The sequence below is a fragment of the Anthonomus grandis genome, chromosome 9, assembly GCF_022605725.1.
Source record: "Anthonomus grandis grandis chromosome 9, icAntGran1.3, whole genome shotgun sequence".
In the NCBI taxonomy this organism is placed as follows: domain Eukaryota; kingdom Metazoa; phylum Arthropoda; class Insecta; order Coleoptera; family Curculionidae; genus Anthonomus; species Anthonomus grandis.
In genome coordinates this window covers 16960876-17167867 of record NC_065554.1, presented here as the reverse complement: position 1 = coordinate 17167867, position 206992 = coordinate 16960876, and the positions used below count along the sequence as shown (strand labels likewise).

Sequence of the window (206992 nt, the reverse complement as noted above, 5' to 3'; positions counted from 1 at the left end):
CTGCTAGGAAGAAATGGTTTGCAAGCTTTCTGTCAAGGGACAAAGAATTATCATTACGAACTCCTCAAGGAATATCATATGCACGAATTAAATCCTTCACTAGAGAAAATGTTGCAGCATTTTTTGATTTGTATGAGCCACTTCTTGAAAAAATAAATCATAATCCAGCCAGAATTTTTAACTGCGAAACTGGCCTCACTATAGTGCAACACAAGCACGTTTAAGTCGTGGGAAAAAAAGGAAAAAAACAAATCGCTGCTATTACCTCCACTGAGCGTGGGTCTTTGTTAACCACAGTTATGTGTTTTAGTGCAACAGGAGTATACATACCTCCCTTTATAATTTTCCCACGAAAAAACATGAAAATGGAGCTTATGAATGGCACTCCTCCAGGATCAAAATATGCGTGCCATATATCTGGCTGGATCCAACAAGAAATATTTTTGGAATGGCTTCGCCATTTTATTAATCTGACAAAGCCTAGCTCTGATGATCCAGTGGCTTTAATACTTGACCGCCATTATTCCCACACAAAAAATTTGGAGGTCATAACTCTGGCGCGAGAAAATTATGTTCACATATTCCTTCCACCACATTCAACTCATCGGATGCAACCATTGGACGTTGCTTTTATGTCTCCATTTAAAACGTACTATACACAGGAAATTACAAACTGGCTAAGGTTGAATCCCGGCTAATAAATCCCGAATAACAGGCTATCAGATAGGAGAACTTTTTGGGAAAGCCTACATAAAAGCGGCCACCATGGACACGGCCATCAACGGCTTTAGAAAAACTGGAATATTCCCTCCTGACAGAAACATATTTAAAGAACATGACTTTGTGGCAGAAGTGCAGGATATGTCTGGTGAAGAACTAGTAGAAGCAGAAACAGTTCAGGAAGAAAATATAGAAATAGAAACAATAGAGGATAAATTAAATAACAACGAGCCAAAAGAAAAAAGCCCTGAGAGACGGATTACCCCATTGAGACAGATTACTGCTTTGAAACAGGTTACTCCTGCAAATTTAATGCCTGTTTCATTTACTTCTAAAGATATTATTAAAAAAAAGAGTACAAGAAGTGGTAAAGCTGCGGTTATAACTAGCACGCCCTACAAAGACGAATTGGAAAGAGCAGCATGGAAAAAAGAAAATTACCTTCAACTTGACACTAAAAGAAAAAACTACCATGGCTCCTAATATGGGGTGGTGCAACTTTTTTTTTATGTTGCATGTTTTCTTCTGCATTTAATTTTTAACATCTTTCCTTTTATCAAATCCTTAAACAGTGTAAAATGAATCGTAAAATATGGAAGTAGTGTTTAAAATTAACTTCGTTTTTTTATAACAAAAGTGTTTTTAAAAAAAGTACCCAATATTAGGAGACTTTCCTCTAATATTTCTTGAATTTTAGAGAAAGACACTTTTTTTGATAATACTAATTTGAACATTAAAGTAAAACACAATAATGTAGCAATTATTATCTATTATTCATTTACGGCATAACGGGTAATGTAAGTAAACTAAACGCAATTTGTGTAAATGGTTATTCGGGATCGGGCATTGGCAGCTGACGAAGAAATTCGCCGTATATATATACGCGACATCAATCACTTTGCTCACTAAGTAATAATGATTGATCGTCCTTTTTTAAATGAATTTATATCCTTGCGCGTACGTTTTGCTCCTTTTTCCAAACTACGATAAACTTTGACGATGAATTTAGAGTTAACGTCACGTCCGCCGTCCCTTATCTCTGACGAGCTGACGGCTTATTCCCAGTTAAGCCCGTTGTTACACTGCGAGAAATCGCTTTTTCAGCTTCCACTCCTGCTTACATTGTTTTAGTTCGAATTAGATTTGTTCCTTGGCTAGTTTTTCCGATAATTTTTTTAATGTCCAAGGGATTTGCAAAGAAAATTAAATCAAAAAAAAGATTAAACGGCTTAAAAGTGTTAATGAAGCAGCTAGAGGAGCTTTCGGAGGAAGGCAAGTATAATCTGACTATTGAGAGTTCCTTAAGTACAGGAAATGAAAAAAGAAAATTCTGAATACTTAAATTGACCCCTTATTTGGCACGTGCTAATAAGAAGATTTAATGTTCTTTTATTAAAACTATTTCATAAATTTGATTTCACTTTATTTATTTCGTTTTTAATTTAGAAAATCCCTATATGAAATAAATATACGATTATGATATACTTGTAAAGAAAACTATATAATTTAAAATATTAATTGATGTAACAACAATATAAGACTTTGTGGGAATTGTCTTTACATTTCCCACAAAAATGCTTAACTTGGCCCTAAAATCCAAGTCACTTATTGGTAAGATTAACTACTAATATAAAGGTGGGTCTACTCAAGTAAAAAATATTTATGTAGATCACCGACGAGATGCCAATGACGAATCACGCCCTGGACGCCTTAATACTTTAAAAATAGATGAAAACGTTGAAGCAGTGAGGAGAAGTGTTTCGGAAAATTCTTGAATCATTAAAGAAATTGTAAAGCAAAGTTTGATCGGAAACTGGTTAATTTTGACCAAAACAATGGTCGCACCCTGTGACTTTTACCTGTTTGCAAAACTGAAGAGATAGATATTATAGGATAGTACATATCTCAGTCCTGTAGTCGTTGGAAATCCCAGTCCTATAAAGAAAAGAGCTATAAAGAAAAGTATTATGACAAAGAAAAAAAAACAAGTTTTACTTTGCAGAACTTTAAAACATTATATGTAAAAAATAATAACATATTTGTATATAAATGAAACAAGTTATAAGTGAACAAACTTATACTTCAGAGAAGCAGTTGTTTCGTTTTACGTTTGACTATATAAGAAAACATATCTTCAAATTGACCTATATTGTATTGATGTAGAAGTTTAACTGAAGTATAGGAAAGTGAGCTTTTAGTCATGGTTTTAGTTATTTTAGATAATTTATAGAGTAAATTGAAGTGTGTTTCACAAGAGTGAATCAGATTTCTCTTCAGAGAAAATTTTTAAATCAGATATAGGGGGTTTTTGGGTCCCCAAAAATGAAACCAATTATGAGAAAGCAAGCAAAAGGCAGCTTTTCTCGATTTGACATATTATTATTTCAGTTTGGCCGGCTTAAGACTAACATGATCATGGCGTCCAAGCTGGCCAATTAAACGTGAGCAAGAAATTTGTAATTTTTGAAATCTATGATTAGTAAATACATCTAGGCAAGGAACATAAACAATAGTAAAGGTGACAAAAAACCAGTGCCTCGCAGATGACTTTTTATAGCTTAAATATAATATCGTCACTCTTGTAAATAGTGCGCAGATTATAAACACATAACTTCGTAATCTAAGCTTGTTGTCAAAGATCCCACCCAAATTTATATGTTCCTTAACAAATCGGTATTGCCACAAAGTCAAGAGTAGATTATGGCTGATTTATTGGGATCGATTTCAACTCATGATTTAAAGAATATTTAAAGACTAACTACAAAACATTCATTAATCCTCGTAGCCGCCTCAATTGCATCGGACTTGGCAAAATGAAGCTGAATCTGTGTATCATCAGCGTATTTATGACTGCTTATATCACATATCAGCGGTAAAAAAGATAATAAACAAAAGCCCCAAAGGTGATCGTATAGACATTTGTGTATCCACATACAACGGCTTAAATTTATTATGCTCCGAATACCTGCGAACAAGTTGAATAGTCTTCTGTTTTAGTGTATCGAGGACTTTGCTAAAATCCAACAATATATCTATCTCTGAAGTTTCACCCCTGTCTGGAGCAATAATAATGTCATCTACGACCTTTAACATTGCAGTGGTAGTACTAAACTCTTAACGGAATTCAAATTGCAACCTTTGGTAATAAATTATTATCAGTGAAATAATTAATGATTTTCTGCAAGGTATTCAAAAATAGTATTCGCATCGACAGTGCTAAGTATTTGTCGCACCGAGTCTACAAATTATTGTAAGTGTTGTATTGTAATTAGTATGTAGTTTTTTTGGTCAATATTATCGAAGTCAACAACCTATCACCAAGAAAGGTTTATAAGACCTTAAAGTTATAAATGTCAAAGTGTTTAAAGTTATGTTATTTAACAACCCTAGGTCTAACGACAGAGATTGCAGAGATATTTATTGTACAGTGTACGAGCTGATGATTGAAATGCTAATGCAACTGGCCTTGTCTCGAGAGTACTTGGTTGGAATAATTACAACTTGCTTAAAGTTAAAAGAGGAGTTTAATGTAATCAACAATTTCAATTTTATTTTATTAATTCTGAGAATAAGCTGCTTAAAAATTCCACTTTGGTCTTTAATTACATCTAATTGAACTACTGTAACATCAGCTTGAATTTTAACCATTATTCCGCCTTTCCGAGATCCTCGATAAACACAATAACACTTAGAAAGGTTTATTTTAATTTTTTATTCACTAACACTTTGAGTTAACCATTACTTAGTTACTTACACTAATATGGTCACTAATATGATCTAGTCTTAATTTCTCTATTGAAGCTTGAATTTCAATTAAACTTGTGATCGTACATTAATATGTCCCATCTTTAAATTATTTTAAGTAAATATTTCGTAATAGTTATGATAAATTATAAATTTAAATAACAAACAAAAAAATATATGTATATAAATTAGTTACATGTAAGTAAAATGTTCGTGGTTGTAGTAGAAGTAACGGTGGAGAAGGTAGAGCTCGGCAAATTGGTTCTTTAGGCAAAAGTCCCTTTTTGTGGTTGTATGTTGCGATATGAATTCTTTGGAAAAGGAGATTAAAAATTTATTGAAGTGGTGTCAGGTAAAGGAGTAATAATATTTGAGAAGAGTTAGTAGTTGATAAGTTAATTTTTGGAGATATTTTATTCATCAAACCAATATTAAAATGATATGACGTGAATTTCAGTATTGTATATAACAATACAATTAACAAAATTAAATTTAATGTAAGAGAATACTAGTTTCTATGTGTCATAAATAATATTTAAAATAATCCATCACAAGACCAATATAAGAGTTTAACTGAGCATTTAACATGTTCATTCTTCAAGGTTCAATTACTTTATTAAATAAATCTTAATGTAGAATATTTAATAATGTAATTAATTGTTTAAGATTTTGTAACAATTACAATTAAGATATTATTGAATGAGTTTCAATCCCATAAGAGCTTATCTGCACTTTTTTTCACTATTTATAGCTGAAAATTATTTAATCAAAAGAATAGGTTCGTCAGGATACTCCGTGACACGAAGCAGAACAAGTAAAGACGGCACTTGCCGGCACGTATTGGCTTCTTCAGGGAAGGACAACTAGAAAACCAAAGGTAAAAGTGAAAACAAAAAAAACATAAGAAATCACGATCAGGGGCAAACAACCAATTTGTGTAATTAGCTCTATTAACTCTGGTTTTGGAGGAAAAATATACCATCTACACTAAGGAAGCATTAGCTACCTGTGTGATACAACCTTAATCCGAGTCAATACAGTTTCAAAGAATGAAAGCTAGCACGGACAGTAAAATGGAAAAATAATAAGTTAGTCGGGATACTCCGTGACACGAAGCAGAACAAGTAAAGATGCTACCTGCCGACACGTATTTCTGCTTTTTGGCTTCTTCAATTAGATTAACCTATTCTTTTACTGTCCGTGCTAGCTTTCATTCTTTAAAATTATTTAATCAGTTGCAAGCTGAGAAGAGCCTTCTTAAATCACAATATTTTTTAGGTTTTTAAGTTTGCCTACTTAAAAATTACCAAAAACAATTTGCTTTCAGTTGCAAGCTCGTTATGCTATTTATTGCTTCACTAACGTCTAAAAATCACAGCAAAAAATATTTAATCAGAGCAAATTGACAAGAAAATATATGAATCGCATTACTTTTTTAATTTTTTTATTTAATAATTTAATTTACGTTTAATTATTGACAAATTTTTTTATCGTGTATAATTGTTTAAAAGCCACAGAAAAGTTTTTTTTATTTTATACGGTTTTGCGATCGTAAGAATTTAATTTCATCTCATATTTCATTAAAAAAATGTGATAGTTACATAAATAATAGAGCACTGAAAGTTTAAGCCATCCGAGTATTACTTCTAGCGATAAAACTTTTACCATAATAAGTTTATCTAGTTTGCAGCATTTACTTTTATAAATTATGCAAAAATATGGTTGTTTTAGGTTTATTTCGTGTGTATTTAATAAAGGACGGGACACGTTATTTAGCGCCTGGAGCCTTACGCTGTTTTCGCTCTATGGATAATGAAGAAATATTAAATGGGCGAGAATGCAGTTGCTAAACTATAAACCAATACACCATATTCTTTATTGTTATACGAAGAACACACAGGAAAAACTAATAAGGCCAAAGTCAGGATTAGTACGTCAAACAATTGATAATTTAAGTCCCCAAGAGAGATTTATTTGTGTTTACATTTAATTTAATTTTTAGTTAGGTTCAATCATTAGTAAATTTTATGTCGCGGGAAAACATATTAACGGAACTCAGGAACACACTTAGGCCAGGAATACATTCTTTTTATTGTCAACCTCAGATTACAAAACATTCATCTGACTCATCTTTAATTGTTTTCGAGATAAACAACATAACTGATTAAATTGTCAAGAACGTTCAACTTGTAAAATACAGGGAGGGGCATAGTAACCAAGTGTTTTTAAGATAATAATAAAACTGTAAGTTTTTACTCTAAAAAAATTTTATTGGTAGCACACTATAGGTAATAACAAAGCATTTTAAGATATTCATAAACGGAAAATAATATCTGGCATGTTATGACCGTTTTCATTGACGCACTGTTAAAGTCGTTCTAGAAAATTTGCCTCCACTCTTTCCAATAGATCTCTATTGATTAGGATGACTTCGCGACGAATCGCTTCCTTCAATTCATCTAACGTACGTGGCTTGGTCTCGTAAACACGCGACTTGCATCGCACATGCATAAGTCAGGGGACCGGGGAGACCATAAAATGTCGCCAAACCGGGAAATAAGATGGTTAGGAAACAGGTGGCGAAGAACAGCCATAGATGCTCTGGCAGTGTGTGCCGTGGCCCAATCCTGCTGAAACCACAAATATTGGATATCCACACCTCTTCTTTGTAAGTCAGGAATGAAAAAGTTGTTAACCATATGAATGTAACGATCGGATTTTACAGTAACGGTAACCCCATTTTCTTCAAAAAAATATGGTCCAGTGATGCCAAATTTGGTCACCATGCACCAAACTGTTACCTTAGGGTTGTGGAGTGGTTTTTCGTGCATTTCACGCGGATTTTCGCTAGCCTAGTAACGACAATTTTGTCTGTTGACGGCGTTATTAAGGTAGAAATGGGCTTCATCATTCTTAACTAAGGAAAGGTTTTCAATTTGTTCATAAAGTTGAAGCATTTGTTGAGAAAAATCCAAGCGTTGTGGATAATCTCTTACTTTTAATTCCTGCACAATCGCTATTTTTTATGGATGAAAATGTAATTCGCCATGTAAAAACCGTCTAACAGTCCGATTGCTGATTTGAAGTAGAAGAAGAACCTTTCAACGTTCTTTTGAGTACGTACAGTACGCTGGCGGCCAGGTGGTTTCTTTTTCATTATCGAGCCCCCTGTTCGAAGATTATGAACCCAACGTAAGAACGTGTCTCGAGCGGGGACAGTCATTTCGATGAATATTGAATCTTCGACGAAATTCACGTTGAACTGCAGTCACCGACTCGCCACTTCTAACAAAACAATCATAAGCGAATACGCATTGTTCTAACGTTCACTTAGAGTCCACTTTAACTTTGAGTCAAGAAACGGATTGTAACATGGTGGACGATCCCTTTTCCATTGGCCGCGTACTATCCAACCTAAAAACACTTGGTTCCTATGCCCCACCCTGTACTTTTCAAATGCTTGGACATTGTTTCTGTCGATGGAGACTACTTCAAAAGATCACTAATAATTAAAGCAAGTAACTACATAAACTCTAGAAGTCACCCTACTAAGACAATAAAAAATTTTAAATTGGGATCCAAATGGGGCCCTTAAACAAGATGAATTACTAGAAATTATTATAGGTGAAACTATTAAACAAAACGTAGTAAGTAGAAGACTTAATAAAACCAACCTAAGCTACGAAATAAGAGCATAACAACATAAAAACTATGAGAATAATTAACGTATTTACATAACAATGCATTATTACGTTACCATGTCTAGTAGTGCATTGTAAAACTTGTGAAATAAAATACAAATAATATTCTAATCATGTAAAGGATGCTATGGAACATGAGCAATGGGTTCCAGAATTTGATCCCGATCTTCGTTTGCTGTTAAAAACAATTCATTGGGAACCAGATTAATCCGAAAAACTATTGTCTGCAAGAGAGGACTATTGTCTATATTCTGAATGGTCTGCAAGCGAGACCTTTTTTCCAGGTGTTCGTCACGCCCTTAGGCTTATTGAATCAAGACTTAAGCCAAACCTTGATTCATAGTTAAGAAGAATGCATACAGATTCACGTTTTTGCCAATTCTAATGTTCTTCGGCACATTCCAATCTCCTTGCCAGATTTCCACGGAATAGTATTGAAGCTCCTTACGCTATCTAACGTTAAGATTGTTTTTATGTATCCTATTCCTTATTGTGTGGGAACTTCCAAATACCTGAAGGCGAATAAACCTTATGTATAGGTTTTGTTGCTCTTGTATGTTTTTTTTCCTTGTCCCTTAGACCATTTTAATGTGTGTACTTTCAAAAGGGGTACTTACGGTCACCTTAATATAAGAGTTTTTATAAGATTAGTAGAAGATGAAACTAAGATTTTCTTATATTTGCTACTTAGTTCGAATGTAGTAATTTTTTTTTCTGGAAGTGTGCTTTAAGCTCATTGCAGCTTTAAACTTATGGAAACGTCATTCTAGTCCAAATCCATCTCAAGATAGTGATCATGATTCTCCCATCTCAAAATAATGAACATCCATAAAGTTCTACTAACGTCAATAAATCAGTCAAAAACATAATTGTTTTCACAGATTTATGAACTTTAATATTGAATTTCTATATTTAGTAAACAAGATATTTATGGTATAGAAGGAATTATTATCGCCATTTGTACCCTTACATTTATGAAACTATTTTAGAGAAACTTTAACCATAATTTTAGTTCATAGCAAATTTATCATAATAAAGGCGTATATTTATTTTACTACAGAGTTTGGAATATACCGGACCAGAGGAACTCTTTCGACAAATTAGGTTAAATGAAAATTGTGTTGCTCGGGGGATTGGGAATTAACCATCATGCCCCCCCATTGCTGCGATGCAACTTTTTGCCTTTGAAACTATTCATGTAATTTAGGGTCGCTAACTGTCATTTCGCGGTTTGGTTTAAATAATATCGGTTGAGTGTATTAAAGTTTTTGTAACAAAACTTTGGGTATTATATATGAATTTGATTTATGTGTTGATGTACAAAGCAAGCGCTTTAAATGAGGCCTCGCTAACCATTTGTTATTTATATGTACTTGGTCGTGTACCTATATAAAATACAGTAAACTGTATTTCGGATTTTTGTTGTAAAAATTTGATAAAATTTTTTAAGAATTATTTTTTTAGTACATAAAATAGGTTTTGCTTTTTAATTTTAAAAGCAAAAAATGTAACTCAGAATAAAGTTATTAATAATCGTACACATTTAAACGTATATTAGCAATTTCAATATTCATGAAATATTAAGAAACAAGAACAAACAAGAACAAGAACATTTACTGAATGTATGCCAAATCGCATCTCTTTAAAGCTACAGATAAAGCAATGTGTTCCCTTTTTTTGTTTGCCCGACCTCATAACGTGAAAATGGCGTCAGATTTAAATTTTCATAAGACTAAGAAATCCTTCTATTTTGTATTATATTATTGGAAGTCTATTGATTTATATAGAGTCATCCGGGATCTACATTCCCTTAAAATCTGGAACATTTAAACATGGTAAAACTTTGACGGTTCATGACTTGGGTAATATAAAAATCGTGTACTGAGCACTTCTAGTAAAGTCTATATGAGGAAAGTCATATTAAATCAGTCAGTAAAAAATATATTGGATTGTTTGAAAGAGGCTATGCCCTTGAAATTAACAACCCTTAAGTTTTCTTAATAACATCTAAAATATACAGAAGTAGCGTTTGGCTATGTTGAACAGTTTTTTCAAATGAATTTAAAATAGAAAAACTCCCCAATACAAAAAATATTTATTTTTATAAAAACAGTTCAGCTTTTCAACTTTTATTTATTTATTTAACATTGATGTTAAGGACTGTGATTTGTCTGATGTGCGTTTTGAAATATGTAATAGATTGCTGATATATGCTGAATGTTTCAGATTTTCATTCCAGATATATCTGAATAAAAAATTAATATATATACCAAAATAATCTATATAAAGTTTAATAATTACATTATTATAATACTTTTTCTACCGGCTTTTCTCCCATTTGGACCCCGACAATATATTGAGAAAGTCACTCAAGTAGAACACTTTTTTTTTAAGAATGTTAGCAGCAGTAAGTAATAAGTTAAATATCTGAAGGACTAACTAAGAAACGTCATAAAGACAGTCTTAGGCAAAAATCGAAGTAAAACCAAATATGACAAAATAACTTCCTTCCCGAATATAATTTAACGTCTTCTCGTCAAGCCTCTCTCACTCTGTATTCATAGAAACGAGTACTGAACATTATGTATACATTTGGTAGATAGGGATGTACGTAATCATATGTGCAGGTAAACAATGTATAAATTGCTCACTTCGCGATTTTTTGTTACGTAACCCTTTTAAAAAGCCAGATTTTTGATTATTTACTCAATAAGCTCTGTGCGATCACATAGCTTAGTTTGCGAAAAACAAATTACTATTGGATTACAATAATACTGTTCCAAACCAACGGGACATTGCAGATGCTAAAATAAAAAATGTTATGGTGGCATCTAAATATTTAAGTAATGTACTATCTCATTTGGAGCTGCTCTTTAAGTTTTATATTTAATTTTTGTGTCGTAATTTAATTTTTATGTCGTGTATTTAATGTGTTTTAACGCTGGTCGTAACTGTAGAGTTAAGTTTATTATAATATGTACTTTAGTGTTTTTTATGTTATAAATTATAGTGCTAATTTTCATTAATTTACTAAATGACTTTTTGTGAATAATAAAAAATGAAAAAGAAAAAATATCTATAGATCATTTTAGAAGTAGTATCTTGGAAGGATTTGAAAACTCTATATCTTCTTTCCCGATCTTATCAAGACTTCTCAATATAATTTTCACCCTCGAACGGTTTAGTTTATTGGGTCTTACCTATAAGATAATGTTTAATCTATATTATCGATATTGCGATGGTGTCCCTATGGACACCATCGCATGTCCTTATGGTATGACTTAGTCAGGGGCTGTGGATAATTTGTATAAAAGACTGTTCAGTGTCTTGTATCTTATAAGGAACCTTGCAGGCACAGATGGCACCTCCCTTTGTTGGTAGCCTATCATGTGTCATGGTGCTTTACTTCTCGATTTTCCTATGCTATTCTTGTCTGGGGACATTCTGTACATACCAAGAGAGTGTTTAGTCTTCAGCGTAGGTGCATTAGGATAATGAATGGGCAGTATCAAACTTGCTGCAGGGGAAGCTTTATTAGAGTCTGCGTTATGAATGTACCATCATTGTACATATATATATGTGCTTGTGTTATGTCAAGGCTAAACTATATGCCAATACCGCACTCAAGGAAAAAACATTCTCTTATTCATGATGGAATGTCAATGAATAATCATGGAATGTATAATCATTTTTCAGGTTTATATCAGGAGGTTTATAGAGGTAATTATTATTATGCTAGGTCTGATAGCATAATAATAATGCTTTGCCTCATGCTAGTCGGAGATGCACATCGTCATATTCAAATTTAAATTTTTATTATACAACAGGATCAAATTCTAATAATAACACAATTATTAAAACATTGACAGGTCACATTTAGTAATGTAACAAATAACAATATCCAATTTATTAACTGATATAATATAAAGCTAATAGTAGGTAGTAAATTGAATTCTTAAATAACGCCCATCTTATAAAGTTTTTGGGAAATAATTCCGTGGTCCGATCTATCAAAGGCCTTAGCAAAATCTGTGTAGATTACATCAAGTTACCATTTGCAATTTATAGACTCATATGCGTTTCGAATGTTAAATTAGTGACTGTTGATCTACATTGAAAAAAAACATGATTCGGTAAAATAATATGTTTAATTTGGTGAGACAGATTGCTATAAATGTATATTTTAAAGGCATTAGAAAATTTGGACAAAATGGACATTGGGCGATAGTGCTCAACCATATTTCTTTCTCTTGACTTAAAAACATGGCAAATTTTTGCTTGTTTCCAAACCTTGGGAGTAGTGATAAAATGAAAACTATGAAGAGAGGTTCAGTGAGAGCAGAAGCACTATCACTTAGGAGAAAAGGAGGAACTATTATATAAACTCTGCAGTCTGCTTATTTTTTAGTTTTTTTAGGGATGATAATATATCATCCTTAAAAAAACTAAACAGATTGTACTGAAATGAGCATATGGAGTGGAAGGAGCCGTTAAACACGCTACCAAAGAAACCTGCAAAAGCATTCTAAATCTGCAGGGGAATTTACAAACAATTCCAAACATTTTTGGGGTCATGATGTATAGAGTTTTCAGTATTTGTGATTTAAGCAATATTCAAAAAGAATACTAGTTTTGCTTTGAATTCCTTGCTTGTATAAGAAAATCAATTATTCTATTTTTAAAATTTTACTTGTAATAATTTAATTTTAATTGTTTTGAAGTTATTGTTTTAAATGTACTGGTGACGGTATGCCATGTCTGGGCTTTAGATAGATTTTGTTAGCAAATAAATAAATTTACTTATTATTATTTATTTATAGTGATTTTTAAAATACTTTCTGTTTAGGGCGTAAAAATACATTTCTTGTATTTTGTTCCCATATCTTCTCAGCCCATCTTATGAAACATGTACAAATAGAAATTGCCAGAAACTCCGCGGAAATACAGAAATCTGTAAAAACGGATTCAAAGGCGTCGATATGTCTCCTCATTCTTCACGTCACTTGTCATTCATGTCAAAGCAAAACGCTAGTGCCAGCGCGATTGCAAAATGTCCAATTCTAAAGCTGCCATTTTGTTTTATTGATATTTGATAAATTAGTCTCGTTTTCTTTTTCTGAATATTTGTATTTTTGTGTTAAAATTTTGTGTTTTATATAATCTTTAATAATCCCACTGTGATCTGAACTAATTAGTCTTTAAATTACGTCCGTTAAGTAACCCGCAAAATGGGCCGTAAGAAGAAGAAGCAAGCAAAACCTTGGTGCTGGTATCCTTTTTAAACTTCTAAAATGGGCTACTTTAACGCCCCAATTAAAAAATATTAATAGAACAAATTTGCTTTCTTAACGTAAATTAGGTATTGTAATAGGGAATTTGATGACGAAAAAATTCTTATACAACATCAAAAAGCAAAGCACTTTAAGTGCCACATTTGTCACAAGAAGTTGTATACAGGTCCTGGCTTATCCATACATTGTATGCAAGTTCATAAGGAAACCATTGACAAAGTTCCCAACTCATTGCCGAACCGTTCCAATGTTGATATAGAGATTTATGGAATGGAGGGTAAGTATCCTATTTTATTCAGCTATTATTAGATCATAAAGTACAACAGTGTTGCCAGGCCATAAAAAACAAATGTACATAGAGGAAAATGAAAAGTAGTCCTCAACATTATCTCTGGTCAATATCTTTATAAGCTTCAATTCAGACTCTATTAAGAGACTCTTTGATTTAGATGTCTACAGACTGTTTTTGAAATGTTTGTTAAATGTTGTAAAAGTCCCACACTTCGTAAAGGTCTAGTTTAGCGTCTTTTCTTCAAAATCACACCGAAAGTTATCAACTAAGGCTTGATTCTACATAATTTTACCAGAAAAAGAATATTTTGATGGCAGATCAGCATCTTTCTAAGTGGATCTTTTTTCAAACAAAAAAAATAATTTTGTCATTTATACAATTTAATTGAACGGAGAATTATAAACCCAACCTAACTTTTTAAAACTGCACTTTATAATATTTAAAAATAAGGTCTAGTTTTGACATTAATATGGGAAGAAACAATCAATCAATCTTTATTAATGTTAATACATAATAAAGTGTTTACACACATCATAAAAAAAGAAAAATATATAATAACATTTAGAGCCCAAACTAACAGTAGCAATAGTATCACTTTTAAAAACATACACAAAAAAATTATTTATAAACACTACAAGGTTAAAAGTTTAGATTTGTAAGATATTAAAATTGTGATAAAAACCTTCCTCATATGTATAAAAAGAAAAAGGATTTTCTATTTGTAAGTTCTTAGCTGTATTCTTAAGGCTAACAAAAGATTTATGTCTAAAATTTAAGGGAAGAGCATTAAAAAGTCTTATAGCCCAATATCTTGGTCCATCTTGACTCTTTGCAAGTTGTCATTATGATTGTAGCAGATTTTGACTTTAATAAAATTGGACATCTTTGTGTGTCCCATACCTCTAGATATTTTGTTTCACATTTCACAGAAATTCAAAAAGAAATTAAAATCACTTTTTATTATCCAGGGCATGTTATAGCCTTGACAATTTTTTTAATGATACCCTTTGACCTGTGCTCTGACATCATTTTAGTGTTTCAGTTTTGTTTCCTATTAAATATTTTAATTTACTTTCTCTAAATTCTGTTCTATTGACAGCTTTACTTATTTTTTAATCCAATTTATCAAGAAGATGCTTTTTTTTTCAATCTGTTTTGTTATAATTAATTTTGGTAATGTGTGTACAATTTATGGTAAATTTTTTTAGATGTTATGTTGTTTGAAATTTGAAATTTAAAGTGAATTTGGAATTTTTTAGTTTTTAGGATGCTTCAACACAAGATTTTGTTTTGTCTTACGTAATATAGCACATTTTCTTTCTTTCTTTCTTTCATATAACAAAGATTCATACAGAAATACAGGCACACAATCTTCCCTGTACCCCAGAACTGCAATCACTCATATAGCTCTTGTCTGGAGCCCAAATGTTCTCCTAACCTCTGCCAAATGCCACCAAGCAATATGCAATATGAGCATGAAAAAATAGGATACATGAAGAAAATCAGCAGATACTTTCCAAGAGAGAGATTCAGGAGAACATACATCTTAAGTTTTCCAGCTAGACTACTTATGTGATTCATCCATTGCAGCTTAAGGGGTCTAAAGTTCTACTTGAAAAGGTGACCTCAGCTTCATTTGGGACATTCACTTCTCTCATAGAGAACATTGTTTGTTTGGTCTTTCCTGCATTATGGAGCAACTTGTTGGAAATGTTCCTATAATGCCATTTTACAATAATCAGTACATTTTTTTACACTAATATTATATTCTCAAAAATGCATTTTCCATTGCTTTTATTGTTCGATTGGGATGGGTTAAGTTTAATTACTGACATTTTTAAGCCTGGTCCCATATTTTGAAGTGTAATTTTTCTAGACTAGACCTTCACCTGTATGCTTTTATATTTTCTACTGCTACGGTATACAATGAACCACTTGGATAAATATGACAAATAGTGATTTTTACACACACAGTACTCGGAACAAAGTTAACATACATTATATAAATTGATAATAAAAAGTATTTACAGCCTTATAAATGATGCCCCTAATGCAAAAACTAAGGGTAGCATTTGTGCAAAACTAATTAAATCTATTGATATAATCAGGCCTGTCCTACATTAGAACTAAAACTTTTAACACAAGTAAAATACCAACCCACTTTAAAGAATCTATGGTTATTCCAATCTATAAAAGTGGTGAAAAAAATAAAATTTAGAATTAGTATCATAGATGCCATGCATTCCCTAGCATCAGATTTTGCTAACAATATGCATAACAATAAAAATTCATAGTCTGGCATGAATCTGGCAAAGGCATTTAATACTCTTCCTCGCCAAAAGCTTTTTGATGAATTCTCACTCACATTATGGAGTCGAGGGTACAGTGTTCCATTTTTTTAAAAATTATCACTTAATACTTGAGGTTAAATGGAACATTCAGCCAACTTCAAACAATTTAAATAGATTTTGGGATCCATTTTTTTTTCACATATATAAACTCATTGTTGAAACTGGATATTAATGGTAAAATTACATCTTATGCTGACAGCACAGTACTTGTTTTTACTGGAAGCAGATCTTTAAGTCTGTCAAAAATCAATTTTCTGGCCTATTTTGATTAACAAGTGAGAACAGACCCAACTATGATAAACATTTGATGTAGACATATTATATCGAACAAACAAAATGTTAATTTCAACATTGTATTTGCTAAGAGAATATCTCCATACCAAACTCCTAACAGTAGTTTACAGATACCTGGTTGAGTCCTTTCTCTGGTATGGATTATCTATTGAATGGATTGTCTTTAATGGATCTCTATTGTAAAAATATTTAAGAGAAACAGGTTATTCTAAATAAAACTATTATTTAATGCAGAAATTTGTAACATTGAGAAAATCAAAATTTTAAAAAATTTGTCAACCATCATCATTTTACCAGAGCAGAACATTTAGTTATTTTTTAGATTATTTAGCTCCTATAGTTTATATAATGAAATATGCAATGGCATTAGATCTACATAATATGTATGAACAGTATAAAAAATGTAACAAAAAGAGCAGAATTTTATTTACCAATAATTTTGATAGATTTGCAAGACTTATGAGGTAATGACTAAATTACTGATAATTTTCATACTTTGATTCGGTTTGCTACTACTACTGATCAGATAACAACTTGCGAAATATAGTTAAAAAATTACCTGATTCTAATGGTGCATACAAATATCTTGGTACATTCAGGCATCATTATAAGAGATAGCAATAATCATACAAGATTTATAATAGATGTGTGTGTTTTTTTTTGTTTTTGTTTTTAGGATAGGATTCATAAGGTAAAGATGGAAAGAGGTTAGGGGATAAATGTAGGAATTTTCTTACACCATGTTTCCTTTTTTTATACTTTGGCTACTTTTTTTATACTTGGCTACAAAATACATCATTCTACTCATTAATTAGCATTTGGGTATATAATCTAAAAGCCAAAGCAAAAAAAGATTTCATCAGTGACAAAATAGGTATTTATAGGATTAAAGAATAATAATTTTTGGGATGAGAAAAAAATATTAGAATTAAATATTAAAAAGATATAACTTTTATGTTTATTTTGCCTTCTTCAAATGTGAAGTAATAGAATAAGCAATTTAGCTGACAGTTCAGAACCCTTGGCATGAATTTTCTGGCCGAGAATATTATCTTCCTACATCACTAGTAAATAATTATTGCAAAGATAGGGTAGTGAGACATTACATCTAAAGTTTGTTAAAATTAGATTTAATAAATTGAAAGCCACATCACTGTCAAAAAGGGGGAAAACACATAGAATGTATATATTTTCACAAGATGGTTAACTGTTAAAAAACACTTTGATTGTCTCATCCCTCTAAATCTAGTGATCCATTTTTTGTCAAATTATTGAAGCCCTGTTTTTAAAAATACAAAAATGACAAACAAAGCCGACATATACGCCTGATATTGAGATAAGAACTATTAGCTCTAAAGGCATTTTAAAGAATCATTAGTCATTACTATGCAGACTATGATACTTGTTAAGTTTGATCAATATTATGTAGATCTAGGAAGGGTTTGTCAACAACTTGAATATAATAATACCACTATTTTTTGTTTAAATTCTGAGACATGTTAGATGGTATTAACTAAAGGATTAATGATGTATCTATCCTACAAGTACCATGTAAATTCTATGTATATAAAACCTTTTGAAGAGAATCTGATGGGTTGAACAGGATTGATATAGTCTTCATTCTTGGCTAATCTAAAATAATTGTATAATTGTTATTGATGATTGTGATATTTAAACTTATTTAATTAATACTCTGCAATGAAGACTACTGGCAGCACAATAACTTTCTTAGAAAACTGTTTATGAAATGAAATCAGGCAAAGAGTATTAATTTTATGTTTAAAGAGATTAATTTTATGTTCACATTTCCATCCACATTCTCCTCCAGTCATGCCTCTTTATCTTGTTGGTTTCTGTTGGTTTTTGTTTTCTCAGCAATTTTGTTCAAAGCATATACATTTAATGTATTTGAATTTTAACAATTTTTTATATATATTTTTAATAATGGCTACTTAGGCAGCTTGTGTCAGAGCTAATCAAATTTGTACTTTACATGATTTGAAACTGTCACATTTTTATTGAAACTACATATACTGTTTTTTGTGAGGAAAACTTAATATATTTTTTTTAATTTTCATCATCATTAAGGTTAATTAAAAGAGCAATTAAAAATTAGCTAATATGGTTAATCTAGTAGCTGTGAACTTAATTGAAAAATGGAGATTAATTTTTCTTGAAATTTAGTGACTTTTTTCCAGTTTATGCTTCGTATTTAACAAGGCGGTAGTTCACCAATAGGTATGGAGCTGTGTTTATTGAGGTCTTATAAATCATCTTAGAAACAAAAAAAAACAATATCCTTATTATTTACTGATGAAATTCTGAAGGAAATACAGTGATTTTTGCTAGAATATACATTTCTGTGCTGTAAAAAGCATTTCATTTAATAACATTGTAAAATATTAGTTAGTAAGCACCTTGATAACCCTGCAGCTTTTTTTAATTTCACTCATTTTTTAAATATATAATAAAAAGCTCATATATCATAGTCATTCTACTTTGCTCTTTAGTCATATTATAAATAATATTAAAATTTTGAGAGTGTAAATTAATTTTCAGTTTTGTATATAGAATTCAATAACAGAAATATTTACTTTAAGAATAAATGTAAATATTTTTTTCATCAAGGCCTATCTTAAAAAATCCAGTGCCCAATAAATCCCACATAATTTCCTTGTAATATATAAACACTCCTTAACACACTATGCTGAACAGCCATAAGAAAGTAAAAGCGTATATTTTAACGTGTTTTTCAGCAATTTTCAGAAGTTTTAATTATAACACTAGGCAACATGGAACGTATACAGGTTACACTCACGTGCGTCTCATTTCTAAATGTAATCTTGCCAAACGTGTTTTTAATATGATCTAAAAATATACTCCTCTTGATATTTGGTTAAATTCTGGAAGTTTTCTGTGAAATGTTTTTGAATATGCCACTTGTTTACTACTTTAAAGGTAAATAGTATCAATTTACAATCATAAAAATACTTTATTCATTAAATGTTGGTTTTCTCGCCATTACTTATTTGCATATTTTGAACTCACAATATAGGTTAGCATAATTGCCAAAGAAGTATGACACAATTTCTGGATTTCATCATTTTTTCTTTCAGTTTAAAGATTTTTCATAGTAAAGGTCTAAATTTACTTTATTTTTCAAGGTATCCCTCCAGCAGACCTAAAAGAGCATGAAAGGCAAAAACAAAACAGCAGGGGAGCAGATTCCTCAGATGAGGATGAGCCCGCCAATAAAAAAATGAAACCTGAAGGTTTATTGGGCAATGCTCCTCCTGGTATGGCAGCTGCTATGCCACATGGCATGATGCAAGGTATGATGCATCCGCCCCCAGGTATGCCACCTGGAATGCAAATGATGTCTATGGGCCATATGGGCGGACCTCCATTTATGCATCCTGGGTAAAGAGTTTCTTTTAACAGTATTTATTACCTGCAAATTGTTGTTTATTTTTAGAATGCAGCCTATGTTACCCCCTCATATGATGATGCAGGGGCAGGGCCCTCCAAAACCTTTATTTCCAAGTGCTGTACCGTCTTCATCTCCTGGAGCTGCCGTTGTGGGTGCCGATTTTAAACCAATTAATTCAGGTAAACAAATTGTTAATTTTCTTTATGCTGTACGTTATATCAAACTGAAAAGATTTTAAATGCAGGGTGGAAATTTACCTGGAATTATTTGAATAGAAAATAAAAAGGATGTGTTCTAAAAAATGCTCACATATGTCAATTGGTATGTTCAGATGTACATATTTTATTAAAAACACTTAATACACTTAAACACTAATACACACAATAAAAATGTGTTATTCAGAGTATGTCATGTAGAATATTCTAAACAGAATTCTAAAAAGTTTGATGTATCACGTTAACAATACGTTGATTTAACTGTACGAAAATAAATAGTTCTTACTTAATAAATAGTAAAAACATAAAGGCGCTTGTTGCTACCTTGATTGGTTCATATGATGGCATTTGTATTCACAAAAACTGTTACTGATGTTTCTTTACATAACAGAAGCATTAGAGGGAATTAGAAATACAGATACAGATTAAAAATTGAGGCAGCTAGTTAAGACGTTTGCACCCCCAATAAGTGTCACAATCACCCTGGATTAGTTTTTCACTATAAAAACAGATTAAAGGCTTACAGAAATAATATCTTCGAAGCAAAGAAAAACTATAATTATGAAAAGATTTAGGCCTGCAATAATATAACAGGAACCTCATGGAAAATTATAAATGTAAGTACTAATTTTTTTAATCAAAAGTGTAAATGTTTTCCTGATGTTATTACTAATGATGGTAATACAGTATTAGCCTTAAGGTAGCTTAAACATTGCTAAAAGCTTAAACGACTTCCTTGTTAACTATCTTTTCAAAGTAACAGAGAACTTTAAGACACTTAAAAAAATCAATATGCTTTGAATCAGCTTACCACATTCTTATCCACTCTCACTGAAAGTAGAATCCTTGATATTATTAAATCTCTTTTAAGCAAAAAGTCTTGTAATGATATTCTTGTAGCTTTTACCTATCATATTAACTTATTATTTGAGTTGTGGTATTTTCCAGTTAAACACAAGTTGCCTAGTATTATACTTTTCATAAAAAAAACAATATCTTTCCTGTAGAAAATACCAGAATGTTAAACAACCTTGAATTAAAATTAGTCTGGTATTCTTCTTGACATGACGAAAGCCTTCGACACGATCAACCACTCCATCTTTTTAATTAAGGGGTTATGCTACCTTGTAAACCATAATATGATGTCTAGATTCAAAAATGTTTCCAAGAAAACCCAAACTACTGAAAGAAATTATATTCTGGTATTTTATTGTTGATACATTGAAGTGTATCTTGAATTATTGTGAGGAAATAAATGCAGTAATGAACGCAACACAGCCTATTTTATACAGCACTTGCAAAACAGGTGTCGGGTGTAATAAGTTCTTATCTCACTGCCGAAAAAAATTATACAGTATTTTATGGCATACCTATTATCTATGACCTGTCAGAGGGATTTATTGAAATATTAATTTGCTTTCGAATTATAGACTCTTTTTAAAGAAAATGGTACATTTATACAGGTTTTTATTGATTTAAATTATAGTAAAACAAAATCTCTTAAATATTTTTAGAAAATTCGATGATAGGCTTCAAAGGATTGTTTTACGGAAGTTTTGGAGTAAAAATTATAAAAATCGGTGAAAAATTGTGGCAAATATGGCTGGAACCGTTTTAAAGAAGTACGTTTTAAGACAAATGCTCATTTATGTTTGGTACAAGTTTTTCATTACTGAATGTACATCATGTATTCTTACAATCAATCTGCAATTTACTTATAATTCTGTACTTTTCTTAAACCCCAAAGTATAATCAAACACTTAAGCAAGAAATAAAGAAAACAGTAACCCCCCATAAAATATCTCATTATGGAGGTCCAGCTCTAAAGTATGAACATGACATCATATTTATCTAATAGGAACCAGACTGTTTAGCTGGGAAATAAGTTTTAGTGACATAAAAATAGTATTTGCTTAAATATAGTAAAGTTATCATCTTCATCTCTATCTGTGTTATCCAGGATAGGAGCCTACTTTTAAGTAAGGGAAGTTACTTATAATCTAATTTAGCATAGCTCTGCAAGTTTTTAGGTATTATAAGCATTTATCATGGGATGACCAGGTAGAGTCAGTTTGTAACAAGTTGGCTCCATGCAATTTTACATTTTAATTCAAATATATTACAAAATGGCATATACACTAAATAAATTACAACTCACACTTATAAAACTTACACTACTTATATAACTATGCCTCTGGATATGAACTTGGTTATCATTCACATCTAAGTACCCTAAGTGACAAGTGACATCTCAGTACTCAGTCTTAAAAAAAATATACACTATATCATATAATACACATATTTATTATAATACAAACATACCATATTTACAGAGATCAGCTACACCACAATTAAAAAATTTAAATAATATGCTTACTACATAGGCAGATATTTTACTTATTTTAGACTAGAATGTTTTTTTTTAAACAAGTCCATGATATTTTCTTATTGGCTTATTATGTTGGATATTTTTTTATTTTCTTATGGTTGAAATAAATACATTTTCCTTTTAGTGGATTTATAATGAACTGGCAACAGATTTATTTATTTAATACATAGGATAACTCAATTAAAGTTTAAATTACATTCATTGCAAAAGGCTGGGTATCAAAACTTACAAATCATCAAAATTAGTTACAAATACATTATCAAGATAAAGCAAAATAAGCTGTAAAAGCAAAATGTAGCCAAGAACTAAAAATATAATAAAGAATAGAATGAACGAGAATAACAAGTAAAATCTTATTCATAAAAAAAAACATTTAGCCAAGATTAAATTAACAACAAAATTTTACAACATATACAAGCAAGAGATCTTTTAAAACGAATTAAAGTAATAATATTATTATCAAAATTGTATGTTTTTAATAGTCCCATGTAGATTAAAAATGCAAATGAGATATGCCATGAACACGTTTGAACAAACGTGTTCTTGTGCCATAGATCTTGTATTGTGAAAATGAACAGATACAATTTTATAAATATTATTGCTCTGCATATATGTAACTTAATACGTTTCTGAGATAGAGTTCTCTTATTGTTAAAACTCCAATTTCAGCAAAATAAATAAGAAGAAGAGTATCTTTTTGTTTTTTTTATTTTTATGTTTACGCTTCCACTTAGAGAATCCTGTCATGAAATATTCTATATATTTAGTTTTTAAGATCTCTATTTTGCAATGTTTTATTAAAGTTTTTAAATATTCTGGTGATTAACACATAGTGTATTAAATAATTTATTATACTTGAAATACAAATAAGCTCCACATTCCTTTTGCTCGATTGTTTCAGGTCCTATAAGCATATTCAGTCATTTGCCAGAATATATTTGGAATATTAAACCCGTTCTGGCATTTAAAAATAATGTAGCCTTTACTCTCCCAATAAATTTTGTGCCAATTTTTAGTGTATTTTAGATACTTATATATCTTTTTAACTCTGAAATATAAATGGGGATCGGATTGACGCGAACCTAAAATGAAGTTATCACATTATTTCAAGTAAGGCATCTCGATTTGCCTCTGTTAAGGCAAGGTACTGTATGTAAAATTAAAAGGCATTTCAGAACTCATGAACATTCTAAAACAACCTGGGTCAGTAAACGAGGATACATAACTTGATATTCTATTTACCAGAAAAACAACATGTGCTTTATGTATGGTATACATAAAGCACATGTATAGTGTCATACCATACATATCTAAAAATAGATTAATAATGATATTAGCTACTGCTACATGAGAAACCCTATATCAAAAGTTTTTATAAAAAAACATGAACAAATGAAAATACCAAATGACACGTCCGAGTGTTTCTTCGAACGCGTCTCCATTTATTTTTTATTAAATTTATTGCAGATAAAGTTGCCACTCTATATATATATAAGTAATGTATATTTGCACTACCTAGAGAAAAAAATTATGTTGCCTAAAAATAAAAAAAGTTTACTTACTGGATTACCAAAATAAATAAAAATGCTATTAGGATATTTCAAAAGGAAGTTCAAAAATAGCACATTTACATTTTATTTTTAGTGTCCGGAGCCACCATAAGCGCACCACCCACAACTCACTCCGCGGGTCCTAGTGATACGTCCAAAATAAATACCATCGCGGCCACTGGTGCTTCTAGCAAGATCATACACCCTATAGAGGATATTTCCTTAGAAGAAATACGATCTAGAAATCCGAAATATTCGAGACTGAAAAATGATGAACGGGGGTCGAGTGCAAATTCAGTAGCATCAGATGTAAGTTGTCACTACTTTTTACTGTTTTTAAATTTATTTTTGATTCCTAAGAAATTGCTGATGTTTCTCTACATAAATAAATACCAAACATATTAAATTTTAGGAGTTCCAATGCTTATAATCGTAACCTTCAATCATTCCTTTTTAACAAACAAAAAATACCAAAAAATTAAAATATATGCCAAGTAGAAAATAAGTTAAAGAACAATGAAAATTTATCAAAATTTGTTGTTATGATCTTCTCCACCTCTCTATTTGACAGTGACCTATTTCTCTCACTACTACTGTCAGAATATTGTAAATCTTAACACCAAGGTGCTTAAAGATGCAAATTTGTGATGTTATTGGGATCTGTATTTTCTTAACATTAGATGTTATAGAGTAAGGTGGCCCACCTGTTGTCCTATCAGCACTGTGCAAATATGGCATACATAAAAATAAACAAATATGTCACTGAGAGGATCACCATAAGTTGTGAGATAGGAGGAAAAATTTTTTTCTTTCCTGAAAATGATCTTACAAATATAATCAATACAATTATAGCATACATTATTAAATATTCTATACGAGCTCTATAAGCACAGATTAGATGTTACTTTAATGTCAATTAGTTTGCAAATTAATTTTATAATATTATTTAACCTAGATAAACATTGTTTTTATTTGAGGCTCTAATCAATTATTGTTCCTAGATATTAAATATGTATCTTTGTACATGAATATCTAGCATTTTGTTAACATTAAAAATGAGTTTGAAAGTAGCCATCGAATTGTTTTAATCATCTCAGTCAATAAATGAATATACAGAGAAAAAGCAAGGGACTTAATTTTGTATTCTGTGGTACTAGGTTTTGACATTTAATGTCATCAAATAACTCTTAAAGAATTCAAAACTGATGTGCTTTTTGGACAGTCCATATTTTAGAGTTTTTTACAGTTTTGTAAATAGGGTTAACTACAGATGTTTTAAAGTATATAGGAGCAGACCCTGTTTTAAGTATCAAGTTAATCATGGAGAATAATTAAATACTCATAAAATTATTGAATTTTTTTGAAGTTATTATTCTCTGTATTCCATCATAGCCATTTATTTTTATATGAGTTTATTATTTTCATATGTATTTAATGATTCTACCAACAATTCTCAGAATAGAACTTAATGGCTAATTAACATAAGGTAGTACTTATATTGTTTATTACTTTTTCTTGCCTGTTCTGATTAAAAAATAATTATTAGAATCGTCTTCAGCATCGTAAAAGACATAAAATAAGACGCTGTTTAGCCATCCCGCGAAATTTTGTACCTTTTACTCTCAGGAATGGACTATCTAAGACATATGATTTGTAAATTTTATACCTTTGTTTCTATGACGTTATGTTGCAAGACTATCCTTTTTAGTTCAGCACATTTTTAATAGCTAAGATAAGATTTTAGCATTTTATGGACATGTGGTAAACATTATTTATAAATTATCATAACTGGGTAACAGTCACTTAATTTAAGTAAAAATAAGGTTTGTCACTTGTGTTCGACGATTTATGGTACTGCTAAATTTATAAATTTGAGAAAAGTATTGAATTACTTCTTTTTTAGGTAATTCAATAATCAACTTCTTTTTTAAGTAATTCAATAACTGCTTTATTATAGTGACGAATATTAGCTAAGATCATTGAGCTCTCACATACCAATCATTGTTTGGCATTATTGTTCTTATATTGTTTTAGTGTTTTTATTTAGCTTAGTGTATATAATTTAGGTACTTTGGAATAGGATATACTTATTATAACAGCAAATTACATTATTTGCCCCAGAAAGGCGAAGAGTAGGTTTGGGCCATTCTTTAACCTTTAATCTTTCTAATTGACAAACTTAAAAACTAAAAACAAAAAAAAAATTACAAATTAAGTAATGGAACACTATCCTAATACCAAATAGAAAAAAAAATTAACATCAACAGCCGCTAAATGAAACTTTGTTTATACAAAAACAGCTCGCTGTACAAGTTCCAACAGCCAGAAATAGAAATGCTAAAGTTTAATTTAAGACGATTACAAAAACTAACAGCTTGAAAGGTAAAGGAACGTTCAAACAAGGTTGTGATATGGTGCGTCATAAGCGTGTTAAACCTAACGTGTCTGTTGTGTATTACTTTTCTGAAAATAATTTTTTCTAATAAATACACACTAATGCGAGTCCTAAATAAACGATACAGAAAAACAAAAAACTGCAATTTGAAAATCTCAGATACCTCTAATCATTTAAACCTGAGTACGGATTGCGACCCATGACCATATTTCCTCAGATTATTAAGAAAGCGACAGCATGTATTTTGCACTAGTAATCTAAATTGAGAATTTCGATCCAGGCAAGGGTAGTATACAATCATGCAATGGTTTCTAACATAACCAGTGACTCTGACGATTTTTTTTTACATTTGAAAACTTAAAATATGTTTGCATGCGTAAAGCATACATATACGCGAGTAACATGCTAACATGGTATCTGAATTGAAGAGAAGTATACCCTGTCTGAATAAGTAAGGAGTGTCACCAAACTTAACAGTTAGGTTGGTTTGAATGTTAGCCTGTTGAAGTCTTCCTGCAAAGAGCAAAATTTTTTGTCTTACCCGGATTAATCTGCAGGTTGTGATCCTTGGAAAATTTCATACCCTGCTCAAGATCTGAATTTATACATTCTTCAGCTAACTCAGTGTTTTGAGGATCAAAAAAAGTACAATCTGAGTGTCGTCAGCATACGAACGTATCTCAGAGTTGGAAGCCACATTTGGGAGATCAGAACTGAAGGTCTGTAAAATGCTGTAAATACATAAATAAATAAGTTTCCTTAGGTCACATCAAGAAGTTACTTAATTTATAAGAATTGAGGTATAATTTCTAATGCTTCCAACCAGGTAAAACATGATATAAGTTTGAGACTTGACCAAACATGTAGTTTTCTTATAATAGTTAAGATTGAGGTTTGTGATACTTAATACTTCCTTTTATCTACACAAAAATTTTTCTATCTGGTATTTGAATATTTTACAGATGTCAGCATCCGTCGTAGCCACACAACAAGCAGTAGCAGCGTCACAGGCCGCAGCTATGCATGCAAAAGCACAAGAGGCGCAACACCAGCATATGGCAATGATGGGACGGATGGCAGCCGCTGCAAGTGCAGCAGCAGCATTTCCTGTACGGGTTTCAGGTAAGAATTTTTCAAAATATACTATCCCATTTGTATAATATAATAATAAGTGTATTTTATGTTTTAAAGTTAAAATGTAATTTTAGGGAACGAATATTTTAGTATGGATCAGGACTGATAAAGCAGTTCTTTACTTAATAAATGTTTAATATCTTTTTACAAAGTACTTAAAGATGTGAATAATCCAGAGGGTAGATTTCTTGTTGAGCTTATATATAGAAAGTTATGTTATAGAAGTGCGAACTGTAGGTAAACTGTCCTTTTGAATTTTTGCACTGTGTGATATTATGTGTTCTCAATAACTGAAAGTCTTTCTAAACTGTCATAGAACCACGCTCAACACTAATTTTTTCTAGTTTATCAGACGGATGAGTTCTATTTTTACAAAAATAACTTTTTATTAACCATGTTTGTAAGATTTCCAGCAGGTGAATGTGTATTTTTAAAAATTAAATCGATGAATCGTTGTTGTCACTTTCGGTTTATCGAAAAATTACTGGAATGATAGGTTTACCATTCATCCTGAGCCACCCGGTATAGAAGATATATTATTATATTAGACTTTTTAGACGTTCCAATCAAAGACCAAATTGGTTTATCTATTACAGGACAAATATGGTTTGTCGAGTCCAACACCTAGATATTTGTTTATTAGTAAACAGTCCCTAAAATTTTAGTTCTTAAAAACGTATAAAATATAGCGGCCAAAAAGCACGTATAAAGTTTTTTTTGTGTTTATGATTAATATTTGATTACTGAACCCTCAAAATAAGTTACCTAGATCAGTCCCGATTTTTTATTAAATATGTCTAGAATATAAAGTTAAAGATGTGCATTTTGTAAACTAGGACGAAATTATCTGCAATACAAAGAAATGAAATATCATTTTCTGAACTTTATTAATTTTAACAACAAAATAGTTGTTTATCTAACAAGTGTGTAAAATGATCCTTTTTTTATGACTTTGAAATTTTTATTAATTTCCAGGAATTTATTTTTATGGATTCCCAAGAGAAGGAAAGAGATTTTACACACGTGTAACATACAAAATTTTGTCTACGACTGAAGAAAACAAAAATAATAGTGCGTAAAAAAAAAGGAGAAAACAAATTTTTGACCAATTATAAAATGAATATCAAATAAACGTTAACTTACCTTTTTCCCACTAGTGCCTAAAAATGTCTTTTGTCATCAGTGCATAGAAAGTCAAACTTTATAAACCCTGGGAACTGTGTAAAGTGAGTACTTTACGCACGGTAAACGATAAAAAATATTTTTCTACTACCGTGCGTTTTTAATTTCATTGCAATAGTTAATGGATGTTAATGAAGAAATTTCTCAATTATATTCATAAATTTAATGACTTGATTCTTGTAGCTTGATTCTATGTAGCGTCCTGAGGATGATTTTATTTTAAAAAAAAATCTAAACGTCGGCATTTAAGCAAAAATTTTTGTTTTTTTATTTTGACTCTATTTCCTTCTAGAAAATTACCACTGGGTCCCAAAAAATACATAAGCGATAGTTTAAATGTAAGCACTGAAGCACTTTAATCTAGAGCTTCTGTAGGCATCATCAGATATTCTGAGATGAATAACGATAAACTACAGATAATATGTAAAAACAAAACGGACCGATACAATTAATAGTGAACAAAAACCAAAGAACTTCACAGTCTTAATTGAGTAATTTTATGTAAAGAATGTATTGTATATGTATTAAAACGATATAATGTAAGTTATTAAAAATAAAAATAGACACTACTAAAAATAGATGTATGTCATTCCATATATTATGGCAAAAATAAATTTTCAATTTACATGTATAATTTTAATTATCCACATTTCAATATTTTCCATGATGGGTATACATCTTCGACTAACAGTGCCATAGAATAGAATTAGTCGGGTTTTTAACATACTTTTTCAGAATACAATCTGTGGCACTATGGTGCGTATGATGCGTTACTTTAACAATAATAATAATATTTATCCCTTTGGCATGAAGTTAACATCTTTTAAGAGTGTATATAAATGAATAATAATAAACATCTGATTAGCAATAAACTTGTCGTAATGAATGTTTTTCTTTTCATTTAATCAAGGCCCGCCAATAGCTGTGATGGCAGGTGGTCCAGTAATGACCGGACCGACGATGAGCGTTCTGCGGGGGCCCCTGATAGGCGGGCCCCTTATGAGACCACCTCACCAGTTTGGTATGCCTCCAGGTATGTACCAATACTGAAGCGAGTTTATGTGGTGAATAATGCGTTTTTTTAAGATACCAAACTTTTTCGGGTTTTTCTCAATTTCAATTAGTCTCACTTGATTTTACAGGGTGCCTTACTACATTATTTGTTTTTAATCTGGAATTTGTAAATTTTGGATTTTTTTTTCTTAAAAAAACTAGTTAAAGCATTAAAAGCAAAAAAAATCCAAGAAAATGATATAAATTCATATCAAAAGTATATATCATTTCAATTACATGCTTGTGAAACCTTGAGTTTCTTAATGAAACTTTGGGAATGAATGACTTATAAGAATTACGATACGTGTAATACGTACTCGTTTCTATAGTAAGTCGACTTGTTAGGTTTTGGTGTTGTACAGGGGAAATGGTATAATTTTGTTTGGGCAATTTAAAAAAGTGTCAAAATTAAAGTATTTACTTTGCGCTTAACTAGATTTTTTGATTGGAATTAATTAAAGATATCATTAACAGTTATTAATTTTTAAGATCCCATATTCTTGGCACCCTGTTAAATTAATTTTTTCAAGTGAGATATTTGTTAATTGAAATTGGAAATTTTTTAAATCCAAACTTAAGGACTTTAAGAAATGAGAGTAACGTTAGTCGTAGAGTAATCAAATTACGCTAATAGACTGTCCGATTTTATTTTGATACTTTTTTTTATATATTTTTTTACTATTATTAATTTTAAGAATTATGACGCAAAAGCTTTTCATGGCATAACAGGAGAATCAAAATTATTACTAATATAGAAAAAGTTGCATTAAAACCAAGAAATAGGTATAATTTTAGAATTCTCTGTATCTGTGCGAAGTTATTAAAATATTTTAGGGCCTAAGCCTAGTTTGTAAGGCCTTAAAATACTAAGAGGGAACAATTTATGTTTTAACATTTTCTAGAAGAAAGTTTCATTTATATATGTACTAGACAGATAGGTGTAGTACTGATAATATTTATTTTATACATAAAATGTGTATCTTTTGTTGCACTATAAAGGAATAAAATTTGTTATTTGCAGCAAAAAATTAAGTTTTTCTTTGGTTTGTATTTAGATTTATTTATTAGGAATTCAGTTTATAAAAATTTGCGTGAATTTAGTTGGCGTGGGTGGCAAGACGTTATGACTTTTCTGAAGAAAATGCTGAATATTTAATTTATATTGAGACATTTGAAAAATACTTACAATTATTCTCTTTCGATTGCAGTATGCAAAAAATGTATTTATTATTTTTGTTAATGTAATATAACTGAGTGTGTTATTCCTGGATTAATAAACTGGCTAAAACAACACAACTTTCTTCTGCCTATTGTCCAGTCAATAAAAAATTTTGAAAGTGCACTAATTCAAACTACTTAAAAGTCAATTTTTGTAGTATACTGAGAAAAAAAAATGTTTGTTATGTGCTAGGTAAGCAATTTTAGCTGTCCTTAATGTGGTCAATGTGTTATATTCTGTAGAATGGACACTGAATTCTTTAGAAGATTTCAATGGCTGCAGATCTTGTTGGAGCATATAAAATCTTGACTATGACCAATACGTTTGTTCCTCTCAGGCTTCGCCACTTATATTTACCTATGATATTATGTGTGTTATTATATCTATATATATTTAATACAGGGAGTAGTGTCCAAACTTTAACAGCGCCTTCTATCTTCAGAATAAGCCTTAATTTTCTTTATAAACTTATATGGAAAAACACTTCGTTTTTGGAACAGATAATCGTAAAGTTTTTAAGAAGAAAAATGTTTTTTTTAGTAGTAATTTTTTTATTACTTGAATAACAAAGAGCATTTTTTGGTCAAAAAATTTGATTAGATTTGACCCCACCGATAAACTCAACGTACGTGATTTTTAATTGAATATTCTTGATTAAAAATGGTCGCCACTGCTTTTTCTAGAAATAATTATTTCTTAAATCTTTGCTCAGTTTGGAGATAATTTGATTCCTTACCTTTATTTCGTATGATGCAAGATTTTCGAGTGGAAAAATAAAATCTCATGTAGGTTCTATGTCAATTTACATCCAAGAGTTTTCTTGGAGAAGAATTGCACTACCTAAAGTAAAATATGACTAGAGATGTGTTACATATCCATGAACCTGAGCCAGAAACTCATAATTCACTGTCAAAAACGTTTGATTAATTGATGAATTCCATCCATTGGAAGAGTGCACCAAAGCAAAAACTGTAAAATATTCCAATGATTATTAGTATCATTTTACTGAACCCATCTGAATGATGAATAATTGTTGAATGTATTGGAATTTTCAGCTCTCTTCAAAAGCTTAAATCATTTGTAAGAAAAGGAAATTAAAAGTTAAGTACTCTTAGGACCAAAATGTCAAACATCTTATGTAAGACCAAAAGTTCCCAGAAGTCAAAAGGAGTTAATAAAAAGCCAATGAAGTGTCCTTGTCTCATAGACATGTCCTTAAGAAAGCTGTAAAGCGTAAATAGATTCTGATATACTGATATGAACCAAAAGTTCACAAAAGGATCCTAATAAATTTCTGGCGCCTCACCTAGAGACCAAAGAATGGCAATAAGCCATCTTGGTTTTACGCCTTGGATTAGGTCTAAAGAAATTGAACTCGTCTCATCCTGGTCTGAATTAATTGAAGAGTTTTCTTACGGAATATTCAAACTTCTCGAAGAAATTTTTAGCTGGAGCTGATATTCGTAACTACTGACAAGGCCGGATATTCACTTAAGAATCTTGATGGATTTCTGGAGGCTTACCAAGAGTTATCAGAAGCCAAAAGAACTTGAAAATGTCAATTAGTTCAATGTCTGTAGATTAGGTGTAAAGGTGTTAGCTTATCTCATTTTTCTCCTAATGAAATTAACAACTTTCTTGCAGAATATCCAAACTTCTCGAAGGATATTTTACCTGGAGCTGATATTCATGGTCATAGAAGTCTACCAAACTCGAGAGTTCACTCTCAAAAAACGGCTGCTTATTGAACGAATTATGTGCATTGGAAGTTCTAATAGGAATCAGAAATTCATATAAGGGTATTAATGGATTTCTAGAGCCTCACAGAGTTATCACAGGCTGAAGAACTTGGAAATGTCAATGAGCCATCTTAGTTTCACGTCTTCCACTAGGTGTAAAGAGCTTGACCTTTTTTCGCGCTGTTCAAGTTGCGAACACTGCAATTCAGGACCTCCTTATAGATCCCTATCCCCTTCGTACATCCTTGCGATGTTGCACTTAGTAATTCAATTGCCAAGTGTAGATTTCGCGATAAATAACATTTAATTTGAGTTTTGTTATGCAGTCAACAACAGATTTCAAGATACCAGATCCGTTTCTGCGCTAACCAAAAAAGTTTATTGGGTAGGTAAATGGTCTTCCTAGTAAATACTTGGATTTACAGGGTGCCCCATGATGAACTGATAGAGTCGATTTCTTGATTGGTAAACTTTGGACATTTGTTGATTAATTTATAAAAATGCATCTTTTAGAAATTTTAAGTAATGCTTTATAAAACCGGCAACTTCTTTGTTATTTTTAATAGATCATTTCATAGATATTTTAGAGGAAATTGAAGTTAGGTTTCTGGAAAACCAAAATCTTCTTTAGCACGAGTAGACTATTAATATTTGACAATAAATTCAGTGCTTAGAAATTCGCCTAAAAAGTTATATTGACAAAAACTTTGTTTCTGATTGAAAAAAGGAGGGTTTTATTTTATTAGCATATTTAGAATTTAAAAAATATACGAGTATATAAATTTGTCTATTCCAAAATTTCATAGTTTTCGAAATATTGGCTATTTACTTATTTATTCGAAAAATAAAGTATTGTTTATTGTTTTACATAAAATCTAAAATTATTCAATAACGGTTATACTTAAGCTTGTAAAGTTCCTGTGGGCCTAGAATTTACATAGAATGTAACAAAATATAATAATGGGCTTCCATTTAAATAAAGACTTACATATTTTATGGTTTTATGTAGAACTAGCAAGATCTACTCGAATATGTTTAAAAGATTGATTTTTATCTTTAATCGGCATTGCTAATTCTTTACAGATTTCCAATGCCTATTTTTCAAGAAATCGTTGGCTGCAGTTTATCGTACGACTCCACCCAATGATATCTACCCACTTCCTATATCCATAACTTGTAAAGGCAGTTTATTTGTAATATTTTGTCTTATTTAATGCAACTAAGCAATTATATACAGCATTTTTTTGAGAAAACGTCATATTATAAAAAAATAGAACTTAAAAAGAACCAAGACATTGTTCTCATTTAACTCGTGTATAGTGTACAGTGTTGTCCCGTTGTCCATGGGCTGATCTTTTGGGACGACCGAGCAGGTACCGAAGTAATTCACGCACTCTTATGTGTTAGCATGCATTGCATTTATTCAACATTCAGGCCGGGTTCGTACTGTTGAAAAATTACGCCTCGTTAACGTTGTTTAATTTAACGTATCTCAAATAAGTTTATTTATTTTAAGCCTGGTCATTCATGGTATAAAAATATGAAAATACTTAGTCAAATTTCTGTTTACTTGCTAGCAAAGATAGCGTCTATATAGCCATTTAAATTAAATTACGTTACTATCTCACTTAATCTTGTCTGTACGAACCCGGTTTTACAATTTACTTAATGTCACTCGCTTAGTTTTGACGTGGTCTGGTTGGTTTTTGTCATTTTTTTGTTGATTTTTTTTTGATTGATTGATGATATTTATTATTATATATATTTGCATCCGTCGATTTGATTTTTCTATACTATTATTGCGCGCAGTGATATGGTGGATGGCGGGCCGTAGCTATTAACTTTTGGTTAATTCCTGGCTTAACTTACCGACATACGCATTGCATACTAATACAATTTATGGCAAATTTACTAAAGCATTATCAATTGTATGTTCTAGTGAAATCTTATCTTTATTGTGAAACCTTTGACTTGTGGAAACACCGTTATCATTCCATTCAAAGATATAAGCTGAAACAGTCTCATTATTACGTATTTCATAATTTTTACTGCATTTCTATCTAAAAAAAGTAAAATGTCGGTCGGTTAACGACGGTTTGACCCAAGGTAGATAAGCCGGCTTTTAGTTGGGGACTTAGATTTTTGAGGAATGATCACTAATCACCCAAACAACCCGTAGATTTATCTGGTTTTGGATATTGCCGTTTTTTTCTAATAATACATGTAACTTTTAAGATAATTAATAACCCTGCATACGGGATGGTTCAAAACGTAGTAAATATCGTTTTGAACCACCCTAATTATAATAGTCTTAAACCTGGGACGGTGGTGGTAAATAAATGTAGAAATGTGTACTTAGTTTATATTTTTAGCCTAGGCTTTGTTACTCTTTCTATGGAAATATTTATTTTGTCTTTAGGGTAAGTATTGGTCAGGTTTTTCACCAAATGGTTATATCAGCAAGTAAAATGGCAATATTCAAAAAATAAAATAATAAATATTTTAGTCTGTGGTGATTTGCTCTGATCTTTTCTAAACAAGATACTCTGGAACGCTTGTTAACTGATTTTATACAGTGTACAACATTTATTTTGATGTTAATAATAGGCTATTTCATATCCTGATAACTCGCTAATATAACAGAATTATTTCTAATCTAGCTGCTTTTATATATTTCACACTTCAGTTAGTTTGCATTTTAACAGTTTTCCATACCTTACAACACATGGTATATTAAAAAGATTTATTTAAGGTATTAGATACAAAAATAATATATTTCAGGACCATAACAGATTTTTGTCTAATGTTATTGACCGATATTTTATATAATAGTTCCCTTGTCACACATCTTCTTGGCCTTACTGTTCAATTTTAGGAAATAGATCCTGTAATAGAAGTCACTTATTACCCGTAATGTAAAAAGAAACAGAGTCAACGTCACTTTTTTATCCAGAATTCAAGAATAGGGTTCCAGATATATTCAAAAAAAGCTAGATATAATTTGGAAATTATTGAATTAATAAACTAGCATATTTTTAGGTTGAAATTGATACATCTGATCGTACTCTTTAATCCAGAGCCTGGACCAAAAGCATTATTACCGTTTTTTTATACCTTAACACGTCATAATAGTAATCAGCATGGTTATATTCGAGAAAACTTTGGCATTCTATTTTACCCTGGTTATATATTGGCATATGTTCTTGTATATATATACTTGTATATATGTACTTGTATATATTTCTCATTAATTATAAAAGCTGTTTGAAACTTCTTTTTGTAATGGTGTTTCCCTTGGATTTTCTTTATCACTTTCATCTAAAATTTTCATAGCTTCTTCTGACTGGTCTCGTTGAAAACCTGATTTTTCAACGATACTTGTAAAATGATCCATTGAAGTTGCATCTTTTATATTACACATTTCCATACATTTTTTAAATGACTCTTTAACTTCTAAGATTACATGTTGATGGTCATCAATTATGTTATTCCTAAATTTAACTAATGGAATTTTATCCTCTCATCATAAATGTTATTGATTCTAAAACTGTCCCTTCTAAAATATTCGGGATTGTCTTCTGGCTCACATCCACATTCCAAACACCGGCACAATCTAAAAGATCAACTTTGGGGATGGAAGTATGTGATTCAATATCGTTTAGAAGTCATATTTGAAGGAAAGAATTTTAATTTATCATTGATTTGGGGATCCGCAGGACAATTATCAAAAGTTTTCTTCTTTGATGTAATAAAAATATTTATCAAGTTCTAGAAGACGTAATTTGAAGAGATCACCGATCTTCCGACTCTTTTCTTATTTTTATAAGTAACTGGCAAACACAAGTTCTTTAAAACATCGCGGTTTGGCACACTTTCTAATCAAGAGTACTTTTTATTTAGTAGCTTCTTTGTTCCCTCGTATTGGCTGCAAGTAAACAGGTTACTCTTTCTTTGCTTAATTTACCTCCATGGCATTTTTCACCCATTTAAAAAATAGACCAGTTTTATCTTAAAAATATCTTAACTTATTTGATTTAAACCATTTTATAATAATTATAATGTAATACCTATTAACATTAAAATTTTTTCAAAGTATATTTAATTTGAAACTGGGTTTATTGTTAAGTTCGTCACCGAGTTGCAGAATTACCACTTTATTTTTGACAATTGTCCTCTGCGTATACATAAGCAATGATTTTTTCTGAATCCAGCTATCAGTTTTTTTTAAATCTTCTAAAATCGTCAGGCTTTCGACGTGAAGACATTTTAAAGGCAATTTACTTACAGAACACAATGCCACAGGTACTATAATACGAGTAAAACGAATACAAAAACTGGACCAACACAATAGTATGCGATGTTTATCAAGGCCCCCAAAATCATTTATGATCGGCCAATTTACAAATTTTTAATGTCTGGCAGGAAAACAATGTGTTGAGTTGTTTTGAGGTTGTCAGGTTGATCGAAATATGATGCGGCACGTTATTTTACGATATGTTACAGAAGCTGTTTTATTTCATTCACTCTCCGATAGATAAATGCAATCTGTATTTTTATCTTGGGTTTTCCCTATTGGCTTTCTATGGGTATCATTGCCATCACTGCCTTTTGATTTTCATACTAAGAAACTTCCCAAGCAATTAAATATTTTTATTTATATTGCACTCGAAATTATTTGATTTATAAATAGCTACCTAATTCCTATTTTGTAAAGAGCACTAAATCTTGTTTCACTTTTCAGGCACTTGACACTAAATTAATGGAGGTAACAGGTTTATAGTGTTTATAACTTTATTTTCTTAATTAAACATCTACAGTTATAATCGGAGAACCGAGAGTGAGAAAGTAAATCGGGAAAACCCAAGTTAAAAAATACATAGTACCTCTATCTGTCGGAGAATGATTGAAACAGCTTCTAACCAAACTAACTACCCATGTTTCGATTAAGTAGACAACCCCAAATCAATGTATTTAGCTTTCTTTTCTAAACGAGGATTTTCTGTGATAATAAATAGTAGTCACCGACCGTCATTTTATCGGACTATATCATCTTTGCACGCTCAAAATTTGTGTGGCCGCTAATTGCGAATAGCAAAAACTCATCACGTTATTATTGGTCACGTACTTATCCGGTGAATCCCATCGGTGTCCAATCTTATGTAATAAGCTAAATTGTGCTCACTAGTTCAGTTATTTATTTATTTTTAAGGTTTTGCCTTTCATAAAACTTATTTTAATAATTATTTTTTATGTTTTTCATTCATTTCAAGTCTGAATTTTTGAGCGATATTTTACAATATTGATGTTTTTACTCGATTATATCGATGGCATAGATTGTAGATATTGATATTCACATCGATGTTTTCTTTCAATGTCGCCTCCCTGAGTCAGTAACCAAACATTGCCCTACCGAAAATTCCCGGCCTATAGTCAAGCCAATCGGATATATAAAGTATCGCCGCACCTATTCGTTTTACTTTGGCCTTGAAATTTCGACTAATTAAATCAAAATAGTTACTTTTCAATAATGTGATATAGATATAATGCATTTCCAAGGAAAATACAAAAGGCATTTCGATTGACGGCGATTCTTGCCATAGAAACTGTAATAATAAAAAAATTAATGGTTTTTAATTTAAATTTGTTTGAGTAGAATAATGCCAACCTTGGTAGGACTTTCCTTCCTAAACCTTAGGCTATACCACATGCATTCAAATATTAAACATAATGGAAGATATTGGTTTGAAAAGAAATTCTTTAATGTTGTGCACTGTATATTCACACACAAACGTCCTTACCAAAATGAAATTAAGCAAATCGCTATAGAAAGAGCGGCAAAGTAAAATGATATCGCCAATGACACTCCAAACGAATTAAAAGACACCTTTCCCGATTTTCTAGGTATGATTCAGATGCCGCACGGAATGATGTACGGGGCTCCCATGTTCCCCACCGGCCCCATGTACATGCAGCCCCGTTTCAGATGATCCTCAGTTATGATCCTCTACCATCCGCAAGTTTAATTTTTAAATTAAGTGCCACCCATTTTTTTTTAAATAGATTTAAGGATGAGATGACGGCTTTAAGAAAAAATGTTAATTCACTTATTTCGAAATTTGTGTTCTTATATTTTCCTTTTTATATATAATAAAGAGAGAAATAGTAAACACTAGTAACTTCACTTTGCAATCTTGTTTTATTGCATTTAATGCTACAAAAGGTAGCATGTTTATTGAGATCCTATTAAAAGAAAGGAAATCAAGCAAGTTTATTAAGATTTTATCAAGCAATGTCTTAATCAAGAAAAAAAACTTTGTTTAATTACAATGTGGAGTTTTGTCAGCTTTTTTCGTGCACTGTTTCCTTAAGAAACCATTGAGAGACCTGAAGAATATTAGTCCTTGATGTATATTTTCTCAATATTATATGTATCTTCTTAATATAATTAATAAATTAGTAAGACTACTTTTTTTTCGAAATTATGTGGACCAAGCTTCAATAGTTTACATGGAACTGTTCTCAATAAATGATTTCGGAAACCCTGGTTTATTTTACAAATTGAGCCTGGAGGAGTTTTTTCGTTCAAGTGAAATCAAGTGAAAAAAAAATCACAAAAGAAACGATACACCAATTTAAATCTGCAAATCATTGAATTATCCATACGGCTCATCTCTGCCAACTGGGAAATATTTATCTAACTTTATTGAAGGGTTTGATATTGGTAAGTGGGATCACATCGTTGGAACTACATACTTCTAAACAATTTCTGCCGTATATCAAATCTTTCAGTTTTATCAGGTCTCAAGGGAGAAGTGTACGAAATTAAGCTAAGGATACTTTACTCCGATAAAAGCTACTGAAGACGGATTTGAGTCGTCATGTGCTTCTAAATTTTAGCTCCAAATACGAAAAATGTTAATGAACACAAGAAATATAACCTAAATCGGATAGAAGTGATATACTTTTTTTTTAATAAGAAAGGAAAAAATAAGAACTTCAATTTCAGTTAAGATTTTTGAGTCCATGGCACGCATATATTATTTAAATAATAACGTTGGTAATTATGCAGTTTCAATTTTTGTGAAAATCGACATAATTTAAGAGATTTTTTTTGTGAAAACAAATCATTTTAGTGTGAACTTAATTAACCTATTTACGGCCAAGGATAGAAATAAAACTTAAAATTTTTAAATTATATATTTTAATTATGAAAACAGATTACAGAAACACATATGTGAAATCAAAAAAGAAATAAATCTGCAACTTTCTGAAATAAGTGGTGTTGCGTAAATGCATCAACGGCCTATAGTGTTAAGTGATATTGCCGAAAACAGTCAGCGTGTAAATAAATAGTGCAACGCTCACAAATATAAATTGTTTGCCTTCTACATACACGACATCTTCTTCGGGAGTCAGTCCTACTGATTACATGTCCAGAGTGATCAACCCTCACTTCACTGGGTGGTTCTAATGGAAGTGGTCTAGCGACAAAGTTCTGTTTTTAATAAGCGTACGGCGATGAATGATTTTAAATTCAGTTGTGACATTTTATTGTGATTCACCGTGTTGTAGAGTTCCCAGCAATTGCCAAGAGTACTGTCTATTGTATTTTTAAATAGTGGCCACCACCATTTCTTACCCATCACACCGCTTCTATAATTTGCCACGCCATTATCATGCAAATCTACTCCTCCCATGTATTTATTATATCTTGAAATTACAGCTGGTTGTGGGATCTTATAGCTATATCTGATATCTTTTAGCAGAAGTAAGAGGTTCTACATGATAATGGGGACTAATTGCTGTGACAATAGAATTATCGTTCCATTTTACCAATAAAATGTGTGTGGATTCATCAAATTGGGAATCATAGGTGCCTCTTTCTTTTTTTGAAATGACTTTATTATCAACCAAAGGACAATAACTGGTTCTGTTTTCGCGAATCGTTCCTGTGGCAAAATAGCCTTTGGTTTTCAAAAGAAATAAGAGCTTGTAGGATGAAAAGAAGGTATCAAAAAAGACGTTATGATTTTGCGGATTTTTCACAATTGACAAAAGTTCAACAACTACAGTCGCACCAAGTCCAATATCACTGTTCTTCTCTGCTGCTCCCGCATAAGGAATGAACTTGTAGAGATATCCACTCGAAGAACAAATGCACCAAAGTTTGAAACCAAAACGCAAAGGCTTGCCTTTTATAAACATCTTACAAGAATGGCGTCCAAAATAAGGAACCATTTGCTCATCAATAGATAAGTTGAATGCAAAAATGCCAAACTGTAAGAATTTTTCATTCATTGTATCAAAAAAAGGGCGAAATTTTGTGTACTTGTCTCCTTTATCCAGATTATTATTATCACTCAAATGTAGATTTCCCTTTATCGATCTGAACTTATCCCTATTCATGCAGTCTCTGACAATATGCACAGTTCTGTCCTCATCTAAAGACCAATACATATCTGACTGGGGTAAGCTGTGATATCCAGACAAAATTAGGATCCCAAGAAAATGCAGCAGTTCTTCTCGTGATAGATGAAACTCGTGTCTGTTATTGTCCTGTGCGAATTTTTCTGAAAACTGGATAATCAAATCCATAAGATTCTCATCGACAAATTTTTAAAAAAATTCCAACGGTGAATGTGTTCCTCTTCTTTGGATAAAGGTAAATTCTTGTGTATGAATGATCCAGATCTCCAAGTTGGGTTGTAACTTACCGCTTTTTTTTCTAGGATTTTTCAGCGTTTTGTTGCCAAATCTTCTTCGTCAGATTCATCGTAAATCTCGTCTCGAATGGTGTGGATCTCGAAAGTTCCCGCTATATCTCCATTCTGGCTATTTTCGATATTTTCCGGGTGTTCTGAAAATTCTTCCTCGTCTGTGAGTTGATCTACCTCGGGTGGAATGTAGACGTCGACTTGTTCTAAAAATCACAAATTATTGTTGTGTGTATAATATTGTATGTCTAATTAAAAAAAAGCGAAAAAAAAGTATAAGAAATACTTACCATCTTCATTTTCAAGCTCAATTACAACTCCTCCAAGGCCAACTCTAACTCCTTTTGCGTAAGAAATTTTCTCATTTTTTTCAACAACTCTTATTACAAATAACACGCACTCGATTAGATGCAGACTCAGACTAAATATTGTATAAATAAAACATAGTACGACATAGTCGACTGGCCTAGAAAACTTGTCTAGACACACTTGTGACAGGCAATTTCAGTTATTCGGCCGGTGATGCGAAAAAGCAACAGCATAATTTATGACCTAATTAGGAAAACTCTGGTTTAACTAGGCCCCGGTTTTCAATTTTATGGTGTAGTTTGGAATGTAATTAGGGTTAAAAAAATACAAAACTTTGAAAATAAAATCATTAAATAGGAGTATATGATTTTTAAAAATGTGCGGTCATAGATAAGAAAAAATCCGGCTTTTTAAAAAATTCGTACAGGAAAGCAAATGAAAAAAATGGTTCAAATTTAATTCTGTCACTTTTGTTCAATCTTGCGTCAATGGTACCAGCCCATATTTCAGGCGAAAAGAGCACTATTTTTTTGTAAATAAATCATAAGTGCAGCGTATACGCATCACTGGCCATAAATGGGTTAAAGTGGCGGAAGAAGCGGTTTTGCAGGTATTTTGATCTGAACAAAAAGTTTTAAAATCCACAAAACTTCAGTAATTTAAAACATTGCAATAAGGGAACTCTCGAATATGTCAATGTTTTATTTAAAAAATACATTAAAACCAATTTTTAATTAATGAAACAGGTCTGATTTTCATAGGGAATGTTAGCATATTACTAATAAAACTTAACTAGAGCTAGTGTCTTTTGACTGACTAATTATTTCTATTAAAAATTTTTGCAAACTTATTGCATTACAGTAAATATGCGTTTCCGCTCAGAAAACTAAATAATACACAATCATATGCAGTATTTTCAGCTTATATTATCTAACATAAAATATATCAAAAATATGCAAACACAAGTTTCTGTAAAGACTACATATTAAATGATTCCACAGAGGAAAAGTAACTTAATATTTGATATATATGTCTTTATAGTTATCAGTCTGATTCTCCTGAACAGATTCTGCCAAAAATTTGACTGTCAATGTTCAAAATTAGGTAAAACAAATTGGTAAACTCTTCTGAATTTCAAACACTGATAATAATCAAAATACTTGCAAAATGTTTCTCCCGTCACTTTTAACCTACGTTTATACTGAAATAAGTCGATTTTGACAAAAGTTGCAGAATTACCATTACAGAAGGGTAGAATTAGTGAGAGATTGCTATTGGCTCAAAAATTTATCATTTTAAGCAGGAATAACTACATTAAAATTCACTATCGTTTTCATTTTTTCCATTTAATTACACATTATATGGCTGAGGATTACTTCAATTAGTGTAACAATGTGCATGTATTGCAATAACTATTTCCATTTGTTGACAATTTTTTTTTTATTTTTGACAGGTTTGCAAAAAATGTCAAGCCACAATGTCGGTATGTAACATTTTATTTATTTTCTTCCACGTGATTCGACGCATATTGAAGGTTGGTTAACTTTATTTTTTATTACGATGTAAGTCATTTTTAAGCATATAGATGGCACGAATAACGTTTCTCTTATATAACTAGATTTTTTTATTGGGTTCTGTGCGTTTTGGTGCTAATTGGAGCCAATTTATTATTTGTTCTTAATTTAGTAAACAACTGATGTAACTTAATACGGCTAAAATAACATATCTTTGTGGAAATCAAGTACAAAATTAAAAAATCAATGTGAAAGTTATGTCAAACAAAAAATACAGATTTATTATTATTCAGTTCTCATTAATAGTTATGGCTCCATAAACAAAGCACCAAGACCCGCTAATCCGGTTTGAATTAATACATGATTAAACCCAAGGTAAGACTTAATTCAATGTAGAATTTTTAACGCTTTTGATTAAACAAGATACTGTATTTTTTCTTTATGAAAATTTAATATTTATAAAGACTAGTTGTTTGACGAAGTTAAAAAATGTTTGTCCCTGACAAAGGTAGGTTTATAAATTTTAAAATATATTAAACATACACTAAACCGGTAGATAGCGGATGTTATTTAGACCCGTGCAATCACTAAAACGAGGTAAATACAACATAATTTTTATAAAGAAATCTATGATTTTAAGTTCAGTCAAGGTGTATGGTATAACTTTTATGGTGATTTTCATACTGTAATTATTCAAAATCATGTGGCGATTGTTATACCAACTAACAGTAAGATTTTATATGATCGTGTGAAAAATCACCAAAAAGTTTTAAAAGGGGGCTGGTAGATAAAAACTTAAACAGCAGGCGATTTCCGTCACAGCCATTTGGGCTGTTGGATTGGGGCTACCCCCTGTATATTGCTACTTTGCGGCTTCGATTCGCTCCCTATTTCCACTTTTATGCTTGAGATATTATACTCTTTCAAAACTTCCTTATTTTTTGTTGCTCTAGCCTATTACTTTGTGTATCACCAATTATGCATTATCACAACTGTGATAAATAATCAGCAATTATAAATTATTTAGACGGGTATAGGTAATGTTTTATTATTAAAAGCTCAAAATTATAGGAGCCCATATTATTTTCCTTATATTTAGAAGTAAACCTACTTTTTATGTAATCTGCCTTCTTTGGCACAGTATCCCTTACTATTTTTTATTTTGCATTAGCTATAGAATAACTTCTCTTTCCCTTACTAAATACTCTGTCGCTCTTTTTCTAATTCTCCTTCAATCATTTGATTCGAGTCGCAAAACTAGTTAAATACAGGTGATTTTCGTCACAGCTTAGCTGTTGGGTCCCCAGTCCCCTGCTACTGACTTGGCTTGACAGGCGATTGCGATTGGCCGGTACCGCCGCCCATTCGAAATCACAGGCTCCCTGTGTGCCTGTTGGCAGGGGAGTCACCACAACTCTAGTCTGTCTCTGTCTAATCTGTCGTGTGTGACTTTGTAATTTTCATTTCGCGGGTTATTTAGTATTGGATGTGGAGAAACGCTAAACCTTTTATTTTATTCCGTGTCCATCTTACTGAAATCAGTTTAGGTAATAAAGATAATATGCGCAAAACAGAGCACTTTGATGGTTCTTGAACTTTTCATTTTATAGGTTAAAACTAGTTTCACCCTTAAACATTTTTCAATCAATTATTTAGTTGGTATTTAACGAATTAAGAACCTTCAACAATAATCAAAAATATTTTTATTTGTTTGCCACCTCCCATACTAATCATGACAGTAGATCTTTATATTGTCTCTGTTTCATTATATTTAAATACTGTAATAATACATAATATAATTGAAAGTTATGATTAAATTGTATATAGAAGTTTTATTATATAGCTGCAAATAAAGCGTAGATTTGGGCTGGTAAGTGACTCCCCACCCCTGTAAGACACTGCTATTGATGTATTTATTATTTATGTTTCTAAGTGGTAGATACTAAGTGTATTGTAATTTTTTCTTGGGTAATAAATTGTTTGAAATATGTAAATGGCCTATTTTATTCTATATCCCTACAAATATAAATATGCAGTGCTTTCATTTTAAAACGAATCACACGACACAATTACAAAAAAAGGTAATTTTGATATACAGGTTGGAGAGGTGGTTGAAGCCAAAATATGGCAACGCGCACTCATGCATTTCGTGCGCTCTGCTATGTCGGTATTTTTCAGTACGACGTTAGTGAGCATGTGAATTTGATATGGGTAACCGTTTTACTTGCAATAAATGTCGCAAAATATTACCTACGTGAAAGTTCAGACATTTCTAAAATATTTCTCTGATGCTTATATCAGGGTACAATCTACTTAGAATCGCAATCTCAAAATCTTTATTATGCTGTGTATTGCATAGAGAGGCGGATCCAAGCTAAAATTTTAGGAGGGGGAACTCGAGAAATAAAATTCATTTATTGGTAATAATGTGTCATTGGAAAATAATGCTTTAGCTTATGCATATTAACAGTAATATTATACATTAAAATTGACGCGATGTCTATCCATTTTAGAAAATCTTTCCATCAATTCTTCTCTGAAGTTACCTCAATATCATAATTGATATTTAGAAGAGCCAATCCATTCAATCTTTTTTTGCAGCATTGTAGTTCTCAGCCAGGTTTTGATTCAGCACAAAGAAGAATTCAAAATATAACGAAGCACAACTGTTACTTTAAGTAGCACTGCCATGAGAAAATAATATAAGTATGAAAAAGCTTTTATCAATTTTTTGCAAGAACTTTTGGGGGAGAGCTCCCCTCCCTCCCAAGGATCCGCTCCTGATTGCATAATGAAAGTTAAAGCGTTATTCTAATAAAAATAAAATATAAACTCTGATAAATGTAAACACTACAAAACTAAAACTTACAAAAAAAAATTTCACTCCTCTAAATTGGTTGGCCAACCAAATTCGTGTTTGTAAAAAGTCTCCTTATAATAACCCCAAAAATAAAAAGTCATTTGGGGTCTTTGGGGACAAATCTGGAGATCTAGGAGGCCGTTTAATGTCACCAATCTTACTAATAAGACGGTTAGGAAAATTATTTCTTAAAAATTTTTTTACCACAACAGACTTATGAGCAGGACAGCCATCTCGTTGATAATAGATCGATACCAGGTCTAAATTAGGGAGGATTTGAATGACAGAACTTGGTTTTACTACTAACTATTCTAATGATAACATTTACACGGTTTAAACTAACGATACTAAATACGGAATTGAAAAACTTCTGTGCTCTTTTTCTCAAGACCAATATCGAACAAAAAGATTCATTTGAAAATAGAAAATTTTCATTTGCTTTTTCCATCATAATTTCACAAAATCTTCGCCACTGCTCTTCGGGTAATATATTCTGAGTTTTGGAATATTTTAAACATTTCTACCCGTATTTTTTCCAAATACTGATAATATTGGTAGCTTTATGGTCTATACCCAGTTCCTCTCCAATACTTCCACTTCTAGGGCACTACAAACCGTTTCTTCCAGTCGTTCTTGTACCTGGACAAGGTTCTTACAATTTAGTATGACAGTTATGCCAATCTTGAAGACGAAACGATGTCTAACAATTCGAAACCATATTTGAAATTTTTTTTGCAAGGAATCGGTTTATTTTCAAATTTAATTAAAAACAAATTGTACTTCATTATACTGCCGAATTGTCTCCATAAAAAATAATTTAAGAGGCATCCGCCTATCAACGAGAGAAAGCGGTGTTCTATTATTTTGGACTATGCGTAATCTTCAATTCTCCAACCTGTATAAATAGAAGTTTAATTTTTTAAAGCTCTGTTAATCATCTCTAGCTAACTTTACTTTAATATGTCATTAGCTACCAGGGAAGTGTTTCCAGTAAAATATTTGAAACTTCCCTGAAAATTGCGCTTTCTATATCATGTGGTTTCCAACTCTATTTAAATACAACATTCACTAATATTAACATAATAACGAACATTCAATGAATGTTTTGAATATGTGAACATTTAGGGAATGATCTGCATCAGCAATTTGAATATCCTTAATTGCTTTTTCTTTGTTAAAATTTAATTCGTACTTAATCCCAACTATTCCTGAATGTCTGAGAATATCAATATCAAACTTTTGGCATATAGGGATGCCGAGTTACAATTTGATTTCGATAATAAGGATAATTTACACTAAATTCACAGTCTGGTGATCTAATAAAAAAAATACTTAGAAAATTACCTCAGGCTAGTTGGGTGTCTTTGGTAATGTTTTTTTTTTATATTTTGTTATTTAGTAATGTTTATTAATGTCTCCTAAGTGATTTGATATCCTATGGCGAAACTTAACCAGATATTTAATTCAAATTTTTTAATAGTAAGTTGACCAAGAAAATGGAAATTGTACTTTTATTTATTTCTTCCCACATAGATGCTTGCATCTAGGGGAATATAACTACATAATTCGGATTTTACTATTATATTTCCTTAACTATGAGTTAATAAATTGAAATATTAAAATTGATTAAATTTTTTGGGTAATAGATCATCAATGTGGTAGAGAATAGAGATACAGGGTGTACTGTACCCTCCAAATAAATAAAACGTTTAATGGACATTTCAGGAACATTCCTTTGAGGTTCAAAGCACTCAAATATTGGTAGAGTTTTGGTGGTATGAACTAACTAGATGCTACATTTGCCTAGTTACTTACTCTAATAGAAAAACATTTGGACAGTTTTTTCAACAGACAGAAATTTTAGATACAGTACTGTGTGGTTTGATTGAGGGTATTGGCACGTGTCGTAGATTGGTGCTATACCGTAAGACCTACAGCTTTGATCTTATGTTTAAAATTTTCAGAAAAATCAGAGCTGCATTTAACTTCCCGAGGTCAAAGTCGTAGGGGTTGATTTAGGAACTGAAAAAGGGAGTAAACCTCTGAAAAAATAGTTTTTATTCGATAACTTGTCAGGAAAAAGTCTTACAATTTTCGTTCATATGGCAAGGTATATCCCTTGAAAAGACGCGTCAATTAAGTATAATATTACAATTAAGTCTTCGCCGTATAAAAATATAGGAATCCTAAAAATCCTGCAGCAATAGGTTGATTATGTAAAAAACAATAAGTGATATTTTTGATACGGATAGAAAGCCCTTCTTAATCTTCAGATGCAGCAACAAATTGACTATTGAATGAGAATTTTATGATATTTTTGCATCATAAAATTCTCTCTTTACACTGATGAAAGACTGCACTTACACTGATGTAATTTCCTGTCATTCACACAGAGGAAAAATCATTCTCATTCATGAGCTGCAGCGAATAATAAAATAAAGATTCTGTGGAATTTTTACACTCGCACCGGTGAACACAAGAACTATATAAAAAGGTTAAGAGGCTGCCTGTGGCATCTTTAATCGAATTTGTCACTGTAAATTTGCAATCATTTATTTGCACTGCCTAGAATAATTGTGAATCGTGAACAAACAACGCTTACTCGTTTCCAAAAGATAATGATGTTTTTTGACATGTGTGAACGTGAATCCCATAATACTATAAGCTCATATTAATCCCATGGTGTTCTTCTCTCATATTGTGTGATTCGTTGCAGCTGAAGCAAATGGTTTTAGATGATCTTTAGCCACAGTAAAGGAATTATGGTCTTTCATCAGTATGAATGCATAAAAACTAAGAATTTTAGGGTCCACCTTCTTATGAACTTTTCGACTTAAAATCGGTCTAGGAATGTCCCCTTCAAATTATGACACATCATTAAGCACACCCTGTATATACATTTAGTTTTAAAATGTTCTCAAAAATAACAGAAAAATAGTATTGCTTTAATAAAAGACAAAAATTAATGTTGTTCAAATATAAAGCAAACAAATATACAATTTACATTAACACTTTTGGAAAAAATACTTATATTCCAAATCACCACGAAATTGTCGATACATTCTGAAACACCCTGCACATTTCATAAAAACTAAAAATATTAAAATTATTTTATTTAATATATTTTCTAATCCTTTTTAGCACATTTCCATACTCCTTATCAAACTGATCCTTATACCTATCAATGGTATTATCAAAAATAGTGGGACTTAAAGCATAATGATTACATTCAGGAAGTACCATACGATCGCAAGACTCCTTATAATGATTTAATTGCACATCTTTAAACGGCAAGAAAATGTGCCTGATTGTACCCGGCCGTAATGAGTGTAAAGAGTAATGGTTAAATACTGTTAGAGTATTTTTTGTTGAAATAAAACTTTTGCTGTTCTCGCCTTGTTTGTTTGGAGATGCGGTACGAAATTTAACTTTAAAAAAATCTATTTCTTTTGTGAAAAAATACACATTTTGTACCATTATTGAGGAGACATTGTTGGCATGTTTTTGGATTAAATCTGACCAGTTTTTATAAGTTTTCGGTAGGATTATTTCGTCTGTGTCTAAAGGTATTACATATTGAGAATTTAAGTTACTATAAAAGCACTTATTGTAAGTAATTATTTCGTATTTGCGCTTTTGCCAAACGCTAGTGGTGCAATTTTCACATTGAGTTTCAATAGGTATGAAATTTTCCAGACGAAAATTTCTTGGATACTGACTTTTATACCTAAAATAAATTTAAATTAATATTCCCTGTAACGAAATGTTACTGTAGCATACCAATTTAATATTCTTCTTGTTTCCTTTGTAACATTTTTAATAAAAAAGTAAAAATATTGGGCACCGAGAATTTTGGAAATTTCAATCCACCTCACAAGATGCATAGAAATGTCTTTCATAAAATCAAGTGGCTTGATACATACTGTAAAATTATGTTTAGTTTCTTTTGGGATGTTAATATTAAACATTTTATAAATGGTATCGCAAGGCTTCTTGGACAAAGATATCCCCATTGGAATGAGGTTCAATGCAGGAACTCTAAAAAAAATTGTTAAAAACTTTTAAACTGGTAAAAAAGTATATAAAAGAGTACCTACCGGCAAGATATTAAGACAGGATTATAATAAGTATTTTTGTCATTCGCATTCCATTTTTCGTACCATATAGGCATAACGGTCGCTCGTACAACTAGGACGTGATCAGAATTCATTATTATTCGACAGTATATTGTTTCATTCAAATTTGCTGCAAAAAAGAATTATATGATATAGTAAACGTGTAATGGTCGTTAGAACATAAACAATATACCATTAACCATAGTTATGTTTTCTGTAAAAATTGCATGTGCTTAAGATTTCAACCAAATTATTTTTACTCTTGTAGAAAAAAAATTATTATTAAACTTTAACTTGGAGAAAAGATTTTAAGTTGGTAAGAGCTTTAAATGAACTATATAAAGGAAAAAATTTAATTTTGTTTGTCGGGCATATTTTTTTGGTCATAAATAAATAAGTTCCAGAATTATTTATCTATCGACCCATAACCAGTCAGTTTCTTCTTTTATTGATACAATAACATATAATAATAATATATATTGTGTATATATACCTCTTGAGAAATTTTGTAAAAAAAACTCCTTCAGTAAATTTAAAGGTTCTTAAAGCTACAAGTGGTATTTTTTCCCGTATAGACTTAAACGTCATAACGTATTTATCTTAGCAGTTATTTAAAAAGCGCTCAAAAATTTGTAATGTGTCATCTCGGCAGTAATTTTAAAGCTTCATCGATCCAAGAATCCAGCAAACAATGTTTTTTCCGTTTACCTAAAATGAAATTTCGCAAAACTATTAAGTTTGTAGTTATAATTTTTGGAACCGGCGGTCTAAATAAATCCTGTAAAAATTATCTAAAGTTTAACTTTTTTAATGTATGTGAATTGTTATTTATAAATACATATCTACTGCTGATATGTTTGAACAATATTTAAGCTCAGTTTTTATGAAGGATACACCTATATTTATATCCCGGAATAAAATCCCTCTCAAAATTTTCTTTTATAATACTTTTTTTTTCCACACAAGAAATTAAAAATGTAATAGATCTGTTGGACTCCAAGAATTACTATATTACTACTATGATAAAAGTGCATCTTCGTTTCATTTTTAATATTAGGGCAAGAACTTCAACCTATCCGATATATTGGTGAAAAGGCAAATTTATCCCTCCCAAGCAATTTAATAAGTTTAATATATCTGAATACCAGCATGGGTTTAAAATGATATACAATTATATAAAATTTGTCTAGTTTTTTCATAAAACGTTAAATGAGGAAAACAAGTTGATGTAATTTATACAGATGTAGAAAGGCATTTCATAACTTTGGAACATAGTATTGTAATAAAAGCCCTTCAGAAGAATAATATTATTCTGATTAAATTATTAAATAGTTAACAGTATGTTGAGATTGGAAAAGATCTGATATTTTTACTAGTTTCTCTCAAGAAGCCGAAGGTTCCAGTAAAGAACCTCTGTTATTTTTAATTTGGATTAATGATAGATGTTCTGTTACTAGAATATTTCACAGATTATTTTTTGAAGATGATTTTCAAATATACATTGAAACTAGTACTCTAGATAATTGTGTACAAAATAATTTAAATACTGTGATGGATTAACACAAATTGCCATACTTTCAATATTAAAAAGTGTTGTAATTTATATACAGCTTATGAATTCAGAAAAGAGAAAGACTTGAAGAGTGTAATAGTGGAGTATAAGGGCCCTACAGATCACAATATTAATATGGTAAATAAGCTAAGGCTTCATCATTAGATGTACCAGAGTTTTTAAGCATCTTCGTAAAGGGTCTTCGCAAAGTTTTGATGGTTTGAGAATATGGATAGTAAGGGAGATATGGCTTAAAACTGTAGAACGCGTACAGCGTATATTTTTGAAATACATGTTTCATAAAAAAATCGATTTGAAAGAATTTGATAGATTATTCTTTGAAATTTGGCGGATTAAAACTCGTTTTGTGTATATGTATGTAGCATTAACAAGGAAAATCAATTCCCGAAAACTTCCTTACTTCGCGAGTAAAGTGCAAAACAAAGAAAAACTTTTGACATAAAATTTAGAATAGGCTTTGCTTTACACAATTAGACCCAATGGTAGTAGTACATAATTATGATTTATTTCTATACAGTGGGAGTCTCTAACTTGGATACATTCACTAAATCAAATGAGTTCTTTTTTTTCGGAAATATACACGTCGATTAGTATTTTCCAGTGCCTATTTTAATGTAAACAAAATTTTTTTAATGCCAACTTAATTGTGTTTTAATGACTATTATTAAAGGATTTAACAAGTTACACATGCGTGTTAAATTTCAAATTTTTAATCTTTATCTAGAAAATATTTGGCGAGCATTATGTAATTCGAAAAATGAATTCAATTCAATAGTCTTTCTTTAATAAGTGTTCAAAATGTTGTCCATTTACTAACCGACAATACCCTAAACCGAACTGAAATTCGTTTTGAACATTTCGAATTACTTTGCCGGAAATTAGCCTACACTCCTGTTTTATTTGTTCTTTCATCATCCAGATACTCACGAGGTGTGCTTTCTTGTTAAAACTAGATGTTTCTACTAGGGACGTCAGCTCCTATAGGGTAAGAGAACAAAATAGCCGAATTCCGACCGATTTTCTTGGATAAAAAGCGGATCACCAACAGTCCCTGTCCAAACATTGACTTTTTCTGGATGTTGAATGTGGCCTTCGCTCATTCACTATGGGTTTTTTTCTGCTCAATAACGACAATTTTGACCATTTACCTCACTATTCAACATAAATGTTGATTCATCAGAAAATAGGACGTTTTCTGTAGATCATTCCTGTCTAGTAGTTCCATCATTTGTTCGCAAAACTGGAGTCTTCTGGTCGGATCATATTCGGTGAGTTCCTGGAGGATTTTTATTTTGTAGGGATGACATTTTCCAGCTTTAAGAACACTTGCCACTGAAGACTAGCTAACTTCGAGTTCCCTAGTTCCCTCCCGTTATCCATCGGGGATTGTTTTCAGAGCAATAATTATGTCTATTAACTATCCCATTATTATGGAATCTACTTTTATCAGTCCAACAGATTTGTGACCAAACTTCGGGATTGTCATGAATTAAAACCCGAAGGGATGCAATAAACTCTAACCTTCGTTGGTTAAACGAAGTTGTAATAGGTGAATTTTAAAAGGGCGATGTTGGTGTTGGCGAAGAATTCGCTGAATGGTACTTCTTGCAATATTACTTTCTCTTGCGATAGTGCAGATAGAAACATGTGGATTTACTGCAACATAAGCTAAGACAGATATAATATTTTCCTCATTTCTTGCTGCCATTTAATGATGGAAATGTTTTAAATGTAGAAATGATCCGGTGCGAATTTTTACCTCCACTTTTGAAAACGACTATGAGAGTATAGGACGATTAGGAAAACGTTCTCAATAAACCAGTTCTGCTTCACGACAATTTTTTCTACACTCTCCGTTAATTAGAAGCACAAACGACGTATTCATTTTAACCTCACAAAAAGAACAAAACTTTATTAAATTTTTTTTATAGTATTCAAAAATACCTTATACCTAAATATTTTATACTGAAGACCAAGTTAAAGTATTTATTTACAGATTCAAAAATAAGCTATGCCGCTGATAATTTTGAACTAGTGTCAATAGTTTTTGGAGCGTTATTGACAAATACTCTTGTTCTTCTTAACTTGTTTAAGTTATTTAAATAAAATACTAATAACTTGAAGATTTGGTAAGGTTTTTAATAAAGACACAAAACAAAACACCCTGTATACATGTAGCCGAAAAGCAATTATATCACATATTATCTATATCTTTTTATAAGTCTTTTAATTTTCTTCTCAATTAATGTTTTCATATGCAAAATTTATTTATTCTCCAGAAAAGTTTTGCAAATCATCTATTGTGTAAAACAGTATTCAGCTATTTTTGTTTTATGGTTAATCAAACAGTCAGATTTAGGATAGTTCTTTCTCTTACTATAGTAAAAACTAAATGTTGTTATTCCCTTTTTCATTAATCCGGGAGTTATCGCACCTTTCTTTAGGTCTCATACCCATATGAAACACATTTTAAATTTCCAATGGATGATTCTTAGGTGGTACTTTTTATCTGATAAAAGTAATTTCCTAATAGAACCATTTTTTCAAAACCGGTATACGTCGATTCAAGTCAATAAAACACCAAAAAGATTCAGTGAATTAATATAATAAATTGGATATTTCGATCAATATATTAAAAAATCTTTTTGTATTTTCAGTTTAACACATTCACTGCCAGCAACGCCTCAGAGGCGTTCATGCGCACTTCGTAAAAATGCCGGGACCGCCCGAGCGGCGTTCTCGTCTAACGCTTATTCATAGGGAGATAAATAAGCACGGTCAGTTTGAATTCGTTCACTATTATGATCGGATGTTTTGTGTACCTTATTTTTACTACGTGACGGCTTTGGTTTCTGAAAGTGTTAATTCTGTGTGTTTTTTTTATCAGTTTTTTGTAAAAGGTAGGTTTTTAATATTCTTCTAGTTTTTTTATTATTTTATTAGTGCAAATCATAGAAAAATACCAAAATCATGTTATTCTAGTAATTTTTTGTTAGATATATGAATATATAAACACGAAAATTAAATAATGACCGCCCGAGAGGCGTTCAAGGGCACAGGCAAATTTATGATAGTTTTAATGAATTTTCTTACAGATTATTATGGCAGACGAGCCTGGACCGTCAAAGAGGGTGAAGTATAATAAAAGGGAAGAAAGACTAACTGATGAAGAGTTGTTAGCTCTTTTAGAAGAGTCGGAAAGTGAAAACGATCCATTTGAAAATAGCTCCGACGAGGACCCTGATTACTCAACCGAAAACGAGGTTAGTGAGTCCGAAGATGAAGATCTTCCTTCTTTTCCAAAAGTCCTTCCCCCTCCTCCTGCCCCTGTGAATTCTCCTCCACCCTCTTTACCAAATATTCAAGGAAAATCTATGGATTTTTGGACTTTTGCTGAGGTTCCTAGTCAAAAGTTTTCTTTTACAAAGACACCAGGATTACTAGTCAATGTTAATTCCAACGAGCCAATAGACTATTTCAACATTATGGCCCCAGACGTTTTTTTTGACATGTTATGTAGTCGAGCCAATAATCATGCTATCGACCTAATTTCACTGGGCAGAGGTGATGAAGCGCGAATTACTAGATGGGTTGATGTTACTCCAAAAGAAATGAGAACATTTTTGGGTTTACTTTTTCATATGGGCACAATTAAAATTAATAGAATGAATGACTACTGGAAGAAAAACTATTTATTTAACCTGACATGTTTTTCATCATTTATGAGTCGCAATCGATTTTTGCTGATTTTAAGAAGCTTGCAGTTTGAAAACACAGACAGCAACGAACCTCGAACGCAATTGGGTAAAATTATGCCGTTAATAAATTATTATAATAATAAAATGGTAGAGATTTATTACCCAACTAACGAACTGTCCATTGATGAATCTATGGTGCTGTGGCGAGGCCGTTTAAAATTTCGCCAATACGTCAAAGGAAAAAGGCATAAATTTGGCATAAAACTTTATGTTTTATGCGAACCTAAAGGCATCCCACTGAAGATGCTGGTATATGCTGGTTCAGCAGATACAGAGTTATCTGGTGAACGGCATACAGAAAAAGTTGTGTTAGCTTTAATGGCGGAGAAATTGGACAACGGTCACTCGCTATATATGGACAATTTCTACAATAGTGTAAAACTTGCCGAGGAGTTGCTTACCCGAAAAACATATGTAACTGGAACACTCCGGTCTAACAGAAAAGGGAATCCTCAAGAAATAATTAAAAAAAAACTAAAAAAGGGCGAGTTAGTTGTTCAGCACAATTCGCAAGGGATTTGCGTGGTGAAATGGAAGGACCGTCGTGAAATTCTGGCTATATCCAGCCAATATGGTGGGCAACTTGAAAAAGTGACAACTCAGCGTGGTCAAGAAAAATTAAAACCTGCAATGATAAATAAGTATAATCAATTCATGGCAGGAGTGGACCATTGTGACCAAATGCTTTCTTATTATTCTTGTGAGCATAAAACCCTCATATGGTACAAAAAATTAGCCATACATATATTTCAAATGATGTTGCTCACTTCATTTTACCTTTACAAGCAAGGACATCCTAACAATAAGAAAAACCTCTATGACTTTAGATTATCTATAATTGAAAAACTACTAGGACCCCTTCCAACAGAGCCGTTGCCAAAAATTAGAATAACACATCTTCCTGAATTATGCCCTAAACCTGATGGAGAGAATACTAGAGTCAAACGGAGAAGGTGCGCTGTGTGCTGGGAACAAAAAAAACAAAGGAAGGATTCAATTTATTATTGTCCTTTGTGTCCTAACCAACCTGGGCTTTGCTTGACTCCATGTTTTCGAGTATTTCATTCCACAAAATAAATTTTGTTCGTGTTTGTCTCTATTTGACTATGTTCGTTTATTTGATAGAGTGATTTTGTATTTTGTTTTTGAGTTTTCATATTTTTCAACATAGAATTTTATTATGTTGGATTTGAATAAAGTTTAGTTTCAGTTTTTTTGTTGCCATATTTGTTTTATTTTTCTTTTATTTTCTGTGTTTTATTGTTTAACTTTAATATTTATCATAAATTAAAATATGTATGTGTATCGTCTTATTATTTACTTCGACTTTTTCGAAAAAGGATATATTATATGTCAATTGAACGCCGCAGAGGCGGCATCGGGCACAAGCTAAGTAGTTGGCTTGCCCTGTGCCTTGCCCGCCCCTAGGGCGGCCTTGTTTTTTTTACAAAAAAATGGCCAATATCAGCTAAGGGCACTAACCTAAACCTAACACTAGCCTTAAATTAAAAAATTATTTTAAAAAAATAGGCGGCACACATGTGACCGCTAGGATTTTTTTGGGCAGTGAATGTGTTAAATTATAAATATGTAATGTAAAATAATTTATTATAAATGAAGGATATATTTTATTTAAAAACTGAATAACTCTGAGGTTTCATTAAGTTGATAATTTGTAAAATCCTAAATATTACTACAAATTTTAAACATATCGTAAAATGAATATAAGATTCTCTGAAAGATACTTCATTTAAATATCCACTTACCTTTATTTGCTGCTATAATCCTAAGATACTTATAAGGTTCCAATCTCGAATCCAAATAAACCGATGTTATAAAAATTTCCATATTCGGCACCTTATTCCAAAAGGTTGATTGGGAATGGTTTATTTTATATGTTAAATTTTGGCATGTGAACTCATGACCATCAAACTCGATTTGTTTACGTAGCGAATACGCCACAATTTTTTTTAAAACCGTTGATGGTTTTTCGCTTTGATTTTCAACAATGTTATTGGCCCTGTAATACATTAGTACAATGACGAGGCACACTAAAAAAGACCAACACCTCCGTAAATGCATATCATTTTTATTAAAAATTTAAATATTGATTACGGCTGATTACTCGGTTGAACGATCGCTAAAACGGTTGCTTTTAAAATGACGGCAAGAACGCGCGCGAGGCACTTGTCTTCCTAGCCTACTTTATGCCTTTTTGTCTTTTTCGTTTGCAATTCTCACGCCAAGACTCGATTATTATTGTTGGTTTTGTCACGATTAAATCACTTTTTTCGTAGCGGTTGTTACGCCTCGCGGTTTTCTTTACACAAGATGGTAATTACGGTATTTTCCTTTAATGACATTTTGTAAAAATGTATTTACAGATAATACCGGAAAAGACGTTTTATATTCAGAGCATGGATATATTTATTGGAGACTATTTTGCTTTTAGAACCGTAAACACATCTGGCATACAGTTCAATTTGAAATGATTATTGCACATATTTCTAATTTAAAGTCAAGATCATGCCACACAAAACGTCGAAAATTCATTCAGCAGTATCTTACTATGTGATAACATCAAGCTTCTTACCTATTCAGTCAGACGTTGCCCGGGGCTCGATTTTGGGACTTTTGCTCTCTTCCCTCTATGTTTCCTTGATCCCTATTGCTTTTTTATCCAGCTGTCATCACTATTTGGTATATCGTCGCAATATGCAATCCTAAATAATTTTTGACCCAGATGAATCGGAACATCTGGAAAATGTCCACGAAATATCGAAAAAAAATACTTAAAACTGAATGCAGGAATAATAGTAATTGGGCCAAAAAATTGTAGGGAGGAATTTGAGCGATGGTACAAAAAAATATTATTAAACTTTGAACCTATACCCTTTTTCAACAAAATTAGAAAGTTAGGAGTAGTGATGGACCAGGAATGGCACTTTACTGATAATATCAACAGATATATACAAAAAGAGTATTTTGATTTAAAGTTAATTTATCAAGATAGAAAATGTTTGACGAAAATTACTACTTCGGAAAGTTACGTTTTATCAGAATGAAACTATTGCAATACAATCTATAGCCCTTGTTTAAAAAAGTCAGACATATAGTCATAACTCTGTTATTACTTAGAGGAAAAAAGACCAAACGATGTATCAAGATATATATGCTAGCCATTTTATTTTGAAAACAATGGCGAGTCATTTAAGAAAAAAACACTTTTCAGAAAAACACGTATTAAATAAAAAGTTTGCATCGATAATAATCGAATCGATTTCGACCGTCTTCATTCGGTTTTGTACATGACGTATTTTATACAGATGGAAGTTATGAGCTTTTAGAGTTCTTTTATTACTACGTCTATTAACATATGTTAGTTTTCAATTGATAGGTATTTAACGTAGTATCTACATAGAATAGCCACTTCCATATACCTTTATTTTATTTACCTTATTTGGTGTTAGATTTGACATCCTTCAATATTCTAGGAAAGCCTAAAATAAATTCCTGAATTAATATAATTAGGCTTTTCAGTATCTACTTCCCTGCATTTTTTTAAACCCGTAATAATTTGTAATAAAGTTATTATTTTAAATTATCTTTTTAAAATTAAATACTAAAATGTTAAAAAGTACTGATTTAAACTACATCATACTAAGTATCATTATAAAGAGAATCGAAACACCTTTCTGACAACATATTATTCAATCCTCCTTCCCATTTGAGATTTTTGGGTTAGTGCCACCCTCTTTTAGAAAGTTATAAGGTATGAAGGTGAATTTGTGATTATTAAATATCCCCCTCGTAAATAAAATCGACGGGTTTTTTAAAAAAGCTAATGGACTGCCCATAGTTGCCTCTATTTTGATTTCGATGCACCATCCTGTATACTAACATACTTAGGTATGCATTCAATGTAAGAAAAAATAGAAATATGATCCAAAATCCTACTTCAAAAAGATGTAAGTCTCTTATAAGGTTATATTTCTGATATTATAAAGGTGCAAACTAGTAACAAATAAAACAAAATTTATTCAAAAACAGTTTTAATAGACATTAAGTAGAAAATTACTTATTGTTTACAGATAAAAAATACTGGTAAAGTATTTAAATAAAGAAACTCGAGTCAATGCAGTATCCAAGCCTTTTGGGTTATTAGTAGGATTACAAATCATATACTAATAACCCAATAATATACCTAAAATAATGGTTTTTATAAGTAATTTATTTAAATACATTAGTCTTATTTACCCTAATACCACTAGTCAACCAATCAGAGAAGTTATTTTTTAATTGGAATATCACGAAGCATTATTATCAATAATTTAAAAAAACTCTCGACTTTCCTACCTATTTGAAGTTTCGTACTGAAATAAATATATTTAAATCAATAGAAACACCCATAGACACTTTATTTAATAAATATGTTTGGATACTTGTCAACTTACATAATGAAATGAATATATAAACAAGGATATAAGTAGCCTTATACATCAACAATATATAATTTAAGAATATTAGGCATTACACAATAAATGCTTACATAACCTCATATTAAAAGTTCATATTAAATCTAAACATTAATTCTGGAAGTGAACAATTGGCATATTAATAGAACATTTATATTTACCGAGTAACATTCAAAAATTTTTTAAAATAAAACCCTGTATTAAGTTTACGACATTTATAACACTTTTAAACTGTTAAATAAAAAAACAGATATACAACAGCAATAAATATATAATAAAATATACACGCACAGTTTTTTTAGGTTTCGTTTGAATTTACTAATACGGGACATTTATTGATGTAAGTAATTTTTATAGTGCCAGGATGCTGTTCCCAGGGCTCACCGTCAATTTGAACGGGGGCCTTCTCTTTTAGACGAATCTATATTAATTTAAAATACACAATTACTTTTACGTTCAATGACTCTTAAATATAATGATTTACTTCAAGCATAACGGATTATCATATAGCCAGAAAGGGTCTTATCTAGTATTAGTAGTAGTAATAGTAGAAGTTCATGCGGCACAGTACCATGAATTTGCACTTTCTACTCAAAATCCATTCATCGATGAAAGGAACATTTTTAAAGTTCTATTTAAATTACGGTTAAAGGTCAATCAAATATAAGGTCGAGTGTCAACGCAGTAGTAGTTAACGTTAAAGTACGCTTGGCTTGCAAAAACTATGTGACATACCAACTGAAATAGTGGATACAAGACGAGATGTGCGCTAGTCATAGTTGATATAGAAAAAAATATTTATCTAAAAAATCTATGCGATTCCGTTAAAACAGATAAAGTCGCAGATGATGATCGATTTATATCAAGTTACAAAAAAAACGTGCTTCCTCATAGAAAGTTTAGATCAATTAACAGTGGAAGTTTCTAATCGTTTTTCAAGTTTAAAAGAATTTAAAAGGCGGTTTGGCTTTTTCATAGATTTGACATCTACCCGTTAGGCAGTAAAGAGATTTACAATCAATACCTATGCTAATAATCGAAAAACATTGTAATTATAGATTTATTAACATAAAAAATATGTTTGATTTATTTAATTATCCATCATTAGTATACAAACAAAAATCTGTTTGGCGCAAAGTTCCGAATATGTTTTCTAGGGTAATTTCGGGTTGCTGATTCAGAAAATGACGTTCATTTGTTCTGATCAGATTTTGTTTTTAAGATATTGCAAAATTTGTAATTTTTTCTTGTGAGTAGTGACACAAATTTTGATCGAGAACATCACTTATATACGTCGACGAATCATGAAAAAAATTTGTTGTGACTTTTCTGATCAAAAAGTTGATGAAAATCATAGTTGAATAAAAAAAACATGGTTTTTCGAGTGATTTCCAGCCTTCTGTGAAATTCAAACTGTAGAAACAAACAATTTCAATCCAAAATTAACGAAATTTATATCTGTACCGACATAACTACTTCTGGAATTATACGTATGAGTTGTTGATATGTCCAATCAGTTTTAATTGTTGCAGAAATGTAAATACTTGCAAAAAGCCCTTGTATTTAAGACTATTTCATGGAAATATTAACATTATATGTAATTTGAAATAACGGCAATCAAGTTTCCTAAGGCAACGTGTGATGGCTCTGTAATCGGCTTTCACGAAGTGATTTAAAAGTATTGTGCATCGGTTTAAAAAACATGGTCAACTCCTAATTGAGTTAAAAAAAGGGCAAAATAATATTTAGAGTGGAAGGTATGTACGATTTCGTTCCATCGTACAGTTCGTTCCAGAAAACCTCCAAAAGTATCTGAAGATGCTACGCTGAATGTTCGATTAGAAACGGAGATTAATCTCCATGTTGCGATCAGTACAATTTCCAGGAATTGGAATTTATCAGTAGGGTCAGTGGCAAAAATAACGTGTAAATAAATATCATCCTTATAAAGTACAACTGATACGTGAATTGCTAGAAGATGATTTTGACCACGGAGTGCACTTTTGTGAGCAGATTCTTGAGGCTAACAATAACAATGGAAACTTCATTCGAAATGTATTTTTATCTGAGACCTTTACGTTAAATGGACACGAACAGGCAAAATTGCAGATATTGGACCCAAGAATACCCCATACAGCACCCTCAAAAAATTAAGGTACTGTAAAAATTCCAATCTTTGGACCCTTTCTTTTCCGAAGAAACATTAAACGGAGAGCGCTGGCTTGGGTTTTCTCCAGTTTGAACATAGGTTCAAAGCATAACACTGCTTTAGTTGTTTAATGGTTTCAAAAATGCATTATAATGTATGCATAGTAAATGGACAACAATTTGAACATCAATTACAATAAATATTGTATACATTTTATTTTTTTAATGTCGTATGTTTCATTAGCGTATTACGTTAAATTTGACAAACCACTGATTTTAGGCATACGGTATGCTATACAAAAAGAATTCAGAATATATGGTCGAGTTATAAAATTTCATGATGTACAGGATATTCAATTTTAAAAAATTAATGTTGACGCCATAGTTTCTACTTGAGGTACCCTGTATAAAAAATTTTATTGCAGAAAACGCGCAAGTGACAATGCTAATCGAGGTGTCCGAAAAATAAAAGAAGAAAAACACCTGAATTTTAAATCAATTTGTTCCTTTTATCGTGAATGCTTTATATATAAGCGGGAAGTGGTTAACTATGATAAAATCTTATTCAAAGAAACCAATATCAGCAAATATATTTGCTTTCGTCCCTATATAAAAAAAATGTTTACCTCAACAGTTTTAGCTTGCCCGAGTCTCAGAGGCGAAGACATCCCAACCTGCAATTGGGCGATATGGAAAGATGAATAAATACCCACAACTTCTAAAATACCATCGTGGTAAGATTGACTAGTTCGGCTTGTCCCATCACCCAATCCTATAAAAGACAAAAAACATAACAAAATGTATTAAGATTATTAAATAAAAGCAATATTAAAATACTTACCCCATAAATTCACTCCAGCCCCCCAAGAAGAAATATTGAGTACGACTATCGACTCTAATTCTGGCAATGTCACCTTCTTACCGTCCAGAAATAAGTCGAGCCGTTGTTCAAGATTCTTACAGTCGGCCGTAACCACTTGTTGGGTGCCGAAACATAAGTATAAAAGCTAAAAGCCAAACTAATATGAAAACTTGATAAATAAGAAATCATTACTTACTTTATTAAACACCCTGCTGCCATACACATAAAAAATACTATCTCGCGTTTTATGAAAACTTAACGCTACTTGGGCGTCTACCCCGACGCTCATATAGTTATACATAAAATACGTTTTGTTGGGAATCCTCAGGCCTAAATGTCTGGTGCATGTCACCTCTAATTGCCACCTAAAATGTTATATGACATATGTTATAATTGTATTAATATTGTTTTGTCCTTGCTGATGATTTTACGTACCTATCTAGCTGCGAGAGAGTAGAATTCTCAATATTTCGTAATATTTGTGGCACGTCCAGTTCAGAAGAGTTCTGCTTTCCCCAACCCAAAACTCGAGATAAATCATTTCCTGTTCCGAGAGGGATTATTGCTAAGGGAGGTTCCGGCTAAAAAAATATTTCAGATAACAAGACAAAGAACAATATTTCTTGAAAGTGTGAACATTAATGCTCAATGCAGGAACTATAAATTAAATTATTTCATAATCTACTAAGAAAAGTTATTTTATCTAAATAAGGAAAGTAATTTTTTCTATTGAAAAACATTACAAGAGCTAAAAAATAATTAGCACAGTCAAAATAGCATCAAAAATGAACCAATCGATGCAGCATTTGTTTTTTTCAGTCGTTAGATTAGAACATTGAAATGCTAGAACTAGTAATAAAAAATTTGGAATGGCAACACCGCAAGCAAAAACTGCTGTCATCTTGCGAAATGTCATCTTGTCAAAAAGTTTTGAGTCTACATTCGACATTTATGAATTTTTTTTTTTTTTAGTTTTTGGTTGAAAAAGGAAAAAGATTTAAAAATTTGTACCGTTTGTGCCGCGATACTGTCATAACATCATATCAAGGGAGAACCGTCATCATAAACGTAGAATAATAAAAATTTATTAAGAAATGTATAATAATTATAAAATACTTAATTTCCATAAAAATGATTTTTATTAGATAGGCATCTTTACTCCAATGAAATACGTTAAAAAAACGCATAAAGAGTTTTTAATTTGGCGTCATTGCGTCAGATATCAAGCAAACAAACTGCCCATAGTTCCACAACAATGCTTATTCTATCTAGCCTTTCAATATTCTAAGGTCATTAGTAGTCTGTAACGAAAGCTTAAAAACGAAAATGTGAATGCCCTTCGTTGCGGTTTTTTGAAAAAATCAAAAAATGTTTGAATTTGATTTTCTGGCTAAATGGTAGGTAGTTCAAAATAAATCTATAAAACAAAAAATAGAGATAAATAAATTCTTACGGCGAGAAGCTATCTAACCAGCGGGGGTAGTTAGCTGAATAAGGTGTTTTGTATTTTTCATGGTTATATTTTTCGTATCTCGTTTTTCTTACGGTCACAAACACCTAAAAGGAAATTGAAAATTTGTTCTAGGTTTATTTACTTTTTTAACGTTCTCGTCACTTCCCGAACTTATCGGTATTCGAGAAATGTTTATGACCCAAGGAATCAAATTATAGCCGGCAGGTCTGTAGAAAGGATACTTGGGCCTTTTTCCTTCTTCTTTTTATAACAGTAGTAGGACGTATTATTGTAGGAAATTTTGACCTATATCTAACAAAAAAATTAAGCAAACTTACAAACTGAAGTCACGAGAAATAATTCACACCTAATACGGCTTTGGAGATATGCTGACAACAAAAAATGTAAAATCAATATTTTTCTGATAACGAATTAATGGAAAATGCTAGTACAGATCTGAAAGCTAGAACGCAATGAAAATTCGTTTCAAAACTGTATTCACTTAGTTAGCCTTATTGTAAATATTGTAAAGTTACTCACATGACACTCATAATTTTGATTTTCTTGTTTTAGCTGAGGAAAAGGCTTGAATACGATCTTATTCAACTAAACATATTATCAACTCCTTAAATTAATCAATGGAGTCAATCTTAGGAGCCTTAATGATTCTTCAACAGCAAATATCTTTAAGATCTCTTTTTCAGGTTTTCAATCAAAATACATTAAATTTTTCTTGATAATTTCAAATTTAAAAAACTATTTGTAGTTCTAGTCCTTTAATTGAGAATTTGACTTTTGCACTTACTTTTTAAATCAAATACTAATTGGAATATTTTAGAATCTGATGATGACTTATCTCATCAAAATGCATCACTCTTGAAAGACTTTTCTTTTTTTGAAGATCATTTTATTTTGTGAAGAAAAGACTTCCTTATTAGAAAGTATCTTCCTTATTAAATCATTCATTCCACTTCTAAAATAGACTTCTTTAATACCATTTTTCTACTGTATTATTAAAACTGTATTTTTGCAAAATTTTAAAAAATTCTTTTCTCATAACGTCACAAAACCCATACTTATTTTCAAATATCTCAATAGTATCCACAAATTGTAGAGGCAAATATAAAATGTACCTAAATGTAATGCAAGTTCACCTTGATCTCAGTTGAAATACCATTATTTTTTAGTACAAAATATTTCTATTGGGTGTTCAATTCTTGGCAATTACATTAACAGTTTTCTTATTAATAAAAGTAATATTTACAGATTAAAAATGAATTTCATTAAAGTCTTAATTTCATTTTGTCAGGTAATCATCAATTATTAATTATTTCGAATTGTCCACTAATTGTCCTTTAAATGCATGCAATTTGACTATGAATGCTGGTTCGAGGCTGATGCGGGTAAGTGGAAAAAAAAATTATTTGTTTTTTAGAATTTGTTTTAATACTGTTGGAGTCACTCAATGGGTGTGAATTTGGTTAAATTTTTTTTTGCATTGATAGCAGAAGTTATTGTTAACTTCAAGGCCGTTTAGCTTTCGCAAATGTCGTTGAACGTTCTGTAATGTATTATAATCCAAAGGGCATTTAATTTTTTTTTTATTTCAAATGCTTCAGTATTAATTGCATTTTTCTGGAAAAATTAAATCCAGATAATTTTGACACCAAAAATATCTCTAAAAAGGTGAGAATTTGTGAAAACGTTCCTTTTTTACGTTAATTTTATGATCCTTAAACATTACATGTAGTAAACTAGCATTGATCATCGATTTCCAGCAAGTTGCATATGATACAAGAGCACCTTTCGGTGCTTCTTTGATGCTCCCGCGTTCTATCCAATTTCTATTCAATTCTATTTTGTTACGAGAAAATTGTGTTTCAGTGACTTTGGCGTCCTCTAACTTCAGCCCGTAAACGTAAAGAATTTAATTATCTTTATTTTATGTTAATAATTTTGAAATACATTTTTTTATAATACTACTTTACGAGTTATCAAGAAATTATTAAAGTTCAAAATATATTTTTCCAAAAAATAGAAAGGGGAATACACATATTCCTCTTTAAGCTTTCCTCAGGGACTATTACATTTAACAAAAAAGCTGCATGGAATTTTTAAATGCTAAATTGTACTTATTGTACAAGTTAGGCCGGCTTTTTTTGTATAGAAAAATTATTATCAATATGAGACATTTATGTTTACATACATCTAAATCCAACTTGTGTGACGACGTAAGCACCCATGCAATGGTTCCATCTCCTCCAGCTACTAAGATCCTGGCTACCTAAAATATATTCATGTTTAGCGAACTCAATTTAAAAATACTTTTTTTTTAGTACCACATAAATAAATAAACAACAAAATAAATTATTGTAAAAAATAAAATCACCTAACAGCACAATTTATTCAATCACCTTGGGTGCCAGCAATACACACCACTGCAAAGCAGCGGGTGGTTTTCGCTGAGTCAAATCAATAACCTGGGCAGGATTTAAGTATTTTCGGAATTCTGATAGCACCAGGGCGCCGTCGGAATTTCCTGATTTTCTGTTAGCTAAAACATTTCAATTTTCTATATTGAGTTTTTTTGGTCGGATATAAACAGACCAAGTCTAATGATAATATCTTAATATTGCAGTATTAAAGCAACTCGTTAACTTCTAATCCTTATATTCTAAATAATATAAAAGTATCACAAAAAAAACTACATTAAGAATAAATTTGTTTGTTAGAGTAGGTAATAAGGTTTTTCTTAAAAAATTAAGGTTAAATTATTATTGACACAATATATACCAAGCAAAATTGACAATTATACTAAAATGTGCATTTTGATAGTAAATTGTTCAACATAAAAGAACAGAAAAAAGTCATGATTTGTAAGTACATTAATCTTAATTTGGAATTATTATGAAAGAACGATACAAATTATTTATAATTTTAAATAAAGTTAGGATGTCTATTAATTTTGTCTCTTAAACAGAGATATTTAAGATATTTTTAATGTCTTAGCTGTGGAAAATATTCCACCTTCTGTGTATGCTCACCTACAACTACCAATGGTGACCAATTAGACCATCCTGGGTCCCTTACTCCCCTTAATAATAAATGCTTATTCAGCGCCCCTTTTCTTCGAGCAACTTGGACACAAGAAGGAGGCACAATCATTGACCGAAATGGACCAAAATCACAAACCTAATAATAAATTTTATTTCCAATAAATGTTGTAAAATGTAGCAACTAGAATTACCTCATCCAACTTTTTGAGGCAAGAAGTATGGACAGTTCTCTGACACCAACAACACTGAAAATCTATTAAACCTGGTTCCATAGAACAATCTTCGTTGCATTCGCAACATGTGGCACCTAATGGAAGATTCCCTAAAATTTTTTTTCATGTTACGTACAATACAGACTTAAATAAATTAAATTATTGTATATGCCTATTTATTTTGTTTCCTTTTATAGTAAAATAATAACTTTAGTATATGAATTACCTTTAACCCAATGATGTAACTGTTCATCACTATTACTAGTGACAATTTTACATCTTAAAATCTGATTGGCTTTTTTAATACATTCAGGATCAGCACATACACCACAACAGTCACAGTAAACTCCTATACCATGTATTAGGAATGCTTCACAAACTGAACAATACCAAGCCTAAAATGAAAATTAATGGGTAATAATTCCACCATAGGCAAAACCCTTTGGTGATACAAGAAATAAATTATAGTTATATAATAATAAATATGAATATGAATAGAAACAATATTTTGTTTATTTGTTGGATGACTATAACTTTTGAGATCTGCGCTTTTGGATTGTGAAGACCCAAGGTCCAAAAAATTATAACTACTAAAATGGACCAATAACTGAAAGTGTGACAAAATTGTTCTTAGCATAAACAAGGCTGTATATTCTAACTGTCTAATTTACCATTAAATTTGTTCCTAATTTTTGTTAAAACATAATGCATAGAAAAACTCCAGATTTCCTATGTTTGATTTTTCAACATTTTAAAAAAATTTACCCTTTTTTACAGAAGCTGCTCTTTTAAACTTGTACTGCATGAAGTTTATATTTGCTTCTTATATCTTTATTCATTTATTCATGTTAATAGTTTGTGAGAAATCATTTATAAAGTAAATGATGTAACTAGATTCTGTTTATCAACTACATAACCTAGACAGCTTACTCATTCTTATCTTCTAACTACTTCTGGGGATCTTTAGGTCCTTAAACTATTTTTAACAAAAAAAAAATTCTCATAGACATAACTCACATGTTATTGATCGCTGCCTGGCAATAAAGGAAATAAAGTTAAGGTAAGTAAGAAGAAATATTCAAATAATTTAAAATGTTAAATAATCAAAAAATAAAAGCAATAATCATTGAATTTGATCAAAAGTGTTAATGATAAGCTTTTAGAGCAAAAAAGTAAATTTTAAACTTAAATGATGAAACCACTAGAGGGACAACCATGGAATTAATAAATGAAAATATTACAACAATCTCTATTACATATATTTTTGACAGTAGTAAAATATTTAAGAAGTCTGTTATTGTAAAATTGGAAAGAAACAATTTATATCTCTTAACAGACAGAAACTTATGTTGTCTTTCTGTTTCTGTGGTAGCGCAGTTTAACTTCAATCTCAAATAAAAACTTTTTAGAGCTAACAAGAGATATCTTCTTTTAATTTGTTTGCTGAAAGTACAAGGTCTGACAATTCCAGAATTTAAAAATGCACTTAGTTTTTTTAAAGTTTTGCCACACAGATTTACTTTTAAAAGATCTGCAACATAAGAGAGTACACTTGGTTTGGTAAGAGAACAGTACACTCAGTTCAGCAAGAGAGATTTTTTAGCAGATCAACAACTTACACACCTCTTTCATAGGACTGAGATTTTAAAATACTTATTTATACATAATGTAATTGAGTAGTTCTAAGTCTATATATTCCTACCAGAACACATTTTTCTACAAGCCAAAAATACTGACCAATCAATTATGTGGATGTAAACGGCTAGTTAAATTAGAATTTAAATCTTTATATAAATGCCAATTTATATAAAGATCACAATCCAGACAGTTAAGTTATACAAGTTAATAAAATATATTTTAGTTAATTATTTATTTTTTTGGCTTTTATTTTAAGAGGTTTAATATACCTATTTTTTTAATTAATTAATTTAAAATAAAAAATACTGTGTTTAGTATGTACTTATATTAGTTTTAGTTTGCTTTAATTGGCTAAACACCACAAGCACACTTTTTAGTTCGTTTGTTTTATAGATTGCATATAATTGCTGTTCAGTCTGCATTACCCTTAATATTTATAAATATTCTTATGAAAGAAAAAAATTTGTTATTTTATATGTATACAATGTGAATGCGATAATAACATTTTTTATAGTATAGGTAGTAAAACATTTTTAATTGTCCAATTTTATAAATTGGTAAATAACAGCATTACTATCCCTCCCAAGATAAAAAGTGCATTTTTATTCACTTATATATGTAATTAGGATCTGCAAAAGTTCTCTGCAAACTTATTCAATATTAAACATAATGGACAATAATAACCAACCAGATCCTATTAGCAGTCAAAATGGGTTGAATTGTAGTAGACTGTAAAGGGGTAAGTACTGTAAGAAATTTATCATTTAATTAGACTACTATATCTCGGGTAACAGTGTAATAAAAGGTTTAGAGATACAGAATTAAATGAAAACTTATTATACCTTTGCAGTGACTTTTATAGGCATCCAACTATGGTTTTTACTGTAGTCTCTAACAGCAACATTAGTATCCACACTAAGTTTCTTAAATATGTAGAAACTAAGGATACAAATAGCCACAGCTCCAGCAAACGTTGTGAACCCAAATGGGGGAAATAAGTCCCCCAAAAGCCACATTTCTGGATCTGAGATTGGGGAAGTTTTGCTAAAAACAGTCATTGAAAGGATTAGTTATGGATGGTGAGGATGAACGGATGATTAATCACTTTAGGGCTTTCTTGAGTTTTGGATTTATTTCGAGACACGATCTACGTTCAGTCCAAATCAGCCATATTACTGGTATATGTTTTTCGGTGCACTTGCAATTTTTGAATATTCTTAAATCATGATTTTCAAAATTTTTATTTACATATTAATTTTTGTAAACAATGGATTGTCATTGGTGTCATACTGACATGGAATATGATATGTCAAAGTAAGATGTTCCACACGCTAGGGTTTTAGCGTGATAAAAATACGCTACGGAAAAGACGCCAGGTACTATTGGCCGTTATGCAAACACGCGATCATCAATTTATCTCACACTTAAAAAAATGAATAAACAATATAAAATAGCCCTGTGATTGGAACCTGTGGCATGACATTCAAGTCACGAAACAGTTTTACAACTAACCGAAACTTTTTATTTTATTCTTAACTCATGTTTCGCTAAGGAAGTTACTATAAAGCATAGCTGACAAAAGTTTAAATACTCACTAAAATATACAATGAACTATAAGAGATTAGAGCTTTATCCCTATCAAGAATAGTTTTTGTATGCATCTAATTCTAAATTGTTATTTGCTGTTTTTACTAGTTTCCAATTCACTTCCTACAAAATAGCCAGTATATAAAATATGTTCAGTCATGTTCTTTAAGTCTGATATTAATTGATCTTCTTGTTTGCCCTATCAAAATCATTACAGTAAATCCCATAGATCCCAGTCTTTTCATTGGTCTTCATTTTATCTTTTGGATTTCCTAAAAGATTGCTTAACTTGGATAGACCTAAGTCTTTAAAAAACCTTTTTTCAATCAAATGGTATTATAACGAAAGTTTGCTTATTTTCATCATTTTATGTGGTAGAGTTTTTAAGATTTAAGCTTGTCTTCAGTTCAGCATATCAATAATTAATACTACCGTTATCACCATTGACCCTAGGAATTGTTTTATTTGTTTTTTTTTTAATCTGTTACGACTTAGACAAAATGAGACTAAAGGTACTATGAAATGCATTTGGTAAGATTTAATAAATCTCTCTAAGAAATCGAGAAACACATCAAATTCTTACATTATTAAGGAACTGAGATGAGAAGATTGTTTCTATTTAAAAACTGACAAAGGAAAGAAGGTTGTTAATTTAAACAAAGCATAATATTTTAAGCAAGTTGATGATCTTATTAAAAATTACCCATATTAAAAGACGTCTAAGAACCCTTTATAAAAAATCTCACGGGTTCAGACAACATTAAATGACTGCAAAACCTTGTTTTCTCTTCAGATAAATTCAAAATACAAATCTATCTGACAAAGGGATCTACTTACCGACACTGTTGACATAATTCACGTTCAACCAATCAAGTTTAAAGATTAGTTCAAATTCAAGTTTAAAGATTACCCGCGAAACGAAAGATTATAACAAAAAAAGCTGAGGCAACTATAACTACAATCATGATTCATAAGAAAAGAATAGAAATTATGACCAAGGAAACCCGGGATCCCGGTAGTGTAAGCCTAGAAGGATGGCTTAGCTAGCAACGCATAGACGATACGTTCAATGCATGCCGCGGATACTGACAAGTTATTCTTGAATATCGAGAAAAGGCAGCTTTTATATACAAGTATCAGTTTTAATAACTTATCACCCTTAATATCCTTCTTGCAGTTAAAAATATGAAGGACATGTCAATTTTATTTGTAAGGGGGATACTTTAAATGATTATTTTTAGCCTTCTTGTTTCATTTCTCTAGGAGGAGGAGATGTCATCCTTAGAATCTTAAATGGGAATGATGGTCAAGTAACACATCGTTTTAAAGGAAGTTCAATTCACTTTTTAGTGGTATCGTACTTTGTTGATTTTGTTTTGGGGTTCCCGAATAATCGCGTTACAAAGTTGCAGGAACAATTAAACTTGCCTGCATTGAGATTCTGGTTTTCTGATAACACAAAAAACTATTACATTGAGTTTTCCTGGGGCGGGGAAGGAGGGCGAAATACTAATAAACAAAAACAATAGTCACAAGTATGTGCTGGATTTGGTGGAAAAGTCTCTTCGAAACAGGTTCCTTAAGTAATAAAAAAAAACCACGAGAGGTGAATGAAGGAGCTGAAATTGAGGTTTTGGGATTATTTGCTGCAGAGCCCACCAGCTCCCTGCGGACAATAGCAAAACAGACAGAAATATCACACGGGACAGTAAGAACGGAACTAAAAATGCATATCTGCCCATATAGATACATGCAGAGACTTTGATAAAAGAATAGAGTTTTGTGAATTAATGGGTCGTCAAGTCAACGCATCCCTAATATTTTGCGGAATATCTCTTTCAGCCATGAATATTCATTTTTTCTATATAGAAATGTTAATTTGCTTGTTAGCGTTGTCGATATTGAAGTGACCACATATTTTGTAAACCTACTCGAGAAGGATCTACATAATATTTCCAAAAAGTTAATGTGTGGACTGATATTCTTGGAAACGCCATCATTGGTTCTTTAATTATTGAAGGAAACTTGACAGGTGATCTCTACCTTAATATGTTCAAAGATACTATTTTACTCGTCTTATCACACATGAGCCAGAAACTCAAATTGACAGAGGTTAATTCAGTTTTACAAGAGGATTTCCTAATATTGCTGCAAAACGGTGCTTTATTTCATTATATTTTATTTCGCCTGACAGAAATTGAACGAGAGATTCCCGGATAGATGGATTGGCAGAAGAAGACCAATTGTACGGCCTCCAAAGTCACCAGATTTAACACACGTAGACTTCTTTCTTTAGGGACATCTTAAATATATTGATTATAATATCTATATATAGATCTCCCGATATTGAATGCCGATCCATTCCTGGTGAAGTTATGAAAACCGACTTTATTATTGTTACAAGAAAATGGACAAAATTTTTAAGAACTTAGAAGATAGTGTGCAACTCGTTGCGCAAATATTTGTGTTTTATTGTAGAAATTTCTTTTCCGCAAATAAAAAGTTATTTATTTTCGAAGCAAGGTAATTAATAAATAGAAAAACAGTTATTTAAATTAGATTTCCTTTTTTACTTAACAATTTTAACGGCTTAACCTACTCTTCTAATCTTTTGTACTACAAGGAGACCCAATGAATTAAACTTAAATTAGCTTAAACACTAACCTGAAAACCAATATCTCAATGCAGGCAAGTTTAATTGTTTCTGCAACTTTAAAACGCTATTATAGTTAGAGACCTATAGATAAAAAGTAACAAAGTAGGGTACCACTGAAAAAAAATTCAATGCTCTTTAAAAAGATGTGACACTTAACCGCCGTTCCCATTTAACACTCTAAGGGTGACATCTACCTCTTCTAGGGGGTTGAAACAAGAAGGCTAGAAATGCTTATTTAAAGTAACACCCTTTCAAATAAAATTGACGTGGCTTTCCGATTTGTCATATTTTTAACCGCAAGAAACATATTAAGGGTGGGAATTTTCCAAATTGATATTAGTTTAATATTATTTGGACTGTGTCATTCTCCTACCACGTTTGAATGGCTAGTAGAAACAATATTATGGAAAACTTGAGATGATGAATTTATGATGGAAAAAAATCTGGCTCTTCCTGCCCCTCTCTCAACGCTATTTTAGAAGTTAAAATCGAATTTAATCCTTTAATAAGAAAAAAAATATTGCGAGCAGAACATATTTTTGGAATCTGGTATATTTGACTTCCGTTTCCGATTCTGTTCCGATAAGTTCCAAAACGTTTAAATTATGATTATACTTATGATTTACATAATTCGTTTCATGTTTAGGCTCTTACTGTATATTTTGTTTAATATTGTTATAGTTATTAATAGTGACTCCCCCGTTTCGTATCACGGACACACAGTTCGTAATCTGCGTAATCGCATATTTCCACCTCCGTAAAACGGAAGAGAAGAGGGACGGCGGCGCCGCGGCGCCGAATCAGAAGCAGTACTCCGTATATCATCATCAAACCGAACCGAGTTTATTTTATACCGTACCACGAACCGCAATAAGAATAATCGCGTTTCTATTTCCGACACGCGACCTACTAAGTAGCGCATATTCACCACACGGTTATTTTTAATACGACAAAATGTGCTTAATTTTGTTAAAAATGTTCAAGAGTGCAGTCGGCGACCTTTGCAAAAAGACTTGAAAGTGAATAGTGCATTTTTTTAGTTAATTTGGATATATTTTTAGTATTATATTTATTCACCGGTAAGGAATATAACGTTATACTTATATGTAAATGTATGTACTTAGCTCTCTCATACAGTGTCACAGTTATGTTACTTATTCTCAATGTAAGGTTAAGCGAAAGGATAGTGGCTTGTGGCTAATAATAAAATAAATAATGATGCAACTAATAAACTATATTATTTTCAATATTTGTTTATCAATTAACATAAAAGTGAGAAAACTTATTAATACATTCCCCTCCTTGATAAGCATGTTGTTACTCAGTAAATAAGATGTCCCGTTCAATCAAAAAATTTAAATATTTGCCGCCAAAGTAAACCCCGCCCCCCTTCCCAAAAGAATAATATTTTAATTAACAGGCCTTGGAATCCATAGACACTATTTATTTCTGGAATTAAATTTGAAATCACCGCATATTCCACGTTTTATTCATTATTTTATTATGTTCGTTATTAAGAATAAATAGTACATTTAAAAAAGCATCTTCTATAAGATTCAGCACATAAAAAAACAGGATTTATAAAATTTGAAACACATGAGTGAAATATAAAAGATAATAAGGTAAACCAAAAATGTTCATAATAAATACCTCTTAATACAGTTTTAAATCTCTTAACTGTACTTCTTCTATCTTCAAAAATATTCTTTAATCAAATTCTATAGACAACATCAGTGCACCCTTTATTCAAAGTAATGTATGTAAAATTTAAAATTTAAAAAAATTATTTTTCACATATAACTTTATCTAAGATTTATCATTTCTAAACTTTATACATATATTTAGTTAGACGCAGAGAAATTAATTGAAAATGAATATGTCACATTTCCAAGATTTAGTAATTATGAAAATATTTTATTTGCATTATGAAAGCCCGATTTTAATAAAATATTTCTTAATAAAATTCGTTAAAAAATATAAAATAATATAATTAATTATCTCATCAGGGCGTCAAATTGAAAATATAAAGTAACATATGAAGCTAATAACTTGTGAAAGTAATTAAAATCTCTGAATTTCAAAAGTTAGTTTTCTATGAGCCTTATATAATTTTGAACTAACTAAACCTTAAATAATTGTCTCTTAATTAAAATGAAACAACTAATATTGCTGAAGCATTGTATAGGAGAAAATTAAAATAGATGTATATATATTTAAAAAAAGCTTGTGTGTTAATACAAAATTTACGACAAATATGTATTACAAAATTTATGGCAGCACAAAAAAAAACTGATATGGTAATAAATCCTATTGCAAAATGGAATAAAGCACAGCGATTTAATATCGCAATCTCACAATAGGTCTATATGAATATTTACAATTTTAGTGATTGCAGGATTTGCTCAATTATTTTTTGGTTGCTATACAGCAGTTGTTTTAGAAGGATAGGTTCAATTTCATAAAATTAATTGTTCAATTAATAAATTTTTATAAACAAATTAATATATAATTGATTTTATTTTATGATAAACCTCTGTCGTACACTATGTAATTTGGATATCTTTATTTCGTTTAATTGCTGAGATTTTCTATTAATTTACTATTGATATAATAAACGAAGTTTCAAAAAGTTTTTAATATAATTGCAAAAATTATATTTAAATCTAAATTACCAAAATTTGTTCTTTTTATAGGTAGTATAAGATATTAAAAAAAGTGGAGCCCGACCAACGGGTTCCACTCTTTTTTTTTCATCTTTAATCCTTTAGGTTGTATGCTTCCTTTGTTGAAGGTCCAATTAACTTGATTTTTAAAGGTCAGTAACAAGAAACGTTTTAACTTAGGGTACAATACCTTAAGTTAAAACTTTTATACCTTTTTAATGAGCGACCCCATATAACATTTTTTTCGGTGAATATTTTTTTTAATTTATCGAGATCTTATGATTTTCTTCCTAATTTTTGAAATAAACTGTCCTACTTTTTATAATATAAAATTTGAATTCATTTTCTATGTTACTCCAGGCATTTCATCTTATGTAATTTTTAATATCTTCCAGACATTTGATGTAATTTTCCTTATTTTCCAGATTTCTTTCTCGCCTGATGATTCTAATTTATTACGTTTTTTTCAGACGTTTGCGATGATTTTCCATGTTATTCCAGGCAGTTTAGTTTATTTTTTCAATGTTTTTTGAGTATATCTTGGCATTTGATGTATTTTTTCTTGTTTTCTACGTCTTTCTTCCGTTTAGTCATTTTAATTTATAGCGTTTTCCAGGAGTTTGCAATAATTCTCCATATCTTTTAGGCATTTAAAATCATTGTCCATCTTATTCCAGATATTTTTGCTTACATTTTTTCAATGTTTTTTTGAGTGTGTATTGGATTTGAATGTCTACTTATGCCTAAAACCTAAAAGTGGAATATATTAAGGTATAAAAAATTAATGAATTGCCACTACATGGACTAGATTACAAATTGATAATTTTTTTATTGTAATATTTTGTTTTAAAACATGAAATATTAATAGTGTATATGTAGCAACCTAAAATAAAAACTTAAGCTAATAAATTTTCGTAATAATAAACGGTGAATTTATTCAGCGTTTAGTTTTAGCCTACATGGTATCTCAAGGTAATGGATAAGGTAATTTCTGATAAAATAAGTTCATGTAATATGGAGTACGATTTCTCACTAATTTTAAATAAATTCTATTTATAACTTATGACATTAATGACTTATAAGACACCTTGTATTTATTTTTTTCATCTATTAATTTTCACATCCTTGTATTTATTTTTACAAGGTGTCCCAGGAAATTCCTTATGAAGTGAGAGCTTTTTAGATTAGGTTTAAGTGCTTGTACTTTGAGTACAAAAAATAAAATAATTTAAAAATTAAAAAAGAAAAACCGATATGTTTCTGGTATTTCCTTGTGTTATCCGAGAAAATTCTTCTTCGAAATATGTCCTTAATTTAGATGTATTTTTTTGCTGATGTTTTGAGTTTTAAGTGGGCATACTCAGGACAATAAAAACAATATTTAAAATAATTAAATAATTTTATGTACTTTTGTATATCTATGTCTGCTTCTTTAAAGCTAGAAAAATATTAATAATATATAAATTAATTTACCTGCGAAATCTTAGCAATGAGTATTGGTATTTATTATTTGCATTTCCTAATAGTATATAATAGGATATTCCTTAGCACTGGGTTTTCCACGTTTTTCGGCTAGAATTGAATGAATTAAGTGAATTAATAATTAGTATTTATAATCATTTCAGAGAATATTATGATATGTAATTGATTGTATTTTATGGAAAATCCACTTTAAACCTCTTGATTGTACATAATATTACTCAACGTATTATTTTATAAATTAACTAACAAGTCAAAGTTTCAAAAGCGATAATCTCTCTGATTCATCAACTTTTGATTCTATCATAGTTTATGCAACGATCGGAATTTTACTTTTCTGTTAAAAAGAAGAATCTTAAAGCTTGTAAATATATTTTTTTCTTAGTTAAGATCTCATTATTGTTGTGATTCATCTATGTCTGTCTATTTCCTTCATTATTTTTTAAAAAACATTTAAAACTCATAAATGTTTATTAGATAAATTTCTTATCTATATACTTTGACAAATTTTGCAAGATAAATTAAAAAATAAATTTTTTTAGCAAGGTTGTAGTATATATGTCATTTCCAATTTTTTATATTATTACTAGTTTCATAGAATCAAAATCAATTACAAATTATTTAAAGTAAACTTAAAGTAACTTTTATATACCATTCTATATAACAGTGAAACCACAATATTTCCACAAGACATAATCGACCAAGTTGGCGACCGGTTTGGATTTAACTGCTCATTACTTACTTAAGCTAAATTTTAAAATTGGCGCCTTATCTGTATAACATTAAATTACTACGCCTCTCTCTTGTTTATTTGTAGTAAATATAACTTTTAAAATTCCTAGTAAATTTACTTAGTAAACATAGTTTTTTTTTAAATAGGAATTAATCATTCTTAGACTTAACCTCAACTGCAATATACTTACGTGTGCTTTTTAGTAATAACTAACTAAACCTTGATCTTTCCGAGACTTGGAGTTTTTATTTTTACTCTAAACCTTGATAGTCTCTTAAACTTATTTATAAGTATTTTTAAATGAAGCAGTCCTAATAAAAATTTTTCATTCCTTAAATATATGGTAGTCATATTGTAATAATTGTGAGTTTTGGGTACTTTGAACAGCCATAAAATCAAAGGTTTTATAGAAAAGTTTAGTTAAGGAAGTTTTTTCTCCACAAACAAATTGCCAATCCCAAGTGATGGATTTCGGCAGGTGTTCTTGCCATCATCAGACTAGAAAGTTACTAATTGTCTTGACAGGCTCACAAAACATAAAGAATTAAAAATAATAAATAAAATTAAAAAAAAACAATAATAATAAATAGGGAGTTTTTGACATGGAACCAAACCCTGGGGCGTATATCCAGTACCAATTTTAAACCTTTTATCCTTGATGGACACCACTGTGTCCGAAACATGTAGGGCATTTTAAATAACTAAATGTTTAATAAATAAGTGGAGGGTTGACTGCAGGATTTTCATTTTATATTAACCTTTTTATTATGGTGATACTTCAGATGGAATACTTCATTAGCAGGCGCTTGAAAGTGTAAAAAAGTTCATTTTTCAGTCAATGGAAAAGACTTATAACTGACTAGTATAAACGTTTCAATTTTACATATATGATTTCAACTGTTCAAAATGTCATTTTTAGAAAGTCTATAATAAAATATCAAAAAATATAATGAAAGTTGACTTATGGATTTGAAAAATATGCAGAATGTTATGTTTTTAAAATAATTATGCTGGCATCTGTTGGAACTGTGGTAAACATGTTGATAATGACTTTTTAGAAATAGGAATAGGATTTGTTTGATTCGTACAGAATCAAATTCTTATATTTTTTTACAGTTTATTCACGTACCTTCAGCTAATATATACAGTACAGTTTTTTGTAACCAATAAAAAAGCTTAATTTTTCTATTATCGTGTTATTGCTAATTTATCTTTTTTTTTTAAGTATTGAACTACTGAAAAATAAAATTGTGAGACTTTCTCAAATGGTTTTACGTTTATATAGAAATTCCTTTTTTATTTTGCCTAAGTGTCAATCTGGATTATGGCATCATCGGAACTCTATAATATATTCGGGGATAATTGCACAACTGCATCAAAATTAACTAGGTTTTCTGATGCACGAGTGTAATTTATTTGAACCCTTTCCTATATTAATTGAGAACAAGAAAATTTAAATATTTTATTAATCAATATTAACATAATATGGCTAATTAAAATGGTTAAAAACTACAAGAGGTAAAAGTATAATTCTTGTAATATTTTGCTTTGAAGTCGTAGACATGGTACTGATGCAGTCAACGAGCGAGAGCCTATTTTGGCTGGGGACTCTCTTGACCTTGATGGTTGGTCACTGTCCCGCATTTCAAAAGCATACGGTGGTTCTCATGTAAGGCGTCTGTGACTTGGTATTTGAGTGTATATTTAGTTTCATTAACTGTTATTCCCCAACACTTTTTTTGCAAGTTTTGATACGATGTTTGGTCGTGAAAGCTACGAATCGTGAATTTGACTTTTTTATTGGTGAGGCCTGACGTTTTCACACGTGTACAGGTTTATTTAATCATCAAATTTTACCCAACCGGTATATTTTTGCCTTTATGTCTTGCCTTTTCTGCCTGAATTTTTTACGTACTTGAATAGGATAGATGTAATCTTTAAGGAAAATGATGAGATCTATTGAACGCCCAGTATTTTAAAATATTTGCCAATTTTGGAGCATCAGTGTTTTTGTCTTAGAACGTTGAAATGTTTTAAGGTTTCAATGTTTATATTTTTAAAATTTCATTATTTTCAAGTCGTGATTTGATGTAGTATTCTTTGGAGTGACAAATTCTTCGCCAAAACGAGACATTTTTGTAGCCAAAACGCGTGTGCGGCAAAGTTCAATAATTTCTTTTAAAATGTAAACAAATACAGTTTTGAGATTCTATCAAATGTACTTTGCAGATGTAGGTAACGGAAATATCTTATTCATGTATGAACAACTATTTTTTTTCAGGTCATCAAGCCTCGATAACCAAAAAGAAACCCTTTTTTCAACATTTTCGTTCATTATAAAATATACAATGTGGCTCTTAATTATTCAAAAATAAAATTTAATAGAAAGGGAGGTAATGCGATACATCGTTTGAAAGCTCCCACTGAATGCTTTATGGTTTTAGAATATTAAGTCATTACTCCTACCCATAGCAAAATGACAGCCTCTCAAAATCTTATTTTTCGCATTTATATTTATTTTTATTTTCTTTACTACACCATTATTGAAGACAATCTTCATGAATTTAAGTTGGAAACAGTTTTTCAACAAGAAGGGCAACGCCTCACTTTAGCAGAAATGTTAGAGAATATTTAACTAATACTTACCCTAATCGGTGGATTGATCGTCGAGGGCCTACTAATTGGCCAGCCAGATCGCCCGACCTTACACCTCTGAACTTTTTTTATAGGGCTACTTAAAACAAAAAGTCTACGTCACCCAGTCAGAATCAATTTTCGATCTACGTCAAACAATAATTGATGCATATCGCAATCGATGTTGCCACTTTCCAAAATGAAGAGTTTGAAAGTCTTTGAGTCCTGAGGTTAATGGTGAAAAAAGATGGTGAAAAATGAGCTAGGGACCAAAAAGTAGTATTTAGGTTGCTAATGATGTGTGCCCAATTTCAAATTTTTATATAAACACATTCAAAAAATAAGAAGGTCGGAGGGACAATTAAGATCCGCACTGTATTTATTATGTTCGGATTTGAGGATTGAAAATTTCTTTAGCAATTATAAGAATTTCAAATATTTAATGAATTTTTAGTAAAGTAAGAAATTTTCAGCGAAACTTGCTAAAATTTAAATTTTAGAAGAGATGGCAGACATTTTATGGAAACTTTCCTTCTTTAGGTAAATGAAATATTGAAACTAAGTAATATTTAAAAATTCAAAAATCTTCGCACTAATTTAGCTAAAAAAATGCAGAATTCAACAACCTTAAATTGATTGTATTAAAAATTAAGAACTAACAAAATTTTGAGATTTTAATTTTTTTACCTCTATTATAAAAAAAAATTAATTTTAAATTCATTTTAATCAAAATTTTTAAGGAATAATTTTCATTAAAATTAACGAAGAATTAAAATTTTAAATATTTTGATCTACAATTGAAGACCTCTTTAATATTATTACCTTTACCTCAATGGGTCTTATGGGATAGATAAGACATATAGATACTTAAAATACAATCATTTCAAAATAGTTCATATATAGGGTGTTCGGCACATGAAGCGTCAATTTTTTTTGGGATTTTATTGGGGTCATTTGTAAACTTTTTACCCTGGGACCGTGAATCCTAAGCTAAGAGTCATGTTTAAGGAAATATAATTTTTGTATGTTGTTTCTCAAATTACCATAAATGTGACCTTTAAATCCACGCAAGTTTTAATGGGTGGTCTTTAACTTTTCGTTGAAAATATGCCTTTTGTTCGTCGAAAAGATGTTCTACAAAGGCTGGAGTATTATTTCATCGATTGTAACATTTTGCTCCCTAAAATTGATACGTGGCTCTTGAAAGTTTACATTTCTGGTCTCCCTTAAGCGTAGTCGAAAGTGTGGTAGTGGGGTAATCTTCGATTAGGATTCATTTCCTGATAAATCCTTCGCACTTTACGTCATTATCATGTCGGTACTGTTGTATAAATAGGCATAGTAAAAAAATAAGAAAAATCTACAACAACAACGTAATAAGACGGATCAAAATAACGAAAAAAAAAACAATAGAATGCCAAGACGATAAGTAGAAACTGCGAATGCAGTGAGCATGAATCTTGTTTTCACGTTTTTTATAATATTTGATTTTTTTATTTTAACATAATTTATTGTAATCAGAGAATAGTTAGGTATTACTTTAATGTTAATCTGTTTTATTAAAATAAATAAAACCATAAAAATGAGAGAGAAAAATGTTTTTTTTTTATCTGAATGTGCTACCGTTCCAATGGTTCATGAACTAGGGAAATTCTTAAAATCAAATAATTATTACTGAATTTTTTTATTTTAATTTTGAAGCTAATTTTTTTCAAATAGTTATTAATTTTGTGAAATAAAAAACCTTGTATATCGCTTCGGGACCATCAATTGAAATAAATACTATTAATTATTTAAATAGCGTAGGTTAGAGAATAGTATTTTAGGAAAAAATGGCAATTTTACAGTAATTAAAATCCATGCTAAGTTTATAAAAACTTAGTATGGATTTAAAGGCGAGATTTTAGGTAATTTGAGAAAAAATAATAAAAAATTCACATTACATGACTTATAGGACCAAGGGTCCAAAGCTGGAAATTTTGATAAGAATATTCCAAAAAAAAAACGCTTCATGTGCCAAACGCCCTACATAGTTCAGTCGATATTTCGCAATTTCGCATGCAATAAGTGCGAATAACTGTAGCTAGACTTCATCACTAAAAGCATTAATTCCAGTTTCCTGTTTACACTTACTTAACAACACACCTATTTTCTGTTTTGTGGTATTCTAATAAAAGACGTGTATTATTATTATTATTACATTGATATTTTCGGATTGAAAATTCTATTTAAAATTAAATTTTTGACAATTTCATACTTCTAGGACAAAATTTTTGGTTCTTAAACTTAAAAATATATTTTTTTTATAATAGTGAATAATTAATTCTATGATATAAATTTTACTATTATTTTTAAAAAATATTATTTTCAATTCCATGCATTATTTATAGTAAAATTTCAATTCAAAATTTTAAAATCTTAAAAAAGTTATTATTTTTAATTCCATGTGTTATTTATAGTAAATTATAGGTTTCCATCCAAAATTTTGCCGTGTAAGGCAAAAAATATTAAACAATAAGCAATTAATAAATAATTTGCACATTATACCCATTCATAGCAGCAATTTTTTTTGGTTTTCTCAGCAGCAATTAAAAATAAATAGGTACCATATGGTGAAAAATTGTAAAAATAAATGCTATGTCGATATTACTAATTTAATTTCTAGTAAACCAGCTTACGTCACCTATAGAGTCAAGTTAATATTAGCGTAAGCACACGCTTAACCTTAAAGTAGATTTAAATTTAGAAGTTAATCCTTCACATTGTACGATCAAAGATCATGTAAATAACCGAGGTTGTGTAAAGAAAAAAGGGGGTAATTACCCATATACTTCACCTTTGTTGGGTTTTATTTTGTATGCGTGCAATTTTCGTACGTAAAGCGTAACCAAAACAATTAGGATTTTTTATAGTCAATAAATTATATTATTTTTTCAGGTATATAAAACCCCATCAGTTCCTAATATCAATATCAAGCAAATCTGTGATACTACAAGCAAGAAGCGCTTATTCAACATCTGTGATTATTATTAAGTATACCCTAGTATTGCCAACCATAAGATTATAGTACATAAAAGCAAAGATGAGTACTACCAATAGCATAGAAGAGAGAAACCAAGAGATGCTGGGTCAAAAACTGATCGATAAAGTTAAATATGAGATTGAGACTGTAAAACATAGCAAAATTAGTGGACCGAAGCAAAAGTTATTAGGTGTGTATTTACTTTGATATATACAGATAAATAAATTTACATCTGTTTTCTTCTTACTCTCTATCACTGACCAACAGAAATTTGTTTACCCTAATTGTTTCCTTTTTCCTTCACACGTCCTAATAAAATCGCCTCCCAATGATTTATTTTTGTTAAGAAAAATTTAGTGAATATGTTATCAGAAATAAATATTAATATTTTGTAGATATAAATATAATTTTTTTAGGAAACCGCTCGGCACCATCGCTGGCAGCCCTGCAAACCGGCCAGATCTCAGCTCCGGCGAATTTACCTCGAAGGCGTTCGGATAACAGTTTATTTGGTTCCTTTCACCGACTTAGAACTAGTATTGGAAACGGACCTAAAGATCCTAATCATGTTTGGAATAGGTAATTTTTTTATATCAGAAATTTTTTTTTTAACTTTAGATGGATTAGGCGACCATCTATAGGACTTGCTCGGGCTGTATTTGGATTGTTGATTTTTGAATATCCCTGAAGGGGTCACAGTAAATGAATATTTTAAATAATAATTTTGCTATAAAAACTACAAAGAAAAAACAGTTATCTACATATCCTAAAAGTGTGTATGTTTGCAGTTGTGTTGAAATATATGGCTTTTAATAAAAGCTAGTAGCTATGACGGTTTCAGAGATGGTCTGTCTCCCTTCGAAATATAGAGAAATGAGACATTCTTTACCCAGATATATGTTGCGACTTTCACCAACAACCTCACATGCAGTAAGTAGATAATCTCTAGTTTTTTTCCTCCTCCCCAAGGAATCTGCATTCACAGGATTGTTTCAATTTTAATTTTTCACGGTGTTCTTGAAGGTGACAATGCCGTCCGTCCAGAACCTTATTAGATTTCGTAGATTCGTTTTACTTAAACTTACAAAGTTCTTTAGGGTTGATGGTTCCAAGGAAAATCCTATCTCAACACTTTCTCCCAGAGGTGTTCCCTGAGGTTCCCTTCTAGGTTCTTTAGCTCATTTGTATATATGTACACTTATTTATACTGCCGAAATGTTCTGGTCCTACGAACTGAAAGGGCACACTCTTTCTTACCAAAATATCGGCTTTTTCGTTACTTTGCATATCTATGTCTAAAAATTAATGTAACATTGTTTTCCTTTCCTACCTCATTGAATTTGATGAAGCAGTCCCGTATCATCTTGGACTTTATAATATATGAATTTAGAGCAAAGATGACCACTTGACAAAGATTATTTAAGAAATTAATAGAGTGAAAAGTTTCCATCAAAGCATCAATGGTGATGTGTTCTGTAAATTAATTAACATTTTTGGATTCATCATGGAAAAGCTTGAATCAAGTACCGAAAAACAAGTTGGACAGAATATACAAAAATATATAAAAAAAAACGAGAAGAATCTGAATTAGAAAAGAAATTAATTGTGCATTTTATGAAGTACTCTAAATTTTTGCTTTTTCATAAAAGGCATAAAGCAGAAAAAATTTTAGAGTAGTTGCTTAACGTACATTTATGAAAATAGTGACTTAGCTTTTACGGCCTTACTTAATTCATACTTTTTTTCCTAAATTCAAGACACATTGAGAAGGGTCTGTAATGTCAACGTCTGACAAAGCTCTGCAATCTAGCGTCCAAAACCTCAACTTTTGGACTTGTACTAAAAGGGACATCCACAAGGGATGACGATATAATTTATTAATGGTATTAATAAATTTTTCATATTATGAAGATTATTAGGCTCACTAGATATGATAAGTATATTTTTTTATCCTATATGATATCTATATCTAAATTAGATTTTTTTTTAAATTCCATGGTCTGAATGTGATATACTGTTGGAATTATTTCAAAACTAAATTTTTTAAATAGGTTGGCAGGGTTCCAGCATCCTTTAATTAGGATTCTTTGTGATCATTTTAGGATGAGATACACACTTGAAAATAGAAAAAAGTTAAATTATTTAACTTATTGTTATCTCTACCATATTTAATTTCTCTATTATTACCGGAATCATCACGAAATTGTATTGATTGTATTAATATTGGGGCATAAATGGTATTACTATATTTGTTATAAATCAAAACTGAACACATCATTCAACGCAATCCAAATCTATTCACAACATCTTGAGAAATCGTAATCTGACAATATTTTCTATTCCATCTGTCTTCAATAAGTATTCATTTTTGATTTATTCGAATATACCATAGTACTACGAATATCGCTAAAATGTGACAAAAACAGAATAAGATACAATAGTCAAATAAAAAAAGTAGCTCAAAAAAATTATAAGAAATTTAATGCAAATCGAAATGAAATAAAATACTAAAAAAAATCTCAGTCAATTGAATCATGGAGAAACAAAAAACAATAAAATTAAATAAAAAAAATAAAACAAAAATGTTAAAAAAGTCTGCCGAAAAAAAATCAAATTTAATAGTGGTTATAAAAAACTCACACTATGAATCATCTCAAAATTATATTTAATTACGGTTCTCCTCTTGGTCAAATAGGTTAACATATATGAATAATGAATATTAAAACTTTATGTTTAATCGCATTTCCTCTCACTGCCTAAATCATTTTTAAATTATATATTTCTTACGTAATTCGTCACACTACGTATGATAAATATTTGGGTTTAACGTGGCGGAATTTTATGTCAAAAAATAGCAAAAATACTGAATTAAAAACATTTTTGTAATTTGTACCGCATTTTTTCCCATGAATCATCTTTAAAGTAATTTTTTACATAATTTCAAGCACGGGATATGAAAATCAACATGCGATGATACTTCGGTCTAATGCAGATTATTTTCCCAGAAAATATACTTTTCATAATAATACTTTTTATCTCTCTTCTCGTTTTTGTAGTGTCTTGGCTAATTGCCTTGAATTTAGTATGTATATAATAATTAATCGATTCTTTGTTTTCATAAGGATATTTGTAGATTTAAAATGATTTTTACATCTTAGAATAATATACGTTGTAAATACATGGTTATGTCTACTTCACTGGCTGGCCTATCTTATATAACTAAAAAATAAACGATTTTTGTTCAATTAGTACCCTTATAAAATTATCTTTTACTTACGGCCAATTTTTGAAAAATATTGAAAATGCATTGAAAAAAAGACGGTCAATGTCAACGGCAAAATATTATTTTCGCTCAAGTTCAAGCGCCCGACATGCGAGGTTCTTTAGTGTAAAAATATAAAAAAAGCTGCCAAGGTTCGTTTACCGATTAACAATTATAATTTATTATCACATGTAGAATACTTGCAATAAACAATAAGGAAATATATAATTATCTTTCTTAACATGTTACATTGCAAGAAAATTGTTTTTTTTTTGCAGTAAAAGGTTATCCATTTAAATAAATTTCCATGGAAATTACCTGAAACTTTTAGAAGATTTTACCTCATATTCTTTAAAGGATACATTATTATTTTTGAAAATTATCTTAAAGACCACTGAATTTCCATCTTGATGCTTTTAATAAAAATAAATTAAAATTTAATTAATGCAGAAACAGCCTGTCAATTTAATATTATGAAAACTTAAGTAAGGTAATATTATGAAAACTTAATCGATTTCATTCAAACGTCAATCAGTTTCATGGATGAATTTATTTGAAGAACCATTTGTTTCGACGAACAACATATGTTTGTTTGAAAAACCTAATTGAGTTTACTCAATCAATAAAATCATCGGTAGTAGATTCTGCTTAATTTCACCTATTTTATCATTTTAATAATATAGGTTTACAAACAAGCAACCAGTATTATTCTAATGTTTCTTATAATTTTCTTGTATCTGCATATAATCGATTAGAAATGATCATTAGCTTGGTTGGATATGAATCCACTTGCAATAAAACTTAATCGGCAATTCAAAAAGGTTTTAATTCGCAACGGATTTCCGGACACCCTGTATAATCATATATAGAAATCCCATATCTCGTTTCCGACAAACTCATTATATATTCAGTCTTACAATTCAGTGATTCATATGCTCAACGGAATCGGTTTCTAATTATAAATCAGAAAGCAGCAGTTCCTTTTCTTGCGAATCTTGACATTGACCGAAGTGACTCATGTGCTGATATGGCGCAATGCTGCAACAGGGATTATCATATGAATATTGCTAAAGAGAAATTTATAGTATTTCTTATTTAATTTTGTATTAATGCACTATCACATTTACTAAAGATAGCATTGGTATAGTGGTTTAATCAAAAAAAAAGACTGAAACCTTGATATTCATTCACAAACATAATGTTTTTATTAAATGAAATATTTTTAAGGAACTTCATTTACATATATTTAATTTTACCATATAGGATTTTAAAGAAATTGGACTGTTTAAGACTATTAATAATAAAAAATATCATCTTTATTTCTCATTGATAATCGCTTACTATTTAACTTTGACCAACACAGATGTTTGTGCAGATGATAGAATGATGTTTGTTTTGTAGCTTCTTTGATACTTATATCTCATTTTTTTATCTAATAGTTGAAAAATCTTCTTGTATTAGCTTTAATAGATATCAGTTTTCTAGTACAGATCAATACTAATCAAATAAAGTTTATTTTATTAAGGGAGAGTTGGGGAATGGTGCGCAGTTAAGCAAAAATATATAAATTAGTTTTAAAAATGGTATGAGATGTATTACTTATTTTGTATATATATGTAAAATGTTATTTAAAAAAAATCTACTACGTAAGTATAAAATTAAACAAAAATAAAAAAACCATTTGCGCATAATTACCCGTCCCGACGGGCAATGATGCGCAAGGGTTAGGTAATGATGCGCAGGAAATATCTGTTTTAAATTTTTTTTTATTTTTAAATTTTAACATTTAAAGTTAATTAATTTTTTAGTAGTAATATTTAAACAGCAGTATAAAGCCTTATTTTAAACAGTAGTCGCAGATGTAATTTTCCAGAGTATCAGCAGACGTGCAGGCTGCGTGGTTCCAAGAAGCACACATAACACAGCGGCACCCCCGATTTTTGCCAACTTCTCCACAAATACAACATATCTCGTTGGGTTATGAGGGAGTTTTTGGAGAAGGCAGCATGAAGTTAAATTCATCAATATCGTCTAACTCATCATCGTCGCATATCTCAGACAATTCATTTTCCAATAAATCATCGGATGTCTCAGGTGTGGCCTCTCTCTTTCTTTTTTGTTTTCCTTTAAGTGTTTTTGTATCTTGTGTTTCGTTTGGAGTGATTTTCCTTTTTCTTTAAGTTTTCTTCTCTTACTCTCTTCTTTTCGTCAGCGATTTCTAGTTCTTCCCTAACCGGAGTGCTTGTAAGGATTTTTGAACATTGCTTTTTTTTAGTATTTTTTTAATTCCTTTAATAACTTTTTTTGTTGGTATAGAAGCCATAGAAAGGAAAGAGTTCTCTTTCGATGTACCTGGCTGAGGATTGTTATAGTCAATTAAAGATGTTTGTCTAGCCTCTGGCAAAGAATCCTTTTCTTCTGGTTAAGAACTATTTGTGGGTGATTTTCGTCGCTGCTAGCAACAGTGCAACTTGTGTTTTGTCTAGAAGGGGTAAAATCATCCTCACTAAATCTGTCTGGATTTAGTGGATAAATTCCTGAAGTGCGGAACCCTGAGACAGCTTTCTCCATGGTGGCGACTTTCATGAATGCTCTGTTTAATAATTCAGATACGTCATATTCTGTTATTTTTTGATGTCCAGAAGTAGATAAATGAAGATCGTATTCTCTATAGAGAGCATTTTTAAGTGGACTAAAAAAAGTTAGGTCCAATGGCTGAAGACGATCTGAGGTGTGGGGAGGAAGAGAAACCATATTAATATTATTTCCTTTACAAAAATTATAAGCCGAATATATAATATCGAAATATGGCTTGAATGGTTGTCTAAAACCAATAGGACAGGATCAGATGCAGTAGGCTTTGCATGTTTTGCAAAATGAGACAACCACTCAACAAATAGCTGAAAGTTAATCCAACCGTTCTTTGAACATTTGTACAAGGCATCTAAGGGTCCATTTTTTTGCAGAGTTGTTGGCATTCTTACTCGGGGATATATGAGCATGGGGGGGATATAATTTCCTGCAGCGCTCATACAAAAAACTCCAGTTATTGTCTTTCCCCTTTCAGCAGATATAGCACAGCCCACTTTTTTACTCCTCTGGCACCATGAATTTTCGGACATTTAGCTTGAACCGTTGTAATGCCTGTTTCGTCCATGTTAAATATTCTGCTTGGTTGAAATTTAAACTTTTGCATAAGAATCTTAAGATTAGAATAAAATACTTCTACAGATTCTTTATTAAAAGATGAAATCCGATTTAAACTCGTGCCCTCAGGCTGTCGCAGTTTTATCTCGGAAAATCTTTTTAGAAATCCATAAATATGCTATGCTTTGCCAGCTAGTCCCTTTTCTGGATTAAAGTTGTGAATAATATTATTTTGTTCTGCATACCTAAATGCAAGCCTTCTTAGACCATCAGGTTTCAACCCAAAAAACAATTTTGAAAGCAGCAGAACATAATCTTTTAATTCACACTCTATTTCTTTAGAGAATACAGTTTTACGGCCCAATCGAGGTAGTTTAAGATCATCTTCCAACAACTTTTTTCTAAGGGTAGATTCTGGTATTTTAAAGGATCTGCCTACTTCCCTAATTTTTCTTCCGTCGGTCCTTATAGCATCTAGGGCTTTTTGCAGGGTTTCCGTCGTATAAGAAAGTATCAGTCTTTCGTGTGTAATTTCTAGGCATCTGAAAACATTAAATAGTACTATTACTTCTTAACATTTAATTACGTAAAGGGGAATTGTTCACTTCTGCGCACAATTACCCCTTTGTTATTGTCTTTTATAAAAACATGATGTGGCCAAAAACATATAAACAATGTATGATTTAAAGGTGCCTAAATATTCACAATACTCTAGATTTTACAAATATAAGTAATGTAAAACGATTGGACAAAAATTATGGACTTACCGTTTTATTTTCTGACCCCGAAAACTTATGAAAAAACAAAGAAAAATTCAATCGGTTAACCTCTCGGCGATCGTAAATATACTAATGGCGCCAACGGTCGGGTACACATTTTAGGCACTCCGTTGCAGAGAGCAGCACTGGTTTAGCGTTTCGGATAGCCCGCGAAATACAAAATATCATGGTGCGCACGATTACCCACCGCCCACCATTACCCAACTCTCCCTTACTCAAGATTTTAGTAGATGATTTTAGTAGATTCTAGTAAATAATCGCTTCTTTATTCTTCATCAGTGCGTTTTCTTTCTCCTTCCTTCCTCCTTGTCCTTTCCCTTAATTCCTTGCTCGCTCCCTTCTTTGCTTGCCTTCTGTCTTCTTCAAATAAGAAGTTCCATTATACTGAGACAGGATAGATGATTATTGTCGCTAAAATCTAATTATTTGTATATTTTTCAGCCTTATAACAAATGCATATAAATCTGCATTCATGTTATTTATTACTTCTTCCCATTTCTCGATAATAGGTTGAAAATGTTATACTGCAAGACCCATTCATTATCTGAAATTTGTTTTCGGTTGGCGCCCAGTCGCTATAATATCTTTTTTTTATTCTCATTATAGTAAAAATTATTAAGAGATTAATAATGGTTATTTAAGGATCATGAGATTTCATCTAAACATTTATTGAAATATCTTGTATCGAGCCCAAAAGTTGATATTTTGTAAATCTTATTAATCATATTAATAATGCTTACAGTGAAGTACACGAGACCACCTTTAAAGTGTTAGTTATATTGCAAAAGTCCCTCTTATTCATTTAAGTTTATCATTAATTTTCTCTGGTTTCCTCTATTCCAGAACAATGCATTGTTTAAATCCAAAATAAAATAAATAGTGGCGTTTGTATTTCTTTTTCCTTCCTTCTCAACATTTTTCTTCTTTCTAAGAAGAAGGACTTACTTAATTACTTCCTTCTTCTCTTCGTTCCATTCTCGTCAGGAAACAAATATATGGCTTAACTCAGATGAAAGATAATAGATAGATCTGTAAAAGATTTAGATTTAATGTATGTTTTGAAATATGTACGCTGTAGTCAAATGGTAAAATAATCATGAATCTATTTCCTCAAAAATCATGCATAACAAACACATAAATATCTTGATGTAGCTCCAAAAACTGACTGTTTCACAAAGTAAAAGCATCAAATTTTTTTCATATAATATCGTTGCTAATTCAAATTAGCAGATCGAAGCTAACTTTGGAAGATACTTACCAAAGTTTCGTGACATTCGGTTTAAAAAGAAATAACGTCCTCAATAAATCGATGGTGAAATTAAATGAATTGCACCAGTTGCTTGTCCACCCAGCGTATTCTCCAGATCTAGATCTCCAAAAACTGGTTGTTTGCAAAATGCTCCGGGAAAAGAGATTTGATTCAAATGGAAAAGTAATTGCTGATATCAAAACCTGTTTTGAAAGCAAAGACAAATGAACGTTGGAAAAAAGTTGCCAATTTTGATGCTTATTTTAAATCCTTTTATAGCATTGCAAAATGTTTGTTACTTCGTGAATTACAGGGTGATTTATAAAAATGCCAAATTTTATTTTAATTAGTATTTTCAAAGCTATAGATTTTAGAAACTTACTTTTAAATAAACAGTTTTATAATATCTTGGCAACGACTATCAACTTCTTTTTTTAATTACGGACTTGCATTTTGTATAACTTCTTTTAAAAGCATTTTTATTTAAAATGATGTATCATATTCATACGTTTCCAAACGTTTCGACGAATTAATAACCGTCATCAGGCATTTTTCCTTAATGCGGGCCTGATTTTTCTTAAATTGTTAATTAATTACTTATTAATACAGTAACAAGTTTATCTTTTTGGTTGGTATTTAAAAATATTTATAAACGCTAAAATAATACAAAAGTGGTAATATTAATAATAATTCCATTTTAGACACAAAATGACTTATTCAATAGTCATCTGCTAAATAACATTATTGCTGCTAAATATTAAACATCAATATTAAAAGGAGATATTTAAAAAAAATAAATATTATAACAATGATCTGACTAACTTTATATTAAATTTATTTTTAATAAACAATATAGTAATGAACAAAAATAAATTTAGAACTTATTTAAAATAAATAAAAGCTCTTAAATAATTATGAAATAAATTATCATTATTTTGTAACCATTTTCTCGCATTGGTTACAGTTTTTCTTTGAATGTTCCATAACGTTTGCGGAGAAATTTGATTGCACGCTTCTCTTATTTTTAGGTCCTTTAAATTTTAAGGCGTAGTTTGATAAACTTGGTAAAACCCCATATGGAAAAATCCATGGGTGTTATATCAGGCGATCTTGCGGGCCAATTTATAAGACCGTTATTACCCATCCAATGATGTGGTTTAAAATTGTTCAGAAACCTTGTGCAACGCCGATCTTGATGTGCAGGTGCACCGTCATCTTGAAAATATTCAATGTTTCTTATTACATCAAGAAAGATATCATACAAAAGATCTTATCATACAAAAGCAGAGAATTTCTTAGAAAATTATTATATACTTGTCCAGGTAAATGGTCATTGAAAAAAATGGTCTAACTATTCGTGTGTCGAGTATTTCCAGCAAAACATTTATGACGAACCTCTCTTGGAAAGCGGTTTCTTGATGAAAATGTTGATTACCTTGAGTCCAACGATGTGGATATTTCTGTAAACCAATCATTATTACAAAATCAACTCTCGTCGCTCCATAAAATCTGTTTTAATAAGTTAGGGTCACGCCTTCAATTTCTTAAAACCCATCTACAAAATATTCTTCTGATATCAAATTCCAATAATCGTATGATCTTAAATATTGTATCTTTCAACATCGATAAAGTCTAAACTTGTTTCGATATTTTTTTGGCGAACATTTTTGAAATTCCAGTCTCTTTCTGCAGAAGTGTATGAGAACTATCGCTATTTTTAATATTTTTGTAATTAATGTATCCTAAAATAAATAATAAGAACAATTAGTTAAAACTAAAATGTTTACGCCAGTTACGTCGGTTTATCCAGCACGTTTACTTTTGCTTCGCCTCCTTCACATCTTCGCGTGTCTTTTGTGGGTTCTTAAAATTGGCGCTAATTTCTTTTTACCATGGCAAATATTGTAAAACTTGGGATTCGTCTTTCTGGATACAAATGTATGTACATTTGAAGTGAATCATTTGCATTGCGAAATGCTCTTGCATACCAAAACAATAAATCTCGCCGTTCTTCATTTGAAAACTTCATTTTGACACAAAAATAAACCAAAGGAAATAAATTAAGAAAGAACAAGCAAAAAAGAAAGAAATATAAACTATTTTAGCAATTCGAACAATATTAACGTGAATAAAAACTGACGCGATGCTTGATAACTTCTGTCAAAAATACTATTTTTATTTAGTAATCTTGACAACGCAGACCTTAACTACTATCACAGCCAACTAAATTGAACCGACAATATCAATAAGTATATTTAAAACTAAATTTTTTTACATATTTAAATTAGGGTTCATCGGGTTTAACAAGTTTAATAAGCTTACGCTTTTAATTAATTAAATTTTAAATCATGAGGAAAAGAATAAACATTTAAAAGTATTTAAGTTTTTAAATTAATAGTTTTGAAAACAATAATTTGGCGTTTTTTATAAATCACTCTGTTAATTCACGGACTAATAAACATTTTGAATGCTGTAAAAGGATTTAGAATAAACATCAAAATTGGCAACTTTTTTCTAATTTAACCGCCCTCGTATTTCGTATAGTTTCGGAAATAGCAATAGTCATACATAGCAAATAAAACACCCTGTATATTCTATATATATGTATATAACAGAGTACAATAAAATTTAATTAAAATTGAAATTTATGTGTAGGCATTCATGATGAAAGGTATGTTTTATACTAAGCCGTACAGCGCATTTAATTAACAAATTAGCTGACTGTTTTTTAATAAGCATCATCCTAAAAATAAATAACAGAATTTTTTACATATTATTAGTACATAAACCGTCGCTAATTTAAAATAGCCAGGCTACACACCAGCAGACGCCAATTTTTTTTTATAAAACGTCGCGACATTTCGAGTTATAATCGTAACATAATCATGAAGCGCATTGTGCATGAAGTACATAAATATTTATGCGACTTTTCCGCGTGGTTTTTTTTTCTAGTTTACATTCGATGTTAGTGAATAGTTTTTAACATGTAACAGTGAAGAGATGTGATTTACTTCGCGGATTATTTCTGGATTTTTTGCAGCCTTGACTTTGTTTCCGCTGTATATAAAAATATTTGTTTTAGAGCCTTGTTTATGTTAAAAAAAAATTATTTTCCAATAACGTGAGCGTATAAAAGGTTTTTTTCAAAAATAGAAATTTAGGACATTATATTCTATTTTTTGAAATGCTCGGCGAAAATTTAACACATTTAAATACGGGGTTAAAGAGATGTCTTTCGCAAGTATCCCTGTTTGCTAGCAAGGCTACTTATAGTGGTGAGGAGGCATGGGCTCATACATGGCAAAGGTATAGTTTACATTTTTAAATAATCATTCAATCAATCAATCGATCTTATTACAAATTATATAAAAAATGTAGTCAGAAAACTAACTCTTAATCTTTACATGGAATTATTTTTTTACCAAGTATATTTCTAATAATATTTCTACCGGAATGCAGGTCAGTTTTATCAACTTTTCCTTAGGCGCCCATGTCGGTATTCAGAAAATGTTAACTGTCAAATTCGACAGGGGTTTTTAGCATAGCTGATAGCAGGCCATTTCACACAGCTGATTGGGAGAAATCTTTGTTCTTGTATTTGATATTTTTTTGTTAAATAAATTATAGATAACAACGCATAATTCTAAGTAAATTCTTATTGAAAGAATTTATGTAAGAAAAAAATTGTTTACCTTTTACTCTATTTGTAGTAGGTCTATAGTTTATCTCTTCAATTTTAGTCAAACCAGTGATGTGAGGGCGACATCAAACAATATAAGCTGGTAAAAATGATTTGGCACTCCAGTGTCTCCAATTAAACAGATATTACAATTTTCGATTTCAGCATTTAAAAAAGAGGTTATTAAGGTAATCAGTTTATCTGGTTAGAGCAATGAACCAATTGAGTCAAACTAAAAGAGGAAGATTTCTCTGTCATAGAAAAATAATCATAACAGAACATGATCAGAAACTAAATCTTCTAGTTCAGTATTCAGTCCGCAAATCTTGTTAAAGGTCTTCAAGGTTGAAGTTTTTACATAACTATAGTATCCTCCCAAGTTTCTATAAATAATCGTGGAATATTCTGATAGACCAACACAACACTTTTAATAATTGTTATGAGCTGTTTTCGATAAATAAAAGATACTTCTTCACCCATTTTCCTAAGAAACTATTCATCGACATTGGATGAGACTTTTTACGGTATTTTCATAAATTAAAAATGTTTCTTTTACTTAAATGGGCAAACTGTGAATAAAAAAATATTTAATGTCAATTTCAGTCTGAATGACAGAATAAATGTCCAACGAAACTTTAGCAATATGTTCTTAATTTATTATTATTTTTAGTATTTTTTACCCACTTAATATTTATATTTAAAGGTCCTTCTTTAAGAGAGTAAGAATCAATGAGGTGGTCTGAGTGGAAGTTTAAAAAAAAAGAAAGTTTTTTATAGTTCTTTTTATGAGATTAGATCTTGCAATAAAACGAACAGTTATCAGGGTACAGTTAGTAATTTCTAAGTTACAGTTCTGATTAACATGCATCTAAATATTGCTCCCCATTTCTTTTTAGTTCTTCTACCAATTTCCACATAAATTAACCAGCAGTACATTTTTAATTTATAAAAAAGCATTTTTTGACTAATTGGTCCAGTAAAGGTAAGGTCCATCAAGGTTTACTTTACTTTATAGTTCTTTCATTAATAATCCAATAGGTTTGTCGAATTTTATCGCCGTCACTTTAGGTGCTCAGGATTTAAATGACAGGATTCGCTGGTTCTCTATTAGCCTGCTAAGTTTGTTTTTATTTAATTTAATATGCATATACAAAGGAACGAATCCTGATTTTTTTTTAAGATATCTTAATTACCTTTGGCAGTAGCAGATAAACTATTGTGTGAGTGACTTTTTACTATTCTCAATTTTATAGGATAAATCTCAATATTTATGTAATGTATGTCCTGACCATTTGGAGAAGACTTTTCTATGCCTGCATAGCAGCGCTATTACCAACTCAAAAAACTTTCGTTAAGGACTGCCTATACAAATCTGAAATTCCTAGAGACTGGAATGAAAAAGTAGTATTAATTTTACTACTGAAAAGTAAACAAGAGTGACATCAGATGTCGTACATCATGTCCAAAGTCTACATGCTGTTCATCAGCTTTATCACTAATCCCGCAGACTGGATTTCAGAAAGGATATATATAACACCATATCTGCATAGAAAAAGCAAATGAATATAATCTGACTCTGTTTTTTACCTTTATTGAATATGAGATTTTTGAGAGACTTTTAATAGGGCATCACTGTGGGGATTAGTGGAGGACATATTATGGCAGCTAATACACAATATATTTATATAACTATGGCGATGTACCTATAGAAAATATAAACTCTATTTATAGAAAGAGACATTGGGCAAGGTATGATATCTATAAACTTCTTAATGCTGGTTGTTGGAGAATATGTTTAGATTAATAGAGTTTAAATATGACATAAATATCAAGCGGCACAAAACTATCACATCTGAGATTCGCCATAGATATTTTCCTAATGTCGAAGTATTAGAAACTATCACTACGTAATTATCAACAACAGAATCAGAGAAAATAGAATTAAAAATTAATTTGTACGAGAATCAGATAATAATAAACATTGAAGAAATAAGAAGTGTAGTTATGAATGATTTCAGTTTGAAAAGGGTGGAGAAATGTGTGTGTAAAATTGTGTATAAGACAATACTTAAACCCGGCAAGAAAAAATCAGAACACAAGCAGCTGAAAGAATCAGAAGAATACGATTGCCTTGGATAGGATTTAATGGGTAAAAATACTTACGAAGCAAAGTGTTCAACCAATATATCCTTTCAGTTGACATATGGATGTCAAACTTGAATATGAACATGGATAATGTGCAAAAATCCAGACATCTTTGGAGAAACAAATATTGCGAGTAAGGCTGGCCGATAAAAATAAACAAATAGAGCAGAAGTAAAACAAAGATACTAATCTCTAGGGATTACGTCGTAAAATTGAAAGCTTTGCAAGACACATTAAAATGGCCTAAAATGGGATCAGACCTTAGGAGGGTAGGCGGATTGAACTGGAAGCGAATATCACAAACTAAACAACACTGATCCAAAGTTGATTACTAAATGGTCACAAAACGGAAGAAAAATCCTAGAATTCTACTTGATTGAAACTGCAGATTATTTATAAGTTTTGATCCCCTTTCATCTATTTCAAAACATATTTTGACTTGATCCACAAACACTTTTTACTAATTTCATTTTATAAAAGTTCTGTAAAGGACTTTTATGTAAATCTGCTACTATTATTATCATTCTTCTTGCAACTCAATAACGGCTAGGAGGTCTTCTGAAACCATTAATTTTTTGAAGGTCCAATTGGATTAAAGCGAAGTTAATAAAGTGTGCTTTAGAGAAGAGTCATTCAACTCTTTGCTGATTTAAGGATGAAGGATTGTACCACATTGCTTATATTAGAGTAAACTCTACATAATATATAAAAGTTTTCAAAACAAATATATTAATTTTTATATAGAATTCTTTAATTTATTTTCAGATATCGTCAGAGTCGTTTTAACGCCAGAAGAATAAGAAAAAGGGTTGTTTTTAAAAACGGGGAGTGTAACGTGGTCCAAGGCAACGTAGCCAAACGGAGACGCAAATACCTTCAGGTAAAATAAATATTTCAATTTCCTTATTTAAACAATTATGACGAGAATAGGTTTGACGTTGAAAATTTTCCAATTTATTTGCTCAAAACGATTTTTATATAATGTTTACTGATTATATAGACATAGATGATGCGGACCTCTTTTAAAATTTGAACGAAGCAATAACAAATTTATTAATAACCTAGTATGATTGATTGCTTATTATTATAAACTGAAAGATCGATAGATTTTATGATGTATTTATCTACGCATACATCGTATATCTGTACACAGTGTTTTATAAGTATGTATAGAGAGTGAAGGCGAAAAATGTCAAAATTTCACGTATAATACATGAATTAATTATTTTGTGAATCGGCATATACATTTTTTAATAAATAACCACGTCTCCATTTAACTCTTTATCTTTAAAGCTTTTATCGAATCGATATTATTTTTGTTGCTTTTTTTTTTGTTTTTATTATCATCTTAACAACTTTCTTGTTCTTCTTCACATGTGGGCTAGTGAAGCATTTTCTTCCACATAAATTTTTGTTAATTTTAAATGAATTTCCTTGAGAAAATTGCAAAAAAGTTAAATTTTCCAAGTAAAATTATGTAGTTTACATTTACTTAAACTAAGCGTATTTTTAACTTTTACTGCGGTTTTAAAATTTATATATTTTTTAATTTGTTTTTAAACATGTCCAGCCGTTGTCGATATTTTCGAACACCAAATAGAAAACCGCTTTTGAGTTGAAAAATACCAATTACTGTTTACATACACGTGCTTAAACAAATATCGAGTTTCGCAAATTTAAGATCTAATAATGCGGCTTTCTATTCTGGCGTTACATTTTTTGAGATATTTTACGGTCATGTAAACAGACTTTGAAACCTTAAGTATTATTTACAGCGTTAAAGTGTTAACTCGTAAAAACGGTACATTAATAATTCAATCGCTGAGAACTTTATAAAGACTAATTTGTCAATTTAAGTCATTGAGGTTTTTTTTTAGGATATATTCACAACTTTAGTAGATGCGCAGTGGAGATGGACACTTTTAGTGTTCGCACTAAATTTTCTAATATCCTGGCTTCTCTTTGCATTGATTTGGTGGCTGATTGTTTTCACACATGATATAAGGATAGGCGATGACTATGTAGTAAGTATAGTATTTCTAATTTTTTTTTTATAAATTTTAATTATTTAACCAGAACAGATACAAAATTTAAACCTTATATTAATTTATGACTTGAAATTATTAAATAAATTAATATAATTATTACAAAAAAGTCAATTTTGAATACAGTAATCCAGAAAGGTCTAATTAAAATTATTTACATAATTTATTATTGTTATGTGTTTTTACTGCCCCAAATATAATTTTTCCCATTATGGCTTACCTTGCAAAATAATTCAACTAGATATTCAAGTCAGGCAATTTAGCATCACAAGAAAAACAATATTTTATCAAAATCACTAAATTTAAAGCACTTATTGACAATAAAATATTGCTAATCTGATGATTGCTAAGCAATCCAATGTGGAAAGTTCAGAAAGAGTCCTAAAATAGATAATATCTCAAACTTATGAAACTGGATATATACCTTCCAATTTTTTGAACTAGAAACAGTTGTTACCCCAATTTATAAATCAACATCTAAAACTCACAGCAGTAATTATCGACCTTAATAAGTAATTTTTAATCAATATGAGTTGTTTACCATTATGTAGTACTAAAAATGTCTTGCACAAATTTACTTCAAAAATACGAAGGGAAATGAAATAATGCTTTCGTTGTAAAATAAATAATAATAGTGTAAAGATTAGCTACTGCAAACGCTAATTAATTATTAAAATAAATCATTTTGAGATAATACAAATAGGAGTACACCAAGGCCCAGAATTGAGCTTCTCTTCTTAAAATAAAAAATAAAGTCATTATTTCATATGAGGACGACAGCGTTTAATGGTGTAAACTGGGATTACAAACAATATGCCATAGAGTCTTAATAAGGTAAAAAATAGGTTAAACATATAAGTTACGTCATATAAAAATAGGACAAATAGCCCTATATTTTCATAATTTTCTATTAATAGATATATTTAAATAAAGGAAACCTCTCATACAAAATATCTTGGGATATACCTTGACAAAATTTTAATTAGCATATACATACTCAATGTCTATTTTATAAATTTTAGATAAAAGTGACAATGATCATATATATATTAACTCAGTCAATTCAAAGATATAGAATTTTAGTATGGGGAGAATTATATAGTAATCCTTTTCATAAACTGTATGTTGTATATAAATTATGGTACATAAAACTTGGTTTATTATATAAAGACTATATGTGATGAACCAACAAGTTTCTCTACAGATCGATTATTTACAGAAAAAACAACTAATTTCAAGAACTTATACATAACAATCTGTTCACACATCCAATTTAAAGCTCATATCAAAAACAGTATAAATCATATTCATAAAAAAAGATCAAAGACTACAGGAGACTTTCGTAGTAGTTTAAAAATATAAATTTTAGATTTTATATATATTTAGCACCAAGAGCCTATAACCTTCTGCCGTTTATACTAAAAGAAATTTAAATAAAGTTCAATTTAAAACGTAATAAATCTGTTCACTATTATTATCAAATATTCTAATAATATCCTAAAAAAATGTTACGCAACTATTGAAATATATGATCTTATTATGCAAGTGTTCAATGAAATTTTTGAAATGTAGATATAGTGTGATTTATTACAATAGCTAGGTTAACACATAGGTTTAGTAGGAAGGTTTCTTTAAAAAATAAGGTATAATAATAATGCATATAGGTGTGTTTTGTACCACTATAGGCGTTAAATAAAAGATAATAACGCACTGTAACACTAATAAAAAAAAACAAAAGAAAATCATTAAGAAAATAAAAATGAATATCGGTTTTTCTACCAAAATTTATATGGTTTTTTCGTTAAATAAACACATTTAAATAAACTTTAATTTAGAAACCAATTCATTATTAGTTAATCAAATCGCTGTCGGTAAGCTTATTTCTGAATCATAACAATTATTTTATTTATAATGAGCTAATTACAGTTACAATCAGTAAAATCATTATTTGTTTAATTTAAGGTATGTTGTAAGGTTATAAGTACTTTAATAATAATCTATTTATGGCCCATGAACAAATCGTTTTTTCCAGTTTTATGTTGAACTCTTTACAATCAAAACAGAAATAACAATTATTATGTAGGTTATATAATAATTTAATATTGTAAGGGCTAAAGTTGTACCATTTTTAAATTCGAATTTCAATCTGGAAGATAATAATTTTTTTAATTGTAATTGCAACTAGGCTTTAAATACTATAAAGAAGAAAATGAAAGAACATCATATTATTTTTACAGAGGCGGACAAGAGTTCTTGTTTGGTGGTGATGGATAGAGATATATGTATAAAGTTGTAAACGTAGCGAGGATTTTTGAGATATTAAATAAAGACCTAACTAATTGGTCTTTTTGATATTTAAAAAAATGCTCTAGATTAAATAATTTTAACCCTCAAACATTTTAAGAAAAATAAATATAAATATATCACAAGAATCCAAAAACTCCACTTTTATATGGTTTGTCAAAGATTCATGAACCGAATATGCCTATAAGACCGGTAGTATCTTTGATTAACTCCTCGTGTTATAAACTCTCATCGTGGCTAAAAAAAACCCTTTGAGAAGTTTTGGGATTTTCTGCTAATACATCTGTCAACAATTGGGTCATACTCAATATCGCTCGTCTAATATCTAATTTTAATAACAACCTACTATTTCACAAAAGGTATGTGGATAATATTTGTATTATTGGTAATGGAGACGATAGCCAGTTGTCAGATTTTCTAAAATTTGTCAACTCCCTCCATAATAAAATTCAGCTTATGCTTGAAATGGAAAACAATGATTATTTAACTTTTATATATAATAAAATTGAGTTTGAAATAAACAGAAAAATTGTAATACAATTCAATTCCAATACTCTATATAGCCATAAATTTGTCAGATTATTTAACATTCCTTTATATCGCCATGCATTTAATAAAGAACTTCACAATTAAAGCAATTGCTGAGCAGATTTTTTTCCCATAAATAAGACCTACTATCGGTTCATAAATAAGTACAAGTTATCTTTTAATATTATTCATATCGATAAACCAAGTTACAATCATTCAACTACAGATTCATGTCATATTTTGGCAACATTTTACCGCAAGAATCTTTGCACCGTTCAACATCATTTGTGCTTTCTCAACAACAAACACCTTAAAAAACACCGAGTAAAAATTTAAGATAAATGGAGCCCTTTGCTATCTTCCGGGTATATGAAATTAAATGTCCAGATTGCCCTGCTTTTTCATGTAGGTCAGTCAGGCAGAAAAAATCTCAGAGCTTCAAGAAGCATAAACATTAATTTTGAAAATATAACAATAGTAATTTAACAACATCAAAATCGGCTTTCGCTAATAATCTGCTTAGTGAAAAATATTCTTTTCCACCAGAAGATGGCATTAAATTATTGCATGCTTGCGATAAGAATAAAAAATTGGATCTTTCAGAAATTCTTGAAATTAGTAAAGCCCTTAAAGGTCTGGAGCTTACATGCCTGAATAACCAATTTAGCGCACATTTTATTTGTAACAACCTAGTTGAGTAAGTTTCATTTTATTTTATTTTATTTTGGTCTTGCTCATTTTTACCATACTTACCTATAACTATGTATCTTTATAAACATATTGTAGATACCTTAGTCGTAAACTATATTTAAAATTGCCTACATGTAAACGTATGTATAGCCATATGTATACTATTAGTATTTTGAAATTTGTTTAAGCTTTATGCATTAATAGTTTTTGTATGTATTTATGGATGTGACCAGTAATACCTTTTGTTTAAATTTAAATACGAATCTTTTAAAAATTCTGCTAGTCATCATGAGTGTATGTTGTCTTTTTAAATCATCAGTATTCTTGTGAACTATGGATGATTTTTTTAAATTATATAGGTATTTCAACATGGTGACCAAAAATATAAACATTCCTTTTATTATTTCAGCATTTTGTCTCATTTTTATTAAATTAAATTAAACTAAATGTTTTATTTTTGATTCTGAATACTAATCTATTTTTTATTGAAATGTATCTATACTCTTTCTTATTTTTTTTCTTAATTTTTTTTCAAAGATCTCTAAATGTAGCAGTCTTTCGAACATTAATTTAGTATAATTTCGTGCTAGCACTGTTTAATGTTAATAATAACAATAAAATAGAAAATTATAATAATTTCTGTATTAATGCTAACAGCTGTTATACTAAAACTTTTAGATGATCCTATATAAGACCAAATTTATTTTTATCATAAAAAACTATTAAATACTTAATCAAAAACTTATCGATACTTCAGCTAAATCTGTTTGAAAGGAGTTTCAGTTGGATGGGATATACTGACTTTTCCAAGGCTTTGGTAGAGCTTATCGCAGTATATTGTAAACAAAGTTAGTTGCTTTAGTACATCTGATCATATTACCATATATATATATCAGTCTCAAATTCACAAGTTCAATTATCTTTATTAATATTATTCTTACGTGCTTTGAATATCTTCTTATTGCTTCCAGGTTTAAAATTTGATAGATCGATTCTTAATTTGAAGGCCACACTTTGGGTGTAAAAAAAATCCGTTTCTTAGTATAAAAAAATTTAGTTAAATAAACTGTCACAGAAGAAATAAACAAAAAATGGGTACTTTGGAATTTACTTTTATAATTACGTAAACTTTCACATACATAAAATAATAATGTAGTGTATATATAACACTTTCTCAGTTTGCTATTATAAACCAGTAAAGAGTTCCGAGTTAAGACCTGTAAAAGGATTTATATATTTCTGGTGAATATCTTGGTTTATAATATAACTCAAAGATCTGTTGAAAGAATATTAAACATTATATGAATTCCTGTGAAATTGTCTTATGATTTCATCTTTATACTACAAATTTAATGTAAAGTATATATTACGGTTAGATTTAATTATTGAATTTATGGATCCTTTTTTGTAATTTGGAATAGGGAAAACATTTTAATAATTCATGATCTTATAATCATTTTATCAATTTGCAAATGATAAAAGCTTATCTATAATCATAACAATTATCTTGTTTATTCTTGGTTCGATTAACCATTCCCTAGTAACACAGGAGATCCCTGCAATGCGCTATTAAGGTTTTTTTTTAATGCTAACCAATAAGGTTCCTGAGATGTTATTTTCAGCATATCCTAAAAATACTTCAGTTACGATATTTCACCTAATTCTTACTATTTTCACAATAAAAGAAGCTAAATCTTTCTTAAAAAAAAATGTTTATTCCATAACTAATTTTATGGTGTAATAATGGTAAAAAATATTTATTTTAATAACTGTTAATATAAAATAATTTTTTATTTAATTAAGAACGTTCCAAGATGGAATTTTGCCACGTACATATTTATACCATACTGTATTTCAAATAGGTAGAGAGTAATAAAATGTAAATTTCCGAAAGTTTTGTGGTCATCCATGGGCGTAGGTAAACTTAGTACCTTAAACTAGTAAAGTATTTAATTACTGAATAAAGCGAGAAAAAAAGATAGGGTTCGAACGCTGTAAGAAGGGTATAGTTAGGTGCGATTTTTAAATGTAACACAGAGTAGCATAATATTTAATATACTTATTTGGCAGGTAATAAAAACTTCATTGTGCTTCTGCCAGGTAATCTGGCGGATGTCAACAAGTGTTAAACATGGTAGTATTAATTGTTACGCCGTAGTGTTATATATAACATACAGTTAGATATAACACAGTTCTAATATAGATCTACTACTCATACTCCTGCATTGTCAGTCAATGAAAAAGTTATATTAGCGTAGGACAGGCAGACCGGCCAGAGTCCTTGTTGAAGACAGTAAACGTGCAGTTCGAGAAAAAGTTCATTCTTTTTATTTTATAAAAGATATACCAACTTTGGACAAAATTTTAATAGAACTTGGCCAAAAGAAAATTTAATTTAATCTAAGAACAATTAAGCCGGACCGCAGGAATTAAAAGAAAATGTTTTATTTTGATGAAACCTGGCTTAATGAAGAATATTTTGTTCCAAAATAATGGCAAGATAAAAAGATCGCCAGTGCCCCTCAACGGGCATTAAAGTGCCATCCGAAAAAGAGAGAACCCTGTACCTCTTTTGCATACTTTGCATAAGTTTTTATTACTCTCTACCTATTTGAAATAGACTATAACGAAACTTGAAACTTACTTACGCCTTAAGTATATTACATAGACACCTGGTGATCAAATTATAGGAATTTCCTTAAGACTTTGAAAAATGGTCTTTTTAAAAATAAATAAGGGCTTTTCTAAAACAATTATTTATTCTTTTCCTGATGAACAGCGTTTAAAATGTTAATTTTGCCGATTCATAGTTGTTGAATGATTGTTTGGTCCAAAACAATTGTTTCTTACAACTTCGGGTCGATGATTTTATCTTTTATAGTCATTATGATAAATAATTAATATACACTAACTTGCCTAAGTCATGAGTTTTTTACAGAATATGGATGGAACTTATGAATGGCACTTTTTTTGACCTCATCGACAAAATCCACTTTTAAGGTTTTGTTTGGATTTATAAGTACATCATTTCAACCTTAAAGTTTTGGATGGAATTTCCTAATTTTTCAAGAGGTACTGTTCTTACGGTACTGTATTTGTTCATCGAAAAAAGTAGTTTTGTTGATGGTACTTAAGGAATGAAATGATTAGTCTGAAAGTAATGAAAAGGGGAGGAAAACAAATGCATAACAGGCACTGTCGATGTACACATGAATGCGCAATGAAAAATGTATAAATATTTTATTCTGCATCTGTATTTATCATAATAATGCAATATTATAATTCACAAAACATGAATTAAGCGTTGCTGTTAAATGTAACATAATTAATTTTATTGAATTCAGTTCAATTAGTCAAGTTTGTTTATTCAATGTTAAACGTTAACGGGTTTTATAACATTTATTTTCAATGATTGCAAGTTCTCAACACATTGTACTCATACCTCTTAATGGATACCGTCAATATCATCCTACAGATCAATTTAAAATATCATCACATCAGTTTCTATAATCGTGTAAATATTTGTTTGAACAGTTTTAATTTGAATATTTTGCTATTTTTTTTAGGTTTATAAGAGTCATACATTATTATAGCTAACTTAGAATATTTGAAAAAAAAATATTTATTTTGCATTAATACGCATTTTATTTTTTTAGAACAGTACTGACACACAACCTTGCTTGACAGGAGTACACAGTTTCACAACCGCTTTCTTATTTAGTGTAGAAACTCAACACACAATTGGTTTTGGCACTAGAGCCACCACGGACGAGTGTCCTGAAGCCATTTTCATCTTATGTATACAGGCAATCGCTGGTAAGTAATATTTTAAAACGTCAAACTGTCACAACTAAATTATTTTCTACGTATTTTAGGTGTTATGATTCAAGCTTTTATGGTAGGAATAGTGTTCGCAAAATTATCTCGTCCTAAAAAACGCACACAAACGTTGCTGTTTTCCAGAAATGCTGTGATTAGCCATAGAGATGGAGTGCCTTGTTTAATGTTCAGGTAAGTGGAAGAATTATTTTTTTAAAAATGAAATATAAATAAAATAATTTAATTTAGAGTGGGCGACATGAGGAAAAGCCACATAATTGAAGCACATGTCAGAGCTCAACTAATAAAACATAAAGTTACCAAGGAGGGAGAGCATTTGCCGTTCTTTCAAACTGAACTGAAGGTAAAGGTAATATCTGTATTATATTATTCAATATTAAGAGTGGTTTGTATTTTTCGTGTGCCGTGTTAATATTAACATAATATATTGCATTAACCATGTTTTCGTGGTAGAGTTTCTGCGTTATTAAATGACTTATTTTTCGCCGCAACAATCTGAAAGCTTATGATCACTAAATGTAACGTTTTAAGTAAATCTAAATGGTAATTTTTCCATCCAATTACGCTCAAAGTGTTCTATTTATTTCTTTCGCACGCATACGATTTTACACGTCTCATAAATTAGCTTGTCCTCAAACAGTGCTGCCGGCCATATTCAAGGGTGTAGTGTTATGAATTTTTCCTGATTTAAAAAATTAATTGCAATTAAATTTTGAATAAAAAATATTTCATTATAATCCGATATAATGAAGAAAAATGTGTTTGCATAATAAAATAAAGTTGAATTATAATAATAAATAAAAAATTAAATTTAAAAATTAAATTACATATTTTAAGGATATAAACAAAGAAAAATAATGTTACAAAGCATATTAAGTCTCTTATATTAATTTTTTTCGGGTTTAAAAATTGTAGATTTAATATGATTAGTTAAAAATAAATTATAAAAATATAACGTCAACAATTTATATACAAATAAAGATTTTTTTTTAAATATTTTGGCAATTTTTTCGTCTTTTTTTTTAAATAAATACTTACATCAAGGATTTTAAACCCGGATCTCTACAACTGGACACTTGCAAATAAGCGTCGAAAGCCTAAATAGTAGTCCGGTAAGATTTTCGGCACATTACTCTTTGTTATATTGCTTATGCGTTAAGCATACAAGACATAAAGATTCTCAAACCATAAGACTGCGCCGCTTAAACTAAAAATAAATCTAAAGTAGTATAAGAGAAGTCGAAAATTCGTTGTATACCTAGCCAAGATTGCATGGTAACCAGAGGTTTCTTTACTAATATACTATATATACATATATATCCTAGCATGTTACTTTTTAATAATAAATAAAAATCAATATTTTTTACTTAAACTTAGTGTAAAAAAACGCCTTGTGGAACCTTAAAAGAAATTTGGAAATAAATTCTTGAAGTGACTTCTAGTGTAGCCCAAGGTAGTATTCTTAAACCTTTGTTCTATACTTAATAAACGTCACAAATTATCCAAAAAATTCATTACTACAAAATTTATGCTATATAGATGATATCCAGTTGAATTTTTCATTTAAAAACACCGATGTGATTTAAGTATTCATTTATCAATCCAGTTATCAATTTATCAATAAGGCGCTTTATATGCTATACTACGAAACTGAAAACCTTTTGTTAAAAATGAATTCAATTAAATCATTAGCCATTCTATTTTGCAGCGATAACCATAGATGAAATATTTTAGAGAACCTAAATTTAAAATTTAATAATGACACCACAGATTTTACAATTGCAATGAATGTTGAACTGTCACATATCCTTTGTACCTCCATGGCATTATTTGAATGAAATATAAAGTTAAATAATATTCCTAGGGCTATATTGTTTTTCCGAAAACGGCATCAGTACAATATATTTATCAGTACTTTGGAAATAGTAAGTAGATGGAATAAGGTGCGAAAACCCATATTCTACAAGCATCTTAGACTTTTAGAAGAATTTTATAGAACGCCATTGTGTACATTCTAGTAAAGTACTATTAATGAAGTAGATTTAAATTTAACTTTTAATTAATAATATGTTAAAAAGATATATCAAAAAGACCCAAAGACAGATAAAGAAAGGCATATCTGAAAACGTTCGTATATTTTTTATAAAGTGTTCCAAAAAATTAAATAAATAAATATATAGGGACGTAGCTTAAAATAAATTTGACGATCTAACCGAAGGCAGAACTCGTCTGATTTTGTATTTAATGAAACTATCTTAAAGTAGAAGTATGAGTTTTTAAATAAAGTTAGGAAGATTTCCATACTTCGACATGAATTTCATTTTAACATCTGTATATTTGTATGTGTTAACCTAATCATCGCTTACCCGTTTTGTTTCTAATATGGCCTTTGCCTGTGCTATTTTCTTATTTCTTAAAGTTTACTAATTCGCTCTAATTTAAACTAATTATCGAAAAAACCACACAAGATTTTCCTAACTTCATATTATTACCATATTTTAACATACATACTCTTATATAATATGTTCAAATTATCTTATTTTACAGGTTGGAGGAGATGGGGAGGTAGACAAGATTTTCTTTATTTGGCCTACCACTATCGTACATAAGATCGACAGTGCATCACCACTTTACAAAATGTCCGCCACCGACCTCTTAAGGGAGCGATTTGAAATCGTTGTTATTTTAGGTAAAAACAAAACATTAAAATCAGTTTTCCCTCTAAATAAATATTACCTTACTTTTACAGAAGGTGTCATAGAATCAACAGGCATGACCACACAAGCAAGATCAAGCTATTTGCCCTCAGAAATTTTATGGGGGCACAGATTTGAATCACTGGTGACTTTTAAGAAGGATTCTGGAGAATATGAGGTTGATTATGCTTTGTTTAATCATACAACGCAGGTGGACACGCCTCTTTGTAGTGCCAAACAGTTGGATGAACATAGAGCAATATTTAGTGCAGACGCTGGTTCGGGTAAATGTCAAGTTTTTTTAATTTATGCCATTAAATTATTAACAAGATATTTCCTTAGATCATATAAGATCCAGTCTATTTCCATCATTACGTACCCAATCCAGTGATAGCCTCTCTAGTTTGGAGTCCTTCATGGACGACGGACATATAGAAATTAAGATTCCTCCTCGTGTCGATAGTCACCTTGATATGAAGTATATGCCCGTTAAAAGCGAACTATCGCCCAACGATTTTTCAAGCCTTAAATACCACGGCAAAAATAGTTTTAAAAATAAAGACTGCGTGATAGACATTTGCAACAATCAAAAAGACGTGGGACCCTTTGGACGGATCGATAGTCACATTGACATGAAGACGATGCCTAATATCCATGAGGATGATGGAGAAAGTAGTCCGCATAGTAGTTGTTTGGAAATGAAAATTACTGTTCCTTCCATTAATGTTACGCCTGACTATGATCAACAGTGTGAAGAACAAGTTCCTATGCTAAATGGGAATCTTAGTCATAGAGTTGAAATAGTTTGAACCTGTAATGTGTAGTATAGTATAAGTTTTGCACGCTTTCCAGAATTTATTTATTTCACCAGGGATACAGAAAAACTACCATATGTATCAACAGATCTGAATATTTTTAATAAAAGTCATGTATAGAAGTTTCTTGAAGACCTCACTAGTATGTGTTTTTTTTATTTGTCAAATGTCTGTTATTTATAAGCACTATAATTAATTTTCAGTTTTTTTATAATTTTTGATTTAAAAATCCACCTGAATAGTTCGAATCGTCATTCAAAATCAGTATAGTGACAAGTTAGTTTTTAATATTTAATTTAGTATATAGAAAATGATTGATAAATTTAAGCTATTACTATACTTTTAAGTCCAACTGTTGTAAACTAAGAAAATTAGACTCATAAAGAAGGTGTTACCTCCTTTATCTAAGGGCTAATATTTATCTTGATACAATATTTTTCATAAAAATATCATCAATCTATCGGCTTGTGCGTTTTATTGTATATTTTGTATTTTTTTTACCTAAGTATTATTTGTGAATTCTTAGTTTTTTGTGATACCATTTCCGTGTCAATTTTAATGTGGCGACGTTAGTTTTAATTAAAAATATTTGTTTTTTAATGTCTTTTTTTTTGTGTGTGTTTAGGGTTTGTCTCTACTACATTATTCGGGAAAAAATTCTGATATGTGCCTAATTTTCAATTTTTAAAGAATTATTTTCTTGGATTGTTAATCTTGTCAAAACAAGGTACATTCTAAATTAGAGGTGTTTACGTGACGTTCTGAGCTTAAAGAAAGCTATTCAAAATTTTAAAAAGTAAAGTTTGCTTATTTTCATCTTTTTGAAAAGTAGTTAATGATTAAGTAGTTCTAAAGCAGAATTTCTATTTTGAAAAAGCTATGTCTTTTCTGTTTTATTATATGGCCTAGAATTCTGGATACTGGAAGTCTTTGAGATGTGGCTGTTTAGGAAGAATGCTCAGAATACCATGGAAGCTGTCCACATTACAAACACAGGAGTGCTAAGACGAATGAAAAAAGATTTAGAAGTCATGTAACATGTACACCTATAAAAAAAGAAAACTAGAATGCCTGGGGCATGGTATGAGAAATAAAGATTGATAATCCTTAGTGCAAACCATAATACAAGAAAAGGTATTGGATAAAAGAGACTTGATTTGGGAAAAGCTCAGTAGAACTGTTTTGAGCTGTTACAAACAAAGTTATAATTGCCAACCTCTGAAACGGATAGGTACCTGAAGAAGAAGAATGCATAATTTGTATCCCATTTCATTACTTTGCAAATTTTATGCAAAAATCGGTTTCGTATCGTAAATTACTCTCAACAAAGTCATTGAGTTATGTGTTTTTGGTGCAGCTAGCAGCAGAAGTGGTAGATGGCTCTTCAAAATTATCTCCGACATTTTCATAATTGTCTGCAGCGTATTAAAGGTCACTATCGATGGTCGGCTATCTTACGGCTCAGTGATGGATGTAAAAAACTTTGACAACTCCAATATCTTAGATTGCAGCGCACCAAGCTCATTCAACAAAAGATCTACGAAAAGATGTAAAGATCTGGTTGGAAGAAGACTTAAATTTTAAAGCGTTCCTCAGGGCTGCCAAATACATGGTCTATGCCCGATTCATTATCATGAAATCGTTTTTCTTTCAAATGCCCTTTTGAATATGATTGAGCTATGATCTTCAAATTTGATGCAATAAGTTTTGGCTTCTGTGAAAATTGCTGGCCAGGAATCTCTTAAGCGACGTATATCGGTGAAAAATTAATTAACACTGCGAGCTGCCTGTTCTATTGTTAGTTTTGAATTTTGCAGAATTCCTTCAGCGAAGTAACAACGTCTACCTCAGTTTCTGGTGTTAAATCCATTTCAAGAACTTTTTCTATTTCCCAGATTCAGTTAGAATTTTCCGCCTTGTTAGGCTAATAGCGAATATCTTGTAGTTTTTCTTGTAAATAAGTTTTCGACTCGTTGTTGGTTTCCATTGCATGAATGCCTTTATAAAGATTTGTAGTTTGTAGCATTCATTCAGTTCTACTTGATGACATTTATTCAAAATAATAGTTTTGATTCCAGAAAATTTCCCGAACATATTTGGAGCGTTGTCATATCCTTGACCCCTATACAGCTGCAAGTCGTTATTACAATCATATTCATCTTGTACTACAAGAGCTTGCTTGATTGTCGAAATAATTTGTTGCACTTTCTTCTTATCAAAATCTATCAATTTGATAAACCTTTCACGGGTGGTGCATTACAGCCGCCCTACTGCTATATACCATATATTTATGTCATTCAGAAATACTTGTAAAGAATTGCCTCTAATTTCAAAGCAGTTTTTTAATAATCAAAAAGCATAAGACTCTTTTTCCTGTAGACAAAAAAGCTGAGCTGCGCAATAATCTGCACCCATGGGTGCAGATTATTGCTCCTGATCCTGCCCCATCGCATTCGCATTCTCCTATAAAATGATATGCCATTTCCTTCGCCAGGCCACGCCTGAGATATGCAGATGTCGGTTGAGTCTGCAGTGACCTGTTAAGACTCCGGTCAGGTCTGCTATAATCCCTCTGTGCCAGGACAGCATATGGGAAATGTGTCTCTTGTCTAGGATATGTGTCTTTTACTTAGTCCAAGGTAGGGTTCGAGGATAATAGTGTCCGGGAACCCAATACACTCGAACGGTCTTCCTCCTACCCAGTGTGTCCAGCGCATTCCTGCACTCTTGGACCAGTTTGGAGCTGGTCCTGGATACTTGAATGGCTTTTAACGCATCTGGCTCTCCGAGTAAATGATTATTTCAGTCTCCGGGCCCTCTTTGACTTATTCGCTGGCGACTACCTCGAGAATAGGGAACACTTCGGCTTGAAAGACTGACGAATGCCTTCCAAGTGAAAAGCTTGTCCTTGATTGGTATCACTACGATACACTCCAGCTCCTGATAGCCCTGTGTCCTCCTCCCAAACGAACCTCCTAACCACACAGTGTCCTGTGGCTTTGAATTGAGGGGCAGCAGAATTGACATTTCCTTCTCTACCAGTTTAGTAATAGATGTATGCCCTGCTACCACGGGTCGATGCTGCCATGTGGCGCTATCCTTTATCCTTACATAGGTTGCTAGCGCCTTCCTCTGTTGTGGAGTTCCGGCAAGCCCAGGAGCACAGATGTAAATATGTATCCTTTTATTTACATCTGTGCCGAGGAGTATGTTAAGCACTGCACCTGGTGTGGTTCTCAGCGCGCCTGTTATGCCGAGACTAACCAGCCTTTGCAGTCTAGCTAGTTTTTGATAATTTGAAGACCTGTTTGTTGCCGTCCACCAGACCACTGAGCCGTACATCTAATCACAGCAATATAAAGTATCCAGTATACAGCCAGTGCAGGGTGTTGGGCTTTATTTTTTTAACGTAAAAAAAGAATGCTAGTGCAACCTTCTTATTGTTGATAGCTCTCTCTGCTTTTTCAACTACGGCGTGTAGAGCGGTTTCAGTAGACCGCCGTTTTGTATACGCGTCTTGCTTTTTATGCAATGGATTTGCCTTCAGAATCACTTCAGTTAAATGTTTATCGATCATCCTTTCTAAGGTTGTCATTAGAAAGGAGGTTAAACTGATGGGCCTATAAGACTTGTCCAGGCTGTAGTTTTTTTTGCCCGCTTTGAGGATAAAGACCACATTCGCTGCCCTCCATGCCTTTGGCTTTTCCTTACATATCCCATTGCTACGCTAGCCCAAAAAATATCCTTCAGTTGTGGAAGGATTAAATCCAGGCCCGACTGCATCTTTGGAATTATTCGGTCTGGCTGAGCTGCCTTGTACGGACCCAATTGAACACTCACTGTTGATAGCGATATCGGTCACTATTTATCCCGCCAATCCACAACCAGACTCCTGATGGTTCTCGACCGGATCCGTAACCGTATCGCCCTCTCTTGGGAAGTCAGTCTCGAGGAGATGTTTTAGTGTCTCCTCTTTAGTGCTTGTCCAGCTATCTCTTACTTTTAGAGAGCCTATTTCACGTCTCCTATCTGAGCTGAGAAGTTCGACTAGTCTGGCGGAATCGGACATCATTTCCAGTTCACTACAGAACCTTTGCCAGCTAGCTCTTTTGTCTCACCTCTGTCTGAAATCGCTTTTTCATCTCTTTATACTCATTTTAAGCCCCTCGAGATCCTCCCCAAAGTGCTCGGTGGTGCGCCCTCCTAGATTTCGTTTTGAGTTTATTGAGAGCCTCGTTCCGCCATGGTACTTTGCGGACACCTTCTTTTCTAAGAGGACATGCTGCCTAAAGGCTCGGTTGAGTAGTTGACCCAATTTATTTACCCTGGTTAGTATCAGCACGTCTGAGATCTTAGACACTTCTTCTAGGCCTTCTTTATGGCCTAGCCTAGCCTTATCCAACGTTAAGGCTAGGCTAGGCTAGGCCATAGAAGGCAGAGTTTGAAGAAATTTTAATTTGGTTGTCACTTTTCTTTAATGTTCTTCCCTGCTCTTCCCCTTTCGGTGCCTTACCTTTAAAGCAACAAAGATATTTTTTGCAAAACTATTATTTTTCACCAAATTTGTTTATGTAGCAAAAAAACCCAAAATAACGTTTTTAAAACATAAATATATAAACAAAAATTAACAATTGACTAGTAATCTCCTAACAAACTTTCATCAGTCTTACGTCATATTGCCGAGTAAAACCGGTCGCAGAAAAAGCAACCACGGCCATCGTCTTGAATTTATATTCGTTGCCTTATGTCATCTGTCATTGTGTCTATGTTTATAAACATATAAAATAAGCAAGGTTAAGGTCTGTTTAGGTCAATAACCTATATAATATACCTAACTACTATAACTAAAAAACCTTGTTATTCAGTTTACGCCATAGAATCATTTACCCCCTTAACTTTTCTTTAGCAAATATTAAACTTTCTAGGCCAGTTCTACTTAGGAATAATGGGCAAAATAACTTACCTAAAAATCAAGGCTCGTCTAGAAAATGTGGAAGAACTAAAACCCAACCCAGATCATTCCTTCGCTTTAAAGCTAAAGTGTTCAGCTTGTGGTGAGATATCTGATAAGTGGCATGACGTAAATGAATCCGATAAATTCCCTGGGAGAACTGGACGCTCTGAGCACCACTATGTAGGAAAGTGTAAAATGTGTGGCCGGGACAATACTTTAGATATTGTTCAGGGTAGCATTGGTAAGCATATTTGTCAAGCAAATTATCAAAAAACCAATAAATCAATATCAGTATTATTATTTCCAATTGTTTTCTTAATATGCATTTTTCTTTGGATTTATGAGCATGAAAAATAAATAAAATAAGAAACATATACAGGGTGTTGCACTGCCAAGCAGGACAAAGGAGATCCCATGTAATTTTTAATAGGGTCAAATATTAGCTCTCCTAATTATTTTAGAGAAAAATGTATTAGAGTAATTTAAAGAGGACTAAAATCTGCAACCAACAAAATAACTTTTAATTTTGTAGGTTTGCCCATTTAGAACTTATTGGTCAAAATCTTGGTAAAAATCTTATCTTTTTTGTGGCCCCATACTTACTTGCATGCATAATAATTCATCCCTATCTCTAAGCTCCCGATGCTTTCCATATTTGTACAAGAAATATTTCTGGTTTTTTAAAGCCCCGAATGATTGATGTCCAATGATCAATGTCCATAATCTCTACAAGATTTCTTGTACTTATTTTCTACTTACTTTCTTATTTCCTTACACATATAAAAAAAGTCTATCATTTTCTTTGTTTTCTTGCCTTTGATGATTGTTTCATTCATTGTTTGCCCTTATATTTTCAATTATATACTACAGTGCCTTTTTTGCTCAACCTTTGTAACAGTTCTATTATCTGTTGATTTTCCTGGTATCATCCTATTTGGAAAAGAAACTGTAGACAAGTCTGAAATTTATTTATACTTTTTCTTCAGTTGTGGAACTCATAGCTGAGTTTTTTATTGTAGAATTTTAATGCAGGGAACTTATTATCACAAATTATTTGATGTTCATCACCAGTTAATGTAATAAATTTGGCTGGCATACCTGTGAATACAAGGCAATAAAAAATGAAAATTTTTGTAAAGATTATTGGCTGTTACTCCTAAACCAACAAATGAAAAATAATTAAAGTTATTTTGTTGGTTGCAGATTTTGGTGTTTTTTAAATTATTCTAATAATTTTTTTCTCTAAAATAATTAGTGGAGCCAATACTTGACCCAATTAAAAATTACATGGGATTTCCTACAACCTGTATAAAGTTTTTGAGTTGGGTTGGTGGTCATTCCCGATGTTTGGTGAGAAGGTTATGGAAGCATACATATTTTTAAAAAAGTTATAATTGTTTTAAATCTTGACTATTGAACCCATTTCATACATCGTTCAGGTATTCAAAATCATTTCTTGCATGTTTGAGGGCTTCTGACTAATTTTCAATTTTATTCCAGATATTTGAAGATATTTAATTTCCTTCCAACTATTCAATGTAATTTCTTTTTACTTTCTTCTAAGATCCAAAAATCAGGGGATTATAGCAGCATATGATCGAAGCAAACGTAATCAGTCTCAAATCCCCGGCTCAGTGAAGCTTTCTAACCAATCATACAATACGCCTGACAGCATTGTGTCCGCTTTTGGAGATTATTTCAGGAGTGTATACACGAAGTCACTTCCCAGCGATCATCCTGTCGTCTCTGAACCTCCCTTAACTTGCATAGACGTCGTCGCGCTCGCGGCTACCGACATTATAATGGCGAGCAAGTGTCTCAAAAGCAAAATGACCTCTGGCCCAGATCTAATTCCTAGTTTTTTAGCTAAGGACTGCTCTGTTGCACTTACAGACCCTCTGCTCCACATCTTTAATCTGATCCTTAACACAGGTATTTTTCCCAATATCTGGAAGCAAGCTAAAGTTTGCCCTATCTTTAAAAAGGGCGATGCTGGAACAATAGAGAATTACCGCCCTATATCCATTCTGTGCAATTTCTCAAAGTTATTCGAGTTGGCTCTTTATAAATTAATTTTTCCCAAGGTTAAGTCCATGCTGGCCAACGATCAACATGGCTTTGTTTCTGGCCGCTCATGTACTACAAACCTAGCATTCTTCTCTCAGTTTGTGTGTGAAGCACTTAATGATAGAAGTCAAATCGATGTTATCTACACAGACTTTCAAAAGGCTTTTGACCAGATTGACCACTTCATCCTATTAAATAAGCTTGAACGCCAGTTTGGATTCTCCGATCGCTTGATAAAACTCCTTAACTCCTATTTAGTTGACCGCTCTCAGTTTGTAGTGGTCGAAGGCTTTAGATCTGCTTGTTTTTCACCCACCTCTGGAGTTCCTCAGGGCTCTAACTTGGGCCCCCTTCTCTTTAACGTTTTCGCTAATGACTTGATCTCCACCCTCAATTGCTCTCGGTTAGCATATGCTGATGACCTAAAGCTTTTCCATAGGATTGACTCTATAGCAGATTGTGATCTACTGCAAGAGAACATCAATACTGTACACCATTGGTGCACTTTGAACCGGCTTAACCTTAATGTTTCCAAGTGTAATGTGGCCAGCTACTTTCGTATCAAAAGTCCAATTGCCTTTAATTACTCAGTTAATGGAGAGTCTCTGGCAAGGTCTACCTGTTTCAAGGATCTTGGAGTCACCTTTGACCAAAAATTTTCTTTTATCCCTCACATCGAAGATACTGTTTCTAGAGCTACTCGCATGCTAGGCTTTATTATTAGAAATTGCAAACTTTTTTTGAACACTGCCACTGCCAAAACTCTCTACTATGCATTTGTTAGATCCAGGCTGGACTACTGCTCCCTCATTTGGTCTCCCATTTACAACCAGCACATTCACCTATTAGAATCAGTCCAACGGCGATTCCTTAAATGTTTGGCATTTAAGGATGATGGAGTCTATCCTCCAAGGGGTTGTGACCATAACCTGCTGCTCTCTAGATATACTGAACGGTCACTTGCGAAGAGGAGAGAAATGCATTCGGTGAAATTCTTGTTTAATTTACTTAACCATAAAATTGACTGCCCATCCCTTTTGCAACGGATTTGCTTTCATATACCACGCCCAGGATCCAGACAGTGTCCAGCTTTTAACTTGGACACAGCCAGGTCCAACATTCTGTACCAGAGTCCTATTCACTATATATGTATATGTAACCTATTGGAAATAAAGCTTATTATTATATGATATATATCATATGCTGATAATATATTTTAAGTTTTGGTGCTTCCTCTTGGCAAAAACAAAGTAAAAGAGGAAGCTAAAATAAAACTATATAGAGTAAAAGGTTGGCAATTTTGGCCATCACAAAAGATTTTCGTTTTGTTGATCCCAAAATACATGGCCTTTATTGATGTTAACCATTGTATTTTTAGGTCTGTGTAGGTTGCATGAACTTTACTGAAGTGAATGAAATGAAATACTTGGGAATTATCCATAATTTATCCCAGCTCATAATTTAAAATGCTATTGTCATGTACTCATAAACTTATTAGTAATGAATTGCTTCTTATTATACATCTATAAGACATATAGCAAAGATAGTGAGTAAATTACACAAGGTAGAACAAAAAGTTTTATAGCAAAGTTGTTGAGTTGCCAAAAATCTACAAACTAAAAATATTCTTACATATTATATAATTTAGGTCACAAAAAAGTTATAAAATATGTATTTTTCTTAATGAAATAGGGCATTCCATTAAGAAATTTTCGGCTTATATTACTTTACAAAATGAATAGGCATGAAAAGAGGGTTATTTTGATATAGTATTTTTTAAATTTAGTATAAGGTACTGATAGTTGTCCTTTAGAGTAATCATATAAGAAATTATAACTATGGATTCAAACTAGACTTATGAAATTTGTACAATTGTATGTACCATAGATGGTCTAAGATACCCGTTCAAAACTAAAAGTGATATTTTGTCATTTTTTTATAACAGAGTTTCTGTACCGAACTTTCAAATTTACTGAAATTAGATATGCAATATCTTAACATTGTTAAAGAAATACCCAGTATACTCTTATGATATTAAAGTTAGTTTTAAAATACCTTCAAAGTTGTTGAGTTGGCAAAAATCTACAAACTAAAAATATTCTTACATATTATATAATTTAGGTCACAAAAAAGTTATAAAATATGTATTTTTCTTAATGAAATAGGGCATTCCATTAAGAAATTTTCGGCTTATATTACTTTACAAAATGAATAGGCATGAAAAGAGGGTTATTTTGATATAGTATTTTTAAAATTTAGTATAAGGTACTGATAGTTGTCCTTTAGAGTAATCATATAAGAAATTATAACTATGGATTCAAACTAGACTTATGAAATTTGTATAATTGTATGTACCATAGATGGTCTAAGATACCTGTTCAAAACTAGAAGTGATATTTTGTTATTTTTTTATAACAGAGTTTCTGTACCGAACTTTCAAATTTACTGAAATTAGATATGCAATATCTTAACATTGTTAAAGAAATACCCAGTATATTCTTATGATATTAAATTTAGTTAGTAAAATACCTTCATTTTTTGTTAAATATGTCCTATACCTAAACCATTCACTTTTTAAGATATCTTAACTTAGGTAAGCATAAAAAGAGTATTTTTGGAAGATTGCTTAGAAAAGAAACATTAATGGTGTGCAATTAATTGTCAAAGACTATTATTTTCAATCGTTTTAATATCCATTTTTTACCACTAAGTTTATTTTCTTCTCTAATTAATCAGTCTATTATAAATGTTTATTAAATTAATAGATTTTTAATTTTTCTTATTCATGATCGTCTGGCAATTTTCCATGTGAAAAACTTGTTGATATAATATATGCTCTAAAGAAATACTCGGGTCTAAAATTTTTGATACTAAGTATGTACGACCCTGGTAGTATCCTGAAAGAAAACATCCCAAATCAATGTAATGTGTAAAAAATATGATAGGGTGAAACCAGTTACAAATGAAGATAGAGTAGCACTAATTTTAAGTTAACTCTAGAGAGTCCTTTTCGTGCATTATTCATTTTCCGTATACACCGAAGCAAGAAATTTCATCCTTATCATATTTAATTATATTACACGAATTACAGCTAAAAGATTATGAAAATAGGATTACTTTTTGTCAGTGGGCGCAAAATAGGATGTATCAGTCCGAATTTTTTGTTCTAGTACTTTTTTGAAGCGAAGCTACATTTCACAATAATAGTAGTATTTAGTAGTTAAAAAAATAAAATAGAAAACCTTGGTATACTAAGGGTTTACGAGTATCTGGAAAAAATATGCGATCCCTTTTTTACATTAGGAAATACTCTATGAACAATGCAACATTTTTAAATTATTATAACAGATACCGCAAGATTTACAGAAACTTAATCAAAATGGCTAAGTGGGCCTACTTTCAAAGGAGGATAAATAATTCCTCTAACAGAGCAAAAGAGTCTTGAAAGATTTTAAATGAGCTAAGGGGCAAAAATAATGTCTTGGTTATTCCAAGTACCTTAGATTCCAATGTCCTCAATTCCTTCTACTGTGATATTGCTAGGAACCTTGCAGCCAATCTCTCACAAAAAATAGATTGCAGGAGATATCTCAGCAATGTGGTAGTAGCCGAATCTTTCTTTTTTGCCCCCACAAGTGTAGAAGAACTCAGTTAATGGTTAATATTAAGAATAAGAGTTCATCAGGTTGGGATGGGCTTTCTCTTAAAATATTTTCTGCTTTACCTCTTGTTGCTTTGCAAGTCTTAGCCGAGTCAATTAACTTTTCATTTATGTCTAGAGTTTTCCCAGAGTGCTTAAAAAGAGCAATGATTGTTCCTCTTTACAAGGGTGGCGATCGCGACTGCCCTTCTAACTTTAGACCTATAGCGTTATTGCCTACTTTAGCCAAGATAGTGGAACGACTCGTTAAGGTGAGGATGGTTTCATTTTTAAATAGGTTTGGCCTATTAAGTCTTCAGCAGTTTGGCTTTTATGAGTCTGTGAGCACAAATGATGCTATCTTTAGCTTTCTATAGCACCTGTACAACCGACTGAATGTTGGTGAAGTTGCAGCAGCGGTATTCTGTGACTTGTACAAGGCATTTTGACTGCGTGAGTCACAGAGTGCTGCTGATGAAACTGGGGCTCTATGGTTTCTGAGGAACTGCCCTTGAGTGGTTTCGTTCCTACTTATCAAATCGTGTCAGTTTGTCAAATTTAATGATGATGGTATCTCTAAGGAACTTAATATAAATGAAGGTGTTCCGCAAGGATCAGTACTTGGTCTTTACTTTTTCTCATTTATGTGAACGATGTGCCACAACTGCAGGTAACTGGCAAATTTACATTGTTTGCCGATGATACCACCATCCTATGGCACGACTCTGATGTTTCTCAAATGGAGGCCAATATACGTGCAGATTTGTTAAAAATAAAAGACTGGTGTGATGCAAATTTTTTGACATTTAATGTTTCCAAAACAAATATCCTTTATTTTAAATGTATTACAAATGATATATGTTTAAATAATGAAGCCCTCACCATGCCACCGTTCAGTAAGTTTTTGGGTCTTTCCATAGACAAGTTCCTTAAATTTGAAGACCTTATTGTGAATGTATGTAGAAAACTTTCATTAGGCTGCTACGCCCTAAGGGTTATTGCCACCAGTCTTAATTTCTCCATCGCCAGATCTGCATACTTCGCGATTATCGAGTCGCACCTTCGATATGGAATTTGCTTTTGGGGTTCATGTTCAAATTCACTTTTTAGTTCAGTGTTTGTACTCCAGAAAAGGACCATTAGATATCTATGTGAGGCCAAGCCTCGTGACTCATCTCGCCCGCTTTTTGTAAGTCATAATATTTTAACCCTGTGTTGTATTTTTATTTTGGAAACAGTTTGCTTAGTTTTTAGTAAATATAAACAGGAACTCCACTTAGGAAGCCACTATAATACGCGACAAAATTATTTGTTGAGGCTACCCATTCCTCATTTTGAACTTGTCCGTAGCTCTATCATATATGGAGGTAGAAAGCTGTTTAATAAACTTCCACTAGAAATAAGACAACTTAAGACTGAAAAAAGCCTACGTACAAGGACGAAAATATTTCTTGCCAGTAAAGCGTACTATAGTTTAGGTGAATTTTTTAATAATTAGCATTTAAGTATTTTTCAAAGTTTTATATAATTTTATTTTATTTTATTTCATTTTATTTTAAATTAGTTTCTCGTTTTTATTCCTTTAGAGTCTATTGGCTTTGTCTACAACTTCTATGTTTATATTGACAATAAAGCATTTTTGAGTTTGAGTTTAGTATTACTATAATAAGGACAATCTTCCTTATTAATACAGTAACACTAGCAATTCATTTTTTACTAAAGAAATTCACCAACACAGATGTCACTTAATGTTTGCTTAATAATGAGCAGGCATTATATTAACATTTAGCAAAATCATTTAAATATCCTTTATACTATTAAGCGTTGCTTGACTATGTTCAGGAAAGAATCTGGTTTTAGCATGATGGGGATCATTATATCCAAGCTGTGAGAAATTTTGTAAATGAGCATTTTGATAATCGATGGATAGGTAGGGGTAGGCCGGTAACTTGGCCAGCAAAGTCTCCCGATTTGACCAAACTGGATTTTTCCTTGTGAGTGACTTATTTTCAAAAAGAACTAATGGTTGCTCACAAAATTTGGGAGGTCATATTGAACACAATTTATAATGTAATACTTCTTTAAAGATAGTACAATTTTATACTTTTTAATTTAAGTATTTATAACGTAAATTAGGTTATTTAGTTTTGTCTGTAATAGCAATAACAATACTTAAGTGTAGCAATAGTATTTATTCTTAGTCCTCATTATTATTTAATCTAAATCTTTAATATAAAATGTTATTAAAGGTATTTGAGAATACGCTTTTTATGCTTCCACAAAAGTTATAATCTTATGCTTTAGGTGTGGACATATTTAACGAAAAATTAAGGTATTTCAGGGATAAATATAATTACATAAAAATGTACTGGATGTTTTATTTAAAAACTGTGATATATAACTGTTGTACAAAAATTTTAAGCTGAGAGTTTGTTACCACCCTTCAACTTTGCTATAGAACTTTTTCTCTACCTCGTATAGCTCAGGTGCTATCTTTGCCGTACAGTAACGCGTCCAGTATATAAATCCTTAGTTTATTTAGTTTGGATCCTTTTTACAAAATGGCCTACATTTCTGGAGCTTTTATGAGTGATAACATGGTTGAATTACTTTCGTTTCTTCTTGCAATTTATTTTCATTCTATTACTGTTCATTACAATTATTTTTATTTTCCTGTTTTGGGTCAACACGGTTAGTCTGTATGATTGAAGGTTTTTCTCTTTATTATTTTAAAGCCGCGTATCCACTGGCATTAACATTTGTAGCAACATTTGTAAACGTTTGCGAATATTGATAAACGCTTGCAAAACGAAGTACCCACTGATTAGCACATGTTGTTTGAAATTGTTCACAAAGCAGTTTTGAGAGCGTTTGTCGCGTATCCAGGTCTTTTTATTTTGAGGTAAACTGAGAATAGAAAAAATGTAAAAATGGCCCCGTTAAGTAGAAAGAAACTTGCCGCCTGTGCTGCATTAGTATTTTGTGCACTAATAGAAAAAGAAAAGAAGGAAACATAGATTTTGGGTGTCTCATTTTTTAAAAACTACACTGTAAAAAATCGAGTGTTAATTTTAACACGCAAGAGTGGTCTATATAGGTCCACACTAGTGCGTGTTAAAATAACCACTGGCAAAAAGTGGTTGTTTTTATTTAAAAAAAAACATTTATTTTACCCAATTTAGCGTGTTAATAAACGAACGAAAATAAAATTTAAAAAACCCCTTCCGTATTGTTAAAAGTATATTTTGAGTGTCAAATGTATTTAAATAAAAGTAAAATTTAATCACCCACTTTGGTTTAAATTAAATTTACACCGGTGCTTAAAATATTTATTTTGGGTTAAATATATTTAAAAAAAAATAAAAAAGTACACTTAATTTATGGTTAATTGAGTTATAAAAAATGGTAAATTTAACTTACCTAGGGTTAAAATTATTTTTATTAGTGTAATAAAGAATCTATTTAGGTGGTAATTTATACTTTAAATAAAATATATTTTCCTTTATTTCGTGTAATAAGTATGGAATTTAAGGGTTAAAAGTAACTTTTTTTAGTGTATTTTTTTATAATTGGAGTGTGTTAGCCGAAAAAGAACCAATCAAAATTTTTAAATTACAAAAAAATATTTAAAGTATTTATTTGTTTAAATAAAAGCCTGAAACTATTTCTAAATAATCTTTGGTACATATATTAAAGATTATTAAGGAAGAGTTTTAAACTATTCATTTGAACAAATACTAATTAACAAGTTAAAAAGTAATTATTTGGCGCCTGGTTCCTTTTCGAATTTATCATCCCAATTATTACATATTGCAACTATTTCGGTTAGTCTGTATATATTTGATAAAAATTAAAAAAAAAACAAAAAAAAAACGCTAAACTTCGTATTCCAAACGATTAAATCAAAAAAGTTGTTCTAAGAAAGGAGAGCAATTTCTTTTTAGGACAAATACAAATAAAAGGCATAGCATTCAATTTCTTAGACATTATCTATTAAAGAATGATATAACAAACAAAAAAATATATATTCTGCAACAAAAATATATAGGAACCCATATTTTGAAATATAAAACCTTAAAAAATAATAATTGGAGATCAAATTTAACCTTATAACAAGAGTAGATCTTATACAGATGAAAAAAACACTTATGGCTTATGGCACGTATGACGTATGGCTTATACATAAATCTCTGTTACTTCTCTGTCTCTTAATTCCATAAGCTGCAAAAAATGTTATTTTTAAGCTAAGATGTACTCGGAGCATGCTTACCTTTATAACTCAAACAAAAATCCAAGCTAAACTAAACTAAACACTAAATTAAATTAACGACGCGGAGACGAGATAAGACAGGTCCTTAGAACATTGAAAGGCAATGTTCTAAGTTTAATGTTCTAAGCCTTTCAATGTTCTAAGGACAGGTCAGGTTTAGGTCGAAGCGTCAAGAAAGTAGAGAGACACAGGGTTGGTAATTTCACGACTTGTAGCAGTGAATCACGCACACGTTTAGTGTTAATTTAACCAGTTTTAAGGGTATATTTACACTGGACGCATTTTTTTTACCAAATAAAAATATAAAAATATTTTAGCACGGCCCGAAGTATTTTAATAGTGTTAATATAACACGCAAAAAAATAAAAATTAATTTAAGTGAATTTAACCACTTTAAAGTCTTCTTTAAGTGTTAAAAAATACTACATAGTATACTTCATAGTGTTAAATTTACTCAACACTCAAGAAATTTACCACCCTATTATTTTTTACAGTGTAGAGTTTCTATGCAGCTGATTTCTGATATCAAAACTGACAGGAGTAGCTTATTCAAAAATTTTACTCGAGTTTCGCCAAGAGATGTTGATTTTCTGCTCTCAAGAATTTCTCCAGAAATATCTAAAATTGACACGAACTATCGAGACTGCGTCTCTGCCGAAATTAGACTGGCCATCACACTTCGCTTTCTAGCGACAATAGATTCCTATGCCAGTCTTATGTACCTCTTTAGAGTTTCGAAGCAGCTCATTTCTAGAATAATTCCTCAAGTATGTGCCGCCATCATGAAAGCATTAGCGAGCTATGTAAATATCTATTTATCTACAAACGTAGAATATCGCGTCTCCACTGAAATCAGGCAGAAATCCACAAACAAGTCAAATCCTTTGAAGTTACCGACTTTTGGCGGAACAGTGACAAACGCCTGCAAACGTTTGCAAATGTGAGTGACCGACGTATCCACCGGATAAACATCGTGTTTGTAACCGATTGCAAATGTTTCTAAACGTTCCGTTTGTCAGGTGGATACGCGGCTTAAGATGTTATAATTTGGTCTTGCACATTACAGGTTGATAGTGAACAAGATGCAAGTATTCAAGTAAAAAAGAATTAACAGTTGCGTTTTTAGTAATTAAGGATCATAATTGATTACTATTATTGAATAAAGTTATATCTATAAACCTTTTTCAGCTTCTTACAGAAATGAAGACAGTGAAAATTTCAAATCAATAATATCCTTTGAAGGAAGAGGACTTGAAGTTGTAGATTATCAACCAGGAGACAATTGGTGTGTTAAAGTAGATGGCAGCAGTAAAATCTTTAGTGATGTAGATTTAAGTGAAAAAGAATGGGTGGAATACGATGAGAAAATACAAGATTCTGTCGGAGTGTACGATTTAGAACATTTAATTGAATGAGTAGTTTAAGAGTGGGAAATAAAGCTTGTTAGGAATATGTTTTTTTTTTCTAATAAAGCAAAAAGTATTTACTGATGTTTTATTTTTCTATCACACAATTAACAACGATTAATCTAGGAAACTAAAGAACTCTTCTAGGAAAAGCTTATATAATGTTTAAGTATCAAATGGCATAAAACAAAAAAAAATTATTTTTTGAAAACTAAACATACTGTTACATCAATACTTTGTTACGAATAAAGAAATAAATCAATTACAACTCCACACTAGAAAGAAATAAGTATAAACGTATGGATAATTTAAATAAAAATAAAGTAGAACTGTGATGTTGCAATGAATATTAAAATCTTTATATAAATATATTTACAATATAGAGTAACCTGATTTTTAGGCCCTACCTATTAAAATGTGCGACTTGAACGAACGCCCTGAAACTGTAGAGGAAGTCCAAGCGAAAAATATTAAAACACTTTAAAACAAAAACAATCCAAATTTCTTACAACTATATGTTTCTGCCAAAAAACAGCAATCATATAGTAGGAAAATAATACATTTTCTCTTGTTTATTGTTTCATTTTATTGAAACCTATAAAGTATACAGGGTATTTGCACGGGGTTTAATGTTTCTTTTGGTTAATCATTAAATATGTTAGCGTAGTTTGAGGTTTATATTTAGCAACTTATCGCGAACTGTGATTGGGACTGCTTCCCCACAAAAAAAACATGTTAACATAAACAGACACCCTGTATACGTAAAGCGCTGAGGAAGTAACGGTCTTTTTAAACTCCATCTATTGAGCATTAAATTGAATATCTACTTTTATCAATTCATTGTGAGTAACATTTTTACGCGTATATGTTAGACTAGGAGACGAATTTCTCTTTTTGACTAGGATTTTTGTTTCTAAACGATGATTTTTGAAGAAATGTTTGAATTTTATGTTGAGACTATACTTGATATTCTAAATTTCACGTGCATAAAACTCCTTCAATTTGCGTAAAAAGGAAAACTAAGAAATTGTGCACGAATCTCAGGGATTCGTGTCCGGCAAGTCTAAAATCTCTCCGATAAAACTGGAAATATCGGTATCGAGGACGGTGTGTTTCGTCAGGAACTCGTGCTCAAGTAGTTGTTTGTAGTTCCATCTAAAATTGAATAACATAATTTAGTTAAATTGTTTCAATTCCATTTTTGTATTTCTTTCTTAATCACCCTATATTTGTCAAATATGCAAATACTGCTTAAGTAGTTCCTCTTATATTAAAAATCAAATTATTGACCATGGATTTATAATTAAATTCGAATTTTTTTATATTATCATAATAAAAAAAATATAAGAAGTATAGAAAAAAAATGATATACAGGGTGTCTCCTTTTTCATAGAGACAGTATTGCTATCTCCTATACTATAATAGATACGAGGGCGGTTAAATTAGAAAAAAGTTGCGGAATTTTATTCTGATTAAAAAAGTGTATTTTTTATGGGACGTTTCGTTTTTTAGATATCATCATCAACTTTTTTTTTAAATACGGACCTGGATTTTTTATTTTTTATTTAAAAAGAATTTTTGTTTTCCTTTTCAACAATGTATAACTTAAATGTCTGTCTCGACGTTTCGGTATAAAATTAGCAGTTTTCAAGCTTTTTTCTTTAATACGGACCTGATTAGTATTTACAAAATTAAAATACGGCAGATTTGGGTTGAGTTGGGTTAGCTGCTAATATTATTCACTAACATCAATTGCGGCTGATATTTTTTTATGTGGTTAGGAAAAAAATTACGATATGTGATTTGTTCGATATTAATATTCGATAACGAAAATCTATTTTCAAAGCTGCATGGAGAGCCACCCTTAATGAAAATGGAACCGTGCTTGCCGAATGGTTCAAACTTTATAACAATGTCAGATTTATTACGGCTGTGACTTATTTAGGTAGGCCATGAAAACAAGAATATGTCGTAGCTACGACAACAATTATTATTATTAATTACAACAAAATTATTAAAATATTACTTTGATATTTTAACGTTTTGCCGTAAGTTAGTTTCTTAAATTAGTTTAAAAGCTTAGTTTAAAAGCTGGTTGTTTCCTTAGCAATTTCCTAGTTCAATATTAACAAAATAAATACATGTTGTAAAATGGTACGGTATAGTGATAGTGAAAAAAAGGACATGTACGATGTTTTTATAAGATGTTATCGAAAGGTTGATGATGCAGTAAGGGAGTATGCTAGATTATATCCAAACAGAACTGCTCCAGCGCGAAAAACTTTTTATTTGGTTTCAAGAAACCTCACCGAATTTGGATGTGTATCAAAAAAACGCGGAAAATACCGTGCCAAGAATACACACAACGATGTTAATGTTTTAGCTTAAATTTATCTTTATCCGGAGTCTTCATTAAGAATGATAGGTTCTGAATGTGGGATACATCCTTCAGTGGTCGGAAAAATTGTAAAGAAACATAGGTATCATGACTACAAGTTCCAACCGGTTCAGAAACTGCATTCAGGTGATTCAGAACGCAGACTTGTTTTCTGCCGTTGGTATCAAGAGATGTTAAATGCCGACCCGATATTCTCTACGACCATTTTATGGACCGACGAAACTACATTCACTAATAGTGGCATATTTAACCGAAAAAATAAGCATTTCTATGCGCAAAACAACCCACATTTAGTAGAAGAAACTAAGCCTCAAAATCGATTTAGTCTTAATATGTGGTGCGGAATCATCGGTAATAGGCTAATAGGTCCCAAAATTATTGATGGAAATTTAAATGGTGAAAGGTACGTTAACCTATTGACAAAAGTTATGGATGAAATTCCATTGGAAACATTAAGAAGTATTCGGTGGTTTATGCAGGATGGCTGTGCCGCTCACAATTCCGCTGTTGCCCGAGATTTTCTCGACACAAATTTCCCTAATTGCTGGGTAGGAACAAACGGTCCTGTAAGGTGGCCTCCTCGTTCCCCATGCCTTAATCCTCTGGATTACTTCTTATGGGGATTTTTAAAAAATAAAGTCAATAACAGTGAAATAAATAATATGAAGGTGTTAACACATCGGGTCACTGCTGCATTTAGAGATTTAAAGCCCGAATACTTAACCCGCTCAATAGAGAATTTAGAATTAAGGACCGTAAAATGCATTGAACATAATGGGGGTCACTTTTTTTCACACAAAATTTTTTGTAAATAGTGTAAATGTTATTTGTAAAAAACTTTTATAGTATAAGAGATAGCAATACTGTCCCTATGAAAAAGGAGACACCCTATATATAATTATTTAAAGGATATATTAATTTGAGCTAACATGATACACACAAATATTTTCAAAGGTTTATCTATTAAAGAATTAATCAATAGTGTATTTTTTATTTGCTTGTCAAAGTTTAAAATGGGTAATGTTTTTAACCTATAGAGGCATTAATATGTTTGTTATAAATCCTAATATATGGGTACCTGGATACGCCAAACATTGCTATCCACAAATACCTATCAAAGTGCGGATGTTAAATTGCTTAAAAAAGACCCTGCAGTAATATATGTTTTTAGCTATATTGTGGAGAGCTTTTTTTTTGTATACCCGGTATAACATCGAAACAACGAAATATTTCATTTTCTTAGATAAAAATTTAAAAAAAAAAACATTTATAGCGTGAATAAAAAATTACTTAATAAAATACAATTACTAAATTAATATTAAACATAAATACCATAAATTACCTATCGGTATATTTCTTTTGCAAACACTTGGAAATAAAATCCTGAAACTCCTGAGAGAACTGTTCATTTGAAGGCAGCCTGGGAGGATCTCCTGCTACAACTTCTTTCAGCTGCTCGAATGGTGTACCCCATTTTGGATAAGGGAATTCTCCAGTGGCTAATTCAATCAAGGAGATTCCCAATGACCACACATCAGATCTGATGTCGTATTGTGAGGGGTTTCCTTGTGGATCTATTCTCTCTGGCTATAAAAAAAGTTTACTAGAACTAACTAATATTGATTATTTGAAAATACGTACCGCCATATAAGGTTTACAACCGGCATCTATAGTTTTGGCCACTGAATCCACTAGGTAACCGCTAATGCCAAAATCACAAATTTTAACTTCACCTGCTCTATTTATAAGTATGTTGGAGGGTTTTACATCTCTATGTATAACTTTTAGTTCTGAATAGAGGTAGTGGAGGGCACTTACTACTGCTAATGTCACTTTACCTACGGGAATTTTGTCATATAACATTTAGCAAATTTTTCACAACTACTATCACATAATAATTCAAAAATTATGAAAATATATGAATGGCACATCTCTATAAATTAAACTTAATTCAACAAATTTTTTTTCTAATTTGTAAACCCTGTAAAAATATTTTTTGAAACTTTCACTGTTAAAAATTTAACATAAATCACATTTTATTTTCTCTTACCCAGCACATGTTCAGGTATCTTTCGACCATTTTTATAGACTTTCATATAAAATTTATCTAAGCTGGTGTCCATAACTTCCATGCAAATCCACACATCGCCTTCCCTAAAAAGGGCACCATAAAATTGGACGGTATAAGGGCAGTCACTACTTCTCATGGATATGTCTAGGTCCATGAGAAGACGTTTTTGTTCTTGTGTGTTAACTGTTGCTGTGATTCGCTAAAATGTGTTTAATAAGTGTCAGTGAAGAGAATTATTTTGCATGCATAATGTAAAAATGTATATAAAACTATAAAAGCAGCAAATAGTCTGATTCTCTCTTATAAGTTTCTCTTTTTGTTTAATTTTGAAATCTCTAGACCTTATAGATAGATACATTCAAAATTAAATTTATGTATAGTCAAAGAATTTGAAAATCTCTGCACAACTCATAAGGCTACTTTCTGGATGATTAGAACTTTTGTTAAAGGTTTCAAAAAACAGAAGAAATTATATAATTTACTTGACACAATTTTCACTAATGACGTTATCATACCCAAGTTTTTTGAGAGCCTTATTGAAGATATGCTCAACTCTATTTTAGATCCTAACATTATACACCATTAGTATGGATTAAAAAAAAAAGAAAAAAATAACCCACTGAGCTTAACTTAGATTTTTACTACAGCAAATGCTTGAGCAAACGGTTGCTGTCATCTATACAGACTTTTTTAACTTAATAGATTTCTCCAGTGGGTAATAAGTAATTTACCTAGGAGAAAACAATTTATTTGAGTAAGTAAGGATATTTTTAAACTAATTTAGGTCACATCCCCTCTTCTTTCATTTATTTGTTAATCAGGGCTGTAATTAGGTAGGCGAGAGAGGCTGAGCGCCCTGCCTTTTTTTGCGAATTTTCTAAAGATTTTAACTAATACCGACCGACTTGGGATTGCTATATTTTAATAAAATTAACTGACTGCCTGGCTCATGCCGGATCCTTCGGTTCATCTCTGGAGTGTCTTGCTGTAGAGCGTTTTTTCGAATTTTCTAAAGACTTTAATGCTTATCTACCATTCTAGAATCGACGCACAGCAAACACTGGCAATATGACATAATTTGACACAATTTCTTGCTGGCAAATTAAAGTTTAAAGCTATATATGCCAATAAAATTTGACTCGGAGAACCGTCAAAGCTGCCAGTAACTGTTGTCAATTCTTTAGGGATTTTGACATAATCGACAAGAACCGTTCTTGTATTGAATTTGTCTGTAAAATTACATTTGCAAGCAAGGCTTCAGTGTATAAACTTTTTAAAACATTTGTCTTCTCTTTTTCACGTTCATGGGAAGAAGTTTAGAAAGCATTTTATAAGATGATGAATGATTCAGAAGATATCTGGATCATGTTTCCAATGTATTAATGGAACGCTTTAAAGGAAATAGTCACGTTTTGAGGTCGCTGTAGGCATTTTTTCAAACTCGTTAGAAAAGGAAAGAAACAAACCAGGAAGCCATAAGCTGGACGGAATTTTTGTTCCTCACTATTTTTTTTTTACTTTTAGAATTTAGATATATTATTATTAGATATTTGTCCATTGCTATAATGTTATTGTAAAGCGAATAATATCAGTGTGTGTATTGTAGTTATGGTACACAATTAGGTAATCCATACTGAAATTGTCTTTTATCTGTACATAGTTATGTGTGAAAATTGGTGAGTTCTATTATACAAATCTACTACATCTCAATAGCAGTTTGTTATAATACTATTTTATTGATCAAAAATAATAATAATCAATTGGTTTATTTAATAATAATAACAATACTTAGTTCTAGTTAGCTACAAAAGAATACTTAAGTAATACCGCAAAAAGGTGTTAATAGGAATTTTGAACTGATAATAAATAAACTCTGTTTAACAATATATCTACAAAATAAATTAAATTATTATTCAAAGTTATAGCACATTAATGATTGTGCTATATAATATTTGGTTTAGAAGAATGGGACAAAAATAATAAAAAATCTGCTATGAAGTAACAAAGTAATATACCATGAAAACAACCTTAAATAAAAATGATAAATCCTGTTGGAAATCATACTTGGCAGTTTATACTTGATTTATGAATTTATTAGCCAGTTTTTTTTACAATCATCTATAACCATATTCTTAATTAAAGAGGAATTCTTAATTAGGAATTAAATTTATATTATTATTATTATTATTATTTATATTATTATTATGTTGACAATAGCAGGCGGTGAGACCGATGAAGCTATTGTTTCTTCCGTATGTTTCAGGCTTGAGTAGGTGGACCTGCCAGTAGTGGATCATTCTCTCCGAATTTTGTCCCAGCTCAACATCAACGCGATTCTTGAAGATATTCGTATTTGGGGCCGTCACCGTTTCCTGATTTAACGAGTTCTACAAGTGCACTGCACGATTTGTTACAAAGTTTTTTCTGGGAAGTTTTGCCGTTCTTTCTTTTTCAAGCTTCCTTGTATGTCCTCGAAGATGATGGTTTTGGCTATAGTGGAAAAGGTTCGCCAAATTACACTGGTAATCTTGTAGGTTTTGATGAGATCGCCTCTATGTCTTCGCTCTCTGAGAGTGGTCAAACCAAACCTGATTAATCTTTCTGGATATGGCACCTCACTAAATTCATAAGGGATTTTTGTTACTTTGCGCTGTAATTTCTCCAATTGGTGTATATCTTTAATATAATATGGGTTCCTTACAACAAAGGCATATTCTATTTTTGGTCTTATGTAACTTTTGCATAGAGTGGATATCATTTCAATAGAATGGTCCCTAAAAGCTTGTTTTATCAGATAGACTAGCGAGTTTGCTTTTTTACAAATTCTGGTTATATGAGGTTCCCATTTTAGGTCTGATGTTATTAGGACTCCTAGATCTTTTTTTTCGTTCACTGATTTTAAGGCACATCCATCCAGAAAATATTTATTAACTATTACTTTCTCCATACATTTCAGTGGGTTGCATGTGAGGCTGATAGGTCTGTAGTTTTCCGGTTTGTTCCAGTCTCCCTTCTTGAACAGTGGTGTCACAATTGAATGTTTCCATTCTTCTGGTATCTTTCCTTGTTCTAAGCATTCCTGCATTGCCCCAGAAAGCAAGGGACTGAGGAAATTTCTGCAATTTTGAAGGAAAACTGTTGGGATTTTATCTGGTCCTGGGCTTGAGTCCCTTTTCATATTTTCAAGTGCTTCTTCAACTTTGTCTTTTGTAAAATGAATAGTTACAACTGATGGTTGTACCCTGCTGTGATTAGGCAATAATGGAATTGGATATGAATCCTTCGTGAATGCTGTATCAAAAATCTGTCCAAAAGATGCATGATGCTTTATTTAAGTGCACATATCAACAACATTACTAATAAATCCCTAAAAATACTAAGGTATTGATGATTGACAATAATTTTACCAATATAGGATAGGTACAATATAATATAACTTTTTTAAAACTCTGTACAATCCATTTGTTCACCGGTACTTGGAGTATTGTTCAACCATTTGAAACCAATATTATGATATCAACATGAAAAACATTGAAAAACCTCAACAAAAGATTCTTAGGTAACTAGCTTATAAAATTTACCATCCTTTTACTTAACTTACAAACAAAATTACTCCCAAAATTATAAAAACTCAAAGAAGGTAATTATTTAAGTTGAGTAAATACTTACTTTAACTGCCATAATGGTGCCACTGGGAATATGCTTCATTTTATCTACCACTCCATATGCTCCCCGTCCCAACTCAGCGATTTTTTCCAAGTCGTCTGCTTCTACATCAAAGGTCTTATCTCCTATTGTGATGGTTGTTCGTGAGTCCAAGTTACCAGGTGGAACCCTATATTTATAATAGAAATTAGTTTTATAAAATTCAGTGCAGACTGAGAATTTTTAAACAAATTACATATGTCTTGATTAGACTAAACAGAAATTATACCTTTCCACTAAGCACCGCAAAGTTTTTTTATATATTTTTGCTGCATCAGAATATTTAATATTAATTCTAAATAATATTTAATTAATAGTTTAGTTACTCGTAATAAATTTGATGGTGATATTCTGTTCTTTTTATTTATATAATGTTCGAAATCTTGCGTTGATGTGGCAAGATTTATTATGTATATTTTTTACAACAAATTTAATCTTATAGCAATAAAAAAATTATTTAAGTTTGATGTGTATGTACAAGGTATTGGATTATGAGCTGATATATCCTGAAAATTCTATCATATGGTTCCAAAAATAGCCTTCAATTTTTTTAGGATTTTAGATGGAAAGTTAGCAGCGAGGGCAGCAGTTTCAGTTACAATAGATGTAGATACAAATTTGAAGTTAATTCCAGTTTTGGAAATTAAATTTAAAAAATAAATCAAAATAATTGAACCAAGTTTGGGTTTTTCACAATTTTAACTATTTTGACTAGTCAATTAGCCAAGTGGTATTAATGCTTGTTTGAGCTTTTTCTTTTAACTAAATTTCAGGTATGATGTTCTGTATATTGGGTTTTTAATATGTGTAATGTGCTAATATTATATAATATGATAATCTTCTAGGTAGATTAATACTTAGAGTTAGTTATATCTATGGTATAATTAATCTATCTATTTACATAATTATAATTAATTTGAAAAAACTACATATACAGATAATTTTTCATGATAAATAGAATCTTTTTGCTTAATTGCTGTGCAATAACCTACTGGTCAATGACTCCACCCAATCATCCCAAACAGATGTCTTATCAATTCCCAAAAATTTGGTGCACCCCATTCACATAATTTTTTTGACCCAACTTGGGATATGATAAATTGAATGGATATGTTTGATTTTAGAAACAATGAAAAAGGGCCTATGAAAAGCAAGAAATAAAGATAAAGAAATTTTTTGTAAAGTAAAGTATTTTCCAGCTAATTAATTTATTAAGTTCCTTTAATTCGTGTCCTTACATTAGATATCTACTTAGTCTACTTCTACTAGTTTATTTAACAAATACTCACACAGGTGCGGGTTCAGGACTAACAATAATTTTCAGCCCTGGTCCTTTACGTTTAGCCATGTTGTGATATAAAGACTAACGACCCTATAAATAAGAAAATTTATAATTAATTAGGAACTGTTTAAGCCAATTAGGGCTCCATAAACATTAAATCAGTAATATAAAATGGGAATTTCTCAACACTTTTATCAAGATGAATCTACTTACTCCAGACGATAGAAAATATAACATCCGTGATTCCCGGCTAATTAAATTATTCAGGCGAGTCTTTTCTTAAACAATAGAATTTTTAATGCTAAAATAACCAAACGTGACCATAAAGGGTCAAAAAGTCAGCTTCGCATAGTTTTATTTTTTTTATACAAATTCCAATTAGCCAGCCAGAATGTCAGAAAATGACAAGTGACATGATGATGACAGAGGTCAGAAAATTGACATTTTTAAAAGTAAGGAACCTAGACAAGGAGATTACCATCTTGAGGCGAAATATCTGTGGGAATTAGCAAGTAGCAAGTTATATATATTAAGCATTTAATCAAAGTTTACTTTAGCAAGGATTCCCATAGGTATTAACACGACCCAACCAATTATGCATTTTATTAGTTTCTGTAGTACTTTTTGTATATGTATATAGTTTAGAGATGTGCGATGCTGAGGAAAGTACCGGTATTTCGGTATTTCGGTTGGTTACAATATCGACAAGTTCAGTACCGATATTCCAAGTACCGGTACGATTTAACTAAATATATATATTTTTTTTAAATGTTAAATTAGCGCGGACTGGTATGGACTGGACTAGCCTTGAAAGTCTATCTCCAAGAAGTCTGTTACGGCATTCATCCATTATCGCATCAGCCTTTGAAAATAGGCGTTCAGAAAATGGGTTGCATCTGCCAACACTACGGATAAACATAAACAGAAGGAAACAGGAGTAAATCCGTGCTTCACTGCTTCATTCATATTAATTTATGTGGTATCTTTTTAATTAAATTAAATTTATTTCATAGCATTCTTCGATACGGGATACGATAGGTACTGCATGAAACTCAAACGGATCGGACCGTATCGTACGTTAAAGTACCGGTACAAAATATCGAGTATCGAAAGAAAAAATACCGGTACTCGAGAAAATCGTATCGTATCGCACATCCTTAATATGGTTTATTGATTGCTCACTAGCAGAGGGGCACTGTCAGAACAATTATAATTTCTTTGCTACTGGAAGACAAGTTTTATAACACCAATTTCGAAAAGTGGTGACAATTCACAAGGCAACAACTAAAGACCAATAGGTATTCCCAGTATTATCTTAAAAATGTTTGAAGGATTTGTTTGTGAGCTGCTTACACTTGATCTGCAATTATTGGATCAGCAATTTAGTTTCATTGCTGAGTGGCTGCTGAATTAAGTGTGCTTTCTTTTGTTGCCTTCTTGATTGAGTCCGTGGGGGAGAGGAGTCAATCAGTCAAGAACATGCTTTGTACACTCCAAGGCCTTCAAGGCCAAGACAGAGTAAATCATGGGTTTTTATTGTATATACCTATGAAAGCAGGCATTGTCGGCCCTATCTTGAAATTGTTTAAGACTTACCTAACTGATCAAACACATGCTTGGTTATGTATAACATGAGATTATTGTCTGATGTTTCACAAGGATCTCATCACATGGGGCCTCTGTTGTTCAACCTTTATGTAAATGATATCTCGGAGTGCTTTCATTACAGCTCTTTTCCCCTCTTCGCTAATGATTTAACATTCTTTCGTTGTTTGACCACAGATTACTGCTTTAAGCTTCAGTCAGATTTAAAGAAGAAATTTAAGAATCAAATCAAATCACGGATCTAAGGGTTTTACTTGACGGTCGATCTGAGCTTCACTCCACATATTTCAAATGTAGTAACTAAATCGTTCCAAATGCTTGGTTTTATAAAAAGGTGTTCTCGTGTTTTTTTTAAATAATATTGCTGCCTTCTGCTTGCTATATTGTTCACTGGTACGTTTACATCTTCAGTACTGTTCTTGTTATTGGTCCCTTACTTTAGTGATCATATTCATGAATTTGAAAGTGTGCAACACAATTTCTAGGATATGTGGCTTTTAAACAGAATGGACGGCTTATTAATTTTCTAGATTAGTTTAATTACCAACAATTAGTCATCCCTAAATTCTAGAAAAAGGTCTCTTAAAGTCTGGAAACTCGTCGCAAATATAAAGACTTAAAGGTTTTAAATATTCTTTATTCTATAATCTTTTGCCTTTTACTTAAAAATATGTTCAACACAGACAAACTAGGCAGTTTCATTTTACACCACACGAATTATGATCACAATTCCTGTTTAGCAAGAACTATTAGGTTGGCCATCGAGTGGACTGCTTTGGGACTCGACCAGACAGGAAAGGCTTTAACTTTCCTATTAACACTGTCTAACTTTATAAACGTTATCTATGAGTCTCTGAAATATTGTGATATTTATGTTTCGTTCTGAAGATTTAGTAATATGGTATATTAGTTATTGGTTAGGTTTAGTGCATTTTTTTTTAATTTCTATAATTTTTGTAATATTGCGTTAAGCCCATTAATAAATAAATAAATTACTTAATAAATAAAATACAGTATTTCTAATATACGCATGCACCGCTGCTTCCCGCTAACGAGAACGTGAAAAATTCCTGGAACGGTAACAAGAAAGTTCTACGAGGCCGAATTTCAACTTTCTCGTTACCATTTCTTTCCAGAGCAAATGAAAATGATGCATTTCGAATGTGACAAAACCCACCACATGATTAATATAACATAAAGGATGTTCAGAGCCATAGGCTCCAATGTCCACCCTTGTAAATTTTCAATCTGAATCACAACATGCCAATAAAACGATAATGAAATGATGTTTGTAATTAAAATATGTTTCCCACTAATATCTCCCAGAGTAGTTGGAAAAATCTGTCTATTATAGAATTTGGTACTAAGGGCATTTAATATTAAGGGTGTTTTTAAATATATGGAATGAAATATTTTCCATATGGCTTCATATGTTTCTAGTATGTTTTTGGACAATGGAGTGTCATACTTTAAAACTCCCAGGACATATACTGGAAATTATTCTCCATGGGCCAAATATTTGATAGTCATTGCCAAACGTAGTTATGTTTTAACAGAAGAGGAGAAAAAAACATCTTCTCAGATAATACGAAAATCCCTATTATTGGCGTTGATTGAAAATCTACAAATAATTCTCATTTCCGTTTTCGTTCCCGGGCAATGGCCTTTATGTTCCAATATTAAGATTTCTTAGGAGTAATAAAATTCAACATTATTATACATTAACACTACCAATTTAATAAATACAATATTTGACAATGGGGTTCAAACCTTAACTACTAAATGTAAGCAACTTATTTTCTATAAAAGTAACTGCTTCTATATCCATATGGCCTACCTCCTAAGTAATTTGTCCGATCTCCTCCAATACCATCATATCCAGAAGAAAATCCTAAAAAAAATATTTTATAATTTATTTACCTTAATCCATATACAGGTTGGGGAATTGAACATTACGCATTATTCAAAATAATGGCTACACCGCTTCCTCCCGCCGATGACCGGCTGGCTCCGGTCGTCTGATAGGTATTTGCTGTTTTTATTTTTTAGAATATCAATAATATCGACAGCCTCAGTTTTCTGTGTGGCAGTTCAGCAGTACAATGAAGGGATTTGTTTTCAATTACATTTGAAAATAGACTGATTCGAAAACCTATTTTAAATGTGGTTTCGAATATTGAGACATCCTTTTCCCTTCAAAATTGTCATAAAGGCCACACTCAAGTGCAAGAAACTTCTATCGAAAGGGTCTAAGGGGAAAAACGAGTAGAAGGAGTAGTTTATGTACTTCCCTAGAAGTGGATTTAACACGATCAAGTAGAAGTGTTGGAGAGGAGCTACGGGCCATAAAACTGTTACCAGTATTTGGAAAAAATATAGATACAAATGTTCCGTTGTTTGATATTGGTCTCAGGAAAATGAGCACAATTTCAATTTCGTATCCATTGTATATCCTCAAAAATCGAATGTTTCGGATATTATAGAGCCATTTTTTAATATTGGTACTTTAAACGCCCAAAAATAACTTAAGTTGCTTCAAACAAAGCACCAAGATCTTCTTGCCATTTAAATCCTTTCTGATTTAGACCTGGGATGGCTTTGGAAGACAAAATAGCTTTTATGAGAGGTTAACTTATTCAATATTGTTTAGCCAAAGAAGGAGGCCTGTTTGTATCCTTATTTAAAGAATTGATTCTTAAGAATTTCCATTTTATTTTTCTAGAGTGTTTAAACTTTTCTAGTTTTATCAGAGCTTATATTTTTATTTTAATTACTATTAGAATAATGCTTTAATTATCAGATAGATAACGATTCTATGTGGTTCGAACCACAGATGTAAATAGCTCCGCAGCTATTTACATCTGCGTGCGGAGCTATTTACATCTGTGGGTTGAACACTAATGTATGTAAAGCCTGCATCAGAAAAATATTTTAGAAATGCCTTAATGCGTGCGTGCGCGTTGCCATGTTTCGCCTTTAAGCACCTTTTTATGCTTAATAATCGATTTCCCAACCTGTATACATTAAAACTTACAAGTAAATAGCTTAAAATAAATACCCAGGTAGCAAGTTAAACTCATGGCATAAAAATACTAAAATTATGTTACCTGTATTATAACAACGTTTTGACTAAAATGTTTTGCAATTCATTTCGAAATGGTGATGACGCCTAATGACATATTCGTCATCTTGATTCTTAGGCACTACAATGGCGTCTTCAAGACAAGACAACAAGATTTTTTGCTGCCTGGGTATTTCCGAGTACTAGCAAAACATACCAAAAATATGTAGATATAGAATTGGTAAAATTATGATGTTATATGAGTAACTTTAAAGTTAATTCCAATAGTAATGTATTTAGGCAAAATAAAGCTTTTAAAACATATATATACTTATTATTTAAATTTCAATATTGAAAGCAGGCCAAACATTGAACAAATACTTTCTTTTCATCAAGATTCCATGAAAGAAGGTAAAGTAGAGGAGTTAGCACTTAATTATTATTAATTTAAGTAGTCTAGAAATTAACGAAAATCTGTGACTCTCCTACATGCTGTCACCTGTAGAGCGCACTTAAACATTATGCTTTAGTGCTCCCTACATGCGATCACATACACATTTATTTTCGACAAATCTGGACCATAATGCTTTGCATAGGAAAATTCAAAATCTCCTCTAATAAACCCCTCCTAGTTCTACGAATGATTTATAACATAGTGCATGCATGAAACAATAAATATACATAAATGCATCATGCGTTTAAGTCCAATACAGATATACATTTTACCTGTAGAACTAGACTCATAATTATCATAGCTAGAAGTAGAACTTCTAATAAATTCAATTCTTCTATTACCTATCTCTACCACACCAGGTTCTTCTGAAACTGTTTCTAAAATATGTTTTCTACTTATAAGTATGTAATCTTTTGGAATATAGCTATACACAATTCACATACCTATTCTATTGTAGTATCCAGGCCTGTAACCGTTATCGTATCCTCCATACCTATTTCCATAGCTTCCATAGTTTCCATAACTATCATATCTATCGGGATAGTAAGAGCCAGTGCTATAGTAGCTGCCTCCTCCTATGGTGCTAAAATATAAACAAAAATGTATTTTGGATAAGCTCATACAAGCAGTAATTAGTTATTCCTATCCCTATAGAACTTACGATAATACAATTAGGTGATATAAATTTAATAACCACCTAATATGTTGAATTACCTGGGATATCCACCGCTATAATATGAAGGTCTGTTGTAGTAGCCGCCATAGCTCGACGAAGCAGTGCCATAAGATCCTCCATAGTCATATCTGTCATAGCCTCCTAACGTACCTCCTAAAAGACCGTAGCCTCCAGCATAGGCGCTAACTGTGAGGGTGGCCAAAAGTAGAAAAACCTGAAAAGGTTTTCAAAATTGAGTTTTTATACATTTCTCTTGTGTTTGTTGACTTGCCCTTATGGGGTATTTTTTATCATGATTTTAAGTGTTTCTTAACATAAAGTTGGCATAGAACTAGACAAGTTTGATAAATTTTGAAAAATATATTAATCGCGATTATTGTTCTTGTTACATCAGAAAATATTTTGCATATGTGTATTCTTCTATTACCTTATCACCTTAATAGTCCAAATTTAGTAATATTGAAGCAGTTGAGTAGATGTAAAGTCAACGATATTTAGGCCAAGTAGATTTTGCAAATCCAGGGAAAACACAATTTGCGATTCCCTTTCTCTTTATCAAAGCTTTGCCATTTTATTATACCTATAGAAGTTTTTTTTTTGGACGTCGCTGGTTAAAACCGATGAAAACATCTCAGGAAATCTCTCATCGACTAGACCATGCCAAACTAGTTTTTCCTTTTCTGATGGCCATCATTGGCGCTAATAACTGCTTAAACTATTCAAATATCTACATAATTTAAATAAGCTCCAACAATGTACAAATGTATTCCTCATTATACTGCTTTAATTTCATATTAATTATTGAACGAAGAGCTGCTATGAAAGCATCCATTGTTAAACTCAGAACTAATGGCAAATATAAAGTGTTTGTAACGAGTTAATAAGGCATGATATAAATACAGACATTAAAAATGGCCGATAATAAACCCCCTTGTGAAGAAAAAGCATAATTAACCCACCCCTTTTTTGGAAAAGAGTATTTTTTAAAAATTGTAGTTAAACAGGGTTCATTTTCCAATATCTTTGGCGTTTATTTTCCAACACCTTTTGCGTTAGAAACGTCAATACTTAAGAACGTTTTGTCAAAGAAAATACACCATAAGTTGTATTATAAATCGTTAAAATACTTTTACATTATACTGCATGTACTATAGACTGCATGCATATTCATATATCAAAATTAATGCAGACAAATTTTCGAGATAGAAAATCTTTCAGACAAATTGGCTAAAAACGATCAGTATAAACCACTTTACAATTCAAAGTCTCCTCGAACGCTGTAAACTTAAAGTATTATTGCGAAATAAAGCTAAAAATATTTTGAATGATTAGGATAATAGAGGATTTTTAAGAAAAGTTAAGCAGAATGCTTTAACAATATGCTCCACAGAAAAACTCGTAGACATTTTTTTTAATAATATTATAACCCTCAAACAATCAGCAGGAATGGAGAGCAAAGCTAATAAACAAAATCAAAAATCAAAAAAAAAATGAGATAAAAGGTTCATTTACACCAAGACAATGACAGTAAACAAAGAGCAGGAGAATTAAAACATTTAATATTACAGTTGAAATAAAGCAAAATATTAGAGAGCAAATTTTCTATTCTCTGTTTTGTTCTAATAATTAAGGGCATATGTTATTTATACTGTCCTTCGCACAATCTATTGTGCAAAAGAAATGTATTTAAAAGAACAATTAATTTTAATAAGGCTTTATCTTTATAAAATGTTGGATTAGGGTTCCACAAAAAATGTAAATAATAATGTTGTTGCCTCTTTTAAAACTTAAGTTGCTCACTTTGGATTTAAAAATATTAAAAAACACCCGAAAAACTACTCAACACCTACTTTTCTACAGTACACGAAATTAAGAAAAGTATGTATTTTATTTACTTACAAAATGCAAATACATTTTGGGCTTTTTACACACTACCAAAATCACACTTTTTAAAACTAAGACCTTATCCCAAACACGATTTTATATATATCAATATGTCTAACCTTGCATAGTGTATACATGGTTTCTCCCACTACCCGTGTGATTCGTAATGGTTTAATGGTTTATTTAAAATTAAAACAAACTTAACATGGAACAAATCCACCTGTAACTCTTAAAAGTTGCAAAAGCTTCACTTGGGTAAATATATATTTTTTTTCAGAACGGAAAACGCATGTAATGGCTTGTTTTTCCATGTATAATTTCGGCTGACTTATGTAATACTTTATATGGTGTATAACTTAAGACTTTTTTTCGGTAAACAGTATTAAACTTTACGTGCTGTTAATTACGTAAATATTGGAAATATTTTTCGTATGTCTCCAAAATATTCATATTGAATGACTAATGAATTATATCTTTATGTGGTCAGTCAATTTAATGTTAAACGCAATTTTCCCACGCAATTTTTGTAGAGTATATATATTTTCAATGACCTAATACACCAACACAATAGTACGAAAAATTATATCATAATATATTAACATTTTATTGGCATTTTCAATTTTAGGAGAGGTCCACCTTAAACGACCATGACCCAATTTTTTATTGAAAGAAAATTCAATTCATTGTCAAAAAATCCGTAACTAACATAAAATATCATATCTTTTTTTTTATAAAGAATTCTTATAACTGACACAAATATTATATAACATATCCTTTACCACTATTTTGCAATTTACTTTCTTCAGAGAATACCCACGTAAAGTTCGCAAATCTGAGATTTCAGTAATGCAGAAGCATGTATTCAAAACAGTTGTTTAATTAGTTTAATTTTATTTATTTTATCACTTTTAATTGAAAATGTGGCTTAAGGTTAGTAAAAAAAAATCTAACATAAGAGCTGAATTAATTTACATTTTTTTTGAAAATTTGCAGATCTTTTTAAGTATCTGTTTATTCTTACATATTGCGAAATGTTCAAATACTGAAAACAGTAAGTTTTTGGGAAATAGTTTTTATGAAGAGGAAAGAAGAAACGGGAAGCGAAAGAAAAGACCAGGATACTCAGGTAAGGTTAAGCTGTACGTGTTATAATAGCCGTTATTTATTTTTTAGTTTTTAAAGTTTTTTAGGATAATATTGAATGAATTTTGACAATTTTTTTATATCAATTAATTAATAAATATATTAAATTATTTAAATTAGCTTTAAACGTGGTTAGTACTAACGTTTGACGTCGACCTAGTATATAGCATTTTGTTTTTTTAGTAATTAAACAAATAATTACCATATTAAGTTTTTAAGGCCATGTGTAAACTAAATGAATGGTCTAATTTTAATAAAATTTCGGATTTTCAGGATACATCTAAGAAAATGTTGGCATCCTGAGTCTTAAAGTAACGTAGATGAGCTAATTCTAGAGCAAAACTACCATTTATACTATAAGATTTTTTTTATTTAGATTTATTTATAGATAAGTCAATTGTTGATAATTAAATATTTCAAATAGTCTTGGAGATAAAAAAATTAAAATTAAAAAACCCTTCTTATTTTCTTTCTCACGTTATGTAAATGTTGTTAGAGTTTTACACTCAAAATAAATTTATTAAGCCAGTCTGCTCCATTTACATAATCGGTAATTAAATAACTATTTAAGCTTAAATTATTTTAAAAAAAATGGTCGACGCAAAGCGAAACGTCATATAATCAATGAGTCACTATTATGTAGAGCAATACATATTGCCATAAATATGTACCTTATTTTGCTCTATGACGTCACAAAAAAAAGGTTTTTTTGAATTTTATGTTTTGGTTTTCTTCAGAAATATTTCAAATATTTAAACGATATTTCGAAAAACAATAAGTCACGCAAATTTTTCATAATTTAATCGACCTTGTAACTTTAATTTACGGCTTCCGAGATCCAACTGGTCACCCTCAAATTTGAAACGCCGTGTACGCTTTGTACAGGGCGTCGAATTTGCAAAAAAGATAATGTTTCCTTGAAGCCGAAGCCTTATTAAGGATCTTAAAATTGTTAATTGTTTTAAAATATATGGAAATTACCCCGGCTTAAGTTATGACGCTGCTCCAAGTTGATTTTAAATTAATTCTGACTTGCTTTTAAAATAATATTTTTCAAAATATTAAAAAATTAGTGGAAGCAACCTACTTACTATTAAAGCATTTAATCTAATACCATAGAATCCTAAATAAAATGGCGGAGTTATAAATTTCCTGATTTCTTAAAATGCCGCCGCTATTTTGTCTGTCTTGACGCAATATCACGGCATACAATCCTATCTGCGATTGTGAAAATATACAAAAGCTAATTTCAATTTATTAAAAATTCATTAAAAAATTACTTTAGTTTTAGTTTCGAATTTTTCCAAGAACAAGATATTTATGACATTTAATTGTAAAAAAAATATTTACATTTTACAGCTACAAATTATATCAGTACTTAAATAAATGAATTGAAAATATTGAAACAAATTACAATATATTCGACTGTTAAGCTTGATTTAATAGGAATTGCAACTTATTTGTAGGCAATGGGGGTAACTCTCCATGTAATTTTGGAGGTGGCTATAGCAGACCAAGAAGTGAAGAATTAGGCAGAACCTTTTTCGACTTACAATATTTCAATTTTGAACAAAACTACCACTACAATATTAACTGCGGAGGAGGCGGCAACTATCCCGCGCATACTCCTTCCCAAATTAATAAGCCTATATCGGATAACTTAAGTCAAATTGGGCATAAACCATTAGGAGGGCATCATAAGCCGATTCTCCATAAGCCAGGTGGTCATGAAAATGGGTTTGAAGGGATAATCGGTGGAAATGGAGGTCATAAACCAGGAGGATTAGGCTCCTTTGGAGGTGGAGGGGGACATAAGCCCCACAAGCCATTGGGCGGAGGAATTTTTAATAGACCTGGAGGTATTTTCGGAGGAAATAATGACAATGAAGGCATGTTAACATGAGCTAATGCGCTATATATGTCAGACTATATTATATTTTAGGTGCTAGTACTGCTCCGTATAATGGCCCTTTTGCGGGGATTTTTCCTTCACCACCACAGGTGGCCAACGGGTTTTCTCAAGGCATTCAAACTTTCATAGGGACAATCCCAGCTATTGGTCAAAGCTTTCAGTCTATATTGCCAAATTTCAATGATTTTCAGTTTTCACAGCGACCACAATTATTTAATCCTGCTGGTAATACTACACTGTAACTTTATGCTTCTCAATAAATATACTTTAATTTTACAGGTAGTTCAAATAAGCCTTTTAATAATTATAATCGCCCACAAGGAGGAACAAGTCCTCCATATGTCTCAACCACAATTCCAACAACTACCATTGATCCAGGGGATATAATTTATTCAGACCAAATTAAACCGGTACATGAAGATTATGATCCTATTACGGATCCATACTTTAAAGGTATATAAAATTGGGTAACAGAGTTTATAATTCATATTGATTCCTTTTAGATCGAAGGCCTCCAAATAACCGTTACTATGGAAGGCAACAAGACGTAGGGACTTTCCGAAGTAGAAGCTCTGATATACGACATTTTCGATTTGCCTCATAGTTTATTCATGTGTAATAATTTATTAAAATAATTTTTTAAATTAATTTTTAAGTTATACTATTAAACGCTTTGTAATTAATACTATAGTTTCTCAAAGAACTCATAAACCTACGTAGAGTAGCCCCAGTATGTCTGACCCGGTGATATTGAAATGACCTCAGAGTTTCTTAAATCTGTATAAATTATATATCCAAAAAATTAAAATATTCCTGGTCTTCTTAGAGAATCAGGCATTTAGGGATCACATAAGTTTTGGTATTATTATTTCAGATTTATGGTATCAAATTACGTACAAAAGGAATTTAACTCTATTTACAGCAGGGGGAAAAAGGAAGGGTCGCTGATACTCATCCCAAAAGACAACTAAAAGCAAAATTATAAATCTAAGCAAATTTTAATTAACATCCAAATTGATAAAGAAAATAATAATAATAATCGTCTCAGCATACAAACCACCAAGAGAAACACTAACAAAAGAACACTCAAAAAGCTTTTTTTGCAACAAAACAACTCAATAATAATCGCAGGAGAGCTAAACTCCAAAAACACTCTTTAAGGCTGTAAAAGAACAAATGCGACAGGGAAAATAATGAATTCAAATAATTCAAATCCTATTTCGAAACTTTAACCGACATTATTGATATTGGCCTTATCAAAAATATAAATTTCCATATTCCCATTAAAAATCTAGAAGATCTCGCAGAATCAGACCACACTCCACTCCAATTCTATGCAATATAGCACACAAACATAAATATTCCAATAAATAATTTAACAAAAACCATCACAAATCATAGACATTCTAAAATCCCAATCTCCTATTTCCGATCTCCAGAACCAAGCATATTTAGTTACAGCAGCAAAGAAGTTAACAACAAACGTCAAAAATGCATATGAAGCAGCATCTAAACAAATAACGCTGATACACGCAAACCAAGAAGCCCAGCAGAAATCAAAAAAAGGAACTACTTCAAAAAACAATACTTACTCACACTAAATCCCCAACTTAAGAAAAAAGCAGCAGACCTAAATAGGAAGCAATCAATGTAGGAATACGGAATTTTTATAATAATAAAAAGGAAAAATACTTAAGCTAAACACATCACCACGCGATGATATAGATCATAAAATAAAAATAGAAAGAAAAGTAGACAAATCAAAAACCACCCATTAGACCCTTAACAAACAACAAAACTTCAAATTATAAAAGGTCTAAAAAACAAAAAGCTCCAGGAATAGATAAATTACACAACTCGATAATAAAAAAATTACCGGATAACACTGTAATAGACATGAAACATATCTATAATCAATCATTAAAACTTTCCATTTTACCGAATTCCCTGGAAACAGGCAAAAATAATAGTACTACCCAAACCCGGAAAAGTTTTCCTACAGAACTGGACACTACTACCAATACTTGGGAAAATACAAGAGAAAATAATCCTTTCCAGAATCTCACCTCAGCACCCCCGAAGGAGGTTCCACACAACAACTGTGTAGATTCCAACAAAGCCCCATAGACACCCTAAACCGAACCCAAAGGACCTTAGACATTAAAAGGACTCTAGACATTAAAAGGAAGATCGACAGAGTATAGCACAACGGATTTTTTTTCAAACTTTCCCATAAGGCTAATAAAACTAATTCAAAATGTCCTGAATTCTCATGAGCTTCGTATTGCTGCCATTTTGAATTATTGCAAAGTTTTCTAACCCATATTACAAGAGTAATAAATAAACGGTTGTCTCGTCCTCCTTATCCTTAACTCTGCTTATTAGCCATGTAAAATTTGATGCAAGGTTCAAATCAACCCAAATAGTTAATCTTCGGTCGATTGATATTCCTAAAGGGATCTAGATTAACGAGCACGAGTCGGACCAAAAGAAATCGCTATTTTTACGAATATCCAGCAAAAGCCAAAAATCTTCACTCGCATGAATATATCTTTGAAAGAGACCACGAGAGCGAGAGAGAAAGTGAAAATCGCTTCCTTTTCTAAGTTGCACATGCGTACCGACGAAAATTGTTATTAATATGGGAAAGCCAAATTATAAAATAAAATAAAATGTTTTATAGTAACCGAGCCCCTTCTTTATTAAATATTTTTCTGAATTCAATTTTTTACCTACTCCGAGTGAAGAATTCTATTTAACGGCGAGATAATATTGAAACATAAATTTAGAAAATAAACAAAGAAAACCTCGTTCCAGTCTTATCTATTATATGAGTTAGTAGCATACTCGTAATGTGCAGTGTTGCAAATAATTAGAAGTAAGAATGTAAACTTCTACTTCTCTTAAAATATCTTAATCAATATAATATTCTAGTTATTCCTGTCTCATCCTCTATTTCTATGTTATGCGAATAAGACCAGTTCAGTTCCATTCTAAAAATAAAACCTGATCTGATATGCCAGCAGTGCAAAAAAGGTATTTGTAATGGAATGCAGTTAATGCCCCCTGCTGACATCACCAAGTGACGTCACGACTCCCGCTCTACCATGGCGGACGCTGTCAAGAACGACAGATGATCTTGAGCCTAACTTCACTCGTATTTTGAACTGTCAGCTGTGGCAACAGGTGATACTTGTTGAAATTATGGTGTCGGATTTTTCGAGTTTTTTTGTGAAAATTGAATGAAACTAAGTGAACTTTTACTGTGTACGTTTGCACGAAGGTTGGATTCTTACTTTGAGTTAGTTTATTGAGAAAATTTTTGTGTTTTTGGTAAGTACTTTGCCGTTAAACATTTGTTGTGATCGTATCTCTGCACCTGGGGGTGTATAGGCAACCCGTTGCTCAGCTAGTTTTGGCGGTCAAAACAGAGCCTTTTAATTATTAAAAACTAAGTATTTTAGTGTTTTTTACGAAGTGATCGGCTTAAATAAACATTGTAATTTGTTAAAATTTATATTTTAGCATCAAAAGGGGCCTAAATTTGCTAAAAAACTTGGTTGACTGAAAGCAGCTGCGCACAAGCCTAGATTTTGCCCGCGTAAAAATTGCCCATCTTCCATTACTTGGCGGGATAAAAAGAGGGTGCTGGGGTATTTTTAGTTCGTTATGTAGAAGCTCCACGTAGGTAAAATCGTTCTTGGGTCTTCTACTAACTGTAAAGGCTTTATAAATACTTAAATAAGTCACAAATAAGTTCTAGATCATCTAATTTACACAGTACATTTGTGTTTTAACTTGGAACTAACCAAAAAACTTGTGAACCACTTGGAGAAATTATAGTGAAAAGTCCTTAAGGGTAAGTGTGACAATTTTTACATATCTACTTGTTTCAAAGGTTCCTTTTCTGAGTTCAAAAGGGTTTATGGTTTTTGGAGGTCTACTGTAGCTGATATATGTGGTTGAAATTTAGGGGTTATGTGCACAATGAGGTGTGGTAAGCCCAGAGATTTTGCCCTCAAATACCCTCTAGAAGTGTAGTTTTTCATTTTTTTATAGCATATATGTTTAAAAGAGATATTGAATAATATTATTAGGTATCGAGAAGGCCTCAGGAGCAAGGGGCTGAGGTGGTGTCATTAGGGCAAAAATGTGGTTCGAAAAAGTCATTTTGGTCAAGTGTGTTTCACCCTTCCCATATTCTACAGTAGTAACATTTTTTGAAGTTTTTCTTAATATAACTAGAATTTCCTTTACTGTGTCCATTTAAAGTTTAAATCCCCACATTTTTTTTTAAAAGGACATTGTAATTGACTGATACATTGACCTCTAGTGAAGTGTCATGTCTACATCCTATTCATACACCATGAGATATGGCTCTTTAAAGTTATTTATTTATTGATTTAAACATTAAATGGTTCATAGTGGTTTTTAAAATTTAAATGGCAAATTGAGGTCAAATTAAATTTTGCTTAGGTAAGCAAACATATTTATAGATTTAAGCAGTTAAGGTTAATAGATTTTGCTGTGATCATGTATGTCCTATCTGGGGAATTCTAAGGAGAACAATAACTATTTGTGGGATAGTTTTCATCTTAAGGATCCCTATAGGGCTATGCAAATATGGGAAAGTCTTTTTTATCTTAGTTATATTATTATAGCTGAATTCTCCTTGGTCTGAGACTATAGTAAGTACTTTTATCCCAAATTATACTTCAAGGGTTTTAGTGCATTTTTTCTTGAGGGCGAACCCTTCCTTAGGGATGAAAACTCATTTTGTGTAGTTTTATACACAACTTCCATTTGAGTTGTATTTAGATTTATATCAGTATATAGGCCTAACATACCCAGGCTACCCATTTAATACATTTAACAGGTCTTGCTTGATTGGAGCTATTATAACATAGTCAAAAAAGCTTTATTTAAAAGCGGGTAAGTTAGGGGATAGATATGTAAGTGTAGATTATCATAAACCATTATGTCAGCTTTTGTTACATTTATTCCTATTCTATAAAAGTAGTTAACAATTGAGAAAGCCATTGAAACTATCTGTTTAAAGGATAGGTTGTAGGCTCCAGGCATCTTTGAGGATAAAAATGCTTTATTAGGTCATAGGTAGCCTACCCGAGGGTAGGTTTTAGAGTTTTTTATGTTTCATGATACCTACCATACTTTTGAGAAAGATTTGACATATTAGATTTCTTGTTTAACTATAAAAGACATTTTTAATAATTAAGTTATTGGGAAGCCATATTAAGGGCTTGAGTGGGGTGTCTGGAAAAAGGGTTATGCTATCGTTAATATGTTTTGCCCTTTGCATCTGCATTAACAAAATTAAGGTCTGTATTTAGAACTAGGGTACTGAAAAATATCTTATTAAAGATTTTTATGAATTAAGATAGACTTTATTTTTTTTTTAGATTTTGCTTTGATTGCCAACAACCTTATTATTAATATTTTGTAAGACATTGTTTTTTGTTGTATCTGTTTCATGTTTTAATAACTATTTCACAACTGACAGTTTTTGCTGTGCTGGGCATTATCAGTTTTGTGATCATATTAAACACTTCAAAAGAGCAGGTCCAAGAGAAGCTGTTAGATACCCTCTCTTTATATTTTTGACATCACCACTGCAAATATTCCCAAATTTAATTCACACAATTTTTTGATATAAGATTGTTTATTATGCTATAATAATAACTAAAGGGTTTCTTTTGTAATTGTTTATTATAAATGTAATTTTTTAAGGACTTTTTTGTGGGATGAATGTCCACTCATTATGAATGTTTTGACACTTTCACTGAGTATAAAGAGCTACATTTTAGCTGTTCTGTATAAGGAAAGTGTAAATCTAGATTAGGGGTCAGTGTCTAGGAAAACATGTTGATTGAATGTAATGTGAGATCATTTTGCTAATTATGTTCTGACTGTTTCTATATTCTACCAGTACCATTATTCGCATGTTGCAAGAATTATCTTTAATGTATCTATTGAAATCTTTTAAGCATATTTTTTTGCAGTGATTGTAGAGTGATTTTTTAAACCTTACATAAGCCTAATAGGAGGATAGTCTATATATTGTATATTTCATAAACAAATGCATATTCTATCTCTTTATATATTAAAGCCTCCTTATTTTGGCAAGGGTGTTTATGGTGTGATGCTATCTTTAATAACTAAAGGGCTTTTTCTAGATAATATTAAATTATTCTGTAAGGCCTTGGGTTCTTACCCCTCTCATTCTTCTCTTCTCATAGTAGTCTCATAGAAGTTCTCATAGTACAGCCAGTTTTCTTTATTTAAAAGCCAGTAGTCTTAGGGACATAATATGTAATATCGTTAGCCACACTTGAATGTTTTTCCCATTCTTTTAAATGATTGAAATGTAGGGGTTATGTGCACAATAAGCTGTGCGTAAGTCCAGCCATTTTGCCCCAAATACCCCCTAGAAATCTACTTTTCAGTTTTTTATAGTTTATTGAAAAGTGATATTAGGAATCAAGAAGGTATCAGGAGCCATGGGCTGGGGTGATGTCAAGAGGACAAACATTTGTTTGAAAAAAGTAATTTCTCCCAGAGCATTTCGCCCTTCTTATATTCTATTTTAGCAAAAATGTTTTTCTATGAATATTTGTAGAACTGTTTTTATTGTGCCCATTTGGAGTTTAAATGCCTACATTTTTTTTAAAAAACACATAGTAATTGACTGATATGTTGATGTCTAGTGAAGATGAGATATGGCTCTTTGAAATTATTTATTTAAACATAAAATGTTTAATAGTGGTTTTATAAATTCAATTGGCAAATTGAAGAGGGGAACAATAATAATTTGTGGGGTTTTAATATGTTTATAAATATTTTTGATCTTGCTTGATTAGGGCTGTTATAACACAGTCCAATTATAAGAGTTTATTTAAAAGTGATTTGTTCTTTTGATTGTCCAGCATTTATTACATTTATTCATATTCTATGAAAGCAGTTGAAATTTAAGAATGTTATGAAACTACCTATTTAAGGAATATGTTATAAGCTCTAGGCATCTTTGAGAGCAAAAAGGGCATGTTCTAGGGCCCTTTATGTTCCATGATACCTTTTGAGGAAAATTTGACATATTTGCTTTCTTGTTTACCTCTACAAAGACATTTTTTTCAATTAAAATATAGAGATGTCACATTAAGGGCTCGACTAAGGTTCATGGGTCTCTGGGAAGGAGGAAAGATACCTATTTTAGCAATAATATGATTTTAAGTCACTAGGCTCAATATGTTTTTCGTTTTGCATAGTCTGCATTAACAAAATTTGGTCTATATATAGAACTATTATAATATAAAAATACTATCTTGCTAAGAATGTTTATTAATTAAGATATTGAGAAGTCATATGAATCAATTGATTAAGAGATGGGGTGCCTTGATAAAGGGGCTGGGATATTGGAATAATGTAGTGTGAAAATCATTTCAGATTGTGGATTGCTTGAACACATTATTAATATTTTGTAAAAACAATCTGTACTGTATCTGTTGAATGTTTTAATCACCATTTTCATAGTGTGCTGTGCTGTGCACAGTCTGTCTTGGGATAAGGGATGCAATTATATACTCCCTATTTATATTTTTTAAAGTAGTATAGGGATTTGCAAATGTTACTGATTTTTTTGTTATAAGGAAGGGTACTTTTGTGATCTTGGGGACTAGTTTTAAACTTAAATGTTCTTTCATTATGAATGTTGTGATAATTTCATTGAGGTTTCAACCAGATTCTAGCCTTAGGGATCAGAGTCTTCAGTTAAAAATGTTCTGTTAAAAATGTTCCTCTTGTTAAGCATATTTTTGCAACAATGGAAGCATACTCTGCAGTTTACTCTCTTTTTTTTACATTTTGAAACTTCCATATTTTAGTAAGGGTTTTATTTATATTTAAATAAGAGACTTAAGTCTTATTATGCCTTTAATAAATATGGGTTTTTTTCGAGGGGCTACTCTCATTGACGTTTTTTTCTCATAGTATAGATGATAATATTTCCAATTTAACTTGAAGTTATTTTTCCCACTATTTTAATTTTTTTGTTGACCTAATTAAAGAATATTAAATAATTTTTAGAGTAACAGGCTCTGATCATACATTATACAATATACAATTCTTTAGAAGGAATTTTAGTGGGGTTTTCATGGTTTATGTTTAATACCTGCATAACCAGTTTAGAGGTGATTAGTGTTACTACAAACACCATAATGTGTAATAAAATATATGTATTATCTGTAAAAGTTCACATAAGCTTTTTATAAAGTAAAATGTTGACAACTGATGTTAAGAATTGAGGAGACGCCTTGCTAATAAGGCAAAAATGTGGTTTGATGGCATTTTGCCCATTCTATTCTAGAATGAGCAGCAATAATTTTGTATTCAGTTTTTGCCAGCATAATACTTTTTCTACATAAAATAATAGTCTTGAATCCTTAAAATATAATTATTAAGCTGCACCCTCATTTATTATTCAATATATACATTATTATAAAGATTTTTGAACATGTTTATTTGGCTGATTTGTTTTTGACCTAAGGAAAAAGTTGTAAGGAATATTTTATACTATACATTTTCAAGTAAATGATAATCTGCTTCAATAAATTTTGAATTGAATTTGTGCAATTCTATTTTCAGCTAAGTAACAATCTTATAATTGTCGATACTCTGATAAAAAGCAAAATGTTTTTAATATGGATAATAATGGTAAATAATCTAATATGAATAATAATCATTTTTTAAATAAACATATAAAATTTTATAAAAAGTTAACAAAATGCGAAGGTAACATTATGGTTGGTTCTCTAATAATATTTAAACAAAAGGGCATTTTTAAATGTAATAAAAATAATAATTCTTAGAAAATTTATGTTTTATTACTAATTATACCAGCCAGAAACTTTTTTAGAAGGAATTTTTTTAATGTTGATTTATTATAATATATTTTGCTATTTTTCAATTTATTCAATTTTAACATACAACTTATTGTTTCTTCACTGTTTCAAGAATATAACATAAAACAAATCTAATAAATATCCTATATTGCATTTGACCTACTTATTTTACTGTTTTCATATTATAGCTCCAAACAATAAATGTTATTGATAATATTTTTTTTAAATCAAATAAGGTTAATGTTGTTTGAAGTGTAAGTTTTGTAATCAGGCAGAAAATGTTTTGGGTCACATAACATTTTCTAATAAGTCTTATGTTGAAATCTCCTATTTTATGAAGCAGCAAATAAAATTTACAAGTTTTAATAACAAAACCACTATAATTTTCTAAATTGTAAAACCGAAAATATTCTTATAGGGGCTTACTACATTCATTCAACACTAGACATAAGGCAACACAAAAGGGTCAAATGAGGGTGCTTCAGGTATAAAATTTTTCTGTTTGCAAACTTGGGATTTAGTAGCAACCTGTCATCATTACCATTAGAGTTTTAAGAATTTTTACTTTTTGAATATCTTTAGAATATTGAATACATGTGCCAAAGCAGTTCTATTATAGATATTAAATATAATATTTTATTGCGAAAGCATGCTTTTTTAAACCCGTTAAAAAACTATTGTTTTAATTACATTATTTAGGTAAAAATATACCCAAACCAACTTTTGTTGTAGATCTTATCAGTTAAACTTTAATGAGTAACGAGTTTATTCTCTTTGAAGTAATTTAATTGAAATGTATGGTAAATTTATTATGATTTATATTTTTTTACAGAACTAATTATATTCCCGGAGAATAATACCCACCCCAAAATGAGTCACCTTAAAACCGTCGAAGTTATAGAGCAAGAAACCCTTGACAGTCCCGATGCCGAAAATACCGATTTGCTTAACAGGCTTGAGGAAGAAAATTATAGTGAAGCCAACAAGTTGCCCTTCCAAGAATTGCTAAGAATGCACACAAAGCAAACAGTATGGGGTTTCAAATATGGGCAAAATATTAGAGAAAGCGCCCTGGCTAGGGATAAATGTTTGTTGGAGAGCAGTGAAAAGAAAAGAGATACCGAATCGGGATGTAAGAGTGGTAAGATATGATTTATTTTAGTTTAGGTCATTAATATGATGAAAGTAGGTATACAGGGTAGTCTATGCCTGTTTTAACACCACATATGATATACAAAAATATTCTCCAAACACTGTTGTTTGTGAAGTAAAATCAAGATGATTAATATTAATATTTAGAATATCTGTAATTTTTAAAACTTAGTCATAATCAATCAATCTTAGTCAAAAGTCATATGTTGTGACAGCTGATAGTGCCTAACTTTTATATTCAATGGTACTGCAAAGTTTGTAGACACAATAAAAAATTTTAAAGGGATTCTGAATACTTAAAAATATATTAGGTGTTTAATTAAAATTATAAGTAAAAATATTTAATGCCTATATTCTTTGATAAGACGCCTTTGTATAAAACTTTTTTAATGACGCTATGCTTTTAATTATCTAGTAAAAGTTCAATCCATTTCAATGTACCAAGTAATGAATCCTTTTAAATTATTAAAGAGCAAGGTTCCCGTAATTCATATTAAAAAAAAGCCCGTTCTTTTACCGGAACTACCAGACCGTAAAGAAAATGTACGAATATGAATATTTATTAACCAATTTATTATAGAAAAAGTTGATTCGGTTTATATGGGCCTTAAATCGATTTTTCAGTTATCATAATTACTTCCTTTAAAGCATTTTAGTTGCTGGCTGGTTGGTTAGAACTTTTTTTAAGTTGTTATAAATGAATTTGCATTATTCATAATATTTATGTAAATTACAAATAACGGTAAGTTTCTGCGGTAAAACATCGATATTTACTTGTCCCTAGCATTTTTTTTTGTGTTGACCTTTAAACTTTTGATAATATTTTATGCAACTACTAAAATACCTCGCTATTAATTTTATACAAATTTTTAGTACATCTGATATACAAGCAATTAAATTTATTATTACGAATTTTTTAAAGTTATTATTTGCGTCCTGTGATACTGACAAATCTCTAGGACACCCTGTATAACTTAATATTTTACAATAATTTTCCTACATGACCAAATGATTTACCACTTTGTACAACATTTCCCCATCTCTTTTTAGCTCATATAGAGTGTTAGAGGGGCTAGCCAAAATTCAAGGGATTATTTTAAGACATAAAGTTTATGTAATCATAGGCTTGGTAATGCTTCCTTTTTAAGATAGGATATTAAAGTTTTTTTTTTAAATAGTCATATATCTTCTGTACAGTTAATTTTTTAATTTTTCTATAGATGCTGCACCAGGAAGCTGTACGAAATCAGAACCAGGACCGTCATCTTCCCAAGTTTGCACAACAGAAAAAGATCACAAAACTCCACACTCCCGTAAAGAGGGTAGAAGTGCGAGGAGTAGAACGAGCAAAAGAAAGAATAGTTCTAAGCAAGATTTCGGCTCACCAAGAAAGACTAGGTGTGTACCATTGCCTTTAATGAACTGGGCGGATAGTAAAGAAGTTTGGATGTATATGGTAAGTAGAGATTCTTTGAAAGTAAATAATCGTAATGATCTTACAGATATACTCGAATATCGACTTAAAAACGAAGTAGAAAATATATTATTTGTCTTATTAGATTAACCCTTAATCAAAAATTTAAATGGCCTGCTTATATTTACTTGCTAGTTTATCAAAAAAGATAAGAAGTGTTCCCACGTTCTGTTCAAGTTTATAAGATTGGTATTTTATCAGTTTTTGCGGTTTTTGATTTGGCAATTTAAATCTACTGGTAAAATCCAAGAATTCATTAAATTTTGAATATGATTTGGGATTTACTAATCAAGAAAATGCTGCAATTTTTAAAGCACTTTTTTGTGACATTAAAAAAGGATATTTCCTTAAAATCCTTACTAAAAATATTTACTTCCTGTATAAAATATAGAGGTCAATTGAGACCAATGCATTCTGGCCTTACAAAACGCCAAAGTAATGATAATAAAAAGTTTGACGTTTGAGCAAAGTAATACCATTATTCAAAAAAGGTGCCAAGAATGACGCAACAAATTATAGTCCAGTTACGAGTCTCAATGCAATCTGAAAGGTTTCTGAATTTTAATAATAGACAGTATGATGAAGTCAAGTTTAACATATCTGAGCATGAACATGGATTTATACCTAAGAAGTCTACATTAACCAATCTTATGGAATTGTCTTCTGGGGAGTTTGTTCCCAGTATCTGTTTGTTATGCAGAAGAAGGCAATTTGCTATATGTGCCGTGTCCCTTTTTGCACGTCTTGTTGGGATCTTTCCTGAGGCATTCCATTCTAACCTTGCCCTCCTTATTTATAATGGAAACAGCTTGTATTGTTTGAGGCTTTTACTTTTGAATTTGAAGCTTTTTACTCATTGGATGAATTTTACGCCAGACACTTTTAGTCATATTGTTTTGTTTTATATGTTATTTTTATTGACTTGTTATTCACTGACTAGTTTTGATACATGTATTTTATAAGTTTTAAAACATTTACCTGTAATGTTTCCTTATTTTGTTTTATAAATTTTTCCACTATTTTCTCTTTTTTATAGCTTTGTTAACAATTTTTAGGTTTATAACAATAAAGCGATTTTTGAATTTGAGTTTGAATTTATAAGGTTTGTCAGTTTGTTCATGATGCTCTTGAAAAGAAAGAAGTAGATGTCATTTATACGGATATGGAGAAGGCATTCGATAAAATAAAGCACATCAATGTTATAAAGTCTCTCTATGAAAACAACGTCACTATTAAGTTAATTTATTTATTTCAATCATATTTATCAAATAGGCAACAATTTGTTGAAGTCGGAGGTGTCAAGTCTGATAGCTACAGTAGTACATCTGTAGTCTCCCAGGGATCTAATTGGGGCCTTTATTTATTATATTTGATTACCATTGTGCACTGCAAGATGCAACTCTGAAGCTTTGCTCTTTGCCGATGATTTTAAATTATACATGGGGATTGGATCTGTGGAGGACTGCTCATGTCTGCAGACTTTGATAATGTTGTAGACTAATGTAGTACAAATGCCCTCCTCTTCAATGACAAAAAATGTTCTACTATGTCTATAACACTGAATCGTGGTATTGTAGAATATTGTTACAATATTAATGGTCCTTTTCTTCAAAAATGTACAAATGAAAGGGATTTAGGTGTTGTGGTTGACTGCAATCTAGCTTTTACGGACCAAATTGTTAATATGGTAAATGACGCATACAAAACAATGGGCTTCATTGTCTGATCTACTAAGAATTTTAATGTGGAGTGTTGTTTGAAGTTATTCGTCAATCTGGTATTACCAAAGTTGGAATATGCTTGTATATTTTTGGTCTACACAATATGAGGTTTGGATTAAAACCATTGAGCTGAGCGCGTACAGAGAACATTTCTTAAGTATATGTTTTTTTAAAAAGTTTGGGTATTACCCAAGGTATGGCTATGACCACTATTTAATTTTAAGAAAATTTCATAGATTACTTTGGAAAATCGGCACTGGTTTTATGTATCTCATGTTAACAACTAACATCTATCTAAAACCAACAAAATGTATTCCCCTATAATTTTTTCAATGTTGCCGTTCTTTGTAAATGTTAGAAATACCAGACAAAGAACGATGTTTTATTTAAGCCACCCTAGAACCAATACTTATAAAAGCTCACCCATTCACAAAATGTGCAATGATTTTAATATTTATGTGTGTGATTTAGATTTAGACCTTTTAGATTTAAATAAATTTACCAAAATTATTGACAATAATATGCTTCTCAGACTCAGGCCTATACATTTTAATTTGAAATCACGCCTTATTGTTAACATAAGAAGACAACTTGGTACTATTTTTTTTTCTGTAGTGTTAGGTTGTTTTTGTTTTATGTTGCATTTAAAATTACATATTTTTCTTCAAATATATTGGTGTCTATAATTGATATTTAAAATAAATAATAATACTATAAATAAATAAATATTTTTTTTAGGTTTATAAAGAAGAAGCCTCACTGAATCTTCGCAATCCCCGACTCTTTGAAAACTTTACAAATTTTATGCCACGCATGCGTGCTATTTTGTTAGATTGGGTGATGGAAGTTTGTGAAGTTTACCATCTCAGGAGAGTGACATATTACTTAACCGTCGATTACTTTGACCGGTTTCTTTCACTCAGGCCCGATGTTCCTAAAAGTCAATTACAATTGGTAAGAATGATTTTTGTATAAACGACTAGTAACTCAAACTACAATACTCTTGATTTTAATATTATTTCTGTATTTTTTAACAATGTCTTATCTTGTTTAGGTTGGTGTCACATGTCTATTTTTGGCATCTAAACTAGAAGAAGTTTACCCTCCAAGACTATCAGAGTTTTCTTATGTGTGTGATGGAGCATGCAGCCCTGACGACATTTTAAATTGTGAATTGTTAATATTGAACAGCTTGGGATGGGACTTAAATGTTATGACACCCAGTGATTGGTTAAATCTATATATGCAAATACATTTTCAGGTAAGAAATAATAGGGTTAAGAAAATTCATTCAATTTTGCCAAATGTATTTTTTTTTACATTTTAATGTTTGTTGACTAAAATGTTAGTAACAAGTAAAATTAAATTTTAAAAACGCAATAAACAATTTATATAGAGTACTGTTTTTAGGCCCCTAGTGTTGTAAGAAGACGTTTACACCAAGACACAACAAGAAACTTCCTTTTTCCACAATACTCTGGATATCAATTTACTAGGGCCTCACAGCTATTGGACGCATTTAGTTTAGACCCAGGTGAGAATAGAATTACAATATACTTCCAAAAAAAAATTCTTTTAATATTATTGAGTTAAGAAAGTTTTTAATTAGAATAATAAGTGCATATTTCGATTTTTTCAGGTTTTTTGAAATTTTCATACAGCACCCTCGCAGCAGCAGCAATGTATTTTATGTATGGTAAACAAGTGGCAGCGGATGTATCTGGTTTAACATGGGACCAGCTTCAGCCATGCGCAGAGTATATGGCAGCGTTTTATTTGGTTTTGAGAGATACTCCGGACCCAAGGTAAAAAGAAATCATAATTATGGTTGAACGATAATTATTACTATTAAAGTTCTTAATATTACTAATTTTACTGGAGTGATGCATTTTTAGACATACATTATAACAGATAAATTAGAAAACCTTTAGAAAATTATATAACTAAGTTAAGGTCTTTTAAGGTATGGATTTGAGCTGTAGGTTTTGAAACATATTGAAAATTGTGTCTGTCTTGACTTTGCACATTTCGGTATTTTCTGAAACCATCATCGACTTCTTTTATGGACTTATTGTTTTATTAGTTTCTAGTAGAAGTGGCAGATAAAGCTTCAAAATTATTACTTCATAATTCTTTTACTTCCGAGTTGATAAAAGAAAAATTCTTTTGCTGTTGTTTTTATTCTGGTTAATACTAATAATATACTTAAAAAAAAATGATGTGTGGTGCCATAAGTGTCAAGATAAAATACACTGTGTCTTCTTGTATGGATGTACAATCGCAAAATTCAAAGAAGATAGATCTAAAGCATCGATGTGATTGTCACATATTTTAAATAAAAACACCAATCTCCCACAAACAGCAGACTGCTGAAGAGACAGTGCATCAATCCTTGAAAGCAATAACTGCTAACTAAAACCCCTCTTAGGGTATACACCATCCAACTTAAAACTTTCGTTGAACTGATTCCAGCCTGTGAATATGCACTGCATAATTAGGAAACCATACTAGAGAGGCTGGAGATGTCCAGTTTCTAACTTATTATTTCAAATAATTCTTCCCCATGAACGTAATATTTTACATTATTCTCACCTGATTTACAGATCGTCCCGGTCAATTTTTTAGAATCACCTACAGTTAGGATAATATGAGTGCCACAGCATTCGTATTAATTTATTATTTGATATTTTTAATTAAAATACTTACTTAAACACTCATTTTAATAAAGTGTACTTGTAAATATTTCTTATATCTATCATAAAACCGAGCAAAAACACAAGCTAACTTTATTAATAATAACAACTTGTACTTTCGTGTAATGTAGTGTCTCGCCACATGTAGTCCTGTGCAGTGCCGAAAAATATTTATTTTCTCACTATGTACAGAGATGACATACAATTACAGAAGACATACTGCATTTCATACTTTGAAGGATCAGGGGTGGTATTGGTTATTATTGTGTCAATATCGTTTCAAAAAGTAAATATAACTTTATACTACTGTTTTATTTATTTTTTAATCTTTTGAAGAATCTTTCTGAAGAATTTTGTAATCTAAGCTAAATCTTTGTATTTAATAGTGTTAGAACTGTTATATATTTGTGTCTGATTCTGTTAAGAATTTGGTGACATTTATTGTTCTTTTCTATATTTTCTATTTATAGAATGAGTCATGAACAGTTTTTATTCATGACTCATTCATGAATAAAAACTGTTACAAAATTTTACAATTCGTAAATGCGTCTGTTTTAACATAATATTTATTATAAGACAGTGCAAGAAAACAAAGCAAGTTACGATTTAAGTAATATTACCAAACGGGCTTTAGGTTGGTAAAACGTTTGATTTCATCTTAAGTGAAAACACACCACAAACTCTTAATAATAAACATCTTAATGTTTAACAAACATTGAACAATTTACAGGGTGTTTGTAAAAGATCTTTACAAAAACTACCACATATTATTCAGACCAAAATTAGCGTTGTTGATTGTCACATCAGCGGCGCCTAGTGCCCAAATTAAGCAACTTTATACTACGATAAGTTTCATTAAATTGGTTAATTTTGGTCTGATAAATATCTAGTCTTTTTTGTAAAGACCTTTTACAAAAGTGTACCTGTATATACCAATAACAATTTTAATGATAGAATGAAATTTACATACCTTCAACCTAAATGAAGAAACAATTCACAAATTTAAGTTTTTAGTAAATAAACAAATAAAGTACGATGATGGTGCAGCTACGATATGGATAAGTATTATTTTCCAATCCAGAGAAATGCAAATACTGCATTTTAATTTTAAGAAGCTATCAACAACTCAAAATGCTGCTTTAAAACTAATGACTGAAAGTCTATTTAGATTATCATTTTTTATTAAAGTCTGAATAAAGTAAATGTCCAAAATAATAACAATTTTTTATTGCTTTTAAATAAGAATTAAATGTATATATTTCTTTTGTGGTAGTATTTAGCTCTTATACTTTTATTAATACATCCGTAGCCTTAACCTTTTTAAGTCTAAAATAAAGGGTATTCTGCATAAAAAGTAGCTTCAGACAAGTTATAGCATATTGTTCATACGATCTTTAGAGGGTCTTCCAATATTTAGATTTTTTTTGATATTTTTCTCTGACATCAAACATCTGAGTAGATCCTTCATTAAATATAAATTCCTAGAAATCAATCACCGATTTGGGATGTCACTAACAAAATTTTTCTGATTCCAAATAAAATTAAGTTTCTAACCTTGAAATACCTTTCATTTAGTCATTTTAATATCTAATTTCATTTAATCAAGTTTCAAAGTTTTTAATATATGAGGATATACTAAAAATGTGTATTCTTTTTTAGATTAATAAGTTGTAAATCAGACACACCTCAAGACGACAAAGGATTTCCCAATTTAGAAAGCAAGAGGCACAGAATTCCGCAATTAGTCAAAGATGAAAATCACAGTCTGCAAACTCACGTCGTTAATATGGAATATTTCGAAAAGTCAGCTATTATTAGGTAATTGATATATAATGGTTATATAATTTATCAATATGATAAACAGATTTTTGTTTCATGCCTACAATATTATTATATTGATATTATGTGAGTAAAGTGTAGTTTTCATTTAAACTTGAAATTAAATATATATTTAAATATTGTGTACTGACGGGTATTTTATTCTTTATTATCATTGATTCAGGTTAGAACAGATGGGTCTTAAAGTGGAAAGAACCTACGTAAGCAAAAATAAGAAAAGTAGCGCACAATCCCCAGGATCACCAAAAACTCCCGATGATACTAAAGAAAACTCAAGACCAGAAGTTGAGGAAAACGAAGACCTTGTTTGTATGTACGACGTAGAGAAGGTCGGATGTGACGCAGTAGCTTTAGGTAAGGACCATTTAAATCGTAATATATTTGATTCATGTTTTATATATATTTTTCCAGATAAATTCTGCTGTATAATGTGTATTTTCTTATACAATAAAAACCTTTACAAAATCGCTTATAAATTTTTTCTTTTATAAACAGTCACGGCTCTTCCAGTAGATCATTAGACGGACCACCCTCAAATTCATTATTTTTCAAAAATTCTAAAATTTATTATCTACTATAATAATTATTTTTTTTAGTAGATTATATTGAATCTTTTCTTTAACCTTAGATTATATTTATAAGTAACTATATGTAAGTAAAGGTAAAGTAAAGTAAGCAAGTAAGTAATGCAGGAAGTAAAATAGCTGACTTCAAATACTTGAAATAAAATGGAAAATGATACTAAATGGTCTTGGCTTTACAACCCCAGGTTATACCATCAGTAGAGACATGAGACAGCCTCAAATGTCTAAAATAAAATTTAAAATTATTTCTAAAAGTCGTAGTTTTGTATCAGAAACCGAGACAAAGCGTTAGCTGATTTGTGGAAATAAGTGGGCAAAAAACATCTAAAGTTAAACGTTAATTATTCATTTTAAGGAGATATTAATTAATTTTCTATACAATATTACCTGAAATATTTAAAATGTTTACATATAACAATCAAATTGCAAAACAAAGGTAAGAACACAAAGTCACGGTCTCATCAAATCCATATAATTTTTTTTAAAAGCTACTCGTGTTTCGCTCCTATCGGAGCATCAGCAGGCATAAAAAATACATTAAGATAATTTTCATAAAAAGAACGCTTATAAATTAACTCAGGGAGCGGATATTTTGCATGAGTGCTCAAAAGGCAAAAAACTGGACTTGGAAGAAGAGCCCTGTCCTTGTGTGTGTGAACGATATTTTCACGCTTGAACCTCACCTCATTTATAACAACCTCTCTCAAAGAATTTAAAAAAGTCCTTTTCTTTTCAATTTTATATATTTTTAGTTTTTATTGTTAAGATTGTTTACTTATATTCACACTTATTAGTATAGTTCGGCTTGTTTCCCATGTTTGATTTTGTTACTTGGTGGCCTATGGATTAGACGCGCGCCTGTGAATCTAAAGGTTGCTGAATCTTTCCTCACTGATGACATTTTACATTTTTACTTTTTTATTTTTTTAAGCATACATTTTTATCTATGGTGGGATGGGCCTGATGATGCTCCGATAGGAGCGAAACACGTGTAGCTTTAAAAAAATTATATGGATTTGATGAGACCGTGACTTTGTGTTCTTACCTTTGTTTTGTTTTCGTTTGGTCTCTTAGAGAAAAATGGATGATACGTTTCTAATCAAATTGCTTCGAAAATTGTCTTATACAAATTACATAAAAACCTCTCTGTAGGGTGTTACTGCTTGGTTCTTATGATACAGGATGTTCAGTTTTATTTAATTTTTAGTTATTGATAGATTTTTTAAAGACGCTTGAGATATTGATCTGAATTTGGCACAGAATATTATAGCATAGAAACACACGTTTTAGATGTTAATTTAGTTTTTTCAGTAGCCAGTAACGTTGCTAGAATTAATTTACCTTTAGAATTTTACAAAAAATTGTACGTCATCGACTTGAGAAATGAAAATTTATGCTTCTGTATTAATAATAGATCGACTTTAATTAAAAAAGGTGTTTTTCACTTCTGTTGTTAAATTTATAAACAGTACCTTGAAAAAATTTTAAAATACAACAAATTTGCTTTGTGTTAGATAAGAATAATACAGGGTGTTTCAGAACTATGGGATCAAACTTCTAGGGGTTGTTCAGTGCAACAGTAGAATCCATTTGAGTATAGGAACCAATGTCGCGTTTAAATTTAGAAAAAATATTATTTATCTAAATAGGATATGATGCATTTATTTTTACCTTTTGTATATGCTACCATCACAACAATTGTTCAAAATGTCTACCTCCAACCTCAATACACCGATTTAAACGCCGCACATGATTTCGGCGGACTACACTAAAAATTTGATCCTCGTTTTGAATGATTTCAAATGCTGCTGTTATTCGTCCAATTAAGTCTAGCTCTGATTCTACTGAAGTTTTGTAGACTAAAGACATTACATGTCCCCACAAGAAAAAATCGAGCAACGTTAAATCGGGTGACCTAGGAGGCCAAGAAACTGCTCCACCTCTGTCAATCCAACGGTAGCCAAATACTGGCGTACTTGAACAGCAAAGTGAGCCGGCGCTCCATCATGCTGAAACCACATTTGCTGTCTAACGTTCAGTGGAACATTTTCAAAGAGTTCTGGGAGAACTTTCTCCAAGAAACGCAGATAAATAGGTCCTGTTAACCGTTCCGGTAGAAGGTATGGCCCAATTAAATAATCATCAACGATGCCTGCCCTTACGTTGACAGACCAACGATTTTGATGTTTTCTTGGAAAAATTGCATAAGGATTTTCTTCGTCCCAAACATGGCTATTCCTACTATTAAAAATACCGTCTCTTGTGAAAGAGGCTTCATTGGTCCACAAAACATATCGTAAAAAATTTGGTTGTGCAATAATGTGATCCAGAAGCCATCGACAAAATTGAACTCTAGAATGATAATCGGCTCCAGTCATGCCTTGAACTTTCTGGAAATGGTACGGATGGAGTTGTTGCTCGTGTAGTACCCGCCAGGCAGAAGCGTTACTCGTATTCATATTCTTAGCGACGTCACGTGTGCTATTTGATGGTTCATCGGCAACTCGCCGAAGCACCTCTTCTTCAAATTCGACCGTTCTTACGGTTCGAGCAACACCAGTATCATGCATCTTGGTCTTAAACATGCCTGTCTCAGCGAGCCGCCGATGAACCGCAATAAACTTTTTGTATCCAGGATGCTGTGGTTCGGGATAACGTTCATGATACAACCGCGATGCTGCTCGTGCATTGCAGTTTGTTGCTCCGTATGCCAAATGCATATCCGCCAATTCTTGATTGGTAATGTTTTCCATTAGCAATAAATGTTTACAAATTGTAAGCCAAAAAATTTTTAAACATGGCATTGAGAATTGACATTGATAAGCGTTGATTTTAAACAATTGTTGTTATGGTATCATGTACAAAAGGTAAAAATAGATGCAGCAGATTTATTTAGGTAATTAATGTTTTTTATAAATTTTAACGCGTCTTAGGGCCGTAGGGGCGTAGTGACGCATTTCCGGACATGGGTTCCTATACTCAAATAGATTCTTTTGTTGCACTGAACAACCCCCAGAAGTTTGATCCCATAGTTCTGGAACACCCTGTATATTTATTATTATTCTTGACAGTTAATATATTTTTTAAATACTTTTTTCAAAATAAAACTTTAACACACACATATCTTAAAAATCAAGAATTTTAGGGCCCACGTTTCTATGAACTTTTGATTTGAAGTCGGTAAAACCCTGTTCATATATTTTTTTAAATATTAACAAAAAAAAATAAAAACAGGGCTTCATCAGACAAAATGACAAATAGCTCATGGCGCATTTGTCTACTTACTGACTCCTCTTATCAAAAAACAATAAGTCTCCACTGTTTATAAATAAATCCATTTTTCTCATCTTAAAGGCTAATAATTAATGAACAGGTGACCAAAAAAAGTAGAGATTTTAAAACTTTTATACACATATTTAAATTTATTTGAATGTAAATGTTTAAGTTTAAACACATTGCTTTTGGATAAAAAGCAGTTAATCTTTTCTATAAGCTTACATTCAGAGCAAAAAATTATTTCAGGAGCATTATCTCAATTTACATTTAATATGCATATATTATCCTTAAGCACCAAGTGACTTTTTTTTAGATATCATTTTAATATCAAATAGTAAAAGGTTATTAGGTTATAATAGTAAAAGTGACTGTCAAGATGATACTATTCTGATTATATAAATTAACATATAAATATTTTAGAACTATATCCAAGATAAAAGTAAGCCACAGGAAATTGCTAATTCAATGAGACTTGGCAACGTATTAAGCTCCAATGAAGTAAAAATTTATAAATGCCACATTTTTTTGAATTAGTAATTTTAATAATTTTGAGTATCTTAAATCATTTTTGACTACTTGAAGAATAAATTCCAAATTGGATATAGAGCAAACAACACGCGTCCGTTGAGCAATTTAATTATTTATTATTATTAAGGAATCCGATATCCGATGGTTTTCTCTCACTCGCTCTCAGTACTGAGTACAAATCTGCTAATCAGAGATTACTGTATGACGTGCAATGTACCACTCTAGAATTATTTGTTATTGTTTATGTTTTGTGAACGAATAAAAATAATTAGTTACTTTCTGTAAGTTTTTTACAATTTCACAATTTTAATATGTATTTTTTGAAATTATTTATCACAAAAAATGTTCGTATATGCTCTTTAAATTGTTGGTTATATATTTTAGGGTTGGCAAGAACACTTGCCGAAATACCCCTATCCTGACTGAAAAGACTTTCTTCCCTACAAAACTTTTCCATTTATCATTATTATATAGTTAAGACTATAGAAGTTAGTCATGTAATAGAATTTGTTTATAAAGATTACTCGAAAGCATTGGACAAGGTAGACCGTAAGATGTTGCTAAATTGCTTGCTTAAAATTCGGATTTCATGGTTCTTTTGTTGAATTAATAGACTTACCTTTCTAATAGAGTTTAAACTGTGTGTGTTTAAGCTCTTAATATCATTTCAAGAGTTGCTTAAAGTGCACACTTCGTCGCATGGCTGTTCAACATATTATCAAAGATATATGGGAATTATTTCTACATGCGGTCCATATTCTTCTTGATGATGATCTAATATCTATCTATATGTCGGCAATAGAGATTCTGAGACACTTTTTAGGCAGATCTTAATAATTCTCGTGCAAAGAAAACAAAATTACAAAAGTAACTGTGTTATAGATGGTACTCCTCTTTAGAGACTCGTAATTTTAAATCCTATGAGCCCTTGGTGATATGTAATATTTTTGCTTGCTGTGGTGTCTTTAGTTCTATGCCTCTTAAAATCTGAGAATGTTCTCAGGCAAAGACTTAAGGCAGAGTTGTCTAAATAATTGTAATTTTACTATGCTTGCTCTTCCTAGACAAAATTTCAGATCCTTTAATTTTTTTAAAAGTTTTCTTTAACTAATATTTAAGATTTATGTCATTATACTATTTTTTTCGTATGATAATTAAGCCTAGAAGTATCGGACTGCTTCTATACGTTAAGATGATAAGCTAGACTTTTGTTGGCTCATGTAATATTCTTATTGAATGAACTAAAGTCGATTTATTATTATTAATATTAATCTAGTCTTACATTTACTATAAAACTCCCTTCTTGTTATAGACGACTCAGATATCAGCATATCAAACGTGTCATCACCAGACGCAGATTTAATCCTAGCAGATGATAAAGCCCTGATGAGCTTCGATGAGATCCTAGAAGGCATCGTGAAATGCAATCAAAAAAATTTTCCCGGTCATACACTAATATCACCAACAAAGGATGAAACTTTACAAAGGTTAGACTAGTACTGCGGAACGAAAAACGTAGTTAGATTTTTAATGTATAATAATTATTTTAAATGTTATTTTTGTTAATTACTCTAATATCATATTTTAGATGATATTTTTAAAGGCTCGAATTGATTGGAAATGTGTTCATATGTTTTTACTATGACAAGGTTAAAAAAAACTGATTTTTTTTTTAATTTCCGTTGCACACAATCACATATTTGTCAATATTTTTTTTGCAACTGGTATTGGGATTATGCTGTTATTCGTTTTCTTCGTAAATTGTTAATATTTTGCTAAAAAATAGATCACAAATATTTATAACATTGGGTTAAATGACTTTTATAAATCTTTATAGGCAAGGATCTTCGATTTGTGAGCCTTAATATTTATAGTTTTTAATTTTGTCATATTTAAACATATTAATACATATTTTGATCAGTTTTACCAAAAAAAATAATACAATTTTTGGTGGAGTGTATTTCATGTGATATTCGGATTGCATTTTATATTCGGTATATGGTGTGTATTGGTGATGCGGACAGGAAATGTTTTTATTTTTTATTTCAAAAATTGGCTTTAAAATGTATAGGGAAAATACTCCTTTCCTTAAGATACACAAACGGGGTTAAACGTTTTTTTTTTTTAAATATCACGTACAAAACTACAATAGTTACTAATACTAATAAGCTATTTTTATATGGTCCATATTTTACTTGATACTGTTGTAACTTTCAACTTGTTTAGTAAATAATTATTACTAAATTATTGACGTTTAAACATATGAAAATAGTTATAAATTCTGTTTTGTAGGTTAAGTATAAAATATTACGCTTTGCTATGGTTCTTATAGATTTTATTCTTATGCCAGTGAATGTTTAGTTAATTTTTTTCTTGATCTTTTGTTAAGTTTTTTGATACCAATATTATTTTTAAAAAGGGTTTTACATCAATTAATAATATATTCTAGAAAAAAGTTATCTACGGGGTGTGTATTTGACTCAAACAATTACTACTAATACTTTTAACGGGGTCCCATTTTACTGTTATTAATTAAACATGTTTGGTTGGGATTTTGAATCAATCAAAAACCCAGAAATTGCTTAAAATTTTATCCGAAATATAGAGCATAAGGCATCTGAAAATATATTTAGGTATAAAGATTTGTTTTGGAATAATTATATACTTACTGTTCCATATTTTATTTTGAGTTTTGAAAAAAATCTTTATATGTAATTATATTTGTCCTAGGATGCACATTTTAAGCAATATCCAGATGTTAATTAATCTCAAAATCCAAGAAAACATCTTAATAATTTTTTTGTACATGGTTTGAAAATGCCTTAAATAATAAAGGCCGACATAATTACTTATACATGGTCTTAACTATTATCTAAAACGCTGACTTATAGATCCAGTGTAATCTTGTTTCAGCTTTATTGCAATTTTTGATTTTGGGTTTTTCTTTAATTATTTTAAGATACAGTTTTTTGTATGTACAGTTTTTGTATGATAAAGCAAATATGGAATTAAGGGAAATTCATGGACATTTTAGGATAATAATAATAATAATAATAATAAATTTCGCCTATGGGATAAAATAGGTATGTGGTCAAACTAATGATATGAACTTAAATGTACGAGTAACATTACCTTTAGTTGTTTCTGAGATATTGAGAGTTCAAAATTAGCATGTATATATATATATATATATATATAGATTTCTGATCAGAAAAGCAAAATCTGACTTTTAAAAATTTAAGAACAATTTATATTCCGATTACTCCCTATTCCTAATCCACACGTATTTCTATTTTCTATTGCCTGTCCCTAAAATTTGCCCTTGCCCTATTCTAATCTTTTTCCAATAGTCTAGATCTTGATTTAATATCAAGAAGACAGCAAGAAGTACAGGTTAAAAAAAATAGACAGAAATCAATATATTTTTTTCCCATTTCTGAACTCTTAGTATTTTTACCATCGAAATTTAGTTTTCAGCATATCAACAATTAAATAACAGAACAAAGATACTTGAAAGCTTTTAAATATTCATGATCTAAAATACTTTTAGTAAATTAAAATGTTAAAAGAAAATTTAATGTAATGAAATAATATATAATAACGACCCTTAATGTTTATTCAAAATTCTTAGAACTCACACAAACATTGCAAGTAATCTCCATATTTTCTTTTAAATATTTTATCAATAATTAAGTTAAATTTGTCCTGGTTACAGTTAGATAATAATAGTTAAAATCATGTATCAATTCCCATAATGTTTTAATCAGATATTTAAAAAAAAACCCTAAGTGCCTTATTTATACACACCAACATATTTGTATACAAAAACCCACCCTCTTTTAAGACTGCCATTAAGATCGTTATAGATCTAAGCTAAACCTAATTTATTTCCTTATATTTCTACTAAGTGTAGGTTTGATGTTATTGGTTAAGCTGTAAATTATCTGATATTAAAATTTATCCATAGTGGTACAAGTTTGTTAATTTATTCAAAATCTGAAAAACTTTTTTTTGTGTGATTTCAGGTTTGACACTATTTTTGGTAATAGCACATATATACTAGTTTAATATATACTTTGAAAGTTTTAATTACATTTACATAAAACCGACTCAATCATAAATTAAATTAATTTTTGGTTATGTGATCTCAAAAATCTGCAGTGCGCTTATTAAAAGAATCATAATATATTATATATTACTATAAACTATTAATAATATTTTATGTAAACAGTCTTAAACGAAATTTTATAATAGTGAATTTTTTAGTTTCCTTTTCGAGTTTAATGAATTAATATACCTTATTTTGTTTTTAATTTAATTATTCGTTTAAGCTACTGCAATGTCGTGTCTGTATGACTCAAATGTATGCTTATATATAACCAGACATTGGTACTTTTATCTTGTATTAATTATATATAAGAAATGTAAAAAAGGTTTTAATAAATGAAGTTTTATTTTAAAAGCGTTTTGATTTCCAAACATCAATAAAATTGCTGTCATAAGCTGGTTTCTGATTTCGCTGCCACAATAATAAAATTATTATATTGTTGATTAAAAATTGTAATTTTAATTTAATTAATAAATTTCTTTATTTGATCGAGAACAAAGCAACCTCGACATGTTTAAACTTGAATTAAAATTAAAGAAGCCTAGAACAATATACATAGATCTAGTATCAAATACCTTTACACAAATACTAGTAACAATTTTGTATAAAAAACATTAACAGTTTATATCTTCATTGACCGTCAATTTTGTGAATAGCCATCCTGATTTGTTGGGAATAAGTGAGGATGCTTGCAATGTAAGTGATAAAAAATACAATGAAGGGGCAGTGGGTACTCCGAAACTATTATTACTGGGCATCTCGATTGCCACCTTAAAACATAATGCCATAGTTCACTACTGACTAAATATTTGAAAAATAAAAGGTTTTAATTATATCCATCGATAGTTGATCCCTAAGTCTACGAAGATCACAGAGGCTGATCAGCTTTGATGTTAAATAATGTATGTGATTTTCAAAGATTAGACGTTCATCCAAGGGTATACCCAAAAACGTAATGCTGCCCAAACAAGATAAAATAGATAAGCTATTATGTTTGCATTTAGGTCATTGACACACAATAAGAACCACATACTCGCTTTAGCTTACCTAGACGAGAGTAAACCGTGTTTCGCATCTGTAACTCCAACAATTTTTTCCTTCCCATCATCTAAATAGGGGTTCATTCAATAAACTGTCGCCTCTAAAACCATATGCCTCCAGCAAGAGAAAATCTACAAGCCGTTCGTATATTGGTCTTTCAAAGACCTTTGATCCGACGGCAGTAATACAGGTCTATAATTTGTTTGTGTCATATTTTGCCTACCGTTCCTAAATTGTGTACCACAACTACAAGGCATAAACCTAATTAATTCACTAATCAGTTGTTCTTTGAGAACGAACTCCAGTTAGAACTTCCTTCGAGAAAATTGGATATTCTACAAGGAAATTCTTCATTTCATTAAGGCAAGGATCAGATAAGTTAACAACTCTACACCTAGTGTACAGACGTGGAACCAAAGTAACGCATTGATATTTTCAAGCTCTTTGGCTTCTGATAACTCTTGGTGATGCTGCTTCATGAATACATCAAGATTTTTAAATGAATGCCTTTAAGTGAGGCTCTTTCAGTAATTCCAATCGACGGAATCCATTCTTTAATTCAAATTTAAAAAGTAGCTTTATTGTCCCAAACAGAGTTATTGAAAAAGCCTTATTAAATCAGTAAAACTTAGGACTAATAGATATCAGAAAGCAAATGGAGATGCAATTTTTTTTTTCAAATATTACATACATATCCGGTAATAAGGACAAAACATCTATAAAAAACACGTCGCCTTCCTAAATAACAATCTTTTTACATGGTTTTTATATCTATTATAAGAGTTTAGTTTTCTTATACTTAGAAGAAGGTAATTGGTTATGATTTTTTTTTAACTATGTAAATAAAACAACTTCTTACTTGCTCACACAAAGAACTTTCTCTGAATGTGGAATAGGCAATCGAAGGGTGTATGTAAGACGAGTTCCAAACGAACTGCCTCCTACAATATTCTTCTAGTGCTTGTTGAATATCATAGTTATTGTTTCAAGTATATATAAGCAATAAAGCGTCAAGATTCTATTTTGCACAAAAAGATGTCGGCAAGATACACGACACCTCACTCCACAAAGGGCTGTAATTGCTCTTTTTTGCAGAACAAATACTGTATTAAAGAGATAGTAGGCACATGATCCCCAGAAACAAATCCCATAGCGAAGATGTGACTCCACAAGGGCATGATAAGCATTTTTTGCAATGTAAACATCTAAGTTGTTAGAAATTATTCTAAGAGCATCGCAACCCGATGATACCCTACTGCACACTTTAAATTATGTGTTCCTGAAATTTGAGTCTGCAATTGTCAATGGTTAATCCCAAAAACCTGCAACACTGTAGAGTTGAAATCGGCTCCTCATTGATAGTGACAGAATCCATTAAACATTTGAAACTTAACAGACTTGTTTTTCATGTCTTAAAACAAAGTCGATTTGCGTTGCACCATTCCCTAATCATAAGCAAGTCAGCATCCAGAAACATTTTCAGTTGGTCAATGTGTTTTCCATGCCAAATATTGGTGGTGTCATCTGCAAACATAGTAATCCTACCTTTTATGGTGAGTAAAGGAAGGTCGTTAACATAAAGAAGAAACAACAACGGCCCCAGTACAGAACCTTGGGGAACTTCTGTAGTAATTGTAGTTTTTCAGAGCAATTGCCTCCAAAATTAACCCTTTATTAAGTCGTTTTTCGAGAGCGAACCCTAAGTTTCCTATATTACGTTTCAGGATCTCCATGTCCATAAATATAAGCTCCACTTGCAATCTTCTTTAAGAAGTTTGAATATTATTCAAGAAAAATCGTAATTTTTATAATTTTCTTTCAAACTGTCTATGGAAGAAGTAATTATTTAGAAACTTCGCTTTTGCAATCAAAGAGTTCTTGTGGGAAAAAAGATATAGAGTGTTTGGGTACATTAAATATAATGTTTGTCCGGCAATGTCTCTGCAACCTTTCCTGGATCAACCACCAGACTCTAATTCAAGTCTGTTTTTTTTTTACATTTGTTTGATGGGGATTTATATATTTGAGTTTGTAATGTAACTATTGTTTAATGACTTTTTGTAAAAAGAAATTTGCGATAAATCTCTCTTCCACTTTTGTAATACTGATAAGCAACTTAATACTCGTTCATAAGTTAATTATAACATGCTGATAACATGTTCATTTTGAGTTCGTTTTGCCCAAATCTACAATCGGTGGAATTTAAAAATGGATGTTTCACTGGCAGCTAATATACTTTAGAAAATAGATAAGCCAAACGTGTCCCGGATTATTAATCATCATCAAATTAACCATTTTATCAATACAATTAAAGCTAAAGTTATTATTAATTAAGTTATTAGCTTAAATTTGATATTTATACTTATTACAGATTAAAAATTCAAATAGAAAACGTATGGTCCTAAGAATAACGGGAAATATAAAGTATAGAACCGCTGGACAGAATTCCCAGAGTAGTGAGCAGCCAATAAAATGTAAAAATCCGCCCATTAAAATTGTTTACCATGCGTTCAAAAATCACGAAAAAGATATTCAGGTAAATCTAGATGTGTTGTCTAAACTTACTATAGAACATTCTAAGAATCTGCTAAACCTTCATATAATATATATTGTGCTATTAGGGAATGTCGAATAATTATATTCTTACTTCTTTAAAAGTTATTGACTAAAGTAACATATCGAGTAGAAAATCAACACACTATAAACTATAAATATATTATGTAGGATTAATAAAGGAAATATTAAATCAAACATATTCAATTGCTTCGTTATTTAAGTTCTATGTATGGCTTTTGTTCAGAAGCGCACTTGTTGGCATGTAGCAAAAGCCATTAAAATTCTTGAAAAAGACGATCCGACATGAAATATGTCTATTTCGTGTTCGCGGATGATTTACTCGCACTGATTCCGATCTTCTTTCTACGGTGATTTGCCATATATTTTTTTGTATTATTTCTTTTAAAAACCGCAACCGGTTACAATTTGTCATATGTACGTAATTTATGCGCAAAGATGTTCATATCTATAAGTTTTAACAAACAAGCAAAAAGCAGGAAAATATAATAATTAGTTTCTTACTTTATCACCAAATGTTGTCGTAGAAGTTAGCAAGCCATCTATGAATGCTCGGGAAAATCTATGAACTTTTAGCGAACGTTGATTAGAGCATTCAATGAATGTCATTTGTTCTATCGTTGTTGCCTGTTCTATATCCATAGATGCATAAAAAGCCCATGCTCATTGTGGTTTATGCATATCAAACCAAAAAAACATTGGAACCTAAGCCGACTTTCCAAATGCCAATCTAAACCTTAAAACCAAGTACTTACCTTCAAACCTAACCTCAAAAATATCTCAATTTTTGGTGTAAAAAGACAATATTTTAAATGGATCCATAAACGTTTTTAAGAGTTATGTCTTTTAATGAATAACAAGCTTGATGTTTTTTTCTTGATTTCTTGGACCTTGGTTAATAATAAGAATTGTCGCTAACCCAAAAAATTTTTTAGGAACAAAAAATGTTTTTATATTAAAATTGTGTTAGACATATTGTTTTTTAAAACCCCTTTGAATGTAATTTTGAACTAAGATTTAAGAATTTTTAAAACATTCAAACTTTGGTGGTACGTACATATATGGTGGTATATTTGGTGGATATGTACCGTCAGAGAAGGTAGTAATATTTAATATATTTTATGTCACATACAGTGACTTTAAATTAGAATGTTCAACGTCATTATTAATTAAAAATAAGAACCATAAAGATTACTGTATTTCAATATTTAAACGCATATGCAGGAATATATATTTAGGATATTTCGAACATTCTAGGAATAATAGTTCTAAGAGATTCCTAAAATATCCTAGGATAAATATGTGCTATTAAAATATACTTTCTAGAAATGTAATTGCAAGTATTTGGAATTTTGTAGGAATAAAAGTACTTAGTAAAGTTTGCATTTGATACATCAGATAAAACACAAGTATATTTCAACTTCAAACTATCAAAAAAGCTATTCAAGTCTTTTTAGATTCAACTACCAAGAACATGCTACAGGTCAAGACAGTTTTCAACATTTTATTAAGTGAAGTTAAAAAAATAAATAGAAAATTCAAAAATGTATTTTTTTTTGTAAATGGAGGCACTTTCATTACAAAAAAATGAGGAGGAATTTAATTTTTTTTTTAAATTTTTTTTGTTGTTCTTTTATCTATACAAATTATTAGTTTTATCTGAATTATTCTATATGGTATTTAAAAAAATCTAATAGTATGCTGTGCAGTATTTAATCGGTAAAATAAATATAACGAATTTTTAAACAGTAATAAATATTGTTGTTCGAAAGCCGAATATTTGCTTAAAATTAAAATAAAAACTAAAATATCTCACAACAAATTTTTTGAATAATTTTCTTATTTTTTTATTTAAGTTCTTCTGTTTAAATATCTTAATTCCAATTAAAAATTAATGTATAATTTTATTCTATACATAAGTAACTTTTCTAGACATTTGGCATTAAAAACTCAAAGAACTTTTTCAAATTTTAGGTTTTCTTTTGTAGAAATCTTCCTAATTTAAATAAATAAAAAACACAAATTTTTAAAATGTATTTTTTTTAGAACATATTGATTCCAAATTTTCTTCCTTGGGTGCTTTTTTTTCAAATTTTCTTAACTAATAATTATTTTTAATTCATTAATATATACCTGCTATAAAGTTTCCATATATTTCATACACTTTCAAGACATATATTTTGTGAACACATCTTTCTTTTCCGTTTTTTAAGAAAGTAAAACTTTATAAAGGAAAAAATTAGAGAAAGAGATATAGATTTATTACCTAAGTCAAATTTACAAAAAAAAGTGTAGAAAATAATCAGTCCCAGCCGATTTTAGTACATAAATAATTCTCAAACAATTACCAAGTGTTTCTTTCTTCTAATGTTTCAGTGAGACAGTTATAATGCACATTTGTTTATATATTTAATTTTAATTTAGATACTTATTATTTAATACACAGATTTATTTAAAGAATAAGATTAATTTCAAAATCGGCAATAATAAAGTAATACACTAGCAAAAACAATTAGAAACATCTCTGAAAATATTGTTTAGGTTCATAGCCGTCATGGAAGATATATAATAATAGAAAATGTTCCTTGAATACAGTCAAATCGTCAACTATTTTTGCAAATATATAATTAATCATTAAAGAAAAGCATTCTAATCTACTAAAAACCAAAAATCTTAACCTCAGATATTTGTTATTATTTCAAGAGATGTTATTAATGTTTAAAATCTTGGAAAAGTGACGAAAAACTCGCATTAAGGCGTTTTCTATTATACACAAATAAATTAATAATGAAAATGGATAATACACATTTCTAGAATTTTCCCACTAATTTTCCCACCAAAATTTTCTTGCTAGACTTAGGTAAAACTAAAAAATAGATTAGGTAAAACAAAGTCAAAAAAATTTATGTTTTCTTTTAACTAAGTAAAGAGCTGCTAAATAATGTGTCTAATCTAAAAGCATATATTTATATAAAATATTCTAGTTCTTTTATTTTTCAAAAGATTTATTATATCTATTAGCGTTAGTAGGTAGATATTATATCTAGAATGGTCCAGCGTCAGCAACACATATTTGAGGTTCAATAACACGAAAAAAAATCAACCTAAAACAACACCATTAATATTAAAAAAAAGAAAGCACAACGCACATTATTTGCGAATTTAATTACATATGTAGTCGAGATTAGCATCCATCTCAAATAAAAGGGTTTCGGTGCGATAAGTGACATTGACATATGGTCGAAAATATTAAACAGCTTGTTGAATTCAAATGAGAGAATGGAGCAGCCTAGCGGTAGTTTGCGGTTTTGGCGATGGCTTTTTTTTACAAAGGCAACACATATCTCAGTATGTATTTTTATCTTATTTTTGTGGTCATTTTAGATTACTTTTGGGGATTCCCATTTCAAAAAGATAACAATTTTTATATATTTTAGGCTTCATTTTATAAAGAAGTCACGTATTTTGCAGGTATAACATTAAAATTATAATAATAAATATATCCACCCAAAATGCTTTTTTCATCAGAAATCACATGCGTGTAGATATATATAATATACTAAAGTTCTACAAACAATATCTGGTTTTTATAATTGAGGTGGTTTCGTAACTAGCACAAACTAACTATAGAAATTTTATTAGCATTATACAAACAAATCAGGGAAGCGAGTTTTTAAGGAACCTTTTACAAAAATTTAAACGTAACCGTTATTCTAGGATTTATTAGAATGAAGAAAGATAAAGAGCTGATTTAGAAAAAGATGAAGGTTATTTTTTCCAAACCATTCATTTATTTAATCATTTATGAACCAGTAGAAGTCCAGTGTGGCGGTATTCAATTGAAGTTATTTTAAAAGATCATCAACCTGTAACCATTAAAAACATTCTTTTTTTCCAGTTTGATTATGCTTATTTCATTTGTGATCTTATCGACTTAGAAACCATAATTAATTTATCTTGACTGTGCCTTTAAAGGTTTATTAACCTGAAACCACTAAAAATTATTCTCTTATTAGCTTCATTAAATAAAATATTTTTCAATTATTTATGTATAAACGAAAGTATTTATATTATTATTATATATATATTATTATAGAAATTTCCTCTCTTAGAGATATGATACAAAATATCTTCGAGCTCGATACTATGGCAGCTACACCTTATATGCCTGCAACAAAATTTGGTAACACAATCGAATGCTTTTGACAGATCACATAACATTGATGCAGAACACTTTCATCGATCATAACAAATGTATTAATTTAAGACAAGGATTTTTATTTTAAATCGAGTGACGCGGCCTACTTTACTCACGTGGCATTTTTTTACACTAGTCATAGAACATCAGAAATTACTAACATTCATCATTAATTCGATATTTAATGACAAAAACTAAGAAAATGATTATTCTTTAAGAAATGTCAAAAAATATCCGTATAAGTTACCTGAAGGTCTTCCAGAATAATCTGAGAAGAACATTCAACTGTTATTTTCACCTTACGAATCATATACCCAACCCAATCTCACAAAAAAAACTGTAAATAATTACTGGCAAAATTCCCAAAATTTCAGTCACCTTTAATTAGGTATTCTTGTTCCGTTAATCTTATACAAATTCGGCAAGAAAACATACATGACATTTATTAAATTGATAGATAAACATGCCATTTAATGTTATAAACTAATAAATTTTAATCTCGCGCGTTGGAAGTTGGTCAATAGTATAATGCCTCTATGTTAATAAAAATTTTATGGGTATTGTGGGTGAGTATAACTATAAATAAAAATTTATTTATAGTCATATAAAAAACTAGCAGTTAGATTATTACATGCAAACAAGTAACTTTCATTACGATTTGATAATAACAATATACAATAAGAAAATATATCTAAAAAATAAACAAAATAATGAATTGTAAAAGAGAAAGGAAGCGAAAAACTATCCTAATATCAAGTTTGGAAATATAATAAAAAGTATACTTAATAAGTATCCTTAACGAAAAAATCAAACATTGAAAATTGACCAAGAAAAATATTATATACGGCTAGCATGTTGTATATGAATATAATATACAGTTATCTGAAATAATTTTGCTGTTAAATCTTTCTATTGTAAGGGATCAAATATTACTAGAATATGCCAAGAGTGATATCACAAGTATATTATACAATTTTATTCTTATATCGATATCAAAGTTTCTAGTATTACGTCATACAAGTCCAAGTAGTTTACAGGCATTATTTACAATATATCAGAAAAATCTATATTTCTATAAACAAATATATGTCTGTTGATATCAATAGACCTTTAATTGTCTTTAAATCAATAAATAAGATGTCTGACTACAGTCTAACGCATTCTTCCTTACGCTTAATCTAGAGTTTAAAATTATTTACATATAGTAAGCCCATGGATTCCCTCAAGAAAGCAGTTTTTTGAGAAGTGTGTCTAAATCACATCTACTTGTATTTTACTTATTATTGCTTCAGTTATACGTTATCAGGTATTAAGTACAAGACCTTATTAAGACTGACAAATTAAATGCTCTATTTCATTATATAAAGTAAAAACAATAAGTTTTAGACATTGCTCTTAACATATCTATAAGTGCAAAAAAATAATTAAAGGTTTCTATATGTTTTGTTATCTAATCAAATTTAATCTATTTAGAGAATAAGCGCGTTTATAAATTCATTAGAAAAAATATCTCCGTGAACGTCTGTTTTCAAATGTTTGCATTATATAAAATGTGAATACATTTGAAAAATAATTAAATGTCGTTGCATACAACAATTTTGCGGTCGTCTCATTTTTTCCATTTAAAAACTCTTAAGAAGTTCAAACAATTAGGAAATAATGCATAAAGAACGTGACATTAATAAATAAGTATATTAAAGTAATCAAAACTAACGTTTATCTCGGATACTATTATAAATAACTAATTAATATAACGACAGATCACAATTAATAGACTGTGTACATATATTAAATCAATGAACATGAGCAAATATTAATATTTTTCCATTATCAATATAATATACCCACCAGAAATAGAGTATACATACTATGAAATGGGATATGAACAATTAAGGAAAAACATAGGTATCTTGTACCGTTATTACATTTAAAATGTGCTTGACATGGGGCTAAAGTAATAAAAAATCAGCTGGATTTTAATTCATATGTAGTTTATTAGGCAGCAGGCCTGCAGACTTTAACTACCTTAAATGTGAGACATACGAGTATTGTATTACGCTAGTATATCAAGCTGGCTTTAAATAAAATAAACGTGCATATCATTTATTGTAAAATAATTGTTTTTCTCCTCTTTTATATTATTGATGGCCAATATATATTATTTAATATCCAACTTAAAAACTTTTATAATGTGCTTAGTGTAAATTTTTGTAGCTAATAAAATGTAGATTATTTATTGAAATATTATATCTTCCAAACTAAATATTTATTAAGTTCTAATAAAACTTAAGTTAAAATTCTAAAATGTAAAAAAATTAATTGATATTTAAACCGATACTGACTACATTTAACAAATCAAAATCATCATCAGAATTATCTTGGTGATTTTCAAAATACTGCTTGTATATATCTACAATATCATTTGTCAAATCAAATGCATTTTAATTAAAGAGTACTTTACCAGGAGTTCGAAAATCAGAGTTTTTGTAATTCTACGCAGCCTAGGAAATTCCATATGTTCATAGTTTAATTTGCTTCTTTTTATTGTTTTTTGTAATATAAGGTTTCCTTTTAAGTACGTTTTGAGTTGCGATACTTTGACCCATATACTGGTTGAGGAATTGATCATAGAGAGCTGCTTAAAAAATCAATATGGAAACTAAAAGGCTCAAACAGACCTCCTTCCTTAGTTAGCTAAACAATAAGTTAACCTATCATAAAAGCCATTTTGTCCAAAAGAGTTTCTTTTGAAATGAAATTGGCAACAATTGACCTACTACTCGTAAATTCGTATTTGTAAATGGTCTCCTTAAGATAACCCATAAAATAAAAGACATTGGGACACAGATTTAATTGAAAACAAATGCCTCCATTTGATTGCCGAATTACCTACCTCTATAAAACTATTTAATATTTTAAACTCTTTTGGAAGGAGTTTAAAGAGCCATAATAAATTAAGAAAAAAATAATACAAACAGTGCAGTGACTGCACACGCAGTAAAATGAAGCATGCTGATATTATTATAATTATTCTCTAAAAAATTTAAACTGCAATACGAGGAATCGAACATCGAAAAATGTTCAATTCCCCAACCCGTATAAGTCTAATATATAATACATTTCATCACTAAAGGCGATACAAATATCAGAAAGGTCTGATAGTGATCTAAAAAATGCCAAACTATATAAGAAAGGGCATTTGAGAGAGTAGTAATAATGCCTTTTTGAAGTTGAAATTATAGTTAATTATATGATTGATGTTTATAAACTCAGGTATTGACCGATAAACTGAAATCGTGGTTACGATATAATGCTAATTGATAAGGTTGACAAGAATATTGATGCCGATATTCGTTAATTTAACGAGGATAACTATTTTTGGGATCCGTTAATTGCTACATAAAGTCTCCACTTCACCTTGAAAAACTTTGGAAAGGCAACGATCCCTGATTAAATAAAGCAGCAACTATTTCTATGGATTTAGTTAAATTAAAGAAATATTTCGGTGAACTTCTGTTCCACTTTTAATCAGCAAGTAGGTTGGAGCAATAAACAAACCAAAATTTGCAAAAGTTTCTAGGCCAACGAGATCGGTAATCTATTCCGGACCCATAGACATTTAAAATTCAAATCGCTTTTTAACTTGTAACAGTTAACTTTAATATTTATTGGATTATGTTGTTTTGTGCTTATTATATTTTTGCAAACGGACTATTTTGATATTATACTACCCACGGTAATAATTTATAATACAAACATGAATAGAATCAAAAGAGCGGTCGTAGAATATAATTCAAAATTTTTGCAGTACCACGCGGCAAGGATATTAATCTGGTCGGTACTGTTGCAGATATATCTGCGGTTGTTACGTGGACGCAATAAAATAGCTCTAGATAGCACAATGGTCACACGCTAGAGCACATAAGGAAGTTTAAAATTAAAGAAAAAAAATATTCCACCTTTAAGAAGGCCGCCATCGGGTTTTTATTACAGGGAATGTTATAAATATTCGTAAAGTTTAATAAGACACTCTATGTTTTAATGTACAATAATCACAGTTTTTTTAATCTTGTATATTTAATAAAGACGAGGAGCTTTATTTTATAAAAACGTAGCTTAAAAATTATGGAACATAATAATAACACGAAACTTCTTGTCCTTTTTGTTGTTTTTTCTTAGAAGGACTATCCCGAATTTAACCAAATAAACTAAACAAATTGGATTACTATGCTACCAAGGAGAGTTTCTAATTTTTGCCTCGCGGTAGGCAATGTAGTATGCAATATTTTTACACAAAATAAATTTTCATTAGGAAAAAGTAAATTATATTATATTATTACATAGGTACTCACTTGCTTACCTCTTTTTTTTTAAATAAATATATTCAAAAGATTTCTGTGACCTTCAAATATTGGTCTCCGATAACTGACATGGGTGACGACGCCTAGTCGTCAGCAGCGGTTGCAGACAGACCGAATAGATGTTGAGTAGTATCATTTTTATTTAAATTAAATGAAAATGTAATAATATAGTAAAACAATTGATGAAATGGGTCTATCATTTTTATTTGTTTATTTTTTTTCCTTTCTGGGGCTAGTCCCGCTTTTATTCCTAGGTGTACCTCGGCCTGTGGTGGACTTATTGTGCTTTATCTATTCTATCCAGTAAATTTGTGCTGCTTTGCATATTGCTGTACAAGTCTTTTGCTGCTATGATACTTAGATTTTTTGGGTTTAGTATGTCCTTGCCAAATATTTGTTGCCAGTACTTCATAAGAGTAGGTTACGTTCAGTATCTGGTTTCTTTTTGCAAGCACAACAGGTCAAGTATCCATTGTACACACCAATTTATTTATTAAGGTCTCCCTTAATTGTCATGTGTCTTATTCCAAGACCTTTAATTGCTCAGTTTGCCCCTTCTGAGTGATAGAATGGTCTGTTTTTTCGTTAATGGAAAGTTTCATAAGTCCCTGTTCAACTGTCTAATTTCTCTCCAGTGAATTTGGTGTTGTCTCTTTATCTAGGCGCGTATTCCTGTGGGTGTGGTATTCTTTGGCAACCGCTGGATTTGGTGTAATAAACGGACAACTCAAATTTAACATTTTAATAATTTTCCAACTTCTTTAGTTATAGTAGGCAATTTCATACCAGGTTAGATGTAACTCTATTATCTCTCACACATTCGAGTATTGTAATATTTGAAAGACCTATGTCCTGGCCGAAAAGCCTTGTCCTAACAGATAAAATATTTCATCCAATAGGAAAAGGACACTCAGTCAAGAGATATATATTTTATTTTTTCTTTCTCTAAAATTTTCAGCTTCTGCGCCTTTGCCAGTCTTTGATCTGTCTAGGTATCAGATGAGACCCGTGCGAATCCTACAGTCGTTGTACTCTTCTCTCCTTGGATACACAACTTTTAATGGTAAATCAATGTTATAACTGGTACAAGACAGATACAAGACACATTTGTAACGTTTAATTCTATGGATTCTTGTCCTTTCTATCATAGTTCCAGTTTGGATTCGCCTTGAACAATCAAATATCATAAATGATGTGGGCGTAGTCTTTGTATTTTATAAAGCTTCTGTCTTGCTGTAATTTGTAGTATCTTCAGCCACCATGTCGGAGCTGCATACGTACATGATTGGAAGCACTGGTGTATTTTCAGTGTACCATCTTAGGTCCATTCTGCTCATGCATTCCTCTATCATAAGGGTGGATTGAATAATAAAATAATTACTTCTTAATTATTTTATTTTAATGTTGGTTCTTGCTTATCTTAGAGTCTAGAGTTATATAGCATTACTAAGTATTTAACTTTTCGTAATAGAGGAATTTCTTCACCTTGCAGAGATCGAAAGTCCTCTAATTTTCGCCTGTTAGTAAATGGCACAATTATGTATTTAACAGGACTGATTTTTAAGCTCTTCTTCTATATTCATTTTCTCACCGCATTTACGGCAAATTGAAGTCGGTTTTTTACACTTGTTCTTAAGCTTACCTTGAAATATGGTGCTACCTTTTTTTTTTAATTGCTTATAAACCCTTCATAAGAAATTAATAATTAATATGATTAATCATTAGCATCTCTCATTTTTCTTTTGAACAATAAATAAATCAATACAATGTTTTTAAAATCAACCCTCTTAAGTACCTCCAATACTAAAACCAGGTTATAACCATCATCAAAAAACTCCCTTCATCAAGACTGGATTTTAAAATTTAAATAATCTTAATTTCTCGATTGTATTGCTTACCGCGTGAAGATATTAGATAGATAAATTATTTATTAAATTCATAAAAAATAGTTTACAATAGCAAATTCCATTTCTACACAAATCACCCTCTATACATTTTTTTACCTATGTGAGGTATGGATAATGTCAGTAGTCTAAAATTAACATTAAGTAAGCATAAAATAAACGTTAAAAATGAGTATAAAACTTAAGGCTTTTAAGTATTACTGTCCCTGCATACCTCTATCATGTTATGTTTTATTGTTAAAGATTAAAATACTCGCAGATACACAAATATTAAATCAAAATAGACATACACTAACTCACTAAGGCTAAATAAGAGTTTCATTTAAATTTATCATTATATACTGTTGATGTTAATTATCATAAAAAGCATTCGTTTTCAGTTACAGTTTCAGTCTCCTTTTTATCTCTTTATCAGATTTTTGCTTAAAGTTCATTGGGAGTTCATTCCAGATATTCAAAATACCATGCACCATATTTCTCTTCAAAAAGTGAAATTTGCTTTACCTGTTTTGAGGTTGTTCAAAAAGAATTTATTATCAAGAATTAAAGGAATACTCATAAATATGAATACAGTAAAAAGTTAAGATGTTATGCTTAATAAAAAATGATTTACAGGATTCCTGATAAATTGAGCATCTTTCTCAAACAGCTTTTTTGCAATATCTGTACATGTTTGCTACCACCAACTTTACATGCACACCCCAATCCATCTTTCATTTATCATTCCGAGGAAGTCACCTGAATGCTGCGTTCTTACCTCTGTTTTTCCAATTTGCTCCAAAGAGTTTTCTGTTATCCTTTGCTTAAATTCCAATATTTGCGTTTAATTGACATTCAATCAGAGATTATTCATGATATGCCAGTCTTCCTACCAACGGTTTTACCGTTTGAGCCACTTGATTTGCACACTCCTGTTCAGAGTTTTGGCTGCATGAGACTTGTGTCATCATGATGTAGATTATATATAACAACGGTCCCCGAACAAACCCCTCAGACACGTCTATTAATTTGTAGCCAGGCTTGCACTCGCACACCTGCTGCAAAAGTTTGACAGGAACTTCTCTGACTTCATAGGCCTCCCTGTCAAAGGCCTTGGATAGGTCCAAAAAAATTGCTATTGTAGCTTTGCGATCATGACTTATTTGATGCAATTAATTTTCAGTTTGAAAGATGATTGATTGATGTTGGTGCTTCTGGATCATTTATTAATTGAGCGACTAATATGTGGTATATTATAATACTCCTTATGTCTTCCAAACCATAATTTAAAATTGGCGATTCCTTAATTCTGCTGTGTACCAAATTAGTTACGCACTTAGCTAAAAAATTGCTCAAAAACGAAACGATGCATATACACATGGCTGTTATATGCGATAATTTCCATAAAATCAATTTAAATGTCAAGTTCAAAACATCAAGTTCAAGTCTCTGTTATGCAACGTCTACCGCATTTGTCAAGATTATTGCACCACATTGAGTACGGAAAGTGAACGTAGCAAGTTGGCGCTTTTTTGTGTGAATGGTTCATTTCTATAAAATTCTATATTGTTGCGTGTTAAGACTATAATAAATATATACAGGAGAGTTCCTAAATTATGAAAAAAGAAAAAAAGGGAAATTAGGAATATCCATCACAATAACACCATGAATCTTAGTTGTAAAAAAGAGTAAGAAGGATTTATTCAGAAACCACCTGGTAGCTAGGGTTAAAAAGATTTTAATCCAGTATGATAATGGTGGATTTATAATCTTGGTGATGTGGCAACGATGACTTTGGAAACAAGGATTTTCTAAGCGACATTTGTCAATTTTTATTCATTCATTCGTTAAAATTATTAGAATTTTTATCTTAAAAAAAGAATATATTGGGAAAAAATTAAAGAAAGTGTGAGTTCAAGTTGATAAATCCACGTCGTTATACATAACAAAACCATTCTTGGAATCAACAATTTTAAATATATTTTCAATCTCTAAAAACAATACACTTAATTGAAGTTTATTATACCTATTTAATATTAAGCACTTTTTTTCCCTAAAATTCTATAAATAAATAATAACTTACCTGCACGAGCCATTGTTGAAAATAATCTAAAACTTTTCAGGTTATGACAAGAATGCACTCCCGGCAAAATAAACGATTTGCGCGTGCACACCTATAAAATGCACTATTCACAATCATGTCGCACGGTTCTCCACCCAGATTAAACATTTTTTGATCCTTATAACACTAGTAAATAAATATATAAGTCACAATTGTGACATCGGGTAGCGTAAGGGTTGAAGAGGTTATGTCGCTTTCTTCGGTATTATAGAGCAATAAGTTCAATATTAGATAAACGGCTCTTTGGTAATTTTAAAGTTGATTATGCCTGACAAAAAAGCTTTTATATTTAGTATGTTTTCACTCCAGAAACAAAGGAGGCAGATTTCTATTGGAATAAACGATTAAATTGCTATTTAAATAAAAATTAAATATTCCATTTACAATTGAAGATGCTCCTATCTAGTAATGACTATGTAAGTATCTATACTACACGCATTTATTAATACTGGAAATCCTTGAAATAAATGAAACGATGGTTTGTTGACCCTCATCCTATTTTCTTTAATTTTCAAGTACCTACATACCGGCAAAAACCCGTACCATGCTTCATGAAAAGTAGAATTTTTTTAAGTCAAATCTTCAGCTTTACATAAACAAATTCGAAAAAAAAATTAACATCGGAGTATCAACTTTCAAGCAAATTATGCTCATCATAATCTACCGTTAGTGCTTAACCCAGCTGCAGGGCCGTCACAAGTGCATTTGTGCTTGCGTCATGTCAAACCTACATTAAGCCTCATTATCATAAAATGTGCATCTTGTTTTGTATGTGATTTTTTTCGCGACACAATTAAACAATTTTTATTCTCGTATATTCGGGCCATTACCGTCCGTGGGCCATTGGAAATGGCAATAATATTTTGAATAACTGTATAAGGTTGATCATCAAGTAGAAAATACAGGGGCGTTTTAGTGTATTAAAGTTAGAAAAAATATGGTTTTTAAGAATAATAGAAGCTTAAGAAGAGGTGTAGTCATATATTATTTAAATTGTATAGTATAAATATTTAGACCTTTTAGGTAAATAAGATTCTATCATTCTCAAAAAACGTGAAACATTGAATATATAACACATCACAAAATATATTAGAGAAACAAGCAGGATCACCGTCTTATCAGTTAACATCTTATCTCCATTACCATTTCCATCGTCTTTATAATCAAGTCCAATATCTCCTGTTATTAATTTCAAATCTAACATACGAGAATATAATACTTGTGAACAATGAGTGAAATTTTCCTGAGAACATAATCAATCCTTCACAGTTTGGAACCGTCTACAATTTAATTGAAAGCCATGTGGCAGAAGTGAATATTATTACGTGTTCAACCCCTAGAAATACCTGCAGAATACCTTTTAACTAATCTGCAATATCAGCAACTTTTTACGGATTTGATAGATCAAATCTGATAGATCAAATCTGAGTGATCAATACAGTCTTATTAACGAACATATTGATACTGGATGAGCCATTGTCAGATTGATGGTTTCTCTACTGATTTTTTTAGAGCATTTGATAAAGTAAATCTTAAACCCATTTTCTAGGATGGCTACGGCTGGAATATGACATATTATTGGTATTGTTAGAAAGTTATGTTACAGATCAAATAAATTTCTAAAGATAAATAAGTTTTTATGATAAACTATTGATAACACTCAGTGTTCCATAACGTGGACACCTCTCTCATTGGTCTTCAATTATTTTATTAATCATATTAAATATTATTTTTTAAAGAGTAATAGACTCTTATGTAAATGGTGTAGAGTTATACATTCGAAACATGATTATTTATTATTAAACGAAAATTTGGCCAGACTTTTAGACTAATAGGTAACAGATGAACAAATTCTGAACGATGAAAAATATTCCTACATGCATATATTCGCAAGTTAGTAGTTTTTTTTTTTTAATTTGGGGTGGCTTATTATTTTTTAGGAATGAGCGTTTAAAATAATGTTGGTTCAAATAAATAACAGGGAGTTACAAAAAATAGGGAGTAAGAATTTTTGTCGCAATATTTGAATAATTTGAAAATATTAATAAAAGGCGGATAATACACTTATCAAATCCTTAATTTCTTTAAAACTTGAAAAACTATTCGTTCGGAACATTTTTGTCACGCCAATGACATTCACAGTCAACAAGTTGGTATGCCATCGCCGTGGAATAAGGTATTGCTTTATTATGTTAATTAATTATGAAAATGAAATCGGTCCATTATGCGCAATTGCCCGACGAAGATTATCTGCACTGGAAATTTATTTACGACGATTTTGTGGCAATTTTCAATTAAATTCAAGATTAATTGATACATTATCGATGGTAATGTAATGTAAACAAGCGTGTGTTTATACTGGATAGCGTCTAGAAAAGTTGAATAATTTTTAACATTTGTTGCCTTGGGCCAATTTGTAATTTACACTTTAGTTTGGTTTGATTGCACTTCTTGGTCCCTAGAAATATTATAAATTCTAAAGATTTTTTTTTTAAATTTATAGACACCTTAACAAAACCTAGAATAAAATGTATATAAAAATGTCCCAACCGATGTTATTTAGTAACAGTTCCCAGGCAGTTAACGATATATTTTTATTAGGTTTGTTCGATAGACCCTCGGACAGCTACAATACAAATTGGAAAAAAAATGGTGGAATACCTTTACGTCAAAAAAGAGGTTTCATAATAAATCTTAAAATTAGACTGTTAATCCTATTACAGTGGGTGTCAAACATAAAAGGGACCACAAAACAAATTATCTAAATAGTTTTGATAAGCTAAAAGGTTATAAGTTTGACACGAAAAAATCTCCTTAATGCCTATTTATCGTTTTTTCTGTTAACTCCTAAGTGTTCATTTTGGTTCTGTTGTAATGAATTTTAGCAAATATTTGGAAATAAAATTTTATTAGGCTCATTAATATCCTGGTCGTCTGTCTCATTATCTGTTTTTTTTTCTTTATACATATTTGCGAAACTGGTATTGGATATTTTTCTTATTGTAGCGGCAAGAAACCCATTGGCGGTTCAAAGTATGTTAACAGTTCTTTTAATATTTTTTTTTCATTTCAGTTGACTTCAGCTTGCGTTCGCATAGTCGTAGTTATAGTTATAATGGGAGTAATAGCTATATTTTTTACAGTTCATAAGACATAACCATATTATAAAACAAATTATAACCTCACTTCATCCAAAAACTATCAACTTCATTGTTTTAAAATGTTTTAATGATATATTTGCTTCTTGGCAACGTTGCACGTTAGTACCATTGAATAGAAATCTGTTTTTGCTTGTTAAACGCTGCTGTTATTTGTGTATGGCTTATATGCTCTTAATAATCCATTTATTTATATAAAATGGAAAATGTAAAAGTGCGCCCCATAATTTATTTCAATAATATATAAAATATCCATTGAACATATCATTACAGAAAAATAGACTCTTCATTATGTTTACACAGAATTTTTGATATCTGAAAAACTCTTCAACATATCTAGAAACAGCACAATGAGGTGTTGGTGGCAAAGCATAGTCATCAGTCAGGTCATATATTTTCGCAAATGTGCAATTTTAATTCCTAAATCACAGTCGCATGCAATATATTGTACTTTTGGGAAAATTATTCGGCATTAAGTTGTTGTGGAAAACTTCTTTGCTAAGTAAACAAATTACTATGCACTACTGTTCAAAAGTATTTGCCCCCCATTTTTAATATTTTAAATTAGATACAAAAATCTTATGTTTATACCTATATTTAGATTGTATCTGTTGTAAATTCCATATATGCTTAAACAGCATACCTATCAACTATGGTTCATTGAAAAACACTGAGTATTTAAAAATAGTCTTGCAAATAACAAACAATGTAATGAAAATATGCACTTCTTTTAAAAAACTATTCTGTTTACAGCTCGTTTCCGATGAAATTTGAAACATTTAAAGGTGTTTAATCTTCAAGAATTGATTTTGTGTAATATTGGTAAATAATTTCACTTGCTTATTGACGATTGTCACCGTTTCTTTGCTGGTTTTTCAACATTCTTTAAAATGGTAAAACAAAAGAGTTATCGGTAGAAACAAAAGGTATTATTATTGGACTTCATAAAACTGGAAAGACTAACCGTCAAATTTCGACGGATTTGGGAATTCCAAGGCGGACTGTCAATAAAAATGTTAGGAAATTCACCAGAGAAGGGACTATTAGCAACAAACCTCGATCGGGAAGGCCAAAGGCAACAAATTCAAAGGAGGAGGATTTAAATATTATAATTACAAGCAAACGCAATAGACGCCTTACCGCCCCTGAAATCACAGCAAAAATCAACAAGGAGCGTAAAAAAGCGGTCAGTGTTTCGACAGTAAAACGGCGACTTTATAATGCTGGTCTTAAAGGAAGTTTAGCTGTATCAAAACCGCTACTGAAGGATGTTAATAAGAAGAAAAGACTTTAGTGGGCCCAATCATACAAAGAATGGACCACTGATGACTGGAAGAAAGTTCTCTGGAGTGACGAGGTTTTTGCAACGAAGAGGCGAGTTTTTGTTCGCCGTTATGCCAATGAAAGGGTTGCTGAGAACTGTACGGTGGCCTCAGTTAAACAGGGTGGTGGTTCGGTGATGGTGTGGGGTTGTTTCGGAGGATCTGCAGTGGCGATCTAATTAGAATAGAGGAAATTCTTCGAAAAGAGGGTTACAAAACAATTTTAAGTGACAATGTACTTCCTTCTGGTACGCGAATAATTGGGGAATACTTCATCTTTCAACATGGCAATGACCCCAAGCACACGTCGAAATTGTGCAAGCAATATTTAGGTCAATTACAAGGCAACATCTTCTGAAAGTTATGGTATGGCCCCCACAATCACCGGACCTCAATCCTATCGAATTACTGTGGGATGAACTGGATGGACAAGTGCGAAAATCATGCCCTACATCAAAAGAAGACTTGTGGAGGATCATCCAAGAAGAGTGGCATAAGATACCTCAGTAAACTTTGGACAAATTAATTAGAAGACTTCCGAAACTCTGTGAAGCTGTTATTAAAAATCGAGACGGACATGTAGGTGAATCCAAAATTTGATTTTCTTAAATTTAATTAATTGAAAAATGTATTGGTTTTATTCATTTTGTTATAAATAAACCGTTTCATAACAATAACTGATGGGTTTATTATTTTTAGTTATAACTTTAAAACAGTCATATGTGGGCCAATACTTTTGAGCGGTAGTGTATGTATGATATTTTTAGGTGATATAACTTGATGCAAAGGCTATGGCTGCTACGCATTAAAATACTAAATCGGTGCAAGGTTGCCAAATTAGGAATATTTTAACTTAATAAGTAATTATTTTTTAAAGACTCCGAAAACTTGAAACAGCTTGATACTGTTACAAGTTTTCAAAAATATTCTAAATAATTAGTTTTTCTTTTTGTATAGAATAATGCCACGCCCACTAGAAGACCAGGAGCTCGCCCTTATGCAGCGTACACAAATGACATATAACAGGCTGCGTTGCAAGAAGTTAAAGAAAAAAAAAATCTCCATTCGTAATGCGTGAAAAAAATACAGGATATCAATTAAATCAGAAATCTACAGATAGAGTGTTATGGTAGACCAAGTTTTTCCTTTAACCGCAAGGGACTTACAGTGTGTCGTTCAAATGTATTTAGGTCAAAGTGGAAGGCAAGAAATTAGACAATAAGCCTAGAAAAGACTTGGCTGCTCATTTCCGCCAGAGGCACCCTTTCCTCATTTCCCCAGAGAGCTTCTTCCCACCATTATATTATTTACAAAGCTGAATAATTATATGTTTCATCGACTGAAAGAGATCCTTCTGGAACTAAATATAATAGTAGCAAATCTGGATGGATAGACGCAAATTTATTTGAAGATTGGTTTTTAGCTATCTTATTACCCTACATGAAGACCCTACTCTTCCTATAGATCCAAAAGTAAAAATTGCGAATAATCTATCAAGTCAAGTCAGAAAATGTTATTAAAGAATGCCAAAAAGATAATATAAGATTTATTCTTTTACCGGCCAACGGCACTAAAAGGCCTCTTGGCGACAACAGCTTTTAGAGTGGAAATTATCAAATAAAGGCTGCATCCCAAAATCCCAATTTCTGTTTCTATTAAAACAAACTTTACAGTTAATGAATGATAATCTAATACATATAATTAAATCGGAGTTTTGTGCTGGAATCTACCTTCTTAACAGCAATGAAATTTCGAAAAGACTTCCAGCTTAAAACAATTTGGAAGAACAGGAAAGTACCTCAACTGCGGCCCTAAACCATACCCTCCATGAAATGCGGTATGGTAAGAAAAAACCATCAGAAAAGAAGAAGCTAGCTGCTGAACTGGGGAAAAGCGTGTCTGAATTGGGAGAAAATAGCGTAGAAGATAAAGATGACTTTTCAGTGCACGATTCAAACTCATCATTAGGGCTAGAGCAATTTAGCAATTTAGAGGAACACAGAGGATTTGATGGTGAGAATAAAGATGACGACAATACGAGTCACTAGAACAACACAAAAAATGCTCCTAAACAAAAAAGGGGAACGACAATAAACTGCAATCAAATCAAAGAAGGTAACTTCATATTGGTGATATTTCATCTCCAATCTAGTAAGAATAAATTCAAAAACTTATATATCTTATAATAAGAAATATTAATGAAAGTTTTTAAGACTTCAAAGATTATCAAAATATATATTTATATATCCTAATGTGGAGGATATAGAAAAATCACAAATTGTAGAGAATCTAGAAGTTGGTTTAGAAATGAATACAAAAGTACAAAAGTTATTTTAAAAGAAGAAGCATTTGTGTAGATTTTATATTATGAGTAAATGAATTAACAGTTTTTATTTTTTCTATTAAACAAAGCTTTTTTAAGTCTTAAATTACAATTTTTTTTTAAATATTTGAGTAGTTGCTTTATTAGTTTTGTATTTAAAAAGTTTTTGCACTATTAAATACACTTTTGCAAATTTTTCCTTTTATATTTACTCAAATAAATAACTAAAAAAATATTTAATTGGTTTTTTTAATAAAATTTTTTTTAAATTACAAGTTATCCATTTCGTTGCAAGCTATAAACAAAATTTTCTTAATAGTGAAGAAATAGTCCATACTTGCAGTGGAGTCGTAGGTTAAGGTAAAATGAAAATCTTGCAGTCTCACTCTACTTATTTATTAAACATGAGTATTTTAAAATTGGTATTGGATATACCCCTCAGGTTTTTTTGATATAGAATCAAACCCTGGGGCCTATATCCAATACCAATTTTACACCTTTGTAAGTGTACCTTATATTAATTTTTTAAATTTTTTTCTGTGTCTGTTTGTCTTTTGTTCGGAACTATTTCCTTTTAGTACCCCCTGATGATGGACACCACTGTGTCCGAAACATGTAGGGAATTTTAAATAACTCATGTTTAATAAATAAGTCGAGAGAGACTGCAGGACGTAAGTTTCGAGTTACAAATTTTACGTATAACTTGGAATACTCAATTTCTTAAAAAAAATAAATTGATCTTTTTAAATTAAAAAAAGGTCAAGTAAATTTCTTGAAAGAAAATCAACTCTATATGTATTAAAAAAACACAGGAGAAAATTTAGCAGTTCCATCGCAATGTCTAAAGAAAAAATTTATTTTTCCAAGTCACGCGGTTTTACGGAATAGGATAGATTTTTTATTTTTGGATTATTTAAAAAAAATCCTTTTGAAAAAAAAATTATATTAGATTTGAGTATTTTTATCAACGTTTCTGATAAAAAAAGAGTTATCATCAGAGTTTTTTTCTATTTACAAAACTATTTTTTGTACATTTAAAATATAGTTTTTTGGTTTAAAAAAACGATTTAAATACAAAAAAATAAATTTATTTTATGTATTAGTCATTAAAGACCATAATCGATTATTTAATAAAGACCATAAAAATTCATAATTGAATCACGTAGTGAAAACCTTAGATTTTCTAAATCATTTTTTATAAATGCTATATATAATATGAAACTATTTAGATTATGCTAGAATCTGAAAGTACTTTAAAGAGTACTTTAGGTCGGACATTTTAGGGTGATTAGGATGTCATATTTTATTCTAGAATATCAAAAAGTTTATGCTAAGTATTTATTTCTGTAAAATTTTGAGTGTGTAAGGTATTTTTTTTTTATTTATATTTTAATCTATTTTTAGGTCATGTTTTTGGGTCACACTTTTTGATATAAATTAAACAAAAATAACAAAATATTTACGTATTTTTCACGTTTTAGTCTAGTAAAAAAATTCACAAAGAATACCAAAATCTATAGTACTAAAAAAGATTAAATAATAGTCTAGAAATATTTAAGTTAATTATTTTAAAAATGATTATTTTCATGGCACAGATTTTTCCTGGGAATCCTGAGATATTACTAAAATATTTGAATCGCTGAATTTTTCCTAAAATCCTGAGATCTTGGGATGCTACACGGTTTTTGTAAGATGTCCTAAATATTTTAGTCCTGATACACTTAACATCTCGCCAATTTATATTATAAATAAATCTATAAATCTACGCCCCTGATCATCGTGCAACGTCAATTTTTCAACATCATCCTAGAGCTAAAAAAATGTTTCCACTGTTAATCTGTCACGCTACTGATTGTCATTGGCCTTGCACTAGAGCGGGTTCTTGTCGGAGTCACTCGATTCACTGACCCCTTATGCAAATCCAGACTTGTACTGACCCAGCTCGCAGAAAAAAATCCTAGTTTATTGGACACACATCGCAAATTTATTAAATAATATCCGGTATTTATTGACACCGGCATGTGCGAGGTCAGATTTCACAGGATATCGTGTGGGCATAGGATCATATCTGACTTATGTTTTTATCTTATGTTTTTGCGAGACCTACTTCATTTCGACAATATAATTTTTTTTTCAGTGCTTACATATACATATACCAATTCAAAAACCAAACCAATTTATCAATAATAAATTTTATATTTAGTCAATGTTACACATCTGTTGGAGTTTTTATTGTTTAAATTAGTCGTAAAACTCTGATAAACATCTTCAAGAACTTGATCTTGCTTACATGAATTTACTTTTACAGTTATTTAGCGGTAAGATTTAGAAAAAGTTAACTCCTCGCAAAAATTTTATTCGTATTTTTCAAAAGAATAAATATTATCATTATGACTAAAAATCATGTAGAAATAACCAGGCAAAATAAAGATGAAGCTATTACTAGAAGAAATCAATGACATTATTAGAAATCTAAATAGAATGACGGGATCAAAACAAGACTAAAATCATTCCATATATAATGATGTCTGCAACAAAGCACTATAATTGGCAACTTTATATAAGAACTTTTTGCAGTATTTAGAAGTTGGATGATATGGCGACAAGAAGAATACAGCAACATGTTACAGAAATCAAAAATTAATAAGGCAAATAAAGCTTGAGTTTTAAAACAAAAAAACGCTAAAAGACCAAAGAGAATAAATAAATAAAGTATTTCTTAAATTATGAGATAGTTTTACCACTACCGAAAACTCTTTATTTTGCTCTCGACATGTGATAAAACCAGTTTTAATCTTCTCCCGAAGAGGATAACATCGTTATCGAAACACGTGTCGAAAATAAAATAAAGAGTTTTGGTTAGTGGTACAACAGTCTCGTGATTTGTGTGTCACATCTAAGGTTCCAATCATAGGACTATAAAGTATTTCTTACTCTTAAATAAAAAAACTAGTTTAGGACAATAAATACAAGAAGTGCAATAAAGTAATAAAAGCCAATTTCAGATTTTTTCTTTTGCATAAAAAACGCGATTGAATCGCTAACAAATATCGTAGTTTCGCGCTATCTTTTATAACATAATTATTTCGTGAGAACAGTTGAAGATATGTATAGGACGTTATATATAAAACATGTCCAGAATTTACCGGATACATATTTTGAAAATGCAAAAATATATTACAATATTTAAGAATGAACACACAAAACAGCACTGCAAATTGAAAGAACTAGAATTGCCCGCTATCTCATGATAACCCAGATCTCAGACCTAAAAAATAGAATTCAATATAATATCTAAATTTTCGGAAAAAAAATACATAAACTGACTGTCACTGCCTTTCTTATGCGGTAGAGACAAAAGACGTTAAAGGATATACCTCATTTTTAGATTTAACCAATATCATGGAGATTATTCTTATATTAAATTATTCTTATCTAATGTAGTTGTGTCCTAAAGTGAAATATGGTATAATATGGGAAAAATCAAGAAATTCATCATTTTCACCATTTCCCATGTTTGAATTATGAAAATTATCTCAGACTTAAGAATTATGAAGAAATTTAATCAAATCTTACTTTTTGTATGTGAGTAAAATTACGTAAGAAGAATATGATTTGATAAGGGCATTAATAGAGAAAGTAAATGTAAATAAGTATTATGGAGAATTCCAAATGACCCGACGGCTTAACCGGTTTTTAGGTTGATTTGGGTACTAATATTGTTACCAATACTATCAAGATTTATCAAAAATATAACATTTGAATTATTTACTACATAACTCATCTTAGATTTAAAAGATATATAATAATATTAATTAAATGATACTATAATAATAATTTTATTTGGCCTTTTCCCAGTTTTAAATGTTGATTGAACAGCTTGAAAATGGAGTATATTCTGGCCTGTTTCCACTTTCCAGATGTTCCAAATGTAATCTTATTTTCCTATAGCAGAATAAATAAATTATATTGGTACTGAAAAGTAAAAATTAAAATATACCAAGAATGTAAAGAATCTTCCCTACAGCGAACTAGGCGATTTGTAAGAGGACACAATGTGGAATTATCGGTTAAATATTTCGCGTCCGTTACGAAGTTCGCATGCTAAATAACGCACGGGCGCTATCAAAAGTACCACGGTACACTATTTGGCTTTTATTGGTTGTCACTGCTGCATGCCGTGAATTTTAATTTTTTATTTCCACCATTATTTATCCGATTAATTCAGGAAGATTCGTAAATATGTACGCAAGAGGTGCTTAAGAAACCAAAACATTATTTTAAATTGTATTTTTAATTTGGGAATTATACTTATTAAAATTTTATAATGGAATTTTTACAACCGTACTGTAGGCACTTTAAAATTAACTTTAGTTATTATGATTAACTTTGCAACTCTTATGCTGGAGTTCTAATGTATGTTTATTATCAACTTCTAAGCTTTTCTTTAATATCAGTGCTATCAATGATAGCCAAAGACCTACTTGTTTTTTAACTTTATCGGCATTTATTATTAACTCTGGTGATAGATAGAGTAGGATGTATACATTCTTCATAAGAAAGTGATAAACTGAGACTAAGGCAAGAACAATCACCTTAATAATCTCATACTTAAGCATGACCCTCTGTGAAAGTGTAGAGGTAGGTATATATGTGTTAAGAGACTACTCTAATCAAGATATTACTATCTTCACTTGAAACTGAAACTTAATATTTAAATGCATATAAACTTTAACAAAGTGCTTGCAATCTATCCAATCCTAGCCAACGGTATCAAAGTAACCTTGTATGGAAGCCAAAATGAGTGAGAAAAGCAGCAAGTATCCTAAATTCTTAAGATACATGGCAACTTTATCATTTTTACACAACGCCAGCAGTCGCAATTTTGAAAAATAATGTAAATATTGAATTTCTTTTTTTTCAAACATTTTTCCGTTCGACAGTATTCTATTACTACTGAAATCATTTTTCTCTTACGCAATTTGCCTCATTTGCGTAAGAGAAACATCATTTCCGAAAATAGAACAAAAGAAAGAGTTTTGGTTCAAACAATCAAAAAACAGTTTTACCACTAAAACTGTTTTTTGATTTGAGAATCTGATAAAGAAAATATTGTTTTTTGACATTTTCATTTCTAAAATTTTTTTCACAATCTCACATGTTTTGTCTATTTAACGGAATTACATTCTTTATTGTTTATTTTGGCAGAATCTTTAGTTGAATTACATTTCAATTCTCCAGTATACTATACGGACGAGCATAAAATATGCTGTTGAGAAATGTTGAGTTTGGCGGTTGATATGTGAAAAAATAGGGAAAATATTCTTTATTTTAGTCATTTCTATCGCATTTTAATTAAATATTAAATGTTGACTTAGAAACCCTACATATTTGGATCCAATAATACTTCTTCAATATAACAGAAACCAATTAACTTAAAAAAATTATCTTTAAATATCTCTGAAAAGGCGGCCAAAGTAAATTTTTCTGCAATAATCAAATTTAATTTTTATTAAAAACTGTTTTTAAAACATATTTTTTTCCAAATATTATAGCTATCAAGTTAAAGGAACCACTTGGTATATTAAAAAAAAAATGCTATTAACGTAACAACTTGACGATATCTATATTACACTGCTCTGTAAAAATAAAAATAAAATTTTAAAGTTACAAAGGCAAGTTACCTCAAGTGATGTCATAGTAACAAAAAAAATCTAACAACACTTCGAAATATTTTATTAAATCTATCTTTAACGACCACCTTCCTACAAGGTCTACTTTTTGCAGTACATACCTACCACCTTATTTTAATGTATGGATCTTCTAGTTAGCGATTTATCCTACGGCATTAATGTTTACACGGCATAATAAGTTAATGAATAAGTGCTTATTATGTATGTATCTACTTTATGCGATCAGTGTCATGGATATAAAGAGATGTTGAGATTTATTCTGTTCTGTAAAATTGGTTAACAGCGTGTCATAATTATTGTTAACATGATTAATTATACACTGCATTTTGGTTATTTTTTAAAAGTTTAATATTATATATATTATAAAGAAATGAAAATATATATAATAAAGTAAATACAAAGTTTTACCACTTCATGGGTAAAATATGTAAAAGAGAATAATTTTGTACCACTATTACGAAATAAAGGCATATATCAATATAGTTTTTGATAAAGGAATAGCTTCATTCCATAATCAGTGCGAATCGGAATAAGTACCTGCAGCACCATCTAAGAGTCATGCTTCAAACAAAAGATGAATTAAGTAGTAATTGTCACTAGATCTGAAAAAGTAACCCATTTAAACTAATCTATCCTGTTTTTACTTTTAAACCGTGGAGCCTTAAAACAGAAATTTTAGAATCTGGATCCGGAAAGGTACACTATTTCAAACAATTATAATTGTCAATGTTATACGATTCCCTACAACTTATTGCTTTAAGCATTACTGAAAAAACAAATTTGAGTTTACCTTTAGGATAGAACGATAAAGGCTGTTCTGCTTTTTGAGAGGAAAATATATTGATTAAACTCTTACTTAAATATATCTCATTTTAGCAAGGCCTTTGATTGCGTCTTCTATGACTTTTTTATTTATAACTTATGCGGTACTTAATAAAACCTCGTAATTACCTAATACTCGGGTAGGTGAACGTTTGTAGATTTTGATAATAAGTAAGTTTGCTTTGTTAGTGAGTGCAGAGTACCCAAGGTTGTTTATTATCTAATAGCTTGGTATTTTTGCTAAGATCTAAAAACTCTTAAGGCTGAGTTTCAAAAACTTCAACATAATCTTGAGGCATGGTATTGTAGTATCAATCTAAAACTAAACAGATATGGTATAAGGCTTGATACTCAAGTAAAATCTGAGATTACTAGAAATTTTCTTCACGTTACTTTAAGCGACAGGGTGAATGTATTTAGCTATAAATTAAAAAACGTTTAAGCATTATTTTTATAATTGAAAATCTTAAAAGATATTGTACTCACGCTATCGATAGGAGTTTTGTGAAAGTTTCTCTCATGCAGGCACTATATTTCATTTAGTGCCAGTACAACTATAATGTACGAATATTTAGTACCTTGACATATAGGAATGTGCCTTCAATGCAAAATATTCCAGAAGGAATGTTTTTTTTAAATGCCTGTAATATTTGCTATTACTATTCTTTAAATAAATCAAGAGTTTTTATATTTTTTAGATATATCTTACAAACCTGACGTTAGTGGGACGTTACTGGGCTACACAAATCAAAAAAGTAAACATATTAGTCTTATGGGTTTATTATGCCTTATTGCCATACCTGCAAGTTTAAATCGCATCTTGTTGCTATAATTAAAGAATCTATTAATAAAAAGTTTAGGAGCATTTTGATTTTATCAAATTATATACAATTTTCATATTATATATTGATCACCAATTAGACAAATTTGATAGTCAGTACAAAAACAAATTCATAAAAAAGGGCATGAATGCGAATTGACATATTTATTGAAAATAGTGATAAAGCATTAGATTATTGACACATATATTCAAAGTTCTCACTCAGATTATTCCTTAAATGTTCATTATATTTACTTACAGAACATTTTATTATAATTTTCTATAGTTTTTGAGTCTGAAATGTATTATTATATCTTACACACATCTCGTGAGAGTGTTGTTTACTATTTTTTTCAGTTTTTATCTTATTGCATTTTATTTATTCATTTGTTAGTCTTAACAAGCAAAGCGCTCTTACACAAGTCGACAAAAATAAAATGCAAATACATACAGTGTTAATAGAATATGTAGACAAACTTTAACCATCGCATCCTTGGTCAATTAGAAGACGAAATGTTGAATATATGAACATAAGTACCTACCTAACAGCTTTGTTTTTGAACACGAGCACTTTCATTAAAGCGATGCAAGTAACGTTCTAAGTACGTCCAGAATGATAAAACGTATTTATTGAACAGTTGGTATAACCTAGGATTGAAATTACATATTTTACAAGTTGCTAAGGCTCAATATGAAAATAGTAATATCCTATATTTTTGGAGATTTGGGAAGAAATGACAGCAATATAAAATAAAGAATAGTTTTATTTTAGAGTAAATGTGCAAAGTGGCCTCCTTCAACTTCAATATAGGCATGTATTCTCTTAACCATTTACCGACGAATGCTCCTGAAAATACCCGTATTTTGTATATTTAGACATGACTCGAAAATTCTGACTTTTAAGTCCTTCACACTTTGAACGGGAGTTTGTATACTAATGATTTCAAATATCTTCATAAAAACAAATCAAGAGGATTAATGTCGGGAGATCTAGGCGGCGCGGCGCGGCGATGGCTGTGGTCCTCCTCTTCCAATCCATCGATTGGGATTGGAATCATCAATTATCATCTAGGAAATCTCGCGTAACGTTCTTCATGGCTATTAGGAAATTTATTATTGCTGGTCGTGAAAAACATGTTTATTTGTGAATAGTATTCGATTTAAAAAATTTAGATTTAATGTTACTTTTTCACGTAACCAGTTACAAAGATCAACTCTTATAGAAGAATTTCGAAGGAAAAGTGCTTGTAGACGTTGTAAGTGATATTGATAAAGTTGCTGATCTTTCAAAATTGACCATGATATAATTTTAGGTAGTGCGCAATTTTTCGTGTAGTTGGGTTCTCTTTAATTGCATTAAGGACAGGTTCTTCATTTTGGATCGTATTTATACTTGTGGGTCTTCCTACAACATGTGTGTTTTTTTTGAAACTGTTTAAAAAATGCTGGATTAGTGCTGATAGCTTAAAAACAAAGCCGTTACAAACCCATGTTCATATGAACATTTCTACTTCAAATTGACCAAGGATTCGATGATTAAAGTTTGTCTACATACTTTATTAACACCATCTAAAAAATATTTATGGCTAAAATTACTCAAAAATAACAATGCAATGAAAATATCACACAATACAAGGCATAAAACAATTAGGTCACAGGTCAGCAAAGTTAGAGCAGAGGATCTACTTTGATTTAAATCGTCTTAAAATGATAATTTTTGTGTTATTATGTTTATTATAGACCACGAGCATAATATTAGAGCAAGTCTCCTACGATTGTTGGAACTGAAATGAACTATTTAGTATCAAAAATGTGATAATTATACACTTTTTACCACTTTTTTTAAGTTCTATCGAATTTCAGCTCTTTATCATAAATTACCTTAAAACTTTAAAATCACATATCATTTTTTAATTGCACCCTGAACTATCTTGAAATAATATTTTTCTGTGCAGTTATGCTTGCTACATATTGCGAGCATTGCGATTCTCTATAATTGTTGAATTTGAAATAGATTATCATATAAAAAAATTTGCAAAATATTTACCTACTTTTGCTAATTTAATATACTTTTTTAAAGTTCTAACAAATTAATTTTTTTTAAATTTAAACATAAATTATCTTAATTTTTTTTTTATTTCCTTATGCAGTTATCTTGGTTCCAGTAAGAAAGCATTATTACATTATAGTTTTTAACGATTATTGAGTATTAGTGATTACGGAAATCGTATCGAAAAATGGGTAATATTTCAATTTTTAAAAATTGTATTTTCAATTTAGCCTATGATTGGGTTTAAATTGTTTATTTTCTTTACGTAGTTATCATGATTATAGTAAGAAGATAATCTATTATAGTTCTTAAGAATTTTATTTTGAAATATGGAATAAATTGTCTTAAATTATTCATTTTCTTACGAAGCTCTAATGATTATAGTAGGAGAGCATTATTCTATTATTATACTCAGGTAAATATATGAAAAAATGGGTTAAATATTGATTTTTTTTGTAGATTTCTTAC

The 206992-nt window shown here is 30.7% G+C and overlaps 9 protein-coding genes across 20 annotated transcripts; 5 read left to right on the top strand and 4 right to left on the bottom strand.

Moving 5' to 3' along the window:
* The first annotated feature begins 13198 nt into the window (after positions 1 to 13198).
* Positions 13199 to 38880, top strand: LOC126740233 (BUB3-interacting and GLEBS motif-containing protein ZNF207). Of its 2 annotated transcripts, none has more exons than XR_007661847.1 (8): positions 13199 to 13434; positions 13525 to 13733; positions 19558 to 19813; positions 19869 to 20002; positions 24072 to 24286; positions 27335 to 27494; positions 29599 to 34072; positions 38601 to 38880. XR_007661847.1 is itself a non-coding variant. In XM_050446166.1 (8 exons), the coding sequence occupies exons 1-8, from the start codon at positions 13394 to 13396 to the stop codon at positions 38684 to 38686; spliced, it is 1224 nt and encodes a 407-aa protein (XP_050302123.1). In that variant the 5' UTR covers positions 13199 to 13393; the 3' UTR covers positions 38687 to 38880. The 2 variants fall into 2 exon arrangements, 1 of the variants encoding a protein (XP_050302123.1); XM_050446166.1 differs by having other exon boundaries at positions 29599 to 29721.
* A 10312-nt stretch (positions 38881 to 49192) lies between these two features.
* LOC126740526 (uncharacterized) lies at positions 49193 to 57980 on the bottom strand. The gene is made up of 4 exons (XM_050446600.1): positions 57309 to 57980; positions 50194 to 50341; positions 49877 to 50134; positions 49193 to 49823 (listed from the first exon to the last, which is right to left on the bottom strand). Exons 1-4 carry the CDS (start codon positions 57622 to 57624, stop codon positions 49208 to 49210), a joined length of 1338 nt encoding a protein of 445 aa, XP_050302557.1. The 5' UTR covers positions 57625 to 57980; the 3' UTR covers positions 49193 to 49207.
* Positions 57981 to 60217: 2237 nt separating this feature from the next.
* LOC126740634 (diacylglycerol kinase epsilon) lies at positions 60218 to 70659 on the bottom strand. Of its 2 annotated transcripts, XM_050446739.1 has the most exons (12): positions 70492 to 70658; positions 70229 to 70430; positions 67975 to 68143; positions 67728 to 67858; positions 67525 to 67672; positions 66895 to 67034; positions 66687 to 66764; positions 63463 to 63608; positions 63224 to 63392; positions 63007 to 63172; positions 62792 to 62937; positions 60218 to 60438 (listed from the first exon to the last, which is right to left on the bottom strand). In XM_050446739.1, exons 2-12 carry the CDS (start codon positions 70400 to 70402, stop codon positions 60316 to 60318), a joined length of 1590 nt encoding a protein of 529 aa, XP_050302696.1. In that variant the 5' UTR covers positions 70403 to 70430; positions 70492 to 70658; the 3' UTR covers positions 60218 to 60315. The 2 variants fall into 2 exon arrangements, with proteins under 2 accessions (XP_050302696.1, XP_050302695.1); XM_050446738.1 differs by having other exon boundaries at positions 70229 to 70659.
* A 3791-nt stretch (positions 70660 to 74450) lies between these two features.
* LOC126740352 (G protein-activated inward rectifier potassium channel 3-like) lies at positions 74451 to 111939 on the top strand. 5 transcript variants are annotated; one of them, XM_050446329.1, is made up of 11 exons: positions 74451 to 74708; positions 84076 to 84350; positions 84577 to 84739; positions 99187 to 99301; positions 100299 to 100445; positions 107645 to 107804; positions 107864 to 107999; positions 108057 to 108171; positions 110376 to 110517; positions 110578 to 110808; positions 110867 to 111939. In XM_050446329.1, the coding sequence occupies exons 2-11, from the start codon at positions 84221 to 84223 to the stop codon at positions 111331 to 111333; spliced, it is 1806 nt and encodes a 601-aa protein (XP_050302286.1). In that variant the 5' UTR covers positions 74451 to 74708; positions 84076 to 84220; the 3' UTR covers positions 111334 to 111939. The 5 variants fall into 5 exon arrangements, with proteins under 5 accessions (XP_050302286.1, XP_050302284.1, XP_050302285.1 ...); XM_050446327.1 differs by having other exon boundaries at positions 108057 to 108177; XM_050446328.1 differs by lacking the exon at positions 74451 to 74708 and adding an exon at positions 83995 to 84010 and having other exon boundaries at positions 108057 to 108177.
* Positions 111940 to 116109: 4170 nt separating this feature from the next.
* LOC126740361 (CXXC motif containing zinc binding protein) lies at positions 116110 to 127756 on the top strand. Its single transcript, XM_050446341.1, has 2 exons — positions 116110 to 116534; positions 127459 to 127756. Exons 1-2 carry the CDS (start codon positions 116285 to 116287, stop codon positions 127683 to 127685), a joined length of 477 nt encoding a protein of 158 aa, XP_050302298.1. The 5' UTR covers positions 116110 to 116284; the 3' UTR covers positions 127686 to 127756.
* Positions 127751 to 137528, bottom strand: LOC126740359 (dual specificity mitogen-activated protein kinase kinase 6). Its single transcript, XM_050446337.1, has 7 exons — positions 137346 to 137528; positions 137140 to 137222; positions 135815 to 135980; positions 132125 to 132344; positions 131716 to 131912; positions 131417 to 131661; positions 127751 to 128831 (listed from the first exon to the last, which is right to left on the bottom strand). Exons 2-7 carry the CDS (start codon positions 137196 to 137198, stop codon positions 128717 to 128719), a joined length of 1002 nt encoding a protein of 333 aa, XP_050302294.1. The 5' UTR covers positions 137199 to 137222; positions 137346 to 137528; the 3' UTR covers positions 127751 to 128716.
* A 2920-nt stretch (positions 137529 to 140448) lies between these two features.
* Positions 140449 to 145083, bottom strand: LOC126740360 (heterogeneous nuclear ribonucleoprotein A3-like). 3 transcript variants are annotated; one of them, XM_050446338.1, is made up of 5 exons: positions 144932 to 145083; positions 142967 to 143142; positions 142696 to 142835; positions 142525 to 142629; positions 140449 to 140628 (listed from the first exon to the last, which is right to left on the bottom strand). In XM_050446338.1, the coding sequence occupies exons 1-5, from the start codon at positions 144947 to 144949 to the stop codon at positions 140531 to 140533; spliced, it is 537 nt and encodes a 178-aa protein (XP_050302295.1). In that variant the 5' UTR covers positions 144950 to 145083; the 3' UTR covers positions 140449 to 140530. The 3 variants fall into 3 exon arrangements, with proteins under 3 accessions (XP_050302295.1, XP_050302296.1, XP_050302297.1); XM_050446339.1 differs by having other exon boundaries at positions 144828 to 144960; XM_050446340.1 differs by lacking the exon at positions 142525 to 142629 and having other exon boundaries at positions 144932 to 145082.
* Positions 145084 to 145606: 523 nt separating this feature from the next.
* LOC126740465 (uncharacterized) lies at positions 145607 to 148550 on the top strand. Its single transcript, XM_050446497.1, has 6 exons — positions 145607 to 145742; positions 145806 to 145938; positions 147422 to 147844; positions 147898 to 148092; positions 148147 to 148320; positions 148371 to 148550. The coding sequence occupies exons 1-6, from the start codon at positions 145731 to 145733 to the stop codon at positions 148469 to 148471; spliced, it is 1038 nt and encodes a 345-aa protein (XP_050302454.1). The 5' UTR covers positions 145607 to 145730; the 3' UTR covers positions 148472 to 148550.
* Positions 148551 to 150995: 2445 nt separating this feature from the next.
* LOC126740514 (G1/S-specific cyclin-E1) lies at positions 150996 to 174237 on the top strand. 4 transcript variants are annotated; one of them, XM_050446578.1, is made up of 11 exons: positions 151000 to 151200; positions 151393 to 151726; positions 157615 to 157923; positions 159155 to 159390; positions 161868 to 162083; positions 162184 to 162390; positions 162540 to 162663; positions 162769 to 162934; positions 165482 to 165640; positions 165825 to 166015; positions 171362 to 174236. In XM_050446578.1, the coding sequence occupies exons 3-11, from the start codon at positions 157653 to 157655 to the stop codon at positions 171544 to 171546; spliced, it is 1755 nt and encodes a 584-aa protein (XP_050302535.1). In that variant the 5' UTR covers positions 151000 to 151200; positions 151393 to 151726; positions 157615 to 157652; the 3' UTR covers positions 171547 to 174236. The 4 variants fall into 4 exon arrangements, with proteins under 4 accessions (XP_050302536.1, XP_050302535.1, XP_050302537.1 ...); XM_050446579.1 differs by lacking the exon at positions 151393 to 151726 and having other exon boundaries at positions 150996 to 151200; positions 171362 to 174237; XM_050446580.1 differs by lacking the exons at positions 151000 to 151200; positions 151393 to 151726 and adding an exon at positions 152213 to 152343 and having other exon boundaries at positions 171362 to 174237.
* Positions 174238 to 206992: the final 32755 nt, after the last annotated feature.

Excerpts from the sequence above, each read along its gene's own strand:
- LOC126740233 (XM_050446166.1), top strand. The coding sequence starts at position 13,394 with ATGGGCCGTAAGAAGAAGAAGCAAGCAAAACCTTGGTGCTG. Across the intron at positions 20,003-24,071 it reads TTTTAAACCAATTAATTCAG|TGTCCGGAGCCACCATAAGC; the intron begins GTAAACAAATTG and ends TTTTATTTTTAG. Across the intron at positions 27,495-29,598 it reads ATTTCCTGTACGGGTTTCAG|GCCCGCCAATAGCTGTGATG; the intron begins GTAAGAATTTTT and ends CATTTAATCAAG.
- LOC126740526 (XM_050446600.1), bottom strand. The coding sequence starts at position 57,624 with ATGCATTTACGGAGGTGTTGGTCTTTTTTAGTGTGCCTCGTCATTGTA. Across the intron at positions 50,135-50,193 it reads CCTGTCTTAATATCTTGCCG|AGTTCCTGCATTGAACCTCA; the intron begins GTAGGTACTCTT and ends AATTTTTTTTAG. Across the intron at positions 49,824-49,876 it reads ACAAGAAGAATATTAAATTG|GTATAAAAGTCAGTATCCAA; the intron begins GTATGCTACAGT and ends AATTTATTTTAG.
- LOC126740634 (XM_050446738.1), bottom strand. The coding sequence starts at position 70,444 with ATGACTGTTTTTAGCAAAACTTCCCCAATCTCAGATCCAGAAATGTGG. Across the intron at positions 67,859-67,974 it reads GTTACATCATTGGGTTAAAG|GGAATCTTCCATTAGGTGCC; the intron begins GTAATTCATATA and ends AAAAAATTTTAG. Across the intron at positions 63,393-63,462 it reads ACTCTCTCGCAGCTAGATAG|GTGGCAATTAGAGGTGACAT; the intron begins GTACGTAAAATC and ends ATAACATTTTAG.
- LOC126740352 (XM_050446327.1), top strand. The coding sequence starts at position 84,221 with ATGAGTACTACCAATAGCATAGAAGAGAGAAACCAAGAGATGCTGGGT. Across the intron at positions 99,302-100,298 it reads GGAGACGCAAATACCTTCAG|GATATATTCACAACTTTAGT; the intron begins GTAAAATAAATA and ends GTTTTTTTTTAG. Across the intron at positions 107,805-107,863 it reads ATGTATACAGGCAATCGCTG|GTGTTATGATTCAAGCTTTT; the intron begins GTAAGTAATATT and ends TACGTATTTTAG.
- LOC126740361 (XM_050446341.1), top strand. The coding sequence starts at position 116,285 with ATGGGCAAAATAACTTACCTAAAAATCAAGGCTCGTCTAGAAAATGTG. Across the intron at positions 116,535-127,458 it reads TATTGTTCAGGGTAGCATTG|CTTCTTACAGAAATGAAGAC; the intron begins GTAAGCATATTT and ends AACCTTTTTCAG.
- LOC126740359 (XM_050446337.1), bottom strand. The coding sequence starts at position 137,198 with ATGGCTAAACGTAAAGGACCAGGGCTGAAAATTATTGTTAGTCCTGAA. Across the intron at positions 131,913-132,124 it reads GATACCTGAACATGTGCTGG|GTAAAGTGACATTAGCAGTA; the intron begins GTAAGAGAAAAT and ends AAATTCCCGTAG. Across the intron at positions 128,832-131,416 it reads CAAAAGAAATATACCGATAG|ATGGAACTACAAACAACTAC; the intron begins GTAATTTATGGT and ends ATTCAATTTTAG.
- LOC126740360 (XM_050446338.1), bottom strand. Across the intron at positions 142,836-142,966 it reads TATAGCGGTGGATATCCCAG|CACCATAGGAGGAGGCAGCT; the intron begins GTAATTCAACAT and ends TTTATATTTTAG. Across the intron at positions 142,630-142,695 it reads TGGATACTACAATAGAATAG|AAACAGTTTCAGAAGAACCT; the intron begins GTATGTGAATTG and ends AACATATTTTAG.
- LOC126740465 (XM_050446497.1), top strand. Across the intron at positions 147,845-147,897 it reads AGGAAATAATGACAATGAAG|GTGCTAGTACTGCTCCGTAT; the intron begins GCATGTTAACAT and ends ATTATATTTTAG. Across the intron at positions 148,321-148,370 it reads TACGGATCCATACTTTAAAG|ATCGAAGGCCTCCAAATAAC; the intron begins GTATATAAAATT and ends GATTCCTTTTAG.
- LOC126740514 (XM_050446579.1), top strand. The coding sequence starts at position 157,653 with ATGAGTCACCTTAAAACCGTCGAAGTTATAGAGCAAGAAACCCTTGAC. Across the intron at positions 162,084-162,183 it reads CTAAAAGTCAATTACAATTG|GTTGGTGTCACATGTCTATT; the intron begins GTAAGAATGATT and ends TATCTTGTTTAG. Across the intron at positions 162,391-162,539 it reads ATATGCAAATACATTTTCAG|GCCCCTAGTGTTGTAAGAAG; the intron begins GTAAGAAATAAT and ends TACTGTTTTTAG.